Source organism: Phyllostomus discolor, chromosome 5 (assembly GCF_004126475.2).
Source record: "Phyllostomus discolor isolate MPI-MPIP mPhyDis1 chromosome 5, mPhyDis1.pri.v3, whole genome shotgun sequence".
NCBI lineage: Eukaryota > Metazoa > Chordata > Mammalia > Chiroptera > Phyllostomidae > Phyllostomus > Phyllostomus discolor.
The window spans coordinates 27,506,258-27,794,615 of NC_040907.2; the positions used below are offsets into that span (position 1 = coordinate 27,506,258).

The following is a 288,358-nucleotide window of genomic DNA, read 5'->3' on the forward strand; positions in this document are numbered from 1 at the left end:
TGGAACAGAGACTTTGGGTGGAGAGATAACTTGGGTGTTATATCAGAAGAGGTGGGGCAGTTCCTTTTTCATGGAAAAGAGATTAAAAGTGGATATGGTTTGAGAGGTAGGAGAGGGTAAAGGGCAATAGGAGACTTGATTTAGGGTGGTGAACACACAATGTACAGATGATATATTATACAAGTGAACCCCTGAAACCTATAGAATCTTATTAACCAATGTCACCCCAATAAATTCAATAAAAATGAAAAGAAAATGGAGATGGTTTTAGTGCAGAGATGAGGGTGGGGAGCTTCGGTGGGGTTTAGACCACAATGAGTTCATAGCAGTCCCTGGCTTTCGGCAGCCCTGGCAGTGGCTGAGGGCAGGATCTGGACAACAGCCACAGTGCAGACCTGCTCTGTTGTCACCGAAGAGATTCACTCACTCAGTCACTCAACAAACATTTATTTATTCATTCATCAGTGATTGGGGGTTTGGGAATATAACTGATCCAAAAATTCCTTAGGTTCTACTGGAAGAGACAGACAAGAAACCCATCAGTATATAAGTTAACATCAGCTCAACTGTTATAAAGGGGAAAAAAAGGAGAATCAGGGATTGGAGAGTGACCAGAAACCTCTACAGGTTGAGTGGTCAAGGCCTCTCTGAAGGAAAGACTCTTGGGTTTCAATAAAGCAATTGAGAAATTATAGATTTCTGAATTGGATTTATATAGGAACACCTTTATATTTTGGTCATCCTTAAACATGCATTATTAAGTAACTGACATAAATACTTAAAACTTAATAGAGTATGAAATCAGATCCATAACAATGAACAATGAAACCGATAGAAGAAAATTGTACCCCCCAAATTTTAGGTCATTCCAAAAACTGCAAATCATTGAGAGAATAGATACATTTGAAAAGCAGGTGTGAAGTTTCCTGGGGTCTTTGATAATCCAATAAATAAAAGAACTGAATCACATGGACACATTGGCAAAGATACTTAATTTTTTTGCATACTCGGCACAGGTTACTGAACTAAGAGAACATAAAACATATTATGTGCCACTACAAAGGACATCAACAACAAACTGGATAATGAGTTTCATCATTTAAGAGAGGACTTAACATTAATTTAAGTGCACAAGACAACCTAAATTGTCCTGAAAGAGACCTGACAGGGATTGTTCCCAAGTCTGGCAATCCTAAAAATTTACACACGTGACCTCTAACAAACAAGTCGTGAAACTGGAGGAAGCTTTTCTAAATCATCAATAAGTTTTTTCATGCTGAAAAATAAACCATGCCAGAGGGGAGGCTGAATCACCACTCTCTTCTCTCTGTAGAAACACAAAATTATAAAATCTGATCTAAAAATTTATGTCCACAGAAGCAAGTTCAAATCTCTAAGCCAAAATTTTGAAAAGATTTTTAGGGAGTGTTTGCAAGTTCAACATTTAGTATCTTTGCTACTTGACTTTCAAGGGGACCCCAGGTGCATGGAACCAGGTTGTCATAAACCTGGGTTTGTGACACTCTCTTAACACTGGCCCACGCATGTCATGCTTGGTTCAGTTACTTATCATACTGTACCGGTTACAAAGACAAAGCTAGTAACTTGATGACCCGCAAGTAATCATAAATTCCCTTATTGCAACTATATGTAGTCCTTAAAAGAATACTTTCTAAAAAGATTTTTAAAATTTATTTTTAGATAGAGGGGAAGAGGGGGAGAAGGAAAAGAAGAAAAACACTGATGTGAGAGAGAAACATCAGTTAGTTGCCTCTCATATGCACCCCGTCCAGGGACAGAACCCGCAACCCAGGCAGGTGCCCAGACTTGGAATTGAACCAACAACTTTTCGCTTTGCAGGACGATGGCCAACCCACCGAGCCACACTGGTCAGGGCAAGAATACTTCTTATGTTAGTCATTTTTAACTTTACCGAAGAATATCATATTGTATATAATTTCTGAGATTTATTTGTCTCCCCTAGTGTTAGATTGGCAAAATTAACTCATCCTTGAGGCGTGTCCCTGTAGCTCATTCATTGTGGCTGCTGTCTGCTGTGCACCACGTGAGAGCACGTGGGAGTGTATTCATTGTTCCCCCACTGACCGGCGGTGAGGTGGGCATTTTTCATCTAGTCCCGCAGGAACCAGCAACCCTGATACGGCCTGAGCGCCAAACGTTTATTTCTAGTTCTCATTCTGTGAGGCTGAGGGTCTGCTGGGGAAGGGTCTTTGTCAAGCAGGGAGGCCTGGCGAGGGTGAACAGGGAAAAAATAGTAATGAACAAACAATGCATCTGATCCTGGAAGGTTCCCAGGCTTTGCCACGTGAAAAGCTCGCTCTGAGTAAAGCTGCTGTGTCAGAAGCTACGTTCAGCTTCGGAGGAGAGAGCCAGCCTTTCCTTCAATAGTTGCACCAGCTTCTGCTCCTGCTGACGACGTGCAGAAGGTCCTGGGGGCCCACATCCTTCCAGCACTTGGTGTCGGACTTTTGACTGTTGTAAACTGGACGCATGTAAACAGGTGCTTCATGGAGGCTTCAGTTCACACTCCCCCATCACTAACCACTACCAGTGTTCAATGTGCCTTCACACGTAGCGGCGGTGTTCCTCCCTCTCTGCAAGAGCATGCTCATACTTTTTGTCTATTTCTTTTTTCAAAAGTTTTCTTTCTGCTGATTTGTATGTGTTCTTTTTTTTTTTTTAAAGATTTTATTTATTTTTAGAGAGGGAAGGGAGGGAGGTGGGGAGACAGAGAGAGAGAGAGAGATTCAATGTGCGGTTGCTGGGGGCCGTGGCCTGCAACCCAGGAATGTACCCTGGCTGGGAATCAAAACTGGGACACTGTATGTGTTCTTTATATACTCTTCATATTAATCCTTTGTTGCTTGTGTGTTTTGAGATTTTTTTCCCCTCCTACTTGGTTATTTGTCTTTTACTTTGAGGTGTTTCTGGTTGAACATAAGTTCTGAATTTTAATACAGTCAAGTTTATCAGTCTTTCATTTCCTAGCTAGTAGTCTTTGGGACCTTCAGAAATCTCTCTCTATTCCAACCTCCAAAAGATATTTACCCATATTTTCTAATAAATGTTTTATTTTTCAAATTTAAGTCCATAATCCATGTAGAGCTGATTGTTGTATATGTTTTAAAGTCATTTTCTCCAGTTCCATTTTTTGGACATCTTTTCTTTCTTCACCATGATGTACCACCTTTGCCATGCACGGAAGTCACGTACATGCGTGGGTCGGACCCTGGATGTCTCTGTTCCTTCCCATGGGTCAGTCTGGTTGTCCTTATGTCGATACCACATGCTGCCTTTGTAGTGACTTCACGGTAATCCTGATTTCCGGAGAGGCAAGTCCCTCCTCCTGGTTCTTCCTACAAGTACCTCGGGCACAGCCAGGCGCCAGCTCTGTTCCTTCTAAATGGGTGGCTTCAGGCACATCAATTTCCATTTTGAATCTTGGGTTTCTGAGCATAAACTGGTCATGAAGCTACCTAACGAAGGCGTTCTGAGGATGGGATAGCACTGAGGGTGAGCAAAGATCTCAGCACAGTGTCTGTGTGCAGGCCCTGAGTGTCCCTGAGGCAGAGTCCAGAGAAGTCGGCTGACATGCCTAAGGTCACACACCTGGCTTGACGCCGTACTGTCTTCTCCACCGCCGGGAATCAAAGAGCATTTCTGGATAAGTTAGTCTTATCCAGAATGGATTTCTTATTGAGAAATTATCTCAATTTCTTTTTTATATGCTGTTCTTCTATCTTTTAAAAAAATTCAATTTCCTAAAGCTCATGGCACACCATTGTTCCCAAAGACCCCATCTGCGTTGGCTCTCTCCTATCTGATGGGAACACAGAGATTTGGATAAGGGTCTCTCAACAATGTTGGAGAGGAAGCCAGGTTTATTTAAAATCCAACCTCGCTTGGCCCTGTTACCGCTGGCCTTGGCGAGCGTGGCTCAGGGGCATCTGAAAGCAGCAGGTCCCGGCATGGCTTCCGGGGGCGTCCCTGGGCGGCAGTGCAGAGCCCCTGGTACTCGGAACTGTGGAAGTGCAGTGGCCTTGAGGGTTCACCGCTAAGATCCGTCCGGGAGGCGGGGCCCACGTCTGTGCTGTGTCCGCGGTTTCCCTGGATCCCACCGCGGCCCCTGGTGTGTGGTAGGGGTGCAGCAAGCCGGTATTGAATAAGAAAGTGTACGTGGTCAGAGGGATGAAGAGTCACTTTGCAGACAGTTCGACCGCATTCTGAAGACACTTATAGCCGGAGAAAAGGTGTGTAGTTCCCCAGCAGAGTTGGTAAGGTCTTACAGAGAGAGAGGTTTGAGCAAGTTGTCAGTGTCATAAAAGTTACAGTAATTAATGTGTGTAACTTGCTCAAAAACTGATAAAGAGATAAATGGAGTGAAGTAAAATCCACAAACAGACCTAAACATATAAGGAAGTTTGGTATATAATGAGGGTAGCATTTCACATAAGTGAGGGGAAAATACATATTAGGACAATCGTTGGGCATTTGGAAAAAAACCTAGCTGTGTCCCTATCTCACTACATACTGTACACTAGAATAAATTCCAGATGGGTCAATCAAATATGTACAATTTTTTTAAACCATAATAATAGCCCTGGCTGGTGCGATTCAGTGGGTTGAGTGCTGGTCTGGGAACCAAAAGGTCACCAGTTCGAATCCCAATCAAGGCACGTACCTGGGTCGTGGGCCAGGTACCCAGCTGGGGGCGTGCGAGAGACAACAGATGGATGTACCTCTCACACATCAATGTCTCTCTCCTTCTCTCCCTCCTTTCCTTCCTTTCTCTCTAAAAATAAATAAATAAAATCTTTTAAAAAATAAAAATAATAGAAAAAAATCAGAGAATGTTTATTTCCATAGTCATGGAGTGGAGAAAAATCTTTCTAAAACATGACGCAAATCCCAGAAATCATCAAGAAAGAAATGGACAGATCTGGCTACATGAATATTTTTAAGCTTCTATACATGAAAAAAAAAATCATACACGTGAAGCAAATAACACACACTCAACTGAAGAAAGTTCCCTTTAGCCCTGGCTGGCGTAGCTCAGTGGATTGAGCTCGGGCTGGGAACCAAAATGTCCCAGGTTCGATTCCCAGCCAGGGTACATTCCTGGGTTGCAGGCCAGAACCCCCAGCAACTGCACATTGATGTCTGTCTGTCTGCCTGTCTCTCTCTCTCTCCCTGCTCCCCCTTCCTTCCCTCCCTCCGTAAAAATAAAATAAATAAAATCTTTAAAAAAAAAAAAAGGAAAGTTCCCTTTTACAGGACAGGTGAGGACTAAGAACCTAGTGTGCAAAGAACTTGTACAAATCAACTTTTTACAAAAGTACAAAAGAAGAAAAGTGAGAAAGAAAAAGATGCATAGGCAAACAGCATGGGAAAATACATTTTAGAGCAGATGACATTCAAATGGCCAATAAACACGTGAGGAGATGCTGGACTCCACAGGAAGAAGATGGTTTAAATGAAAACAACGATGCAGTAATATTCTTCATGCATCAGATTAACGAATATCAGAAGGTGTTGGGGCAGAGCATCTATAGGTTTTCTGCCGATTTATGCAAATCAGGTACACTATTTTTTGAGAGAAATTTATCAATTTCTACCAAGGCTTTATATGTGTGTGTCCTTTGATGTAATCAATTCCGCCTTGGAGAATTTAATTTATAAAACCACTGGCAGGAGTGAGCAAAGATAAATACACAGGAAATTCTTTGCAGCATTGTTTGTAGTAACAAAAGGCTGGAAATGCATGTGTATCAACAGAGGATGGAGGAATTCGTGGTATGTTTACAGCATAGAGCTGATAAAGGATGAGAGATCTTTCTGTACCTGCCAGCCTGGGACGATGCCCGCAATTTGGTGTTCTAATAGAAAAAATAAGCAAGTTGGATACCATGTATGTTATCTATACCCATAATATTATTATATAGATAACTTTATAACATATTTAAACGTTATATTTTTATTTATATTTAAAAATGATCTTTCACCCTCTCCATATATATTTGTATATAATGTACACATATGTGATCATATATATTGGAAATTTATACACCAAAGTGTTAACAATGATTTAGATTGAGGCAAAGTTTGAAATTCACATTTCATTTCTCTATCACTTAAAATGTTTGCAATGAGCCCATATTGCTTTTGTAGCAATTTTAAAAATCACTCTGCTGAGCCCTGGCTGGTGTGGCCCCGTGGGTGGGTGTCCTCCTGCAGAGCGAAAGGCCGCTGGCTGGGTTCCCAGCCCAGGCGCGGGGCCGGGTTGTGAGTTCAAGTCCCCTCCAGTTGGGGTGCGTGCACGAGGCAGCCGATCGATGTTTCTTTCTCACACTGACGTTTCTCTCCCTCTCTTTCTCCCCCCTTTCCCTGCCTAACAATAAGTACATAAAGTATTGAAAAATAAAAACCTCCTTCATTAAATACATTTTAACTGGCAGTTTGTGTCTGTGAGCTGGTTACACAAACTCTGCCCCTGAAGACAGACTCTCAGCCTGCTAACACAGGGCTGTCTGCTGGGTCACGTTCCCCTCTCCTGGCAGTTACCAACGTCCCACCGAGAATCCTGGCTTCCTTTTGGAGCTCGCGCTTGCAAGGACTGCCTTGTTTCTTGAGCGAGCCGGACAGGCCACTTGTGTTTGCTCAGTACTCGCTGAAGCGTAGTGAGTATACCCGAAGTGCAGTCCAGGCGAACCCTTAGCAGTTAAGCTACCCTGCTGGTCTCCCCTTCACAGCATGGTCATAGCAACCTTCCTTCCACAGCAGGCAGTAAGCTCCCCATGGCAGGCAGCGGGTCTAACTGTTTGTATTCCTAGGAGCCAGCAGGGAGAATGTTACTTGACCTAATTTATTAACACAAACATAGACTAGGGAAGCTCGCCCACCAGGCAGATGGTAAAGCCTGGCTGTAAAACTGGCAGTCAGGAAGTAAGAAAAGAGATTGGTAGTGAGCCATCAATGGCTGGAGGGCAGGAGGGAGGAAGGGCAGATACAGCAAGTCAGTTTACCAAACAGAGCCTTTGAGAAAGGGAAGAGGCAGCCAGCACCCCCTAAACTCCTTGCATAGGGCTAATGGCGCATGGAGCTTGTCTTTCTTAGAAACAGAGGGCAGAGAGGTGGGTAGAGGAGGAGTGGGAGGAGAGCCAGGCTGAACTATATTCTATTCTACAAAGCCAGTGGGTGAGGATATAATTGGTGTTTCTACTGATGACATCAGTCGGAGAACTACCTCTGCGGTGGAGATAGCTTAATTAAAGCATGTGGAAGCAACATGTTACAGCCCACAGGAAACTGACAGGCTGGCACAAAGTTCCTATTTGCCTTGTCTCCCCAGTGGCCAGGGCCTGGCACAGAGCAGGGGCTCGGCAGACGCTTGAGCAGGAAGGAGCAAGGGAGGGCAGCAGAGAGAGGGGGAAAGGAGGTGGGGGATAATGACCCAAGGACCAGACTCCGTTTCTAGTTTCCTAATATCAGGGGATGCTTTCGGAGGGGCCCTGCGGAAGCCTGCCTCCATTTCACTGCCCATCCGCAGGCTTCTGTGTTCTTTCCTGTACAGACAGAGAGAATGTTGGACCAGCTCAGGGACTCTGGCCTGGAGTACCAGAACCTGAGGGAACTCTCAAGATAGAAATGGGTACCGTGAGCTATTCTGGTACTTTTAAATGCATAGCAGGAATTGTGCATTTGCTCAGGACAAGTCTATGTGCTGTCAGGCCAGGTATCTTTTGGCGGGACTGCAGTCCATCACTCCCAAGAAACAGGAGAGCATTTTGGCTGAGCGTGCTGTGCAGGAGGGCCAGCCAGGGTTAGGTCACACCTAGTTGGGCCAAGTGACTAGCCTCTCCTGAGCATTAGTTCCTCTCTGTGAAATGGGCTGGTAACAGGACCCCACCAGAAGCCGACGTAGAGATGGAATGAGCTAACGCGCGTAGAATGCTTGGCGCCCAGCCTGGCCCAAAGTCAGCCCTTGGCAAATGGTAGTTACCATCATGATTAATTTAGGCTAGGAAGTCTGGACATCTCCTCCTAATCACAATCTCTGTACCTATATATATTGATTAATAAATAGTAGGAAGTGAATGAATTATTAATTATTTAGGGCAGCTTTTTGGAAGATAACATCTTTTAAAACATGAAACCCCCCCCTGGAGAGAAATCAGGAGTGTCCACAGGGGGACAAAGATTGAGTCCTTTTGTGTGAGTCCCTCCCAGCTGGAGTCTTGTAGAGACTAAGCTCTCCTCCTTAGGACCTTGGCAGAACTGTTCTCTCTGCTTGGAGTGACTTTCTCCACCCGCCCCCCCGTCCTGCCCGACTGCCTCCTTCTATGACACCTCCTCCAGGAAGCCTCCATGTGGCCCTTGCTCCTCTGAATCGGGGCCCTTCTGCAGCACACTGGACTCCCTCCTTTGAGGGCACTCACTGCGTTGTGCAGTGCTGTCTCGCCCCAGTGATTCTCAACCGTGACCACGCCGCAGAATCACTCTGAAGGCTTGTGAAAACAGAGGTTGCTGGTCCTCACCTGGATCCGGAGTGTCCGATTCAGTGGGTCTGGAGTGGATCCTGAGAATCTGCATTGCTCATGTGTTCACAGTACTTGCTGATGCTGCTGGCCCCAGGGATCACATTCTGAGAACCTGTGGTTAGACCAAGTGCTCTAAGACACCGGGGATCTGCCCTGTTTATTTTCCACTGCGCCTCCTGCGGTGCCTCGTTTTCAGTTATTATTACAAGGGAAGAGAAAGTCAGATAACAAGAGGCAATACAAAAGATATCCCAAGGCCTTGTGTGCTGACAGCCAGACAGTTGTTCCAACCTGGCTGGAAGTGTCTGCTGAAGTACCTGCGTCTTAGGAGGTCAGAGAAGGCAGGAGGCCCTTGTCCTAGGTCACAGCGCCCTCTGGTGTCAACAGCTGAGGTGTGCACCTGGAGTTGCAAGAGGATGGGTGACAGAGGGATGGGCTTTCCCCTCTGGACCTTGTCGGTGTCGCCACCAGAGGTAACTGGCTAAAACCCAGCTCTGACCATACACCCATTTGTCCATCCCCCACCCATGGCTTTCCACTGCCTTCTGGACAAAGCTAAACATTCAAGGTCCCTTTCTGTCTGCCCTCCCCACCACTGCACACGTAGGGTTGGCAAAGGTAGGTTTACAGTTGTTCATACGGAAAATAATACCATAATTAATAATAAAACAAAATAAATTCTGTGTTCCCCCACTCACAACTGCAAACCTACATTTGCCCCACCCTGCACACCTGTCCCTCAGCTGCCTGCTGCCATCCTCAGGCACCCTTTGTTTTACCCACATAGCCAGGCCGTGGACTTGATGCCTTCCCACACATTAATATTCCTAATGGGACCGCGACCACCTTCTCCCTGCAAAAAAAGAAAAATTACTCTTTCTTTAAAGTCAAACATGGCCTCTTCCACGAAGCCTTCCTGGCCTCTCCCGGGCAGAAGTGATTGTCGGTATAGCCCTACACACAGGCCACTACAGCAATTTCCCAGTGCGCATATGTACTAGTTTGTGGGGGTCTGGGTTTTTGGGACCATGAGCAATTTGGGAGCTCCTGACTCATCCTTGGTGTCTCAATAAATGCTCATGGATTTTAAAGAGCTATTTTTCTACTCTAAAAAAGTGGGCTCTGGTAGGCTGAGGACAGCCCCACCCCCCAAAAGTTACAGGGACTGGGTATTGAAACAAAAGCGTATGAAGCTGAGGACCACACACAGTGAGAAAAGAGGCATCTGGGAGGAGCAGTAACATTACCTGTTATAATCAATAAGGCTGAAGAGCAGCATCAAGGGGAAAAAAATGTGAGATGAAATACGAGTCAGCTGAGACCAGAATAAGTAAACCCATATCTGATTTTGCTCAAAGAGGCAATGTTCCAAGCTAAAAACTACATGTCCCTGCCTTCCTTACTTTTAGGGGTGGCCATTTCTAGACACTGAGATATAAGTAGAAGTGTGCTGGAGGCTTCTGAGAAAGCATTGATTTCCTGGTGGAGGTATCACCTCTTCCTCCTTGCTGTTCCCTTCTTGCCTGGAATGTGAACCCGAGGCTGGGGGTAGAGCAGCCTTCTTGTAATCATGAGGCCTGATTACAAGTGAGGTAAATGTGAGACTAAAAGCTTCATGCCAAGGATGACAGAGCAGAAAGACAAAAGGCGCCTGAGACTCTGGTGAGATTGTGGAGCAGCTGCACCAGCCTGGGATGCCTATCACCAGACTTCTTTCTGAAGGAAAATAAACCCCTATCCGATAAAGTCATTGACTTTTCGTTCCATGCAGCTGAGCATCATCCTGAATTGGTACTCCCCCCAAACCTACCTTATGTAAGAACACCTGTCTCTACTCAAGTGCGCTGCTTGTGTCTGTGCTTTGCCCACTTTTATTTCGAAGTCAAGAAGAATCCACAGTGGGCATTGGAATCTTAAAGTTTCTGAGAATTCCTGTAGTATTAAACTTGTAGTGTAACTTTAGTATAGAATCCTCCAAAATTATTTGCCACAGAACACATCTTGTCTTGGAATCACTATTTCTATTAGTTTGGACAGAGCTTTCCAACTGGCATGTCGGCAGTGGGCTGTAGGCATGCTGACTCGTCCAGCCACTTACTGCTGCTGAAAATATATTTGGACACTTGGCTGTTCCCTCTGTGAACTTCCTGAATTTGGTCACAACTGTTTATGTGGCTGAGATTTTACACAAAGCACCCACTGCCCAAAAGGCTCTGTTGTGGCCCCATCGGGCCACACTCGGCAGAGGCGCCCGTCAAACCCCCTCCGGTGGTCTGATCACGACCCTCATAGTGGTTTGTCTCACATCCGCAATGTTTTATTTTGCAAGTACATACAAAATATTGATGTTTCTTTAACTGAATTTTCTATTCTTTTCCACATTTTAAAAATAGAAATATGGACATAATTACTACTTCCTGTTGTGTTTCCACAGTGAAAAGAATTAATTTGTCCATTTTCTCATTGTCATTTTTGATTGAATGAATGGCTATTCATTTTTATTATTTATTTATTTTTTTTAGAGAGGGAAGGGAAGGAGATAGAGAGAGAGAGAAACATCAATGTGCTGTTGCTGGGGGTTATGGCCTGCAACCCAGGAATGTACCCTGGCTGGGAATTGAACCTGGGACACTTTGGTTCCCAGCCCGCGCTCAATCCACTGAGCTACGCCAGCCAGGGACTATTGATTTTTAATGGTACCGTTTAACACAGATTGATTCTTGATGGAATTTTAGAATCAATTACTGTTTGCTTTTAAAAATGAGAAGATATTTCTAAGGTTAAACATTTGCCCACTCTGACCTGGCAGTTGCAGTCCTGGGTTTGTGCTTACCCGGCAGCAGTGAGTGTCGGTGTCCCCAGAAGGACGTGCAGTGGGAGAAAAGAGAAGGAAAGAAAAGACATGCACAGGCATGTTCGCAGCAGCTTCACTCACCACGGCCCTGCGCTGGAGGCAGCCCAGGTGTTCAGCAGCAGGCGAGTGAACCCACTGTCACAAACACACGCGGCGAATGCCACCGGGCACCGAAGGGAAATGGGCTGTGGCTGCGCACAGCCACAAGGATGGTTTCTCAGACACGCTGCTGAGTGAAAAAGCCAGATAAAAGGGCGCACGCTGTGTGATGTCATCTGTGCCAAGCCCTCAGGCGGGCAGCCTCACCTCTGGTGGTAGGAGTCGGATCAGTGGTCACCTGCGCGGGGCAAGGCTGCTCTCCAGGAGGACGGGACGGTCTCGCCCTGGATCTGGCACGTGTGTGACTGCACTTCACGCTTCTCACTGTGCGTGTTTTAGACATCGACAGGAATAATTATGAATGAAAACACAAATTTTTATCTAAAACCAGAACTAATAGAAAATCAATCAATCAAATCAATTATTCAAGAGAATGTAAGACTTCACAGCTCCAGAAAATTGATTTCAAACTACTTTTATCATACGTCAATATGAGCAACGGTTATATGTTGTCAATTTTCAGAATTGTAATGACTAAGTTGAATAAAATTAATTTTTAATATTTCCTATTTTGCTTACCAAGTTCTTTTTTTGTCAAAGTTTAATGCAATGTGTATAAAATATTCCTAGTGAGGCAGAAGACCTCTAGTGATAAAGGCCTACAGTAATCTTAAGTACTTTATATTTAAACAGATAGAATTTTTATGGAAGATTATTTTCCCACCACAATAGACAACTTTTTAATTAAAATCAGGATGTCATCAGAGTCACTCCACACAGTAGTATAAAAAAAAGTTTGTCACTCAAGAGACAGTAAATATACCAAGGGTGATCTCCCATGTGCAGTCTGGGGTCCCCCAGTTCTATCCTGGGGCCCAGAAATCTTCTGTCCCACAACACTTGTCATGAAGAGCCAGGCCACCTGTGCCTGCACTTGCCTGCAAACCATGCAGACCGTTAACATTTCCTTAGGACCGACCCTGAGTCTCTGTCCTAGTGGGACATCCAGAGTGGACAGTCCCCATGAGAGCTATCCATGCCCCAGCGCCTTCCCTGGGCTCTGCCCCGAACTGCACTCCTCAGCCTGCCACCTGCTCCCACACTGCGTCCCATATGGTGGTAGGTGCCTCGCCAGGTTCCCTGAGAATGAACATGACTTCCCGCTGAACCAAGCATTCTTCATGATGTTCAATGACCTGCCGATATGCTGATCCTCCCAGAATGTATTCTTCCTCCATGGGCATGAGCCCCGGCAACCACAGCAGAATAATGACCAACTCCGGACTGGACGTGTTTTATTTTTCAAGAACTGTAAAAGATAGCGTATTATTATTCACAGGACACAGGTCGAATTCATTCTTCATTTTGTAATGCATCTTTCCTTCATCAGATTTGCCTCTTTAAATAGAATATGGACTAGTCTAAGTTGTCACTGATATGTGTGGTTGGCCGAGTTTTGTATTTTTCTTGAAGCTTAATTCGAAGATTACACAAAACCTAATTTCTAAGCCAATGCAATACTATGATCATTTCCCTTAAACAACAACAACAACAACAACTCACACTATAATCTATCTCACAGCATGTAAAAATGTAATGTATAGGAATGTTCACTTATAAAAGGATGAAGTAGAAAATAACAATACTTTTTTTTGAAGAAGAAGGCCATTTCTGCTTACATCTAACTGCAAACTGTTCAGCTGCTGCAGGAAAACATTGATCTTTGGTAAATGTCTGTGTCTGCAAAATAAGAAACATAGTTCTTTCAGGAGCTCTGTTACAATCCTCGCAGGCACAGCTCAAGAAACTGGCTGCAGGGTCCTGAACTCAATAGCCAAAGTCAAAATATCTTGCCCACTTTCACAATCTCTCATTTTCCTGGACCTCATGAAAAGCATCAATGCTAAGTTTGGGGCTAGAGAACAGAAAAGTTGGCACTTCCAAACAATTTTACAGACACAATGAAAATACCCAAGATGACATGGAAACAAAGGTAATCCTGAAGCTCGAGAAAACTTTCATTACAGACTAAGAATAACGACTCTACAGTCGCCGGAGCCTGTGGTCAGTTAGACGCACCAGCAGAATTCTCAGAACCCACGAGGAGGAATCAGTCAGAGGCCAACGAGCGCCTTCCGCTGACTAAGTCACGTGGTGACGCTGGGCGAGCTTGCGGTCTCATGGGGTGACTGCAACAATAGCAAGAGGTGCAGGCTGTTTGTTCTCGGGCTCATTCCCCAAACCCTGAGACCTGAACAGCACGGTCTTTCATCCTCAGAAACTTATCGTACGTGAAGATGTCCTCGAAGATCTGAATTCCACAGTGAACGATGTGATTGAAATGGTGACTTGAACCCCAAGCCTCTCAGCCCTATATGTCTTCAGGCTTCTGTGAACTAGGACAACAAAACTACTCTCTGCTGTCCCATATAGAAATGGGTTGACTCTCCAAAGAAGAGTTTTGTCAAGCATTTATGAACTTAGAACGTAAGAAAAATAACATTTGAAAATTGTGACTCAGTATCACTTTGCAAATTTTTTGAAGGATAGTAATGGGCTTCAAAATCTGACTTAACGGACATGTTGAGTCTTGGAATGAACTTGATGAAAAACTGTAAGACTTATCTGAAAGTATATTTGCTCAGTAATAATTTAATTCACAAGCCCTAGGTTGCCGAAACCCTGCACTTTCCAAAGGTCTTCAAGGTTAGCCCTTGACCTTTGAGCCCTTGGAATGTCCTGTCCGACGAAAGAGCTTTGGTGTCCCTGAGTCCTTGGAACACGCTGCATAGTTTGACCGCTGGGGACCTGGAGGTTTCGTGGCCAAGGTCAGCCACGCAGTGCTGCATCCCCGTGTGACCGACTCCTAACTGAAAACCCCAGACGCCGAGGCTAGGTGAGCTTCCCTGGCTGGCAGCCCTTTACCCACATTTCACGCATCACTGCTGGCAGAATTAGGTCCTCTTTGGGTGCCGCTACCGGGGGAGGATGCCTAGTTTCTGCTGGACGTCACCTGAGAGCCTTTTCCCCTCACTGATGTTCATCTGTAGGCTTCCCCTGTAACGAGCCATCACCGGCACACCAGCTTTTCTGGGTTCTGTGAATCCTTCTAGCAAATCATGGACACGAGGGTGGTCTTAGGGGCCCCTGATACAGTATTAATATGTGCTAACTGCCTTTGTGAATTCGAAGAAGAAACTTACCTTGGGGAAGGAAGTGATAAATGGCTTACTGGTGAACTAATTTGGAGTTATTGTTTGAATCCGAAGGAAAAAGTGTTCAGACTAACAGAACAAAGTTTGTGTGTGTTGGAAAGATTTCATCATAACCTTAAAGCAGGTGGCCAGAACAAAGCACTGTCCTAGTGTCAGCCCTTTAGATGATGACATGAAATTTCAACATTACATTTTGTAAAAAAAAATGGTTCAGAACTTAGAGTTAGAGGACAATGGTATCATTAGAGTTATAATTCAAAGGATCCTAATTCTATTAAGAGCAAGACACAAGTTTCCAAGAGTTGGAGGAAAAACTGACAGAGATCCCTGCTGTTTGCAGCAGATATTTGTGGGAAGCTCTCGTCGGTGGCGACCCTGAAGACGGCATACCATAATCAGAAAACATAATCAGGAATTTCGTAGTCGTTTCAGATTTAGAATCTGTTATAAAAAGCATGCCATTTCTCATCAAAAATTTGAAAAGATGTTATTTGGGAGTTTTATTCTAATTCAATAGGTACTATTTTGCTAAATACTTTGTATTTGATTTCTTTCCATAATCAGGTACTACCAAGGAAATGCAATTAGGCGTCTCACCCAGTCCCCTACTGACTCCTAAATCTCAACTTCACCCGAACGTGCCGTATCAATACCACCGTTTTCTACACGCTCCACGAGGCGAAAACGTTGGGAAGCACGGAGTTAAAAGAGTTTAATTGCTGTAAAAAAATTCAAAATAAAACCCTGGCTGGCATAGCTCAGTGGATTGAGTGCGGGCTGCGAACCAAAGCATCGCAGGTTCGATTCCCAGTCAGGGCACATGCCTGGGTTGCAGGCCACAGCCCCCAGCAACTGCACATGGATGTTTCTCTCTCTCTTTCTCTCTCCCTTCCCTCTCTAAAAATAAATAAATAAAATCTTTAAAATTTTTCAAAATAATGGTAGCTTGAAAATCGAGAATTGTGTTGCCCCCTCCGGTAACAATCCAAACGCAAGGGGCCGGTATGCCCGTTCCTTAGCTCATCCCTCGAATACATCCCCAACCAGAAGAAGGCAAAAGAAACCATCGTTCATCCTCTTTACATATTTCATTGCTGCTTTCAACGTGTATTTATTGTTAGCTATTCCCTTCCCTGCCCTCTCCGCCTACTGAAGGCTTTCGGGACAGGGAGCATTTTTTATTTGACACAAACACCGTGGAGCCAGATGACAGCAGTCGAAACCCCATCTCTGCTGATTACAAGCTGGGATTCGAGCAGGTACTTATGCTTCCAAAGCCTTAGTTCCCTTGTGTGTGCAGTGGGGAGAGGGAGAGAAGTGCCCTGCAAGGGCGGCGTGAGAATGAAATGAGGCCGCATCTAAAGCGTCCTCAGCGCTGGGCCTGGCACGTGGCGAGGGCTGCTGGAGCGCCGGCGGCTTCCATATCCGTGCGCTCCAGCGTGCAGCCTGGACCCAGGGGCCTGAATCAGCGCTGATTGAGATGAAAGGAACTGCCTTGGGCTCTGGAAAGGCCGTTCTTTCTGCGCACGGAAGGCCTGCCCTGTGCGCACAGCAGGCCTTGGCAGCCACAGAAAGCCCTAGGTGAGGATTTCCAGGAACTGACAGCTGGAAGCCAGGGCAATGTGCCCTGTGTGAGGACAGCATCTGCTGAACCAGATGACACCAGTTTTGCATTGTTAGGGAGAATTCTCTGGGTAGACCCTCCGTGTCTTCCCGGGATGGGGAAGGAATATTATCAGAAGTGGGCACTGGCAAGCAGAAGAGAGTGATTATCCTCTAGGTCTTGGATGGGAGCCAGGCAGGCTTGATTATCCTGATTATCCTGAATCTAGTCTCCATGTCTTCGGTGGTAAACAGCATTTACCCGGCAGATGGTCACCCCGTTAGAGACGACATTTCCCAGCCACGTTGTGGCCCCCCGACCCAGTTCTGACCAGTGGGATGCATCGGAAGGGGTATGTGTGATTTCCACATTATTTGCTGAAAGAGAACGTGTCTTTCCTTATTTCCTTTGTTTCCCCACATCTGCAGGGATGCAAACACAGATGTGGCAAGGGACCTGCCCCTACCTCGCAGAGGAGGACAACACCCAATGGGCAAGCAGGGTGACACAATGGGTGGTCCCTGGGTCCCTGGATGGCTGGCCTGTTGGCCTGGAACCCCTCGCCCTGGGGTTGTTACACAAGTAAAAAATAAATATTTATCTTATTTAAGCCACTGTGAGTTCGGGTCTCTGTCGTGGAAGCTTAGCTTGCTGCAGGCCCTGGGGCAGCTCGGCCTTTAGGCGAAGGCAGCGGAGCCCACCCTGGGCCCTCAGGAGCTGACCAAGTGATGAAGACCACTCACACAACTGGCTGTGCAGGAGGCTGCTAAGGAGACACAGGTGTCCCCATGGAGTAAGTGAGCTCCGCCAGAGGAAGGAAGGCTGAGGGGCCAAGGGCAGACCTAAGGTCAGTTCAGGGAGAAGGAGGCAAGAGAGGCAAGCGGGGCTCGCAATAGAAAAAGCAGGATCTTCGTGAAAGCAGAGTTTCGCTTCTGTCTGGAGAAAAGACCTAGATTCCCTGTAGCCCCGGAGGAGTGAGCTGTGAGCATGGGCAAGGCTGAGCCTGGCCGTGGTAGCCGGTGCAGGAGTTGCCAACCAGAATGGGAAGCCCAAGCCTGATGGAAAATGAAAAGCAACTAGCAGATCCCCAACTTGGAGGGATTTGAATTATAAAGTGACAAGTGCAATTGGAAAAGCAGAGGGTGTTTTAGCTGAGACAGGCATTCAGCCGAAGGAATGGAAATTCCCAACTGCAGCAGCAGGAGCAACGCCGAACTTCTTTCTCTCCCAGCCAGTTGCCCGGGCGTGAGCTGGCCTGGAATGGGGTTCCTCGGTGCTGGTGCCTGGCGTCCTTCTGACTTGTTGCTTCCCTGCATTCATTGGTCCATGTTTTATTTTCAACTTGGCTAAACTGAAATTATATTTCCTGGAACCCCTTGCCCTACAGCGTTCCTGCGTGAAAGGGCCAGAAGAGGAACCCCTTGAGGATGGGGAGGTGACAATGAAGCAGCGGCTGCTAGTCCCAGAAGGGGGTGTGGCTATAACCTGATGCAGCCCTGCTTGTTGGGTTCCAGCTCGTCCCCTGTCACATTCAGCTCCTCTTGGCAATGCTGGCCCGGCTGGCCACAGTGCCCCCAGGCAGGCCTCCAGTAGCTGCCCTGAGGCTGCGGAGTTCCCCCGCCCAGGGGCCAGCACATCTGGCTTCTCTGCCTCCCAGCAAGCCCCACGGTGCCCACCTGTAATCAGTTTTCAGGATTGTTACTGACTCCCCTGCTCCCTCATATCCCCTCCTCTGGCTCTTCACTTTCTTGGCTGCTCCTATAGTTGTGCAAAGTCTAATTCCTATGATGAGTCCCTCATGCCATCCAGGTGAGTTCTAGTTTGGGCTTGGGCTTTCTTTGTTTGCTTGGTTTTCATGCATTCATCTAATTTCTTGCTTCCAAAATGTATACTTCTGCCACCTGACCTGCTCTCCCATCTTTCTGTGTTTTTAAATGCATTTCTTTGTTTCTCTAGCAGTAGACAGCTTTCTGTTCTCTGTCCTTGTTTTCTTTTTTAAAATAAATGTATTAGGGTGACATCGGTGAATAAGATCATACAGGTTTCAAGTGCACATTTCTATGATACACGAGCTGCATATTGCATTGTGTGCCCGCCACCCAAAGTCACATCATCTTCCGTCACCGTAAATTAATGTTTGGCCCCCTTTGCCCTTTATTGTAGTTTTGGCGAGGTTTCAGTGGGGAGGGAAAGTTTGATGTACTTGTGCAATCTACCACCGTAACTCAGAAATCTTCTCACCACTGTGGGCTTCCTCCACGCGGAGTGAGCTGCAGTGGCCTCAGTGGACGGGCTCCTCCCACTCTGTAACTCAGCATGTGATCCCCCTCCCTCCAGCTCTCCCATCCCCCTGCCCCACCCCACCAGCCTGGTCTCCTTGTTTTCCTGTGTTGGCACCTGCCCACCCTTAGAGACACTGCTCTGGGGAGCTTTTCTTGGCCACCTGAATGGACTAGATGCCCTTCCTGGGGGTTCCAAGGCAACCCACTACTTTCCCCAATATTATAGTGACCTCAATATTGTAATTGCCTTTGTAACCCCGGTGCCTGGGACAGCACCTGGCACATGAGCGATGCCAGTAGATGCTTCGTGAATAAATATTTGAACTACATGCCCATTTTGCCAACTCATTTGCTTTGTTTGCATAATGAGACTCAGAGGAAAATAATTTGTTTCCCTAAAAAGGAAGTGGCTATGGCCTGGAGGAGGGAGAGAGGAGACAGGGACACTTTAAAGGAGACAAATAGGATGTGGTGAATCCTAAGATTCTTGAAAAATGAAGTGTTCTAGTAGATGACCATATTATTCCCAGTTTGGCTTTAAAAAGAACGCTGAGAAAACTGATTGGTGGTGTTAGAGGTCTGGGTGGTAGATGCGCTCTGGGAACCGGGACCTGGGAGGGGAGCGGGGGCCTGTGGGTGCCGGCAGCGTTCTGTGTTCTGGTCCGGGCATGAGCTGCCTGGGTGTGGTCAGGCAGGTAAACATGCATCAGGCTGTGCACTTATCTTTTCCACACTTTGATGTTTGTATGTCATACTTCAAAAAGTTTACAATGTATGAGTAAATAAATTTTTTAAAAAAAACCAGCCCTAAGCTTTTTCTCCAAGATAACATCATCTCTATTACATCATTCTCATCAGTCTTTCTGGTTATTTAAACCTATAAACAGATGGGTGTTTTCCTCTTGAGCTCAAATTAGTTAAATATATGTTGAATATAGGCATTTTAAATGGTCGAATCATTTTTAAAAACTCTCATCATGTACAACAGAACTTGAAGAGCCAATAATATAAACTTGGTAGTTGCTGGATATCCTCTGAGTCCTTATCCCCCAGATTTTAAAAGGGGCCTTTCAAGAAGTCGTGGCACTAATGGCAGGGGCATGAGTCCTTCTTGGAGACAGAAATAGATCTCAGAGAGATCTGAGATGCAGATGTCTGGAGCCTGGCCCCAGACTTCGAAATTATAACCATTGAGTTCTATATACATATTATGGCTCCACTGAGCGCTTCCTGAATCTCTCAGTCTCCTAACTGCCCCTCCACTCCGCATTACGCAGGTCACTCAGCTCTGTGGCAGCTGGGAGAATGCTGGATGCCCAGAGGGAGCCCAGAGAATATTGACACACTGACCCCTCAGTGACTATCAGTCCACAAATCACCCTGGAGAAACACTTCCCGGAAACATTTAAGACCCTTAGGTTATTGAGCTGATATAAGGATTCTCTCGTGGTGTCTTCCCACCAACCGAAGTACAGCAATTGACTTTCTTATAAGAACACTCATTTGACTTGGTCAGATGGGTGGAAAACAGCCAGATCACAAAGAAGTGAAGAGTCACAACGTAATTTCATAGTCTTGAATCAGTTCATCACGTATTTATTCAGGGCCTGTGCCATGCTGAGCTCTGTGCTGGTCACTGTGGACAGAATGCTCTGCCCTTGGAAGCAGGCAGGGGCCGCAGTTTCTTTGGAAGCAAGTGGTGGGAGCCTGTCTTGAAGCTCTGTTTGCACCCCGAGTGCACAGTTTTGGGGTAGTACATGTTTGAGGTGGTTCTGGAGGGCCTATGGAAGTTTGGGGGACGCTTCACCATCCCTTCTTGCCGTTACTGGAACTGAAAAGAGGCAGCTCTTTCTCTCAATCTAGAAAGAAACAAATCCAGATAATCTCAATCTGACGTGGTAAATGCTGGGACAGATGAGTAAAGAGAGGGCCCTGTGTGTCAGAGAAGTGGTACTGAACAAGCAGGTGAGGCTGGGGTGCTCTCACGGGGGGAGTACTGGAAATGAGTCCTGTGCGCCATTTCTGAGCCCAAAAGTCAAAACATGGGACCTGAAAAAGCATTCATTTTTCCCCATCTGCTCATTTATCTGCATTAAAAGTCTTATAGGAGTTTAATGGCAAAATGGCTTTAGTTCCATATGTAACACATAACTGTTATTAAAAATTATAAACTTTTAAGAAATCAGACTATGCTCTCAAATCTGGAATATGTGGTGATGAACTCAGTTCATAAGTATACCCTAGTACTAGGGTATATTTATGAACAGGGGATTTGTTATTATGTTTGCATAATAGCATGTCTTTATAAAGTGTTTTTTTTCTTTCCCTTTTACTACATTTTCCCCTGAATGCATTATTGAGGCACTAGTGTATGATTATAACACCTAGTCACATGGAATAGTAATGCATATTATTATATGACTACAAGAAACAGGTGTCTCTATCAGATTATTCTGACCTGTCATCGCATTCCCTGTGAAGGACATTAATTAATTCTGGGGTGAATATGAACTTTACTCCCAAGCTGAAATGATTGTTAAAAGTCTTTGAATTTAACTGGAAGCTCAGAATAGCCTTGGTCCACGTGTCTCTCAGAGAGTGTAATATTGAATTCGCTGTCCCGCAAAGTCTATGCAGTGCTCGGGTCAGGGGACAGCCCTCACAGAGGAACACCAGGTGGGGCCTTGTCATTTGGTCCCGAATGAGCCAGGTCCCTGCAGGCTGCATCCCACTGGTGTCCCACTGGTTCTCTGCAGGATCGCTCTGCCTGAACTGCATGCCGCGGCGCTGCCATTGGCCTTCGTTGACAGTCATGAGACACAGCCCTGTGCCCGCAGCCTCGCGTTTGCTGTGCGGGTGTTACCGAGACCGGTCATCTTTATGTTATATTCCCGGTGTCCTCTCCATGAAGACTCACAGGGGAAATCAATTTCCCATCTCAGCGGCAGGAACAATGGTCTTTTAATTCACTCAGTAAACATTTACTGAGCACCTACTACACGCAGGCCATGTGAGACGTGCTGTGGATATGCTAAAAAATGAAAGGCAGTCTGGTAGGGAACACAGATCAAATAACCAGTCACCCCATCAATTAGTATAATTTTGATTAATGCTAACAGGGAAAAACAGTCGGGGGCACTTAGGGGTACTTGTAAGGGGACTCATGGAGTCAGTGAAAGGTTATTTAAAAAGTAATATTTAAAAAAAGTAATATCTCTCCTAAACATTGTATAATTTTCTTAATCATATTGACCCTCTTCATTTTGTTTGCTGGGAAGTTAAAAGTCAAATTTGTGACTCATCTCTTGAAAGGGTATGGGATTCAGGATATAATTTAATTTCTGGATTTGCTTATTTGTGGAACAAATATTTATCAAATGCCTACCACGTGCTGGGACCAGCTAGGCACTGAGCAGGTGGCAGGAAATGAGAAAAACAGGTCCCAGACCTCACAAGAGGGAGCTTTGAACAACGAGAGGTACAGCATGCACCTGCCGCGCTTGGGGAGATCCAGCAGCGACAGGAGAATGGGGCTGGTGGTGCAGACAGCCCTGGCCTGAGGGAAGGAGGTTGTCCAGAAAGGTTACTTTGGGGACTCGCAGGCCAAGCTGAAATGTGACATTAGTAAGACAAAGGAGAGGATGTGTTCCAGCAACTGTCTAGGTGGAGATCCACATGTGGGAGAAGATCGAAGGGCAAGTGTGGGGAGCTGAGCGAGCTCAGTGTGGCTAGGGCATGGGCTGGGTCCTGTGGCTAGAGAGGTCAAGTGCGGCTTTGATGCGTATCCTCGTGAGCCAATGAGTGGCTCTCAATTTCTCCTGAAGGCAACCGAGTGTCATTGAAGAGAATGAATTCCTACCTTTATTTTTCCTTTGCTTCATTTTTCTCTCATGTTTTACACACACACACACACACACACACACACACACATGGCCTTGACATCCTTTCTTGAGCAAAGTGAGGGTATAACCAAAAAATTCACTAAATGACATTGAAGAAACCTGGCTCGATGAGGAGAACCCAACATAACACATCAGTAGTGCAATGATACATAGCCAGTGAGAAAGGGTAGAGACACGCATGGAGGGTCTCTTGAAGGATGAACAAGAAACCGGTAATAGTGTTTGCCTCTGGGAGGAAGACTGGGCGGCTGAGGAGCAGGCATGGGAGGAGGCATTTACTGTGCCTTCCTCTTTACCTTCTGAACTTTGTGCCATTTGCATAGTTATTAAAAACTAAATAAATATCATTTTAGAATACAGACTCAATCTGGGAAAACATTACAAATTTAAGTCAGTAGTTGCAGTCTCCCTTCTGCCCCACTACTCACCCAGATAATCTATTAAAATGTCAGACTGGGCTCTGGCTGGTGTGGCTCAGTTGGTTGGAACATCATCCCATAATTGAAAGGATGCAGGTTCAATTCCCAGTCAGGGCATATATCTAGGTTGCAAGTTCGATCCCTGGTCTAGGCATGTGTGAGAGGCAACCAATTGATACTTCTCTCTCACATTGATGTTTCTCTCTCTCCCTTCCTGTCTTCCTAAAAGCAATGAAAAAAATGTCCTGAGATGAGTATAAACAAAATTTAAAAATTAAAATGCCAGACCAGGATGACAGCATATTGATGTGAAAGTGGAAGAAGTAACCTGAAGGAGCCTTGGTGAGGAAACAGTGAACAAGGTTTGGTGATGAGTAGAATGAGGGGGAGGGGGAACCAAACAGAGAGAGAGTTCAAAGTGAACCCGCCCATGTGCTTTAAGAAGAGTTATGCTTCTCAGTCTTGGCTTCATTCCACATGATATAGTAATAATGATGGCATTTGCACTGTAAGGTAGTAGATCCTGGTTATTAAAAGGTGAGCACGACTGTAGCTCATAAGGGAACTGAGACTCAGAAAGGCTGAATGAGTCAAAGAGATTGCAGTCTGACATGAAGGGGACAGACAGGTAAATGGGCAGTTTTGGCACCTGTGGTAAGTGTCTTGGGTGAGCACCGAGTGAACCGCAGGCAGGACAGGTGGGAGGAATGCTGTCTTAGGTTGGGTTCCCCAGGAGCATCTGAGGTGGGGTTCTTGTGCAAGTGACAGATAAAGGAATGGTTGCAGGAGAGGGCGGGGGAGAAGCTAGACAAGAGGTGTACTTAGCTCAGGGGTGTCAATCTTTGGCCTTCAGCCCAAGTCTTCTGGAACACAGCTGCACTTATCTCGTCTATGACCTCTCTGCTCTATAAACACAGAGTTGAATAGTTATGACTGAGACTGTACGGCCCCAAATGCTCAAAGTTTTAACTATCTGGCCCTTTACAGAAGGTTTGCCAACCCCTGGTTTTGCTGAGTCTAAGCCTCATTCTGTCCCCGGGGAGCTCTAGATCCTGAATAGTGTACAGAATTGTCCCACCCGAAGACAAGGCGTGTGGCCTTGCACACCTTCTCGCAGGGTTGACTCAGGGCCCTGTGCTTAGAAGGGCCCCAAACCTCAAGTCCGGCAGAGTTCCAAGCTGGAAATATAAATTTGGGAGTTGTCTGAACAAAAATGGTATCTATTTAGCCATCTAGGTACTTATTTATGTGAATAGTTATTTGCATTATTTTATTCCTTTTTTAGAATATGTAACATGTACACATGTACAAATGATAAAAATGTTCAAAAGGGAAAAAAGACTTTCACAATATAAGGCATTTTCCACCCACTCTATTCCTCAGACACCTTTCTACTCAGAGACAACTACCACCACCAGCTTCCTGTCTCCTCCGGAGACATATTTCCTAATTGAAGTATAACTGGCATGCAACACCCAATTAGTTTCAGGTATATATCATAGTGATTCAATAATTATATATCAATACGTCATGGAATGATCACCACAATAAGTCTAGTTACTATCTGTCACCATACAAATTTATTGCAATATTATTGACTATTTCCTATGCTGTACGTTACATTCCCGTGACATTTATTTTATAACTGGAAATTTGTGCCTCTTATTCTCCATCACCAATTTTCCCTGTCCCCCATCCCTCCTGCTCTGCTAACTTCCAGATGGTTTCCTGTATCTAGATGGTATTTAAAGTCTGAATGAAAACTCAAAATGAATTAAAGATGTAAATGTGAGACCTGCAACCATAAAACTTCTAGAAGAAATCATAGGCAATGAACGCTCTGACACTACTCTCAGTAATATATTTTTTAAAGATTTTATTTATTTTTAGAGACTGGGAGGGAGAGAGAAAGAGAAGGAGAGAAACATCAATGTGTGGTTGCCTCTCCCGTGCTCCCTACTGGGGACCTGGCCCGCAACCCAGGCATGTGCCCTGACTAGGAATTGAACCGGTGGTTCTTTGATTTTCATGCTGGCACTCAACCACTGAGCCACACCAGCCAGGGCTCAGTAATATTTCTGTTGATGTATCTCCTTAGGCAAGGGAAACAAGAGAAAAAAGTAGACGAATGGGACTACATCAAACTAAAAAGTTTCTGTACTGAAAAGGAAATCATCAATAAAATGAAAAAACAATCTACCAATTGGGAGAAGATATTCACCAATGGTACATCTGACACAAGGTTAATACTCAAACTTTGTAAACTCATACAACTTAACACTAAAACCCCCCTAAATGATCTGATTAAAAAATGGGCAGAGGTCTTGAATAGACACTTCTCCAAAGAGGACATACAGATGACTAATAGGCATATAAAAATGTGCTCAATGCTGCTAATTACCAGAGAAGTTCAAATTAAAACCACAATGAGATACCACCTCACACCTGTCAGATGGCTATCATCCATAAATCAAGAAACAAGAAGTTTTGGTGAGGATGAGAAGGAAACAACACCCTCATACACTGGTGGCAGGAAGGCAGACTGGTGCAGACACTGTGGAAAACAGTATGAGGTTCCTCAAAATATTAAAAACAGAACTGCCTCATGACCCAGCGATTCTACTTCTGGGTGTTTATCTGAAGAAATCCAAAATACTAAATCAAAAAGAGTTATGCATCTCTATGTTCATTGAACCACTGTTCACAATAGTCAAGATATGACTAGTCAAGTAGCCCAAATGTGCAAATATACACAGGCACTCATGCCATGGGTATTTAGCCACATTGATGTCTTTACCTGGGACTTGTCAGTCTAGGCTGCTGTACAGAGGAGAGGTCTGGGAACATGGATGTTAATGTTTGACAAGTGCAGTTTTGGTAAACTTACATAAGCAATAGTGTGATCAGAATGAGCTCAAGAGTGAGGGAAGAAGTTGGAGACAGCAAGTACAAACAACGCTTTCTAGGAGTTGTGCCAAAAAGGAGCACAGAGAGATGGAGTAGCCAGAAAATGATGTGCTCAAGAAAGGGTTTTAAGATGGGAGAAATTAGTCTTGGCTGGTGTGGCTCAGTGAATTGAGTGCCGGCCTGTGAACCAGAGGGTCACGGGTTCAATTCTCGGTCAAGGCACATACATGCGTGGGTTGTGGGCCAGGTCCTCAGTAGAGGGTGTGTGAGAGGCCACCACACATTGATGTTTCTCTCTTTCTATTTCTCCTTCCTTTCCCCTCTCTCTAAAAATAAATAAATAAAATGGTAAAGATGGGAGAAATTTCATCATGTGAGTGGAGACAATCTAGCAGAGAGGGAAGAGTTGTCGATGCTGGCAGGGAGAACTAGAGTGACGTTCTTGAGTTGAGAGGGTATGGCACTCGAAGTGAAGAGGAGCAGTTGACCTTTAGGGGCACAGTTTGTCCACAGCACAGGAAAGCAGGCAGAGCTTGTGTGCACAGATAAAAGATGGTGGATACAGTGGTGAGAGCTGAAGGAAGTTCTCCTGGTGGCTTCTATTTTTTCAGTGACAGAGGAACTGAGGCCATCAGCTGAGAGAGTAAGGGGGTGGGGATGGCAGAGGTTTGAGGAAGAAGAGGGGAATGTAAAGTGGTCATTTGGAAGAGTGGCTGAGAGAATGGCTCATTTTTGTACAGTGTCTCCTACAGCAACTCCATTACTTCAGCAAGTATGTCCTCAAGCCTATCATGTCCCAGACACTTCGATAAACACCAAAGACTTCTTGAAAGAACGTGTGGATGTACACATCAAACACATCCCACGCCTGTTTTAGATCTGGAACTGAGTGCTGTAGCTTGGGCAGCTTGGCAGAGTAGGGGCAGTGGTGATGCAGACTTGGAAGGATTTTTTAAAAGTCCATCTTTTTAAAAAGAGTTTATTTATTTATTTTTAGAGAGGGAAGGGAGAGAGAAAGAGAGAGAGAGAAACATCAATGTGCGGTTGCTGGGGGCTGTGGCCTGCAACCCAGGCATGTGCCCTGACTGGGAATTGAACCTGTGATGCTTTGGTTTGCAGCCCGCACTCAATCCACTGAGCTACGCCAGACAGGTAAAAGTCCATTTTTTGAGTTATTCTCCTAAAATGCAAATTTGATCATATCACACATTTTTAAAAAATCTTTTAATGAGGATACAGAAGAACTTGTGACAAATTGCTCCTAGGGAAGAAACAGGAACACCGGGTACAGAGATGAGAGACTCACTTCGCAAGTCTACCCTTGTGGAGTGTTACATGAAAAAAATGTAATTAATCATGTGTGTGTATTCACTACTCAATAGAAAAACAAAAACCCTCCCCAAACATTTCTATGGTTTTCCACCGCTCTTAGAAGAAAAGAAATCCTTAGCTTGGTCTATGATGCTCTGCATAGTATAGCTCTGCCCTCCTCTCTGGCCTGACCTCATGATTCTCTCTTCCTCCAGTGCCCTCCAACGCAGTTACACTGGCCTTCCAGTTCAGCTCTGCTAGGGGCCCTTACACAGACTTTACTTCTGCCTCACTCATCCTTACTGATTTCTCCCTTCCCTTTCTTTTACCAGTAAGCTTCAGGTCTTAGCTTTAAAGATACCCTTTTCAAGGAAGACTTGCCTGCCTGCATTCCCAACCCCCATGAGGCTTGGTCAGTCCCCCCGCTGGGCCCTCACTCCCCTGCCATCAGACACTTCAGCCACAAGCACTTAGGAAGATCGTGAACTGTAATTAGCTGATTAGTTGGCCTGTGCACTGCATCGTTGAACCTAGGACAGGGCCCCTTGGAGCCCAGCACAGCACTTGGCCCAGTGAGCGCTCAGTGAACGTTAGCTGGATGACACACAGTATGTCTCCGGACTGTTGTCCAGCTAAAGCAGCCACTGTCGGGGCTGATGTAGAGGAAAGGGAGCTCGATAAGGAAGGAACCTGTGCCCAGCCACCCTCTTGGGCTTCCTTTTTAGAAGCTGGGGCCCAGTAGGCGCGGCAGGAGAGATGGGGTTGGGGTTGCAACACCAGGAGCCTTGACCGTCCTGCTCATAAGGCAGGAGTTTCAGAGGCTCGGTGGGATGGATCCAGACTTTCTTGGAAGGCTGTGGTGGCAGGGGGCTGCAGCCAGGCGAAGGATTTGCCAGATGTGAATCCAAAAACGGCCTCCTCCCCCTTAAGAAACGAAGCTTACACCACTGGCTGTGACAAAGGCTTCTTGGCAGAAATGCCACAGCCTCCCCAGTCTCGAATAGCTACTTCTCCAGTGTCAGGAGCTGAAGGACCATTCCAACCACCCGGCCAGACAGGTGGGAAACCTGGTCCGCCGGGCGCCTGCGCATTCGGGGCCCTGCGTCGCGCGCATCCAAGCTCCGCCACGGGGTGGGACCAAGCGCCCGCCCCGCCCCCTGCCTCTGCGTGCGCACCGCCTAGGGCCCGCCTCCGTGAAAGACTGCCGGGCGCATGCGGCCGGGCTGCTTCACTGGCTGCCGGGGCCACGGTGTGCGTCTCCCTCCTAGCTTCTTAGCCGACAGGAGGATTTGAAGCGGGCCTCAGGTAGGCTGACTCCAGAGATGCCGGGGGAGCCGTTCTCTGGTGCAGGAATCGGCGGCGCGGGCTGAGCCCAGCGCGGGACAGCTCTACTGCCGGGTGATAGACACCGCTCCCACCAATCGCGGGTGATGTGGAGAGCAGGCCCGCCCAATCAGTTCCGTGCCTAACGGAATGGGGCGGGCGGCCAGGCCGGCGAGGAGCCGGCTCCCGCGCGCGGGGCCGCGTGGCCGGGCGCCACTGGGGAGACGGGCCGCAGTGGGCGTGGGGTAGCAGAAAGGGCTGCAGGGCTCCGCAGTGGGAGGCCGAGGTTGGCTCGTGGGATGGAGAGGGCCTTAGAGCGCTGGACCCCGCAGCTGCTGCTCCATTTGGACTGCCCCGGGCTACGTCCCTCGGTCCTCAAGGCACCTCGCCAGGAGGGGTTTCAAGATCCGAGACTGGCTTGTCGAGGTGGGATGGGTTCCGCGGCCTGGCCTCGGCCCCCTCCAGCATGCCTTGACTCCTGTAGCGGAAGGGGCCTTGGAGCTCGCCGGGCTTGACAGCCTCCCGGTGCTGTTCCCTTCGTCCCCACAGCCGGCCACCTCCCTTCTGGGCCGCCGGTGTGAAGATGTTGCATTTTAAAGTTAAGTTCACTACGTTTGTGCATTTTCATCTGCACATTATAATTTTGAATTCTCAGCGGTTTTATGTCAAAAGTGACGTGGAGATTCTCACCCCCGTTTTACAGATGTAAGGACTCAGGCAGCTTAAGTGACTTGACAGGTCTCAGTACCCAAGGGATGGAGCTGGAACTGGATCTCACAACATTTAATGAACAAACAAAAAAGAACCTTTTTTCCATCTTTGTTGAATTCCTTTGCTGCATCTTGATTTTTGTTACTTCTGTGTTTGAAAACCTTCCAATGTCTCCATCACTTTCAGAATAAAGTTCAGATTGGACATTCAAGTTTTCACATGACTGGGCCCCTTGCCTACATTTACAACTTATTTCCCACTGTCTTCCCCCCACCACTTGTCTCGGCCCTACCTCTGGTTTCCGTAGATAGCTTTCACCTTCCTGTTCACTCTGTTCCCTTCCCCATGCTTTGTCAGGCATGTTTCAGGTCAACAAAGCAGGAGTAGCCTGGGTCCTCCACCCTTGGATTTTCCTTACCTTCTAATGGGTCCTGGGACTTGACCCTACTGTTGCCACTGAAAGCTTTCTGCTCTTCTTCCCCCTTTATACTGTTCACATACTGTCCCTCTGCTCTCACCATCACTGCATCACTCCTTTCTTTGTAAATGTGTTGTCTCAAACTGGACTGCCAGCATCTTGAGGTATGGGCCCAGATCTGATTAATTGTAGTCCCCAGAGTGTCTGGCATAGTAGCCTACACATACATATTGACAGTGATGGGCGTCCATGAATGTGAGTGGATGAGTCTTGGGGACCCCCACCTGGCCTTTGAGTACTTTGAATATTTATTGCCAGGCACTGTGGGAGACTGCAAGAATCACCCTGAAGAGTGGTGTTACCCTTTTAGAGTAAAATTGGGGCAATTCAAATGTAAATTGATGAGATGAAACTTCTCACTCTGTAAACCACTCAGAGTGGCTGAAGAATTTCTAGGAACATCCAAAATTTGGTAAGACCAGGCATAGTCTCTGGGGTCCACCTGGCCAGGGCCTCTCTAAAATATAGCCAAGTCTGATATTCATGGGCCAGTAAGGACTCGTTCAACTGTCAGGGAGCAGTCAGAGAAGTGTTTCCCCCAAATGTTAGGGACTTGGGGTCAAACAAGTTTGGGAAAACTGCATACCGAATACTCCTTTTTGGAGGTCACATTGAATGTTAACCTAGTAAAGGCTCCTAGAGGTCTTGCATTAAAGAAACCAATGGACTATTTAACTGATATCCCAGTATTTCTCTTATGTGTCCCTAAATCCTTTTGGGGAACCCCATATGCATTTTATAGAAACCAAGGAGCATGCTTTTGGAAATGCTGCAACAGAGGATAGAAAGGGCAAGGTGATGGTGTCTGCCTGTCAGGGGAAGACATTTTAAACATTTTATCTCTTTGCCAAGTGCTTTCATTCCTGCTTTGGGGAGGAGCGAGGTGAGGGCAATGCTTTAAGTGGAACTCCCGTTTCCTTCTTCCCTTTCGTAGCTTGTTTTTGGCTTCACATGAAGTGTTCCCAGAGAAGGGCCTGCCCTTGCCAAAGCAAGCATTCTCTCTTTCTCCTTGGTGATTGTGTTTTTCATTTTGATCACATTTAGGTTTGTTGACCAAACGATGTTTTGGGGGCCTCTGAAGCTGTCTGTGGGCCAGAGAGAAATTCTCCCTGGTGAGCCTGTCACTGTCTCCTCCGCTTGTCTATGCGTTTGTTTTACCCACCCCTTGCTTCAGCTGTTCTTGTGTCTATCCATCGCTTCTTATCTTGCATCGAGTCTCTTTCTTCCAGACACTGCCATAACCGTCTGGCTCTTTGGATTTAATCTAATCTGCCCACTTTTTGAGTCCTCTGCTTATTACATGCTTCATACTGGTTTATTATCTGCTGTCCCTTTCCTCCAACATATAAAACTCTTCAGGGCGTACCTGGGAGAGATTGCTGGCAACGAGTAAGTTATTATTAAACTGCAGAAGAGAGCTGCCTTTAATTAAAAGATTTTTAGGTACAACTGCAACTTCTTTTAAGTTCTTTTATTCTGTCTTCACTAACCTAGAAGGAGCTATGCTTTCTTGGTGCTACATTGTAGTTTAGCCAAAGACACTATTTTATGGGAAATCAGAGTGCTCATCCAAGAGTGAAATTGTTTTCCCCATGTAGGGACAGTAATGAGGTACCTGGCTGGTGTGCCATTGTCTGGTGGCCATGCCAGCCAACAGTTGGGGCATAGTGTTCTACTGATAGCTTAAAGCGTTTTCTGGTTTTTGTTTTTTTTTAAATTAGGTTGACTCACAGTGTTGTCAAAGCACGAAAAAAAAAAAGGTACGTTCCTTGATTAGTAGTTGTTTTTCAACTCGTATTTGACCGAAGCCACTCAGTGATCCAGGAACCCACAAAACAATTTTCCAAAGTCACGTGACAGACAGGGTACCCAAGGCTCCGAGAGGGTGATAGCCAGTAAAAATGGCAGTTAGTGTTTGAAGCTAGCTACATTTGACTTGTTGAACTATATTTCATCTATAGTTTTTCCTTCCCACAGGTCAAAAAGGAAAATGAAGTACATTCTGGTGACTGGTGGCGTTATATCAGGAATCGGAAAAGGGATCATTGCCAGCAGTGTGGGCACGATCCTGAAGTCATGTGGTTTACATGTCACCTCGATTAAAATCGACCCATACATTAACATTGACGCAGGGACGTTCTCTCCTTATGAGCACGGTAAGCAAAGTGCATTTTTAATTGTGTAGTGTGTAGAAGAACATGTGAGTCAGCCCTTGGAAATTGTGTGTATTTTGTATGACTTCCATTTCTTGCCTTCTAAAAAGGTCCTTAGAGTAGCAGGATGATGCTTTCCTCACCTGGACAGAGGAAGCAGAAATCTTTTTTTTTTTTTTTTTAAGATTTTACTTATTTATTTTTAGAGAGAAGGAAAGGGTGGACAAATGGAGGGAGAGAAACATTGATGTGTGAGAGAAACATCAATTGGTTGCCTCTCACATGCACCCCAACTGGGAACTGGGCCACAACCCAGAGTTGTGCCCTGACGGGGAATCGAACTGGTGACCCTTAACTTTGCAGGATGATGCTCAACTAACTGAGCTATGCCGGTCAGGATGAGGAAGCAGAAATCTTAATATGCAATGTAGTGATTAGAGTCTAGAGGTTTCTGTAACAGAAAGAACAGGAATTATCTTTTTGGTGGATGAGTGAAAATTTGTCACTTTGAAAAAGGGTAATCTGGTGACATAATAACTTTCCTTAAATATTTGAGAAGAGGGATTATATTTATTCCTTGTGGTCCCAAGCTTTAGAAATAGGATGCATGGAAAGAAATTATAAGAAAATAGATTTTTCTGTGACATAAGAAAGATCTTTATAATAGCAAACGCTTTCTAAGACTGAGGTAACTGACTTCCAGAAGTTGTGAGTTCCTTTGATGGAGGTGTGTTCAATCAAAAAGGCTGAAGGACCACTTTGTAGGGATTTAGACCACAGATAAATGCTGGAGTTGCGTGACATGTGAGCTGGAAATTCTGTTTTGTGGACAGAGTTTGGATAATATAAACGAGGATCTTTTGAGGTGAGTGGAAAGTTGAAATGAAACTGTTAAGGGAGGTTAGGATAGTGCCTGTCTCCTGTGGTTATGTGATTGTCGGAATTACTACCTAGGTGGTTGTTTGGTTAAAATTGGGGATGGATGTATTGTTAAAGCACACTCTTCAAGTTTTTAAATTCTGTTTTCATACTCCTGCTTTCTAATGTTGAGGTCAGAATCTGTACAGATGAGCGTCAGCAGGGCGGGCACGTTAGTGTAATAAGTAGCAGCAGGAGAAGAGGGAGACCGGAGCAGTACTTTGTGCAGAGTTCCCGAGCGGGGGACGAGTTCTTTCCTGAGGGGGAAAATGAGATGTTTTTTTCCCTTTCCTGTTTTTAAGCTTATATTTTATTGTGATGGTAGGAATGAACCATACTGGGCAAACTTTTCTAGACTGATGTTTTGAGGAGTGAATGTTAAACAAAGAAATGGGGAAAAACTTTGTAGTTTCACAGCTTTGCTTAGGACTAAAGTGTAGCCCGGGAGATGGCTTTTAGAATGATCTTAATGGTATATCTTGTTTAACTTTCGAATGAAATCATGCTTTTTGTCACACTTCAAACCTTGCTTTGCTCAAGTAGTAGACGTCGTTGAGAACAACAGATGCCACACAAACTGTAAAGTCCCGTCTGTCCCCAGCCCTTTGGGCTGTAATTTTCTTCCGTTCCATGCTGTTTCAGAACTCTTCCTGATTCAGACTGAGTTTGTTGACAGACTGGAAGTGTGAAGTTACCTTCTGGAGAATGGTCGGTGCTTTTCCTTTTGTGTCCTCTTTAGTTATCTAGAAATAAATTGCTTTTGCTTTGTGTGTGGGTAATTGAGACTTTGTTCTAGTTGAGTGTTTATGTTTTGGCACACAAGCTGTGCCACGGCGTATGTCTTTTTCTTTCGCCCTGAACATTTTCCCCGTGTGCCCCAGGTGAGGTTTTTGTGCTGGATGACGGTGGGGAAGTAGACCTCGATCTGGGTAACTATGAGCGTTTCCTGGACATCCGCCTCACCAAGGACAATAACCTGACCACCGGAAAGATATACCAGTATGTTATTAACAAGGAACGCAAAGGCGATTACTTGGGAAAAACCGTCCAAGGTAAGACTGGATTTATTTGCCTTTAAAGTTTAAAAATCTTAAACAGTTGAATTTCTTTTGTGTATTGTTACTGAAATATGCCTTCAGTTGACTCAAAAAATAAATTGGAGAAGCCATCACTGCTCGGTGGATGGCATTGAAGCTGTCAGTCCAGTGGCATGATTTGAGTCCAGAAAACTTTTTTTTTAAGATTTTATTTATTTGTAGAGAGAGGGGAAGAGAGGGAGAGAAACATCGATGTGCAAGAGAAATATTGATCAGTTGCCTCTTGCATGTCTCCAACTGAGAACCTGGCCTACAACCCAGGCATGTGCCCCGACCGGGAATTGAACTAGTGACCTTTCAGTGCAGGTGGGCGCCCAACCCACTGAGCCACACCAGTCAGGGCCAGAGAGCTATTGTCTTTATACCAGGGGTGTCAAACTCATTTTTACCAGGGGCCACGTCAGCCTCGTGGCAGCCTTCAAAGGGCTGAATGTAATTGCAACTCCTTAACAGTTAAGGAGTAGTTACATTTATACAGTCCTAAAATTACTTCAGCCCTTTGAAGGTAACCACAAGGCTGATGTGGTCCCCGGTGAAAATGAGCCTGACACCCCTGCTTTATACAGTGATGAGTGTGAAGTGATGAAGACTACTAGACTAGGCAGAGAGCCAGACTCCGTGTGTGTGTGTGTGTGTGTGTGTGTGTGTGTGTGTGATGTCTGTGCATAGGCAGTGATAGGGAAAAGAATGTCCATCGTGTACATTGGTTTTAGACTAGTAATCAGGACGGATGGGCCTTGGGGAGAGTCTGAGAAGTATGTCTCTGGGTCCTGCTGAGCTACCACTGGCCCAGCGTCACTTGTATTTGTTTGCTGTTGTGGGTTTACACAGCCTTCATTTGAGGACAGTGCTTGTTTGGAAAAGGTGGGGTTGGAAAACCACTTGTCTAGTGTAATGGCATAAGTCCAGATTTTGGGGACTGCTGAAAAGTGGCTTTTATCTGAGTTCCGAGAATAAATCTGCTTTTGGCTTTAGGCTATACTGGACTGATAGCGGAGGGTCCCGCCGACAGTGAGCAGCCCCAGACCCAGATTCTAGGTTAACTGGCTCATGTTTACATCTTAGCTGTGCTACTTACCAGCTTCATGAGCGTGGACTGGTTGCTAAACCTCTCTGAAATCTGTTTTCCTTTTCTACAAAGGAAGATAATAACAGTGTCTGCCTCTCCTGTGTGTTGGCAGGATTAAAGGCATTAAGTCAGTCAAGTGTTTCTCTTGAGTTCCTGATACACACAAAGGGATCAATTTGGAATTATAATGATCTTGATTATGGAGTTTATGGCTCTAGGCTCCAGTGTATTTAGCTGTTTATCCATTCATCCGTCAGATGTGTTGTGAGTGCTCCAGTGGTCAGGCGTCCCTGGTGCTGAGAGTACTTGAGGAACAAGATCAGCAAGGCCACTGCCCTTGTGGAGGTCACAGACGCATGGGATGGGAAGTCTGATGGGAGCTGTGGCAGGAGAGGATAGAAGAGAGACTGAGAAAGTGGTGGGGAGAGCTGTCTGGCCAGGGGCCCAGGGAAGGCCTCCAAGGAGAGGATGGGTGAGCCAGGAGGCCGGCTGTGGGAGGGCTGGAAGGAGAGCCCGCGAGGCCTGTACAGAGGGCCCAGAACCACAGAGGGCTTGGTCATGGACAGGGCAGGGAGCAGTGACACAGGACGATGGTCAGGGAGATAGGTGACAGGGGTGCAGCCAAGTCACACGGGGCCTCCCGCTGGGCCACAGCCTGGAGTTTGCATTTTAGAACGGAAACTCAGGGAGTGGTAAACTCTAATTTGCATTTTTAAAAGAGCACTTTGGCTGATCTGTGTGGAGATGATGAACATCCTTGTGCTCGAGGCACTGCTGGCTCTGTCTACACACAGCAAGTTAAACAGCACTCTCCGCCCTTGGGGATCTGCCGCCAGAGCCTGACAGCTGTGGTTTTTGAAAGCGATCAGCAGGAGCTGGCACGTATTGAGTACCGACTTGGTAGGCACTCTGCTTAGCATTTTACCAGTGCCGTCTCACTGATTTCCACAGCTTTACAAAGTTGAAGCTGTTACCGCCAGTTCGTGGATAGGGAAGTTGAGCTTGAGAATAGTTAAGTCACTTGCCCAGAGATCCGGCCCTAATGAGTGGTGGAACTGAGGTGTGAACCCAGACATTCTGAGCCCAGGCGCTGTGCTCCTAACCACTCTGCTACACTGTGCTGTCTCCTCGAAGTGGATCGTCTCCACTTCAGGAATCTGGAAACACAATGGAACAGGGTCCTGGTTTCCCTTGTTCCTGGAAAAGCACCCAGGTGTGATATGGCCACCTCTGCCTATAAGCAGTAGGGTGGCCATGTGGCTGTGCGGCCAGGGTGAGCTTGCTCAGGGGCAGGAAGAGCTCTGGTGTGGGTTAGGGCTCCACTCTTGGCCCTGCTCTCTCGTAGTGTTTCCAGCCACAACGTGGACTCCTGGAAAGGAGGCTGTGGGGAGTGCAAGCCCAGAGATTTTTCCTAAGGCCATTTAAGAGTGGTCTCAATGTGGACCCTTTGCCTCTCTGTGATGCCAGAGTGCAACCATTTGTAGTCGCCTTAAATGCATCTCTCTCATCAGTGCTGACGGAAAAGTGTGAGTCACATTCTTCTCTCTCCTTCCCAGTGGTCCCTCACATCACAGACGCAATCCAGGAGTGGGTGATGAGACAGGCATTAATACCTGTGGATGAAGATGGCCTAGAGCCTCAAGTGTGCGTTATTGAGGTGTGTACGAGTCCTTTCTAAACTGTGATTCCTGAGTAGGTGACCCAGTGGACACATTCATGCGCTTAGTCAGCCATCAGCAGCTAAGACAATTCCCAGCTAAGCCCTTGACCTTCCTACCTATGATGTATGGCAGGTGAGGGTGCAGTAACAGTCATGTGGGTGGCCATCCAAAGTGATACTTCGCCCAAGCGATTCTCCTTTTTCAGCATTTATGTGTTTATGTAGTGGAGATGGCGACACATTTTTGGTCTGAATGACTGAGGCTCCTTGAGTTTCAGTTTCTGTACCCCTGCCTGGCTGATCCTAGCCAGTGGGTCTCCGTGTCCCTGCGAAAACAGGAGGCTTGGAAGTTTCAGCAGCTTGTTTCTAGCAGGTGATTTTTTTCCCTAGCAGATGATTTTTAATACAAAAGTTATTTGTGGCTAAGTGGGTAAGATTTAGGTTTCTTTGCTTTGTAGCTCTCCTGCAAATAAAGTCCCTAGTATAGCTTTCAGTTGACCTTTTTCTTGAAATAATGTGGGAAGACCCGTGATCCATGATAAAACCTTGTGGGATGGTAAGTGCATCCAAAAAGGTAATCTTTTAGCACAAAGAAATGTCTCATTAGTGCTAACTGGCACCGTACGGGCCCGAAGAGTCCATATTACGCTGCTGCTTCTCATGGAGTTGAGATGGCAGAGCGTGTGTGTCAGACAGCCGAACCCGACCGCGGGAGGAAGGTTTGGTGTGTAAGCCCTGAAACAACTGTGTCCTTCCAGCTCGGTGGAACAGTGGGAGACATAGAAAGCATGCCCTTTATCGAGGCCTTCCGTCAGTTCCAGTTCAAGGTCAAAAGAGAGAACTTTTGTAATATTCACGTCAGTCTGGTTCCTCAGGTAAGTCCATCAAAACTTCCCTGTGGGGAGGTGGAGAGGAGGGAGAAAAGGATGATTTGCGTCCCTTTTCTGTTTTAAGTATTTGAGCTGCGGGAAGCAGAAAATTAAAAAAAAACTTCTTTACAAATTTTAAAGTATTGTAATCATACCTTTGAAAAAGATCCAGTGGGGCCCTGACCAGTACGGCTCAGTGGGCTGGGTGTCATCCCGCAAAATGAAAAGTCGCCGGTTCGATCTTCAGTCAGGGCACGTGCCTGGGCTGTGGGCCAGGTCCCCCGTAGGGAGCATGCAAGAGGCCGCCGGTCGATGTTTTTCTCGCACATGGATGTGTCTCTCTCTCCCTTCCTTTCTCCCTCCCTTCCCCTCTCCTAAAAATAAATAAAATCTTGAGAAGAAAGAAAGATCCAGTGGGGAACATTCGGAAAGTTAATCAGGGACGTTGCAGTTAAAGCTGGCGGGTTGAACATGTTCATTCGTCTTCACCCGCATGGCGAAGCCCCCTGACCGCTGCAGCCCGGGGACTTGTGTATAGCCGCAAACTCACAGGGGCAGACACCGTGAGAGGAGTCAGCAGTAGCAGCAGTCAGGAGGGCAGGAAGCAGATGGACACCTACAGACGGACTCAGACTGACCCCGTTTGCCCTGCAGAGCCCCCAGCGGCTCAGGAGCAGGCCACATCTGGTGCCTCTGGGCATGGGGGCTACGGGTCAGGCTCCTAACTGCCCTTCCAGAACCAGTCAGACCCTGATGTCCCCTTCCCTGGTGTGCACAGTGGGGCCTTAGCCACTCCCTGCCTTGGCAGAAGACTGGAGGGTTTTTTCCCCTGTAAGAGGTATTCCGGATGAGCAGACACTAGGGACAGTTGAGGGTGGTAATACTGAACTAAAAACGTGGGGTTAAGTGTAACTTTATGCTCTTGAGACATCCTACCTTTCTCTGTCACGTGATTCCCAGAATCGTCACAGCCCGGCTCGGACCTTCCACAGAGGAGGCTGGACTGACTGTAAGGTTCTTCTTGGGGCACGTGCCTAGCCCAGGGGAACGCACGCTGCTCTCATGCAGTGGGCCTGCGGGTTCCCAGAGTAAGGACCCTGGCGGACAAATCCCGCTTTTACAGAACCCCCACATAGCTTTTAAATATGAGTTGGCAGCCAGCAATCACCAGACATTTGGAGAAATTATCTAACACGCGAGAGACCAAAACAACAGGAAGAAAAGAAACTCAGAGGAAATTGCGGCTCTGCAGGGAGCAGGGAACCTAAAACAAAAGCAGCGAGCGTGTCATTAGTAGCCGTGGAATGAAGAGGAGATAAACTGCACCCATTAAGCACAGCTGAATACCCTAAGAAGGGAACAGAGAACAGAAAAGAATTCGTGGGAATTAATAATTGGATAAAAGAATTGAAAAATTTAAGAGAAAGAAAGGGGAGGAAATACCTGAGGAAGCAGAGCAGAAAGCCCAAAAGATAAAAAATAGAGAAAAAGCAAGAGAGTGTGGACTGGTCCAGGAGTTCTAACGTCCAAATAATAGGATCTCCCCCAAAGTAACGGAAATGGAGAGGAGAGAAATCTGAATGAGGGGTTCATAAATTATGCCCCACAGGCCAAAACAACCCAGCCTGTTTTGAAAAAAGTTGTGTGGAAATAACAGCCACATCCTTATGTTTACATATCGTCCATGCTGCCTTTGTGCTAAAACAGGAGAGTTGAATAGTTGTGACAGAGACTGTGTGGCCAACAAAACCTAAAATATTTATTATCTGGCCCTCTATAGAAAAAAAATTTTGACTCTATCTAAACAATTCAAAGAAATATCCAGACATGAGTTTCTAGATCGAAGGGGCCCAATGAATGCCTAGGGCATTGAACGGAAAATGAACCACACCAAGGCACATCCCTGAAATTTCAGGGTAATGGGGCCGACCCTCTAAAAGGCTCTGAAGAGAAACATCAAGAATCAATATGGCATTCGACTTCTCATTAGCGACACTGGAAGCTAAAAGGTAGTGAAGCTGTTTCCTTAAAAATGCTTGGGAAAATGATTTCCCACCTAAATTCTATACCCGGCAAGTGGATCTGTTAAGTGTGAAAGGAGAATCAAGATCATTTAGGGCATAGAAAACTCACCGACCCACAGGATGAAACAAACGTTTGGACCAGAAAGGAAAAGTGCAGCCCAGGTTTACAGTGGGCAGTGTTCAGTGCCGTCAAAGCCTTGGACACTGCAGAGGGAGCCTGGCGTGAGAGGGGGCCGTAGGCACGGGGCGGGGGGCGGGGGTCACGTCCAACAGAGGAGTCGTCAGAAGCGGCTCGAACTAAATGTCGGGAAGTACCAGTGAGGCACACCAGCAGGACCAGAGGAGTAAATGAAGGACTGTCTTTCGGGTCTGGTGCCCATGGTCTTTGGACAAACTTCGTAGAGCTCTCCGACTCTAAGACATATGCATGTGTAACTTACAAAAATGAGAAATAAATTAGGTAAATGATCTGTTTCCCCATTAAAAAGGTGTTCAGGGAAAAGTCATACTTGAAAATTCCCATAACAGAAATTAACTTTTTTTTTCCCTTTTGTAAAATAGCCAAGTTCAACAGGGGAGCAGAAGACTAAACCCACCCAGAACAGTGTTCGGGAACTCAGAGGCCTTGGGCTCTCCCCAGACCTGGTAAGGCTTCCCGACCGTCTGACCTTGGGTGTCTGATTAACATCTCTCCTCCGTGGGACACGGGCCCTTCGTTTTCTTGGCATGCTTTTAATGGGTGGTGGAGAAAGAAGTCTGGTTCTTGGAACTGGGGCTGTGGTTTACAAGATTTCCTTACCTGGCACGTGCGTGTTAGTGGCTTATATCTCCCCTCAGCGGTCATTTATTCTCTCTTCCCTCCTGACCAAGAATGGCGGTGCAGTGAACCCCAGGTGGCTCTTGTGGTTCAGTAACCTGTGTGTTTGGGCTGCCACTCTCTCGTGTTTTCCAGTTGGGGACTCAGGGGTCTCAGTTTTGCAAACAGGTCATATTGTCACAACGTACATGCATTGTCCTGGGAGTTAGCTTAACTATGTGGTATCTCTTTTAATAGCAACAGGGGAGAAGCCCAGCGTTGTAATCCCTTTTATCTAAACGCCTTGCTTTCTTTACTCCCAGGTTGTGTGCCGGTGCTCAAATCCCCTTGACACGGCAGTTAAGGAGAAAATATCCATGTTCTGCCATGTTGAACCTGAGCAAGTGAGTAGAAATTCCATCTCCATGGGAATCATTTTTGTTTTGAATTATCCTGAAGTCTCTTAGCCAGTTTCATTAGGCTTGTTGTCATTTCGGGATTTGAGACTGTAGACTGCTGGCTCTGTGACTCTGTTACCTTGTGTCTTGTGGTTCCCCAAACGAACTCACCTCCCCGGCCCCTTCGCTCTCCACTTCCTGTACTGTTTGCTGTAGCCATGCTGAATGCGTGTCCCCCCCGCGCCCCCCCCCCCCCATCTCTCCCGGCCTCAGTCTTCCTGTTCATTTTCTTCCTCTGGGGCCCAGCTAGGACACAGTATTATCTGAGCAGCTTTACCTGCCACACCTCCTCACTCTTGAGCCTCAGGCCTGGGCTCAGAGGTGCGGGTGGTGAGCCCAGCATACTTCCTTTCCTGTGTGCCTGCTGCTTCCCCTTACAGACTTCGAGCTTCTGGAGGGCAGCGATCACCTACTCAGCTTCCTGTGCCTGGTGCCTGGTGTGTAAGGCGGGGTAGGCTCTGAGTCTGCTTGCCAGTCTTTCTGTGCTAATGGAGGGTACCGGTGGTACAGGAAGTTCAAAATTTTGGAACTGTAATACATCTAAGTACGGTGCATGATATGGGAATTCTAGGGGTGGTAAGTTGAGATTGTAGCTTTGGTTGGGTTTAGTTGAAGAAGAGTTTTTATGGATTCGAAGGGTTTTATGGTTAAGTTATGGATGCTTTGTTTTGCTGCCAGGTTATTTGAGGATCAGGAGACTGAGCAGGGGAGCCCAGCTGGCTTGGAGAGGGGAGAGTGAAACAGCAGGGTTAAAGTGAGAGAAATCCATTTACAGACTACCAGAGCATGCAAGTGAATTTAGAAATACTAAAATCAGTGGCCGGGCATTGGAGTGGAGAGGGCAAGAGGAAAGCTGTTCACCACCACGGAGGCAGCTGTGCTCTCCCATCCGGGGGTTGGCTTCGGGGTGTGAGGGTAGCCTGGGGCCTGCGACCAGGGTCCTGGGTGTGACCCCTGAGCTGGGGTCAAGGGAGACATAGCAAATAGGTGGAGCAGCAGGATAATTTCATTGTTATGAATAGCCTTTTTATCACACACTTCAGTTATCATTATTATTACTGGTCTAGTTTTTTGTTATTTGGGAAGCACCGATTCAGGTAGAAACCCAAACAGTGTTCCAGTTAGAGGGTGAAAGCAGGAGGTTTCTATGAGAAAGAAAAAAAATAATAGTTACATAAATAGAAAGAAGGAATTTCTGTTGGCGTTAATGAGTTCAAGATCAAATTTCTGTAGGTGCAAATACGCTGTTATTCTTTAGCTATGCATGGTGGTGCTGATTCTAAACAGTGCCTTCTATTTTCAGTTCAAGTCAGAATTTGTGCTTTCTTGTTAGCTTTGCAAACAATTGTTTGGAATGCACTGTTGGTTTGGCCGAGTCCAAAGGTTATCTGCCCTGTTTAAACATTCTGAAGGTTTGAGAAGACATGCGAGGGGTTCCTTTGGGCTGGCAGCTGTGACTCCATTTTGAAGTGGCTGTTTCTCAACGTAAGAATGTCCAACCTGTAGAGAATTTTTATGAGTTTATTTGAGCTGAAACAGAGGACACACCTAGAAGCAAGATCTCAACAGACTGAGAAAAACACTTCCACACTTCAGTTACTTCAGATATTTCTAATCCTAGCGAATGAAGGTAGTTCAGTTTTGTTAAAGAACAGGTTGTCATTGTAATTATTCACTTTAAAAATGTGACACGTATTTCTGTATTTAAATTTGAACTTCAAATTTCATGCATTTTTTAAGTTGCTTCGCTTATCTGATTGAATTACAAGAGTTCTTTCTATATTCCAAATGTAAATCTTTCATCAGATATGATTTGCATATTTTTTTCCCCCAGTCTGTGGCTTATCTTTCCATTTCCTTAATGGTGTCCTTTGGAGCACAGAAGCTCTTACATTTGGTGAACTCCGATTCATCCGTGTGTTTTCCTTTACACAGTAGGCTTTTGGTATCATTTCTAAGCACCCTGTTTAACCAAGGTCATAAAGATTGTCTTCTGTGTTTTCTTACAAAATGTTTACACTAAACATTTTGTAAGAAAACACAGTTTTTGGTGGTACATTTAGGTCTCGGATCTTTTGTGAGTTGACTTATGTGTAGTAACCCTTCAGTAACGGCTGGAAGTCATCTTTTTGCCTGCGGACGCCTGGTTGTGCTGGTTCCATTTGTTGGCAGGACTACCCTTTAGTAACCTATAATCTTTGTAAAGGTGCTTTTTAGGTTTACTTAGCTTGGAAAAGTTTTTTTAGATTTATTTATAGGTACTTATAATTTACTATATGAATGGCATGTTTTTAAAAATTACATTTCCTGATTAGATGTGACCCACATGTAGGAAACCCTGCTGATCTCAGGCCGGGCTAATTACTAAAAGTCTGTTCTGGTTGTTTACCTGCAAATTCTGTTTTTTTTTTTTTATGGATTAAACAATAACATTGTATGCAGTTAGTGGTGATTGTTTATTTTTCAGTTCATATATATATATTTTTCTTATCTAATTGTAATGGCTAATGCCTCTAGTGCATCACTGAATAAAAGTAGTGATAGTGGCCAGTTTTGCGTTGTTCCAGACTTTCACATTAATATTAAATAGCAACTAAATGATGTTTGCTATGGGGCTTTTTAAAATATTTTCCCTAAAATTCCTAATTTACCAAGAAATTTTATTATGAATAGGTTTTGAATTTTTATTAAACCTGCATCCACTGAAGTATTTTTTTCCTCTCCTTTAATCTGTTCATGTAGTGAATTCTGCTGTTAAATTTCCTAATGTGGTGGTTCTCAAACTCGGCTTTGAAAAGTGCCCATGCCTGCTACCTACTCCCAGAACCCGTGCGGGCGCAGCCATCTCGCAGGTTTTTAGGGCTCCTCCCCCAGGCGACTCCGGTGGGTGTGGAGCCAAAGTTGAGAACCACTGCTCTGGGGACAAGCCTACGTGGACATGATTTTTTTTAAACTACATTTGTAGTTCAGTGTGTGATTTGTTTTTTTCTTTTTGGATTTTTTTTATCCATGTTTATAAGAGATTAGCAACTATTTTTACTTTATTTTACTCTATTTTTAAATTATATTTTATTGATGATGCTATTACAATTGTCCCAGTTTTTCCCCTTTGCCTCCCTCGACCCTTGCCACTATTTTTAAATTCTTCTTGAGTTAGTTGGTTTTAGTAATTTGTGTTTGTTTCTAGAAAATTGCCCTATTTTCTCTTTTCAAATTTAGAACAGTGTTTTTCCCAAGGTCATATAGCTAGTAGGAGGCTGTCAGCCCAGTGAGTTTTTACTTGTTTTTATTAAATAACGTTTTCTGCTTTTTAAACAGGTGATCTGCGTCCACGATGTCTCGTCCATCTACCGAGTCCCCTTGCTATTAGAGGAGCAGGGGGTCGTAGATTATTTTCTCAGAAGACTTGACCTTCCTGTCGAGAGGCAGTCACGAAAGATGCTGATGAAGTGGAAAGAGATGGCTGACAGGTTTGCTGGCAGCTCCAGTCTTGTTCTCTTTATTGTCAGGGGCGCGGGGAATTCAACTCTTGTGCTATCAGCTCCTGCTGGAAAAGGTTATAGATGGTGAGGGGCGGTAAGAAGGGCTCTCGGCTGTCACGTGGTTATCATGGGTGAGGAAGTCCTGGTAGAGTTGGCCCAGGCCACAAGTGAGTTCAGATTACACACCTAAACCCTTGTCTCCTGTCAGCTAGAAAATCCGTGCGAACAGGCATCCCAGTGGCAGTGGGTCAGTGCATGTGCGCAAGGCCCACACACATTGGCTGGCCGTGGCTGGAGCACTTTTGGTGCCACCCCAAATGCCTGAGCTGTGTTTGGGAACATAGCACTCACCCTGCACCAGAAAAGAACCAGCAAAAATGACAGTCTTTTCGTACTACTGCTGCCAGAACTTGTCACTTTAACTGTCCCCATTCTCCTTTCCTCCTAAAGCTGTGTGATGCTCACACGTCATGTCAGGTGCCTTCATGCAGGGCCTCAGAGCACTGGGTGTGCCTTACTGTAGCCGCAGAATTAATGTGATGATTCTAGTAAGCACTGGGGGGAGGAACCTCTCGTTTCATTGCTGTGGTGTTTTCATTTTGACATTTTCCCTTTCAGACTTTCCATTTATATGTATGTCCTCATGTAGCTACAAGAATGGCACACAATTTTAGAATCTTTCTTTATAAAATATTATAAACATTCTTGCTGTTATTCAAGTTTATAATGGAAATTTTTAATGAATATGGACTGTTGTGTGTATGTCCTATAATATATTTGACTATTCACTTCATCACATTAACTCTTGTGAATTGCTGTTAATTTGTTTGCCCTTTGGGATTTTGATCTTTTGTAAAACAATATGTGTGAGATTTTTTCTTTTTTTTAATTCATCGGGGTGACATTGGTTAACAAAGGTTTGCAGTTCTGTAATTCACCGCCTGTATACATTGTGTTGTACGTTCACCACCCCAGTATGCTTGATATTTTGACGTCAGCTCTTTATAATAGCTTCTAAAATTCTATTTTGTTAAAAAGCCTGCCACATTGAGCTGAAAACTGTTTCCTCTTTACTGTTTGGTATTCAGATAATAGATACTCCCATTAAATTCTTCCCAGACTTGTTTTTCTTCTCTTTAGGAGTTTTGACCTCGTTTGTATGTACATTCTAATAACTTACTGTTTCTTGACCTTTGGTTGATAGATATGATCGCTTGCTGGAGACCTGCACTATTGCCCTTGTGGGCAAGTACACCAAGTTCTCAGACTCGTACGCCTCTGTCATTAAAGCTCTGGAGCATTCCGCACTGGCCATCAACCACAAGCTGGAAATCAAGGTAAAGAGGGAGGGCCAGGCACAGCTGAGGCGTGGACAGGGAGGCCATCGGCCGTCCCCCAGGTACTGCATATCTGCTTTATGTTTTTGGAGCTCAGAATTTCTTTGTAGGAAGAGAAAGGATTTCTGGTGGGCTCCTGGCTTTGAGAGAACAGTAGAGCATTTTCAGGGAATAATGGAGGGGAAAGATGGTCAGAATAGAAGCTGAGGGACAGTGAATGCTTGGGTCTGAGTATCAAGTGACCAAGTAAAATTGCCCCATGGGGACGGGGAGCCCTGGCCGGCCAGTGGCACTTTGAAAATTGCTGGTTCCAGGTCCCTCGTCTGTGGAGTGGGAGGGCTGATACCCGCCCCGTAGGGCTGGGAGGTTTCTCTGAAATACGTGTCCAGTTGCCCAGTCAGTGCTGGGAACCTGGGCGGGACCCAGGAATAGCAGTTGGGAGTTCCGCTCTGTGCCACGGAGGGCAGAGCTGAGCTGGTGCAGCGTCAGCGCATGGCCCCGGCCCGTCTGCTTGCAGCAGCTGAGCGCAGAGAGTGGTCCATGGGTCCCAGAGCCACACAGCCAGGGCTCAGATTCTGGCTTTGTCACTACAAGGTAATATGACCCTGGGCAAGTTAGTTAACCCTCTTTTTGCCTCAGTTTCCTCCCCTTTAAAAAGGGGTACTGATAGCACTTTCCTCCTCGGGTCATTAGAAGAGTTAAATGAGCTCATACGTAGTGCTGAGTACCGTGCCTGGCATGGAGGAGGTGCCGTGTGTGTCTGCTCTTCTGGAGACCCTTCCGCCTGTCCCTTTCCTGCCCTTTCCCCAGCGGCGCAGCTCCCAGCTGGAGCTTCTCAGGAGGAGAGGTGCTCACCACGGACACTGGGGTTTGCCTCCTATGTCGCCAGGGGCTTCCCAGCACGATAATCTAGTTTGCTTTGTGTCGGTGGACAGATTCCTGTAGGAAGACCTGTTATGCATTTTTTAAGAAATACGGGACCTTGTTACACTGCTCTGACTTATTTTTTGCTAGTTCTTTGGGTCATTCATTGGTTTACCCACTTGGAGGTGGCCTGTGCCCACCGTGAGTTAGATGGGAGAGGGGACTAGAATGGTGGTGGGGTTTAGGTGTGACAGGGGCACATGGAAGACGGGTGATCCAGTGTTGGTGGATGTGAGGACGGTAGACTTCCCCACGGAGGGACACCTGGGTGAGCTTGGGAAGATGCACAAGGCAGAAGGGAAGGGCATTCCCGACAGAAGAAGGAGCATATCCAGGGGCCTGGAGCAGGGGCAGTGGGGAATGGGAGGCAACTGGAGGTGGGCCGGCAAAGGCCTGGTCACGAGTCTCCTCAGCTGGGCCATGCCTGGCTCTTGCCTCCATGTTTAGGGAGTCAGGGCAGAAAGCAATTGGCAGTTGAACAATCTAATGAAAAAGTGGGTAAAAGATTCGAACAGACACTTTCATAGAAGTTGCCCATGATATACGTGAAAAGATGCTCAACATCTTTCTTGTATTTGTCAGGGAAATAAATGCAGATTAAATCCCAGTGAGATACCAGCACACACTGACCAGAGTGGCTAAGAGTGTAGGTGAGGATGCAGAGCTCACGCCTTGCTGGTGGGGATGTAGAGTGGTGCGGCCACCTCAGAAAACCATCTGGCGGTTTCCTGTAAAGTTTAATGCACACTTACTGTGTGACCCAACAATTCCACTCCCAGATATTTACTCGAGAAATGAAAACATGTCTACAAAACACTTTTGTATAAATGAGCCAGTTATTATAATAGCCAAAATCTGGACACAACCCAAATGTCCAGAACGTATGGGGCCAGTTATGTGACGTTCTGGAAGGTGCAAAACCTGTGGTGAAAGAAAGCGGGCAGGAGGTGGTTTTCAGGGGGGCAAAAGGGCCTTTTGGGAGTGACGGTATCTTTTTATAACTGGATCAAGGTGGGGGGGTCACACCTCTGAGTGAGTGATTAAATTCATCCGAGTGGCCCGCCCCTTGTCTTCTTGAGGTCAGGGACAGATACCGTGCTTCAGTTTTACTGTACGTAAGTTCAGCTTCAGTGAAGTTGAAAACGATGAAGAGCAGTCCAGGTGGAAGATGGACGGGGAACTGGGAACCGAGAGGACGCGCTGGAGTCTGCTGCAGCAGCTCTGCAACAGATGGTGCCCGAGCGGACAGAGACGGGCTTGGGAGTGAAAGGATTTTGAAGGAAATGCTCATATTTTAAAATAGGAGAAAGATTTTAGTGTTTATTTTAAGTGATTACTAGGTTTAAATCTATTAAGAGTATCATTTTAAAACTTTAAAAATTGAGAAGGAAGGGACACTGATAATGTCACATGAAGTTGTGAAAGCGCGCGGCTCTGGAGTCACAGCCGCCTCTCTCACCCGCCCGCTGCTCCCCCCAGTACATCGACTCCACGGACCTGGAGCCCAGCACCTTGCAGGAGGAGCCCGTGCGCTATCACGAAGCCTGGCAGAAGCTCTGCAGTGCCCAGTGAGTAGCTCTGCCTCTGCTTTTCAGGGGCTTGGGGGTTTTGTTTGTTTGGTTTTGGATTTTATTTATTTGTTCTTAGAGAGAGGTGAAGGGAGGGAGGAAGAGGGAGAGAAACACCACGGCTCAGTTGCCTCTTGTGCGTGCTCTGGCGGGGGCTGAACCCGGAACCCAGGCACGTGCCCTGACCAGGAATTGAACTGGCGACCTTTCACTTTGTGGGATGACACCCAACCAACAGAGCCACATCGGTCGGGGCGGCTTGGGGTGGTTTTAATGCTCAAAGTGCTGTGCTTTCATGTGCTGGTGGTAAATCTGCTTGTTTAACTGTTTTTTTTACTTATTGAAAAGCCTACATACTGAATGATTTCATCTTACCAAACACAGCTTATCAGTGCAGTCGAATCCAAAGAGAACCTGTTTTCATGTCATTGATTCTGTTTGCTGTGTGCATCCATCAATGGGGCTTATTTAAAGCTTTCCACCCAGAAGATCTGACGAGTGTCTGTCAGTAGAGGATCACGAGTGGTTTCAGTAGCTGCTCTTTATACACCTAAAACATGAGCAAGAGTTTGTAGGTCACTAGAAGAACTGACTGTTACTGCAGCTGCGGCTGAGACCCCAGGTCAGCGTGGCCCCTGAGCTGATGAGGAAAGGCCCCTTCCTACCCAGGGAGCACCGTACAGCCTATCCAGGGAGCCAGGAGGTTAAAAAACTGTGTGTATATTAAAACAGGTTAAAAACTAGGAGAGAGGCCATGCCTGTGACAGAGGCCGGGTGGCGACAGTGTTTCACTGTTGTGTAGCATCTTGTTTTCAGTTGTTAGGAGCACGTTGTAGCGGCACTAAGGAGAGTCCGCGGTTCTGTGTGTGCTCGAAGTTCGTGGTGTCTCCATTCAGCTCGTTGGCAGTCCCGCGGTCACAGACGTCGCCCAGCGCGGGGTGTGCGGACTAACCTCACCATGTCCGCGACTGGGAAGTGGCTTCTGGGCGGTGATCGGGAGCCGGACTGGTGGAAAGGGGGTCCCCTTGTGCTGTGCTCTCTTGTGCAGTGGAGTGCTGGTCCCCGGGGGATTCGGCGTTCGAGGGACGGAAGGAAAAATCCAAGCTATCGCCTGGGCCCGGAAACAGAAGAAGCCTTTCTTGGGTAAGAAGGGGGAAGGAGCACAAGGAAGGTGCCAACAGGAGTCTAAGTGACATGGGATTAGCACGACCAAGTGCAGGCCTGTTTTGGTTCTGTTGGGGAGAAGTTCAAACCCTCCTTTACGCTGCGAAGTTTAAACTTTGAGTTGTGTGTAGATGTGGTGGAAGTCTCAAAGAATGAGATGTCAGGAAATCTTGTTTATTTACTGAACTTGTCTTTTGGGTGAGAGACATTGGAGACTGTTTTCCATCCTCACTTGAAGCACCCGCTTGCTGTAATTGGGCGAAGTACTTGGGATGCTTCTTCGTGGGGTAGGAAAACTTGACTTTTTGAAGTACTGAATAGAATATTGTTTATTTCTAAAATTGAACAACTTCCCAAACCTGGAGTCTTCACATACATGGAGATCCAGTTTTTGAAATCTGATACAGACAAAACATGGCCGGGGCCTGTCTGCAGCGGGAAGTTAGGAGGGCTGGCGAGGGGGGTGCTGCGGACCAGCAGCTGGCAGGGAGTGTGGGGCCGCCTTTTCAGTGGGGCCTCATTTCTTTTCCTCTCCCACCTGCAAGGCGTGTGCTTAGGAATGCAGCTGGCAGTGGTGGAATTTTCAAGAAATGTGCTGGGATGGCAAGGTAAGTGTCTATTTAAAAGCTTGTTAAACTCCTGCTTACGCGTTCCGGGAGGGTGTGAAGGCTGGTGCCTTGTGGGTCACCAGGAGCCGTGGAGAAGGACAGGCCTGGTCTCGCAGGGCCTCTTGGGGCCTGTTAATGGGACCCTCACTGAGGAAAGGCGCCTACTCCAGGCAGAACCCCAGGAAGGAGGGAGCACGGCTAAGGCTGCTCTCTCACCCCATGTTTCCTGCTCTGGAGGTCCTCACACTTTGGTCACCATGGCTACTGTCCCCGAGCTGGTGTCCAACGAGAAAACTGCGCCTATGTGAGGCTCTGCAGTTATTATGAACTTGGGCTGTGGGGCTGGTCAGACCAGGGCTCAAATTCTGATTTTATCACTTGTTATAGGTGATTCTAGGCAACTCCTTGGCCTTTCTGGGCCTCTGTACCTTCTGTAAAAGGGGGTGATGTTGGTACCCATTTCACACGGTTGCAAGTGGTGAATGGAATAGTGCCCTCGGACAGGCCCAGCGCAGGGACGGCAGGTAGGGAACAGTGCTGCTGGCTCTGTGCCTGGCTGCCCGTGTCACTGTGTCCAGTCCATCCCACAGCCCGGGGGCTTCCAGCACAGCAGTTTGGGTCTCAGTATTCTGTAGGGTGACTGGTGTTCTGCTCCGTGTGGCGTGTCTGAGATCACCCTGCTCTGCGTTCAGCCCTGCCCAGCAGGGACGTCGCAAAGGTCTCTCTCTGTGGCAGCTCATCAGCTACTAATTCAGCCTGAGCTGCCTTGCAGCGTGGAGACTGACCGGCTTCCAGATGACAAGCCCACTGAGCGAGCACGTGTGAAGCTTGCTGGTGTCCATGGCCAAGCCTGGAGGGGGCGGCGTGGGTGCGGGGGAACAACCACAGGATGTGAAGACGGAGGGCATGGTTCAGTGCGGCCACTGGAAGGGTCTGCCACAACCCCTCATTTCCTGTAGCCCCCCGACAGTCTAGCTTTTCAGAAAGACCTCCTGAGTTCTAAGAAAAAGAACCAAAGCAACCTGAAGGGGTGGACAAGTGGTCTGGCTTTATGAAGTACGTGTGATTCTTCTGGGGCCAGCCTGCTGTTGATGGCTGGGCTCATTCCTGTTTTTCCTGAGAGGTTGCCTCAAGGTAATGCCATGGGTGGCCAGCCCTTGTAGGCAGCGTGCCCGAGCTTCCGGCTGCTGAGCAGGTGCCATCTGACCCCCCCCCCCCCCCCCGCCCCCCGCCCTGTCCCGGAGCTGCTCCTCTGGGTACTGTTACCTCTTCACAGCTGTCACCTCCCGCCACCACTCACCTTCCCCAGGGATGAGGGGCTTGGCACTTTTCCTTTCAGTCTTTAGTGGTTTAGCTTATGCGCAATTCAGCAAGGCAGAAAGGTTATTCAGGTTTTTCAAATCCGCTGATTTCTGATGTAGCTGTTGAGTGAGGCAGCTGGGTAGGGCCATGTATAAAATGCTGAGGATGAAGGAAACAGGACTTGCCCGTCTCGTCTCGGAGAGGGACAGTCTGGAAGGGAAGGTGGAACCACTCGAGGTTACAGTCGGTTTCCACGTCACCATTTTGTGTGGCTTCGGCCCCTCCCAGAGAGTTACAGGTTTAATGGAAAAAATGTGCCTGTGTGTGTATTTTTAAAATATCTCCCCAATTTTTTGTTCGAATCACTGAATGACTTTAAATAGGAGGGAAATGGTGATTGAGAGTTTAGGAATGAAACTTACAAGAAATCAGATTTGTTTGTAAATATTTTCATAGCACAAATACTTTTATTTTTCAGATGCCAATTCCACAGAGTTTGACCCCAACACCAGCCACCCTGTGGTGAGTCCAGTTTGCCTCTCACCGGGGCTCAGAGGGCGGGAACGGGGCACTGATGCAAGTGGTTGTGGTTGGAGACGGGAAGTGAGGCCACGTGGGTGCGTCCCAGAGAACCCTGCAGTCCTGACTTTCAGGCCTGCTGCATGGGAGGGATTTCCTTTTTCCTTGTATAGTTTCTCACTGTTCTTCCCAGATCGCCACAGAAAGTTTTAAGGACAGGTGCCACCCCAGTCAGCTAGGGGGATCCTGATTGAAACAGTTCCCCATCCCGACTCCCCTTACCTCCCAGGAGCACTTTATAATAGCACTGATACGGAACACCTATCTGCTCTTATTATGAGCTGGCCACTGTCCACTGCTTTATACACGGGGGTGGGCAAAAGTGGGTTTACAGTTGTTCGTCTGGGAAACTATAATACAAGAATAAATAATACCACAAAAATTGTTCTGTGTACTCACAACTGTAAACCTACTCCCCCCTTCCCACCCCGCATTGATCCATCTAATCCCCAACACCGCTGGGAGATGAGCGTATCATTAAAGAATGTTGGAATGCAGCACCGAGATTTGTTTAATGGTCGCCAGAGCCTTTGGAGACCAGCATGCCTCGCGTTGTGTCTCCTCCCAGAGGAATGCGGCTCACGGGCGAGGACGGTGCCTCAATTGTCTTTGACCCCCCAGCCGGGGGGCGGCAGGCCTGTCTTGTCACTGAGGACGCTGCATTAAACAGGGTGGGCAAAGCTGTTGGTCTCAAGGCTCTTTGGCATCACCAGTATATATGTCTGTCGACCTGAAATGGAGCTTTGCTAATACCAAGACCACAGGAGGAGAAAACCAAAGGTTTTGAAATGTGGTGGGGGCGGTGGAGTCACAGGACACAGAAGGTCAGATGGTACAGGGGACGTGTGATCCCAGGTCCTGTCCGGTGAGCGTGCAGCTGGCTCGTCTTTGTGGGAACCGCTGCCGCCCGGCAGCACGAGTGAGCCCCGCGCTGGGCGCAGGGGCGGCCTGCCGCTCACGAGGACGGGCCGGGGGATCCAGCCCCTACTCAGTGATGACTTTAAAATAATGCATTGGGAGGTATTTTCCCGTGACCAACATCTCCTACAAAGGACAGGCTGGGGAATGAGGGCCTCCTCACAGGCTCATTTCATTCAGCGCCAGCGGCCCGTCTCTAACGGAAGCGGCGTGCCAGTGGTGCTTGTGTTTCGACACCTCCAGGTCATAGACATGCCAGAGCACAACCCTGGGCAGATGGGCGGGACCATGCGGCTGGGCAAGAGGAGAACCCTGTTCCAGACCAAGAACTCCGTCATGAGTAAGAGCGCCCCCCGCCCCCACAATGGCCCAACCTCGGGCTCGGCTCCTCCAGGACGCACGTCTCGGGGTGGTGCTGGGCTCTGGGGTGCTTGGTTCTGTTCTTGCTCGAGCAGGTCCATCCGCTCCCAGCCGTGCACCGTTCAGGCACCGAAACGGGCGCAGCTGCAGCGCGGGTCTCGGGGAGGCTGCAGGTCAGGGCCAGAGGGCCCGTAGGTGTGGGTGTGTCACCAGAATGACACCGTTCGGTGAAATCCATTGTAATCTGTTCCTTACCTAATTAATTTGTGAGACTAAACCATATAAAATTGTTGATATTGGCAGTTTTTGTCCCACAAAAAACAATGGCAGTTTCATAAGGTTCAGTCTAGGTAGATTTAATTCTAAAAAATACTTGAGGGTGCTAAAGATTTAGGGAAAATTTGGGGCGGAAAATATTTAAGAAAATTAAGATTTTGTTTTCTTGTCTACTGGGAAAATTCTGTCTATACAGGGTGGGGCAAAATAGGGTTACAAGTGTTCATATGGAAAACAGTACAGTAACTAAGTAATGATACAGGGTAAACAGTCTCGTGTACTCGCAGCTGTAGCCCTGCTTGCGCCCCAGCCCGCACTGGCAGAGGCGGCTGTGTGTCTGGCAGGGCCCGGGCAGCAGCATCGGTGGAGTCCGTGGTGTGATCTGCAGTCCTTCCATCTCTAACGTTCCGTGGGTGTGGGGATCTCACCCAGCCACCCCGAGAGGCTTGTGGAACAGCCCACTTGCCAGCGCAGCACTTACTGTTCACGGGCAGCCCCCGGGGACTAAGGGTCTGGACGACTGTGACTTCACTGGCCAGCACTGGCCCCGATGGTCGCCGGGGTGGCCCCTAACACATGCCTCTCGGGGCTTTAGACGTCTGCTGCGTCCTGATTGGTTCTCCAAGGCAGTTCCCAGCAGAAGCGCTTTGTGCCTCAGGGACCGTGTGCGGGCGGGGGGCGATGCGAGTCTGTTTCTGTCGTAGGTGGTTGTGCCGTGGGCGAGGGGAGTCCACGCCCGGACTCAGTCCCCTTGCACTGCGCCAAGCAGGTGGCTGGGGTGGGCGGGAGAGGCACAGCAGTGATCTTCAGAGGCCTGACTGTGTAGTTGATAAAAGTAAAGTGGAAAGCAGGATGTGGTTGTGAATAGGGTTTTTTTTTTTGTAAGTCAGAATTCTTTACATCAGCTTATTTGCCTTTTTTCCCCCACCAGGGAAACTCTATGGAGATCCAGATTACTTGGAAGAGAGGCACCGCCACAGATTTGAGGTGAGGAATTGAGCTTTGTGACTCTGGAAATTACCTTCTTTCTGTTACTTTGGGAACAATAAGCTGAGAAATTATCCTTCATTTGTCAACAGGTGAACCCAGTCTTGAAAAAGTGTTTGGAGGAGCAAGGCTTGAAGTTCGTTGGCCAAGACATCGGAGGAGAGAGGATGGAAATTGTGGAATTGGAAGGTCATTACTTGGGCTGTTGTATTTAATGGAAAACTTAGTGAGGTTTTCTTGGCGTGTGGGAAAATATGAAAACGTTAGTTATTACCCTTGCCCCCCCCCTCCCCCCCCACAGTTGGGAAGCAGCACTGCTCTCTGAGGGGGGAGGGCGTCTCGGTGCAGGAGGTGTCTGGAGCCCTGGACGGTGGGGTCCCCAGGGACGAGCTTTGTGCCCTGGCGTCTGTGGGCAGCTGCCTGACCTCTGGCCTCGGTTGACCTCTGGCCTCGGTTCCTCGTTCTCCGGGATGAGAGTGTGGACTTGGTGTGTGAGCCCGCTTTCTAATCTGATGTGAGCTGCACGATGCAGCCCCGTGGAGATCCGGGGCACCGAGGACAGGAACCTGGAGAGGAGGTCGCTTCACTGGGAGTGTGACAGTGTGCGGGGAGGGGGCTTCACGCCTCCCGTGCCTTGTGCTTACTTGTACCCAGGCTCTGATCCAGAAGCTGCTTTCAGATAATTACAGTGTTTGTGGGATTGTGAAACATTTAACCAGCCTTTTCTCCTTGTCTGCGTATGATGTGCACACACACAGCGAAGCTCTTTCTCTCGCATCTCTATTTCAGAGCACCCCTTTTTTGTCGGGGTTCAGTACCACCCCGAGTTTCTGTCCAGACCCATCAAGCCATCCCCACCATACTTTGGCCTCCTTCTAGCCTCCGTGGGGAGGCTCCAGCATTACCTCCAGAAAGGCTGCAGGCTCTCACCCAGGTGGGTGCGGCTTCTCCGGTCCTCCAGGTGGTCACGGGTTCGTGGCAGCGAGCCATCGCCCCCAAGTGCTGAGCAGAACCCCGGGAGCCAGGGGCCTGGCTGGGTGCTCCTCCTCACCCCGACACGGGCGACCTCTCCTTCCCTGGGGTTTCCTCAGGCTGCTCCTGTGCTGCCCGTGACCTGCCCCTGGTACTGTGGTCAGGCCCCCCGTCTGTAGCATCAGGGTTCCGGGGCTACATTTCTAAGTAGGACTCTACAGTCCAAGAGGAACTGTGGTTTTTCCCAGGGTGCTGGCCACGGCCCGGGCAGCTTCGTGTTGCTGAGCGCCTTAATCCGGAGCCCGTTAGTCACCCTGATCGGTGGTCAGGTGATCACGACTGAAGTGTGACTCAGACGTGTATCTTTTGTAACTGAAGTTCCACGGCCTTGGGCCGAACATGTCGTGCCAGTGGGGCGTCTCTCTGGCGCCTGCTGTGTGCGTGCAGACGAGTGTCCCTGTGGTGGCGGAGATTGCAGAGACGGGTGTCAGTGCATCTTGGGTTGGGGACGCTGAACAGGCCGTGTGGTTCCGCAGGGACACGTACAGCGACAGAAGCGGGAGCAGCTCCCCTGACTCGGAGATCACTGAACTGAAGTTCCCGTCGATAAATCATGACTGACGGTAACGTATGTATTTTTAAGCTTTAGGTTTGTTTTTTTTAATGGTGATAACCCTAGAATTGTAAGAATATCATGAGTTTAGTGTTAAAATTTTTATCTGCCAGAGACTGAACATGGCGAGGTTGGCGTGGGCATCCAGTGGGTGTGGCCCCTCCGAGTACGAGCAGGGGCCCACCCTGCCCCCGGGGCTCTGGGCCTGGGCGGTCGTCCCCTTGCCGATGACTGCGGCGTGCAGGAGCCAGTCTGAGCGAACCCCGGAACACTGGGTCCTTAGCCCCTCGATGCTCCACGTGTCCGTGAACAGGAGACGCTGAAGGGGGCGATGGGTGTGACAACGTGGTGGTCATCATTTTTGCAGACCTCAGCTCTCATCAGGAAGTGCTCTAGAAATTACACATGCAGCACTTTTATGTTAATTGCTGCTTATTCTGGAGACCCCTTAAAATCCAAACAATCTTTGAACAAGCTCGGCACGTTAGTCTTGTAGGGCAGGGCACGTAAGTCCACACAGCGCGGCAGCTGCGCGCACTGCCACAAGGGGTGTGACGTCCTGCTCGGGCAGCTGAGTGGGCTGTGGCTGCTGCCGCACAGTCTCCTGCTGAGGGTGTCAGTGGGGGCTGGGGTGTCAGTGAGGGGTCTGCGGGGTCTGAAAGGGGAGCCAGGGATGGGGCATGGTCTCATTTGGGGTGGGGTCCCCTCACAGGTAAGGGGAGCTCTTGCCCAGGCCACGGGCAGGTAGCCTCCTTGGCTCCTGCACACCTTGTCCTCACCACCCGTGGGCTCTGCGTTGCGCAGATCTGGTCGAATGGGCACACGGCTGTTCCCCTCTGCTGTGGTCGGTCGGCCACGTGACCGGCGATAACCGGAATGAAGTGGGTGGGCGAGAGAGGTAGGCTCATATGGGGAGGAGGGTGGTGGTGGTTCACCCTCTGCCGGGCGAGCAGGTAGCCCCCAGGGACTGGTCGATACTGTCCACCTGATGGTGAGAGGCCGGTCAGCAGTCTAAAAAATTGCCGCAGAGAGAAAGGAAACTTGAGCAGCAGGGCACGTATTTGGTCGTTACGCAGTCTCCGCAGCCCCGAGGAGTGGGGGATGCGCCGCCCGAGGCCCGGCGAGGAGGCGGTGCCCTGGGAAGAGCCCTTCCTGGGGCCGGCACACAGATCCACCTAAGATCTTGAAAGTGCACGATTTCATAGGGGTTACGAATTTAGCTTGTAAGTATTCATTTTAGGCTCCAACTACTGGTCTTTAAAGAAAAAGACAGTATACCCTAGCAGCCAATAAAAATTCTGACTTTTCTACTTTGACATGCATATAACAGAATTGCTAACATTTTTATTTTTTTTTAAGCAGGGATGATTCTTCAAGAGAGTCTTCAGACTTTGAGAAGAGTTTACAGCTTTGATTTTACACTCAGCTTTTGACACTTCCTTTAAATTATGTTTTTATTAAGAATATTTTATTATGGGGGAAGGTATTTGGAAGACTGTGTGACTCGCATGTCCCATCATGTGCATCGGCTCCTACACGGTGTGCGGCCTGGTGTTGGCACTCTCCATCTCGGTCCCCCAGCCTCAAACGAGAAGCAGGACATCTGGGCAGGAGTGGGTGACAGACGGGGCTGGCGGAGTGCCCGTCACTCACCTCGTTTCTCCATCTCCCGGGAGTCCGGATTCCAGAGCGCAGCCCCTCGCCTCCCCAGGGAGGCCCAGACCGTTATGAGTGCGCCGCGTGCACTTAGCTCGGAGAGGCATCGTAGCTAACACAGCACTCGGTGCTGGTGACCTGAGGGCACCACAAACAGCCTTGGCACTGCCCTGTGCTGCGGGACTCTCCGTGCCCACTGTGGCTGGCACTCGTCGTTCACAGGGATGGCCGGTTTGCTGTCACATGAAGTGGCATGAGTCTGTGTCCCCGAAGCCCGGTTTTAGAATCCCTGCCCCCTCTGGCTGCACCTCTCTCCCGGGGCTGGGAAACACTCCTTGCATCAAGGGGTCACTTAAAAAAGAACAAAGAATTTTTGGGGGAAGCTGCCTCTAAAACCCTCTCACATATAGATAGCTTTGCTTGAAGCGATTCTTCCTTCCAGGATGGTGTTACTGCAGTTGAAAGGCAATATGGAAATCTATTTTCTTCACTTGGTGTAACAATAGGCACCACTGTGTGCCCATTATGTTCTGGCTGGACTTGTATCCTCTAACTTAAGGAATAAATAATGCAGAACAAGAGCTGTGCACTTTGTTTGTAACACTGCTCGTGTCGCGGCCAGCAGCGGATGTCGAGTGCCGGGCGTGTCTGCGTGCGGTGGGTCCCCTGACCTGTCAGCCCCAGGCCCTCCTCCAGGTGGGTAGCCTCAAGTGGACGATCTGATGGTTCGTTTAAAAACTAAGAGAGGAGCACTGTCCAGGTGGTCTGTCGATTGGAGTATCACCCTGCACACCGAAAGGCTGCGGGTTCGATCCCCGGTCAGGCACATGCCTACGCTGTAGGTTTGGTCCCGGTCGGGGCAAGTATAGGAGGTGACCAACCCATATTTCTCACATCGATATTTCTCTCTAAAATCAATTTAAAAATATCCTCAGATTAAAAAACATTCAGAGAGGAGACTTTTTAAAAAAGTAGGAACCAGAATTTCCCCAAAGATACCAAATTTAGGTTCTCAGCATACAAAGATAAGAGATTCTAAGACACATGGGTGCTGTGTGCACTGATCTTGAGAAAGGGGGTGTGGACGTGTTAGGAAGGCAGCCCTCCCTCTGCTGGGCAAGCCCTGGCCGCACCCCCCCCCCCCCCGCCACACACACACACACACACACACACACACACACACGTGGCCGGGGGCTGCAGGACTGCTTTGTGCCCTGCAGGTCCCGCTCCCTAAGCCTGGAGTCCAGGTCGCGGCCCAGGTGGTTTTCCCTCCGAGGGAACTTTGTGATGCTGACGCTGTGGCTGCTGAGTGCACCTACTCATGAACAGTCCCCTCTGCAGAGGTCGCTTGTCAGTGGTCAACAACATTCACTCATTCGCCTCTGAGAAACCAGGGATGGGGGAGGAAAGATTTCCTTCTCACCATTGTGCTCCCCCATCAGAGATCCAGAGAAGAAGTGGGCCCCTTTTATCCTTCACTGACCAGTCCGGGGCCACCCTCACCGCCAATGCCCAGAAGCTGCTGTTCCTTCCTCTTGACCGAGAGCAGCCCAGCTGCCTTTGACTCTATTTCTCATGGCCAAAATAAAGTACCTTCACTTCCGGTGGCCTTCCTACTTGTCTGGCACAGTACTCTGAGTGGGGCTTACCGGGTGAACTCACCTCTCCCTACCCAGCGGTCCCACGAGACAGTCATCAGCCTTTTTGTGAAGGCTGCTCCCCGGGCTGAGGGCTCTGACGGGCTGGTGGTGACGGCAGCACTCGCTGGAAAATGCCCTGGGTGGTGTGAGGTGGTTTGCAGAAACAGTGATGGTTAGATGTTCCCCCACCCCGCCTTTAAGACTGCCTCAGCTGACCAGCTGTTAGGTGCTGGTCACTTGCACGACTTTCTAGAAAAGGGACCCCACTGCCTTTCCAGGGCTTGGGAAGCCTGACCAACCTTGCCAGCCAGCTGTGTAGAGGAGACCATACTAAGAATGTGGGCTGAAGCGGAGACTGCACCGGAGGGTGGTCTTCAGTGCCCAGTGTGCACTGACCAGCACCCAGAGGCTTTGGGGGAGGAAGCTGGGCAAAGGTTTTCTGGTGTCCTTCAACCCAGGTGCTCCGGGCCAGTTCTTAGCAGCCTGGAGCAGCTCCACAGCAACATGACCACCTGCCTTTGTAGAAACCAGCTGTGTCCCAGTAAGAGCATTTCTAAGGATTGTGATGCCTGGGCTAGCATCTGGTGTGGGAGCAGGGAGGGGGTGGGGCGTGTAATTTAAAATAGAGTGGGGCCCTTGGCTGGTGTGGCTCAGTGGATTGAGCACCAGCATGCGAACCAAAAGGTTTCTGGTTCCATTCCCAGTCAGGGCACATGCCTGCGTTGCCGGCCAGGTCCCCAATAGGGGGCATGCAAGAGAAAACCGATCAATGTTTCTCAACCTTGCCCTTTCTCCCTTCCTCTTCTCTCTAAAAATAAATAAAATCTTTTAAAATAGGGTGGGCAGAAAATGTCCTCTCTACCTTCAAGTGGGAGGAAATGAAATGGGAGGCAAGGAGCTCTCTGGGGGAAGAACATTTCAGGCAGGGGAAACAGCCAGCGCAAAGGCCCTGAGACAAGTGTACTCACAAAACAAGTTGGTTACCTGGGCTGGTGTGGCTCAGTGGATTGAGTGCTGGTCTGTGAACCAAAAGATCACCAACCAGTTCAATTCCCAGTCCTGACTGGGTTGCAGGCCAGGTCCCCAGTAGGGGGCGCACAAGGGGCAACCACACTTTCGGTGTTTTTCTCCCTCCCTTCCCCTCTCTAAAAATAAATAAAATCTTTAAACAAAAAACACAAGTTGGCCAGTGTTGCTGGAGCGCCCGAGCAGCGGCCAGAGGAGGAGTTGAGAACAGATGGGTCAGGTCAATGACAGCCGTGTAGATCATGGTGTGGGCTTTTGCTCTCAATGTAGTGGGGAGCCCAGGCCTGTCCTGATTGAGATGCTGCCTTTCTAGTGTCTCTGGCTCTGTTGGTGGAGATGGTGGCAGGGAAATGGCTGAGCGGGACTGCTCCAGTGGCCAGAGGGTACTTGGAATGGAAGTCAGGCCCTTTTTGGGCAGGAGCTGTTATGTGCTGGAGAGACACGACACAAGCCTGATGGTGACCAAGTGCACTGTAGCTGCAAAGAGGTAGCACTCTACCCCAAGGTACCCAGTCATTACGGCGGAGCTGGGCTGGAACCTGCCCATCTGGGCTCCTTCCCCCTCATCTCTGGGTGGTAAGAACCCAGGGCTCGCTTGATCTCCTGGACAGAACTGGGTACGGGACTCATAGCCCAGCTGCATCCAGCTGGCTGGCCAGGTGTCCTAGAAATAATCATTCCTGCCCCAGGTTCCTGTAGTTTATTGAAAAGCTACAAGAATCACAATTTCCAGCATGCCACGGGTGGGGGCTGCAAGGTAGCCTGTTTGCCCTGTAACTACCGTTAGCGATGTGCCTTGCTGTCTGCAGGGGGATTTCCCAAGACCACAGATTCCTTTCTGGCCTCATCTAACCAACTGGAGTCAATAGACCCTGGCCTGGCAAGATGAGCATAGTAGGGACAGGGACGGTCCCTTCTAGCTCAGCCCTAGTACAGCTCTGGCCAGGTTTTTACAGGTTCTTTCTGAAGGTAAGATTCCTTGGAGATCACGCTAGAAGCAATTTCTTAGCTACCCAGCCCGGGGTCTGCTCAGGATTGAAGCCACGTGGGGACCAGCCTGTGTGTGTGCAGTGCTCCTGAAGGAGTGAGGGTGCCTGGTGCTCTGAGCAGCCAAGTGGGCTTATTGGAGGACTTTGGCTCCAAGTGGAAATCGCAGCATCTCCCAGGGAGAGCGGCAGCTTCACCCCTGCCCTCCCTGGCCCGTGGGGCCTCAGAGGAGGCAGCAGGTGCAGGAGGAGGGGCTGCGCTGCTGCAGCTGCCGCTGGAGCTGCTCCTTCTCCACCGTCAACGCCTTCACCCTCTGCTCCAGCTTGCTCTGCTCCGCTGCCCACTTCTGAGGGGACATCAGAGAGGCAGATGTCTAAGCCAGCGATTTTCAACTGTTTTCATTTCATAGCATGCAGTTGTGTGCACTGTTGTCATTTTTTATTTGACAGTTTCAGGGGAAAGAGGTCAGTGCCCCTGACTAAATTATCAGGTGTTGCACGTTTTAAAAATTCTTGGGGCACACCAGTTAAAAATTGCTGGTCTAAGCTGACTTCCGCTCAGGTCCTCACACCCTCCTCCTGGGGTTGAACTGATGGAGGAAGGCAAGGCTCAGAGAGCCTGGGGTGCTTGCTCAAGGCCACTTGGCACCGGGTGGGCCCTGCTAGGTGGAGAAGCCAGGTCCTCTGGCCACACGGCTACCCCTAACTAAGTCAGCTCTGGGGTCTTAATGGAAGCTGAGCATCCCAGGCCCTGGGATGACCCATCCTCTGCAGCCTTCTTGAGTACCAGAGGCAGGCTCAGGTTGGCAGGCCCCCTCTGCCACCCCTACCACCGCCCATGTCCTTCTCTCTCTGTGAGCCCCTTGCCCTCTTCTGCTTTCCTGCCACCTCATGTTTCCCTCTTGAAAATGCTTTTCTTTGGCACTGTGTCTAGCACTCACTGCCCCTATCTTGAGAGCCTCCCCTAAAATGTGATATAGAGCCCTCAGGATGTCTTAAAACTTCTCAGCATTCTACTTGCTGGCTCCCCCAAGCCACGTGGCGGGGGAATACAGGAGGTAGCAGAGCTACGTTGATTCAGCCCCTCCAGCACACTCAATGGGGCAATGCAGCGCCAAGGGAAACTCGAGGGCTGGCCCAGGACTGCTCAGTGAGTGGTGAAGGGGCCCAGGGCCAGCTCGGTGTCCCCATCCCACCCGCCCAGCCTCAGCCACTTACCTGTCTGCACCACTCCTGGATGTCGTGGACGGTCAGCGGGCCCTGGACGCTGCCGTCCCGCCGCAGGAACACCTCTCCCTGGTCTGTCTCATAGAGCTGCGGCTCTGCCTGGGCCCTGGGGGCGTGCACGCTCAGGCGGATCACCTGGGTGAGGGCAGCGGCAGCTGTGGATGCGGCACCTGGCAGTGTGCCGCCCAAACACCGCCCTGCTTGCTCCTGGTTCTCGGGCCTGGGGGCGGCCTGGTGGGGCTGGGGTAGGGCTGTTTCAAGTCTCTTTTCTAGTCACCCATTTCCCCGACTCCAATTTGCTGCCACCCCACACCTGGCACTGCTCAGCAGAGTAGAGGTGGGCCATCACATGTACAGTGATGACGCAACAGGTGACAAAACAGCCCCAGAGACCTTCCTGTCCTGCAGCGCACCTTGAGGGGCGTGCTGCTGGCGTTGGCGCTGACCACGGGGATGAAGGTGAGCGTGTAGGCGTCGGGGAAGACCTGGGGCTTGAAGCCCTGCAGGATGGAGTCCACCAGCAGGCGCACGCGGTCCTCTTCGCGGTGGCTGCAGTGGACACCCTGCACCAGCCCGCTGTCATCGACGCCCACCAGCAGACTGCCGCCCTCACCGTTGAGGAAGGCACACACATAGCGCCGCAGGTGGTGCTTGAAGGTCAGGCTCAGGTACTCGCCGCCGCCCCTCTTGAACTCCACGTTGCGGGTCTCGCTGCCCAGGAAGGCGCCCTGGAAAAGCCGCTCCTGTCCCTGGATCTCCTGATGCATGATGGCACTGTCCGAGCGCGTGCCCCTGGGTCGGTACTGGGAGCTAGGCCTCCCTGGGACCTGGGCAGGCGGGGCATTGGTGCTCCCAGCCTGTGGGAGGCCGGAGCCCGGGCTCCGACTCAGGCCGGGGCTGGGGCCAGGGCTCTGGCCACTGTCTTCCTCCTGCTGGGGTGGGGCAACAGTCGGGAGCCCAGACCAGGGCACCAAGAGGGACAGGCTGCCCAGAACCCCCACCTCCACCGCGCTGCAGCTCAGCCCACTCAAGAATCCCTATGTTTCCTCCCAGGGGTCTCACTCTGCCTAAGGTCGTGCAGCCAATGAGCAAATGCCTGCTGGATCAAGGGCTCCAACCAGCCACTGTTGCTTCCCAGCTGGGCTGCCCGCTTCCCAGCTGGGCTGCCCTCTTCCCAGGTGGACTGTGAAATGTCAGGTAAGAACAGCTGTCCTTTCTGGGGCTGAAGCTGGGACACCTGTGGGGCAATCTCTTCCCACTTGCGTTGTGGATAGACCTGTGAGGCTCAGGACTGGATCACCAGGAGGTCCTTCAGTACCCTGAGGTCCCATGTGACAGCTTCAGGTCTCTGAACAGCGGGGGCTCCCAGGGCCCTTGCTCCCTTCCTGATCCTCCTGAAACTTTTCCCTTGAACCCCAGTGAGGCTATGCATACCCATACGGCTGGGTGAGGCTCTGGGGCTTGCAGGCTTGGTGGCTCCGGGAACGCCTCACTTACCTCTCTGTGGTCTGTGGGCCGGGGGCCCACTCCCAACACCAGCTCCTTCCCGCGGGCCACCAGCTCCTTGATGATCTGGTGCTCCTCCAAGGCTCTTTGAAGGCGCCAGGGGAGGGAGGCCAGGGAATCTGCGTGGGTGGCCACTCGCACCAGGGCGTGGGCCTTCCGTGGCCGCCTCACCACCTCGATGTGCTCCCGCGCCACCGGCACCCCCAGCCGCTCCAGGGTGTCTCGGAGCAGACAGGCGAGCACCGGCACTGAGAACTGGGGGTTCAGGTGGCCCACGTAAACATGCGTGCTAGGAACCTGCTCCAGGCCTGAGTGTGCAGGCTGGGGCTCCTCCACGGGGAGCTCTTGCAGGGGCTGCTGGCCTTGGGACTCCATGAGGGGGTCCTCCTGCACCTGTTTTATGCTCTCTTCCTGGAGTCTCTGGGGGTGTCTTCCACAGAAGGGCTTCCAGGGTTGCTACCGCTGGCTGCTGTCCCCAAGGCCCTGGGCTCTCAGCTTGGCCCAGGCCTCCCAGGGAACTCAAGGGGTGCCAAGCAAGGCTCCTGGGAGGTTCACAGATGGGTAGGGGCTGGGGAGGGCCAGAGAGAGAGAGGGCAGAGGACTAGCAGCAAGGGGCCTGCCACCCAGTCCAGGCCTAGGACAGGAGAGCGGAGAGTCAGGCAGGGCTGAGCCAGGGAATGGAGCACGTGAGCCTGTCCCTCCATTCCACAGAAGACCGAGGGGCATGTGTCCAGACAGGGACCGAGGGTACCAGGACTCAGGTCTCTGACGCTCCCCATATCCTTTCATTGGCCCAGGGGTCCTGACTTCCCTCCCTAGTCCACAGGCTTGGACAGTGGGGTTTCCTGCCCACCAGAGATTACTGCTGCCTTCAGGCACCAGGGAAGCCTGTTCAGGGGCCCTGGGGGAGGCTTTCTTTGCCGCGGGCTCTGAGACCTGCCTGAGGTCCCTCAGCTGCTTCCACTTGCCTGGTCTGAACCTGGTGTGAGCCAAGAGGCTCTGATGGAGTCCCAGCTGGCTCAGAGGGTTTTGGAGCAGAGATTTTTATGCTTTGGGCACACTGATGAAAGCCATGGCCTCTCCCCAGAAGAATGGGCTTTGCATATGTATGTATAATTTTTCTGGCCCTTCTTAAGAAGTAGTCTAGACCGAGCCCTCCGTTTCTGGTTCAGAGAGCCAAAGTGAGGAGGGGCAGAGGGAGGGGCAAAGCTGGGCCCCCACGTAGCCCCATCCAGTCTCCCACCAAGCCAGGGACCTCGCTCGCTTGCTCGCCCCGCACACACCAGCCCCTGTACTTACCCCCACACACCCAGCCTCTGGACTGCGTGGCAGGGCCCACTGGCCTGCATCTTTTCAGACTGTACCCTTGAGGTAGGCAGGGCCTGGGGGCCACCTTGGCCGGGGTGGGGACATTCAGGGCCAACGGAAGTAGGAGGAAAAGGGATGCCTGTGACTCTCATGTCCTGACTATTCCTGGGGGCCAGCCCTGAGCTCCCACAGCCCCTGACCCCTAGCCAGCAGCTCCCAAGGGCACTTGGGAGCGTGGTGTGGGGGCGTCAGTGAGAACCAGGGCTGTAGGAAGTGGGCGGGGCCTTGCAACTCCCTCTGTGATCTCATCTGAGTCACCAATGCCTTCTGGGCTAGCCTCAGGCACACAGGTGGCAGGGGGTGGAAAGTTGCTTAGGGGGATGCTTCCCCCCAATCCCCACCCCCACTGTGAATAGCTAGAGCTGCACACAGACACACACCAGCCTGGCCCTGGGGCTCCCGCTGGGCAGCTCCCAGAACACAGGGGCTGAAGACATAAACAACCCCAGGCTCCAGTCAGCACTGACTGGGCCCAGCTACTTTTAGGTCTCTGTGCCAGAGACAGAGGCTGCTGTCCAGAAGAGCCCTAAAAATGGGCCAAGGCCCTCTTTGGGAGTGCCCCCAAATGACCAGACCCCACTGTCCAGGAGTCTGTGGAAAACCCGGGCCTGTTCTGGTTTGGCAGCCCTGACCCTCAGCTTCACAGTTGGAATCTCACAGTGGCCAGGGGGAAAGGCCATCAGGATGTGAGAACTAGTCAACGGTGAGAGGTGGCGGGGCCCTCAGGAGTCTCCTTATCCAAACCCCTCGGAGCCAGACGGACCCAAAGGAAGGGAACGACTCACCTAAGTGCATGGCAAACAGCTGGACTGGCTGGAACCTCAGCCTTGGCCCTGAAGTCAGGCTACTTGGCTTCAAATGCTACTCTAGCACTTCCCGGCTGTGTCATCTGAGCTTACCTCTTCTCATCTATAAAACGGGTTTGTTGTGAAGATTGAATGAGATCATTCGAATTCATGTAGAACAGTTTGTGGGGTACATAGTGATAGAAAAGTGTGAGTTACTCCCAGGTTCCACCGCACTGTGCCGCCACCCCTACACCCCGTGAGAAACAGGCAGGTGTGGCCCTGGACCTGAGTGCCGGCCCCTGGCCGGGCTAGTCTGCGTTTCTCCTTGCCCCAGGCCCCTTGGGGCTGCTCCCCCTAACACTGTCCTTCCTGCTTGGGCACTCGGAGCTGCTGTGCCCACCGCTGTCTTGCTACACCCGAGTGAAACCCTTTGTCTTCCCAGGGGTGGGGGGCCCAGGGGACATCTGGAATTAGAAAAACTCTTAGGGATCATTTTGTCCAAGCTCCTCATTTTGTACGTGAGGAAACTAAGGCCAAGAGGAGGGGACTGACCTGCCCATTGGAAAACAGTGATTTGGCTGTTGACGGATTCAAAAGACACTGACATCTATGTTGTTTTTTATTTATAAACAAATTGACATAAAATAAGTCCCAATAGCAGCAGGGCAGCGCTGCTGCTGACCTGTTTATGAAGGAAGCATGTGGACCGTGGCCTGGGTGCAGCCAGGCTCCAGCCTGGAGACCCTTTCCTCCCACCCACTTCAGGGCCTTCTTGGCCTAAAATCATTAGCGCAACCTTCTGCTGCAGCGGTTCTGGCCACGGCAGGAAGCTGTGTCGGGGACGGTGCGGGGCAGGGCACTCCCACTCCCGCAGATCAGGCTGGGGCTGCAAAGGGCCCAGTGGAGGGAGACAGGGCAAGGCAACAAGGACCCTTCCTCCCCACGCTGAGTGATGTGGTCAAGGCCTTAGGGGTCTGCCTAGCCCAAAGAGAAAGTGCCCTGGGGCCACGTCCTCTGTGGAGGGGCCACGCCTCTCTGGGACCAGGGCAGGGCAGTCTCTCTCCTCCTAAAGCCCCAGGTTTGGGGTGAGAGGAGTAGGAACTGAAGGGCTTGCCCCAGTGCCAGAAGCAATAAATTAGCAATGAGGAAAGATCTTTTTTAAAAAAGGTAGAGGTCTGCACCATGAGTTTAAAGTCTGGGGAACTCATAGGAAAAGGCAGGAGCTGTGGCCAACAGCGCCACAGCAGGCCCAGCAGGTGGTAAGGGAACCGGGTGCAAGGGTCAATTCAGGGCCCCTTCTTCCGAAGCCCAGGGGTTGGCTCCTTCCGCCATCACATGGTAGCTGTTCAGTCTAAACTTCTGGTGAGAGGCCGCCATGCTCGGGAAATAAATAGAGGGCCTCAGAGCAGAGGCAGGGCTGAGGGAAGAGTAGTGCCAGCCCTGGGCCCCACACTCCCCCATCTCAGCCCTTCATGGAAGGACACGTCATGACAGGAGGGCAGCAGTGGGGTCTCGCACAGCCTCCTGCAGTCCTGAGGTGGCCCCGAACCCCAGTGAGGCACCGGGAGTGGGCCTGCTGCTTCCTGGGGGAAGGTCGCCGGCCCCATCCGCTCCCCACTCAGGTGTCTGTGCCGTGCTTCCTGTTCAGAACTTGCCCTGCTTCAGCCGGTCAATGTGGTAGCAGAGCTTGAGCGCGGGCCCCAGCTTCAGACCCATGTACTTCATCATCATGTCACTGCGCAGCAGGAGCAGCGCCTTGCCGTCAATCTCCTGCGGGGGGCGGGCAGGGGAGGAGGTGCCATCAGAGGCCTGGTTGGTCTGACCACCCCAGGGAAGTACCAGCCACATGGAGTCCAGGTTACCTGCTGTGACACTAAAGCCTACCTGGTCTCCTGCCTTCTGTCTGCAACCATCCCTCCCCGCAAAATCTACTGCTGAGCCCAACCAGCTAAGCTGTTCACACATTTGCGCCAGTTTCCTTCCTCTGCTGCACCCTCCCAAACCTCTGGGATCCAGCTCAGTTCCACCTTGTCCGGGAAGCCTCCCCCGGCAGTGTGCTGGGCACTTCTCACAGCCTGTGTTTACCCCGGTTGACCCTCAACTGTTATTCTGTGAGTCTTCCTCCTTCCTGCGCGGCTGGGACCCTCTGTGTGAGCCACACACAAGGCAGGCACTCACTGAGCAGCTCTGAGACCATCAGCTTGAGCTGAGAGCACCCTCCACACCCACCTGGCAATGAGTGATATAAATGACCAACAAAAGGTGGCAGATCTCTTCTGAGTGCCCAAGGGGCAGGACAGTACCAAGCAGCAGGGGCGATGGGGAAATGGCTTTGAGCCCCAAATCGGAAGTATGGTCAATGCGGGGGGGGGGGGGTCAGGAGCAGTCCCTGGCCATGGGGCCAAATGGTCTCTTGAAGAGATGTTTGAGGGGCTGGTAGAAGATGAGGGACTGATGAGGATGGAGAGTTGGGGGCCACTTGCCAAGGGACTCTTTAACTTGGGCTGTGGCCCCTTATTCCCAGGCCAAGGCAGGCAGATGGGAGAGCAAGGACAAGAGGAGGGCCCGTCCCTGACTCTGAGCCCAGAGGGCATGCACCCAGTGGGAATGTGGCTGCATCAGACCCTACACTAGTGGAGTATGCTGAACGCAGTGCCCAGTGAGGACTGTTTGAGACCCCAGACGCTGTCTCTAACTTTGTATAATCTCCTGTGCTTGGTTTCAAGGGACCTGAAACAAATACATAGCCCGTGTCCTTAGGAGTCTACAAGCTGCAGAAGCAATACTCCCAGTGAGTGTGAGAGATCAGTCAGGGGCACTTACGTGTTTACGAAAAAGGTCAGCGTGGGGTCCGAGCTGCGGGTCAGCTTCCCGAACAAACTGCATCACATCCTCGACTGTCCATGAGGAGGGGTCCCTGCCACTCAGTCGAGGGGCATCCCGGCTTTCTAGGTATCTGTCTGACCCTGCAGGACAGAAGAGTACCTGCCATTACGGGCCGCAGGCCGATTTGAACTCCCCGCCACTCCCCTTGGCATGTCTGGCAAGCCTCTGTGGGTGAGGCTAACAGTCTTGCCAGAGCACAGGGACCAGAGCGGGCAGAAGCAGCGGACGGCTTTCTACAAAGCGTCTGAGGGGTTGACTCTTAAGCCAAATATTTGCCCTCTAATGGTAGATCTACTTTGCAAATCATCAGAAGAAATTTAACATTGAGGCTGTAATTCATTCTGGACTTGAGTTGGGGTGACAATGAGGTAAACGTCGTTACTTGGGTTCAGTGTGGGCCTTGGCTCTGGGGACCATCAGAGAGACCTTGGGAACTGGGCAAGAGTAGATCCCAATCCCTGGGGTCTAGGGAGAAAAAAACAGTGGACACTACCCTGACTCTTCCAAAGACTGGGGATTAGTTGACCTCATATAGCCTAATGCTCAGAGGCAGAAAAACAGTTTGGCTTTGGCTACCAGAAAGCTCAACATTAATTTAGTGCCCTGCTTTTATCTCCATCAGGGCTCGGATCCAGCTCCTCCCATTTCCCCTGATGGACTTGGGAGCCCTGTATTCTGATCACCACCTGCCACAGCATGTCTCTGGCATGTCTCATCCCCACTTCCTGGAGGGGGTCTCTCCTCTCCTTTCAATTTCTCTTCAGCAAACTCCAACTTCATTAAGCGAGAGATGGCTTTAAGGACCAACTCCTTTATGCAACCTTTCCATTCTAATATTGAGATGATTGATCTCACAAAGCATTTCATGTATCTTCTGGGTACAGTCCAGCATCTACACACTTTTCCCCCATCACATCACTTTAATAATATATTCTCTTTAAAGCAAAGCACCCTTTAAAAAGTAATTAGACTGTGCCAATCCCTAAAAACTCAATGCAATGGCCTCCCACTGCACCTCATATGAAATCTCAACTCCTTGATCTTTTTTAAAAAGGGCCATTTGAGTAGCAGAGTATTTTTGGTATATTCTATATTTTGATATTTACTTGGTGTCTTAAATTTGTTTCATTGTGGCATATTACACACAAAGGGGACAATTTTTAAGGGCAGAACTTATTGGATCTTGACATTTATGTATTCCTGTTTCACCGCTATCCAGATCAAGATACAGATGCTCTGCCTCTTCCCAGTCAATGCCTCTCTCCCCAGTGGTGGCCTCTGCTCTGACTCTTCCACTGTCAGTTATGTGCTTGTTCTTGAACTTCATGGCCTTTAATTCACAGTATGCACACTTTTGTGTCTGGCTCCATTAACTCATCATTGTGTCTGGGAGATTCATCCCTGTTGGGGCATACAGAAATAGTTTTTTCCCTAAAAAAGTTTATTTAAAAAGACCATCTTTAACCAATTAAAAAGAGAAAAACATGCCTACGTTTTCTTCTATTATTTTTTATGGTTTTGGGTCTAACATTTAAGTCTTTAATTCATTTTGAATTTATTCTTGTGTGTGGTGTAAGGTAATGGAGTTTCATTTTTCTGCACGTATCTGTCCAATTTTTCCCAACACCATTTCTTGAAATAAGTATCTTTAGCCCATTGTATGTGCTTGCTTCCTCTGTCAAATATTAATTGACTATAAAGGTGTGGGTTTATTTCTGGACTCTCTATTCTATCCACTGACCTATGTCTGTTTTTATGCAGTACCAGGCTGTTTTGATTACCATGACCTTTTTAGTATAATTTGATATTAGGTAGCATGATTCCTCCAAATTTGTGCTTTTTCAGGATCACTGTTGCTTTGTGGGGACTTTTGTGGTTCCATATAAATTTTTGAAATATTTGTTCTAGTTCTGTGAAATATGTCATTGGAATCTTTATAGGAGATGTGTTGAATCTACAGATTGCTTTGGGTGGTATGGACATTTTAATGTTAATTGTTCCTATCCATGAACACGGTATGTTTCTACTTATTTGTATCTTCTTCACATTTTTTCTTCAGTATCTTATAATTTTCCAAGTACAGGTGTTTTATATCCTTGGTTAGGTTTATTCCTAGGTATTTTATTCTTTTTGAAGTATTTGTAAAAGGGATTGTTTTCTTAAATTCCCTTTCTGTTACTTCACTATTGACATATAAAAATGGAACTGATTTCTGGATATTAATTTTGTATCCTGCTACTTTGCTGAATTCATTTATAAGTTCTAGAAGTTTCTTGGTGAAATTTTTGGGATTCTCTATGCACTGTATCATATCATCTGCACATAACGACAGTTTTACTTCTTTCCAATTTGGATGCCTTTTATTTCTTCTTCTTGTCTGACTGCGGAGGCTAGGACTTCTACTACTATGTTAAATAGGAGATGAAAGTGGACATCCCTGTCTTGTCCCCAGTCTTAAGGGGAACGCTTGTAGTTTTCGTCCACTGAGTATGATGCTGGCAGTGGGTTTGTCACATATGGCCTTTATTATGCTTAGGTATGTTCTCTCTAATTCCACTTTGCTTAGAGGTTTTATCATAAACGTGTGCTGGGTTTTATCAAATGCTTTTTCTACATCTATTGATATGATCATGTGGTTTTTATCCTTCATTTTGTTTATGTGGTGAATCACATGTATTGATTTGCGAATGTTTTACCAACCTTGCATTTTCAGAATAAATCATACTTGATCATGGTGTATGATCTTTTTGATTCATTGCTGTATTGATTTGCTAGTATTTTGTTGAGGATTTTAGCATCTATGTTCAACAAGGATATTGGCCTATAATTTTCTTTCTTTGTGGTGTCTTTATCTGCTTTTGGAATTAGGACAATGCTGGCCTTGTAAAATGATTTTGGGAGCTTTCCATCCTCTTGAAATTTAGGAGGAGAGGTGTTAGTTCTTCTCATAATGTTTGGTAAAATTCACCTGTGAAGCTTTTGTCCAGGGCTTTTGCTTTTTGGGAGTTTTTTGATTACTGCTTCAGTTTCACTTGGTGTTATCTGTCTATTCAGATTCTCTTATTCTTCCTGACTTAGTCTTGGAAGATTGTATATTTCTAGGAATTTATCCATTTCATCTAGGTTGTCCAGTTTGTTAGCATATAGTTGTTCAGAATATTTTCTTACAATCCTTTGTATTTCTTTGGTGTCAGTTATGATTTCTCCTTTTTCATTTCTGATTTTATTTCTTTGGGTCCTTTCTCTTTTTTTCTTAATAAGTCTGGTTAAAGGTTTGTCAGTCTTGTTTATGTTTTCAAAGAACCAGCTCTTGGATTCATTGATCTTTTGTATCATTTTTTCAGACTCTATTTCATTTATTTCTGTTCTGATCATTATTATTTCCTTCCTTCTACTCACTTTGGTCTTTGTTGTTCCAGTTCTTTAAGTATGAAGTTAGATTGTTTATTTGAGCTTTTTATTGTTTTTTTGAGATAGGCCTATAATGCTGAGAATTTCCCTCTCAGGATTGCTTTTCCAGTGTCCCACAGATTTTGGATTGTTGTGTCCTCATTTTCATTTGTTTCAAGGTATCTTTTGATTTCTTCCTTGATCTAGTTGTTGACCCTTTCATTGTTTAATAACATGTTATTTAGCTTCCATGTATTTGCATGTTTTTCAGTGTTGTTCTTGTGACTGATTTTTAGTTTGATAGCACTGTGGTTACAGAAGATGCTTGATATAATTTCAATCTTCTTAAATTTACTGAGACTTGTTTTGTGTCCTAACATGTGGTGTATCCTAGAAAATGTTCCATGTGCACTTAAAAAGTATGTATATTCTGCTGCTTTAGGGTGAAATGCTCTGAAGATACCAATGAAATCCATTTGATATACTGTCCTTTAAGGCCACTGTCTCCTTATTGATTTTCTGTCTGGAAGATCTATGTACTGAAGTCAACAGAGTGTTAAAATCCCCAAATACAACTGTATTTCTGTCCATCTCTCCCTTTATGTTCATCCAGATTTGCTTTACATATTTAGGTGCTCCTATGTTGGGTGTGTAAATGTTTACTAGGGTTATATCCCCTTGTTGGATTGATCCCTTTATCATTACATACTGTCCTCTGTCTCCTGCTGTAGTAAAGAACACATGGGGGTGCGGGGAGAGCGGCTCACCCAGCTCAGAGAGGGCATGGAGGCCCCACGCCCCTTCCTCCTACCTTCCTTCTGCATCTCTTCTACCTGGCTGTTCTGGAGTTGGATCGTTTCACAGAAAACTAGTAATCTAGTAAGTAAACAGTTTTTCAGAGTTCTGTGAGCCACTCTAGCAAATTAAGTAAAATAAGGAGGGGCTGGTGGTAATCTCCAATTTACATAGTCAGTTAGAAGTACAGGTAACAATGGAGACTCTCAACTGGCTTCTGAAGGAGTGGGGGTGGGTTAGCAGTCTTGTGAGCCCGAGCCCTTAATCTGTAGCAGGATTGATGTTATTTCCAGGTAGTATCAGAATTGATCTAAACTGCAGGACACCCCGCTGGCTGTGTGAAGAGCCCACAGGTCAGGTTTCAGAAGTGCAGTAGTGTTGAACAGAGTACTGAAAGTAGGGGAGACACACAGGAGGAATTTTCCCGTTACAGTCCCCAGCACACAAGAGTGCCTGATCAGCCATAGATGTTCAAACGTGTTTGTTAAATGAATGAATGATCAATTACTTGTGTATTTTCCTGTCTCCCCTGCTAGACTGTGTCTGTCTTCAGACAGGGACCTTGCCTTGTTCATATCTGTATTCTCACTACCCAGGGAATGCCCAGTCATATGCTAAGTGGCAGAGCTGGAATACACCTGTGGAAATAGAAGGAACCTACTCTTTAATTACCTTTGGCAAAGGCTAAAAATATCTTCTCATTTTTCTGCATTCTGGGTCCCAGGTCTAAAAGTCAAAGCTTAGTTTGCTTGGCCTAGCCCCTGCTCCCTGTATTAGAGACTCTAGCAATTATTTATGAAGCTTGTGGCTGGGCACTGAGCAGACCAGGGAAGACGTGTGCTGGAGCAAGCAGAGGGGATTAGAACCACAGAAATTCCGATGGCTTTTTAGAGGTGGTAGCAGAGAAGAAGTTGGAGAGAGCTCTGTGGGAGCCAGCCACTTCTTCAAAGTCTGCTGTGATGCTAAGACAGAAACCAAGTGCAGAGATTATGGAGGGCAGAGAGAAGATATACAACTGAGTGTCCTTCTTGGACCATTTTAGCTAATCCCTCTACCCAGGGGAGCTAGGAGTTTCACATGCATGCATACACACAGAGTATTATATGCATGTATATAATGGTGTTATATATAAATATACACATATATACAGCCACATATATACTATTATATGTTATGTGTTGTTTGTCAGCCTATTTCCCCTTAGAATGTATATTCCACTGAGATGAAGACATTTGAGCAAAGACCCTGAGGCAGAAGAGTGATGGGCATGTTTAAGGTTTAGCAGGGAGGCCAACATGCCAGAGGAGAGTGAATGAGTAGAAGTGGCGGGAAAAAGCATCTGGGAGGTGTGCACATGTGTGATGGGGCAGGGAGAGTGATGATGCAGATAAAGCAGACCCTGTATGCCACTGAGAGACGACTGGCTTTTCTGAGTGTATAGGTTTGTTTTGAGCACAGGAGTGACAGGGACCGATTTACAATGAAAAGGACTGCTCTCACAGTCTGTGCTGATGATAGATGTTAGGGGGCAAGGACAGGAGTGAGGGAGACTGGCTGTAAATGAGCCTCCCATGACAGTCTAGACAGAGAGAGGGATGTAGCATGCACCAAGGGGCAGTGGTGAATGTGGGGAAGAGCGGTCTGATGTACGAACATTATAAAGAACCCCCATCAGCTCATCTAACCCCTAAAGAACTCTTGAAGGAATTACCATCATCTTCACTTTAGAGACGAGAGAACTGAGGCCCAGAGAAGTGAACTGACTTGCCCAAGACCACGCAGGCAGGAAGGAGAACAGTTGGTGTCCTGTCTCTGCCTTTTCCTGCTCACATTTTTTCAGACAGACTATATCAGGGTTCCTTCCCTCCACCCAGTGGGTCCAGGAGGTGGTCACTCTCCAAGGAAAGGAGCGTGTCTCAGTCTGAGAATGACTAAGGCAGGTGAGGCGCCCCCACAGAGCCCAGACTAACAAACTGATGCCCAATTGTCCTGCAGAGTGAAATAAGAGGGGACAGACTTGGCATCCATTACATTCTGTGAGAGAAACAGTTTTAGGGCCAACAGAGTGGAATCCTTTCATAGCCTTATTAGGTTCTTCATGGTCAGAAGAGATGAGCATGACCTGGCCAACAGACTCAGTGTATTCCAAAGGAAGAGTGGAGATGCCTGGGGGACAACAGTGCCCTGTGAAGCACTCCTAAGTGGCCTTGGAGAAAATCACAGTAACAGTAACACCCTCATACCTGGGGAATGAGTTAGTTTCCAAAACGATCCCATATCCCTGCTTCCATCTGATCCTTTTAACACTCCTGTGGAAAGACCAGGGGGATATCACCATCTCCATTTGCATATGAAGAACATGCAGATGTGTGAGGTGAGATGACTTACCCAAGTCTCAAGGCAGGGAACCAACTCTCAGCTCTACCTCTACTTCAGAGCCTCTCGCACTCCATGTGCTGTCTCACTGGGGTCGGGGTCGGGGCCTCCCAGACTTCTTCCCCTGTCAGCCTTGCTGAACACTCTCTCTCCTGAGGTCCTTCTTTCCACTGCAGGCCTTGCTAATAGAGCTTTCTTATTCTGTCACCTCCCACACATCTCTGGGCTGGGAGAGGCCACAGTGAGGGTGTGGGGGCGGCATTCTCCTGTCTCCCAATGGCTGCTTTTAGACTATCTTCCTATGAAAGCTCACGTTCTTCAGAGGCCAAACATGTATTTTTCCACCTGCCCTTCCTGATCATTGGTGTCTATAAGTCTCTGGGTTTCTACCCCTTGTTCAATGAAGCCTTTTTTTTTTTATTACTTAGCTCACTACCTTCTATTCCACCCCAATTCTTGCCATAATCCTCAGAGGCAATCCATTCAACTTTCTTGCCTCCACTGGTACATTTCACTTCAATACCTACTACCAAGCTTACTGCCTGGTTCTTGCTATCAACAAATTCATTTCATAATTTTAAACATCCCATTTTCTGACCCAACCTCCTGTCTTTACAACCGTCTTGTGATTTATGTCCATCATAACCATTACATCACCAGATCATGAGCACATCAATCTTACAATTTTCCCCAACCTTCGGACGTCTCTCTCTCAGCCTTGCTTCTTCCCCACCCTCCCCAGATCCAGTGTTGATCTAAACTCCTCTCCCATCCAGCTCCATCAATTCCTTCACATGCTCCCTCATTGCCTGAACCCAGGCCTCTATCACTTCTGGTCTGGCCCACGCTAGCAACCTCTAACGGGTCTCTCCAGCCTTGTTCTTCCTCACAGCCATCCTCCACATGGTAGTCAATGATCCATCGAAAGCACAAACCTTTTCAGGTCTTGCCTCTAATTAAAAGCCTTCAAAAACTTTGCATTGCCTATAAGATCAACTCTAAACTCTTTAATGTGGCACTTAAGGTCTTCTATGGCATAACCCTGACCTTTCCAGGCTTTTCTCTTTAACGCCTCAGTATTATCTTTGGTTTCAGCAACACCAAATGGCACATAGCTCCTGGTACAATCTGCTACTTCTTTCCCTTCACCCTTGTTCATGCTGTATTCTCTTTCTGGAAAGCTCTCCCTTCCCATATCCCTCCTGAGATTGCCATTCATACAGTCACTCTTTAAATCTCAGGGTGTCATTTCCTCAAGGAAGCTTCCCTTGGATGCCAAGCTTGCGTTAGGTGTTCCTTCTTGCAGTTTTTATACTAATAGAGAATATCTCTGTAATTGCACTCAAGATGTTGTTTTACAATGACCTGTTTAGGCATCTCTTCCACACTACTGTGAGCTCCTTGAGGACAAGAAGGACCAATTTTTGCATCCCCATGCCAAACACATATGGTGTTCAAATAAATAGCTAACGAAGGAATCAATGAATCTTTTCCTGTCCCTTTGGCTCTAGGCCTTAGTTTCCATTATCTCGAGCCAATCCCAGAGTTTCAGTTGCCTCCCAGGTGCCTAGCAGACTCCAGTCTAACCACCAAGCAGAAGGCAAGAGAGCAAGGTCCTTTCTGGACTCCCAGACCTTAGGAAAGAAGGGGAGAAGGAAAGAGTGAGGGAGGGAGGGAGGGAGTGCCAGAACTCCGGTGAGCTTACCCCTGGAGCACAGCCTACGCACAGCTGAGGCAGTGCTCAGCGGGAGGCCACAGGATGGAAGCAAAGGCCGGTACCCAGAGGTTCGAAGATTTTGGGAGGTGCTGACAAGGTTGGTGGGATTCAAGGTAGAGTCCATTGAGTCTGAGTGTGGCTCCAAGGACCGGGCCAGACTATTCCCCAGGACAAAGTTTTCACCTGAAAACCAGTAATACCAGAGTTAGAGAAGGGACTAACCTCAAGGGACTGCTAGGGTGCTGGCTCCCAGGTACCTGTTTGGGTGGAGCAAGAGGCAGCAAAATAGCAAGTCCCAGGCTGAGTCTTAGGAGGCCTGTGTACCACTCATGGCTCTGGCTCTCACTCGGTGGCCTTAGTCAAGCTTAGTGCCACTCTCTGGACTTGGATCTCCTTAGAGACACTATCCCTTAGACTAGATGGTCTTTGAGATTTCTTCTGTTGTAGACATCTTATGCTCTTTCTGGATAGGAGAACCTTAAAAAAATAGGAAGAGGCTGCCTTATACATGAGATGCTAGAGCAGAGAATAGGGTGCTGGAGAGGAGATGTGTGTGCTTAGACAGGGCACTTTAGAAGCTGACTCTCTCAAACAGCAGGGCATCTCAGAAATGCTTCTTGATGTGTGGTTAAGGGCCTGTCTGCAAAGGATCTGCTCTTATGTTCTTGCCTTCTTTCTTGTATGCCTTGTTCTATAGAAATGTTCCAAGGATGCCAGATTGTAAAGTGGTGAGAGTGTAGGCATGGGACCAGAATCTGGGTTAGAATTTGACTCTGCCATTCAGCAGGCAAGGAGATTCCCTCAGAACCTCAGCCTCCTTATCTGTAACAATGGAAGTCCCTTTCTTCTAGGGGGCTTGTAAATATCAAAAGGAAGTGGCTATGCAAGCCTTTGTAAAGGGAATCTCATCCTGACATTTCTACCCCCAGGCCATGACCCCTAATTATTGCACTACAGAACGTGAGCAGACTCTGTCTCATGACTGGGTTCTATACATACCAAAACATTTCCCTAGCCCTGATCACAGCATTCGCTACTTATAGGGGGCAGGGGGTTGTCTTGGGTACTGGACCTTATCAATGTCCTTTGTGGTTTTTCTTAGAGTTCAGGTGTTTAGATAATGTTTGGGGTTCATTCAGGGCCTCTGGTAAACACTAAATTCAAGCACAGTGTCTGGTATTCAGTAAGACCTCTGTGGCAAGATGGTTTAGGATTTTAGGACTGCTTTCTGCTATTTACCTAAAATTTCTTGGTAACTACAGGTTTAAAGTCAAACTTAGCATGAGACAGATTCACTGCTATCTCAAGCAATTTAACTGGTGAAACCCTCACATAGAAATTATTCCGAAGACAGAAGTCTCTGAGCCCCAGGATACCTAAACCATATCCACTCCCGTTCTCAGGGGAGGTTCCAGACTCCTGCTTTCCCAGAGAGATGACTGGACCATTGTCCTGCTTTGAGACAAGAACAGGAAACATGAGGCCAGGGTACTGTGCCTCAGCTCCTTGCCTTGCACTAGGTGTGTGACCCCAGGCAGGCTGTTCGTCTTCTCTGAGCACCAGTTTCTTCATCCATAAACTGGGAAAAATCACCCTTTATCATGCTGAGAACGTCAGATGAGGAAATGAAGTGAGATGACTTTACAAAGGTGGAGAGTTATTATTCCGTTCTTCATTCATTCATAGACTGGCAAACCTAGTTCTCTGAATGAGCTCCAGAAAAAGATGAAGTTGAGTTTCCCCATTTATCAGCAGGGGAACCTCACCTTTCTAGTCTTCATTTTACTGAGTGAAGACTGGGGATAATACCACCTGCCTCACAAGAGCTAACAGATGTGAAAAAGAATGATGATGACATGGAGCTCACCAGATGCTGATGCAAGTCAGTGCCTTTTCCTCTCAGCGATGCTAAGAATGGTAACTGACATTCATATTTTGAGTTGCTGGGCCCAAAAATCTGGACTGGTGGCACCTGGATTAAGCAAGGCCATTAAATCATCCTAATGAGATGCAGCAAAAAAATCACACCCGAGGCTCTGGAGGTCCTAGTCCACTTAGGGCTGATCCACGAGGCCCTGGCTGCCTTCACCAGGACAATGGCAGGACAGAAGACCGCAATGCGTTCCAGCTGTGCTTCACAGGGCCCTGGTGGCCTCCAGAGGGGAGCCAAGGAAATAGAGCTCTGGGTCGCATTCCAGTTTCTATCAAAACAGCTCTGGTTTTAACTTTTATACACCAGAGTTTCATATAATCTTACCTCTGCAAAAAAGGTGCTCTACTGTTAAAACAAAACAAACTTTGAAACCATTGGCCCAGGGATCAGAAATAGGGACTGGAAGACTTGAGTTCTATTTCTAGTACGAGTATGAGTCAACAATTATAGCTCCCCACCCCCCTGCCCCTGGGATTTAGTTTGCCATTCTATAAAATAGAGATGTAAACCCTAACTTCATAAGGTATATGTAAATTAAATTTGCTGTTGATGTGCTGGAGACATGAGAACAATCAATATGAGAGGGAGCTCATTCGTTCACTCAACAAAAATGTGTTGCATACTGTTTGCGAGCCACTATGCTAGGTATGGAGTATGTAGAGGTAAACAGACAGATAAGGACCTTGACCTTAAGAATTTATTTTCAGTGAGTGGCAGATCTCTTGAGTATCGCATTGCAAGGCTGACCTTAAAAACTAGAGTTCCCAGTGGAGGATAACCAGAGTGTTGGTGAGAGGCAAAGAAGAAAAACCTGGTAGTGTAGAATCTGGAGAAAGCTCAGAGGAGAAAACCCCCCTAAAGGCAGTCATGGGATGGGAAGAGGCCTGGAGGTAGAGCTGGTCTTTTGGAAGGCACAGAGTAGAACAGTGAGCAGGAGTTATAAGAAGGCGATTTCAGCTAAAAAGGGAGGCATTTTAGCATTCAGAAGTATCTAAAGTAAAATTGGTTGCCAAAGGTGATAGTAAACAACCTACTGTTAGGAGTATTTTGAGCAGAAGCCAGTTGACCACCCTTGTCTGCTGGGGTACACAGGAGGTCATCTCCACAGCACTTTCTACTTCTGAGATTCGAGGGACTGGATCGAATGAAGGATGAGGAACAGGATCAAAGGGTTGGGGCAAAGGACTGTAGAGAGAGACCATGGGCTATGGGAGTTGCCAGGGAAAGGAATTAAGAACGGATCAGAAGCAGGAATTGACAGCTAGAAGTATGAACAACTACCAGGAAAATGTAACCTTATTCTGGGATGGGGTTTATTTTATTTTATTTAGATTTGAATATCAAGAGAAAGGAAAACCCCCAAATCTAGGAGGACTCACAGAGTTCTGCATTAATCTCCAACTAGTTTTCCTGTTTATACTGTCTTGCTACATTCCAAACCACTCTCCCACACAGTATCCTGAGTGAGCTATCTAAAACACAAATTTGATTGTCACTTCCCTGGCTTAAAACATTTCCGTGGGTCCTCACTGCCCAATGATACCATTTAAAGTATGTAACATGGTCAATCAGACCTCCTTGATTGGGCCTCTGCCTGACACTCCAGCCTCGTCTGTCACAGGATGCTATTTTTTCTGGAAAGTCTTAACCTGACACACCTCATTTGAACTTTTGAACTCTGAACTTGTCCTATTCAAGTACTCATTACCATGAAATTAACGGTTTGCTTATTTGTTTGTATTTTTTACCAGGCTGGAAACTGTGGGAGTAAAGACCTTGCCCTCTGGTTTACAATGGAATCTTCCGTTTCTAAAGCAGAGGCTGGCATTGTGTAGTCAGTAGATACTGGGCTGACTGTCTGACTAAATGATGGAATCAATAGTTTAATTATGAACATTTGGGTCATCTTAAAACTCTGACAGTTCTGTGAGGAAACCTAGTGTAGGGATGAAGGGACATCCTAAGAGAACTCAGTTTTTATTTGGTTTTAACCACTGTGCATTTGGGGATTTGGAGAACCACTTCATAACTAGCTCAGAAGACCTGGATAGCAACTCGAGAGACAGGCACGAGGAACCTATTGTCACGGGTAAAGTGAACCACTTCCTCTAGAAGAGTGGAGCCTGGGCAATTCCAAAACAGCAGGCCTAGAGTTAATCCCGGGTGGATTTCAAGGGCTAGAATGCATGTTCACTGGGACCAGCTAAATTAATGCTATCTACCGTCTAATGCTGTCAGTTGTGTAGAAAGCCAGAAGGAGCTCCCTCTCAATCTCCACAGGACTCCTGCTAGATGTAGACGTGCGTAGCGCTGAAGAAGGGGCTCCGATCTGACATTGCCCACCCCCGCTCCGTCCCCACCCCAGCCTTCCCCAGGAATCCTTTCCTGACATCTTCTTTCGCCTTGCTTCTTGCTCACCACTCCTGACTGGGCCTGAGGACCTCCATGCTCTCACCATGCACATGTTCACCTTTTTCTCCCTCTCTCAGGTGGGACTCTTTCAGGGCAGGGATCGTCTCTGTCTCATCTCTGTCTCCCCAGAGTCAATATAGGATCTGGCACAGAGTAAGTATCTGATAAATGTTTGATGATCTCAACCAAAACAACGGGCTGGATTCTTCAAAATGCCAATGTCATGTCATGGAAGGCAGGAAAAAGGCTAGAAAACTGCTCTAGATAAAAGGAAACTAAAGAGACAGGACAACTAAATACAATGGATGATCCTTCACTGGATCTTGCGTTAGGTTAAAAAAAATACACAAAAAGCAAAAAACAACTATAAAGAACATTATTGGCATAGGGAACATAGCAATAATATTGTAATAAGTATTTATGGTACCAGGTGGGCACTTGAAGTATCAGGGGGATAATTTTGTAAAGTATATATGACTGTCTAACCACTATGCTGTACACTCAAAAGCAATGCAAAATAATATTGAATATATACTGTAATTGAAAAAAAACTTAAATAATTTTAAAAATTAAATGTTTTACTGTAAAAAAAGGACATCATTGGGAGAATTGGGAAAATTAAACATGAATGTTGTCAGCTACAGCTGATCTTTGAACAGTGCAGGGACTGGGGGCACCTGCTACCCCACCCGCTCCCCGTTCCCCCACCCCCGCACAGCTGAAAATCCACGTTTAACTCTTGACAAGAAGCCTTACTGACAACATAAACAGTCAATTAATACACATTTTATATGTAACACACATTATATATTTATTCTTCCAATAAAGGAAGCTAGAGAAAATAAAATGTTATTAAGAAAATCATAAGGAAGAAAAAGTGCACTTATAGTATTTATTGAAAATAATCCACCTACAAGTGGACCTGTGCAGTTCAAACCCATGTTGTTTCAAAAGGGTCAACAATACTGGATTTTATGAATTTCTTGAGTGTGATGATAGTATTATGTTCCTTATTCTTAGGAGATACAAACAAAAGTATTGAAAGATCAAGTCTCTTATCTGCAGTTAACCCTCAAAAGGTTTAGTAAATGAACAAAAAACTTGGATATATATATGTACATATACTTAGAGAAACAGATAAAGTAAATATTGCAAAAAGTTAAATGGTAAATCTAGGTGAAGAGTACGTGGTTGCTCATTGTACTACCGTACAACCTTTCTGTAGATTTGAAATTTTTCAAAATAAAATGTTGGCGACAAAACATTAAGCCTTCACTTAGGTAAGGAAGCCTAACGAGGTATGTCAGTTAGGCCAAGACTCTACAAGGTGGACAGTGTGCAAATGAACCTGTGGGGAAAAGGGCTCCAGGAAGTACCTAGATAACAGAGGCGGCACCTTTGGCTGTGAACTAGTAGAAGAATGTAACCAAGCAGGAGGGAGGGAGTGATAATCACCAGATCCAAAGGGCACCTTGGACAGTCCTTGTCCAGATCAAGTTATTTGGCAGAGGTTTGGGTAGCTAATCAGAAAAGTACAGGAAATGATAAATGACCAGAGGTGGGACAAAGGGGTAGTAAGGTGGGCAGGCAGGTAGGCAGGCAGAGAAGATGAGTGAAGGAGGAGCACAGAGGAATCAGAAATCTAGGCAATGCTCTGACTTGTCTGGGCAGAGTTAAAATGCTCATTTCAGGGAAGCAAATAAAAACTAGGGTGAGAGCAGCCAAGTTGCTGGGCACCCACTATGAGAAACAAAGGTTAGAGAGCACAAGAGGGTGCAGAGAGTTGGCTGAACCTGTCTGAAAATGAGAGAAAGGAAGGGGGAGAGCCAATGGCAGAATGTGATAGCCCTGGTATTGGTGTCTTTCTTGGTGAGGCAAGAAGGAAGAGTGGCTAAAGCTTGCTTCCTCCTATCTGAATCAGAGTTGAATCAGAGAGATGCAAACTGGCATTGAATTCCCAAGAAAGGTCATGCCCCCAACCCCAAACTACCTTTGAGACTGCCGGTCCATGGTATACACCCGACAGTGTCTGCATGTGGCCACCAGTACATTTCTCTTAGTTCTTAAGGACCATATTCCACTGAGGAATTCTGAGTTGCTATTTCTTTGAGAAATCTGTCTTTAGTTTAGCAGCTACACGCATGGGCATGCTATTCCCTCTAATGTACCCATTCTTCCAGAATCCCAGGTAGGCCTAACTTTCATTACCGAAGTGCAGCTTAGAGTTTCTGAATGTCAATAGCTGGGGGTATGTAACAGCCTGCCTTTCACCAACTCTACCATGCCCAGTAGAACATTCTAGCTGTAAGAAAGAATGCCTTTTTCAAAAAGTTCTCAAAGATTCTGATGCTGAAAGAAAGCAACCTAGAGCAGCTTAGGTGAGAGAAAGGATCAGTGAAGGGGTCACAAATATGTCTGCAGGAACCAGAGGCTCTGGTCTCTACAAGCAGTATTTGAAATTCAGGTGTGTTTTTACAAGTTCCATAAGCAATGCTCATTTGGGTGCAAAAATAGAGGGTTGGTGGTGGCTGGGGCTGGGTCAGTAGTCACTGCCCAGGGCACTTTCGTCAGAAGTGGCACTTTTTTCAGAAGTGAGTTTGTTAAGACGATGATAAAAAGACTACAGGGAAGGCAGTGTGGGAACAAGACTTGTACAGAAGGTCAGTAGGGGGCACCTTTCAATTTATATGCTCCCCCATGAACAGCCAGCACAGCCCTGAAACTGAGAGCACCACCTCTCTATTCCTCTGGCCAGGACAAAGTCCACAGGCTCCTTTAAAGGGCCTTTCCTCCCTCTCTCAACAATGACCTACCTCGCTACGTTTTGGGCCGAGCTTTCCTTCCCTTCCTGTCGGCTGTGTCCTGGGCTCCAGATTAGAGATGCCGCGTTCCATTCACTCTTTAACCTCTCTCGGAAGTGCTTAGTCACTGATCCGGCCACGTGGCATCCGCTTTCCCGCTGTGGGTCTGGTATGTTAACTAAGAAAGTTATTTTCCAGCCTAGTTAGAAACAGCAGGAACTTGAATTGACTTGCTAGACTGGCAGTGCTGGAGGAGTTAGGGCCACGTGCCAAAGGAAAGAGTGGATGGCCAATCACCAGGGAGCAAATTTCTCAATCTGTAGCTTGCGACTAAACCTTCCCGCTGGCAAGGGAGCTCTATGGTAGGCCTCTGCCGCCAGATTTACACTGGGAGATGTACTGTGACTTTGCAGTGGCTCTACATGCAGTTTGGAGCTCAGAGGGAGACTCCTGAACCACTTTTTCTAGGAATAACAATCCAGAGGAAAGAAAGTTCATCTCAGAGAGAGGGGACAAAATCCTGAAGAGAGAGTAAAGGTAAGAGGAGACCAAAAACTCCCAGATGTGACAAAGGTTGGGGACAGAAAGCCAGACCTCTGGAAAATAGGTGCCAGCATAGCAGGTCTGAGGGCTGGCCCTGGGCCCTTGCTGGTGCTGCTATTGGCTCTGCACCCTTTCTTAGCCCAGGCCCCATCCCAGCTCCTACCTGGTAGGTACCTGTCGTGGCTGTGGCCGTACTCTGTGGTGGTGAGTGACAAGTGAGTCTGTGTAAAGGGCTGGTTGCCAAACAGATTGTCACTGCGAAGGTTGTGGCAGAGTTTCTCCAGAAAGCGGAGGACGTAGGTGATGCTGTTGACGGCTGGGAGGTTGAGGGTGTGCTGTTCACGGTCAAACACGGCTGTGGAGTGAAGTAAACAGGGCTGAGCACGTCAGCCGGGCATGCAGCGCAGCGCTAGGCAGGAGGAGTTCAGCCCACAGCTTGCCTCAGGCTTACCTGCTTACACAAAGGCAATCAGTGCCCCAGTTTTCTCCCTCCCTCCCTCGAGGGTATGATTTTCGCCAACTCCAAAGGACTTGCAATAATGGGAGTGGCCAGGCCAAGTCCCTTGCACCTGGGGCTCTGGAATGATTTTATGCAACTTGTGAAAACAACTGCGAACATAATTCTATCTGCTCCATCAGTTGGCTGGGCCTTGTCCAGGAAATCTGTTCATTCTGTGTGCTATTTCCCTAAGCACTGCCTGAGAACAGGAGCTGGGCAGAAGAGAATACAGCCTTTGCAGCACTGGTTTGGTGAACAATCCCATCTATGTAAGAGCACTACAATTTCGGCAACATTGGGAACTATGCCATGCTGTGTTTAATTTCACTCTTTTTCCATTCAAAAAGTATCTGTATACCCCTTAAAAAGCTAAGATCTCTGCAGTTGTGTCTGAGAACAGCAGGAAATGGGGAGAAATGTCATTCTCAGGAAGTAGTTTTGGGGCAGAGAAAGAACCCTACAGGAGGTATAGGTGCTAGGAGCTAAGGAGAGGCAACAAAGAAGGCCGGGTTCCTGCAGACTGCTGCACAGAAGGAAAGGAAAGACCAAGGAGGAAATCAAGCCTTCCTCTGCCTCAGAAGGAAAGGAAGGCTTGATTTCCTTTGCAGTTCTCTGCCTTCTGTAACAATTCCTCCCCTGCCTGCCGCATCCTCTTCTCAGCCAATTACTCCCTCGCCTGGTCTCCCACACCAACCTGCCCGTATTTCTCTATTGTCACACCTTTCACACTTAGCTGTGAGATATTATTCCTTTTCCACCAGGGCAGCGCCTGAGACTGTCATCTTCCTTTCTCCCCGTCCCCAGCCAGTGTCCTGGCAATAACCTCTGACATATAGTAAGGGCTCAATAAATGCGTTCCAAAAGAATACAGTTGGATTATTTATGGGTTTTTCCACGTCAGCTGCTTCTTGAGGCCGAATACTGTGATGTGTTAGAAGGAAGGAGTGGGAGATTATGGAGTAGCATACAGTTAAAATTGAGAGGCTTTAGGTCAAGTCTTCATGGGTTTGGTGGGTAAAGGGTTTTGGACTTAATGAAAACTGAAACAGAACAGGGGCACAGCAGAAAAAGTAAATATTCTCAGTGAAAACAACAAAACACTGTGCAGCTGACTCAGATTCTCACAGTAGGGAAGAAAGAGGGAATGGCTCTTCCCACTCCCCTGGGGTTTAACTCCCTTGTATCAGGGCTGGCTCAGAACTGGGAAGCTAAGGAGTCAAAAGAATGAAAGAAGAGTTTGAGGTTCCCTCATGTCAGGTGGGAGGCTGTGGCAGTTTGGAGAAACTCTCCTGTGGCCACAGTACAGCCTCCTCTTGAGTCTTCTATCTCCTGGGGTGCCACACTCACATATTTTCTGTATGGAGAGGCTAAGCAGGCAGACAGTAGAGGAATCTGTTTAGAGGCTCAGGACTCTGAACAGTCTGCGTGGGTATTCTACTTGGCAGAGGTATTCATGAGACTCAGAGAGGCTCTGGGTGCAGAAAATGAGGACTCTCTGTGGAAGAGTACACCTTCACCCTTCTTTAGAGCCTTCAGGTGTGAAGTGGGAACCAGGATGGGCTGTCAGAAATCAGCCAGTTGAGAAGGCCTTGCCCTCTGGCTGGGAGGCCATACTGGCCCGAGGGAGCTTACCTGAGATAACCTCACCACCGTGGCCCTGTTTGAGGAAGCTGAAGACAGTTTTCTGGTGATAAGCACAGTCGATGCAAGCCTGGACAGCCTGCTGCAACACCACAGAGGCGCGGGCTGGCCCGAAATGGTCAGGGAGCTGCTGGATCTTCTTCTTATCTAAGTGGGGGCCAGTGCTGCCGTTCTTGTTCAAGTAAATACAAACTGCAGGAGACAAAGAACTGCATTAAAGAGCCGTACAGAGTACTCGGGATAGAGAAGTTAGATAAGAGTGCTCTCTTCTATCTTCTCTCCCCTGGACTCTGGTCCCGGGCAGGACTCCCAGCTGCTAAGCTAGTGACACACTGTGGGAGGGGGCAGAGGGTGGCTGTGCCCAGCTGCTTCCAGCCCAAACTGCATGACCAAAGGCTCTGGGAACACAGCCTGCTGGAAGAACAGCCTGACCAAAAGCCAAGGCACGGAACTTGCACTTTGTCTTCTGTGCACTAAAGAGAAAATCTAAACAATTTCATATATATACACACACATTCATTTTTGGTACTTGGTTGCCTCACATGTTCTTTATGTATCTTACCTTATATGTGTAAGGAGTTGTGCGGCCATGGCAATATTAGCAAGACTGTGGTGTTGTGTGTGTGTGTGTGTGTGGTCTTGGGCTTAGAATAGTCACACCACTGGTCACTTGCCTTGCTTTCTGTTCTGGACCTTGGAATCCCCTTTTTATCTTCTATATCAATACTCAGGCCCAAAGAAAGCAGTAAAAAGAGGAAAAAATGGGATGAAGAAAAACATGGAAAGGACTTGAGGGTCCCAATTCAGATGTTTGTTTGTTTCAGGAGTTTTTCCTGTTAAGACAGCTGGGCACTCTCCTAACTGGCAACCCTCCAACAGGCACTGTGGTGGGGTGGGGGATGGGTGGGCACCAGAGACAGAGGCAGTCCTAAACAGAGCTGCTTCCTTGGTCTCTGGAGGGGACTCACCAAAGCCTACACAGCTATGACATTCTCCCTGCTGACTTGCCTTCTAGGTTTCCACTTGAGTAGGGGTACTCTCCTTTCCCACACTGAAGGGGTTGGAGGGCAAAAAGTCTCTTTTGTTATTAGAGGCCAAAAAGATAGGAGTGATGGCTGTGTGGGCTGTGGATGAACTGTCGCCCTCTATGGGCCTCGCGTCTACCACCTGTAAAATGGGGGGCTGGGCCAGATGCTCTCTGAGGGCTCTCCCACCTTTATCATTCCGATTCTAAGGGGAAGCAAGGTAGAGAGAAGAAAATGATAAACAGAAAGGGAGAGAAAGGCTATAGAAAATGAGAGGTGAAAAAAAGGATAAATCAGATGGATTGAAATAAATATTTAACTATGTTTTCTCCTAAAACCCATTAAAATGAGCCAGATAACAAGGGAAGACAGCATAACATTTTGGAAGCAGGAAAGCAGACTGGCAAAGTAGTAACTGACTCAGCAGATCTAACAAAGCTGAATCCTTAACCAAAAATGGGCAGTGATGAGAACCAAGCTGTTTCATCTTATAATTCACAAAAGACCCAAGAATGGGCAGGTGCCTCTGGAGGTAGGTGTGGAGGGAGATCTAACAACTGAAGGATTGGTTGAAGTCTGTTAGAAATAGGACTTCCATGTCAAAGCATGACTTTTTTGCCCTGGTCATGTAGCTCAGTAGGTTAGAGCATTGTCCCGATACGCCAAGGTTGAGGGTTTGACCCCTGGTCAGGGCACATACAAGAAGCAACCAATTAATGCATAAATAAGTGAAACAACAAATTGATCTTTTTCTCTCTCTCTTTAAAATCAGTAAAAAATTTAAAACATGACCCTTTTGCTGAAAACAAAATAAAAATGCAAGAACTCAAAGAGATAAGAAGACTAATAAAAATAAATGAAAACTCTGTAAGGCTGTTCATAGCAGCTTAGTCATAACAGTTCAAAACATGAACCAATCCAAATGTCCATAAACAAAAGAACAGATATACAAATTGTGGTATAATCACTTATTAAAATATCACTTGGCAGTAAAAAAATAACAAACCATTGACAGGGTGCTTCTCACAAACATCATTTTGAGAGAAATAAACCAGAGAGAAAAAAGTATACATATAGTATGATTCCATCTATATTAAGTTCAAGAACAGAAAAATCTAGTCTACAGTGATAGAAATCAAAGGTGAAAGTGAAGACTGTTTGTAAGGAGGCATGAGGTAACTTCTGGGGAGTTTGGGGGGTGGTTAGAAATGACTTTTAACTCAATTGGAGTAGTTAGTTACAAGGGTGCTCACACTAACTAAAATTCATCAAATTATACACTTAAGATTTGCATATTTCACTGTATGGAAACTTCATCTAATTAAAACACAAGAAAAGGAAAAAATATAACCAGTCCATTAATGATTTAAAAAGGAAATTCTACATAGATTAAAGTGTGAAATATAAAAGGGAAACTATGAAACCCTTACAAGAAGATAGCAGATTTACTTATTTTTAAAGATTTTATTTTTCAGAAGGGAAGGGAGGGAGAACAATAGGGAGAGAAACATTGATCAGTTCCCTCTCACGTGTCCCCAGCGGGGGACCTGGCCTGCAACCCAGTCACGTGCCTGGACTGGGAATTGAACTGGCAACCTTTCAGTACTCAGGCCAATGCTCAACCCACTGAGCTATACCAGCCAGGGCAGAGTGTGGCAGTTTTGAAACATGGCCTCCAAATTCTTTGACATTCCTCACATAGAACTGTGTGATATCTGACCAATAGACCATGGTGGAAATGACATTGTCAAGTTTCTAAGCCTAGGGTTTAAAACACTAGCAGTTTCTACTTTCTGTTTCTTGGGACATTTACTCTTAGAACCCAACTACCATGTGCGAGGAGGCAAAGCCGCCCCGTGGTGAGGTCCATGTGGAGAGAAACGACAGCCAGCGCCACCTGGTCAGCATGTACGGGAGTGATCCTCCAGCCCTAGTTGGGCTGCCGCACTGACACTGTCTGTAACAGAGACAAACTGTTGCCACTCAGCCCTGCCCACACCGTTGTTTCCAGCCATCAAGTTTTGTGGTGGTTTGTTATGTAGCAAAAGATTATTGGAACAGATTGTAGTGCCAGAAGTAGGGTGCGGCAGTGACAAAAGCCAGATACACATGACATTGACTTTGGGATTGGGTATCAGAAAGAAGCATAATGGGCCACCAAGCAAGTGCTGAGAAGGCTGTTAGTGAGAGCTGAAAGGAAAATGAGAAAAATCTTATTGGGAGATGGAGGACAGGGGACACACGAGGTAGTGATGGGAAGTCAGGCAGCCCTGTCACCTGAAGAACAAGAAAATAAGTGTACCTGATGAATTCAATGAAATAGCTAAGGTGATGAAAGTGCCATCGGCTTCTTTTCACTAGCTGTGATAAAAATGCAAGATGAGAGGAATCAGTTTGAAATAAACAAACGTAAAACATAAAAAAACTCAGGACTTGCAGAGTTCACAAACAAAACTGCTTCTCATTTCCAATCTCTCCCTGAGGCAAAATATCCTAAGTTGAGAAAGTGTCAAATCCAGAATGGGAAAACAAAATCTCTTGCTGAGAAGTCAGAGTGATTTAAAACTATGCTCCATAGACTACTTCAGACCAAAAGGCCCTATAATCTTACAGGCAAATCTCTCAGATTCTCTTCCTTAAACAATAGAATCTGTTGGGCATTGTTTCACAGCAGCTGCACAGGAAGCCCAAACCAGAGAAGGGCTTATCTTTAAGAGATCTGTGGTTGTAGCTTTTGTCTAATGAAGTAAATCCCAAAAGGGATTCATAGACAATCTCTCAAGGTTTTAAGAGAATCATTCTGGTGGAAGCATTGCCAGTTAGGACTAAAAAGACAAAGCTGGTACAAAATGAAAAGAATCCTTTAGAGCCCCCAACCTTTTATAGGCAGGAAGAAGACAGAGAAAGCAATCTCAGTTTTCTCAGGGAAAAGGAATGATGATTCAGAGGACAAAACCAAGAGTAATGAAAAACAGCCCCCGGAAAGTAGTACTGCATCAAATTAATGAATTGGCAACATGTGCCAAACTGGATTTCAGAATCTATATAGACCAGTGACTGCTGTGTGCCTCTAGTTTTTCTCCCCTTTGAACAGGTGTATCTGTAAGTTATTCTCTGCCCGTCCAACCACTGTATGTCGGGTATATCGGGAGCAGACAACATGTTTCTTTTCCCCCCAGTATGTCTCCTTGTTATTTCACAGCATATTTTACTTATTTTTAAAAAAATTATAAAATTTACTGGGGTAACACTGGTTAGTAAGATAAAAATTTCAAGTGTAAAATTCCATAATACATCATCTGTATATTTCATTGTGTGCTCACCACCCAAAGTCAAGCCTCTTTCTATCATCAATCATATATTTAACCCTCATTACCCTCTCATACTCCCCCTGACTTCCCCTCTGGTAACCACTGCACTAGACAACACGTTTCTTTAGTTCACAGGTCTTCAGATTGGGCAACTACAGTCAAGGAGCTGTGCCTGGGAAACTGCACCTGAGAGGTCTGATTTGCACCTGGATCTGGATTTAGATGAGGAGATCCTACATCTGGAGCCTGATGTTGTAAACTGATGAGACTTTTATTTATTATTATTATTTTCTTAATCCTCACCCAAGGATATGTTTACTGATTTTAGAGGAAGAGAAAGGAAAGGAGGGAAAGAAGGAGGGAGGGGGACAGAGAGAAGGTGAGGGGCAGACAGAGAGGGAGGAACATTGATGTGAGAGAGAAACATCAGTCGGCTACCTCCTGTATGCACCTGACTGGGGATCAAACCTGCATCCCTCTGGTATGTGAGATGATGCTCCAACCAAGTGACAACTACTAACTGAACCACCTAGCCAAGTTTACAAAAGGATGTAAAGTTGATGAGACTTTTAATGGTGAATCTTGCAAGGGGAAGAATAAATTATCCAAGTGGGAAAATATGTAGAGAATGAATTAAAGTGGTTTTAGAACATGGTCCATAATTCTTTGACTCTCCTCACATTGAGATGTGGGGTCTGTTCCCCTTCTCATGAACCTTGGTTCTGACTGACTGATCAATAAAATATGGTAGAAATGACACTGTGTTAATTTTGGGGCTCAAACCTTAAAAAATGGTTGCCTCCACTTCTTGTCTCTTGGGATGCTTGCTCTTGAAACCCAGCCACCATGGTAGGAGGAAGCTCAAGCTACCCTTTGGGGTGTGTGGAGAACTAACAACTAGCATCAGTTTGGCTAGCCATGTGAACGCACTATCTTGGAAGCGTACCCTCCAGTTGAGCCACCCTGACCAATGCCAGGGGGAAGAGCAATGAGCTGTCCTGATTTAAAAATAGTTGAATATATTGATATTACTTTTTCCAGGTATATAAAAGGTCCTTATGTCTTTTCTTTTATAGTTTATGTTTATTGTCTTGTTTTTTAAAATCTTTCAAAATGTTAAGGTCATAAAGATATTTTTGTATAATGTCATGTTTTGGTTTTCTACTGCATTCATATCAGAACTGGGGTTGTAAAAAAAAATTGGGAATGAACCAGCATATAAGGAACTTGGAAGTACCCACTTCATCCTAACAATAAGTAAAAGACTGAACAACCTGAGAAATCAACAGTCCTTTGTAGATCCATCAGAGAAGTGAGGTCACAGGGAAAACTGATATCCCCCAAATTTGGAGAGATAGACCAGTGAATACAGAGAATCACAATTTACTAGAGCAGAAATCCATGAGCAGAAACCTCCATGGGAACCAGAGCCAAGGCAGGAAAATATAAACTGTGAGTTGACAAGTTGCTGGAAGCTCAGTGTGGACAAACCTGAGAGTTAAAAATTCCAGGGGGGCCCAGTCATGTTGTAGCAGGGGAGGCTCCCTACACTTTTGTGCATTTTCCCTTCAGGAGTCGACAAGGTTCTCACAGTGAACATGGGGAAAAATCCTCTCATGCTTCCAGCAGGGAGAGGGGTAAAGGAACCATTTTGGAAAAGTCAGAACATTCTGTTCTTAACAAGGTCTGCTTTCAGAAGAAACTGTTTTATGAGAGCTTAACCTGCGGGTTTGATCAGAGCCTAATCTACTTGGGAGAAGCAATACCCAACTCCAACCCCCTCCAGCCATGCGGTCCCACGTAAGGGGGTTGGAGGACTAAAAAACACTAGTGAATTTCATAGTCCAGAGGCACAGGCTCACCAAAAGATTGAGACCTACTTGTAGGACTATAGAATACTTCTCCTTTTACACTTCAATGTCACATTTACTAAAGGCCTGTTTATAAAAATTCCTTTCACTCAGTACAGCACATCTGGCTATCAAAAAAATTATGACATATACTAAAAGGCAAAAAGTGCAGTATAAAGGGACAGAGCAAGCAACAGAATCAGACTCAGCCATGGCAGGCATGTTGGAATTGAGACTGAGAATTTAAAGGTCTTATTTATTTTTTAGAGAGAGAGGAAGGGAAGGAAAAAGAGAGGGGGAGAAACATCAGTGTGTGGTTGCCTCTTGTGCGTCCTCTACTGGGGACCTGGCTCACAATGGAGGCATCCACCCAGTCTGAATCCACACAGACTGGGAATTGAACCAGCGACCCTTTGGTTTTCAGGCCTGCCCTCAATCCACTGAGCTACACCAGCCAGGGCTAGATTGGGAATTTAAACCAACTATGATTAATATGCTAAGGGGGTCAAAAGGATAAAGTAGCATATAAACAGATGGGCAGTGTATACAGAGAGATGGAAATTCTAAGAAAGAATTAAAAAAAAATTCTACAGTTCAAAAACACTGTCACAGACTGCTGGGAATATACCCTAAGAATCCCGAGTCACAATTCAAAAGAACTTAGGCACCCCTATGTTCATAGCAGCGCTATTTACAATAGCCAAGTGCTGGAAACAAACTAAGTGCCCATCAGTAAATGAGTGGATCAAAAAACCATGTTCATTTACACAGTGGAATACTGTGCAGCAGAAAGAAAGAAGGAGCTCCCACCTTTTGCAACAGTATGGATAGAACTGGAGAATACTATGCTCAGTGAAATAAGCTAGATAGTGAAAGACAAATACCATATGGTCTCACACATAAGAGGAATCTAATGAACAAAACAAACTAACAAACAAAATAGAACCACAGGCATAGAAACATGGAACAGACTGACAGTGACCAGAGGGGAGTGAGGAGGTGGTAGTGGTGGAAAGAAGGGGAAGGGACTAGCCAAAGAACATGTATGAATGACTCATTGGACATGGACAACAGTGTGGGAATTTACTGTGGGAGTAGAGGGTGGGATGGGCGGAGGAGGGTAAAGAAGGAAAAAACTGGGACAACTGTAATAGAATAATAATAAAAAAATGAAAAAAAGAAAAACAACCTAGCAACAAAGAGACCCAGTTTACTGTCCTTGGGTATTCTATGTATTTCATCTTTTATGAGCAGCTCATTAATCCACTGAACTGCTCAACTTGTTCCTTTTATTTTTTAGAAACCTTGTCACAGAAATGGAGAACACCTTTGGTGGGCTCATTAGTAGACTGGACATGGCCAAGGCAAGAATTGCTGAGCTTGAGGATATCTCAATAGAAACTCCCAAAATCAAAAAGCAAATAAAAAAAAAGACTAATTCCCCCCACCAACAACCCAGAAAAGACTATTCAAGAACTGTGGAACAACTATAAAAGATGTAACATACACACACGATGGGAATACCAGAATGAGAAGAAAGAAAAAAGAAAACATGGAAGAAATATTTGAAGGAATAACAACACAGAATTTCCCCAAATTAATGTCAGACACCAAATCATAGATCTAGGAAGGTCAGGGAACACAAAGTGAGATAAATGCCAAAAAACAACACCTGGGCATATTATATTCAAAATACAGAAAATCAAAGATAAAGAAAAAATCTTGGAAATAATCAAGGACGAATCCACCTTACTTGTAGAGGAGCAACAATAAAATTATATTCTTATAAAACATGAGAGCTAAAAGAGAAAGGAGAAATATTCAAAGTGTTAAGAAAAAACATCCACCAACCAAAAATTCTGTATCCTGCAAAATTGTCCCTCAAAAGTGAAGGAGAAATAAAGACTTTCTTAGACAAAGAAAAATGGAAGGAGTTTGTTGCTAGTAGACCTGCCTTGCAATGTTAAAGCATTTTCCTTAGAGAAAAGGAAATAATAGAGATCAGAAACTCAGATCTACATAAGGAAAAAAAGAGCAGAAGGGAAGAAATAAGTGAAGACAAAACAAAAACTTACTTTTTCTTATTCCTAATTGATATAACAGATAATAGCCTGTTCACAGTAAAAACATAATAATGTATTTGACTGTGTATGCTTATGTGTGTATATATGTGTTTACATATACTTATGTGTAGGTGAAATGAATGACATCATCATAAGGAATGGGAAGTAGAAATCAGAATTATTTTATTATTATATTTGTGAAGTGGTATAGTGTTATTTGAAAGTAGACGTGGGTTAGTTACAAATGTGTACTTCAAACTCTAGGGTGATTACTAAAAAAGTTAAAGAAATATAACTGATATGGCAAAAAAGGAGAAAAAATGGAATCATATAAAGTGCTCACTTAAAACTACAAAAGGCAGAAAAAGAATGAAACACCAAAACAGACACAAAGAATGAGGGTAACAAATAGAAAACTATAACAAATATGACAGGTATTTATCCAGCTATATCAATAATTACTTAATGTCAGTGGTCCAACTACATCATTTAAAAGACAGAGATTATCAAAATGGATAAAAAAAGGACACAACTGGCCCTGACGGGCGTAGCTCAGTGGACTGAGCGCGGGCTGTGAGCCAAAGTGTCGTAGGTTCGATTCCCAGCTAGGGTACATGCCTGGGTTGCAGGCCATAACCCCCAGCAACCGCACATGGATGTTTCTCTCTCTCTCTCTATCTCCCTCCCTTCCCTCTCTAAAAATAAAAATGAATAAAATCTTAAAAAAAAAAAAAGACTGCGTCTCCCAACCCTTGAGTTCTAAAGATGATTATTAATGGGAACTGGGTATTATTAAAAAAAAAAGACACCACTGTATACTGTCTACAAGTAACTTACTTTGTTTATTTAATTTTTTATTGTAGTTAAACCCACTTTAAAAATAAAGACATGTATAGATTAAAAGTAAAGGGACAGAGAAAAACATACCATGCTAATACTAACTAAAAGAAAGTGGGAGTAGCTATTTTAATTTCAGAAAGATTTTGGTGCAATAGGGGCATTACATAATGATATAGATGTCAATTAACCAAGAAGATATATTAATCCTTACTGTATATGCATCTAACAACAGAGCATCAAAACACAGGAGGCAAAATTGATAAAAGTGGAAGGAGAAATAGATAAATCCACTGTTATAGTTGGAGACTGCAACATCCCTCTATCAGAAACGGACAGACCCACAGGTAGAAAATCAGGAAGAACACTGTTAAACTCGACAGCATCGTCAGTCAACTGGATATGATTGATATCTATATAGACTACTTTATACAACAATAGCAAAATACACATTCTTCTTAAGTCACATGAAACATTCACCAAGACAGACCACATTCTGGGCTACAAAATACACATTAACAAATTAAAAAGAATAGAAATCATGTGATGTTTGCTCTTAGACCACAATGAAATTAAACAAGAAGTAACAGAAAATAGGTTAAAAAAAATCACCAAATAGTCCGAGATTAAACACACTTCTAAATAACACATGGGTCAAAAAAATCTCGAGAAATTTAAAAATATTTTGATATAAATGAAAATGAAAATACATTGTGGGATGCAGCAAAAGAGGTGGGCAGAGAGAAATTTATAAAACTGAATGTATATGTTAGAAAAGAAGCTCTAAAATCAATAGTCTAAGTTTCTACTTTAGGAACTAAAAAAATAAGAGCAAATTAAATCCAAAGTAAGCAGAAGAAAATAAATAATAAAAATTAGAGCAGAAATCAATGAAACTGAAAATAGCAAGTCAGAAGAGAAAAATCAATAAAACCAAAAACTCCTTTTAAAAAGATCAATAAAATCAATAAGCTTTGAGACAGGCTAAATAAAAAGGAAAGAGAGATAACACAGAATACTAATACCAGAAATAAAAGAGGGGACATCACTACAGACACATGATCATTAAAAAGATAATAAAGGAATACTATGAATAATTCTATACCCACAAATTCAAATCTAGATGAAATGGAGCAATTCTGTGAAAGACAAAATGTGCTAAAACTCACACAAAAAGAAAAAGACAACCTGGAGATAGATATATACATATGAATTTAAATCAATAATTAATAACCTTCTGCCTTGATAGGTGTGGTTCAGTGGGTTGGGTGTTGTCCCACAGACTGAAAGTTCGCTAGTCCAATTCCCAGTCAGGTCACATGCCTAGGTTGTGGGCCAGGTGCCTGGGGTGTACAAGGGGCAACTGATCAGTGTTCCCTTGCACATCAATATTTCTCTCCCTCTTTCTCCTTCTCTTCCCCTCTCTTTAAAAATAAATAAATAAAATCTTTGAAAAATAATTAATTGGGACTTCCGGCAAGATGGAGGAATAGGTGGTCGCACCGTACCTCCTCGTACAACCAAGATTAGAAAACCAATAATTTACAACAATAATTTACAGTCAGAATAACACCCAGATCCGGCAGAGGATTTATCTGAATGGAAGTTGGGCAGCCAAGAAGTTGAAGTAGACGCGTTCGTCCGGACTGGTAGGAAAAGACGAGCCGGGTGGGCGCGGGGCTGGCTCGGGTCGGCGGCGCGCGGAGGTGGGGCGGGGGGGGGGGGGGGAAGGTTTGGCATGAAATCGGCGCAAAAGCCATCCGGTGCGCAAGAAGGCAGTGGTGATCCCTGAGTACGCAAGCTGCGGCTGGCAGACCCAGAGGGGCAGCGATTGTGGACCAGGGCAGAACTCGCGGCCCGGAAGCCCAGACAAAGGTCTGAGTCCAGGGGAACGGATCTACCGCCATTGTTTTCTCCCGCCCTGCTCCCGCGCCTGCCCCGCCCCCACATATAACGTCACAATCTAGCGACTGGGGTGCCCAGCCCCGGTGAGCACCTAAGGCTCCGCCCCCCCACCGTAACAAGAGCAACCAGACCAGAAAAAAAAAAAAAAGGAGAGACAGGGGGAAAAAAAAACCCCATGTTTTCAACAGAGCAAATCAGTCCCCCAGGACTCATCCTTTTGAGCGACCAAGAATTAGCCAATCTATCAGATGCGCAGTTCAAAACACTGGTGATCAGAAAGCTCACGGAACTGGTGGATTTTGGACGAAATTTAGATGAAAGAATGCAGAGTACCATAAAACAGATGCAGGAAGACACGCGGAGAAGAGCCAATAGTGAAAGGAAGGAATATGAGTCTCAAAACAATACAGTGGATCAGAAGGAAGATAGAATCAACCAAGCAGGAAAGCATGATGAAATAAGAATTCAAAAAATTGAGGAAAAGATTAAGAGCATCCAAGACACCTTTAAACGTTCCAATATCCGAATTATAGGGGTACCAGAAGGGGAAGGGGAAAAGCAACAGATTGAGCACATATTTGAACAAATAATAAAGGAGAACTTCCCCAATCTGGCAAAGGGAACAGTCTTCCAAGAAATCCAAGAAGCTCAGAGAGCCCCAAAGAAGTTGGACCCAAGAAGAAACACACCAAGGCACATCATAATTACATTAGCCAAGGTCAAAACGAAGGAGAGAATCCTAGAAGCAGCAAGAGGTAAGGGGACAGTAACCTACAAAGGAGTTCCCATCAGACTGTCAGCTGATTTCTCCAAAGAGACCTTACAGGCAAGAAGGGGCTGGAAAGAAATATTCCAAGTCATGAAAGACAAGGACCTACATCCCAGATTGCTCTATCTGGCAAAGCTCTTGTTTAGAATGGAAGGGCAGATAAAGTGCTTCTCAGATAAGGTCAAGTTAAAGGAGTTCATCATCACCAAGCCCTTATTTTATGAAATGCTAAAGGGACTTATCTAAGAAAAGAAGATAAAGAAAAGACATGTATAGTAAAAGGACAGCAAACTCACAAATATCAACAACCACACCTAAAGCAAAACCAAAAGAAACTAAGTAAACAATTAGAACAGGAACAGAACCACAGAAATGGAGGGCACATGGAGGGTTAGCAGCAGGAGGGTGGGAGGAGGAGAGAGGGGGAAAAGGTATAGAGAATAAGTAGCATAGAATGTAGGTTGAAAATAGATAGGGGGAGGGCAAGAATAGTATGGGAAATGTAGAAACTAAAGAACTCATAAATATGACACATGGACATGAACTAAAGGGGGAAATGTGGGTGGGAGGGGGTACAGGGTGGAGGGGAGAGAAGGGGGGAAATGGGACAACTGTAATAGCATAATCAATAAAATATATTAAAAAAAAGAAAAAAAATAATTAATTGTATTTTTTAAAAACAAACAGAATATCAGTCTTAGCTCTAGAGGAATCCCGAACTTGAACATTCTAGAACTAATACTTTCATTCAATACTCTGAATCACCCTCTGGGATTCACTCTATAGAAACACTTGCATGCGTGCACAGTGTACTCAAAGAAATGACAAAGATACTCATTACTGCTTTATTTGTAATAGCCAGATTTTAGAAACATCTAACTATGTATTGACAAGAGGAATTGGTTAAGAGAATTGAAACGTAGAAATACTACAAACTGCAATGTGTCAGTTAAAAAGACTATACTAGATTTGTATGTGTTGATGTGGAAAATGCCCATGACGCATTGTTAAGGCAAAAAATAAAGTTGCAGAAAAATGCAGACAGAAAAAAAATAATAACCTTTCGAAATATAAAGCAGAAAGCTCAAATTCACTAGTGAATGCTATCAAACATTTAAGAAATATATTTACCAATTTTCTATAATCTCTTTCAGAAAACAGAATCAGAGAGAATACTTATTAACTCATTTTATGAGGCCAGCATTACCCTAAAACTAAAACCAAAGACACGTGAAAACTGATAAAGGAAACCTTGATTAAAATTGGATTTGAGAAGGCCTATAGGAGGAGGTCTGGCCATACCACTACATGGTCAATTATCCCAAATAGAAAGACATCAATTACTCCAAACAGGAAATGTCATTATAGACCCAACAGGGAGACACTTACCTCCAACTCCCAAACAGAAAATGTAGCTACTTTAGTACTCCAGTATGAGGATGTAAAATTTTTCTCTTGTCCAGCAACAAGCCCAGCCAATGGAAATGCTGTAGCTTGCTTGGTCATGAAGAAACCGTAGTCACCTGGACTCTTACTTTCCTCCAAAGAATGTTCATTTTCTCTTAGTAATTATTTCCTTGTTCCTGTCTTTTGTCTATAAAAGCCTTCCATCTTGTATTAGCCTCAGAGTATATCTCTCTTTGCTAGATGAGATGCTGCCCAATTCATGAATCATTTCCAGTTAGGTCTTCAAATTTACTAAGTTAAATTTTGTTTGTTAATAGACATTATAAGAAAAGAAAATTAGAGACCAATATCTCTCATGAACATAGATATAAAAATCTTCAACAAAATATTAGCAAATTGAATCCAACAATATATAAAAACAATTATACACGACAACCAAATGTGATCTATCCCAGGTATGGAAGCTGGTTTAATATTTAAAAATCCATTAATGTAATCTGTCACAACAGGCTAAAGAAGAAATATCATATAATCTGTCAACAGATGCAGAAAAACTATTTGACAAAAAGCCAAGTCCCATTCCTGGTAAAAACTCTCAGCAACCTACAAATAGATGGGAACTTCCTCAACTTGATAAAGAACATCTCCAAAAAACCTACAGCTAACATCATGCTTAATGGGGAGAAACTAGAAGCTTTCCCACCAAGATCAGGAACAAGGTAAGGATGTTCTCTCTCACCATAACTTTTCAAAATTGTACTGGAAGTTCTACCTAATACATTGTAATGAGACAAGAAAACAGATTGGGAAGGAAGAAATAAAATTCTCTTTGTTCACAGATGACATAATTGTCTATGTAGAGAAAGTGAAAGACAAAAAATTCCTGGGACTAATAAGCAATTATAGCCAGATACAGTGTCCAGATACTAAAGCCAGTCAGTTTCCTATATAACAGCTATAAACAACTTTTGAAATTAAAAACAGAATACCATATGAGCATCTCTAAAAACAAAACACTTAGGCATAGGTCTGACAAAATTTATATGAGGAAAACTACAAAACTGATGAATAAAATAAATGAAACTGAATAAATGGAGAGACATTTCATGTTTATGGACAGGAAGACTCATTGTCAAGATGTTGTTCTTCCCAACTTGATCTATAGATACAATGCCATCTCAATCAAAATCTTAGCAAGTTTCTTTGTGGCTATTAACAAACTTGTGGAAAGTTTATATGAAGTGGCAAGAGATTAGAATAGCTAACACAATATTGTAGAAGAACATAGTTGAAAGACTGATGCTGCTCAACTTCAAGACTTACTATAAAGCTAGGGCAATCAAGATGGTGTTTATTGGTGAAAGAACTGACAAACAGATCAGTGGAACAGAAGAGAGAGTCCCGAAACTGTTCCACATCAATGTAGTTAACTGATCTTTGACAAAACTGCAAAGGCAATACAGTGGAGCAAAGATCATCTTTTCAACAAATGATGCATATGCAGAAACATGAATCTAGATGCAGACCTTACATTCTTCACAAAAATTAACTCAAAATAGATCACATACCTAAATGTAAAAGTCAAAACTATAAACCTTCTAGAAGATAACACAGGAGAAAGCCAAAATGATATTGGGTATGGCAATGACTTTTTAGATACAACACAAAAGTCACAATCCAGGGAAGAAATACAGAGTGGGGGTTAGGAGTGCTGACCCCTGTGCACTGAAATTCCATGGAAAATATTGTTTTGCTCTGTGGTTGGTTGAATCTGTGAATGCAAAACCTAGGGCTATGAGGGGCCAACTGTATATTTATTGAAAAAATCCATATATAAGTAAGTGGGCCCTATAATGGTGAATATATGTCATTACACACTTGTTGAAACTCATAGAATATACAACCCCAAGAAAGAACCCTAATGTAAACTATGGACTTTTGGTGATGATAACATTTTGATGTAGGTTCCTCAATGGAGACAAATGTACCACTCTGTGGGGGATGAGGATAATGGAGAAGGCTATACATGTGGGGGTGCCAGGGGAATATGGGAAAAAGGTCTCTATAACCACTGCTCAATTTTGCTGTAACCTAAAAAAAAGTCTAGTAAAAATCTCAGAGAACAAGAAGGCTCTTCATAGCAGATACAAATATTTTTTTAATTAATTAATTAGTTTTAGACAGGGAAGGGAGGGAGAAAGAGAGAGAGAGAGAGAGAGAGAGAGAGAGAGAGAGAGAGAGAGAGAGAGAGAGAGAGAGAGAAACATCAATGTGTGGTTGCCGGGGGCTGTGGCCTGCAACCCAGGCATGTGCCCTGACTGGGAATCGAACCTGCGATGCTTTGGTTTGCAACCTGCGCTCAATCCACTGAGCTACACCAGCCAGGGCTAGATACAAATATTCAAGAGCAAGGCAGCAGTATATAAGCATTTTCTAATTGTATGTGACCAATTTCCTAAATGTATGTTAAATCCTTTTATGACGAGCATTCTGCAAGACTGGTTTTCCACCAAACACCCTTTGGAAAATGCCACTATGCATTTGACTTTTACATTTAGGTATGTGATTTATTTTGAGTTAATTTTTGTGAAGAATGTAAGGTCTGCATCTAGATTCATAATAAACAATGATACTTTTTTAAAAGTAAGATGTCAGAAACAATAAGCTCAATACAAAGTTGAAAGATACAGTCGAGAAAAGCTTCAAGAAAGTGGAGCAAAAGACAAAGAGAATAGGAATACAGAAAGTTAAAAATATTAGAGGAGTTCAAGAGGTTCAACATCTGAGTAACATGTATGCCAGAAAGAGTGAACAGAGAAAAAGGAGAAAATCACTGAAGAATGAATTTTTAGAAATTTCAAGAAACTAAAGAATGAAATGGGAATCCTAAGTGTCTACCATTTAGGTAAAATTACTCACATCTTAGGTGAAATTTCAGAATATTGGGTATGAAGAGAAGCTTCAAAGAGAATAAACAAAGAGAATAAACAGGTTCTATACAAAACTAAAGAAGTAAATATAAGAAATATTTACATGGGAAAACAAAGACATGGAAAGTAGCAAACTGAGGATAATACAAATAATACAGAAGACTGGTGAAGAGGATGTCAAGAAATTCCAAAGCCTCCAGGAGAGATTTCTTTTAGAGTTCACTGGACAGGATATACAATGTACTTGAACATAAAGAGAGATGTATACAGTAGTAAGATAGTTTAGGGTTGAATAAATACATAGTGAAATAAACCTATAATAAAAAACTAACAAGATTTACTCTGAAATAAAAATGTGCAGCAAAGGAAATCATAGTACATTGCATGTCTCTATTGAGAAGAGCAATTAACAAGTTACAATAACAAAATACTGAATTTCAACCTAATCAAAATATAGGGTATTGATACAGTACTAAGCTAGGGAAGTACCTGTGAGTGGATAAGGGGCTAGGATATTAAGAAGAATTAAATCTTCATCTTCTAAATTGGGTTATTAGTTGAAAAATGCCTAAAGCTAAAAAATGGCAATACTATACCCTAAGAACCCTGAAACACCAATTCAAAAGGACCTATGCATCCCAATGTTCATAGCAGAGCACTTTAAAACAGCCAAGTGCTGGAAACAGTCTTAAGTGCCCACCAGTAAATGAGTGGGTCAAAAAACTGTGGTACATTTACACAATGGAATACTATGCAGCAGACAGAAGAAACTCCTACCCTTCACGACAGCATGGATGGAACTGGAGAGTATTATGCTAAATGAAATAAGCCAGATAATGAGAGACAAATACCATATGATCTCACCTATAAGTCAAACCCAATTAACAAAACAAACAAGTGAGCAAAATAGAACCAGAGACATGGAAATAAAGAACAAACTGACAGTGGCCAGAGGGGAGGAGGAGGGGGATAACGGGGCAAAGAATGGAAAGGGTCATCATGGAACATGTATAAAGGACCCACGGACAAAGACAACTGGGGTGGGTAGGGCAGGGGGAGAGTAATTGGGGAAAAATGAGGACAACTGTAATTGCACAACAATAAAAAAAGGAAAAAAATTAAGACAGGTTAAAAAAACATTCCATTTTCTTATATGGAGGTAAATGAAAGAATCAGCTAAATTAAAAGTGATTGGGCTTCTGGCCAAGATGGAGGCATAGGTAGACACACAGTGCCTCCTTGTACAACCAAAATAAGGCAACAACAATTTAAAAAACAAAAACAACAACAACCAGAACTGACAGAAAATTGAACTGTATGGAAGTCTGACAACCAAGGAATTGAAGAAACATTCATCCAGACCAGTAGGAGGTGTGGAGTTGGGCAGTGGGCAGAGAGGACTCACAGCAAGGCAGCGGCTGGTGGACTGGTGAGGCAGCGGATTGTGGAGTGGGGCGGGCAAGGCTGCAGCTGGCTGGCAAGGTGGCAGCTAGCGGACCCAGTGTGGCGGCAGCTGGTGGAGCGGGTGGTCCCACATTTGTGTGCAGATAAACCGGAGGAACAAATGGGGAGCAAGAAAGACCACGCAACCCAGGGTACCAGCTCGTGGAAATAAAGCTTCAAACCTCTCACTGAAAACACTGGTGGGGGTTGAGGAAGCAGGAGAAACTCCCAGCCTCACAGGAGAATTCGTTGGAGAGACCCACAGGGTCCTAGAACTTACATAAACCCACCCACCCGGGGATCAGCACCAGAAGGGCCCAATTTGATTGTGGATAGCAGAAGTGACTGAAAACTGACAGAGAACGCAGCAGGCAGTATTGTTCCCTCTCAGACCCCTCCCCCACATACAGCATCACAATGGAGCAATGGGGGTTTCCCCACCCTGGCGAACACCTAAGGCTCCACTTCTTACTACTTAACAGGCATGCTGAGACAAAAAACAAATAAACAAAAAAAAATGGCCCAAATGAAAGAACAGATTAAAGCTCCAGAAAAAATACAACTAAGTGACAAAGAGATAGCTAACCTATCAGATGCACAGTTCAAAACACTGGTAATCAGGAAGCTCATGGAATTGGTTGAATTTTGTCACAAATTACATGAAAAAAATGAAGGATATGTTAAGTGAAATAAGGAAAATGTACAGGCAACCAACAGTGACAGGAAGGAAACTGGGACTCAAATCAACAGAGTGGACCACAAGGAAATGTTCAACTAGAAAAGAATGAAGAAACAAGAATTCAAAAAAATGAGGAGAGGCTTAGGAACCTGCAGAACATCTTGAAATGTTCCAACATCTGAATCATAGGGGTACCAGAAGGAGAAGAGGAAGAGCAAGAAATTGAAAACTTATTTGAACAAATAATGAAGGAGAACTTTGCCAATCTGCAAAGGCAATAGACTTCCAGGAAGTCCAGGGAGCTCAGAGAATCCCAAAGAAGTTGGACCCAAGGAAGCACACACCAAGGCACATCATAATTACATTAGCCAAGATTAAAGATAAGGAAAGAATCTTAAAAGCAACAAGAGAAAAGGAGACAGTTACCTACAAAGGAGTTCCCTTCAGACGGTCAGCTGATTTCTCAAAAGAGACCTTACAGACAAGAAGGGGCTGGAAAGAAATATTCCAAGTCATGAAAGGCAAGGACCTACATTCCAGATTGCTCTATCCAGCAAAGCTTTCATTTAGAATGGAAGGGCAGATAAAGTGCTTCTCAGATAAGATCAAGTTAAAGGAGTTCATCATCACCAAGCCCTTATTTTATGAAATGTTAAAGGGACTTATCTGAGAAAAAGAAGATAAAAAAACATGTATAGTAAAATGACAGCAAACTCACAATTATTAACAACCACACCTAAAACCAAAACAAAAAGAAACTAAGTGAACAACTAGAACAGGAACAGAACCACAGAAATGGAGATCACATGGAGGGTTAGCAACAGGGGAGTGGACAGAGGAGGGAGGGGGAAAAGGTATGGAGAATAAGTAGCATAGATGGTAGGTAGAAAATAGACACGGGGAGGGCAAGAATAGTATGGGAAATGTAGAAGCTAATGGACTTATGACACATGGACATGAACTAAAGGGGCGGAATGTGGGTGGGAGAGGGTGTGCAGGGTGGAGGGGAATAAAGGGGGGAAAATGGGGCAATTGTAATAGCATAATCAGTAAAATATATTTTTAAAAAACAATTGTTTTTGGTGAGCAGTAAATAATAGGGAATAGGGGGTCTGTTTGCTTTCATTTTTATAATAGTTCTTGTAAAGTTAATTTTCTTTTAGACTATGAGCATATAATAGTTCTTAAAAAGTGTTGTGTGGTTAAAAAAGTAAAAGGTAGATAATAAAGAATATAGTTGAGTCTTTATATCCTATAGACTCCATCAAAACACTACTTGAACTGATATTTTTAATTGAGCTATTGATATTTTGTGTTTTAGCAGCAAAATACCAAAGTTAATTGCTAAAAAAAATAATATAGTGTGGAACGTAGTTTTTAATTTATGATAGTTTTTATTGTTAACATTTGAAGGGACTCTAAGGCTCAGAAAGGGAAGTGACTTCAAATCTCATGACATGCCCCCAAGATGCCTGTATACCTGCTTGGTTTACCCCACATCATTCTGGATGCCACTTAGGTGCCTTTTCAACAATAAGTAGAAGACCCATAGCAGCAGAATCTTCATGACCATGCCTCACTATTCCACTTAAGTAAAGCCGACCATTTCTTCTGACAGTCCCATCCTTGGCCTAAATCTCATAGCCTAGGAAAAATGGGAACTAACTTTGTATCCAGTGCCTGCTCTTGGCCAGGCTATGGAAGATTTTATTGATCATGGTGTCACCATTCCCCAGTTGGACCTTGGCTCATTCTGTGTGACCTTGAGCAGTGTCAGGATTATTGTAATGCTGGAAGGGTTCTGGAAGGAATCACTAAGAATGGGGCACCCTGAACTGGAAAGGATTTGTAATATTATAAACTGGGCCATCCCACCTCCCCAACTCTGAGTTCACAGACTATCTATCCAAGACTCTTCGATTGTTTTTGACAGGATGGAGGTGTCTCTGAAGCTATTTCAAATGCCAAAGATAATTTTTTTTTTTAAAAAAAGATCCTATTTAGGTTTACAAATGGATAGGGGGCTAATTATTGGGGCAAAATGAGAAAGTGCAGACACAGGGGCCTGGGGCTGTTGCAGCTAGTACCGTGATCTGCTCTTACCTGTGGGGGCCTGCATGGCTGAGCTGGGGATGGTGGCAGCATCTTGGGGTACAGTGCTGGTGTCCGGTTCAGGGGTGCTGGTTGTTGGTGAGGTGGGTGGTGGGTTCATCAAAGTCCGAGGTTTCCTCTGTCAAAATGGATGGGGAAAAGTTTGCTACCCATGATGGTAACTTGTCTTCTCATTCCCCTATTTCTAGCCCTTAATTCACCCATGAAACAAAAATATATTTGTAGATGGGACTGTATTTTATCTTTGTTCTATACACAGCATCCTGTCCAAAGCTGTACATACAGGAGATGCTTAGTAAATATTTTCTGAATCAATGAACAATATTCTGGGCTTCTGTACAGCCAGAGATTAATTCACTGTCTTTCATATTTACTTTCTCTTTCCTGAAAAGTGGAAATGTCCCTTCCTCTAATTCTACAAACTACTTTCCTCTGCTTACCTCTTGGGTTCATTACCTGCCACTTATTATATTCAACCTTATACTCCAGTAATCTCTAACTGCATTATTTCTCTAAAAAAACCATGCCTGGTCTATACCTTTATAATAATAGACTGTTCCTTCTGTTTGAAATGACCTTTCATTTTTTTTAATCTTACAAATATTTGTTTATCCAGGAAATGTTTCTAGATTTTCTCTAGTTACTATCTCTTTTGTGCTATCTCTGTTCTTTGTATTGTTGCTATCTCTGTCACAATGTATTGTCATTATATATATTTATAAAAGCATATGCTATTAGCCTGGAGTGCCCTGAGAGCCTGATTTTGATATGATTACTAGCATGATACTTGACATATACGTGTCAATAATGTTTTTCCATGAAGCATACAGTATAGAATATCAATGATGGGGGAAGTAAAAAAATGATTTGAGAGACATCTAAAATCATTCCTATGGTGATCAGGGCAGCGTCTGGGAGAGAAGGATCTCAGAAGATTCTTGCCAAGATAAAGTTTTCTAAAAGCCTTTCTAATGCAAGTAAAACAATCATCATCAAGGTCCAGAAGTCCCTTCTTTACTGAATGCCACGTAGGGTCCACTGCTGGGAGCTGTATAGACCTGTCTGCCTCCTAGGGGTATTATTATCTAAAGAGGTAGCACCCATGACGGCAAACATATACTGTAAGACGGCCTTGTCTATGAAAGTAGTCACACAAACATCTACGAAAGCATACATGGGACATGGACAGCTCCTCATATTTTTTGACATTGCTAAAAGTAAAAATCCAAATAAACAATGAGTCAGGGTAGAAAGGAATACCAGGTTCAACTTCACTGAGTTGGTGGTAGGATTTCATGAGGTCCCTGAAGGAATAATCCTGGTAAGTTAGGTGACTAAATATTGTAGAAGAAACCAGGAAAATGGAAGACATTACATATTACTATTTGAGATAGGTGCAATTACATGTATTATTATATCTATTCATATATTACCTCATCTCTATTTTATTGATGAGAAAACTAGGCTCACAGCCTTACTTAGAATTTCCCAAAATCACACAGGTGGTAACAAATGGAGGTAGGATATAAAACAAAGTTTGTCTGGTTTCAAAGCCTCTAGTCACAAGACCACTTTGCTTCAGAAAGGAATATAAAGGTTATGGGTTAAAATGAAAGGATATACACTTATAGCAGTAGGCAAAAATAACAGGAAGGAGAATTAGGGAGTCAAATGCCAGGCTATTAAAATATAGAATAAGAGGAGAATTATTTTCTTCAAGAGGCTGGAAAGAAAGATGACTTATGTTTGGGATTGCCTGAAGAAGCAGAGGAGAGGCAATCATAGAGTCATAATTCTTAGGTTTTGAAGGATCTTAAAGGTTATTTAATCCAGTATGTCTGCTTCCTTGTCCCTGAAAACATCCCTCCCATACAGTCGTCCAACCGTCCTTGGTGAAATACCTCTAATGATGGGAGATCATTACTGCTACAGGGTCTGGCAGAAATAATGTCCCCCTTTTATTACAAAATCATCAGCATGAAATTTTGTAACATAACAATATCACATTCAAGCACACCATATGACATTTCAGGTTAAATGCTCAAATTAAAACTATAAATTATTACACTCACATTATTACCTTACCAACCACACTTGAGCAGGCCTTACATCTGCCAGACCCTGTATTTTAGACTGGATTTAACTGTTTCTTTATCCTGAGATAAAGCCTGTCTGCTTGAGTTTCTGCTTATTTGGTTCTGGTTCTGTCTTCAGAACCTCACAGACAAATTTTCTCCCTCTTTAATCTGACTATCTTCAAGATGTCTTCGCATCATCAAAAGCACAGCTTCTCTGGCCTTGCACTTCTAGGGCTTTCAGCCTCTCCTCCACAACATGAGAATTAGAAAGAGTTATGGAGACAAAAGTAAATCAGGACCTGGGCCAGGGGTTAGTGGTAGTAGGTCAGGAGCGTTATGTGTTACATACAAAGACTAAGGTGTGACATCGAGAATTCAAAGCCAATAAATGAGAGACGATCTCAGTTAGAACATCATCACTCAAACCATCCATCTACCCACCCTGCATATACTGAACATCTCTCAAGAGACTGATATATAAGGCACTGCCGGAGAAAGAGAGAAGAAAAAGATTAGGTTCCTAACTTTGAGGAGTTTATAGTCTAGGACTGAAGTCAGCTGGAGCTAATAAACAAAAGAAAACCAACCAACCAACCAACCAACCAACCAAGCAACCAACAAAACCTAGGGAAGAACTTAGGAGACTGGAATGGAGTTCCCAGGAGGACTGGGCATCATCTCCATGGTGGAAGTCAGGCAGTCTAGTTCAGGAAGGAGCTGCAGAGAAATTCAGAACAGGAAGGAAGGGAGTGCAGAAGGTGATACCAAAGGAAGCCCCAGAGAAGCCACTGAGGAACTTTCACATCAATGGTTTCCCTGGGGAATATATGCATGAAGAACTGGTCATGACTTAAAGGTGGTACTTTTAGGGACAATGCTCAGTGAAGCTCGACTCAGCAGTCTTTTCCTACACTAAAGGTAAGTGTTAGCTCCCTCAAAAAATGCGAGGGAGTGGATGTGTGGTAGGGCAGCAGTGACATTGAAACTAGACAATCTGCGGACCCAGCTCTGTAGCCTTTGCTGTTTATTAGCTATGTGGCCTTAGGGAGGTCATTTCATATCTGTAAGTCCCAATTTACTTAACTCTTAAATAACATTAACATCATCTTCTATGGTTTTGTGAAAATTATGTGATATGTAATGGGGTCTGATACAGAACCTTATGCTTAGTAGGTATTTGATAGTTGTTTTTTTTTAAAGGAGGGGCAGGAATAGAAAAAAACACATTTACGAAATCAATTTCCTCTTTTTGTTTACATGCCTAGGCATTTACTTTGGGTAGGTTAACAATCAGGAGCAGGGCCTTCCATCTATGGAGGACACTGGGTCAGAATTCCCTTGAATGAGAGTAATTTTCAAAGTCAAAATTCATTTCTTATCCACATCACACTATGTCTAATGTTACCAACTCCCAGATAAGTAGCTAAGTAGGGAGGACAACCTAGGAGATTCCTCTTAAGTGCATGCACAAGGTGGAGAATAGGGCTGGACATGCCCCATTCCAAGATGGAAGGATATGGATGAGTTACCTCTTTATAACCCTTTATTCCTTTCTGAGAAGCCCACATTTTTACCTACCTTACTGCCAGGTTTGGGACCCCTCTTCTTTGGGAATTTCAAAGGTTCAGCTGACTTAGATGGGGTGGCGATGGGATGGGGAATGAGGGGCTTGGGTGTCCGGCCCCGCTTCTTTCCTGGTTTACGCCCTCTCTGCCCTGGTTGATGCTCCAAGTCAGTTTTGGTGCTGCAGTGGATGCTGGGCTTCTCAGTGTTCACATCAGATGCAGGACAGGGACTCTTTGGAATCACAACTGCAAGAAAAAGACTTATTCTATCGCCCCCTCCTCCCACCTGTATTCCCATCCCAGCCAGAGGGAAAAAAGACTTGCTACTAGTCTTGCTACTATTTTCCTGGCATCTGACCTAAATATTGGAAAACCTCAGAGGAGAACTGAGGTTAGGTTGGCTAGAATTGGAAGTTTTAATTATTTCTGGCAGGTGCAGTAGAAAAAATATTAAAAATTTCTCCCCAAGGCATCAAGTTAAAGCACATAAACAGAACCACAGGGATACAATCCTTTCCTTCTAAGAATGAAGAATGGAATTTCAGAAGAGGAAATGATGCCTTTCCCAGATTACATTGTGAGTTGAAATGATGTCTTATGTTTTGAAACTAGGCCCTTCGACCAAGTCAGAAATTTTCTACATCAATGCACTTAAAGTTTTACTGCGAGTATTGCAGTGAGGAGTAGTGAAACACATGGAAACATATACATTTGACTGCACCTCTCCACACCTGAAAAATCTTTGCTCCATATTATTGTTAGGGTAAAGTCCAAATTCTTTATCCTGATATGCAAGGACTTCTGTGACTTTTTCCCCCCTTCCTTGCTCTCCAGTTACATATGATGTCATTTCCTGCCACCCACCCCCAAGTTCTACACCCACTGTTTTCTGAACACCAAGTCATTTGTGTACGTTGAGGTCTCTATTTTTCCTGGTCAGGCATACATCAATATTCAATTTCTAATACTCATGTCTTTATCGAGGCCTCGTCTGACTATACCCCAACTAAGTCAGTGTCTCCTTCCCCAAAACATTCTGTAGACATCTATGTTAGAGTACTTTCAATTTTCTATGTTAGAGTACAATCATTCATCTTCTTCTTAAATTGATAATTCTTCAAGATAAGGGATGTCTAATTCATTCCATGAGTATTTATTGAGCATTTACTACAGGTTATGTACTGTTCTAAGAAGGCCCAGGCATAGAACAGTGCACAAAAGAGATATAGTTTCCTTTCTTATGGAGCTTACCTTCTAGTGGGGGAGACAGAAAATAAACAAACACATATACAATGCAATATTAGGTAATTGCTATGATCAAAAGTAAAGCAAACTTAAAAGATAGAGGCAAGTCCTCTTTGAAGAGGTGACATTTGCACAGAGTTCCCAAATGAAATAAAGGCACAGCCTTGTGAAGATCTGAGAAAAGAGCTTTCAAGTAGAGGGTATATAACAATTGCAAATATTCTGAGATGGGAACACATTAGTGTGTTTGAGAAATGGAAAGAAGGTTAGTATATAGCTGGAATTGAGTGAGGAAAAGGGAGAGTGGAAAGAAAATGTTAGAAAGGGAGTAGTAATAAGATGATGTAGGACTTTGTAGATTGTAAAAATGAACTTCACCCTGGATGGTGGATTGGGCACCAGCCTGTGAACCAAAGGGTCACTGGTTCAGTTCCCAGTCAGGGCAAATGCCTGGGTTGTGGGCCAAGTCCCTGGCTGGATGTGTGTGATGTTTCTCTTACACATCACTGATGTTTCTCTCCCTTTCTTTATCCCTCCTTTTCCCACTTTCTAAAAACAAACAAACAAACAAACAAACAAAATCTTAAGGGGGAAAAAAAGACAATGAACCTGAACTTACTCTAAGTTTGAAGGGCAGCAGTGGAGGGTTTTGAGCACAGGAGTAACATGATGTACTTAAAAGGAACACTATGCTGCTGCTCTAGGAGTGGGCAGAGCAGGATCAGAACTAGAGAGACTAGTTAAAAACTCATTATAATGGAAGGGTAGAAGGTAACGTTTCTCATGCTTCCAGGCAGAATGTAACAAATGGTGACAGTGCAATGTTGCTGATGAAACAACTAGAAAAAGTCATATAAATTATCGTGAAAAACACTGCAGTGCTGCAGTAATCATGAAGACTAGAAGAACTCATTAAATGAACTTTCCAGACCTGTCTGGGAAAGGCTTCTGTGGTAGTTGACACTGTTTCCTTTCCTAAGGGCATTTGCCAATTCAAGGGCATGAACTTAGGATCAGGGTTGGCCTGTGCAGAGGAGCTCTACTGGAGGAAACAGAAATCAGAGAGACTTCTGTGACAGGCTGGAACTTGAGGAGCTCCATGTATGTGGCCAATTTTCCCCATGGAACATTTACTGAGTTCTGAGCCTGTACACTGGAGCTGTGAAGCAAGGCTGAGAGCTTCTAAAATGTAGAATAAAATCTCCCATTGTCTTGAGGTTTTAGGAGACAAGGTCTCACTAAAAGGAGGAGCTCTGTCTCAAACACATAGCTGATTTCCTCAAGACTGTGAAATTTTAAGAAGAGAGGTCAAAGAACTAAGCCCTAATTTTCTCAAGAGTAGGACAGTTTTTCAGGGCTAAGGAGATGAAGATCTATTAGGTTCTCAATCAAGAGACTAAGAAGGCCCATATCCAAGAAATATGGATATTTTTAATGCATATTGAACTCTACGTTGGCTGTTGATATATCTTAGCCCTTTAAAGATAATTATATATATATTCATTCTAGAGTTTTATACTCAGTGAAAATATCTTCCAAAAAAGAAGATTAAATAACATTTTCGGACAAATCAAAGCTCAGAGAATTTGTTACCAGTAGACCTAAACTACAAAAAATAAAAAGGAAGATCTTCAGGCTGAAGGAAAGTAATCCTAGATGGAAGGATAAAACTGCAGGAAGGAATGAAGAGCATAAGAAAGAGTAAGTATGTGTGTAGAATCAAAAAGACTATTGACTATTTAGAACAAGAGTTTTAAAAAGTAGCTTGTAGGGTTTATAATACACACATATATACTAATGTATATATGTATATATATATTAGTAAATTATATGAAAGCAATAGCCACAAAGGACAAAAATGGGGGGGTACATAAAGCAAAACTTTGTAATGACTTTTGCATTATTTGGGGTGGTTGTGTCATTTGTAAGTGGTTAGAAAGCATTTTTAAGGTAGACTTTAATAAGTCCAAGATGTATATTTGCTTAAGGCATTATATACGAATGCATCACTAAAAGCTAAGGAGAGAATTATGAAATAATAAAACATACTTGATTAATTCCAAGTAAGGCAAGAAAGAGGAAAAAATGAGGAAGAACTTAGAATAAAGAGAAAACAAAAAGCAAAATGTAAAATGATAGTAAAACTCAAATAAATAATTATATTAAAAACAAGTTAAATACTCTGGTTTCTCTTCATAACGCACAAATCTTTTGCTTTTTACTAAAAACAAGTTAAATAAAATAACAGAAAAAATAGACATAATAAGCAAAAAAACCCCTCCAGAATCCAATTATATCTGTTTTATAAAAGGACCTTGAAATATGAAATATGACAAAGGGAGAAAAAGCAAGCAGATGGCAAAATATATACCCTGTAAACATTGACCAAAAGACAGTTCTTGTGGCTATGTTATTACCAGACGAGATAGTCTTTAGGACAAGAAGTATGACAACTAAAAAGGGCATTTCATCAAGATAAAATATAGTCTCGTGCTGCTTAACAATGGGGATACATTCTGAGAAATGTGTCATAGATGATTTTATCGTTGTGCGAACATCATAGACTGTACCTACACAAATCAATATGGTGTATGTAGCCTAATACACCCCTTGGCTGTACAGTATAGCCTATTGCTCCTAGCTACAAGCCTGTAAGCAACTATAACACAATGAGATTTGTATATCTAAACCCATCTAAAAATGAGCAATACATGATTAATGCATTGTGTTACGATGTTACAAAGGCTGAGATGTCACTACGCAACAGGAATTTTTCAGCTCCATTATAATCTTGTGGGACCACCTTTGTATATGCAATCTGTTGTTGTCCAAAACATCATTATGTGGCTCACGACTGTAGTCAATTCAAAAGGAAGCTATAATAAACCTAAATTCCTATGTACCTAATAACATAAACATATGTAAAGCAAAACTTTAAAGAACTAAAATGAAAAACAGACAATTCTACAATTGTAAATTGGAGATTTTAACCTCTCAGTAACTGATAGGTCAAAAAGTGGAAGAAAAATCAATGACAGGAAAGATTTGAGTAATACAAATAACCAACTAATAACATAAATAAATAACCAATCACTCTGACACATATAGGACGCTACACCCAATAAATGTAAAATATACATTCTTTTCAAATGCTTATGGAATATGTGGGACAAAAAAGCGATCTTCAATAAAGTCCAAAGAAGTGAAAGAATACAGAATATTCCCTAACTACAGTGGCAATTAAATAAAAATTAATAACAGAAAATTAATTAGAAAACCCCCAAATACTAAGAAATTAAGAAACACATACTTGCAAGTACCTCGTATATCAAATAAATTAGACATAAAAAATGTTTGGAATTTTAAATTCATAAAAATATGATATATCCAAATGTGTGAGGTTCAGCTGAAGTAGTGTTCAGAGGGAATTTTATAGCTCTAAATGTTTATATCAGAAGAGAAGAAAGGTGAAATATCAACGATCTAATCTTCTATTTCAAAAACTAGGGAAAAATAGCAAACTAAACTCAAAGAAACTAAATGTAAGGAAATAATAGAGATGAGTGAATAAGTCAATGAAGAAAGGAAGTAGACATATAATAGAAAAAATTAACAAAGTCAAAGGTTGGTCTTTGAAATGATAACCCTTTAACAAGCCTGATTAAAAAGTATATAAAGAAAACACAACCTATGAATAAAAATATCAAGAATAAAAGAGATCCTTCGGACGTTGAGAAGATAACAGGATGTTATAGATAAATCTGAAATTTTAGATGAAATAGCCAACTTCCTTGAAAAAACAGAACTTGTTAAAATGCACATAAAAAACAGAATATGAAGAGACCTATGCATAATTTAAAACTTGAAATTGCAATTAAAAACCTTTCTGTACATAAAATTCTAGGCACAGATGCTTCACTGGTGAATTCTAGCAAACATTTAAGAAATGATAATAAATTGTACAAAATATCTTTAGATAAATAGAAAAAGTAACACTCTCCAACTCATTTTGTGTGGCCAATGTAACCCTTAAACCAAAACATGACAGAGATATTACAAAAAACAAGTTATAGAATATTAATTCTCATGATCATAAGATGCAAAATCCATAACAAAATATTAGCATATCAAATACAGCAATATATAAAAAGGATAATATATTATGAATAAGTGGGGTTTATTTCAGGAATATAAAGGTATTTAACAATAGAAAAAATCAGCTAAACTCACTACATTAACAAAATAAAGATGAAAACATTTATCATCCCAATAAATGCAGAAAATACTGCTGGCAAAATTCAACACCCATTCATGACAAAAATTATCAGCAAACTAGGAAGAGAAGGAATGTTTTTAATATAAAAAGTCATCTATAAAAAATCTGTAGTCAAGAGCATACTTAATGGTGAAATACTGAACACTTCCTTACTGAATTATGGAACAAAACAAAAATACCCACTATTATCACTTCTTTTACACATTGCGTTGGATGCCAAGATAATAAAAGAAAAAGAAATAAAATCTATGAATGTAAACTATAAAGAAGTTTTACTTGCACATGACAATATTTTTTACATAAACTGCACCCCTCCACAAAAATCAGTTAAAAAAATTGATTTTGAAAGGACACTAAATACAACTCAATATACAAAAACCTGCTGTACTTCTTTTTTTAAAAAAAATTTATTTAGTCTTTATTTTTAGACAGAGGGGAAGGGAGGGAGAAAGAGAGAGAGAGAAACATCAATGTGTGGTTGCCTCTAGTGTGCCCTGTACTGGGGACCTGGCCCACAACCCAGGCATGTGCCCTGACCAGGAAGCAAACCAGTGACCCTTCAGTTTACAGGCTGGCACTCAATCCACTGAGCCACACCAGTCAGGGCTGTTATATTTCTATATACACCACCAATTACAAGATAAATTAAAAAGCCCAAGCAAATATATAGTGAAACATATGCAAGACATCTATACTAAAAACTATAAAACATTCTGAGAGAAATTAAAGAAGTTCTAGATACCATGTGGCCATAAAGGGATATATCCCATTCATGGATTGGAAAACTCAATATTGTTAAACTCTCAATTATCATCAAGCTGATACAGAGAGTCAATGCAATTCCAATTAAAATCCCAGTTTTTAAAAAATATTTGGGTATGTACATTCAAATCGACAAATTAATTCTGAGTTCTTTTGGAAAATGCAAAGGATCTAGAATAGCCAAATCAATCTTGATGAGTAACAGCAAAGCTAGAGGGGATACTTACACCACCAGGTATCAAGACCCATTATGAAATTAGAGTAATTAAGATGTGTTTATTGGTGTAAGGATAGACAGATGGACCCATGGAGCAAAATACAGAGTCTGGAAATAGACCTACATACGCAGGCATCTAATTTATAATAAAGGTGTCCCCGCAATTCTGTGTGTGTGTGTGTGTGTGTGTGTGTGGCTGGAGTGGGTGGAGGATAAAAGATCTCATCAATAAAATTGTGGTGAGTCAAACAGATACCCACTTGCCAAAAAAAAATGTGAGTTGTAACCTACACTTCATACCAGATACAAAAATTAATGTGAAAGCTAAAGCATTAAACTTCTGGAAGAACACAGTAGAGAATATTTTCAAAATTTGGGGGTAAGCAAAGATTGATTAAACAGGACACACAATGCATTAATTATAAAAGATGAACATATATGACTCTATTAAAATAAAAAAAAATTCTGTTCATCATATGACAACATTAAGAGAGTAAAAAAAAAATCCAGAGGTGGGAAAAGATATGCAAAACACATATTCCAGAAAAAGAACATCCAGAATGTATTTTAAAAACTCCTAAAATCTGTACTAAAAATACAATCCAATTTAAAAAATAGAGATGCAAATTAAAATCACAATGAGATACTACTTCACACTGGTCAGAATGGCCATTATAAACAAAGCAACAAACAACAAGTGTTGGAGAGGTTGTGGAGAAAAGGGGACCTTAGTGCACTGTCGACGGGAGTGCAGACTGGTGCAGTCACTATGGTAAACAGTATAGAATTTCCTCAGAAAACTAAAAATGGAACTGCCTTTTGACCTGGCAAATTCCACTGCTAGGATTATATTCTAACAACCTTGAAACACCAATCCAAAAGAACCTATGTACCCCAATGTTCATAGCAGCACAATTTATAATAGCCAAGTGCTAGAAGCAACCTAAGTGCCCATCAGTAAATGAGTGAATCAAAAAACTGTGGTACATTTACGCAATGGAATACTACACAGCAGAAAGAAAGAAGGAGTTCCTACCCTTTGCAACAGCATGGATGGAACTGGACAGCATTATGCTAAGTGAAATAAGCCAGGCGATGAAAGACAAACACCATATGACCTCACCTTTAAGTGGAACCTAATCAACAAAACAAGCAAGCAAGCAAAATATAATCAGAGGCATTGAAATTAAGAACAAATGGACAGTAACTACAGGGGAGGTAAGAGGGGATAATGGGGGAGAAAAGGTGAAGAGTTTTCAAGAACAACTATAAAGGACACATGGACAAAACCAAGGAGGGGTGGAGTCAGGAGAGGGAGGTGGGGATGGCTGGGGTGAGGGGAGAGGTGGTGAGAAAAGGCAGACAACTGTACTTGAACAACAATAAAAAATAAAAAATAAATAAAAAGTAAGCCCAGCTAGTATGTGTGTGTACATGCACACACGTCTGTATGAATCTGTACATGACATAGAACATAAACCATGGAAAAGAAAAAAGAACATGAGGAAACCCATTTGGTTTATCAGTTTCCTGGACTGGGGTCTTGTTTTCTTTCACAGCAGTGTATCATTCATTGGCCTTAGCACAATAATTTAGAGGATGTGTTCTTTATTAGCTTTGCTCAGCTTGGCTGGGTTCAGCTATGTGCTGCCAGCTGGGCTGATGCCAAGGCTGAAACTCCATTCCCCTAAATTCCAGTTCATTTAATGATGCAAAGGTTTCCTCCTGGGCCTATCTAACTCAATTAACACTTTCAGTTCTCCTATCCAGCTCCTTCTTTCCCTCTTGACCCTTATTACCACAGAATGAAGAGAGGACCTCTGAAGTATAAAGACATTTCATGTTTTCCTGGGGTCTTTTTAGGCTGATCAATCTGTAGAGACTGGGGAAAACAGAAGGATAATAAAATCATCATGATGGGACCACAAGCCAACTTCAAAAGTTTCTTGTTATTGAAACTCAAAAGAGTGACTGATCCTAGCTGCCTGGGGCAATAATTAAGAGGATTCCAGAGCAATTCCAGCAGACAGAGGGCTCTGTCTTCTCAGATGACAGTCTGTGTGTGTCTGGTCAAGTCTAAGCTATGCAGAGAGGCGGCGGGAAAGCTCATTGTGAGGAAGTGCCTGGTGGTCATCCACAGCCAAATGAACACTTTCAGCTTTTCTTAGCAAAAGACAATGCATCTCAGAATCTTACCAGCTCCTGCCTTTTTACCATTTCACCTTCATAATCTTGTTTTTCTTTAAGAGTTTGCCAAGTTCCCCTCATGTTCTTAATGTACATGAATGTTTATATTTTGTTTTTCTTCTAGTCATTATTGATATTCAGAAACTCTCATAACTGTTATATTTTCTCAAAAATCGTCTAGGGAATTAAGGGGAAAAATGTAATAACACAGAGTTTATATTACTGGTTTCCAATATTACTTTCCTAAGAACCACATACATTTATTTAAAATGGAGAACTTTGCCAGTTGATGTATTGGTGCTGGCATACAGGCAGTGTTACAGTAAGAGCTGGCCAAAGAAAACTTCATGGATCTAAGTATTCCCAGGGAAACAGCAGGTATGTCAGTCAAATTTATAAACTGCCTAAGTTACTCCTTGCTATTTCCAGGAAGTTTAAGAGGGGCCAGCTGTTTCATGACACATGCTGAAAAACTGCTACCATTCTCAGGCATCTGTGGTTGGTGAGGGCAGGAGAGAGAACTGGGCAGAGCCAAGGGGCAGCTTAAGGAAGCTAGAAGGGAGACATGAGACAGAATTTTTTTTGTCTCTTTAACAGATGTAATTAGAATCAGCGAGAGAACCCAGATCCTGTTTCATAACCTAGTGCTGGTTATTTCATTTCTCATATTCCCATTTCTATTTGTGTACCACAGGCATACAACAAGAGAAAACCTGTTATGGGAGGTCTGGCTTGCCGCATAAACCTCATCTCATAAATATTTTCCTCCTGACCAAATAGAGCACTTAAAATGCCTGTGTGTGTGCAGTTCCCTTTTCCTGGGATGTCAAGGCATCTTAATTCAGATGTAACTAACAGATAGTGGACATCCATCATAGACTACATGGTGCCGTGCATTTGCACACCCATTTTTCATTTAAGTCACTCAACCTGGAAAAGAAACACTTTTCTAATACTGAGCCTAACACTGCTAATTGTTGGACAGGTGAATGAATAAAGCTCAGAGTTTCTAGATGTGATCAGAGTATAAGGCCAAAGGTGAAATAAGGACAGAGACATTTGTGTGCACATGAGCATGTGTGTATGTGTGTAGGGAGGGAGGAACTGTGTGTTAAATAAAGGCAAGGCCTGGAACTAGCATATCTGAGAGGGGAAAAGGGAAAGTCGCCAAGTAGAATTTATTTCACTATTACCCAAGGTGCCTGCACTTTTTCTCACATGGTTAGTGAAACATCATCTCAGGAGACAAGGGGGGCATATTGGTCACCAGAGCTTCTTGTAGAGAGGACATTCTCCTGATTCTTGTAGCTTAGTAAAAGAAGTTGGGTGGAAGGGAAGTGGAAGGGAGTCCAGGTATAGAGCTGTTCATATGTTTAGTGACAGACAAGTGGGTGAATAAGGGCTTGGAAACGAGCCTCTCTGGAGATGCCACTCTTATTTTTGGCTATAAGGTTTCCAAAATTTGAAAAATAAAACAACAGTTTAAATAAATTTTAACTTATTAAAATTGCAGTAGCACTCTCACTTTTATAGTTAAGTGAATAATAGCTTTAGGTGATAATAGAAATGAAGTCAGAAAATATAGCATGATGTATTTCACTCAGCAATTATTATTAAATAATTATGTGCCAAGCACTAAGCATATAAAGATGAAGTTAATATACTAGTTCCATTTAATAAGGACTGCAGGTAGAAGTAAGTCCTAACTTTCTAGACATGGCAGAAAGAAGAATTTTAGCTCCCTTATTAATACTTATACTGCAAAAACTAGCATTATTTTACATGTTACATTGGTAGCTACTTGTTAAATAGTTGTGATGGCTGTTAAAACAAACTTTAAGAACTCACATTCTGACTTCTTTATTCAAAGATTCTGCTCCCAATGTTATCTCTGTCACCACAATGTTGTTGCCTCAGTTCTCTCTCATCTGGAATATTGTAATGGCTTGTTAACTTGCATCTCTGCCTTCAGCTTCTGGAAGTCACCTATCCTTTTGCTGCTACCAGACTGGTTCTTCTAAAACACAAAAATCTGACCTGTAATTCCACTAATTAAAGCTCATTCAATGGTTCTCCTTGCTCTTGGGGTAAAGACTCAGATTCTTAAAATGACCTAAAGGGAAGCTGTGCATTTCCTGTGCCTTCTTCTTACACTTTACAAATATGTCATTTAAACATTTTTTAGTTTCTTGACTACATTTTTTAAAAATCTCAGGCCTCCACTCATTTGTTCCCTCTGCTAGCTAGAACGCTTTCTCTCTCTCCCCATTCTTGTGGTTTCAGCTTAGATGCCACTTCATTTGGAAGCCTTCCCTGACCTCCAACTTCCAATTCTCCAATGTAGGTTAGGGACCCTTTTGAACTTTACTGCTATCAAGTTGTAATTGTCCATTGGTCTATATGCCCACAAAACTGTAAACTCTAAAGGCAGAATCCCTATCAATTGACTCAATGACCAGCACTTAGCTGTGATTTGATAGTTAGAACTTGAATGAATGGCTGGTTGGTTGCATAAGATTAGACAGTCCATCAGTTGACCTACGTGCTGTGACCCACAGATTAGCGCTGGTTGTGTTATCCTTGCCTCTGCCCTAGTTTTTCATTGTATAGTTTAGGATTACACTTTAAGCAACTCTCTTTCTGACCCGAATCACAAAGTGATTAATTATAGTGTAGTTTCATATGCAGTTAAAGGAAATACTTTTTAAAATGTTTCACAGAAAAAAAAGAGAAACATTCTGATAGTTTTGTTTTTAAGCATCAAATTCTTACCTCCCCAGACCATGGTAATACTCCTGCATACCCAGCCAGCAATGAATCCAATTTTTCTCTTTGTTTTCTCTACGTACATGCCCCAGGTAGAAAAGGCAGACAGAAAGAGCCAAGGACACTTGGCTGACCATTTACTCCAGTAGGTGTGCTCAGCACTTAAGTTGGTCTTCCTACATTTCTAACAGCATATGGAGAGCAGCTAGACTCAGCTTACACTATATGAAGTCATAAAAGATTTATGTATAATCCAGAATGCAATAGATTTTTAATAAAAATATGAACATGAAGTAGCTTAGATCTCAGGTTCTCTTACTATTGTAAAACGACATAAGAAGCTAACCTAAAATATGAACTGGCTTGTCTAGCCTGAAATTGGAGCAGGGAGGAGTTAAATGGATTATTAAGATGTCTAAAGGCTCAATTAGCATTAATGACTATGCCAAGGGATTGAACTTTTTATTTGGTTCTTAAATTTAAAAAATAACACATACCTCTGTTTCACTTTAAGTCACACAGACAAAGAGTGATGAGCTAAAAGAATAAAGAAGAGAAAAGAAAAAGTGTTTGCCTTTTATAACCAAGTACCCTGGATTAGTTGCAAGGCTAGTATTTGCTCTCCATCAAAGTTGGCTTGGCCCCAGGAGCTTAGAAGCTAAAAAGGATCTGGCTTAGCAAAGGAGAAACAGCTGGCAGAGCTAAGGAGAAACAGCTTGGAACAGCAGAGCCCAGTATGGCTGGAGGGCAGAGCTAGGGTGGGAGGTGAGCTGAGGGATCTGGAATCAAGTAGGAGACCATCACAGGAGTCACCTGTTACTCATCCCCAAGATCAGGAAACTATACAGTACTACAGGGATGGAAGGGCCCTTAGGGATCATCTAGTTTAACCTCTCACATTTGTAATGACTTGTTCAAAGGCATAAAACAAATTTGTGGTCCAGTTGGGGTTAGACCCCCAGTTCAATGCTCTAATGTTACACTACACTGCTTCTTTTCCTATTTCATATCAGGATCTGAAAGCCAAGATCCAGGGTCTGAAATGAAGTTTTAAAGAGAGCCCAGAGGAGAATGGGAGAGTAGAAGGGAGAAGTGTGAGGGCAATATGACTCAAAGTGATGGCCCTGGAAGCTGGTCCTACTGAACAAAATCAAGTCACTTAATCCTTTAACTTTACTTTTCTCATAAATAAAATCTATCCCAAAAATAATTACAGTTAGTTCAGAGTTATCCAGGAAGATAAAATGAAATAACATGTGTAAAAGAACATTAAAGGAACATTGGTACTTTTCCCTACTTACTGCAAGCAAGAAACAATTCATATTACTTTAAAACTTTTTCACATTTGCATGCTAATGACCAGAAGGTAGAAATGAAGGAGATCTCCTGATTAGAAAGAGAGCAGGCTTACATATACAGAGCACATCTTGTTTGTGAAATGAAATGAGTAATCACATTTTTTCCACATGTATCACTTGTTCCTTAGCCAGGACAGTGAGATGGCTGAAGTTCTGCAGTTACTGAAGGTTACGTTACAGATCCGCCTGCGGGTGTGGGGTAGGGAAGAAGGAAGTTGTTGGAGGAAACAACCTGGCTGCTGGAGTGGTGCTGACCGAAGGACCTGGTCTGGAAATGCCAAGTAGATGGTCTCTTTCTACCTACTGAGCCTGGTCCTTCTGGTCATCTCTGTTAAAAATCTAAGATCTGCAGAGACACACAGATTGGAAGCAAAAACAGTCAGCAAATACCTCTGGAAGCATCGATCACACAGTGAATCATATTTCTTATCTGCATGGTGTGCAGTCAGAAAGGAATGCATGTCCAGCAATTCTTGGACACAGAGACTCTCAGCTCTTCTGGGTCTTGAGAACTGCCTAACTGCTGTAAGAAATTCACCTATCAAAATAAGAGTTCTCTAGTCAAGAAAGTGAGCAAATAAACCTCACTGAATATAGCCTGGATCAACAAGGCTTATTCTGTTTTAGTCTCAAGTAAACAAAAATGGCTCCGCTACCACTTCCAAGGCACTTTTCTTGCTGCTTCCACAGAGATATCTCACAAGGCCTGCAGAAGGATGGCAATGGACTTCTCACACCAACCCCAAGGCACTTGTTTCCTAAAGCATGTAGAGGGGTAGCAGCACTTTCCTGACACAAGATGTGTCTCATTTCCCCCACCCTCATCTCAAGTTCCCTCCATCTCAGTGCCACCAACCTAATTCAAGCCGCCCTTGCCTTTCCCTTCTCCATACATACCACAGTACAACCCATTCCCCACAGAGCAACCCAAGTGGTTTTTTTAAAATAACAGCTTTGTTGACGTATAATTTACATACCATAAAATGCACCCTTTTAAAAGTGTGTAATTCAGAATTGTGCAAACATCATCCCTATTTAATTTTAGAACATATCATCATCTCAAAAAGAAACCCCCTACCTATTAGTCATTCCCCTTCCCCCTGGCCCCTGACAACCACTAATTTTTCTCTAGGTTTTTGCCTATTCTAGACATTTCATATAAATGCAATTACATGATCTGTGGTCTTTTGTGACTGGCTTCTTTCACTTACCATAATGTCTTTAAGATACATGTATGTTGTAGTATACACCAGGACTTCATCCCTTTTTATTGCCAAATACTACTTCATATGGCTATGCCACATTTTACTTATCTATTCATCAGAGGTTAAATATTTGGGTTATTTCAACTTTTTGCTGTAACGAATAATGCTGCCTTGAACACACTGAACACATGACACATTTTTGTGTGGACATATATTTTCTGTTCTCTTGGTTATATATCCACAGGTGGAATTGCTGAGTCACAGGTAACTCTATGTTTAATATTTTGAGTAACTTCCAAACTGTTCCCATAGGGGCTGCAGCATTTTACAGTTTTACTAGTTATGTACAAAAGTTCTAATTTCTCCACATTTTAATTACAGCCATACTCATGGGTGTGAGGTGGTATCTCAATGTCTCATTATGGCTTTGATTTACATTTCCCTGTTGACTAATGATGTTGAATCATTTCAAGTGCTTATTGGTCATTCAAACCCTTTGCTCATTTTTTAAAAACTTGGTTTTTTTTTTTTTTGAGAGAGAGAGAGAGAGAGAGAGAGAGAGAGAGAGAGAGAGAGAGAGAGACGGAAAGGGATAGTGGAAAGGAGAGAGAGCAACAGCAGTACAAGAAGCATTGACTGGTTGTTTTCACATGCATCCAGACTGGAGGTCCACACTGGGACCAGGGGTCCCATGTGCCAGTGTCTGGACCAGGGATGAATAGCAACCTAGGTACGTGTTCTGTCTAGGGATTGAACCTGCAACCTTTTGGTTATGGGATGACACTCCAAACACTAAACAACACCAGCCAGGGCTGGGTTATCTTTTTGTTGTTGAGTTACGTGTTCCTTTTGTATTCAGGATATAAATTCAGGTGATTTTTAAAAAGTAAATCATCTTTGTCACATCCCCTATATAGTACCCTCTAATGATTCCCTACTATGTTTATAATAAAACCCGAATTCCCACTCTGGCTCACAAGGTCCTGTTTCAGACTGTGCCACTCTCCCCCTCACACGGCGCACTGCATGTAGTTGGAGCAGTCGTTCCCAGCACCAGTGGTATGTTTGCCCCAGCGCACATTTTTGTGTGGACAGATGTCTTCTATTCTCTTGGGTATATATGGTACCCACGAATGAAAATGCCTGCTTGGAATTTCTTTCCTGAATGGCTCCTTCTCACCATTCAATTCAAACATCACCTTTTCAGACAAATGTTCTTTAAAAGACATTGTATCTAAAGAAGCTGCCGGTTCACAAAGGGGAAGAAGAAAACTTTGGGGGTTGATGGATATATTCGTCATCTTGATTATAGTAACACTTTCATGGATGCATACATATGTCAAAACTTTTCAAATTGTACATTTTAAGTACTTTTCATTTATTTTACTTCTACTTTCATGAAGCTGTTAAACATTTAAAAACTCCCTGCACAATCACACCTTCACTGTCACTACCTTATCATACCTTACTTCCTTAGGAATCATGTGTCTGAAATCACCTTGTTTATTGCTTGATTTGAGTGCTTACTATCCCATCCCAGCAGAATGGAAGTGCCACATGGGCATGAATGTTGCTCATCTTTCTAACTGCTGTGCCCTCAGGCTGGTTCAAAGTTAGGTAGGTGCTCAATAAACAGTTGGCTAATTTAATGAATGAATCCAGGAAAGGTTTAGAAGAGACCCATAGATAATACAAAGGATGACTTTCTATTCTCTCAGATTCATCACTACTTTTAGACTTAAGAGGATAAGATTATTCCCTTTATTAAGAGCAGCTATCTCAAACTCTATCCTGGATAATTTCCAACATTATCATTATTAGAATAATCATTACTATTTAATTCCTCTGTAGTACTATTCTAGCAGTTTATATACTTTTTCTCTCATTAGTAGTTATTTTTATAATAATAGTATTATAAAACATAGCATATTATAATATAGTAATAATATAGCACAATTATATAAGTATAATATACAATTACTATATTAGCAGCAATAATACAATAAAAACATTTATTTAGCACTTACTTTTTGCCAGATTTTATGTAAGCACTTTACCCACATAATCTCATTAATCCCTCATAATAACTTTATGAAGCAGGTAGGTATTCTTTCACAGATAAGGAATTTGAGGTTTGGAGAAGTGAACTAACTGATCAAAGTCACACAGCTGGAACTCAAACCTGAGTCCAGCTTACTTCAAAGCCCAAGCTTTTCCCACTGTGCTGCAGTACTTCTCAAGTATTTTTATAACACATTTTATATGAGCTACTCCAGCTCATATAAAAGGCCCAAAGAAATGAGGAAGCTGTGCACCTAGAGAATGATACTACTCAAACTCTGAATAGGTTAGAAAAAAACATAAGAGAGATGAGAAGCTAGCTGCTTGAGAATAATCCAAGATATTTAGAGGAAGGAATTACTTATTTTATCACAAACTCCATGCCTACCTTCATTTGACATTTTATTCTTACTGTTTCTAATCATTGTCAGGTACACTTTGGTTTTTACCTCAGTTGCTCACCCCTGCTCCTCCTCTGTCTACCAGTGAGGTTTACTGGTGGAGATATGCTTACCATGAGAGATCTAGGTAATCTCCACCAGTCAGGTCCTGATTCAAGAACTCAGATGGATCTTTACCTTTAGTGCCAGGTGGCTGTAGGTGTCTCCAGTCAAGGAACACCACCCACAGGGAAGATGTCGCGGGAGTCGAAGCGGCACCAGTAGTCAAAGGCTCCTCGCCACCCATCAAAAGTGACAAGCACCTCTGAGCCCTCACTTCCCCAATAGTGGCTGGGCAAATGAAATGAGGGTTCTTCCTGTCCACGGCTTCTAGCTTCATTCCCATTTTGAAGAAGTTGTGGGAAGGTGATGGTGGTTCCTAGATGAGAAATGGAAATATACAGACCTAGGCACAAAGAGAGAGGCCATGTATGCCAAAAGACTGCTACGTCGCTTGGGTGACTAAAAAGGGACTGCTATCTACAATTTATAATGGAGATTTAGTCTTTTCTTCCAAATGAATGTCAAAGAATATAAAGAATCACTTTGTTAATCCTAACATTGTGACCTCTTTGCTTCAGTATTTTTTGAAGAAGTAAAAGGTAACAGATAAAGTCGAACCTCCTTCTGTGCTCTCCCCCTATCCCATTACCCTTGTATGGTTTTATATTTTACCATATAAGTACATATCCATTTGCATATTTTAAATTTTTTATAGATAACATTATACTGTACATACCATTCTATAAGTTATTTGTTCAACATCACGCTTCTGAAATTTATCCATGTTGATAAATGTAGGTCCTATTCATTTTGATTACTAACAGTATTCTATTATATGTATATATCACAATTCATTCATTCTTTTGATGGACATTTAAGGTTTTTTCTGACTGTTTACTATTTCAAAATTTTAATGGCCATTCTTATACTTGTTCCTTTTACACAAGTGGAAGGATTTCTTTAGGATATATACCTAGGAGTAAAATTATTGGGTTATAAGATATACACATTTCTGCTTTATTAAATATTGTTACATTGCCTTCCAAAGTGATTGTGACATTGTATACTCTGTCCAGCAGTGTTCTCTCTTTTTCTCCCTGTCCTCCCATACGGCAATGTAACTGCAAGAGTAAAGCTATAAAAAAGTGTTGTATACTCTGTTCTGTTACCCTGGTTTTATTGTCTAATCCTATTCAATAACATAGCCTCATTAAATGGAAGAAAGAAAAGAAAAAGAAAGAAAGAAGAAAGAAGGAAGGAAGGAAGGAAGGAAGGAAGGAAGGAAGGAAGGAAGGAAGGAAGGAAGAAAGAAGAAGAAAAGAGGAAAAAAAAAAAAAAAAAAAAAAAAAAGAAGAAAAAAAGAAGAAAGAAAGAAAGAGAAAAAGAAAGAAAAAAGAAAGAAAGAAGGAAGGAAGAAAGAATCCCCGTATCTTGTAATTCTTCAATATTGTTCTGGCTATTCTTTATCCTTGATCTTTTGTATGAATTTTAGATCAGCTTTTCAAGTTTCACAGAAAAACTCTATTTGGATTTTGACTAGAATCCTAATGAATTCATAGATTAATTTGGAAAAATAATATTTGTATGTATAAGATTGAACCTTCCCAATCCATAAACATAACAGCATTTTCTATTTGTTAAGTATTCTTTAATATACATTTTAAATTTTACTCTATAAAAAATTTATGCTTTTTACTAACATTTCCTAGGCACATTATATCTGTATGGCTATCATAAACATCTTTTAAAATTTTTATTTTCAAGCCATTTGTTAAATAAGAATGCAAGTGATTTTTACAAATTGATTAGCTAATTTAATCTTGATTAGCTTATATTGACTGATACTCCAATTTTTTTGTCTGGTTTATCAATTATTCAGAGATATGTATTAAAATATCCCCTAGTGGTTGTGGATTTTCCAATTTTTCCATGTGTAATTCTGACAAATTTTACCTAATATACTTTGAGGCTATTTTTTAGGAGCATGTATATATATATAACTTTTATTTTCTTGGTGAACTGTACTTTTTTATCATTAGATAGTGACTTCTTTAAGTGCTTTTTAGCCTCAAAGTCTCCTTTGTCTGATTTCAGTATAGTTACCAGTGGCATTATTTTGATAAAAGTTTGCCTAGTATATAGTTTATGTTCTTTTACTTTCAACATTTTTGTGGCATATTTTATCAGGGCCTTTTGTAAACAGTGTAGTTAAATTTAAAAACAATCTAATCTGTCTGACTAAATTGATGAGTTCAAGCTCAGTTCCTGTGATAAATGATATATTTATCTTTTTATTTTTTAAAGATTTTATTTACTTATTTTTAGAGAGAGGGGCAGGGAAAGAGAGAGCGAGAGAAACATCAATGCATGGTTGCCTCTTGCACACCCCCTGCTGGGGACCTGGCCCACAATCCTGGCATGTGCCCTGACTGGGAATTGAACTTGTAACCCTTTGGTTTGCAGGCCCATGCTCAATACACTGAGCTACACCAGCCAGGGCAAATTATATATTTATTATAATTATTACATTGCCTATATTTCTCTTTTACTTGATTTTTGGGGTTCTTTTTTCTCCTTTAAAATTGGCTGAATTTTCATTTCTCCACTCCTCATTGATTCAGATGTTAACCATTCTATTTATAATCTTTCAGTGGATCCTCTTAAGATTGTAAATTTGAGGCCCTGGCTGGCATAGCTCAGTGGATTGTGCTCGGGCTGCGAACCAAAGTGTTGCAGGTTTGATTCCCAGCCAGGGCACATGCCAGGGTTGCAGGCCACAGCCCCCAGCAACCGCACATTCATGTTTCTCTCTCTCTCTTTCTCTCTCCCTTCCCTCTCTCTAAAAATAAATAAATAAACCTTTAAAAAATTTTAAAAAAAGATTGTAAAGTTGACATCAGTAAGTCTAAAACTCATCTTTATCTAGTCACAAACAATACAAGGACTTCAGAATATTTTAATTACTCCTGAGTTAATAGGTATTTGATAATTTAGTTCCATACTTATACTGAGAATGAATCACTTTTGTGATTATAATTTTTTTATACAGTTTTAGGCCGTGCTTGATCAGCTTTATCCACATGTGGGTATTAAGTGAGATAGTGTATATAAGCTCTAAACTTACTGTAGGCACTCAAAAATTGTCTCTTTCTCTTTGTTTAGTATATAAATGTTACAGAATTCCAAGATCCATAACAAGAACCGCTCCTTTAGATTTATGTCATATTTTATATGTTTTACTAGTAAACACATTTAAAAAATTTATTTTTAGACAGAGGGGAAAGGAGGGAGAAAGAGAAACGTCAATGTGTGGTTGCCTCTCGCATACCCTATTGGTAGAGCTGGGACCCAAAAATCAGGATTCATAATTTAGAGTCTAATATTCCTCTGGAGACAACTGCTGCTTCATAAGGTACTAAATATTCCTTCTGCAGAACTAGTTTCTGAGAAGGCATCCTCAGGCCATAAATATCATGTAGACACCAGAGGCTCAGTAATTGAAGGGATATAAACATTTGATTTTAAGCAGTTTGGAGTTGGTGATATCTGAGGAACACCGTACCTTATGGAAAATCCTGATGGGAGCCATTTCTGCTCCATTTAGCGTCTTCAAAAGGAACATGGGCCAAGAGGAGGCATTCAGCCGAAATCCTGCAGCAAACATAATAGGCAACAGATGAAAAATATGTTTCAAAGGGAAAGACAATATCAAGTTTTCCCCTTGGAATCCAGCTACTCCTCCACAACCTATACTGTGATAAGTTACAGAATCATAGATTGTTAGGAAAGGACTTAAAGGTTAAATAGAAGAAATGCCTCATTAGACAGATGAGGAAATGAGGCACATGGAGGATGTAACTTGCCCAGTGTAATGTTGCAAAGTAAGTAGTGGAACAAAGTCCCTAGCAAGTGTCCTGACTTGAGATAGTATCACAGATTATTTATCATAGTGCCTAAAAGTTTTCCTTGAAAAATCCCAAAATAGATGTGAGAGATAACAAATACTTAGAAACTGTCTAGACAGTAGAGTATGAAAGTTTTCTTCTTAATAATCTCGTAAGAAGACGCCCATAACTGATTAACCGATAACACAAGTAAATTGTTTGGTTTATCTCAAAACATAAACCCACTATTTCTTTCTCTCTTTGCTCATTCTCACTGTAGGTGCTCTCTCTCTTGCTATGTCTCTTTCGCACTTCTCTTTCACACACGCACACCAAGTACAAACACTTTTTCATATTCATTTTATGAAAAACTAAGGATCAGGAAATGGTGAAGATCAAAGGAAACCCTATCCAAAACTATTGCTTTTACAACAAAAGTAAAAAGCTTTGGAATGTTAATTGTCCACTGTCATTCAGAAGTCAGTAAGAATATACCATTAATAAACTACAAAAATAAGATGTTATTGTAGTCAGTTCTTCCAATTAGTGGAAAGAAGCTCCCAGTACTTCTTTCATTTGGCTTCAACTCTCCTCCTGATAGCAAAATCTAGTCCTTTTTGATAGTTTCCCAATGTACCTCAGTTTTTCCCATTCCTGACAAAAGACAGATAGGCTGGACCAAAGCTTCAGTCCTGGAAAATTACAATAGAACTGATATTACTGAACTCTTATTGTGTGCCAGACACTGTGCCAATCACTTCCACTGACTACCTAATCCTCAAGACAACCCAGGAGGTAGACATTATCTTCATTTTGTAGATGAGAAAAGAGGTGTAAAGTAAACTGCTTAAGATTTCTAAGTGAGCAAATGACCAAGTATCAAAACCCAAGCTATCCTTGAGTCCATACTCTTAACCACTATGTTAAACTACCAGTATGTAGATAAAATGAAAAAGGGACAATCAGCTTTTGGGCTTAAGTATTCATTAATAACTATAATTAAATTAACAAGGAAGAGGTGAGAAGAAGAGAAGAAAATGGGAGAAGAGTTATCATACTATATGATTTAAACTTTTAGTCTCAAAGTTGGCTAGGCTAAGCCAAGCTTCCCAAAGTCTGATTTCTTGGGATAGCTCATTCACATCAACAATGGTGACAGCATTATGAATGCTCATCACTTAATCTAAAACTGCCATCACTTACTTTCTTGCTTGTCTAGCATTTTTTTCCTTTTGGAAAAGACCCTATCCTAATCTATGTGTTTTGTTGGGAATGCCTGTCACATGGCTCTACCTACCTGACCACAGAAAGGAAAATAATGCCATTTAAGAGCATTAGATTTCCACAGACCAGAAGTGGACATGTACATCCCAAGTTCTGTCAACTGTTTTCTGATGTGATATATGCATACTGGAGGACAGAGTCTCTTTATCTGAGATCACAGCAAGAAAGATGTTTGTAGATTTGGCACTGCTACATGGAGAACAAAACTGAGAATAAAGCCAAGGTGGGCATGTAATGGAGAGGTATGAAAGTGTTTACTTATTTTATATTGATTTTGAGAGAGAGAGAGAGACATTAATTTGTGGTTCTACTTATTTATGCATTCATTGGTTGTTTTTTGTATGTCCTGACCGAGGATCAAACCCGCAACCTTGGCATATTGGGATGACTCTCTAAACAACCAAGCTACCCGGCCACAGTTAAGACATGAGAATGTTTAAAACCCTGTGTCTAGACACACACTCAACACCAGGCCTTAGGCTTTTCAGTTACACGAGTCAGCAATTCCCGTCTCCTTTTTTTTCCTCTAAACTGGTCTGAGTTGGGTTTTTGCACTCATTGCTCAAAGAGTGTTGGCCACTACTCTTCCTCTGACCATGGTTAAAAGAAAACAAATAAATCTCTCCAGAAATTCAGGTACAGAGCCTGGTCTGTGTGGGGGGAAAACAACTCTCCTTAAGTCAGGGACAGGTTGAAGCAAGCCAAACTTAGAGCGCATTTGCCATGAGTGATTCAGTACATCTGTGGAAAAGGCAAAGCAAGGCACAGCTGTTCTAGAAAAGTGCTTGGTAAAAGAGAGTAGTAGGGAGAAATACTTGCACAAGTAGAAATACCATATTCAGGCCCTAGGTTCCCAATACTAGAAAGCCTCACCATGTGACAGCCAATTCCAATTTTTTTAGGATCAGGTTATTGAGGGGCTTCTTTCTCACCTGGAACTTGAAGAACTAAAAAAACCCTCTCAGCTTTGGGAACCCTTATAATAATATTATAATAGCTAATATGTATTGACTGCTTTTAATGTAGTAAATATTTTACATGCAGTTTCTTACTGGGTGTTTGAAATAGTACCATGAGGTATACTCTATTGTTATCCCTAGTTTGCAGATGATAAAACAGAAACTCAAGAGAAGTAGCTTGTCCAAGGTAATAAGTGGTAGAGGCAGATTCCAATATATGGTGGTTTTACTCCAGACCTCATGGTTCTTAACTAGCATGTTTTACTACCTCCTAGCAAGCTTCTTCAATAGTAAAAGGGCAAAGCAGAAATGTTGCCAACTGAAGGAAGTACCAAGGATCCTTATCTTCACCTCCCAAGGTAATGTGGGACTACCCACCTTGCTCCAAATTCATTTTATATTATGGATAACAAAACCGAAGTCCAAAGAGGCTAGGGAATGTGTTCATGGCCATATAAGTTGCTCTCACAGAGTTAGACTCGAGCCCTAGGCCTTTCCATCCAGCTCTCTTTTGCTACACTGTGCTGCCTTCCAAAGGGAACACTGAGTCACATACTATGTGCCAGTCTCTGTGTGTTAAACAAGCACTTCAAGTGGGTTATCTCAATTAATCATTACTACAACTCTGTGAACCAGATACAGGAAAGGGAGTACTAGCTCTGGAACTAGCTCTGACACTTAACCTGGTATGTAACTTGTAAATTACGAAACCTCTCTCTGGCTTTAGTTTCCTCAACAATAAGAGTGGTAACTACCTCAGTGGGTTGTTCTAAGGATTAATGCATGTGTAGTACTTAAAATTCTGCCTGGTATATACTAAGTATTAGATAAATGCTATCTATTATTTTTAATATTATAGATGAAAAGACTGAGTTTAGAGAAGTAAAATATCCAAGGTTACAATTTTACTTAAGTAAAATATTCACGAGGCAGGATTTAAATCCAACTCCTCTGCTTCCAGAGCCCTTATTATTAATCATCACATAAGTATCTTCAAGTATTTCTTCACTCAGTTCTTCCATACTGTCTCTTTTGGTAAAAAAGAGTTGAAGTTATAAATTTGTGAAAGCAGGAAAAGAAGAATAAAAAATAATTTGAAGGTCTCTTCAAATTAGACAATGGCCCGGGGCGTTTGCAAGGAAAAGGACAGGTGGGTAAGAGATCCTAATCTCTAAAGGTGGGAGTACCTCAGTCCCTGGCCCTTGCTTGGTCCCTACTCTCTTCCTGTCAAATAATGACTGCCAATTCACATCTCCAGCCCACATCTCTGCCCTGAGTTTCATGCTCTTATTTCCAACTGCCTTATCCTGTAACTCTACACGGATGCCAAAAATTCCTGAAATGAATAGGTCTAAACAGAATCTTGACTTTGCTTCCCCCTCCAAACTTGTTCTTTCCTCCAGTCATCTCATCTCATCCCAGTGAATGTCAGTCACCACTTATTAAACCCAGGTACTCAGACCAAAAAGCCTACACAAAGTCACTCTTGATTCCACCGTTGCTATTAATCAGTGAGTGTTGATGGCTCTTTCATCTTATACACACTAACTCAAACCATTTCTCACTATTATATTTCTCGTCCATTACTAATCACCCTAATGTAAGCCACAGTCAGACTTTGCCTAGGCTACTGCAACAGCCTTGTAATCTAGACTCTCGGCTTCTGCTTTTGCCTCCTACTGTCTGTTCTCCACATAGCAGCCAGAAAATATGTTCATGTTATTTCAAATATAAATCAGACTACGTTCTTATGGTTATATCCCATAATACAAAATAAAGCTGAACTCTTTATGCTTGCTAACAACACTTACACGGTCTGGAACTTGCTTACTTCTCATAACTCATCTCCTATCACTGCCTGGTCCCCCATGCCCTGGTCTTTCTCTTCCTCAAACACACCAACCTGCATCCCTCTGCCACAAGCACCCTCCCCTTTCCTTAAACCTTTAGTAATTAGTTCTTTGTTGAAATCTCAACTCCGCAGAGAGGCATTCTTAGACTGCCCTATCTAAAATGGCATCTTAAATCCTGCTGCCTTCTATTTATCCTCAGCTTTATCACTGCGCCTGAATTTTCTTTATTTTTTCTTTGTAATGTGTATTTCCAACTCGAATATAAGCTTCATAAGAGTTTTATTGAACAAAGAAGAAATCTCCACTTATTAAATGGGAGCCAGGAGTTGATGGATGCTTTATCATGCTATTTCATTAAATTCTCACAAAAAACATGTGTGGCAGAGTTTACTAATTAATGATCCACTCACAATGGCAGGTGACACCATTGAGATTCAAGGTTAAAAGTCAAGGTAAAGTAATTTATCATTGGCCACACAATTAAACTAATAAGTGGCTGAGTGAATATTACAAAGCCACGCCTCTTTAAACCTAGGCATGCTGCAAGTGTTCTGTGCTTACCTTAAAATATTGATATGGAACCAGTTATAAAGAGCTTCCAGGTGCTCCCCAGATGGTGGGACTACTGAATAGATTAGGGTCCAGCTGTTTAAATTTAACAGTGATCTGATGAAGCTCTGAACTCCAACGTAGAACAGGTCTAGAATCTAACCATAGTCCGTGCCCTCTGGTGGCAGCTAACAGAACAGCACTCACACCGGGAACCACAGTATGGGCCCTACTCCCCACCCTGCCATTGTCCTGTATAATTCCAAGCTTTGTGAAGTTATTAGACTCTACAGCTGTCAAGATGATCGCATGACACCCCCAACTCACTCTCCCCCCAGAGGAGCTTTATCTACACGTATACATACAGATATATGTATAGAGATATGTCACACACCGTAAAACTTCAGGTAATTCATTTCCCTTTCCTTGTTTCTGTATTTGTCAGATGAGGACAATGAATTAAAGCAGTGCTTCCAAACTGACATTTGGTGGCCCATCTAAATGTTATCCCAGACTCAGGGAAGCAAGAAGTGGAACTGGAAGGGAGATATTGAGCAGTCTTCCCTGAGGAAATGATTGTACCTGGGGAGGGCTCTTGGGATTCCTTTTAGTTCTGATAGGACTCATCTCCACTTTGCTGCTGCTACAGTCCCATGTACAGACTCAAACACAAGTTAATTCAGTTTACTTTAATTGAGGGTGGGAGTTGTGACTAATCTTGAGATAGGCATAGGTATAGATGGTTCTGGCATTGCCCGATGCCAGGGGCCTTGCTGCAGAAAAAAAAGGGAGTTCAGTAAATATTGTACAAACTAACTCTATAAAATAAGCATTTAAGTCACCATGGTTAAAGTTACTTCTCTCTAAACTTTTCTCCCCCACCCCCATTTCTATAAACAGAATTCAAATTTCTGTGACTAGAAAGTAAGATGTGGATTTTTAAATTCCTCTTTTAATCGATAGAACCTGGAGGCTACTTAGCAAGTGAGAAGGCTATCAGTGACAGGAACATACAAAGGGTTCCCTTCAAGTCAATGTTCCATAGACACACCAGAGCACGTGACCAAGTCTGCTGAGCAGGGCGTTTGTACTAGGATCTGACATAACTGGCTAGTGGCCTCACTGGAGGTCAGCTTCTACTCTATCTAGATTAGTGACTCTCACACCTGGACACTGGAATGCCCTGCAGGCATCAAAGAATACATCAGTATCACCCCAGAAATTCTAATTTAACTATCTAAGACCTAGCACTGAACATCTTAAGAATTCCCTAAGTGATTCCACTGGCAACTAAGTTTGAGGACTAGTGACCCAGACAGCCCTGCTTAGATGAAATAATCCCAGTCTTGAGAAGTAGAAGCAGTAAAATGAGGGGATGGGAGGGAAAGGTTGGCAGCATTGAGATAGCTTCACCGGTGAGTCATTCTGCCTTTTCCCCTTTTCCCCCTAGAGGATTCTGCAAGGGAGTAATGAATGTTCCTGTGTGAACAGAACACACACATGCACACACACACAAACCATACAAGATTTTAATGGAGAAAAATGCTCTTCTAGAGCAATGCTTCCCAAATATAGACCGATTGCATTAGAGTCTCGGGAGAGCTATTTACCATGCAGAATCCCAAGCCCCATTACCTAGAGATTCTGATTCAGCAACTCTGGGGAGAGGTCCAGAGGAGGCCTGGGGAACATGAACACACACACTATATGTATAATTATATACATAGCTTATTTAAAACTTTTTATTTTGAAAAATTTTAAACCTAGAGAAAAGCAGCAAAAACAGCATATGAACAACTATGTACCCTTCACCTAGATTCAATAACTAGTAACATTTCGCCATTTTGTCTCCATATACCTACACACACTTTTTCCTCTGAACTATGTGCAAGTCAGAGACATCATGATACTTCACCCTTAAATATGTCAGTACCTTTGTCCTCAGAATAAGGACATTCTCCTTTAACACTGCAATATTACCATACCCAAGAATTTTAATTAAAGATATCCTCAATTGTCCCCCAAATGTTCTTTATAACTGTTTTTAAAATACAGGATCCAATCAAGAATCACATATTGCATTTGGTTGTCATGTTCTTTAGACTCCTTTAATTTACAATAGCCCTGTTGCCTTTTGTTTTTCATAAAATTGATATTTTTGAAGAGTCTGCACTAGCTGTTTTACAGCATGTCCTACAACTTGTAACTTCTCTAATGTTTTCTTAGGATTACATTCACGCTAAACACTTTTGGCATAAATACCATACAGGTGATGTCAAGTACTTCTTACTGCCTTTCTTCAAGAGGCACATAGTGTCAATTTGTCAAATTATTGATGATACTAAATTTGATGACTTCTTAGGGGGTGACTAACAGATTCCCTCACTGCAATTTCTGTTTGTAATTAATAGGCAATTGGTGGGAAGAAACTTTGGGACAATGTGAATATTCTATTCTCCAATAAGCTTTTTTACACTCTGGTTTCATACATTGACTATCCTTCCCTGAAACAATAAAATGGTAATTTTCTACCATTCTATCTATATTTATTGGCTGGCATTTATAAAGAAGACCATTCCCTGAAACTTCCGATTTTTTCTTTGGGTATCACTAGGGACCCATGGATGCTATTACCACTGTTCTTTTATTTTTATTATTCTTTTTGATACTCATATTGTTTCAATTTTGGTTAATAAAAATTCTTTTTAGTCGGTTCCTGTGTCTTTTTAATATGTCCCCATCATTCTTTGAGACTTCTTTGCTTCCTGGCAAAAGATGTTCCAGAGTCACCTTATATTTTTCTCTTCTGCTCAGCCTTAGAATCAGCCATTTCTCCAGGGAGCTTAATTCCTCTTAGTAGAGAATGGAATTTAGAAACCAAAATCAAGGTGTGCTCTTTGCTCCTGAGGTGTCTCTGGGATGTCATTGTTTCTAGGCCTTTTCAATGGACAGGGTTGGGACAGATACTCACACAACATGGGTAGGCAAAAGTAGGCTTACAGTTGTTTGTATGAAAAAAGACATGCAGGTCATGATTATTATACACAATAGCTTTATTAACTTAAATGAATGTCACAATGGCACTGTAAATCTACTTTTGCCCACCCCTGTATATGAATGATTTGAATTGAATGTATCTTAACTTTAAAGTTAAGAGTTCATATAGATAACTCCAATTCAAATCCTGTACTGCAAGGTTCTTCATCTCCTATTCCATATTTGTATCTTATTTACTCATTTGCTCTATCTTCAATATACAAAGTAGTTTCAATTCATGGTAAAACCATTAACATTATTAAGAAAAAGTCAGAATTTCTTTGCAGTTCTGTTTTTCCTTAAAATGCCCCACTGAAAGTGTACTGTGAAGGTTCTGTGTTCAGGTTATTTGAATTCTTTTTTCAGTGTGTTTATGATGTCCATTGGATGAAAAGTTCAGTTTGTTTCTGCTTGTAATCAATTTTAGCATATGCTTTGTTCAACTGTTTTTGGTTTAATTTTATTTACTAACTAAAACATTTACATAATTCAAAAGTCAAAAGAATATAAAAGGGTATTCTCAGAGAAGCCTCCCTCTCTTCCTGTAATTTCTACCATGTTCCCAGACACTCCCAACAGGTGACCTTTTCATTATCTTCTGGTGTAACATCCCATTGTTGCTTTTTGTAAAACGAAGTATATAAAAATATAATTTCCTGTATGCTATATGTGTGTATGTGTATATACATACATAGATTTCCCGTTTCTCAAAAGTGGCATTAAGTACATTTACACTGTGCAACCATCTACCTCCATCCATCTCCAGAACTTCTTCGTCTTTTTCAACTGAAACTCTGTACCCATTAAACAGTAACTCCCCATTCCCCTCTTTCCTCCCAGCTCCTGGCAACAACCATGCTATTTTCTGTCTCTGTGAATTTCTCTACATTATGTACCTCATATAAGTGAAATATATAGTATTTGTTCTTTGCAACTGGCTTATTTCACTTAGCATAGTGTCTTCAAAGTTTATCCACACTGTAGCATGTATCAGCATTTCCTTCCTTTTAAAAGCTGAATAATATTCCATTGTGTGGATATACCACATTTTCTTTACACGTTTTTCTGCTGACAAACACTGGGGTTGCTCTGACCTTTTGGTCATTGTGAATAATACAGCTAAACATAGGTATACAAATATTTTCTTGAGTCCCTGCTTTCATTCTTTTGCCCATATACCCCAAAGTGGAATTTCTGGATCATATGGTAATTCTGTTTTTAATTTTTTGAGGAATTGCTATATTATTTTCAATAGTGGCTGCACCAGTTTACATTCTCGTTAGCAATACATAAGAGTTCCAGTTTCTTTACATCCTCATCACTTGTTTTTTCTATTTACCTGATAATGGCTATCAGTCTTAATGGGTGTGAAGTGGTTTTTCATTGTGGTTTTAATCTGCATTTCTCTAAGGATTAGTGATGTTGAACACCTTCTAAAATTATTTTTTATTTTTCATTGACTTCATTGAGGTAGCATTGGTTAATAAAATATAGGTTTTAAGTGTACAGTTCTATTAATACATCATCTGTACACTGTATTGTGTGCACCACCCAAAGTCAAGTCTCCTTCCATCACTGTTTACCGCCCCATACCCTCTTCTAACTCCCCATACTCCCTTTTTCCTCTGGTAGTCACTATACTGTTGTCTGTGTCTCTGAGGTTTTGTTTGTTTTTTTGCTTAATCCCTTCACCTTCTCTCCCTCCCTTCCCCTCTGACAGCTGTTAGTCTGTTCTCTATATCTATCAGTCTGTTTCTATTTTGTTTATTTTGTTCATTAGATTTCACATGTAAATGAAATCATATGGTATTTGTCTTTCTGTGACTGGCTTATTTCACTTAGCATAATACTCTCCAGGTCTAGATACACTGCTACAAAAGGTAGGATTTCCTTCTTTTTCACGGTAAGTAGTATTCCATTATGTAACTATACCACAGGGTTTTTTTTTTTTTAATTTTTTAATCCTTACCTGAAGACATGCTCATTGATCTCGGAGAGGGGAAGAGAGGGAGAGCAACATGGATGTGAGAGAGAAACATCAATCAGTTGCCTCTTGTACACTCCCGGCCTGGGACTGAACCTGCAACCTAGGCATATGCCCTGACCAGGAATTGAACCTGTGACCTTTTGGTTACAGGATGATGCTCCGACCAACTAAGGCACACCAGTCCACTCATCTCATCATGGGCACTTGGGCTACCTCCGAATCTTGGCTATTGCAAATAATGCTGCAATGAACATAAGGGTACATACATTCTTTCAAATTAGTGTTTCAGGTTTCTTTGACTATATTCCCAGAAGTATAATTGCTGGATCTTAAGGCAGTTCCATTTTAATTTTTTAGGGAATTCCATTCTGCTTTCCACATTTTAAATTTTTTTAGGGAACACCAATCTGCATTCCCACCAACTGTGTGCACAAGGGTTCCCTTTTCTCCCATCCTCACTAGCACTTATTGTTGATTTATTGATGATGGCCATTCTGACTGGTGTGAGGTGGTATCCCTGTGGTTTTAATTTGCATTTCTCTGATGATTAGTGACATTGAGCAAATTTTCATTTGCCAATTGTCCATCTGCATGTCCTCCTTGCAGAAGTGTCTATTCAGATCCTTTGCCCATTTTTAAATTGAATTATTTGATTTGATGTTTAGTTAAGTTCTTTATAAATTTTGGATATTAACCCCTTTTTAGGTACATAATCTCTTTAGATAAATGTTTATTCAGGTCCTTTGCCCATTTTTAAATTAGTATTCTTTAATTTTGTGTTGAAGAAATTTTTAAAATACGTGTATTCTGGATACGAACCCCTTACAGATATGTAATTTGCAAATGTTTTCTTCCATTGTGTGAGTTCCCTTTTCACTTTGTTGATAGTGTCCTTTGATGAACAAAAAGTTTTAAATTTTGATAGTCTAATTTAACTATTTTTTCTTTTGTTGCCTGTGTTTTTGCTGTCATAGCTAAGAAATCATTGCCAAACCCAGTGGCAAATCATTAAGCTTTTCACCTTTGTTCTCTTCTAAGAGTTTTCTAAGTTTTAGTTCCTACATTCTAGCCTTTGACCCATTTTGAATTAATTATTGTATATAGTGGAGAGTAAAAGTCCCACTTCATTCTTGAACATAGGATATCCAGTTTTCCCAACACTATATGATTTAAAAAACAGATTTAGTGAGATATTCACATTCCATAACACTTACACTTTTAAGTTTATGATTCAGTGATTTTTAGAGTTGTACAAAGACTATTCTAATTGTGGAATATTTTCATCACTCTTCCAAAAAGAAACCCCACATCTACTAGCAGCCACTTCCATTTCTCCTTTCCTCCCAGTGCCTAGGAACTAACTTACTTTCTGCCTTGATGCTTTTGGTGCCATATCTAAGAAACTATCAGCTAATCCAAGATTTACTCCTATGTTTTCTTCTAAGAGTTTTATAGATTTAGTTCTTAAATTTAGGTCTATTGTCTACTTGGAAGTTAATTTTTATATACAGTGTGAATGTAGGGTCCAACTTCATTCTGTGCATGTGGATATACAGTTTTCCCTCCATCAGTTGTTGAAAACCCCACTGATTCATCTTAGCATTGTGGTTGAAGATCAGTCAAGCATAAATGCATGGGTTTTTCTGGACTGTCAAATCTAATCCACGGATCTGTAAGTCTATCTTTCTGTCAGTACCACATATCTTGAGTACCATGGCTCTGTAGTAAAAGTTTTCAAATTGGGAAATGTGACTAGTAGTGTGCTAAATTTTGTCAAAGCTCATATGACTTTCTTCCTTCTCTCGATATGGTAAATTCCATTTATGATTTTTCTAAGGTTAAATCTTTTCAACCCCAGGAAAACATACTTTGCCATGATAAATTGTTTTAGTATGTTGAATTCTAATTCCTAATATTTTTTTAGGATTTTTATAACAATATTCATATATGAGTCTGTGTGTATGCATTTAAATCAAGTTTGGATATTAAAGTTTCACTTACCTCATAAAAAGTATTTGGATATTTTCCTACTTTTCCAATGATGTAGAGCTGCACTGTCTAGTATAGTAGCCACCAGCTATAGGGGCTTTTAACCTTTAAATTACAATAAAATAAAATTAAAAATTCAGTTCCTCAGTTGCAGTAGCCACATTTTAAATACTCAACAGCTATATGTGGCTGGTGACTGCCATACTGGACAGCACAGATATAAAACATGTTCATCATTACAAAAAGTTCTGTTGGTATCACTGACCTACAACAACTAAAGTAGCATTGAAATTAACTGACTGTTAATGTTTTGTAGGATTTCCTTGTAAAATAATCTGCATTTTATAGGTACAGTTCTTTGAAAAATTATGTTTTCTACATATTAATTAAAACATTGTAATGATACTGGGTCAATTTGGAATTTTCCCATTTCTTTTAGTTTTTCAAATTTACTTAGAGCTACTTCCTCTTGGTCATTTCTACTTTTGTGTATCTGTGCTTATTCCTTTCTTATTAGGCTAACTAGTGCTTTGTGTATTTTGTTAATTCCGCCCCCAATGGAATGGTGTTTTGATTTATTGCTTTTCTGTTTTCTACTTCATTATTTGTTTTTATCTTTATTTTTCTTCCTCCTTTGTCTTTTCTTTGTATTGTGACTCTTTTAGTAGATTTTTGACTTGGGAATTAAAATCTTTAAATTTTTATCCTTTCATTTTTATTGATTTCAAATATTTAAGGCTATACATTTTCTTCCAACCACTGCTTTAACTGTATCTCAAAATTTGGACATATGATTTTTATTATCATTATGTTTTAGGAATTTTACAATTTTGGTTTATATTCACCTTTTTTTGAGCAAGAGTTGTTTTTTAAATAAAGACTTCTAAATTTCAAATAGAAAGGGTATTTACCAGGGTATAAAACTTGGTATGTATACACACACACAATCTACCTTATTTATTAAAGTCTTCAAATACCTTTACTTTTTGTGCTCTTAGACTGTCTTACCTAAAGAGAGATGTGTTCAATATCCTACTAGTGTGTCTATCTCTCTTTGCGCCTACCATAATTTCTATTTTGTGAGACAGATGATTTGTAATTTGGTACTGAGGTATTTTTAACTATTATACTTGCACTGTGAATTATGAAGCCTTTAGCCATTATAAAGTTGCTTCTTTGTCTTGTTTAATGCATCTTGGTCTGAATTCTCCCTTGTCTAATACCAGAATTATAACCTCTGCTATTATATAACTTGAATTTCCTTGGTGTACCCTTGATAGAATTTTATTTTTAGCTTTTCTGATTCACTTTAGGTATGTCTCCTACTCTCAGTATAAAGTTGGGGTTGACTTTGAGCACTAATCTAAAAATTATTTTAAGAGTTGAGTTAAAAGCAATTACATTTATTCATATAAATTATGCATTTGGTCTCAATTCTGTTTTATTTCCTGTGTTTTCTATTTTTATTTCTTTCTCTATGTGGTCTTTTCTTGATCTTTTTGTTCCTTTGGTATTTAAGAAGTTCTAGGATTTTGTTTTAGTGGTTACCTTTATATTAACATATTTTATGATGTCCTTAATTCTTTTTCCTCATTTGTGCTTCTACTATTTGGTTTATCAGTTTTAAGTGATAGCCTTTGATACCATCTAAAGTTATTACAGAGGAAAAGAGGTTTGCTTTCTGGTTCCTGTGTTTTGCTTGGCAGGCTCCTGCAGCACTCCAGTCTTCTCTGTTGTCCACTTCCTGCAGTGCATGGAACAAGTAGTAACCAGTAGCCAGCAACCGCAGCATCACTCTCCCTCACCTTAAGTGGGTTTATAGCAGAGTTTCTCCAGAGAGACACCTCTCTGTAACAGTCTTCCCAAAGCCCTGAGGGCAAATTTCCACCAAGTTCTACTGCTGTGGCACCAGTGAATATGTAAACTAACATGTAATTGAAATTTTTGATATTTTTTACCCTTGGTTATGTTTAAAAATGAGTTGTGGGTGGTTTGATTTACTCTCCTTTTTGATCTGTGCATTTCTAAAGAATTTATGGTAAACTTTTCATTTAGCTGGTCACCATTATCTCTGGGACCTTATATTTTTAATAACCTCTCAAGATACTTCTAAACAGTGATTCATAAAGTAGGTTGAGAATAATTCAGTACCATGCAGCTATAAAAAGGATTGAGGAAAATCTTGATACTACTAAGAAGTCATTTTAGGACGTATAATTAATAAGAAAAGTATGTATAGTGTGCTATAGTTTCTATAAGGTAGAAGATACATGTCTATATATGTATATACTGATACACACACAGATATATTTGTTTATATTTTAAAAATGGAGTATAAACTATAAAAGTAAAAGGAAATGGTTACCTATGACAGAGGAAAGGAACGGAGGAAGGGGATTTCTCTGAAAATACTTGGTTTTATAGATTTCACTTTAAAAACAATGTACATTATTTATGTATTTATAAAGTAAAATTTTTAAAAACAATCTTTAAAAATCAAAAGTAAAATGAAACAAGTGAATCTAAGTTTATATCAACTTAGTAGCACTACCACCCAGAGAAAAACTAATCCAAATGACCTTATAACATTATTAGACACCCCCTGAGGTTAAGCAAAATATTGTAAATAATTCAAACACTGTTTAGTTCTCATAATGGTAGTTGTGTTGATAGTTATCCTGAGACTGTTGTATGTGTATTGTAGGATAAAACAAATGAATTAATTTTAGTGACATGGAAAACTAGAGTTTTGTGGTGGTACAAAGGAGTATAGATTTAAAAGACTAAAGATGAAATCAGTAAAAATACCATGTCCTGCATTTCAGTACAAAGTATCAATATAACTAATGATTTTTTTTATCTTAATAAAAAAGGATGTTTCTACCTCTCTACACCAAAAAGACCAAAAAAATGACCAATTCAACAGCACTGAGCACTCTAGTGCTCAAATTATGGTATCTAAATACCACCTCCCACTAAAAAGAGCCTAGGCAGCTAAAAGAAACAGCTGATTCCTTATTTGGGCCAAAAAATGTACAAGATGAGCAAAAACATTTTGAAATTTCAAAAATCCAAGAAAGCTATCAAATAATAAAGAGCCAGCAAACAACTTGATGAGGCTCTTGGAGGCCAAAGATGGGACAATTCAATAAACAATTAGTGCAATGAAGTGAAAAACATCAAATATGTACAAATCCTTGAGTTTATGATACTAAACAACAACAAAACCCTTCTTAAATATTTTTGGAGGTTGTTAGTAAAGCAATTCATTATTTTGAATACTGGTAGAGAAAGAAAAGAATCAAGCATTAAGCCATCTTTCTTACATGAATTGTGCCTAAGGATAACCAAATAGTTGATGAAAGTTTATTTTAATAGGCGTATTCCACTTAATTTACATGGATGAAATGATAAGATTAAAATTCCCCATTTTACAAGTGTAAAACACTGATGAACCTAAATCAGAGGTCAGTAAACTACAGCCAGCAGACTGGCCACATCACCCATTTTGTAAATAAAGTGTTACTAGAACACAGCCTTGTCTGTTTATGTATTACCTATGGCTGCTTTCACATTGCAAAGGCAGAGTTGAGTAGCTGCAATAGAGAATCTATGGCCCATAACCCTGCAATATTTACCATCTGACCTGTTAAGAAAATCTGTCAATCCCTTACTGCTACATTATAAAAAATGAGAGAAAATCAGACTATATATACCTTCCTATAGAAGTAAACACCACCATCTATGAAACATTCTTAGGAAAAATTCAACCTGAACATGATCAAGTCTCTAGATCTAGTTAATAATTTCTAGGAAAAAGGATAGAGAAACATGTTAAGTGATAGCATAGAGATACAATCAGGCCAAAATGACTTAGGTTTTCAACAATAAATTATGAGAAAAAAAATTTAAAAGAGAAAAAGAACCAAAGATTAAAAGACTCTTAAGGGACATATCAACCAACTGCAATATGTGTATTTTATCTGGATCCTGATTTCAAAGAAATTGTAATAGAGAGAGAGAGAGACAGAGAGAGAGAGAATAGGAAAAATTTAAACACTGAGTAACAATTTGTTGATATTAAAAATTATCATTAGTTTATTTTACATGTGATGTTATTACAGTTGTATTTAAAATTATTGCCTATGAGAAATACACACTATATTTAATGACAAAATGATACTATATTTGGGCAACTGGGCACAAGAAGGCAGGGAATGAGTAAAGATATATATATATAAAACAAGACTGACTCTGTGTTGATATTATCCAGGATAAAGGATACATGGACATTCACAGTGCTATTCTTTCTACCTTTGTATATATTGAAATTTTACATTACAAGTAATTTCTAATGGGGGAGAAACGCTAAATAACCAACCTGGGGAATGCTTTCAAACAATACATGTTCTCTGATGCTCAATTAATCTAGCACAGCCTCCTGGTGGGAACACAGCCCATACCACATAGCCCATCTCTTTGTCATCCATGGAGACTCACTTTGGTAATCATTTGTGATAACTGAAGAGATGGGTTATATCTCTCAGGCATACTAAGACAAAAAAACCGGTCAATCTGATCTTGATAAAAAAATCTAGTAGGGTTATTAGTTTAAGTAAAATAATGCATTTTACTGAATAATTAATTCAATGCGAGAAAATTCCTAGGACCAAGTGAGAATTTAGGGGAAAGGAGATAAGGGAACCTTGAAACACTCATCTTTTCTACTAAGAGATTTTTCCCTCACTTTTTGTTGTTATTATAGGATTTCATAAAAGCTCTATGGTTTTGGAGGCAGATTAAATGGCATGACCTCCTTCCACTCTATCAGGGTAAATGGGAATTTACAAAGAAGGAAGAAGAGTGTGGTTTTTTTTGTTAGAAAAAGGGGAGTTTGAACATGCTGGAATGTTATAAATTAATGTAGTGATGTAGATGTCCAGATTTTATAGCTTGTTTTATTTGGGTGGGCTTTTTTTGTGGGGGGAAGAATCATATGTAAAAAGAAGAGATAGGCAGAAAACTCTAGGCTTTCCTATAATGGGATGTACAATTTTGGGGAGATATTTAATTGTTAAGGAGGGCTGGACTTAGTTACTCACCAGCAGAGGAGGCTGCAGCATACCCCCATTCTTTTCACAGTTTCCCAATAGGCTGGATTTCAGCTGAGTCAACCAGCCGCCAGAAGTCATTCTTGTTGTCACTGCCATCAAGGCGAAGGCGGAGACGGGCACCCGTCAGTCCCAACTACTGTGGCGATACAGGTGGATTGTGGTGTTCCTGGGGTCCTGTGCCTCCAGTTCATGCTGATCTTGAACTCGTTGCTTGGAGGTGTGTAGGACTGAGGAGAACAAGCCGTGGGGATTAGGCAGATTAAGGTAAATGGCATTTTCAGTAAGATGTTAAGAGATGAAACCTAAGAATTTATGCTTTGGACTCAAAGTAGTTACAGCTGAGTCAGGGACAAAACACTGAATTATTCCCTAATACTTAGGAAGAGTTACATGGAAAAGAAACACTGGAAGGTAAGATGAAGGGGAAAAATTACTTTCCACTGAAGCATCAAATATTGACTCACACCAGTAAGAAAAGGACAACAGTGCCCTCAGAAGGGTCCTTACTTAATGCCTTCTCATTCTATCTTCTCCAGTTTCCTAATCCTCTAGGTATTCACAATGTTTTCTTTTTAGAAATCATCCTATATACCTATCATATCCTCAGTGTCTCTTCATGAAGCATCTTAGTATATTGCTTTGTATATCTAACATACAGACAAACTACTGAGGGTCAATTTTTTTCTTGTTTTGACATTAACTTATACATCAAATTCATATCTTTAAAAGACAGTTTTAAGTTATAATTGATATGCAATATGCACTCTGGTAAGTCTTGGCATATGTATTCGTCCATGATGCCATATCATATGTAGCTTTGAAACCATCACCACAATCAAGAAGATGAACATGTACATGTTCTCTCAGGTCTCTTTATAATCCTGTCTAGCCCTTCCGAGACCCCTGTTAGTGGGCAATCACTGATCTACTTTCTATCACTGTAGATTGGTTTGCATTTTTTAGTCTTAAATGGAATAATAGAGAATATACATGTTTGTTTTGGTCTAGCTTCTTTAACTCAGCATAACTGTGCTGCTATTTGCCCATATTGTTAAATGTATCAATAATTCATTTCTTTTATTTTTTTAAAGAATTTTTAAGAGCAGTTTTAGGTTCACAACAAAACTGAGAGGAAGATACAGAGATTTTTCAAGTATACCTTGCCCCCACATATGCATCATCTCTCCTATTACCAGTATCTCCTGCCACAGTGTTAAATTTGTTATATTGATGGACCTACATTGGTACATCATAATTCTTCAAAATCCACAGTTTACTTAGGGTTCTTTCTTGGTGTTGTACATTGTATTTGGACAAATGTGTAATAACACATACTAACCATTATAGTATCATATGAAAGTTTCACTGACCTAAAAATACTCCGCAATCTGTCTGTTCGTCCCTCCCCAAGTCAACCACTGGCCACTAATGATCATTTTACTGTCTCCATAATTTGCCTTTCCAGAATGTCATATGAAGGGGGACCCAAAAACACTCCAGAATTCTTATAAAAGTTGTGTATTCTTACATGTTTAAACTTTAGTCACCTTCAAAGTCCTCCCCACTTGATGCAATACCTACTGAGACATTTTTTCAGCTGCTCAACACAGTTTTTGAACTCATCAGTTTTGATGCTTTCAGTGCTTCTGCCATTTTTTGTCTCACCTCTTCCACATTGCAAAAATGTTTCCTTTGAGGACTTTTTTCATCCGAGGAAACAAAAGTTGCTTGGGGTGAGATTGGGTGAATAGGGAGTGAGGGGTATGGGGGTCATGCCGTTTTTGGTCAAGAAATGCTGAATACTCAGTGTAGTGTGGGCAGGTACACTCATAAATAACCCATCATGAAATGGGCAAACATGTTGAGTCTTCAAAAAAAATTACTGAAGCCAAACACAGCCTCTCACAAAACCACCAGTTGGTAAACTGATACAGATGGGTTCCTTGAACACTCGCCTAGAGGGGGAAGCCTGTACTTATCACCTGTCAGAAGATAATTATGGGTTTGTTTTCTGGGTCCCCCCTCATATAGTTGAAATCATACAGTATATAGACTTTTCAAATTGGTTTCTTTCCCTTCATAATATGCATTTAAGTTTCCTCTATGTCATTTCATAGCTTGATAGTTCATTTCTTTTTAGGGTTGAATAATAATCCTTTCTCTGGCTATACTGCAGTTTATTTATTCATTCACCTAATGAAGGGCATCTTGGTTGCTTCCAAGTTTTAGCAATTATGAATAAAGCTGCAATAAACATCTGTGTTCCGTTTTTTGTGTGGGCATAAGTTTTCAGTTCCTTTGGATAAACACTAAGGAATATGATTGCTATATCATATGGTAAGAGTATATTTAGTTTTGTAAGAAATTGCCAACTTGGCCCTGGTTTTTGTGGCTTAGTGGATTGAGTGCTGGCCTATGAACCAAAGGGTCACTGATTGGGCTCCCAGTCAGGACACATGCCTGGGTTGTGGGCCAGGTCCCCCGTAGGGGGCACACGAGAGTCAGCCACATATTGATGTTTCTCTCCCCTCTCTTTCTCCCTCCTTTGCCCTCTCTCTAAAAATAAATAAATAAATCCTTAAAAAAAAAAGGAAAGAAAATCACCAACTTGTTTTACAAAATAGCGGTACCTTTTGCATTCCCACAATGAGTAAGAACGAATTACTATTTCTCCATATCCTTGCTAGCATTTGGTGGTGTCAATGTTCTGGATTTTCACCATTCTAATAGGTGTGTGTCATATTTAACTTGTATTTGGAACATTTTTTTTTTCATATGCTTTTTTGTCATCTGCATATCTTTTTTTTTTTTTTTTTAAAGATTTTATTTATTTATTTTTACAGAGTGAAGGGAGGGAGATAGAGAGAGAGAGAAACATCAATGTGCGGTTGCTGGGGGTTATGGCCTGCAACCCAGGCATGTACCCTGGCTGGGAATCGAACCTGCGACACTTGCATATCTTTTTGTGTGTGTGTGAAGTGTCTAAGATCTTTGGCCCGTTTTTAAATTAAATTGTTGGTTTTCTTATTTTGGGACTTTTAAGTGTTCTTTGTATATTCTGTATAAAAGTCCTTCAGCAGATGTCTTTTCTACATATTTTCTCCCAGTCTGTAGCTTGTCTTCTCATTCACTTGACAGTGTCTTTTGCAGAGCAAAAGCTTTTAATTTTAATGAAGTCCAGCTTATCCATTATTTCTTTCATGGATCATGCCTTTGTGTTGTATCTAAAAAGTCACCACTTTAGCCAAGCTCATTTTGTTTTTCTCTTATGTTATCTTATAATAGTCCATTTTGAACTACTTTTTATGAAGAGAATAGGGTATATGTCTAGAATCTGTTTTTCCTGTGGCTGTTCAGTTGTTTCAGCACCATTTGTGAAAAAGACTACCTTGCTCCACTGTACTGCCTGTGCTCCTTTGTCAAAGATCAGTTGACTGTATTTAAGTGGGTGTATTTTGGGGCTCTCTATTCTGTTTCACTGGTCATTTATCTATTTTCTCACTGATGCCACACTGTCTTGTTTACTGTAGCTACACAGCAAACCTTGCATTTGGATAGTGTCAGTCTTCAAACTTTGTTTTCTTTCAATATTGTGTGGTTATTCCAGATCTTTTGCCTCCCCATAGAAATTAGAATCAGTTTGTCAATATCCACGAAATAACTTGCTGAAATTTTAATTAAGTTTGCGATAAATCTATAGACCAAGTTGAGAAGGACGACATTTTCAATAATACTGAGTCTTCCTTTTCTTGATTATGAACTATCTCTCCATTTTCAAATTCTTGGGTTTTTTTTTTTGTTCATCAGAGTTTTGTAGTTTTCCTCAGATAAATTTTATACATATTTTGTTAGATTTATATCTAAGTATTTCATTTTTGGAGGCAGTTTTTAACTTCAAATTGCACTTTTTAATTGGTAATATATATAAAAATAGACTCTGGTATATTAACCTTGTATCTGGCAACCTTGCTATAATTGCTGATTAGTTCTAGAAATTTTTTTGTTGATTCTTTTAGATTTTCTACATAGACAATCATGTCATGTGCAAATAGAAATTTATTTCTTCCTTCCTGATCTACATACCTTTTATTTCCTTTTCTCATTTTATTGCAATAGCTAGGACTTCCAATATGATGTTGAAAAGGAGTGGTGAGAGAAATATCCTTGCTTTTTTTCTGATATTAGTGGGAAAGCTAGCTTCTCACCAAAGTGTGATGTTGGCTGTAGGGTTTTTGATCGATATTAACATTTGGCATACCTATTATGACACTCATCCATATTGTTGAATGCATCAACAATCCACTTCTTTTTATTCCTGTGTAAGTATATCATGTTGATGAACATTTGGTGTATTTCCAGTTTTTCACTATTCCAAATAAATCTTTTATGAACATACATATATACATCTTTGTATGGCTTCCCAAAAAACCCCAGACCCCTTAGCCTTCTCTCTCCATTCTCCCCTCAGCCCAAACCCTAAAAGTCATTAATCTGTAGTGTATATCAGTACTTCATTCATTTTCATTGCTGAATAACATTCCATTATGTGGATATGCTAATTTTGCTTAACCATTCATCAGTTAATAGCCATTTGGGTTGTTTCTTCTTTTTGGTTATTATGTCTAATGATGGCTTGAACATTTGTGTATAAGTTTTTGTGTGCTTGTTTTCGTTTCTCTCTCTCTTGGGAGCACACCTAAATGTGAGATCGCTGGGTCATGTGGTAATTTTATTTTGAGTAAATTTCAAACTTTTCTAAAATGCCTACAGTATTTTATAATCTCAACAGCTGTATGTGAGGGTTCCAATTTCTCCACATCCTCAGCAACATTCGTTCTTGTCTGCTTTTTTGATTTCAGCTATCCTAGTAGATATGAAGTAGTATCTCATTGCAGTTTTGATTTGCATTTCCCTAAGGACTAATGATTCTAAACATCTTTTATGTGCTTGTTGGCTATGAGTATATATATAAAGAAATATCTAGTCAAATTCTTTGCCTATTTAAATCTTAGGTTATTTGTAGTAAGAGTTCTTCCTATCTTCTGGATACAAGTTTTTTATTAGATACATGATTTCTAAGTATTTTCTCCCAATGTATGGGTTGCCTTTTCACTTTCTTTTTTTTTTCATTTTTTAAAAAATTATTTTATCGTTGTTCAAGTACAGTTGTCTGCATTTACCCACTACCACTGCACCCCCAACCCCAGCCATCACTTGTTTCCACCCCTCACTTGTTTCCACCCCTCCTTGGTTTTGTTCATGTGTCCTTTACACTTGTTCTTGGAAACCCTTTACCCTTTTCCCCCATTATCCCCTCCCACCTCCCCTCTGGTTACTGTCAGATTGTTCTTAATTTCAATGTCTCTGGTTATATTTTGCTTGCTTGCTTGTTTTGTTGATTAGGTTCCAGTTAAAAGTGAGATCACATGGTATTTGTCCCTCACTGCTTGGCTTATTTCACTTAGCATAATGCTCTCCAGTTCCATCCATGCTGTTACAAAGGGTAAGAGCTCCTTCTTTCTTTCTGCATTGTAGTATTCCATTGTGTAAATATACCATTGCTTTTTGATCCATTTATTTACTGATGGGCACTTAGGTTCCTTCCAACACTTGGCTATTGTAAATTGTGCTGCTATGAACATTGGGGTGCATAGGTTCTTTTGGATTGGTATTTCAAGGGTTCTTAGGATAGAATCCCAGCAGTGGAATTGCCAGGTCAAAAGGCAGTTCCATTTTTAGTTTTCTGAGGAAATTCCATCCTGTTTTCCACCGTGGCTGCACCAGTCTGCATTCCCATTCACTTTCTTGATTCTGTCTTTGGAAACACAAAAGCTTTTAAGTTTGTCTATCTAGTTTTTCCTCTGTTTGTGGTTTTGGTGCCATATCTAAGAAACCATTGCCTGATCCAACATGTACTCTTATGTTTTCTTCTAAGAGGTTCATAGTTTTAGCTCTTACATTTAGGTCTATCATCCACTTGGAGTTAATTTTTGTATATGGTGTGGAGGTGGGGCCCAACTTCATTCTTTTGTATGTGGATATCCAGTTGTCCCCACATTAGATGTTAAAAATCTCACTGAACTACCTTGGCATCTTTGTCCAGAATCAATGAGCATAAATGTATGGATTTATTTCTGGACCCTTAAATCTAATCCATTAACCTACATCTATCTTTATGTCAGTACCACAATGTCTTGAGTACTGTAGCTTTGACCTAAGTTTTGAAATCAAGAAATGTGAATCCTCTATTTTTGTTCTCTTTTGTTTTCAAGATTGTTTAGGCTATTCTGGGTCCCTTGTATTTCCATGTGAATTTTAGAGTCAACTTGTCAATTTCTGCAAAATAGGCATCTGGGACTTTGACAGAAATTACATCAAATCAATAGATCAATTTGGAGTATTGCTGTCAGCTATGTGATTTGCCAACATTTTCTCCAAGTCTGTGGCTTACATTGTCATTCTTTTATCAATGTCTTTTGAAGAGCAGAAGTTCCTAATTTTGACAAAGTCTACTTTATGAATTTTTGATAGATCATGCTTTTGGTAAGCTGTTTTCTAAAGTTTTCTTTATATAAGTTTTGCATATTTGTTAATTCATTCATAAATATTAATTTTTGCTGCTATTGTAAATGGGAATTTCTCTTCTATTATAACTTTATTGAGTTATTTTTTACCATTGAGTAAAATACTGGCTTTAGTACTGAGGTATAAATACTTTTTTCAAGTTTAGACTGTAATTACTAGTTACTAGTTAATTTAATGATTTTTATTTTTGCCCAGTAATATGTTGAAATTTTTCTGCCAAACTATTTTTCAAAGTAATTGAACCATTTTTTATTTTCATCAATAGTTCATGAAAATCTTATGCTCCACAACCTTGCCACGATTAGATGAAGTAGGTCTTCCCATATATTTTTCTTTGGTTTCTGTTCTAGTCTTTCAGTCTGGATCCCTGTTCTTTCTCTCATTTGGCCTGGTTACATTGGTAGTACAAGGCTGAATAGCAGTGTCAAGAGCAAACATCCTTGTGTTATTCCTGACTTTAAGGAAAAAAGCATTTAATGTGATGTTTTCTGTAGATTTTTTTCATAGATGCTCTTTGGGGTTTAGGATTTAGAAAATTACCTTCCATTTCTTGTTTGATGTGAGGTTTTATTATTATTATTATTAGCAATGGACCCTGGATTTTGCCAAATGTTTTTTCTGCATCTATTTAAATTATTATATTTTTCCTTCATTAGTGTGTTCATGTGGTGAATGAATTACACTGGTTGATTTTTTAATGTTAAACCAATCTTGCTTGCAGTCTTAAAATTAAACCCTGCTTGGTCATGAATTTTTTTTATATAGTGTTAGGTTCAATTTCCTAAAATTTTGTTTAGAATTTTTAAATCTATTTTCGTGTGGGATATCATTTTGTAGTTTTCTATCAATGTGTCTGTCTGGTTTTGGTATCAGAATAATGCGTGCTTCCTAGAATGAAATGGGAGGTATTCTCTTCTCTTAAACTTTCTGGAAGAGTCTATGTAGAATTTGCATTATTTTTTCCTTAAATGTTTGGAACAATTCACTGGTGAAGTCATCTAGGCCTGGAATTTTCTAAAATTAAATTTCTGTGGCAGAAATCGTGCTATTCATATTTCCTATCTTCTTAAGTGAGCTTTGGTAAATTTTGGCATTAATCAAATTATACATTTCATCTTAGTGATCAAATTTAAAGGCATACATTTGTTCATAATATTCCTTTATTATCTCTTTAATATCTAAAGAATTAACAGTGATGTTACCTCCTTTAGTTCTGATGTTAATAATTTGTGTTTTCTCCTTATTCTTGATCATTTTAACCAGAGGTTTACCTCATTGCAAAATATCAGCTTTTGGTTTCAATGATTATCTCTATTACTTTTTTGTTTTTTATTGAATTGATTTATGCTCTATTTCCTTTTCTAAGCTTACTTTGGGGTTAACTTGTCCCTTTTTCCTAGTTTTTTAAAGTAGAAGTTGAGGTCACTAAGTGAAACTTTTCTTCTTTTCTAATGTAAGTGCTTAGAGCTATATATTTCCCTCTAAAAACTGCTTTGGAAGCATACCAAAGATTCTTATATGTTCTGCTTTCATTTTCATTTAGTTGAAGATATTTAGGAATGCAATATTAGATTCCAAATATTTGGAGATCTTCCAGATAGCTTTTTGCTATTGATTTTTAATTTATTCCAATGTATCAGAGAACATACTTTATATTATTTAAAGACTTTTAAATTTATCAAGCCTTATTTTATGGTCCATAATATGGTCTAACATGGTAAATGTTCTGTGTGCAATTGAAAAGAATGCATATTCTATTGTAATTAGAGAGTATCAATGAGGTCAAGTTGGTTGATACTATTAGTCTACTACATACTTGCTTATTTTATGTCTATTTGTTCTTTACTCATAGAGTATTACAAGTCTGGCTATAAATTTTAGATTTATTTATGTCTCATAATTTTTTGCTTCATCTAAGGCAGGGGTGTCAAACTTATTTTCACCGGGAGCCACATCAGCCTCGTGGTTGCTTTCAAAGGGCTGAATGTAATTTTAGGACTGTATAAATGTAACTACTCCTTAGCTGCCGCCGGATAGAAACAAGGTGCCGGGCCAGATAAAACAAGGTGGAGGGCTAGATTCAGCCCACGGGCCTTGTGTTTGTCACCTGAGGAATCTAACCCCTTAGCATGATAAAATACCTTTTTTATCCCTGGTAATATTCTTTGGTCTGAAATGTACTTTCATATTAATACAGCCAATGTCAGTATGGTATATCACTCTCCATTCTCTTACTTTAAACCTACTTGTGTCTCTATATTTAAAGTGTAATTTCTTGCAAACAGTATATAATTGTGTCCTGCTTTTTATTCAAAGAAATAACATCTGCCTTTTCATTGGGGGTATTGAGACCATATATAATTAATTGGATGATTGATATGGCTGGATTTAAATCTACCATATTGCTATTTGTTTTCTATTATTTTAGTGGTTGCTTTGGGGTTTATAGTAAACATATTTAACTTATCAGTCTATCTTTCAGTAATATTATACTGCTTCATGTATATAAATCTTATAATAGTATACTTAAGATTTCTTTTGGCCTTTAAGCTATTTTTATCATACATTTTACTTATATACATGTTAATTATCTTTACAATGCAATATTACTGTTATTTATATAATTATCTTTTATAGAGATTTAAATAATAATAAAAACATCTTATGTCTTTACTTTTATATTTACAATTCCCAGTGACTTTCATTCCTTTGTGAAGATCTGTGATTCCATCTGGTATCATTCTCCTTCTGCTCGATGGACTCCCTTTAACATCTCTTGTAGTGAGTTTGCTGGTGATGAATTCTTTTACTTTTTGTATGTCTCAAAGTATCTTTATTGTGCCTTTGTGTTTGGAAGAACTTTTTGCTGAATGTATAATTCTACGTTGATAGTTTTTTCTTCAGTATTTTTAAAATGTTACTCAACTTTCTTCTTGCTTACACTGTTTCTGACAAGAAAATATGATGTCATTTTTATCTTAATTCCCCTGTAGCTAAAGTACTTTTCTCTGGCTTCTTTTAAGATGTCCTCAATCACTAGTTTTAAGCACTTATGATATGCTTTAGTGTAGTTTCTTCTCCTTCTCCTCCTCCTGTTCTTTTTTATTCTTAGATCTATGAACTTATAGTTTTCATAACTTTTGGAAAGATTTTAGCCATTATATTTTCAAATATTTTTCTGTCCCTCATCTCTTCCTTCCTTTGGGCATGCCAATTACATGGTCTATGAAGTCATCACATGGAACTTGGAAGTCATCCTATGGCTCACTGATGTTCTTTTCATCTTGGATAGTTTCTATTGCTATGTCTTCAAGTTTACCAATCTTTTCTTCTGACATTGATACTATCTAGTGTATTTGTTATTTTGTACATAGTAGTTCAATATGAGTTTTTAAGTATCTTCCATGTCTCTGTTTAACTTCTGAATATAATTATTTTAATGTTTTTGTCTAGTCTAAGACCTGCATAGGTACGAGTCTGTTTCCTGATTGATTATTCTGCTCATTATTGGTTATGTTTCTAGCCTCTTTACATGCCTGGTTTGATCCAATGCCAGACATTGTGAATTATACCTGTTGGGAGCTGAATATTTTGGCACTTCCTTCTTGTGCTTTGTTCCTAGATGCAGCTAAGTTACTTGGAACTGGTTTGATCATTTTGAGTCTTGCTTTATGATTTGCGAGGCAGGCTCAGAACAGTGCTCACATTAAGGTTAATTATTTACCACTATTGAGCAAGAGTTTCTTGAGTATTCCACCCAATACCATATGAATTGAGATTTTCCAGTCTAGTTGGTGGGATCAGGCAGTATTTCCAGCCCAGTGTGAGTGCCAGACTCTATTCCATTTAAACCTTTCAGATGGTTTTTCCCTTGGCTTTGGGTAGTTTCCTCACATGCATATACTGAACAATAGTACTTTGCTGAATACTTGGAAGGGAGATCTCTGTTGTTTTCTTCCTGTGCAGCTCTCTCCTCTCTGTGGCACTGTGCCCTGCACATTCTAGCCACCTTTGTTTCCTTAGACTCTCAGATCCATCTCCTCAAATTAGGGAGTGTGATGGGCTCAACCTTGGTTCCCCTTCTCTGGGCCATGTCTCAAAACTCTCTTAAGGCACAAAGCTGGGAAGTCATAAGGGGCTCAGCTTATTTGTTATCCATCTCTCAGAGTGCACTGTACTTGGTTGCTTGATTTTCAGAAACTTAAAAACCACTGTTTAATATAGTTTGTGTCTTTTTTTTTTTACGTGGGAATATGAATTGTCCCTACTATTTAGAATGAGCATAAGTCCTGAATTTTTTCTTTTATTTAGAGCATAGACAAAATTCAAACTCAAAGTAATGTGTAGACAGTTTGAGAAAATAACCAAAGAATACTAAAGGAAGAGGAATGTATATAACTTCCTAATGTTTAGCTCTGTTTAGCAGCAGTACACATCTTTGCTTATTAGCCTCATTATGTGCTGATATAGTCAACATCATCTGTGCATTTTGTGGAGCATTTAGTCCTAAGTGGGAAGCTCTGAATGACCTCTGATGAGCTCCTAGAACACTCCCTTGCCTCCACGGGACTCAGTGCTAGTATTCTGATGGAAAGAGATGACTGTGGCAGGGGTGTTGAGTACAGAGAAACAAATACTGCTCTACTTTCAAGAACTAAGGCCTATAACAGTGTATCTTATCTGTCTAATCTAAGAGCTATAGTAGAAATTATTGTTTTCAGAAACACAGAATATCTTCAAGGAGGTAAAGAAGGAGGAGGTGTTATTTGGAATGAAGTTGAGGAGAATGTATGCTGTCAAAACTCATAGTGAGTCTTGAGTTGCATTTTTCCCTCGAAGTTTGTTTTTGGGCCTTCGAGTGAGAAACCCAACAGTTCCAACGTTATGTTTTGCTTGTCTAAGGACCAGAAAAAGCCTATTTACCTCCAACCTACTAAGGATGTTGAGAATCAATTACCTGCTTGAAGCAATGGACAGGCGCTGGGACTGAACATGTTTCTTTTAGGTATTTGTCCCAGGTAAAATGACCTGTAAAGGAAACAGAAATCTCTATCACAGTCGATTTCCTAAAAAATGCTTTCAGGATGTAAACTACACTAAACATTAGGCTATTTTCAGACTGGTTTGGAGTGTAATAAAACTTACCTTTCCCTGTTTGGGCTCAAAGGAATATTAGGGTGAGGAATCTAGGTGACCTGAGCGGATCATTTTAGATCAATGTTTTTTTTAATCATGGTCTAGGTGGTCTAAAGATGACCTGAGGTGTTGTTCATATTAGTTACTAAAGTGATCCAAATGCCAAAGGAAGATATACCACTGTCTCAGACAAGTGCCCAGGAAGCTTCTGTGGAAAACAGAACAGGCAGAAAATGGATGAGGAGATTCCTTTTGAACAATCTGACTCCTGGAGAGGTCCCTTATTGCCACAGGTGATGGCATTTAATACCCAATATGGCTGTCTCCCCTTTCAGCTCAAAAAAAAAAAAAAAAATGTATATATATATATACACACACACTTCTGGAAACATTAGGTAAGAGGATTTGAAGGCAGAAAAAACCAGAATTAGTGAAATTATACATGAATCCTCAGTCTAAAAATTGGCTTTCTCTTGTCCACCTCTACCCTACTCCCATCTCTGCCTATGCTGCATTGCTCTCATTGCTTTGTGCAAAATGACAAAGATCTGGTAACTTAGAGAAAAAAAGTAGGTCCTACGTAGCATTTCTGATGGTGGTACCTAAGAATAAATTGGGGTGGGGAATGTGTCCACAGAGTCTTTTAGCCTATTGAAGTGGTCTTAGGGCCTCTCAAAGTTTAAGGATCAGGGAAACAGTCCTTAAAGTGACACTATTCTGGGACCAGGGAAAACATTTTAAGGGATGGGCTGTTGAACACATATTTTATTGGATCACAAAGGATTACCAAGTTCTTTATTAAAGGTTAGACCAGGTGCCAATCTCCCTCTAATACCCACCTAGAGGAGCCCCCATGATGGAGCAGGGAAGATCCCAGAGATGCTCACAAGCTAAAACACTGTAGCAAACCAGCATTTCTTGAAGTTTCCTCTGCAGTGGAGCAGCACAGAGCCACTTTGGGCCATGCAAAAAGCACTAGATGCTGGGAATAAAAATGAGTTACTGAATGATGAAATCTAAATAACTTCAAAGATGATGCCAAGACTATATATTCTATTGACTTTATAACTTTTGTTTTAAAACTGGTCCCTTTCCCACCACCATTTACCAAGCCAAACAGATTTGGCCAGAAATCTGTCAGTTCTAAGCCATTTCATGAACTGGCCAATGATTAATCATCATGAAGAGACAGTTAGTCCATAGGGTAAATGAGATGGATATTTCCTGGAGTCAAGATTTAAAGAGCTTATCAGAATTTAATAAAGTTTGTTCTTAGCTGAGATGGCCCTAACATAAGGAATGAATACATTTCATCACTACGGGCTGTTAGAAAAAGGAAGTGTGCCCTGGCTGGTGTTGCTCAGTGGACTGAGTGCAGGCCTGCGAACCAAATGGTCGCTGGTTCAATTCCCAGTCAGGGCACACACCTGGGTTGTGGGCTAGGTCCCCAGCAGGGAGTGCATGAGAGACAGCCACACACTGATGTTTCTCTCCCTCACTCTCTCCCTCCCTATCCCTCTCAAAAAAATTATATAAATAAAGTCTTTAAAAAAAAGAAAAAGAATGGAAATGTTACAAATTATTCCATTCTTATAAATAAAGATTAAGTCAAATAATAAGTCTTAGAAATACGTCTCATTTACTAGTGTAAATGAGAAAATTAAATTTTAAATTTTATTTAATTTTAAGTAATTTACATTTAAATACATGCATATGACTAACAGCTACTATAGCAGGCAATGCAGGTCTAGAGGTTTGGTCAGCTCTGAGTGATTGCTTGTATTAGCTTGAGTTCTGACTTAAAGCACCCAAGAGACTTTGGTTTGAGGAACTATGGCGGCATCAGGGGTACCAAAACAATAAGGATATTAATCTCAGATCAATTATAGTAATCAATCCTTGTTATACAAGCAAGAAACCTCACATCTGCCACCATTTAGGGAACACCCTATTATCAACCGAATGAAAAGGAATCCCTTCATTAAAAGCAGTTCACCCACTGTGAGGGCTGCCTGGCTTGAACCATACATAGGTTTAGTATTTTTCTTATATCTGACTTTTAGGCTACCTACGGCTTAGTCCCATATTGTCAAGTAAATTGCAAAATAAGTTAATTTGTAAGAATATGTGGACACTTACTGTGATGTCCACAATGGAGACAAACATGTCTACCACATCTCCAAGCACTAAAATAGCCACAACAGAAATAGGACAGGCAGCAAAGTATAAATACACCAGGGGTAGCAAACTCTCTGTAAAGGACCAGACGGTAAAAATTTTATGCTTTGTGAGTCATACAGTCTCTGTCACAAACTCAACTTTGCAATGTAGCGTGAAAATAGCTATAGACAATATGTAAATTAATGAGCATGACTGTGTTCCACTAAAACTTTACAAAAACAAGCAGCAGGCTAGATATGACCAGCTTGCCAATCCCTGGCTATTATCATTGATTCCCAAATGTTGCCTATCATCAGAATCTCCTGAATAATTTTTTTCTCATTTCTTTAAGCAGATTTCTGGGTCCCATCTTAAGAAGATCTCATTTAGTAGGCTTTGAGTGTGGTCTGAGAATCTGTATTTTCAAAGGCTCGCCCTGGCTGGTGTGGCTCAGTGGACTGAGTGCCTGTCTGCAAACCGAAAGGTTGCTGGTTCAATTCCCAGTCAGGTCACATGCCTGGGTTTCGGGCCAGGCCTCCAGTTGAGGTGTGTGAGAGGCAACCAATCAATGTATCTCTCACGTATTGATGTTTCTCTCCCTCTCTGTTTCCCTCCCTTCACCTTTCTCTAAAAATAAATAAATAAATAAATAAATAAATAAAATCTTTAAAAAATGGCTTATTAGGTAATTATGGTTAACACTTGCATCTATAAATTACTACTATAGTTGAAATAATGTGATATTGAAAGTGAGAAGATGTCAGTTAAAGTCTTGTTTCTACAAATAACTATCCTGGATAAATTACTTAATCCTTCCAAGTATCAGTTTACTCATCTAAAGATGGAGATAATATGTATTGCACAGACTGTACATATACTCATTCATTCAATAAATATTGATTAAACTTCCAAGTGCAAAAGCACTGTGTTAACTGTTAAGGGAACAAGACAGACATGGTTCCTAAGTTCATGGAGCTTGTAGTCTAGACATAAGCAGAGCAATATGAATAACAACACAAATAACCTGGTATAATTACAATAAATTTATGTTAATGAGATAATACAGGTTGCCATGAAAATGCAGAAGAGAGAAAACTAATCCACACTTGGGGTCAAAAATTATTGTGAAGATTAACACTAACTAATATAAGCATAACATTTTAAAATTTACAGAGTGGTTTCAATTATTCATTCAACTTATGTTTCAGTATCCTCTATGTGCCAAATTCTAAGTGTTAGAATAAGACAGGAGGTACTTGCCCTGATGGAATTCATATTCTGGTGTATGATGAAACACAATTAACAAATAAATAAGGTAGTAAGTGAGAAGAGCTTGAAGGAAATAAAATATGAAATGTGATGCAGAGAGGCTGGGAACTATCTTAGATGGTGAAGCTATGGACAGATGTCCTACAAAGGAAATATCTGAGCTGCAAACTTACGGATGGGAAAAAGCCAGACATCTCATTTATATTACTTAATACTAATGAAATGTTTTATAAACTGCAATGCACACAACAAAATAATTACATTAATTATTAGAAAATAAAATTCCCCCAAAATGTAAAGCACAAGAAATCAACCTAGTTAAATGCATAAATTCCTTTCTCCAAGTCATTCATTCAAAAAATATTTATTGAGAGCCTACTATATGCCAAGCCTGGTTCTAGGAACTGGTGATAGATACATAGCAAAGAATAAAACAACCAAACTCTCTGCCCACATAAAGCTTACATTCTAAGGGGGAAGAGAGGCAATAAATAAACAAATACATATCATTTGGTCCAGAGGGTAAAAAAGACCAAAGATAATAATTGTACAATTTCTGGCCCCTTTCAAGTAAAGAAATAATAAAGCAAAGTAAGAGGAAAGAGAATTCCAAGACTGTATTCTAATTTAGGCAGGATGGTCTTTCAAGAAAGGAATCTTGACGAGATGATATGAAAGTTAAGACCTGAAAGGTTCCTCTGGCATCTGCTCCAATACATCCAATGATGAGAAACTCATTATTTGCTATTGTTTAGTGGTACAAATGCACAGACTTTACCTTTTATAGTCAGCCAAAGTCTGTTTTCTTTTAACCTTTACACACTGATCCTAGACATACATCTGATCTTTCTACGCATATCCTAAATCTCTCAAATGCTCCTAATTTCACATGGTTATGTCAGGTACCTCCACGCATGCTGGCTACTGTTGTGGCCACATTCCTCTACAAGAACTCTTCTTCATTCCACCTAAAGTGTGCAACCCAAATTCCTAAAAACAATAGAGACACTCATAGTCTTTAGACCATAAATTCTACTCCAAGATTACTGTCTGAAAAGTGTTACATTGTTTATATGTACCATAATTTACATAACAACAGTATTTGTTAAATAATATTGATAGCCATTTAATTGTTTTCTAATTTTTGATGAGTATCTATTGTTGGTGTACATATCTTTTACCACTTTTAAGATGAACTCCTTAGGGTTAATTCCCAACAGTGATATTAATGGACAAAATATAAAATATTTTATATTTTGATTACAATATAATTCCTGTCAATAGTACTTAAGACTATGTTCCTTGCCACAACTGTTTCAACCATTCCTATAACTCTGATAAATCTTAGTGAAAAAAACAAAACAAAATTCATTTATGTTTTTATTTGTAATTCTTTGATTACTAATACAGTTGAAGATCTTTTTAGGCTTATCGTCAATTTGTATTTTATTGTTTCCATTTTTCACTGAGTTAGTCTTGTGCTTACTCAGATTCTGAGTTCTTTGTATATTAAAAATAGTCCTTTGTCATATATGTTGAAGACATTTGTCTCAGTCTGATAGAATTTGTCCTTAAATTTCTCAGCCTTTTTTAAAAAATAGTTTCTGGTTTGTATATCATCTTTCCTTAATTCAGTATTATAAAATATTAACCCATGTTTTCTTCTAGAATTTCTCAGGTTTCATTTTTTTCACATTTAAATGTTTGATCTATTTGGAATTTATTTTGTGAGACAAATGAGGCTAACATGGAGCTTTCCTTTTCATCTTTATTCAATAAATGTGCTTCAACATCATTTATTGACTAAATCATCTTGTCCACTGACTTAAAATGCCACCTTGATCATACGTTAATTTCTTATATACATTTGGATCTATTTCCAGACTCCATATTCTGTTCTTTTCACTGGTCAGTCTATTCTAGCACCAGGAATACTTTGTTTCTTACAACTTCATAATTAATTTAAATATCTGATAGAGCAAGTCCTTCTTATAAGTCATATCTTCAACCTTATGTTTTCTTGGCACTTTCAAATGATTAATAAGTTGGGGTACATCCAGCATGAATAAAAGCCAGTTATTTTAAAACGTCCAAAGCTAAGATTTTATATACATGGTAGGTACCTCAACATTGTCTGTCCATAGGCTTTTTAGATCAGTAGCTTGGTGTTTGTTAATGGATCATCTAAAGATAAAACACCAAATTTAAAAAAAGGATTTCTGACTTTAGCTGTCTTCCCAGAACAAATCCATCCATTTCCCTGTCTCCTATAACATTATGTTAACACCTTTATTTTCATGTTCATCACATTATATCATCATAATTATTTATGTAAAGATAGGGGCTATCTTTTATTAATTTCTAAAAAATCATCACTGTTTAACACAGTATCTGAAACTTAATAGAGGCTAAATAAAAGTTTAGTGAATGAAGAGAAGCAAGCAATATTCCTACTCTTTTCTGGACTAGTAAATTCACTTCTGGAATATTAAATTTAGTTCTGGGAGCTATAGTTTGAGAGGGATAGAACAAACCAAAGTCTAAATGATGGCTTATGTGGTAAAGGGACACAAAACCATGTCACCCAAGGGCCAGCTGAAGGAACAATAAACATTTAGCATGAATAAGGAATCAAAGTTTTCATCCATCTAACAAATATTTATAGTGTGTACCAAAGCATTGTGTGGGTGCTGAAGATACAGTCATAATGAAAATACTATTTTTGCCCTCGTGGAATTTCCGTCCAGTGAGGGACAGAGCCAAAACAGTCAACTATTATAAACTGTAGTAAATGCTACACTTGGAGTCAAGTGTGCTATACGGGAGCACCTAGAGGGTTTGTGAAAGGTTTCCCAGAGGAAGTAACGTCTAAGAGTCAAAGAGAAATTTCTTTTCTTTTCTTTTCCAGAAAGAAAAGCATGTATAAAGGCCTAGAAGTGAGAAAAAGCAGTTCTGAAAACTGAATCTTTTGGTATGGCTACTGGGTGGAGTTTAAAGAAACAGTTTAGAAAAGAGGCTGTAGATAAAAGCAGTATTTGGGTATCAGACAGCCTTGTACACCACATTAAAAAGAGGAAGCATTGAAGGGTTCGGGGAGAGTTACTCTGTCTGCAGTGTGAAGATGGACTGGAGGAGGGTAAGGCTGGAGGCAGGAAGACTAGTTAGGAAGCTGTTCTAGTATCTAGGGATGAGGCTTGGAGGTCTGAACCAGGAAAGCAAGAGTGGTGGTGAGAAGGCAGTCCCTAGAGCTGCTTCCTAATAATTAGAGGCCAGTGGGTGAAAAACTAGGTAAAACTACTCAATATGGCCCTAAAAGTTATAAGTATGACTAACAGAATTTACAAAGAAACATATATTGACCCAATAATCATCTGTCTAAATATAATGTTAGTTGCCTGGGGAAGTCCCCAGTGACTTTGAGGAGTTCAACACAAGACAATTTGTAAGATGTTCAAAATACCAAGTTTTGAAATGATGGGCCAAATTAGATTATTTTAAGTCCTCTTCCAAATTCTGAGATCCTAAAAGTCTACTGAACTTTATTTCAGTTTGATATTTGGGGCTGCTCTTTATGCCTATGGGCAAAAGGGAAGATGTAGGATTAATTTGTCAGAGGATATACCTAGCCATACTACCTCTACTCCCACAAGGAGAAACATACTTTCAAAGTTTCACATCGCTTTTTATACTTTATGTTCAATTGAGAATCCACTTTTCACAATTCCCTGTCAACAAAATACATTGTTTATAATATACTTTATGTTGTCACTGAACCATAACTGATATCATCATAAGCAACCCAAACAGCAGCTATGCCTTCCATGCCTGCACCAAGCCACATTATGTTCAGTATCTCCCATGTTCATCATAACTTGAAAAGTAGGTTTTATTCCCATTTTAAAGATGAGGAATTGGGCTCAGAAAGATTAAGTAATTTTCCTAAAATAACAAAACTGGGAAGTGGGGAATAGGAATTTGAACTAAGGCCTGTCTGATACTTAGGACTGTGTTTTTCTAACACCTTAGAATGCTTGAGGAAAAGTTTTAAAGAATACTAAAAAGTGACTATCATTTATCCATTATCAAGTTCCAGGCCCTTTACCTGCATTATTTCATTTCATTCATTTCTTCAGCTCACATTCACAGAATGCTTCACTTCAAAGAATGTCACAAAATTTGACTTAAAGTCTGAGGATAGTTGCTGAATAGGATGAAAATAATAATCCTCCAAAGTTGAAAAGTATTTGAGTTTTTAAGATGTTTTCACATCCATTAGATCATGCAATCTTCTTAACAACCCTGTTAAGTAGGCAGAATGGATTATTATCCCCATTTGACAAATCTGAAAACTAAGGATCAGAACCACCAAGTTACTAAGTGGTAGACCTGGTTTTCAAAGAACCTAGAAGTTCTGGCTCCTAGTCTAGTCTAGTATTCTACGACCTTACATTATTTTCTTTGTCAATGGGCAATGAAGGCAATATGTTGCTGAAAGAAAAGGCAGAAGAACCAAATAGGCAACAATAATAACAGAGCTAAACACATGAAGTTATAGTAATAAAAGATATAAAAATACTTAAACAAAAATTTATAAATGCATCAGACCATCAGTATTCATGTACTATGTAGAAAAGTTTTAAAGAACCCTAAGAGGTTAAGCTGATTTTTATATAGGAACCCTGAAAGCTCATCGAGAAATACCAATAAGTTTTATTTCTCAAATCCCAGTCCTAAAGTATACTATGCAGGAATGAAAACCAAATGCAGTATTAATCTGACTGTTGTTATTTGATACTTTAATATTGTAGTGTTTATTTAAACAATTTAGAAAAATCTTTAGGTTTAATTTCAGTTCAATATCTCTCAAATTAAAAAAAACATTTACTTTGGGAGAATCCCACCAAATTCTGAATTATGGATGGTGGGAGTTGGTTTTAATTCTGGATTTAATACATTAAGAAGTTATTTCCAGTTTGGTTCAGTTTCCATCCTCCCTGTACTCTATGTAATTAAGTTCCACCCCCTCCCTTTTTCTTAGCCTGGTCTGTGGCCTCCTGATAAGGAGGGTTTGACATAGCAACCCAGATGAATTACAGGGGCTCATTAGGCAGATAAGAGCACAGGATTCACTATTTCATGAGACAAACACATGGAATTCTTTTCCTAGATATGATCAAATTCTTGGTTTAGTAATTCCCCTTATTTAACAGAAATACAAGAAAAATATCTTACCTAGCTCCAGGATGTCAGTAGCTTCTATTAAAGAAAAATGTCACAGCATAAGTCATTATGACAAACATACCGAAATGATAGAAAGGCGGAGATCGGGGTAAAATGAGGGCTTGAGAGCTTGTCTAGTCCAATTCTCTCATTTTAAAAGACATTAAGTTCAGTAGTAATAGTTGTGGAAGTACACCCCAATTCGGCCTAACTCCCAAGCCTAAACTCTTAAAAATGATAGAAGTCCAGAGAAGCTATGCAACTGTGCCTAAAGCTATGAAGCTAATTTGGGATTATCTATACTTAAAATCTAAATTTCTTGACTTCCAGTTCAAAAGAAAGCATATTGCTTTTTACAGATACCTCTGTAAGTGACAGTATTTGCTTTTGTTTTAACTGATGAGTCCAATGATTCCTTTGTACAAAGTTTTTGTGGTAAGAGATGTCAAATAAAGTCTTCCATGCTGAGTAGTTTTTTTCTTACCTTGATGTTGGGATACAGACTCCAATAGATGACCATATTTGTGTTTTCTAACATCATTCCAGTCTATTTCTGTGGGAAATAAGAAAACAGTCATGTGAAAAGAAAATAAAAAGATTCACTACTTCTCCAATTTAACAATATGTGTTAATAGTTTCTGATAATCTGCTTCTGAGACTCTATTCTGAGGAAATAATCCAAACTACAGGAAAAAAAGGTTTATTTTAAAAGTTTCAGTAGTGTTTATAAGTAACAGAAAGGGTGTGAGGGCCTTGGCTGCTGTGGCTCAGTGGACTGAAGGCAGGCCTGTGAACCAAAGGGTCGCTGGTTTGATTCCCAGTCAGGGCACATGCCTTGGCTTCAGGCCAGTTCCCCAGTAGGAGATGTGTGAGAGGCAGCCACACATTGATGTTTCCTTCCTTCTCTTTCTCCCTCCCTTCCCCTTTGTCTAAAAATAAATAAATAAAATCTTTAAAAAAAAAAAAAGGGCAGGGGGGAAGCACCTAAATGTTCAAAAGAGAAGACTGATTAAGTTACTTGCAAAACATTCACCTGACAGTATTTTGTAGCTGTTTTACAAAGGCTAAACAACAAAAATAGGAAAATGTTTAAGTTATAATATATCTGGTAAAATGTGGGATCAAATATTATATACATGGAGTAATAACAATTATATAAAACACAACAACAAAAAAAGAACACTCCTGTTATGTGCTAAATTGTGTCCCCACCTCAAATTCATGTTGAAATTCTGATACTAGGGATAGTATCTCAAAATGTGACTATTTGGAGAGGGGGTCTTTAAGTAGGTAATTAACTTAAAATGAGGTCAATGGGGTCGGCCATAATCCAATATGACTGGTATCCACATAAGAAGAGAAAATTTGGACACAGGTATAGAGAAGAGAAGACATGAAGACACAGGGAGAAGGCAGGCATTTGCAAGTCAAGGAGAGAGGACTCAGAAAAAAAAACAAAACAAAAAAAAACAAACCACAACCAATCCAACACCTTGATCTTGGACTTCTGGCTTCCAGAACTTTGAGAAAATAAGTCTGTGTTTAAATCACCCATTCGTAGCCTTTGTTATGGTGGCCCTGGCAAACTAATACAAGCCTAAAAAAGTATTAGAAAAAATCATTAGAAAAAAGACAGCCCTACCTGGTATGGCTCAGTGGATTGAGTGCCTGCCTGTGAATCAAAGGGTCACAGGTTCAATTCCCAGTCTAGGGCACATGCCTGGGTTGCAGGCCAGGTCCACAGTAGGGGATGTGTGAGAGGAAACCACACACTGATGTTTCTCTCCTTTTCTTTCTCCCTCCCTATCCCTTTCTAAAACAAATAAATAAAATCTTTAAAAAGATAAAAAAAAAAAAAGACAAGTAAATAGCAAATATAAACAACGGATTATCTCTGGGTGATGGTACTGTTTTTTTTTTCCTCTTTTCTATTTTCTAATCTCATGTATGTTAAAATTTTCTACAAAGAGGATATATTACTATATAATGGGAGTATATTTTCCTTGCTTGAAAATGTAGATTCATATCCTGACCTTCTGCCCCTTTCTTACCACCAATCACCCATCACGTGTTCACTTCTCTTCCTACCTAGCTCAGATCCCATGGTCTCTCATTAAAATCACTTTCTGGCAAACACTCTTGACTCCCTTCAAGTCTCAATCCTAACTCTGGTTAAAGGCACTTATCCACCTATACCATGCCTACCCCAACAGCTCACCAGTGCAGAAGAAAAACAAATGCAAGCTTACTAGTCTCACTTTAAACTCATGGCCATAATTCTCAAATGCTACTTAACATCATCTAGAAATCACCACATTTCCCTACTAAGTTCTCTACTTTCCAAAAAGAAAAACAAATTACTATTCTTTTCTCTCTCTTCATACTCCAAATACGGCACTCCTTCACCTTCACTCTTAGGGGAGTATGTAAATTCTGAGTTCATTGAGAAAACATAAATAAGGGATAGGAACCTTTTACATGCCATTCATTTCAGAAAAGTACAGATCTTGTTTAGTGGTATATCCTCAACTGCATAGTATAGTAGTAGGTTCTAAGTTAATTTGGTGAGTGAATGAAGCTACACATTCATCATTCTTTCTGACTGTTCTCCTGTTGCTGTGGATAAAGTGAACTTGTTTTTATCAAAAGCCAACCCTCCATTTTTGCTTTAGATCCCATTTCCTCTCATCCTCTTAAGGACTTTGCAAGTGTTCCCCCTCTAATAGATTGTTTGAGCCAGCATTCTTATTACTCCATCACCTATTAAACAAACAAACACAAAAAAAACAACAAACACCCCTTCCTACCCCCACATATGTCCCTCCTGCTATATCCTTCCACTTCTCTGCTCTCCTTCATAGGAAAACTTATTTCAAGAGTTGTCTATAGTCACTGCCTACACATGACCTCAAATTATCGCCTCATTCAAATAGGGTTTTTCTGTTCACCACTTAATTGACATAACTCCAAAATTCTATTTCCAGCACTGTTCTCTTTCTGGAATTCCACACTTACATACACAATTACCTATATCCCAACTCCACATGGTTATCGATCAGCTATTTCAAACTAAACAGTTTGAAATGGTCCGGCTAAGAGGAAATGCCCCCAATTGCCAACCCATTCTTATTTTTGCCTTCCCCAAACCATAAATGGCATCTCCATCACCTAGTTGCTCGAGCCAAATATCCTTGAAATTATCCTTGATGCCTCTATTTCCTTTACACTCACATCCAACCTATCAGTAAGCTCTGTTGGCCCACATCCCAAATCCATCCACTGATCTTAATCTCACCATTTGCACTGTAGGTCGAGTCACTATTACCCCTTACCTGGAACATTGCAACAGACTGCTAATGTGTTTTCCTGATTCTACTCTTGCCCTACTCCACAGTATTCTCCACATAGGGGTCAAAGTGAGCCTTTTAAAACATGAAACAGATAATGTCATTTATCTGCTTGAGGACGTCCAACAGCTTTGCACTGAGTTAAGGGTGCCTTACAAAGCTATGCAAGACCTGGCTTTTGTCACTCCTCTGATCCTACCTATTATTTATGACTTTTCCCTTTCTACTACCCTCCAGCCATACTGGTCAGTGTCCTACTTCAAGAGTGTGCCTTCTCTCCTGGGTTGATGTCCCCTATCTTTCTAGTAATCTGTCACATTTGTTCTCCTCTAAATAATTATTAAAGACTACAAAGTTGATCAGGCTTAAAAATTCCTGACAAAGATATTAGGGTATCATAACTGAATTTATGTTTAAAGTTTTTCACACTTATTTTTTATAATTAGAAGGAATGTGTTCTTTAAAATTAAATACCAATATACAGTACATTTATATATATGTTTTCAATATTATATCACTTAAGTAAAGATGAGCTACTAGCATATGCAAAACTGATTCAGGAAGCCATGATAAATAGAAACCAGGCTGCATGATCATTAATAAAACAATATTTAAAAGCAACTAATGCAATTTAGGAAAAAAATCCTAGTAAAGACAAAAAATGAAAGCCAGACTCAAAGGCTAGGCAAAATGAGCAAAAGGACTAACAAATGTAACTGGGTAGGAAGGCGTCAAATAAGGTTTAATTTAAGACAATGGAAAAGGAACTTCTGAGAAGAAATATTTGGAACTCCTGGCACAAACAAGTGGAGACTGGAAAGCAACACACAAAGAAAAGGAGACAACTACCTTACAAAATGCTTAATTAAAAGCATCATCATAAATTACTCAGTGGATTACATAATTGTCCCTGTGTCAGTTCCTAAATGAAAAGAATACAGAATCTCATAGAATTCCACACATTTAAAAAAGGAGCTAGTCACATAATTTTTCAAAGCATGATGAGAATAATAGCCATGCTTCAGAGTATATTATGATATATAGATACTATTTTTAAATAACTAGTTTTGTTTTATTCCCTCTCCCCAGGCAGTATGTTTCTTCTCTGGTAGTCATACCCAGTTAATAGTAACAATTCAGAAACCTGAAATCCTCTGTAATTGTCTGTGCTCTCAAGCCCTCCAAATAGACTAGGTTATCAAATTATATCAGTTCTACCTCTAAAATGACCATCTCTTCTCTTTCAAATCTGAGTTTAAGATTTCGAACAACAATAAAATAATTTTTTAAAAAAGATTTAATTATCTCTCACCTTGACCAATGAAAACAGTTACTTAATTCCTGTCTGATCTCACTCCTTTCCAATCCATAATTTAGTATTAATTTTCTAAAGTATGGCTAAGATAAAACTTGTCACTATCTCATTTAAAAGTCTTCAAAGATCAAGCCCTAAACTGTAACCATACATAACAAACATGTCATACTGTTTCATATCTCTAAAATTTTCTCTCTTTCTCTATTTAGGAGATTCCTATTTATTCATCACAGTCAAGGGCAACTATTACTTTGCAATAGCTTTCTGGTAACATCCCCAAGCAGAGTACAGTACTATCTTTACCTTCTATTTCTGTGCCTGTCACAGAGTATCAGAGCTAAATATTACTAAGCCAGTCAATATTGCTGGGACTTGGCACACAACAAGCACTCAAAAATAAAAATAAAAAAGTTTGCCTTTTTACCAAACTCAGAAATAGTTGTCCAATGAGAAAAAAAATTATACATATTAAAAGTTAATATTTAAATGCATGCTTTCATCAGAAAAATTTGACATAGAGATTGATACTTAGATACAGACCTATATAGCAAGGCACTCAGCCTCTGATTCATGAAAGAGATAAACACATTATGGACAGTACTGTCATGTTGGACACCTGAAGTTCAGTGTGGCTGAAGCAGGAGGGGATATCATAAGAGAAGTAAAATGCAGTTCATGTCAGTGGCTCTATTTTTCACTATAATGGAGAATGCAGATCTACAATAAGCAAGAAGTCAATGGGCAGAGAAGCAGAGGTGAGGAACAGGAGAGGACATGCTTATGGTCTGTGGGACCTTGCTTCTGGGGGTCCACTTACACCCTTGCTTTTCACATGGCTTTGACTGTTCAGCCTCCCTAGTGATAAAAAGAATCACAACTATTTCTGATGTAGAGGCAGAAGAAAGGGATTTAGAGAAAATATGATTTTAGTGTCAAGTGGAAAAGCAAACTTGACTTAATTATCAGATAAGACAAATCATCCAACCTCAGAAACTATGCTTAAACACGAAGAGATTTTAGCTTTAAATACTTCTGATAAGGTTCTTAGTTTTCACAAACCTCAAATTTTACTAGAATTTAAATTCTGAATTTTATAAGATATTTGTCTATTTAATTCAACTAATATTATAAAAATTATCATTATAACAATGGTAAGAATGTATACCTTCCAGAAATGGTTATAAGTTTTAAGGACATTTTAAATAAGATAACATAATATAGAGTGTCTAGCATGGTGCCTAAAACAGAGAACAAATTCATTAAATAGGTTTTTTCTTTCTTTCCTTTCCTAATAATAATCTCTACTATAGCTGAAACAATAGAGAAATATTTCAAAGTATTTAAGCAAGCAAAACTCCTTTCATGACCTGGAGAAATTCATGCTAATGACAAAAATGACAGCATGGCTAACAGAGGACAATGAGTGACCTAATTAGTAATGAGAAATTCCTTAAATTCAGTCCTTGCCAAAACTCTTAATCCCGCTTACCTCCAGGATGGGAGGGTAAAAAGATACTTACCACTAGGCTGCATAGTCAATGAACTAAAAACTGGTCAAGGTGTTAGGAAGTTTGGGATTTATCCCTGGATCCACCAATACCTCGCTCTGACCTCTGAGAAGACAGTTTCTCTGTATGTTAATTTCTCCATCTGTAAAATGAGGGTGGGAAGGAAAGGGGAAGTTTACCTGTAAAGTACTGAGACTTTCAGCTATTAACAAACAAGGCTACATTATAAGAAAATTAGGACGGTAAGATATAATTTTTTTGGCCTATTAGAATATCTCAGGGTGGGAATAGTACCTTATAGCAAGTACTACAGGTTTAATTTAACTAAGCCTTAATATCTAGAGATAAAGATATTTGCTACATCCAGTTCCATGCAAATGTTGAATATAAATATAGTTTCCAATTAACCAAGTTAAGCCAGAAAAACCAAAAGATACTAAACACCATTACCATGATGTTATGGATTGATCTGTGTTCCCACATGTTATGTTAAATTCATATGTTAAATTGTAATCTCCAATGTGACTGTGTTGAGAGATAGGACTTTTAAGGAAATAACTAAGATTAAATGAGGTCATAGGGGTAGGTCCTAATGTGACAGGACTGGTATCCTTATAAAAAAAAGAGAGACCAGAGATATCTCTCCTCCCCCTACTCCCCACAAACACATACAGAGAAAAAGGCCAGGTGAGGACACCTGTCTATAAGCCAAGGAGAGATGCCTCATCAGAAACCAACCCTGCTAACACCATGACCTTGGACTTCCAGCCTTAGGAACTGTGAGAAAATAAATTTGTTATTTCAGCCACCCAGCCTGTGGTATTTTGTTATGGCAGCCCTCCTGACTAATACACATGGGTCACAGGACAAATGAGACTACAGTAATTCTCCGAGAGTAAGTACTTCATAAAATAGTCATCAGTTTCCAAGTTGCTCTAAGGAAACTTCACTCCTTCTTTTATAAAATAAAAACAAAAGAAAATAAAATACTGAACTGGAAGTTCACTTTTATTCTGTTTTGAATCTTTACTCTATTTTTCCTTAAAGACTAAATTTCCTTAAATGCTTTAGGCAGGTAACTTAATTGCACTGGGCCTCAGTTTTTTTATCAGTAAAAAAAAATGGGAATGGTAATGCTTATGCTACTTGCTTCACTAGGTTGTTGTGAAGAATAAATAAAAAGATGGCTTTTAAAGTGCATAATACAGATAATAGAAATTATTAAGGAAATATTGATGTTTACTGCCTTTCTCAGAGAGAAAACTCATCCTGTGAATAACACAAGGTACTTGCCAAAAGGACATTAGAACCTCTAAGAATTCTAATTCTCACAATTTGAGTAACTAATATAGGAATATCTGCTACAATTACTTTTACTTTGCTTCTTTTCCCTTTGGCTTCCTCTTATTGTTGACTGGGACATTTAAAAATTAAGGTAATGTGATCTTGGGGGAAATGAAAGTGTCTGTATTTATTTTAAAACACAGTAATGACACTAAGGGGCTGGAGTAAGAAGAGAAACCTCAATCCTTCGATGTCCAGAGCCCTGATGTCCAGTAGTTTCTGGAATATCCTAGAAAATATACACTCTTTGATTTCTGATAAAAGAGTGCAAGAGCATAGACTAGTAACACCTAAAGCAGTGCCATTCAATAGAACTTTCAGTGATAATGGAAATGTTCTATATCTCCATTGTCTACTGGGCAGCCACTAGCCACATGTGACTTATTCAGCAGGTGAAATGCACCAAGTGTGACTGAAGAGCTGCATTTTAATTATATTTAATTTTTATTAAATTTAACTAGATGCATGTCCAGTGGCTACTCTATTGAACAGTATAGCTCTAGACAGTGTAAAGATTCTAGTATTTCTGGAAACCTTTGAAAGGTAATAAGCAACAGAAAAATCTACAAGGTTATGGAAGCATCCTTTTGAAATGTGACAAAACAATCAATCACAATAGGTCATACTTTGAAGCAAGAAAAAGTAGAAAAAATTCTTCATATACTGTGATATTAAGAAAAAATTCAGTTGTAAATTATCACTTGTATATTAAAATAGCAATAATTATTAGCATTATATAGTTTGTATTTTTAAGTGTTTATTATGTGCCAGATATTGTGCTAAGTATTTCAATAACACCGCCCTCTCCAGTTTGATACCACTTAGTACAGTATCATTACTCCTTTTTACAAATAAGGAAATGATACCAGGGAGGTGACTAACTTTCTAAAAGGTTAGGAAAAAAGCAGGACTTGAACACCAACTATGCTTTTAACATCACTGTCTCTCCCCTTAAAGCAAATAAACAAATGAAAAAGAAACCTTATAATTGCTTCTACAGAAAATAGCCTGCTTGGGAAGAACTACAACCAGGTGCGAATGTGGATGTTCTACCCATTTTACTTGATTTGGACACTGAATAAGATTAGGCACAGTCTGGGATTTAATGAGGTAAAATTCGTTTAAACAAAGGATGTCCATAGGTACCATGATTTAAATATTCACAGAGCCTGGAAAATAGAAACGTAATGCAGTTTTATATGCTGGGGAAGGAAGGGAGGAAGAGACCAGAGAATGAAGAATGCTTCCCTCAGAAATGAAAACTGGAGAAATATTAAACATATTTCTGAATGCCCATTACAAGACAGAACACTTTCAGTGTTAGATAACAATGTGGTTTTAATAAGCCATAATTCTAATGGCTTATTAAGCCACAGAAATCAAATTGAAACATTGGGAGCAGGACTAGCCCACTGTGGTCATGGAGGATGAGCTACAGGGGAGGCTGGAGACTGATCTGAGATGTGCCACTGATCAGCCACTCTTCTTAGCAAGTATTCCTAGTGCCTCTCAAATGATCCTCTGCCTCCAGCTCTCCATTTACTTTGTTCCATTCAGAGATGAGTGTGATGAGATGGTAATATTCCTCTGGGATGATCCCCCAGAAGAGGGGTGGCAGGGAGGTAAGCTAGGCAATCACTTTCTTAAAGAGACCAGTGAATTCTGCCTTGTACATGCAGCAGATGTGAACAAAGAAGATGGAGCAGATCTCTCTTAGAGATCGTCCCTCCCCCCACTCTCTCCATAGCAATTATGCATCTCTGCACATGCACAGAGAGAAGAATCCCCAGGGAATATCACTATTTCCTTTAACAAGCAAAGCAGCAAACAATAAGTGGCTAATGAAAACGCAGAAAAGCCATGACTACCTTTGTCTTTCAGGCCATCCTAGTAGGCTTCAACTATATATAATGTTTACCCTTTCCAGAGGCTTACACAGGTGTGACCCAGAGCATAGAAGAAGCTAATGCTTTCTAGAATGCATCTGTCTCATGCTCCTTGAACAGGGACAATTACTAATACCAATGGTGCCACACCATACTTCCTAGAAATACATAGTATATTTGGACAACAGCCTGTAGTCTATTATAGATTTAAAGGGGTAGGGTAAGCTACAGAGACAAAAGACAGCAACTGAATGAGATGAGAATAGGTAAGTAGGTAGGCAGCAACTTATGAAGAGACTCGTCTGCCATACTAAGATAATGGTATATTATACATTGAAGCATATGGTGTCATCCCAAAGACTATGTTAGATATTCAATATCAAGATCTCATTTCTTATTGGTATTTTATATCTAAAAGGGGTTTTAACACTTTTCAGACTTTTACATACATTATTTCCAATGTTCATACAGCTTCAACACATGTTTATTAAATTCTGATACCGATTATAAACTTAGGATGTAGTAAGGAGGACAAAATTTAGAGGCTAAAGATCTAGGAATAAATCTTGCTGTTCAGAGTAAGATTCTGAATAAGTCTTGTAACCCCATATTGTTTCCATAAAACAGGAATAGTAATAGTACCACTTCATAAGATTACTGTAGAGACTGTATGAGATAACTATGTGAAGAGTACTTTGCAGACTGTAAAGAGCTGTACAAATGATGTGCTGGCCTTGTTAAAATTGCAGGATTAAGTTGGCAAGAAAGGATGAGATTCTTTTATTCACTCTAGTCACTTTTTGTGACATATACATTCGCACACAGCCTAATAGAGGATAAGTCTATTTCTATTACGTATAAATACAGGTTCTGACCTTTTCGAGGATCTGAGTTTTGCATGGTACCATCAGCTATACCAAATAGGAAATCATTTCTCTTTAGTAAGATGGAGAAATCTAGAAGCAAAAGACAGAAAGAATTAGATATGTGAACAAACTATTGTAGATAAAAGAAGACATACAGTGAAATTAGGATTTTATCAGAGGAAACCAGCAGTCTGGACACTCAGACAGGCCTTTCCAAGGGCAGTGATTTGGTTATGTTTCCTATTTCTGGGATCCTTCCCTTAGCTTTGTAGGTTCAGAATCCTAATTATGTTAAAAATAGAACAGACTCTTGACAGATCTTTGGTCATTAAACAATGATGGGTAAACTAGAATGTTCATTTATTAACTTACTGTGAGAAATATAACAGCCTCATGAACTAAAATATTATACACTGAAAACTACAAAACACTGCTGAAAATTTTAAAGAAAACATAAATATTTCAATGTCTCTGGTTATATTTTGCTTGCTTGTTTGTTTTGTTGATTAGGTTCCACTTATAGGTGAGGTCATATGGTATTTGTCTTTCACTGCTTGGCTTAGAACAAACTGACAGTAACCAGAGGGGAGGAGAGGTGTATAATGGGGGAAAAAAGGGGAAGGATCATCAAAGAACATGTATAAAGGACACATGGACAAAGCCAAAAGGGGGTAGGATCGAGGGTGGGAGGTGGAGATGGATGGGGTGGGGGGGAGAGGAGGGGGGGAAGTGGAGATAACTGTACTTGAACAACAATAAAGAAAGAAAGGTGGATTAGGTTTAAAAATAAATAAATAAATAAACTTGAAAAGCCCCAAGACTCAGTAGATTTTGTTAAATGGTCAATGATAATATTAAAATGGAAAAAAAAACCATAAATAAATGGAAAGACATCTGTTTTCATAAACTGGAAGACTAATATTGTTAGGATGACAATAATACCCAAAGTGATCTAAAGACTCAATCCCTATAAAAATCCCAATGATTTTTTTTGCAGAAATATAAAAAGTCATCTAAAATTCACATGGAATTTCAAAGAACCCCAAATAGCTTAAACAATCTTGAAAATGAAGATCAAATTTGGGAGACTCACACCTCCTGATTTCAAAACAGATTACAAAGCAACAGTAATCAAAACAGTGTGATATGGGTATAAGGACAGATATATAGACAAACTGAATGGAAGAGAGGACCCAGAAACAATCCCTAACTTACACAGTAAAATGATTTTCAACAAAGGTGCCAAGACCATTCAAGGGAAACTTGGATACCCATGCGCAAAAAAAATACAGTAGAATCTTTACCTTACACTGTACCAAAAATTAACTCAAAATGCCTCAAAGACCTAAAAATAAGAGCTAAAGTTATAAAAACTCTTACTAGAAAACATAAGGGAAAATCTTTATGACACCAAATGTGGCAATGATTCTTGGATATAACATCTAAAGCACAGGTAACAACAACATTTAATTTCATTAAAATGAAAAGCATTGTGCATGAAAGGACACTATCATAGGAGCGAAAAGACAGCCTACAGAATGGGTGAAAATACTGGCAAACTATGTATCTGATAAAGGATTAATATCTAGAACATATATAACTTAACAACCAAAAAACCACAACCAACCCAATTCAAAAATGGGCAAGGGACTTGAATAGCCATTTATCCATTTATCTACACAGATGGTCAATAAGCACAAGAGAAGATATGCAACATAATTAATCTTTAGGGAAATGCAAATCAAAATTACAATGAAATGCCATTTCACTCATATCCATTAGAAGGGCTATTATGAAAACAATAAGTGTTGGTGAGGATGTGGAGAATTAGAACACTTGCAAATTGTTAGTGGGAATCAAAAATAGTACAGGTGCTGTGGAAAATCTCAGAAAGTTAAACACGGAATTACCATATGATTACCACATGCTCTAGCAACTCGACTCCCAGATATATACCCAAATAATAGAGAGCGAGGACTGAAACAGACACTTGTACACTAATGTTCATAGCAGCATTACTCACAATAGCCAAAGAAAAAAAAACAATCCAAGTGTCTATCAATAAATGAATGGATAAACAAATGTGGTATATATATACAATGCAATATTATTCAGCTATAAAAAGTAATGAAATTCTGATATTTGCTATAACATGATGAATCTCGAAAACATGAAAAGTAAAATAAGCCAAAACCAAAGTGACAAATATTGTGTAGTTCCACTTATATTTGGTAAGTGGAATAAGTAAATTCATAGAAACGGAAAGTAGAATAGAGATTCCAGGGGCTGGGCAGGGTGGGTAATGGAGAGTTATGATTTAACAGGTTCATGGTTTCTATTTGGGATGATGGAAAAGTTGCAAAAATGGATTAGTGAATGTTACTTAACATTGAAAAGTACTTAATGAGTTAAAAGGTAAAATTTATGTTACGTGTATTTTATCACACATAAAACCCCGAAACAGCCAACAGGCGACTCTGCTGCACAGTCTGACAGTCCTGACAGTCCAAAGAAAGAAATTACAAAATGTGTACTACTTGCTATCTATATATAGCAAGTAGTACACATGGGTTTTAGATTTGCATATTAACTGTCACTAACTATGTAAACTTGGACATGTGACTAAATGTCACTGGGCCTCAATTTATTTATTTTTAAAGTGGGGAAAAAATAATAATGTCTACCTCAAAGGGTCTGTGAGGGTTAACAGTGCTCCTAACTATTTTAATGAATGAATATAAATAAGCATCTGATAGAAAGGGGATACTTCCTCACCTCCCTAACTTTTTGTCATATTACTGATCACTCAGAAGTCAGTTCTCTGTATCTTGGCTCCATCAGCATCCATACATCACCACAGTTCTCTGTGGTTTAGAAGGCCCTGCTAGCGGGCAGGGGAGGGGAGGGTAGCAGGGGAAATGGGGACAACTGTAATTGAACAACAATAAATTTTTTTTTGAAAAGCCAATGTCAAAAAGACCAAAAGCAAATGGAGACAAATTCATTTTCTGCCTGTATTACAAACCTCTTCTTACAGGATTCCATCATCCCTAAAGGCAGAGACTGTCACAGGCTTATTTTATATCACAAACATTGCCTAGAAAAAAAAAAAACTTTCTCAATTTTTAAAACTGAATTTTCAACAATTCTAAGTTTTTTACAACAGGATCTTGCATAAATTCCCAAGTATACAAGTTCTATTTCTATATTTGTAGTACAAAAACAATGAGTATAAACAACAAGGTAAAAACAGTAAGAATGGTTCCATTTCAGGGCTACGAATCTAAGAAAAATGTATAAGATGTTAATGGGTAGGACAGTTTAGGATTTCAAAACTTACTACACTATAATTGGCTGGTATTAAAAGTGCCAGAGATAAAAGAGTAAGCCTAATATCCCACCAAGAATATTCAATATTCAATATTCAATAATGAAGTTGGTCTGATATAAGACAAAATTATATTATACAGATGAGAAAAATATCCATTTAGTCTTCATGTAAAGAGCACATCAGCCCTGACCTGTGTGGCTCAGTTGGGTTGGACAATGTCCCGCAAAGAGGAAGGTTGCCAGTTCGATTCCTGGTCCCTTGTTTAGGAGTGTGTGAGAGGTGACCAAGCGATGTTTCTCTCTTTTTTTTCACCTTTTTTTTATAGTTGTTCTAGCACAGATGTCTCTCTTCCTCTTTTTCTCCCTCCCTCTCCCTCTCTCTAAAAATAAATAAATAAATCTTTGGGGTTTTTTTAAGAAAAACATCAAATCACATAATGATCAGAGAATAGCATCAAATCAAAATTCATATTCCTGATTTACTCCTAGATCATACTGTTCAGACATTCAATTTCACTGTGTCTGACTGACCTGAACTACTGCAACTTCACCAGTTTAGGATTACCATCCATATAAACATGCCTAGGTATAAAACTGGGATTAGGAGATAAAGAGAACCATAACAGGAAAAAAGAAATTGAAAGGTTACAAAAAAATGTAGGCTAGGATCATTTTTCTAAATAAACTTCTATATTGTTAATTTAACAGAACCATCATAGAAGAAAGGGAACCAACTATGAGCTAGGTTCTATGCTAAGCACTTTAAAAATAACTTCTTTTGTTAAAGTATAATATAACTAATAAAAAGCACACAAATCATAAGTATGAAGCTCAACGAACTTTTACAATGTGTCTCCAAACCAAGAAAGAGATCATTACTAGCACCTGAAATACTCCTTTTGCATCATCTCCCAGTCATTACTCTACTCAAGACTAAATGCTGTCTTGACTTCTATCATTGTAGATTAGTTTTGTCTGCTTTGAACATTACAGAAATACTTACATCACATGTACTCTCTTTTATGTCCACTTCCTTCCACTCAACATTTTGTTTGTGAGATTCATTCACAGCGCTCCTACCAGGCATTTTTATCTTCATTACATGATTTAAGAACCCAACAATTCTGGCATTTCCCATTTAAGGTTTTAAAAAACCTGAAGTTCTGAAATTAGATTAAGGAATCCAAGGTTACATGGCTACTAAAAGGAAAGGCTAAAATTAAAGACTGTCTCATTTCAAAGTTCATGTTCTCTTAGGTTCCATTATGCTTGCTTACCACATAGTTTAAAAACAACAGGAAGTCAATACCTTCCCTAGTTTACTTATCCTAGGCCATATATGTGTATAGAGGTTTGACAAATAGTTACTATGCAACTGTACGACATTATTAGCATAAAGAAGGAGCTATCTAGGGCAGTGGTTTTCAAGCCTTTTTGATTGAGATCCACAGACTTAAATACAGGTGTTTCTACATTATGCATTTCTGAAAAACCTTACAGTCTGTAAAAAAATATGTATTAAAAATAGGCTTGTGGAAAAAGTAAAGTTAGAAACAGACTGCTAAAAGCCCATGGAACTTTGTACCCTTTACACACACACACACACCCTTAAAGGTCTAAGTCATTAAGAAAAGGTCAAACTAGGTTCAAAAAACTAAACTGAAAAGAGAAAGGGTACAATCCATTTTAGAATAATTTCCAACTAAAATGATTTTTTAAGATAGAGTTTTAATGTGCAATGACTAAAACAAACCTGTAGCTTCAGAACATTAAACTTCTAAAAGTAACTTATTTCCCCAAGGCTTCCTAGAGTGAAGATTTGAAAGTCACCATCTGCAGACTGGAGCTACTTAATAAAAGTTTTTCATGGTGACAAAATTAAAATCTGAGGTCAGATTCATATGGTTTTGGGGGCCCATAAGAAACTATTAACCCATTTACCACTCTTATCTGTTCACACTGCCCAAGCAGACCTTTGAAAGATATCTATGCTACATAGTACCAGACATCTCAAGATCAACTTTATTCTATTAGAGTCTAATAGGATAGAGTCCTGCATAGAAAACTACCTCCTCAGAGATACAGCCTTGAAACTAGATTAAATCCTCCCTGCTTAGGCCATGGGGATATTTGGGACAATTGTTTTTTATGTACTAAGAAACTGAGAGGCAACTTAGACCTAAACTTGGCCTGGTACATTCTTTGTCACTGAGTAGCCACTTCTTCAAGGCTTCAAATTCTTCACCTGAAAACCAGGATGTTAGAACTCCATAGTGCCTTCCCAGGCAGGTCCCATATTTGTTACAAACTAGCTGCATGCCTATGTTCCCTCATCATCCACCTCTCCAAGTGTCTAATTTTATAGCTTCATAGGAAATCCTGTTATTACTGAAATAAGGAAAATTTAACAAATGGTATCAGCTGTTTTCCTGTGAGCTACTCAGGCAACTACCCTGATGCCCATTTCTGGTTGGGAAACTTTGAGACTACCTCTTTCTTCATTGTAACAATAAATGTGTCTTATGTGAATCCAAAACAGTGTAGCAATCTAAGGAAAGGACTCATTTCGTTACAAAGCTAACTTTCCTGAGAGGGCATGGAATAATCATTGAGTGGTATTAAGCTAAGGCATATCATTGATTTTTAAAAAATTATTTGGGGATAATACAGAAAGAATATATAATAAGCATTCCAAACAGCTAAGGCAGACAAGTGGTACCATTTGCTAAGAGTTACTCAGTATTTAGTAGGAATCTTTTTTGTGTTAACTACTGAGAATAATGCCACTTTAAACAAGTCAGAAAACCTTTGTACATAACCATGGAACAAGTAGGGACAAAGAGGCATTAGAAGTGGAAAAAAAGTATGTCTAGTTGCCTGGATTCTTGAGGTTTTCCTTTTTAATTCCAGAAATTTAGCTTTCAGGACACAAAATGCCTTTCTCTACTTCATCAGCTTTTGACCCAGCCATTTATCCCTTAATTAAAATCTACTTTAATTCTTCCTCATTTTAAGTCTCTAGGGTTCACTGAACCAGGGTTAGTGGGAGACTTTATTTCAGAGAACAAGTTTATATAGTAGTATTAGTTCAGAGAACTCCAGACATTTATTTCATCAAAATCAATGATAGGTGAGTTCTGGCCAAGATGGAGGCATAGGCAGAAACGCTTTGCTTCCTCGCACAACCAAAAGAAGGATAACAACTGATTTAAAAATAAAGAACAACCAAAACTGCCAGAAAATCATTTGCATGGAAGTCGAACAACCAGGGAGTTAAAGAAACAATCATCCAGACTACTTTTGTCTCGGTGCACCGAGACAAAGAAATATGGCCCAAATGAAAGAACAGATTAAAACTCCAGAAAAAGAACTAAGTGACAAGGAGATAGACAACCTATCTGATGCAGAGTTCAAAACACTGGTAATCAGGATGCTCACAGAACTGACTGAGTCAGTTGCAAAATGAAGGAAGAAATGAAGGATACACAAAGTGAAATAAAGGAAAATATACCGGGAACCAACATTGAAGAGAAGGGAACTGGGACTCAAATCAATGATTTGGAACAAAAGAAAGAAATATCTAACTGGAACAGAATGAAGAAACAAGAATTCAAAAAATAAGGAGAGGCTTAGGAACCTATGGGAGAGCTTTAAGTGTTCCAATATCTGAATCATGGGGGTGCAGGAAGGAGAAGATGAAGAACAAGATACTGAAAACTTATTTGAACAAATAATGAAGGAAAATTTTCCCCAATATGGTGAAGGAAACAGACTTCCAGGAAGTCCAAGAAGCCCAGAGAATCCCAAAGAAATTGGACCCAAGAAGGAACACACCAAGACACATCATAATCAAGTTACCCAAGATTAAAGATAAGGAGGGAATCTTAAAAGCAACAAGAGGAAGGAGAGAGGTAGCTATAGAGGAGTTCCCATAAGGCTATCAGCTGATTTCTCAAAAGAAATCTTACAGGCAAGAGGGGGCTGGAGAGCAGTATTTGAAGCCATGAAAGGCAAGGACCTATATCCTAGATTACTCTACCCAGCAAAGGTATCATTTAGAATGAAAGGGCAGATGAGTGCTTCCCAGACAAGGTCAAGTTAAAGGAGTTCATCATCACCAAGGCCTTATTATACGAAATGTTAAAGGGACTTATCTAAGAAAAAGAAGAAGATCAGAAATATGAACAGTAAAATGACAACAAACTCACAATATCAACAACTGAACCTGAAAAACAAAAACTAAGCAAACAACTGAAACAGGAACAGAATCACAGAAATGGAGATCACGTGGAGGGTTATCAGTGAGGGGGGAGAATGGGGGGAAAAGGTACAGGGAATAAGAAGCATAATAGGTAGGCACAAAATAGACAGAAGGAGGTTAAGAACAGTATAGAAAATGGAGAAGCCAAAGAATTTATATGTACAACCCATGGAATGAACTAAGTGGGGGAGGAAATGCTGGAGGGTAGGGGGCAATGCAGGGAGGAGGGTGATAAAGGGTAGAAAAAAATTGGGACAACTGTAATGGCATAATCAATAAAATACACCTAAAAATCACTGATAGTTGTCTAACTGGTGCAATGCTCTTTAACACAGTGATTCATAACTTTTTTCCTACCCTGACATATCTGAAGAATACAAAACACTTTATCGGTGAGGGCAAGCTCATTGAAAGCACTGATTTTCAGCAAGAGGGTAGGAATTAGGATTAATTTGATGGGAAGGGAGGCTCCACCAGGTGAAGGTTTTTCAGAATCTCTGTGGGTATTTGTATAATTAGAAAAAGCACCTCCCCAGTCCATATGCTTCTTCCATTGCTTTTCCCCTCAGCCCCATGCTCTAGAGCAGTGTTGTCTGACAGAAATATAATTCGAGCCAAGTATGTCAGTTTAACTTTTCTATAGTAATCACAGTTTTTAAAGTCAAAAAAGATAAAAATTATTTTAATTATGCATTTTAATTAACATAATATATTGAACTATCATTTCAGCCAGTAATCATTATAAAAATCAATGAAAATACTTTACATTCTTTTTTAGATTGTCTTCAAAATCTGGTGTGTATTATAGTATATCTCAATTCATATGCTAAATTTTTATTAGAAATACTTGACCTGTATTCAAATTATATAAATTTATAGTTGAAAAAGATTCATATACTAAGTTATTCAAAACATACTTAAAATTTTTCCAATAACTATATCAAGAATCAGTTTTTACATTTAAATTTAATAAATAAGATTTAAACTTAGTACTTGAGTCACACTAAACACATGGATATTGTGTTAGACAACCCACATTTAGAGAAAATAAATAACAAAATTAAATGTTAAGCACTTACTATGTACCAAGCATGATTCTAAGTGTCTGTACTAAATTTTTCAATTCTCACAACCCAGTAAGATAGATACTATTACATTATCTCATTTTATTGATGAGGAAACCAGTGCAGAGAGGTATCTTAAAATTTGCACAAAATTACACAGTTAGTAAATTTACTAATTTAGTAAATGGTGGAGCTTGGATTCAAAGCAAGGTAACTTGGCCCACTTTTTGTTTCTGAAGCTTAAGGTTTTTCCAGGAAAACGGCTGTTTAGTATGCCCTAGGAATAAACACAGTCTTTTGCCTATGTTTGGGTAGGGGCTTCTAGCACTGGCTGATTTTCTCCATATGTCCTGTCTTGATTGCATGGACTTTTCTCAATACAGTCCTCACAGCTTGTTAAAGAAATCCACGTAACATAAAGACAAATTCTATCTGATTAAAACTCATTTAAAAGACATGTACTGTCTTTTAAAAATACGGGATTTTAAAAATACGAGTAAGTACCCAGCTACTTATCAGCCCTGGAAAATAGGGAAGAGTACCATCAAAGAATGAGAAACTTTGAAGAATTTCTGTGACATACCATCTAAATAGTGCTATATAATGGAGGATATCAATCCATTGCTGACAGCCTCTAACCAAACATAGGTAAAGGATTCTATTTACTCCCAGGGCATACTAAATAAATCAACTGTCCTGGGAAAAAACCCAAGCTAAGAAACAAGAAATGGGAGTTGATGGAAAGTAATGAGATACCTGAGATTTTAAGACCTGTGCTAGCTAGCATCTCACTCTTAATAAAAAAAAAAAAACAAACTTCTAGCTGCACTGTTTGTCATGAGGCACAAAACATTCAGTATCTTTTCAAATTAATTTTAAAAGGAGAAAAAGACAACAAAGACTACCATAAAGAACCTACTCTAAATGTGACATTGAAAAAAGCTTAACCAATGGAACCCTCAGGATGCAATGGGATGAGTTAGGGTTAGAAATGACTGGGTAGGAGCACAGACACTACAAAGAGATCCAAATAATGAATAACCTGGTAAATAAAATTTTTTATAGGAACAAAGTAATGCAAATAGAAAAGCTATAATTTAATTATAAATATTTGAAATGTATTGGCACCCCTAGCTTCCAAATTAATTTAAATCTCTTTCAGAAAAGTCCTAAATAATCACCAGGAAAATTTCAATATAGCTGGATAGGTAGGGGGACATATAAATAGATATGTAATATTTACAAGTAATGGTAAAATTCAGGAGGTGAACATAAGGTTTTTAATTGTAAAACCCTTTTAATTTTGTTGTATGTTTGAAATTTTTCACAAGTAAAAAAGAAGACTACTTTAAAATATCTCAGAGAAGCTGCTGTCTCAAACCTCAGCATTGGGAAACAGTGAGCAGTTGGGTAGGCTAGAACAAAGAGACTAAAAGGAAAAAACCAACATTGTTTTTTAGCACTTCTACATATGTGACCATTTCATCACAACAAATCTGAAAGGCAAGTCATATTATCTCCATTACACACACACACCCCCCATCCCACCCCCAAGTCTCAGAAAATACCTTAATTAGTGAACATTAGACCTGGGATCCAAATATGCATACAGGTTTAAAAATCTTCTTAAAATCTAAATCTGTCTTATCACTATTTTCCACAAGTATCTAAGAAAGTGATTCTATTCCAGCTTTACTTGGAGAAGCAATTTAAATCTGAACATGTGAAATATATTTTATAAAACATATTTTTACAATATACTATACAAAATACAAACAACTTCTAGTTTCCTTTATAATTTTCAAAGTTAACTAACATATTATCTTATTTGTATTATAGTTATTTGTATACATCTTTTACAGTTATTTTAGCACTATAATTCCCTTGAAATTAGGATCCAGACCTGATTCATTTCTATACTCTTTGTAATGGAACCATGGATAGTTTAATGAATGTTTACTTACAGAAAGGATGTGATCCTCACAATAGATATACAAGGTGGCTAGGACACCTACTCACATAATCCTTATTAAACACTTGAAGAAACAAAGGCAAAGTAAACTGATGCTATTTCTCAGCTAAAAAGCTCATTTGCTGAGCTAAGGCTCCAGTCTTTTCCTATTGTACCACCAACTCAAAGATACTAAGCCTGATTCTCCAATTCAGAGTCTGGCAGGGTGGCCAAAGGAAAAAGCTTTAATTAGCCCAGACTGGGTGTGGCTCAGATGGTTGGGACTGACCCGCAAAGAGGAAGGCCACCAGGTCTTTTCCAGCCAAGGCACATGCCTGGGTTGTGGGTTCAGTCCCCTGGGTCAGAGCATGTAGGAGAGACAACCAATCAATGTTTCTCTCTCGCATTAATGTTTCTTTCTTGCATAGATATGTCTCTCTCTCTCTTTTTCCCTCCCTTCTCCTCTCTCTAATAATAAGTAAATAAAATCTTTAAATAAAGAAAAAGCTTTAGTTATATTATTTTTTAAATGTTTGGTAAACCCTGAAATATGGATCTTAATGTGAATATAAAATGTTGGTAAATGTTCTGATTTCTCTCTGTTTTACTGGGACAGAGTGGTAGAAGGAAAACAAAAATGGTTCTTAAAAATCCTATACTTGGTTATAAGTTACCTAAAAGTCAACAAAAGCAAGTTAAAAATATAACATCTGCCCTGATTGGTGTAGCTCAGTGGATTGAGTGCAGCCCTGTAAACCAAAGAGTCACTGCTTGGGTTCCCAGTCAGGGCACATGCCTGAGTTGTAGGCCAGGTCTCCAGCAGGGGGTGCGTGAAAGGCAACCACACATTGATATTTCCCTCTCTGTCTTTCTCCTTCCCTTCCCCTCTCTCTGAAAATAAATAAATAAAATCTTTATAAAAAATATATAACATCTAAGATTTATACTCAGCTCACGGGAGCAATTCCATGTATATATGTTACTTCATATGATTTTCTATAATATCTAGTAAGAGGTTACCATTATTCCCATTTTACTGATGAGGAAACAGAGTTAGAGTTACTAGGTGGCTGAACTGGGATGTTAAACAATCTAGATCATGCTCTTTGCAGTTTACTATGCTGTTACTTTGCAGTGTACTATGCATAGTATACTTAGCAATATACTTTGTTTTGCTTCCACAAAACTAACCAATAGCCTTCTGATTGACCTCTCTCTACTACCATTCCACCATTCGTACGGCAACCAGAGTAGCCCTTGTAAAACAAAAAGTCAATCATATTGCCACTCTCTTTAAAATTCTTCAGTGGATTCAAGTAGCCTATAGAATGAAATCCACTGAAGTCCTTGGCATTGCATGTGTAGCCCTTCAAAACTTAAATCCTTTAAGATTTGGCCCCACTACTTACTTCTCCAACCTCATCTACCCATTTTCTCCTTCTTTTTACCTTCCTCCCCTAAGTTATTCTAAATTGCCTACTGTCCCTCAACTCATCTATAATGAAGTCCCTTTTCCCATTATACAATTTGTCAGCTTACAACTCATCCTTCAAAATTTAACTCGATGTATCTCCTCCTTCTCAGCCTTCTTAGCACCTTTCCTTAGATAATCATTTCTTCTTCTGTGCTATGTTGACATTGGGTTCTATTTGCAACATTAAAATACAGTATTACAATTATTTGTTTATATGCCTCTACATCCTATTTGACAGTGAAGCCGTAAGGGATGTTTTATTTATGTTTACATTCCTAAAGTCTAATACACTGCTTGACAATAGTAGGCATCAGGTATATGCTGAGTTAAATTCAAATCCACTATATTAGAAAGTGCAAAAGTGTGAAAAAAGGATTTCGATTTTGCAAAATATAATTGTTTCAGAGGGGTTGGAGGAGCCTGAAATCCTTTATCTGAACTGTCTATAACACTGGCAATTGCCCTGAAGGTCCCTGCTAGCACTCTGTGCCCCAGCTGGGCCTCCAGAAGGTTCATTACTTTCATATTACCATTGTGGCAATTTATTAATGAGCTCAGTGCAAGCAAGATAAATTGAAATGACAGCTCTGGCAACTAACATCTCTTATTTATCACTAGAGCTGGTCTCTCACTAGCGATGCCATAGATAAAACAGCATTTATAGAGTATCTTATAGGAGACCTGCAAACTCTGTGATTGGCACTAAGGGGAATCCAAAAAGGCACAGGTCCTTATTATTATAGGCAAAGAATGTGTTGTTAAAAAAAATAACTGAAAACTGAAAATCACAGATGTCCATTAGAATTAACGATAATGGACTCATTATGTAATTCATCATTTATGGGTCAACTGCTTATCCAAAAGCTAATTGAAGTGCCACTGTAGCTTTCTCGTGTCACCCAGATGAGAAGGAAACCAAGAACCAGTACTATGCTTTCTAGCAGAAGGAAGGTCTGTAAAACTAAAGCCCTAACCCTCCAAAAGTTTAAAGGCTCCTTGGTCCTAGAAGAAAACATAGGCAGTAAAATCTCACACATTGCTTATAGCAATATTTTATTTGACACATCTCCCCAGGCAAGGGAAACAAAAGAAAAAAATAAACAAATGGGACTACATCAAATTAAAAAGCTTTTGCACAGCAAAGGGGACTATCAACAAAATAAAAAGACAACCCACAGAATGGGAGAACATATTTGCCAATACATCTGATAAGGGGTTGATATCCAAAATTTATAAAGAACTTATAAAACTCAACACCAAAAAGCAAACAATCCAATTAAAAAATGTGCAAAGGATCTGAATAGATCTCCAAAGAGGACATACAGATGACCAATAAACATGTGAAAAGATGCTCAATGTCACTAATCATCAGAGAAATGCAAATTAAAACCACAATGAGATTATCACCTCACATCTGTCATCAATAAATCTATAAACAAGTGCTGGTGAGGATATGGAGAAAGGGGAATCCTTTTGCACTGTTGGTGGGGATACAGACTGGTGCAACCACTGTGGAAGGCAGTATGGAGATACCTCAAAAAATTAAAAATGGATCTACCTTTTGATCCAGTGATTCCATTTCTGGGAATATATCTGAAGAAAACTAAAACCCTAATCTGAAAGACTATAAGCAACACTATGTTCACTGCAGCATTATTTACAATTGCTAAGATATGGAAGCAGTCCAGGTGTCCATCAGTAGATGAGTGGATAAAACAACTATGGGACATTTACACAATGGATATATACTACTCAACTGTAAAAAAAAAAGAAGAAAATTCTACCCTTTGTGACAGCGTGGATGGACCTGGAAAACATTATGCTAGGTGAAATAAGCCAGTCAGAGAAAGACAAGCACCATATGATTTCACTTACATGTGGAATCTAATGAACAAACAGAACTAACAAGCAAAATAGAAACTGACTCATAGATAACAGAATGACAGTTATGGGGTGTGTGTGTGGGGGAGGGGGTGATTAAGGGGTAGAGGGACTGAGCAAAAAGGAAAAAAGACTCATGGACATGGACAACAGTGTGGTGATTACAGAGGAGGGGAGTATAAGGGGGTTAAATGGTAATGGAAAAAACACAATAAAAATTTTTAAAAAATAAGTAAAAAGAATAAAGGTTTCTTGGTATCAAAGCATCCCTACCAATGCTATAAAGGTACTCACCTGAGATAAAGCCACATGATACGCTGTTAACACAACAAAAGTACCATGTTTTGCCATGGTCTTTTTGCCCTAATTTTTGAAGGAAAAATAAGGATGCCATTATACATGGATATAATGATCACATACCATGGTTATAATACTGGGTATAATAATCCTGTGTATAATGCACACAAAAACATTGGTGCGCATTATACACCGTCAAATGCAGTAAACTACGCAGCAACATTTTTACTGATATGTCCCCTAGAGCAAGGGACATAAAGGAAAGAATAAAGAAATGGGATCTCATCAAAATAAAAAGCTTCTGCATGGCTAGAAAAATAGTATCAAAATAAAAAGAGAACTAACCATATGGGAAAACATATTTGCCAATGATACCTCAGACAAGGGTTTAATCTCCAAAATATGTAAAGAACTTACATGACTCCACTCTAAGAAGACAAGCAACCCAATTAAAAAATGGGCAAAGGACTTGAACAGACACTTCTCCAAGGAGGACATACAGAAAATCCAAAGACACATGAAACGATGCTCAATATCACTAGCCATCAGAGAGATGCAGATTAAAACCACAATGAAATACCGCTTCACACCAGTCAGAATGGCCATCATAAACAAAGCAACAAACAACAAGTGTTGGAGAGGTTGTGGAGAAAAGGGAACCCTAGTGCACTGTTGGTGGGACTGCAGACTGGTACAACCACTATGGAAAACAGTATGGAATTTTCTCAGAAAACTAAAAATGGATCTGCCTTTGGACCCAGCAATTCCACTGCTAGGATTATATCCTAAGAACCCTGAAACACCAATCCAAAAAAACCTATGCATCCCTATGTTCATAGCAGCACAATTTACAATAGCCAAGTGCTGGAAGCAACCTAGGTGCCATCAGTAAATGAATGGATCAAAAAACTATGGTACATGTACACAATGGAATTCTATACAGCAGAAAGAAAGAAGGAGCTCATACCCTTTGCAACAGCATGGATGGAGCTGGAAAGCATTATGCTAAGTGAAACAAGCCAGGCAGTGAAAGACAAATACCACATGATATCACCTTTAACAGGAATCTAAACAACAAAACAAAACAAAACAAAAAACTAGCAAAATATAACCAAAGACACTGAAATAGGGGATAGTCTGATAGTGGCCAGAGGGGAGAGAAGAGGGAATTTCAGGGGGGAATGGGTAGGGATTACAGGAACAAATTTGGAGGACACATGGACAAAAACTAAGGGTGGGGGGTAATGGGGGAAAGGGGGGAGGGTTGGGTGGAGGGGCTGGAACGGGAGTAGGGGGGAGAAAACTGTACTTGAACAATGATTGAAATTAAAAAAAACAAAAAACAAAAAAAACTATGGTACATTTACACAACGGATTCTATGCAGCAGAAAGAAAGAAGGAGCTCCTACCCTTTGTGACAGCATTGATGGAACTGGAAAGCATTATGCTAAGGGAAATAAACCAGGCAGTAAAAGACAAATACCATATGATCTCACCTTTAACAAGAACCTAAACAACAAAACAAACAAGCAAAGTATAACCAAAGACACTGAAATAGAGAACAGACTGACAGTGTCCAGAGGGGAGAGGGGAGAGAATTTCAGGGGAATTTCAGGAGAAAAGGGGAAGGGTTTACAGGAAGAAGTATAAAGGACACAAAGACAAAAACTAGGGGGGGTGGAAATGGGAGGGAAGCGGGGAGGGCTTGGTGAGTGGGCTGGGATGGGAGTAAAAGACAGAAAACTGTAGTTGAACAACAATTAAAATAAAATTAAAAAAAGAAATGCAGTAAACTTCATAATGCAGCTAGACACAAATATGGTTTAAATGAAGAAAGAGAAATGGCAGAAAATCCTGTGGATACTGAAAGATACCACATATACTGTTTTTCACTAATAACTACAGTACCTACAGGTAACTATTTTGGCTTCTTAGGGCTGCTATAACGAAGTACCATATACTGGATGTAATAAACAACAGAAATTCATCCTCGCACAGTTCTAGAGGCTAGAAATCTAAAATAAAGATGTTGCAGAGTCATATTCTCTCTGAAGTCTGCAGGAGAAGCTCCTTCTTTGCTTCTTCCAGCTTCTGGTAGCCCCAGCAAACCAATAAAGATTTGGTAATGATGAGAGTAGAGTGCTGCTCTAACAATAACTTTAAAAACTGAGAAAATAGCTTTGGAATTGGGTAAGTAGAGGATTGACAGAGAAAACCTAGACTACCTTGAAGAGATGGTGGGTGGAAATATGAACATTAAAGGTGCTTCTAGTGAGGCCTTAGAAAGAAATGATGAACATGTTGTTCGACACTGGAGGAAAAACACTTCTTGTTATATTGGCAGAAAATGTGTCTGAATTGTGTCCAGCCATTGGGTGAACTTGTAAATTATGAACTTAAGATATTTAGTTGAGGAGATTTCTAAGTAAAGTGTTGAAACCGTGGCCTACTTTTTCCTTGGTGCTTATAGTGAAATATGAGAAGAGATGAACTGAGGAATAAACTGTTAAGCAAAAAGGAACCAGCACTTGATGATTTGGAAAATTCTCTGGCTATCCAAACAGTGTGTTCTGGAAACAGGGACAAGGGTGTGGCTGGACACTCATTTGCCTGACTCATGGATACAATCAACCACTGTAGAATTAGAAATAGAGATGAGGTTATATATATACACAGTTACCAAGGAAAGATCTGTGGAGGACCCTCTTATCAGATGGTTTGGATCCCATGAATTACATGGGAGACCAAAAGGTTTTTGAGAATTTCATACCAGCAGAAATGCTTCAAGCTTTATCTGTTCATCTACTGATGGGCACTTGGGTTGCTTCCATATCCTGGATATTATTAGTAAAGCTGCAATGAACATAGGGGTGCATATATCTTTTTAAATTAGTGTTTTGGGTTTCTTTGGATATATACCCAGAAATGTAATTGCTGGATTGTATGGCAACTCTATTTTTAATTTTTGGAGGAATCTCCATACTGCTTTCCATAGTGGCTAGACTAATATACAATCCCTCCAACAGTGTAAGGGTTCCCATTTCTCCACATCCTCGCCAACACTTGCTGTTTGTTGATTTATTGATAGCCATCCTGACAGGTGTGAGGTGATATCTCATTGTGGTTTTAATTTGTATTTCCTTGATGACTAGCAATTTTGAATATCTTTTCATGTCTACTGGCCATCTGTGTGTCCTCTTTGGAGAAACTTCTATTCAGGTCCTCTGCCTATTTTTTTTTTTTGCTTTTTATTAACCTCTGTCTACTTTTTAATTGGATTCTGTTTTTGGTAAGTCATATGAGTTTCTTATATATTTTAAATATTAACCCCTTATTGGATGTATCACTTGTAAATATCTTCTCCCATTCAGTAAGTGATCTTTTCATTTTGTTGGTTTCCTTTGCTGTGCAAAACTCTAGTTTGATGTAGTCCCATTTGACTATTTTTTGATTCCTAAAGAAATAGCACATAAAATTATTTTAATTTTACCTTTAAAAGCCTGTATTTTAGAACAATTTTAGGTTACAGAAGATCTGCAAAGATAATTCCGAGTTACCATAAACTCTGCACACAGATTCCCCTATTATTAACATCTTACATTAGTATGATACATTTATTATAATTAATTGATATATTGTTAACTAAAGTCCATACTTTCACATTTTATTGAGATGTCCTTGGTTTTTACTAAAATCCTTTTTCTGCTCCAGGATCTCAATTAGGAAAACATATTATATTTAGTTGTCATGCCTCCTTAGGTTCTTCCTGGCTGACAGTTTCTTTACTTTCCTTGGTTGATGACCTTCACAGTTTTGAGGAATATTCATCAGGTATTTTGCAGAATGCCCCTCAAACTGGGATTTGTCTGGTGCTCTTCTCATGATTAGACTAGAGTTACAAGTTTCTGGGAGGAAGACCACTGAGGTAAAGTTCTAACATTCTTAATTCAACTATTTCCTGGAGGTAAGCTCACTGAGGGAAGGAATCACATCTTATTCTCACCTTTGTATACTTACTAGGTATCTAGCAAATGTTTGTTGGTTAAGAAGGAAGAAGTGGATGTACACCAAAGGTTGAGGAGGTACAGAAACTTTGCAACTTATAAAAATATAAACACTGGCTCTAACAACAAAACTGTTCATATATTTGCTCAAATTAAAAATAATCATGACTCTGATTCACTAAAGTGTTTTACGATTTTCCTAGTTTGCTTATATTTTTTGGTGAGACAGGATATATTAAAAACGTCAATTTTTTAAATATCCTTACTTGAGGATATGTTTATTGATTTTAGAGAGAGGAAGGTGGGGAGCAGTGGAGGAGAGGGAAAGAGAGTGAGAGATGGAGAGAGAGAAGTATCTATCAGTTCACTCTCCTACATGCCATGACTGGGAATCAAACTTGTAACTTTATTTTTTTTTTTTGGTGTATACAGGATGATGATCCAACCAACTGAGCCACCCTGCCAGGGCAAGAGGTCAGTTTTTACCAGTAAACCTTGCCTCCTTCACTGATAAAGTCTCAGAATTCTGTAACACTGCCTGAGGAGAGTGTATCATATTTTGCCGTGTACAATACACTCCTATGTATAATGTGTACCCATGTTTTTGTGCACTATTATACCCATGGTATGTAATCATTATACCTGTGTATAATGCCCATCCTTATTTTTTCCTTAAAAATTTAGGCAAAAATGTGTGCATTATGCATGGCAAAATACAGTACATGGTGAAATGGAAAGGGCATTAAAGTGGAAGTCAGGCTAATCTGGATTTGAAACTGAGGCCTGTCACTTATAAATGGTATGATTTTGGCAGATAGCTTTGGGTCTCAGTTTCTTTATGTATAAAATGGAGCTAATAACACCTATATGCAGGTGGGTGAGAAGACTGTATGTTTGCATGTTGCAATGTGACTGACAGATACTCAAAAAAGTTATTTCCTTTCTTAGTTATCATATGTTACACAGAGTTGGTATGCTTTAACTACATTCTGGAATAAGACAGGATATGCATAAATAAAGAAACAGATGCTGTTGTTACTTTTATAGTGGATAAATTCTAAAACAATTTCATATGCCTTTACATTTTTTCAGGTACTTAATACGTGCTTGACATATAGCAGTCACTCAAATGTTTGATGATTCTTTTATCAGATTTCTTGAACCAAGAATCAAATGAATCAAATTCCAGTTTTCATGACTCTGGAAATTTCCCTTCTTTAGGCATCAGTTTCTTCACTGAATAACTGACCTAACAGTCATAGAACCTGAGAGCTGTAAATCTTAAGTGATCACTGGTTGCAACTGCCTCTTGCCTAAACCAGAGCCACTGAGTGGCAGACAGAGACGTGAACTGGGACTCAACCACTAAGTCAAAATTCTTTCCACATATCATGCCACTTACAAGGTCTCTTTCACCTTCTTACCTATGAATATTAGAGACTGAACTACTGATCATTAGAATATCATCCAATTCTGAAAATACACTAACAACAGCCTAAGTTCTGTTTTTATTAAAACCAGAATATACAGAATAAATAAAGTTGTCAATATTAACCCTAGTTACATTTTTGAGAAATGATAATATAGACAGCAAAGGGTTAAAATTCTTTCAACTGTGTTGATACATCAAATGTTTCAAAATAGAGAGGCTCTATTTTGTAGTTTCCCTGACTCCATTTCTCCATAATTAAATGGAATTATAATTACTGGCCCACAGAACTGGTAGATTGAATTACTACTATTCTGAGATATCCACTTATCTATTATCTTGGTATCCCTTACTGTACCTCAGAGCACAATGATTTGTTGTTGTTATCCAATGGTCTCTTTGTAGTATTCTTACTTTATCTGCCTAGGAACTTTCACACTGCTGACTGTTCCTTTCTTTTTGAAACTTAACTGTTGTTCCCTTGACATTCAAAACACCACTTCTTCCCAACTTTTGCTTATAATACAGTGATTCAGAGTATAGCTTACTGGCCAAGAGCATAAACTTTGGATCTGGAATGCCAGAGTTTAAATCCTGGTTCTACCACTTGCTAACCCTGTCACCTTGGACAGATTACTTTACTCTGGGAGGATTATATGCATTTTTATGTATATAAATATGCATAGTAAATGCTTAACAGACATTTGCTGTTTTATTCTCCTTCTAAGTTTCTTCCTCAACTGTACTTCTTTGACCTCCACATATTCCACCTAGGAGATTCCATCCATTCAATATAGGTCTTTTCTTCTATCCAAAAGGTCTTCTTTCTTCTATCTGGTGAATTCCTTCTCAACCTTTAAGATCCAGTTAAATATCTGTCTGTCTGTCTGTCTGTCTCTCTCTCTCTCTCTCTGGAGTGTTTCCAAAGATCATCTTCCTCCTTCTACCCTGGCAGTCAGCTGTTCCTGCCCTTGTGTTCCCATAGTACTTTGAATATATTTCAGTGACAGCACTTGTTACATTAAATTGAATGAGGTTGAGCCACTTAAATTGCCTATATTAGACCATTTTAGACCCAGAAAAAAACAACTATTTTACATGATTCAATCTAATAATGTCTTTTCATAATTTTGCTATCCCCTCCCTTCCAGCATTATACTGTCAACAAGGACTACATGCCATTATTCTTTAAAAATGCATACATAATACAATATTTTAGATATATAAAAAGGTATAAAGAATGGACACACATTTATCCACAAACTAGCTGAAAAATATTTATCAATACAGTTTAAAACTTCCTGTGTGCTCTTCCTAGCATTATTACAAGTCTTTTCTCCCCACCCTACCCTTCAGAGATACCCACTGTCCTTAATGTATTGTGTTAGTCAAAAGGTCCATATAGTTTTTCCGTAAAATAAAAGACACATTTTTTATTTTTACCAATAACTTTACTGATTTGAATATTTTGAGTATGTTGGCCTTCTCCCACATAATTTGATTGTTCTCAATTAATGTGTTGATATGATCACTATCAACTTCAACTGGTCTACCTGACTGTGGAGCATCATGCAAGAAATCTCCAGCATGAAACTTCAAAACCACTTTTGAAACGTTCGATCAGTCACAGCACCTTCTCCATATACTGTGCAAGTCTTCTGAGTTTCAGTTGCGTTTTTGCCTTTCTTGAAATAATAAAGCATAATATGCCAAAAATGTTGCATATTTTCTTCAATCTTCAATACTAAAATGGCTACACAAAAATGCACCAATTTTGATTTTTTTTAATACACACTGATATGACAGCTGTCACAATACAATCTAACAAAATTATTTCAAATGAAGTTGAAAACAACTAAAGTACTACCAGAGCCATCTTAAGGAAAAAAACAAATGAATTTTTTGGCCAACCCAATGTCATTATCATGCATTTTTTTGAACATTTACTATGTAAGTATGTTTCCTTAAATAATAATGAATGTTAAGCTTTATATAAATGTGTTCTCCCATTTGCTTTATTCACTCAACCTTTTTTATTTGTAACAGGCTGTAAATATAGATCTAGCTCATTTACTATATAGATCTAGTTCATTTATTTTCATTATTTTATGCAATTCCACTAGGTAAATAATCCACAATATTTTCATTATTTTATTGACAGACATTTAGACTAGTTTAAATTTTATGCTATAATAATGTATGAATATTGTTGTATGCCTCTTTACACGCATATTGGAGAGTTTCTAAAGAGTATCTAGGAGTGAAATAACTGGATTGTAGGTTACATGCATTTTAGTTCTAACAAATATTGCCAAACTGTTCTTTACTATAGTTTTGCAACTTCTATCACCGTGAATAGAATCCAAGAGTTCTCTTAAGTTCACATTCCCACCAATATTTGGTATTATCAGGCTTAATTTTCTCCAACCTAACAGGTGTGAAATGGTATCTCACTAGAGCTCTAATTTGCCTACTGCTAATTACCAGAGAATAGTTAAATATTTAAGTTGTCTCTTTTATGCCTTGTCATTTTTCTATTTATTAGTCTTTTTCTAATCTATTTGTAGGAATCCTTTGTTATTACATGTAGTAATATTTGGCTGTTATATTTATCACTAAAATATTCTTTAACTCTGTGGCTTGTCCTTGAATTTAAAAATTTATGGCATTCATCTTTGCCAATATATATAGCACAGTGTCTGGCAGTTAGTAAACGTTAATAAATATGTGTTGAATGAATGAGTTTAAAACTGAAGACAAGTAAATTAGATGTTTAAGATCCTACATTCCCTTATTTTGGAATTGTGACCCTCTATACCATTACCTTTTATAAACTTTTATACTCCCAAATTCATTTATTTTTAAAGGAACAAATTTAATCTAGTTTGGAGACTTTCTAGCAGTCCCTTGGGGTAACTGGAGATAAGACAGAACACCAAGCCCTGACTGGGATGGCTCATTGCGCATCCCACTAAATGAAAGGTCACCGGTTCAATTCCTGGTCAGGACCCAGGCCTGGGTTGTGGGTTCCATCCCCAGATGAATGGGGCACATAGGAGAAGCAACTGATCAATGCTGCTCTGTCACATTGATGTTTCTGTCCCTCTTTTTTCCTCCCCTGCCCATCTCTTAAAAAAAACACACCAAAAACTCAGGGTTAGAAATCTAACGTTCTAAATCCTCTAAAACAAATAGTTGTCTGCTCTTTACTCAAATATCTCCAAGAACAAGTACGCTGGCTCTCATGTTTTCTATTATATTTTATAAGACATAATGACTAAAATGGCCTTTATTCATGTTTGAATGCCCTAGAGAAAATTTTATGTAAGTATGAAAGTAAAACAATCATAATGAATAAGAAAGCACTTAGAGATGTGCCTATAATACACCAGTGAGCAATAAACATAGTGATTAAAATGAATATACAGTATGTACATGCTTTAATTTTAAAAGCTAACATTTGTAACATTTATAAATAAATATAGAAGGGAAAAATAATGTAGCAGCCTTTATATGCTTCAAAATTTAAGGAAATACTTAAATTTCCTTAAGAATTTCCAGCAGGTGGTTCAGACAGCTCAGAGCCTTAAAAAGGTAGGTCATAGGAGGCAATGAATCATTCTGGACAAAGCACAAAATCTGTAGTAAGAAGACCTGGTTTTGAGTTTTTCTGACATTTACTAGCTGTTTGACACTGGGTGCATCATTTAATTCACATACAACTCAGTTTGTTATCAGTTAAATAGTGTTTATTTTCATCTGGCATCCTACCTAACAGGGCTATTACATGTTTCAAATTATATAGAGAATGTGTGTAACATTCTTCAATGATATGCAACTGTAACCATCTATCCTTCCTCATCTTTCTTCTTCCTCAATGCCACTTACACCATCCCTGAAACTCTTAGGCAGAACCGGATACAAACTTCTCAGGGATTGATATTGTATTTGTCTCTTCAGGCCACCATAAGAAATGCCATTGGGTGAGTGGCTTATTTAACAATAGAAATTTATTTATTTTTTCACAGTTTTAGAGGCTAGAAGTCTCAGATCAAAGTATCAGCAGGGTTGATTGCTTCTGCAGTCTCTCTCCTGGCTTATACAGATGGCTACCTTCTCCATCTTCACATGGTCTTTTCTCTGTGTCCTAACCTCTTCTTATATAGGATTCCTGTGCCGTATGAAAGAAGTGTGTTCCTATGAAACCTTTCTAAGCCCAAAAGGTGTAAAGCGAAGAAGTAATCACCTCGGGACACATCTTGCTAATAGACATACAAAACAAAACAAGATAAAGTAGAGATGCTCACAGACACAGATCAAAGCTATAGTGACTTAATGCTGAGATGCTGAGTTTAAGTAAGTTCCTGGGGAAGGAGCTGGGTTGTGCCACTCTCAATGCTCCGAGTCCAAGCTGCCTCTGTATCGGCTCACTGCAAAACAAACACTGAACACCATTTTCACTTTCAACCATTTTTTTGGTAAAAGCAAAAATCCTCTTCATATTTCTTTCAGTTAGGTATTGCTAATGTAGGTCTTCCATAAAAGTGAAGTGGCTTAAAGCAAACTTTCAAAAATCAGAGTCAGCCTGTAATACAACATCAGTCATGTTGGATTAGGCCCATCCATTCAACCTCATTTTATCTTAATTCTTTCAAGGCCTTACCTCCAAAGAGTCACATTATGAAGTACTGGGGGCTAGGATTTCAACATATGATTTTGTTCAATATACCAACAGTATAACACATAGTATACACTCAACAGAATGAGCCAAAGAACTGCTGGTAACTGCATCTATGAAACTTACTGCCAAGAAACAATTAGAGTTGATTTATCCTACGAAAACTTTTGTTTTAATGAAGTTTGTAATATTTTAAAGATTTAAGAGAAAGGACAAATTTTCACTTTTACCTTTACAAAAACAATTCTGTTCCCAAATGCTCATCCTTTCCATCTCAGCCCCTACTCCTGAATTATGTATGTTCAACTTCCCTTCAGCAAAGAACTTGGAGACTTTATATGACCACTCCAGAAGTTAGTAACTTCTACCTCTGAATTGTTGGAATATTTATATAGTTATGTAACACTTAACTGTACGTTGCTGTGTAAGTTAGTTAAGTATGCATCATAAATGATGAGTTCCCTGAGAGAAAGGAGTATGTATTACTGATCTCTGAGTGATCAAGAATATTTATTGAGCAAACATAAATTTCTCTAAACCATAAGTACTCTTCGAGAAGAGAAAATTTCTTAAACAAAGGAGGAGGGTCAGGAAAAATGGCAAGGAAGTTGGGTTTAGCTTGGGATCTACTGATTTTGAAATAATACCTTAATGTAGATAGAAATTTGACTTATGAGTACATAAATGTTACTGGAAGGCAAGTGAGTGGGTGAGATTGCTAAAGGAACATAGAGAAGATAGCCTAGGACCAAAGACAAAAGAGAAAGGGAGCTCTCATCCAAACAGCATTTGAGATGGGGTGGCCAGGGAGGAACCAATACACTGAGGTGCACCTAGGCCAAAGGAAGAAGTGTTTTGAGGAAGTGGAAATAATCATGAGTGTGAAATGCTGATGCTAAGGCCATTGCCTGGTGTTAGCAATAAGAAGATTGGTGACTCTGATCAGAGCAGTTCCAGGGACTCTGCCACTACTGTGTGATTTGGGCAAGTTTATAAAACTGTGAATCTCAGTTTCCTTTATTTGGAAAGGAATGAAGGGAGGAAGGGAGGGAGGAAGGAAGGAAAAGACTATTATTGCCTCATGAGTGTTTTACAAATTAAATACATAGCAATAATAATAAAAGGAACATATACAGTATTCCTACAATGTGCCGGACACTGAGAAGATTACATCACTTAAAAAAAATCACTAGAGCCCTGGCTGGTGTGGCTCAGTGGATTGAGTGCCAGCCTGTGAACCAAAGGGTTGCCAGTTCAATTCCCAGTCAGGGCACATGCCTGGGTTGTGGCCAGGTCATCAGTTGGGGGTGTGTGAGATGCAACCACACGTTGATGTGCATCTCCCTCTCTTTCTCCCTCCTTTTCCTTCTCTCTAAAAATAAATAAATAAAATTTTTTTAAAAGTCACTAAAATCTTAAGGTACTATAGTACCTAACAGGCACTATTACATCTGTCTTCAGATGAGGAAACTGAAGTTTATCATTTTTAAGTGATGAAGATTAAAACCAGAATGCAAGAAGTGAGGATGAAAAAGTTCATATATTAAATGTATATAACTCAAGAAGTTTAAGTAAAGTGTAGGCAAGGACTAGGTGGTACCTGGAGGGAAACATGGGCTTAAGATTTTATTTATAGGTTTTATTTCAAGATGAGATAAATTTTGAAATTCTAAGCAGATTTACATTAAAAAGAGAGAGAAAGAGAGAGCCAAAAGAGACTGAAGGAAATGAAAAGACAGGGGTCAGAGATGCCTTTGGTAAGAGGAAGAAGCCAGAAAATATAGGCATAGTTTAAGGAACAGGTCTGACATAAGACCTCACAGAGAAGATGGCAAAGAAATGATTAGGTTTTGAAGCTCTAATGTATAATTCTTTACAATTTGTACAATTTTGTGATTTTTTTTTTCTAGCAGGGCACAGTAGAGCTAACCTAGACAAGAAGAGAGAGGTTATTTGGGATTTTTCCCAGAGAGAGAAGGACAATGGAGCGAACTAATGGCAGATAATGACAAAAGAATGAATGAAATACATGCCAGACTAAGAAAATTAAGCTGGATAGGGAAGGAAGTAAAGATAGGCCTGAATGAGGTCAAAGACCAGATCTAGTAGGGAGAAAGGACAGGCAGGAGAAATTTTGGACAAAGTTGCAAGTCTTCATTTAAAATTTCAGAGGTTGGCCATTTCTGGGTGATAACAAGGCCCATGGTGTCTAATTAGCTAAAAAAAAAAAAAAAAAAAAAAGAAAGAAAGAAAAAAGAAAAAGATCAGTTGAATTGAAGAGGCCAATGTGTTGGAGAGACAACAGTCCATATGTATACTGAAGATACTTAGAATGAGGACAGAAATTGAGTTGTAAAGAAGAATGTGTGTGCTAGGTCCTAAATGAGAGAAGATCTAGATATAAGAAGATGAAGTGGTATAACTCTTGTGCCAGAGAGCACAGGGATTTTAAAAAGATGGAGAGATAATAGTCTATTAATATCAGTACATAAAAAACTACAGTCACCCTATCTCTCTCCTTTTGCATATCAGTGGTGTGGGAGAATGAGCTGCACCCAAGTGATATTGCTCTCCATCACTCAGCAGAGAACCTAGCTTCCATTTAAGGCCAGAAAACACACACACATGCAATCCAGCAAAATAGTTAATAATGTAGAAAACTGGAGTTTCCAAGAACTGGAAAGGTTTGAGAGGAAGCAAACAGCAGGGTTGGGAGAGAGGGACAGGGAGAGGAAGCCAAGTCAGCACAGGACTAATAGTATAGAAGAGAGATGACTGAGGAGAGTAGAACAAAGATAACAAGATGATAAGATTTGCTGGGTTTATTTGGCCATAAGGTTATCAAAATAATTAGTTCTAGCAATTTCCTGGTGGCCAGGGAGTTAGCATTAAGGCCTTGTCAATGGTTTGGTTAAATTTTCTCATTTACAGTTTGGGGGTTGGGGGTCAACATTTGAGAACCTAGCATGTAACTGACTTTATATAAAGTGATTTACACATACTATCTTAGCTAAACCTTATACCTATACCTTCCTTCACTTTATATATGAGGGAACTAAAGATCAGAGAGGCAAACTGACCAAACCTGGGTTCTTTAATTAATATTAGTGACATTGAGGAATCCAGGCTTCTTTTCAAATCTAAATCAGTATGAAAATATATAAAAGAATGTGAAATCAGAGTACGTTTAGTCACTTTCTACCAGTGAAATCTTGTATGTTTCTTCTTCTTTTTTTTTGAATCCTCACCAGAAGACACTTTATTGCTTTTAGAGAGAGAGGAAGGAGGGAGAGAGAGAAGAAGGGGGGAAAGAGAGAGAGAGAAACATCAATGGATGTGAAAGAGAAACATTGTTCAGTTGCCTCTCATAGGCTTCCTGATCAAGGATGGAACCTGCAGCTTAGGTATGTACCCTGACCAGTAATTGAACCTGCGACCTTTTGGTTCATGGGACAGGATGACACTCCCACTAACTGAGCCACACTGGCCAGAGCATTTTGTATGTATCTTAACTCCAGTAAGCTTATCTACCAAACAAGGTTAATAAAAAGACTAAACTACAGCTACAAAACAAATCTTAGTATTTATTTTTTTAACCTAAAATTGGCCTACATAGGAATTTATTTCTAAAAGTGAAATCTCTTACTTGGTTTGCTTCAAACACAAATCCAAAGTTTCTGAATTAATGCTTATTAATTTTACAGATAGGAAACTGAGGTTGTGAGAGAGGATATACAATCTATACCTCCCTAGTACATCTAGAATCAAGTCCAAACTCCATAGTTTCAGGTCTTTAATATGATCGCCCTAGCCACATTTCTCACTAATGACTTATACAAATACAATACTCAAACCTGTGGCAACTACCATTTTTTAACAAATGTATCTTATTCTTTCCCTACTTTGTATCTCCACCTAAATTATTTAATCTACTGAAATTGTGCTCTCCAAGGCCCAAATGAAATTCATCTTGAGTGTGAGTGATGTCTAATCTTGTTTCCAAATGTTGAGAATCACAGCTCCCTCCTCTGAATTCCTATATCACTTTGTCTTGATCTCCTATAGAGTGTTTATTGCCTTATAATTTAGATTAAGCATGAAAAAACTTCATTTCTGCCAGTAGAGGTGAAGTCCTTTAAAGGCAGTTGGGAGAGAACTAACATTTACTTTGCATCTATAAAGAACCAATTGCTTTTCATATATATATATATATGCACACACAAAGATTATTTTATATATAATCTTTGTAGTACCCTATGAAGGAGAAATTTATTTTTTATAGATAAGGATACTGAAAGTCACAGAGGTTAAATAATTTGCTTATAGCCCTAAGGCCAGTAAGTGGCACAGCCTAGATAGATCTGATTGTTTCCTATCCACCCACTAATCATCAGGAATAAAACCCCACTGCCTTTGTCATAAAGTATTAGCAGGAAAGATTTGATATAGGATATATTTTCCCTCCTACTTTCCAAGACTAAGAACAGACTCTTCAGAACAAACAGAATGATTAATATGAGTCCTGAATAAAGATGAAGAGATCAGAAGCCTGTTTCCAGGAAAGAAAAGTCAAAAACCATTACTTTTCACTATCTTGTTTAAAAACTCCTCCTCCTTTGAGGTTTATGCCATCTGGCTATATCACTCTCCACCCTTCTCCTCATCTGTTATCTACCACCCTCCCGATTAATTCACTATATTCACTGCACCTGGGTCACAACAGTCTCTCCTCCACATTCTAGCACTCTAAATCATTTCACTATCCACACAGAAGATTTATTCAATAAAACAGCCTCATAGTTCCTTGTCATACTCAGCTTCACGAACCTTCACCTCTGCTGTACTTCAGCTGCTCACACAGATAGACCTACAAAGAGCACCACATCAGACAATTTAACTTCCATATTCCACTTTCTGACCACAAGTTCCTTTTTTCTAACTTACTTCCACCACTTTTGCTCATTGACCTAACTCAAAAAATCACAAAATATTCAATTCTAAAACTGAACTCATCATCCAGTGTTTCCTGTCTCAATTACTGTCACCATTATCCCCTTAGTCACCCAAACCGAAAACCTGATCATCATGCTGGACTCGTCATTGTCTCACTGGCATATCCAATCAATCGTAAAGCCTTCATTTCTTTTTCCTCATCCCTGTGACCACAATTAAACATGTTATTCAACCATATCTGATAAAAACTTTTCAGTGATTTGAAAGAGTCTGCAAGCGGAAGCTAATTTCAGGCAGTCCCAAACTGCTTGTGATTCTCCATGCAAGCTATTCTTGTCTTCATTGATGACTTTCCTCATGCCAATTTCCATGTTTGTGTGGTTGTGTCTCCCAAGTCCCCCACTGGGAACCTGGCTCACAACCCAGGTATGTGCCCTGACTGGGAATCGAACTGGCAACCCTTTGGTTCACAGGCCGGCACCAAATCCACTGAGCCACACCAGCCAGGGCCAGTTTCTGTTTCTGAAGCACACTTTTTATTCACCTTTGTGTGACTTACTCCTACTTATCATTTAAGATTTGGGTCAGGTGTCATCTCTCCCCAAAGCTTTCCCTAAAGTCTTAGGCTAGTCTAAGCATCCTAACCTTGGGACATTGTATGGATAGCTCTTATCCCTTATTCTGAGATGTCCTATTTTAGCATTTAGTTTACATGGCTACACAAAGATTGAAACTGTCTCTTACTCATCTTAGTATACCCAGCTAAACACAGTACATGGCACAGGCATAGTGCCTGACACACAGTAGATACACAAATGTAGAATAAAGGTCAGAATGTGTTGAACTTGGAAATTTTCAGTGGGATATTCACACCAGTTCTTTCTCAGTTTTTAGGATTCCCTACTACTAACTCCAAGTCCTTCAAAGGGAAGGAACCAGAGCTTTTCCAGAATAGTGTTATATACATTTTTTTATCCAACTTACATAACAGAAATCAAAACTTGATATGTATACTACAAACTTTAAAACCACTAAACAACTTAAAAAATGAAGACATAAGAAAAGGATAAAGAACCAATTCTGACTGCTGGTATGTGCTTGTCTATGTTATAAAAATAGCTCAAAACAGGGTCCCAGATACAAGAACCTGGTATTTGGTCTACAAGACAATCACCATTCTTCTGGGCTTAAAAAATTACTAACCACCCCAGCTGGTGTAGCTCAGTGGATTGAGCTCAGGCCTGTGAACCAAGGGGTCACTGGTTCAATTCCTAGCTGGGGCACATGCCTGGGTTGCAGGGCAGGTCCCTGGTAGGGGGCACATGAGAGGCAACCACACATTGATGTTTCTCCCTCCCCCCTCTAAATATAAATAAATAAAATCTTAAAAAAAAAAACAATTACTAACCAACGGGATTGCTTAGGCAGGGATTTAGGACCTTGGTAAAAGACACTTTTTAAAAACTTAACCCCACATACCAAGGCTAAGTGGTGAAAAAGCCAGTAAAAAATAATGCTGGCGACTAACAAAAAAATATTCTTTTTCATAGTAATTTTGGGCCTTCTGCTGGCAGTTAGAAATAGAGCACAGACTTCAATATAATAAAGCATTTCCCTTTCCAGCTAAATATTAAATTGCAGTTTGGCACCAAACTGGGTCTCAATCCTTCTTCAGAGTAAAAATAATAAACACTTCTATTCGCATGGTGCATTGCAACACTTTGATATACATTAGCTCATTTGATAAAGTGTTTACAGACATTTATAAAATGAGGGAAAATCCCAAAATTTCCACAAAATAGGATCTCTTTTTATTTGTTTGAACAAACAGTATTAGACTTTTTTTTTTTTTAGATCAAAACAGCACAGAAATGAGGAAGGGACTAGAGTATTTTTAATTTAAGCAGGTCAACCCTTGGGGACAAGGAGCTTCTTGGAGAAATTTACTAGTTTCTTACATCAAGAAGCTCTCCTTTAAAGGGGATATTGACAAACTAGAGCTCATTCAGAGGAGCGATCGGAGACCACAACATACAATAATCAAGTAAAAGAACTGGAATTAGTAAAGAGAAGACAAGACTCCAAGGACATCATCGTTATTTTCAGGTCTCTTAAAAGAGAGTCTACTAGGGAGGAAAAAGAACTAAGAAAAAGAACTAGGAAGAATGGGAAGCAGCTCTTCCAACAACAACAAAAACAAAAGTATATATATTTCTAAAAACCAAAGGTGTCCAGGAACAGACTGGATTTCCTTGGGAAAAGGTTAGTTTCCCATCACTGGAGGTGTTCAAACAGGTCGGTCAAATTCTCAGGGTACAACTTGAGATTTTCAAAGCTACTTTGTAACAGGATAGGAGAAGCGGACCCTGAATGGCTTTTAAATTCCCTTCCAGTCTGGAGATGTCTGGGAGTAAGCCATCTCCTGGAAACCCTTTTTCATTCCTCTCGGGCTGGCCCAGCGCCCTGCTCACGCGTCCGGCCCTCCTGGCAGTGTGTTCACCTGGGTGCCCAGCGCCCGCGCCCCACGGTCTGAGGCCTGAAACCAGCACTCCCCGCCCGTCCCCAGCGGCACACGTGAGTGTCCCGGCGCAGCTCCGGCCGCTTGGAGCCAGTCCGGAGGACCGCTGCTGCTGACAGCTCCGGGCCCCTCGCGCCGTTTACCCTGCCGTCCGCCGACTTCGGTCCTCTGTCCCGAACCGGGACCGGGACCCACGGGCATCCCTCAGCTCTTGCGTCCGCAGGCCGACAGACCCGCGCTCGGACTGACAAGCCCTCTGGCTTTCCGCCCTCGGCTCAAAGCCAGCGTCCCCCGCCGACCCCAGCCCCGCCAGCCTGGACACAGAGGCTCCTGCACCCACCGCCCCGAGACGCCGAGCCTCCAAGGGTCCCCCCCGTCCTTGGGTTCCCCATGCCGGGGCCCTTGGGGTGCCCCGACCGCGTCGGGCCGTTGGCCGGACACTGAGCCCCGCCGGCCGGCCACCGAGGCAGAACCGGCTGCCGGGGCTCCGGGCCGAGCTGACAAGGTGGGGAAGGGCCGCGGCCGCGCCTGCACTAGACAGGCCGAGCGACCCCTTCACAGACAGCCGGGTCCCGGGGGGCGGGAGCACAGGGCTGGCGGGTCCCCCCCGCGGCCGCCGCCGCCGCCACTCCCAAAGCGCCCCTGGTCGCGCAGGCCCCTTAGGGCGCAGGCAGTCCAGACTGGTGGAGACAGCCGCTGAGGCGCTTACCTGCGGACGCGAAGCAGCGCGGGGCGGCTCACTCCCTCCCCGCCGCCATGTTTCCCCTGCGTCGGGATCAAGGGAGGACGCCTGAAGGGGGCGGGCGGGGACCGCTCGGGAGGGCGGCAGCGGGGCGAGCGGCGGGGGGCTCTTTCCAGGCGGTCGCGACTGGGGCTGAGGCGTGGGAGGGGCGAGGGGGGAGGTGCCCCCTGGGGGGGCGGGCCCGCAGCTCCCGGCCCCGCCCCTGCCCCAAACGCCGGGAGGTGGCGTGCGCCTGGGCCGTTAGGCTCGCGCGCGGGGGCGGTGGGGGACAGGGGCGGGGCGGTGTGGTGAGCGCGCCGCCAGTGTCTGAGCCCCGCCACCCCTGGCCGCCTCCCGTTTTCCGCCCGTGGGGCCCGGTTCCGCCCCCTGGCCGGCTCTCCGCGGCGCGGCGTCTGGAGGATGCGTAAACCCAGCCCTGAAGAGAGCTTCGGGTTCGAATCCCGCCGCCGCCTTGTGCCACCCGTGCCGAGGCACGCGTAGGGCCGTGAGGGAGATGGCGGACCCAAGAGCGGCCAGGTCTCCGCCTCGCAGGCCAGCTAACGTGGGGCGCCGTCTCGGGCAAAGAGCAGGCGCTCTGTCTGACCAGCTGCATGATAGATGAGCATGGGTGTGACACCGCGCATCTCTACCCCAGGGCCCTCATCTCAAGTGTGATAGCACTTACTTCAAAAGGATGGTGTGAGGAAATAAGTTAATGTTTGTAAAGCCCACAGAACAGTGCAGGGGTCTAGTAAATAAATATCCAGTAGGTATAACCTCACACAGTCCCTCACTAGTTCACCCATTCAAGCAAGTACACAGGGTCATCCTTTTGGTGCCCATTAGCATTCTTTGCTACACTCCTCTGGTTAACCGCCACTTCTACACGGGGTTAGCCCTATTTTAGCAGAAACTGAAGCTCAGAGAGGTGAAGTTACTTTTCCAAGGTCACCAAGCCAGTAAATGACTAGGTGGAGGCTCATCTCCAGTGTCACTGACTTCATGCCTGTGCCCTTCCTGCAGGGAGTGGTCACCTCTGGTAGAGTGGGTCAAAGGAGGCAGTCCACAGTCAAACACATTCAGTTTAGCTCTTGAGGGAGTCTGTAAGTGCCTACGTGTGACTGGAGACTGTACCCGCTTGTTAAACATGGCTGGAAGAGAGGCAAAAGCCAACATGGCCCATGCGTGGCCCTCATTGGTGGGAAGGCTAGATGGTCCCACTGGCTTTTGGTGCCGGTGAATTCTGGGAGAACAGTTTGAAAGAGGATTGGAAAAGCAAAAAGGCAGTTGGTTTTCCCTGCCCTCTGCCCCAGCTCTGGGGGTGGGGGTGGGTAGCCTGAGGATTGGGTGCCAACAGTGACCAGTGTGGGCCTGTGAGTGTAGGAACCTGTGAGTGAGGCCTGGGTGCACAGACTACGAAAGATGCCTGAAGCTGGACAGCAGCTGGAGGACCGCTAAGCCACCTACATTTATGATACTTTTGGGTGGGACAAGAGGTTCTTGGTGCAACCTTGCACTGAGCTGGCAGAGGGTGACAGGGTAATTTTTCTTTGGGTGTCTTAGAGGGAATGGGTTTTGAGGGAGAAACTTGCTGTTATTTCCAAAGACCTTGGTGATAATAGCACTGTGAACAGATTTCTGTTCTGGTATTATTTTCAGTTCTTGAACCTATGCAGTTGTTTTAATGAGAATATTTTTGATGTCACACTCTGACTTTGGAGGCTGCCAAATTGAGGAGACAAGGAAATATGGCCCAAATGAAAGAATGCATCAAAACTCCAGATGAAGAACTAAACAATATGGAGACAGCCAACCTATCAGATGCAGAGTTCAAAACACTGGTGATCAGGATGCTCAGAGAAATAATTGAGTATGGTCACAAAATAAAGGAAGAAATGAAGGCTATACAAAGTGAAATAAAGAAAAATGTAAATGGAACCAATAGCGAAGAGAAGGAAGCCAGGATTCAAATAAATGCTTTGGAACAGAAGGAAGAAATAAACATTCACCCAGAACAGAAAGAAGAAACAAGAATTCAAAAGAACCAAGGAGAGGCTTAAGAATCTCTGAGGCAACTTCAAACGTACCAAGATCTGAATCATAGGGGTGCCAGGAGAAAAAAAAGGAAGAGCAAGAAATTGAAAACTTATTTGAAAAAATAATGGAAGAAAACCTCCTCAACTTGGCAAAGGAAATAGACTTACAAGTCCAAGAAGCTCAGAGAGTCCCAAACAAGTTGGACCTAAGAGGGTGACACCAAGACACATCATAATTAAAATATCAAAGGTTAAAGATCAAGAGACTCTATCTTAAAAGCACCAAGAGAAAAGGAGACAGTTATCTACAAAAGAGTTTCCATAAAACTATCAGCTGATTTCTCAAAAGAAACTTTGCAGGGAAGAAGGTACTGGTAAGAAGTATTCAAAGTGATGAAAAGCAAGGACCTACATCCAAGATTACCCTATCCAGCAAAGCTATCATTTAGAATGCAAGGGCAGATAAAGTGCTTCCCAGAAAAGGTAAAGCTAGAGGAGTTCATCATCTCCAAGCCCTTATTATATGAAATGTTACAGGGACTTAGCTAAGAAAAAGAAGATCAGAACTATGAATAGTAAAATGACAAAGTCACAACTATCAACAACTGAATCTAAAAAAACAAACAAAACAAAAGGAAGCAAACAGCTAGAACAGGAACAGAATCATAGAAATGGAGATCACATAGAGGGTTATCAGTGGGGAGGGGGAGGGGGAAAATGGGGGTAAATGTACAGGGAATAAGAAGCATAATTGGTAGGTACAAAATAGAGAGGGGGATGTTAACAATAGTATAGGAAATAGAGAAGCCAAAGAATGAATGAATATATATATATATATATATCTCCCATAGACATGAACTAAGGGGGCAGATTGCTGGAGGGAATGGGGATACTGGGTGGAGGGGGACAGAATGGAAAAAAAAATGGGACAACTGTAATAGCATAATCAATAAAATAAACTTAATAAAAAAGAAACACATTGCACAAAAAAGGTAAGTAGTAGGATGTCACATACAACCTTTAAAAATAAGCAAAACAATACCAATTTTGTTTAGGGACACACACACACGTGTAGTAAAAGTATAAAGACATGCATGGAAATGTGGCTCCTTCCATTTCTTCAACAGAGAATCTTTCTCACATCAAATCCCACTCACTTTCTGAATCTCTGGAATATCCCCTTTTTCAATAAGTCAGAAAAAAAATTCTCTCAGCTTTTAAAATACTTATAAGTAGGTCAACCCAGACGAACTCCCTACTTAAGGGAAACTGTGCCATATAACATAAACTAATCCTAGGAGTAAAATTCATAACAAGTCACTGTCTCAGGGATTATACAGGACATGTGCACCGGTGGCCAGGAATCTTGGGGGCCATTTTAGAATTCTGCCTGCCATACCCAGTGAGAAATGTTCTTTGATACATTTCTCTAAGAACTCCTATGGCAGTTGGGTAACTCTCCATGGCACACTATGCCTTGTATTGCCCTTATTAGGACTGGATACATTTTAGAACTCCTTTTCTATGCTGGGAGCTTCTTGAGATCAGGAACCTTATTTACAAGTGTAGCTCCTGTGCTTCAGGCTTTGCATAGAAGAGATATTCCTCTGTGTCTGCTGAAAAAATTAAAAAGTATACACATTTTCTTTTGAAGCCCTGCTTCTTTTTTAGCTCCAGCTCAAAACTTCTCTGACACTTCTCAGGAAGAATTAATTGCTCCCTCCTCTGTGCTGTAAATGCCTCTGTATGAGATCTACCCACACTGTAGTATCTTAAGATAGAATGTAGTTTCCTTGAGGGCAGGTCTTCACTTTGATTCCACTTAGTGTCCCAGGGCATAGCACATCATAGATTTCATTAATTGCTAATATTTGAATTTTTAAAGACGAGATGAAAGAGGTTTAAAAAGCAAGAGGCAGATGGAGGGTGGATTTGGGCTATGACCAAACCCTTGGAAAGGGTCACAGATGGGGAAGCCAAGAAGTACAGAGGCAATGGAGAGGGAAGAAAATGGGCAAATCAGTCAGGATGTAATTTTTTTAAAAAGGAGGATGTAAAAAGAAGGGGTGGGGGAACCCTGGGCCTGCTGTTTTATATATTACATTAAGGAATAAAACTTGCAGAATCCTCCATAAAGGACAGTAAAGCAAGAAGGAGTTACTATCCTGGGGCCGACAATCAAGGGAACAGTATTTTACTTTCAAGTGTGCTAGTTGGTAGACAGTGACCCTGAGGGAGAGCTGGTGAAGGAAATGAAAAAGATGTCTTTTGGTGCTTAGAATGGGGGGCGGGGGGTGGGGTGCCAGCGGGGGCTGGGGCACTGGAACACATAAGAATGCCTTTAAACTCCTTCTTGATTTGGGTGCTTTCCCTTTCACACCTTTTTGTTGTTGTTGTTGTTGGCCTTTCCTTGCTTCTTTTCTGTTTCAAGGGTGCCGAAGATCACTCAATGTGCAACTTGACCAGACTTCATCTGTATTCTGTTTGGAATCAGAAGAATGGTTGGAAATTTTCTGATCTGATCAGGAAAACTTGGCCTTCTTAGAAACGATTAGGAAGGTGGAGTAACAGCTGATTTCTAGTGCTAGAGGTGGGCTCATTACCACCAAAACACACATCTGAGTTGAGCAGGATGAAGCTGGATAACCAAAAGATGACAGAATGACTCTGGTTCTCCTTAGTTGATGGTCAAAGGGCAGGTTCTTTTAGACTGCCCTCTGACCACGTGCCTCCCAGCCCGTATGTTTACTGGGGAGCTAGCTGTCTGGTCAGTTATTGAGTGCTTCCAGTGCAAGACCCTTGGGAGAGACACAAAAATGGCATAGCACTTACCCTCAAGGAACTTACAATCTCAGGAAAGGTATTCTAATACAAGGCAGAAAGTTGTGTTGCAAGGGAAATGCAATCAAAATGTTGTGGTGTTTGGAAGAGATTCAGGAAGGGCTTCATAAAGAAGATGCTGTTTTAGGTGGGCCATGGATGGTAGGAAAGTTGAAGGTGGAAGAGGAAAGGTAGGGGGCATTGGACAGAAAAGGCATGGTAAGATAGGGACAGAAAACTGAGGGGCACATTTAAGAAGTGGCAAGTTGTTTTGTGTAGCTGGAGCCAGGGTCCATATGGGAGATACATGGGTCTCATTGAAGAGAGAATGAGGCTTAGTTAACTATGGAGAGTCTCGACTGTCAGCTAAGAATCCTGAGAATGGGTAGGGTAGGGTGAGCAGAGCATTTGCAGGGGTGGAGAGGGCAGGTGGGGGGAGTAGAAGTGTAGTTTGGGGTTGTCCTTGTCAGGCTCTCGCTGTTTCCTTTGCCTGAAATGCCTCTGCTTGCCCTCTTCACCATTGTTTGCATCCTGAGTCCCATCACAAATGCTCTCTCCTCCAAGAAGCCTTGCTCCAACCCTCTAGCCAACTAGGAGCTCCCAACTCTGAGGTCCCTACAGCCCCCATCTGACCCTTTCCAGGGACTTTTAACACTCCTACCCTGCTAGGCAGCTATTTTAATCTCTATCATTTCTGTATCCTGTACACATTGGTAAATGTTAGTAAGTGTTTTTGAGTCTAATAGAATTAATTTCCTCTTGGATACTCTGCCTGTAATTTTGTGAAGCCATGATGCTCCATCAACCTGACTAGCATTTCTGTAAATGTGGTAGACAGACTGTAGATGAGAATGCCTTCCCACTCAGTTATGCCAGAGGCCAAGGTTAGACAGGACCTTGGAACTCATCTAGTCTTCATTTTACTAGTGAGGCCCAGAGAGCTGCAGTACCTTGCTCAAGGTCACACAGTGAGTTAATGATCGGAAGTAATGCATGTACAGATTTTATCACAGTGCTTAACACACAACACCCACTTAAGAATCCTGTCTACCTCCCAGCCTCTGGGACTTTAATTAAACACCAAACTGCTTATAATTCTTCCCACATTGTATAGAAACCTTATGCTTCCCACATTGTATAGAAACCTTATGTTTCTTGTATTTGAGATTCTGCTGTGAAACTTTTCCTTCTTTCTTTTGTCTCTTCTTTCTGCTTTCACCAGGTTAACTCTTACTTATTAATTAAGATTACTCTCCCCAGGAAGCTTCCTCTGGTCCCTTCTCTTCCAACCTCACCCCAGGAGGGGTTTTTTTTTTGCTCTCCAAGTAGCCTGGGCACATTCTGTCATCATTGCGCATATCATTTGCTTCTGTGCCTGTCTTCCATCTCCCTGAGGGTAAGCTCCAGAAGATGGGAAGTCCCTCTGCATTCATTAAATGCCCAGCACCTCACACTATACCTAGAACATAATGGTACTCAGTAACAGTTATGGAGCAAATGTGCACAGTGGGGCCCTCTTAGGCTCAGGTCATAGATCAAAGAGGCAGCCTCCTTATTGTCTATTTGAACTTGCAGGGCCTCACCTGGACTGGCTGCTCAAATTATGATGGTGTGAAAGTTTTGCAGAGGAGTGCTCAGCCTCAGACCTCATTGTTTATCTAAGACACTTCTACTCTTGTTCCTCTTGTAAAATACCAAATAAAAATAGTTCCAGGAAACTATGTGGCTGAGAAATTCCAGGCTCTGTCTGAGTTTTGAGATGAAGGCTGTTATTGTTAGGAAGTTGGTCATTAATCCAAACCTGCTTTTTCTCTGTGCTGTGGTTCTGCACCCTTCTAAAGGCACTGAGTCTTTTTGTCCTCAGTTGCCCTTAAGTCCATCACTAGCTCATAACTGGGAAAGAAATAACTTGACAGCAGTTGATGTAAAAATGATCTAAAATGTATTAGTTGACCACCCCCTCACTATATGCTCTAGGCTTGTGACTTTATGTTAATTTACATTCAGAGTGCCATATGGCTAGTAGTCTCACTCATAAGATGGGAGAAATAACACCTACCCTTCCCAAATTATTGTAAGAGTGAAAGCAAATAAGATAGGCAGAGGTTCCTGGCACACAGTAAAGGTTAAACAAAGGTTACCCAACTCAGAAGTTGTAATCTTTCTCTGTTCTGCTGCAGCCAGACTTCACCTGGGCCACTAAGTTTTGACTTAGGCATCGTATTTTGAAAGAGGGATGTTTACAAATTATCACTCAGAAGCAAATGACCTAGATGATAATAATGTGGAAATCAGACTTTACAATAAACAGCTGAAGGAGTTGGGGATCTTTTGCCTAGAGAAGAAATAACTAGGGTAGAATGGAACATATATTTATGCACAATAAATATGTAAAATATTTATTTATTATGTAATACATAATAAATTATATTTAATATATGTAATAGAGTGGCATAGGGCAAGGCCTTAGAAGGGTCTTCAAATAAGCGAAGGGCTAACATCTGGAAAAGGATTGAGCCTCAGTTCTATTTCATAAATATTTATGAAGCACTGGGAATGTAAAGAAAAGTAAAATGCAATCCCTGTCCTTGAGGATTTAGACTACAAAGGACCATGACAATGCAAAAGAGCTGTTGCAGAGGTGTGTACAATGTGCCAGGAGAAAGCAGAGGGATGAATTCTGCAGAGACACTGGGGAGGCTTCACCAAGGAGGTAACATCTAGGGGGACCTCAAAGGAAAGGCAGGATTTTTTTAGGCAGAGAAAGAGGAGGAGGGCACACATGCAGCAAGTCCAGCATGTGCAGAGACAGCAGGGCATCTGCACAGAAAACTTAGGATGCACTAGAGGAGGAGAGGGAAATGGGTGCACCAAGTCCAGCTGGGCAGAGATTATCGAGGACACTGGATATATAGCTAGGGAGTTCGGACTGTTTACTTGGACTAAGAACCATCAAAGCATTTAAGTAGGTGAATTTTATTTTAAAAGGAAAGCTCTAACGAACCATACTGAAAAGGTTTTACAAGAAAGACAGAAGGCAGGAGAGATAGGGCTTCTCAGCATTCCAAAGAGTTACACACGGACTTGAATCTTTCCCTTACTGTGGGTGAACTTGGGGACATTTTAAAACTCTGAGCTCTCCCCCAACCCCACTGCCTTATATTAGGATGATCACATCTATTTTAAAGAAATATTTTAAAAATCAAACAAGGCACTATATCCAAGCTCCTCACATGTAATCAATACTCAAATGAGTACCATTTTCTTTCTCCCCTTTCCTTAATGGATAGAATAGGCATAGAAACAGAATTTTGCCCACTGAACCTGGGAATCATGAACAAGCAAAGGGATTAAAGTCCCTTGGAAGAAATGAGTATTATCACTACATACGTTCAAGAAAGCTCTTTCTTTGGTGGAACCAGACAAACCCGTTGAGTCCCTTTCTACTATAAGATTTTATGACTCTGTCACCTAAATACTAAGGAGATGGTCAAGAATCTGAGGTTTGACACAACTCTTTTTTTACTTGTCACCTGAGGATATGTTTATTGATTTTAGAGACAGAAAATGGGGGAGAAAATGAGAGAGAGAAAAATCGATGCGAGAGAAAAACATTGATCAGTTGCCTCAAAAACATGCCAGGACTGAAGATCGAACCCACAACCTAGGTATGTGCCTAGACCAGGACTCAAACCCACAACATGCTGGTGCACAGGACAATGTTCCAACCAACTGAGCCACCTGGACAGGGCCTGATACAACTTTTTAGTATTGACCTTGTTGAAAGAAGTCCATCGGACCCAAAGGAAATGAATCATTTTCAAAATGAACATTTGTTACTGAAGCGTACAATTTGAAAAGACCAACTCTCAATTCATAATGGTCCCTCGGGAGTAGGTAATCCTAGTGCAGAGAAAGAGCCCTGGATTTGAAGGGTAGGGGCTTACATTCTGGAGTCAGAAAATAAGGATTTTGCTGTATGGTTTTAAACAGCTCATTTCCCATGTTTTGGCCTGAGTTTTTCTATCAGGAAAATGTGGAGGTTGAGTCTCTGAGGGGTCTTCTATTACTAACATTCTAGAATTCTGGGAGTCTAAGTAATTAAGATCATGAAATCATGTATGTGAAAGTATTAGATTCCAAAGGTTCCCCCAGCAACTGTATCGCGCACAGGTTACACATGTCTCAATTAACAGCATCAAGCTCCATAAAATATATTTTAAAGTGTGTCACATGCACTGGGAGTGAGACTCACTTAACATTCTTCTTAGAATCAGAACTTTAGAATTCGGTGCATTTCAATTCTCAGCCTTGACTCAGCTGCAAATTATATGATTTCATATTTCTGGTTGAGAGAGAAGACACTTCCTCCAGTATGGCATTGAAATAAAAACATCAGTCATCTGTCACAGGAAGAAGGGATTGTTTTATTTCTGTGTTAACTTCAGGGTCTAGTTGCTACTTCCTCTGGGGGACAAGAGGGAAGACTACATGCTAGGACAGCCTTGCTTTTTTACCTGCTGTTCCATCTGACTGATAGATCCTCCAGGCTAAGTCCTGCTCATCCTGCTTAAAACCTTCCTCTTCCTCCTTTTCCGTTCCCTCCATTCACTCTGCTCCCCCAACAGTGTGTATCTGTTACAGCATGCATCTCCGTGTATGATAAGTATTGCCTATGTGACTAGTGATCTTCTGTGAGTGGGTAAGGGGCATGGCACTAACATTAGATTGTCATTCACTCATTTATTCACTCACTCATTTGTTTCACCCATTCACTCAATAAATATTTATTCATAGATTTCCTGAGCTCAGGGGCTTTTAGATCATTAGACAAAGAAACGAAGGCTCAAGATGGGGGAATGATTTATTGCAGGTCACATAGGAATTACTGGCAAGCCTGGGACAAAGAGCCCAGGTGCCTGTATTCTTAACTACACAAACCACTGCACCTATTGAAAGCCAGGCATGTGCCTCTTTTGTTATGTGGAAGAGATTGCCATTACTGGCAGGAGTAGTCTGCCCTGCCTAAGGCCTTGATAACTCAGAGTTAGTGGGAGGTGAGCACTTTCATTATACTTGCTCTGCAGATAGGGAAATGGAGGCCAGGATGTGTTTCACCCAAGATCTCACTGCCATTGAATGGCAAAGCTGGGACTCACTCTGCAACGGCCTCAGAGCCCGGAGGCTGAGGTTCATCTAGAGCCCTCCTAACTCTGCAACTGTTAAACTTCAGTCCCAGAGGGAGACTTTGGGACCATGTAGTCCCATTCTTTTCTTTAATTATGATGATGCTGAAGACCACAAAGGGATATTGACCTGCCCAAGGTTACTCAGCAAGTTTTTTATGTCAGACCTTGAGCCTGAACGTAGGTCTCCTGACTCCTGCTCAGTGTTCTTCGCTTCACTACTTTCAAAGAGCCTATCAAATAAAGCGATGCTCCAAACATCTTCTGGTTGCCCAGCTTGTGCTGGATGCTTTTGTGGAACAAAACTTGGACTCGCAGAGTCCTGGAGTCCGCAGAGTCCAGCAGAAAACTTTCAGGGGAGAAAGGATTTGGTAATAAAGGCTCCACCTTTACAGAATTATTCCAGGATTTACGCGCCAGGGTGGTGACTTCACATGCCACACTGGCACAGGGGGCAAGTCCATTTATAGGGAGAAATTTGATGATGAGAATCTCACCTTGAACCACACGAGTTCTGGCATCTTGTCCATGGCGAATGCCCGACCCAACACAAACGGTTCCCAACTTTTCATCCGCACTGCCAAGACCGAGAGGCTGGGTGGCAAGCATGTGGTCTTCTCACCTCCGCTGCTTACCCAGTGATCTTAAGCAAGTCACTTTATATGTATGGGCTTCAATTTCTCCAGATGAACATTAAGAATGAATTGCCTTAAGGATTAAAGCAGAGTGTCCAACACAACATAATTGCTCAAGAAACAGGAGTGGATTCTGAAGATACAGGTCCTGCCCTCTACATTCTGGATGTAGGACTTGCATGGCAATACTGACATGTAAGTAGGGATTGGGGAACAACAGAGAGCAGGTTTTGTTGGCAGGTCAGACAATGAATATTAGGACAGTTAATGTGCTGTTGGCTTCACCTGGCAAAAGAGTCTTTAACCTTGAGCTGATTCACAATCAAGAAATCATCCCTGAAAGGTTGGCCTGCAAGAACCAGTCTGGACACTAGGTGGCGCTAGCGATCTACTTATGAAGCAGTAGAGACCGCAGGCAACTAGGGGAACCGGTGACCAGCAGTTTCATTCCTTTTTTTGTTTGGTTGGTTTTTATTTCATAATCATAAATTTAACTCTGCAAACCAGCCGGACTTGGAAGGGGTAAGGAGAGCATGAAACCCAATGAAGTGCGTCGAGAGCATGAAAATTATAGAACATTCCAAGCGGATGGGCATGGAGGGGTGCTCTCCTGAAAGGGTGTTCTCCTGAGTTACAGAAGGAATGGTCTGGTGGTTCAGATAAAACACAAGTCAAACGTATTAAGGTGTCCACAGCCAGTAATGGAGATCTTCTGGCTGGCCTTGCCATTCCTGGACCCGTAGTGCTCCGTGGCTGTCACAACACCCATGCTGTCTTTCACCCGGCGGAAGACCACACGCTTGCCACCCAGCCTCTCGGTCTTGGCAGTGAGGATGAAAAGCTGGGAACCGTTTGTGTTGGGTCCGGCATTCGCCGTGGACAAGATGCCAGAACTCGTGTGGTTCAAGGTGAGATTCTCATCATCAAATTTCTCCCTATAGATGGACTTGCCGCCTGTGCCAGTGTGTCGTGTGAAGTCACCACCCTGGCGCGTAAATCCTGGAATAATTCTGTAAAAGTGGAGCCTTTATTACCAAATCCTTTCTCCTCTGAAAGTTTTCTGCTGTCTTTGGAACTTTGTCTGCAAACAACTCAAAGGAGACGTGGCCCAAAGGCTCACCGGCGGCAGCGATACCAAAGAACACGGTGGGGTTGACCATGGCTGGGTGCTGGGAGGTCTGAGGTGGCGGTGGCATCTTCAAGGAGGCCAGCAGTTTCATTCTTATTCCTTCTAGGACATTGGCCTGTAGAAGGAGAGGCCCTGAGGGCCTGAGGGTCAGGGTGCTGCGACCCAGGAAAGAAAGATAAACGGAAATGGCACTCTTTACTCTTCACGGCCACCCTCTTTTAAGTATTATCTGTTTTACCCACAAGGCACTGTGACTCAGGTTAAATAATTTCCCCAAAGTGATTCTCTTAAGAAGTGGATCCAGCATCTCTCCTGGGCCCCCTGATTCCAAAGTTATCCTCTTTCTAGGAAACTGTGTTCTCCGGGCCAGTGGAATCACTATCCACAGAGGCTAAAGAGGATGTTAAGGGAGGAAGCGCCAGAGAACAGAACAAATAATTAAAGCAGCTTCCTCCCCGGTGACCTCTCCAGATCAGGTCTCCGCCCCTTTTAACCTGGTCCACTGCATTGCTTCCTGACTCACTCTCCTGCTTCCCTTCTTGCACCCCTGGGGTCTGCCCTCCACAGTGATCTTTTAAAAATGAAACCACATCAGTTATTTCCTAGTTCAAAACCCCTCTGATGGCCTCCTATTCCAATTAGAACAAATTTCTCACCACACCTACAAGCAGTGGTATGCTGGTAAATGCTTAACAACAGGCTTTCAGGGGTGGGGAGCCCTGATTTGTAGCACTTGCTAATTGTGGTGTGTATTTTCTCTCCACAGCCAGTTTCAGGCTTCCGGCATGACGTCACTGGACAATAAGCGCTCCAGAGCTAGTCCGAGTTGGCTCCGGCAGGCTGCTGCACCACGGCCCCACACGTAGGAGCTGGCCCCAGGCTTCTCCAGCGAGCTGTTTTCCCCTCTCCCTGCTCACTCTGCTGGATCCCTGGCCTCCTCTCTGTTTCTTGAACACAACAAGCACACTTTCAGCTCAGGGCCTTGGCACTTGCTCTTCTCTCTGTCTGGGGTGTTTTTCCCCCAGATCTGTGCATCACTTACTGTATCACTTCATTCAGTTCTCTATTCAAATGTTATAGAGAGGCCTTCTGTATACAACTTACCTAAGATAGTCTAACCCTCACTCTCCATCACTTTTACTCTGCTTTATTTTTCTCTAAGGGCATCAATCACTGATAATTAACAATAGACTTATTTATACTTACTATTTGTATAGGTCATCATTGTATTCCCACCTGTAGAACAGGCCCGGCCCAGAGAAGGCACTCGATAAATAGCAGTTGGATTAATAACTGAGTAATTGGCCTTCCTCTGTGTGTAATGAGCTAGAGCCACACATCACACAGGTTTAGTGACCAGACATGTGAACCCCCCACCAGCATCACAGGATGAGAGCCTGAGTCATCAGCATAAACCTAGTTCTGGATTGGCCCCTGGAGTCTGGAGAGAAAGCGTCAAACCACCAGGCAGGCTGAATACGTAGAAAAAGGTTTATCCCACTTAAGTAAAACCCATAAGCTAAAATTCTGAAATCCACAAGGAAAACTAATGCTAATGAAAGCAGTGAACAAAATCAATAATTGGAAGAATGACTCCCCTATAGAGAAAAGTCAAAGGATAGAATTATCTGGAAACAACTTCAAAATAAATGTTTAAGCCCTTCAAATAAAGTCAGGAATAACATTCATTCATAAAGAGATAATAAATTATAAATTAAAAACAACCAGAAAGGAAACAAAACCCTTTAGAAACTCTGGAAATGAGAAATACAGTTATTGAGATAAACTTAGAATAAATCCAGGTTAGATATGGTAGAAGATAAGATTAACTGTTTGGAAGAGAGAACTGGGGATTTCACCCAGGATACAACCAGAGATAATCAGATAGGGTATAGGAAAGACCAGTGTAGAAGGCAGAGCGGTTCTAAGGCGACCGATAGGTCGCACACACTCTGTGGCTGGCCCACGTTCCTTGGCTGACCCCAGCAGTCACCTAAAGACAGCTCTATGTAGGAGGACAGCTTCCTGCATCTCCACAGGAGGGCATTTTCTGGCAGCGGGAGCGTGCTCAGCTTTCACAAGGGGCAGGCAGAGTACTGGGGCAGCCAGCCCCGGGAAAGATCCTCAGCCAGTTTCCGCGCTCCTCGGTAGGGAAATTATGCAGCCTGTTTCACGTAGTTTTCTGCAGGTCCCATGGGGAGGTAGAGCCTCAGGTGCCCCCAGCAGTAACCTGCTCATGATCAAATCCTTTATTGGCTTTTCTCTGTTCCCTGTCTCATTTCCCGACTCCTTCACTGTGTGTCCTTGCATCGTCTCCCAAATAAACTACTTGCACTCAAATTCTTGTCTTGGGGTCTGCTTTTTGGAAACCCAAACTAAGACATAGGAAAATAACCATGACTTAAACAAGATACCAGTCCATTTCTCTATCATGGTAGCAGTCCAGCACAAGGAACTTCAGGATAACTTCATGAAGGCTCCTTCTATGCGGCTCCTGTCCACGGTCCAGGTTGGCTGCACCAGCTCCAGCCGTCTCAGGTATTTTCCAGCTAGCAGAAAGATAGCGTGCTCCCTTGCTTTAAAGACATTTCAAGGAAGTTTTCCAGGACTCATGCTTATTTATGCCCATTGTCCTGAACTTGGTTATATATCCGTGTGCAGCTAAAAGGAAGACTGAGATGTGTATTCTTTATTCTAAGTGGCCATGTACCTAGTTAAACGTCAGAGATTCTATTTCTAAGGAAAAGGAGGAGGATAGATTCTGGGGATAACTGGCGTACTATGCCCCAAACAATTAAGAAACAGGGAGTATAGGTTGACGGGATGCTATGCAGGAGTTCCAGGAGAACAGAGGGCATGCAGAAGAAGCAAGATTAAAGAAATAAGGGCTGAGAATTTTTTTACAGAATTAAAGACTTGAAGGCTCAGATTCAAAGTGCATACTCAATGCTGAACAGATGAAATGAAAGTAAATTCACACCTAGACATGCTGTAGTGAATGCAAAAGCTACTACAAAGGCATCCTGGACTCCTGAGACCCTGTCCAGAACCAGGTTTCATACTGATGACTCAACACTGTCATCCTGTGATAGCAATTGGGAGTTTCACATCCTGTCACTGAACCTGTGTGAGGCTTGGCCCTGGCTTCACCTGGGGCTCATTGCCCAAGGGAGTCAAATTCCTGGCTACTCCCCCTGCTTCTGCACACAGAGCCCTAGCTTCCACATCATGTCTCCCTTTGTGTGACTATTGCATTCCTGGTCCCCAAAGATGTTTACCCTGGTTTGAGCATGGCTATTCCTGTTTTGAATTTATCTTTTTCTCTGATTGCTATGAGTTTAGTGCATGAAAGTGGGATTCAAAACATGACTTCACGGTACCATCTAGACCAGAAATTTCTGGACCCTTTGAATCTCCCCAGAATGGAGATACTCTGCCTGTGATAGGACTATGTCAGCAGCGAAGTGTGCAGGTACCAGAAAGGAGGGAGTGTGCCCTTCTGGATGCATCTGTTTTCTTCCCCAAAGAGACACAGGCTCTTGAGGACCCAGAAGCACTGTGAATAAAATGTATTTGGGCCTCCGGGCCTCCCAGCTTCCTGGTTCATTGCACCCAGACTCTCCCAAGTCATTCCATCATGGGACCTCCTGCCAACACTGCACCTCAAAGGTCTCCGCTAATGCAGGGCCTTAGGTGTTGGTGGCCATACTTGAATTTCAACAAGGGACTCATAAAGATGTTTTCATCTTGAAAGTGTGCAGGAATAGAATTCAACTGGCTGAGTGACAGGCTGTGTATGGGGTCGATCAGCTGGGTCAGAGACATCTCACCGGGCTGGCAAGGAGAGCGTTCTGACGACAGGAGCTGTCCAACAAGGAGTGGGCTGCTGTCACTGGGGGAACTCAAGCGGCGAATGGTTGACCTTCCACTGGGCGCCTGGATGGAGGGGGCTCAAAGCAGGAAGGAGGGTTCTGGGAGAAGCACAGGAAATAGCTCCAATGCACGTTCTGTGCATTGCAAAGTGACACCAAAATGTTATTACTGTCCTCAGAGTCTACACCACTGCTCTGAAGGCCGGCCTCGCTCTACACACTGATACATTTCCGAAAGCACACCCTCCTGCCACGGTGGGTCCTGGGAGCCGAGGACGTTGTTCTTCTTTTGGGGTCTCACCTGTGAATCAAAGTGTTGGACTCAAACCTAGTGGTTCTCAGGGTCTCCACCAGCAGATTTCAGAATCCAGGTGATGCGGGGCTTCTCCACTGCTCCTGAGAACTCGGCCCACTCAGTCTGTCCCACGTATGTCCACCCACCTGTGTGACCTGTTCTGAACAGGTCACCACACCTGCTAGTGCTATTTATTGCACTTCAACACCTGCATTATCTTGGGTGTTTTACAGTTAATGTGGCAGTAAAATTTATCTTCATCTTTTACGATTTAAAAATACTAATGGGGTAAAAGACAGAAAACTGTACTTGAACAACAAATAAAAAATACTAATAGAATTAATGGTTTTGTCTGTGTTTTAAAGCCAAAGCATTTTTTTCCTCTCGATGCTATCAAATTTGTGATGCCCTTAAATTTGTTCTAAAATATATAATTCCAGAAGGACCTTCTCAGGGAAAAATGGATATCTTTTCCCCAAATGTAGTGGGGCTCGAGAACTTTTATAGCACGATCGGTAACAGCTTAGAGATTTTATAGCATGATTGGTGGCATATAATGGGTTTTCCTAGGAGCCTCCTCAGTGCTAATTTCTCTTCCTGGCCCCAGCAGGGGTCAGGGTCCTTGTAGGCCAGTGCACTTGTTGTGGCTGGTGGCTGCCTCAAGGAAGGAAGGGACTCATAGTCTGAGCACTATGTGCTTCGTAAGTGCCGTCCCTTTACTCTGTAAATCTATTTAACAAATAAGGAATCTGCTCAGAGAGCTGGAGTGACTTGCCGTAAGTCACACAGCCAGAAAGAGGCAGAGTGCATTGCCCTCTCAGCCACGCTCTCTCCAAATCCTCCAGTTGGTCTCTGTTCGGCTTTCTATTCTCAGAGAGAATTTCTGCCTAAGCAAGACTTTCAATTCGGGTTATAACCCTTAGGTAATGGCCTGTCGTGATGATTTTAGCTTTCAGCTGTGTGGTGCTTAAAATTTTGGGATAGCCTCTCTTATTATAAGAATAATATACAATCTTTTTTGTTGTTTAGTAACATCATTCAGGTAACTTTTATTTTTAAATACTTATAGATTCACAGAAAGCTGCAAAAACATGACCCCTCACCCAGTTTCCACCATGGTGCCATGTCAAAAACAGGACGCTGACATGGGCACAATGCGTGTGTCTAGGTCGGTGGCATGTCACCGTATGTATGGATTCATGTAAGCTGCAATTGAGATACAAAGCTATTCCATCACAACAGAGCCTCCTTTGTGCTACCTCATAACGTCCCACCCACCCACCTTCCTTCCACCAGCCCGCTCCCCTGGCGGTCACTAATCTCCCCATTTCTACAATTTTGTCATGTCTGGAATGTCATAAAAATGGAGTTATACAGGATGTAACCTTTTGAGATTGACTTTTTTTCATTCAATGTAATACCCTTGAGATTCATTCAGGTTGTTGCACGTAGCAATAGTTGGTTCCCTTTTATCGTTAAGTAGTATTTCATGAGTGGTTAGTTTTGGGGGGAAAAAAAACTGGAAATAGAGAAAATACTTTGAAAAAAATAGGAAAAAAATCCAGAGAAAATATTTTTTAAAAATAGAAAAAAAATCCCAATGTCCCAGATTGGAGGGTGGCGGTCTCCTGGTTTCCTTCCTGTCCAGGTCAGAACCGGCTCAGGCCTGGGACTTGCTGGGGTGACCCTCTGCAGACCCAGCTGCAGAGTCAGGGGAGAGGAGACGGGGAGAAGACAAAGCCATTCGCCCCAATCCCCACCGCTCCTCTCCTCTCCTTTGAGAAGCTCCATCTGGCTGCTGCTTCCTCTCTCTTTGCATCTTTGTCTCTTTTCTTTCCCCCCCTCTCTTTCTCTTTGCCCCATGTGTCTCCATCTGTCTCTCTGAGTCAGTCCCTCTCTTTTTCTCAAACCACAAACATGGCAAAATGCAATTTCCATTGAGTGCAGAATCTCGTGTCTGCGCTTCATTATTCTGTCGGATTCGTACATGTTTTCAATTGCATAATTCTCCTCCTTTCTCATTTTCTCCCCAAGACTTTCTCCCACATAATATGAACATTTGGGGGCCAGCTTTGACAGTTCTGCCTTTGAATGCTGTGAAAACTAGAGCGAGTGCCTCTTTCAGTCCCGCACCACCAGGGGAGGTTGGTTGGCAAGTTCCCTGAGGTTCCTGCAGTGCTTTGTTCCCTCGGCCAGCCCTGGGGGTGGGTGCGAGCGCCCCCTTCCCAGCTCCCGAGGAGGCCAAGGCTTTGACCTGCATCGGGAGAGTTCAAAGAACATTCTCATGGCCAGCTCGAGACCTTCCACTCCCTTGGCAACTGCAGCATCAGGTCTAAACACCCTTCTCTGGATGTTCAAAGCCTTAAACATCTGGACCGAGCTCATTCGTTCATTTATTCCTTCAGTTATCTATGTCCGGACAGTGGAGCCTCTTGCTTCACTAACCTTTGCAGTTTTGAAATTGGGTTGATAAAAAATAATGTAAATAAACATTCAATAAGAATAGTTGAAGATGTCGTGAGATGTCTTATAGGATCAAAAATTTTTCAAATCATGGTTTGAAGACTTTTTCAGAACGGGAAAGTATTCATGGTATAACTGTTAGAATCCCAATGATATAAACATATATAGGCATGGCAAAATGGCTCAGAGAAAGGGCAGCAAAGTGTTAACCATCCTTATTTCTGGATTGTGGGATCATAGATGACTTTTTACATTTTTCTTAACGTTCGCAATAAGCATGTTTTATCTGTATAATCGGAAACAAATATGCATTATTAAAACTAAATGAACTCTGCTGGATAAAAGGCCATTTCTACAGCCCTCCACTCTAGTGCCAGGGGTGTGGGGACTCAGCACCTCCCCTGCATAGAGTGGGCTGACTTCTTTCCTTGAGCTCAGGCCCCGCCTGCTGGGCCAAATGGGTAGAAAGCCACAACCCCCCTTGCAGCTGCATGGCTGTCCCGCCTTCCTTCTGTTGTCAAATAGAGTTTGTGGAGCGGGCCTGATGACGTTCCTGCACCTATGCACTGTAACTCTGAAGCCAGGTACTGCCCACTCCCCTGATGCAGTGTCCTTGGTCCTCACAGCCTCGAAATCCCCACAGCCCCTGTGGACTCAGCACACACCCCTTCACAAGGAGCAGACAACACTCGGGCCTTCTGGGAGCTGGCACAGCACTGGCCTTCCAGGTGCGCTCAGGGAGCCCAGAGCTCCCTCGTTCCAGCCCCATGTACTGGAAAGAGCACAGAGTTCTAGAAGCCCCAAGTCCACCATTAAGTCCTGCCTGAGAGGGGAGAATATGAAGAAGACAATTAATCCGTCCTGTTTGCTATATGAAAAACTTACATGTAGTGTCTGGGGTATACTCTTCTGCAAAGAGTTTTTGAGCCAGTTCCACTTGCAAGCAACAGTCTGTGGTCTGTGTGCCTCAGTAATGGCCCAGGGCCGGGCTCTGCATCCAGTCTGCCTCGGGTCTACTCTCAGCTCCACCACCTTGGACCAGTGTCTTTCCCTCTCTGTGCCTCCATTTTCCCAAAGGAAACAATAGTACCTACTCCATAGAATCGTTGTGTGGACTAACTAAGTTGATTTTTGCAAAGCCCTGAGAGCAAAGCCTGTGTTGGAGTAGCTCACAGTGGATGTTAGCTATTATTTTTATTATTCCGCCATGCGTTCATGGGAATAGGAAAGTGGGATATTTGACATTGGGCTGTCCCAGAAAAGCCCAGATGTAAGTTTCTCTGTTGAATGCCAAATGAGGATTACCAATTAAAAGTCATGCCTCAAATCCCTTTCTGAGTGGGGCAGGGTGTAAATAGATACCGGCTGAAGGAGAGGGAGGATGGTGGGGAGGATGGGAGACTGAAGAGTACAGCCTGCACTTGGTCTTGGAGGAAAGCAGGAGGAGGATAAGGGGCTTGGTCAGCAAGGACCTAGACCCCCGCTGTGAGCAGAGGTAGTACCAGACTTCTTAGAAATAGTGGATTCCAGCAAGGGCAGGGTGTTCATGGATGGGGCTGGGTTAAGGGATATGTTCAATGTGTACCCTCTGATGCAGCGTAAGGGTGCGGGGGCAAAGGTATCCGAGGGACACCTGGCAGCAGGGAGACGGAGGGGTTTCAGAAATCCAGCCCCAGGTGTGGGAGAGACCCAGAGCTGCTGGGCAGCCACGTGGGGAAGGAGCAGAAAGTAGGTCAGTCACGCAGGAGATGGAGCGTGAAATTAATGAGCACGCAGAAGCTGGAGGTCGTCACCTTCCAGGAGAGGGGGAAGGAGGAATGCGAACCCTGTGGGAGAGGCAGTGGGGCCTGAGGGGCTGGAGCCGGTGGGGAAGGAAGGCTGGGGAGCAGTGTTTCTCTCCTTGCACCTGTGTCAGGGACGCATCACGGGCAGGATGGGGAGATGATGGGAGAATATCAGGGGCAGGCCCTGGTGGGAGGAGCTGGCAGGTAGAAGCTCTCTGAGGGCAGGACCACGTTCGCTTTCTTTATCACCTGCTGCCCAGGAGAGTGTCTGGCCCATAATGGGCATATGTGACTGAAAACACGATTAGACACAGCTCTGCTGTCTACATTATTGGGTGACCTGAGGAGGTGAGGCCTTTGTCCCTTATTGGTATTAGGAGCTTCAACTGAATCGGTAATATTTGCTGCTACCTGCCATGTGCTAGCCCCAAGCTAGGTGCTGGGCTCACATAGGTGTATGAGGTATGTACCCTTTACCTTACCAAGCTCACCATCCAATGGAAAAACAGGTTAGCAATGATTATATGTCATGTGCGAGGCATAAAATGGGTAGTGGGGACACAGAGAAGAGACAGTTCTGTTGGGGGTGGGCTCAGGGCACAGTTCCTTAGAGGAAGTGCTCAAGAGCTGGTCTGAAGAGTGAGGACAGGCCCACATGACGACTTTAGTGGGTGTTACAACGCTTTACCTTCATGGTGCCTCCCTCCATACACACATGCACACACACGCACACATACATAACTAAAGTACATTTTACAACCTTATTGGTACAAACACAAATTAGTAAGATTATGTATTAAAACATTTTCTTTGACCTAAAAGCTTATTTTTTTTGTTCTGACTTTAAAGAAATGAAACAATTTTGTGGGTCCCTGAATGTGTTTCAGACCCACTGTGCCGAAGGGTGAGAAGGAGTCTGACTAGCAGACCAGACAGAAAAGGCACCCTAGGTAGAGAAGACTGCATGCACAAAGACACAGAGGTGTGAGGGTGACAGCAGATTCGAGCGAGGTCACATTGACCGAAGAGGTAGAACACGCGGTGTTTGGAGAGACCGGCGGAAGACAGGATAGGACACGTAGGGCACGGGAGGCAGCTGTGATGCCCTGCTAAGTGCGACCCAGGAGTTGAGCTAAGGGACTTGAACCATGTCAGAAGTTCTGGAATAAGGTTCAGGTGTTGATGGCAAGAACCGATTTCTGGCCCTTGATTCTGGAGGCTCTGCCAGGAATGGTGATAGGTGCACACTAAAGGCGCTCCCAGCTCCAAGGACTCCCCGACACTGGTGAGGACAAGACTGGGGGGCTGGAGGCTGGAGAAGTGAGAATCCTAGCTGGCTCCTGGCTTCTCTCCTGAGTGCAACATGGAGTTCCTTTGAGCTGAAGGGGCCTGCTCCTAGAACTATTTCACAAGAGAGCTTCTGACCCCTGGATAGAGGGGATACAGGGAGGATTATGGAAATACTGTGGGCTTTGGTCATTGATCTGAGCTCAAATCCCAGAGAGGCCACCTATGAGCTCTGTGACCCTGGGCGTGAAGCTTCACTTTGTGGGCCTCAGCTCCTTTGCAAATACAGGATGTAGCTCCTACCTATAGGGCTATTACAGGATTAAATGGATTTGTGTGCAAGGCTCGGGCAGGACACAGGCACAGTAAGGGCTCCATCAAGAGCAACATGAATATGCGTTTGTCCACCGGTGGTCTCTGAAAGTCTACCAGGTGCCAGATGTGGCGAGCCTCAGGGGCACGTGGGCAAACATCTCAGACACGGCCCTGCTTTTGAAGGGCTGCTCCTGGACTCTGCACATCTTCTTGAATCGTCCCATTGATAAGGCTGGCTTATTGCTGATTGGGCCAGACCCTGCTCCTGGGCATGCTGGTTGGCCATAGCTTGAGGGGCCATGGTCAGCAGAGATTCTCCGGAAAGCCATCCTCTGCAGCTGTGCTTTGAAACAGGATGTTCTAACTGGAACCAGCCAACTTGTCACCTTTAATAGGAAGTTTTCCTCTTGCTGGTCCAGAGCTTTACACACATTCACAAAAGTCCTGCACAGGCAGTCAGGCACGGATGAGGGAGGAGAGGTGACTCGCCGAAGTGCACAGAGAGTGTGAGTGAGTGAGTGAGTGAGTAGGAACCTAGGACTTAAACTGGTGCTGGTCTGATTCTAAAGCCCAGTGCCATCTCTGAAACTGATGTGACTTGGGGGCAGAGCTGGGGGCTGTGAACCTAAGGGACATGTGGCAACCACAGGCAAAGATAATTCGAGCCCCCTTCTCCTATGGAGGCCCTCTGACCTTCAGCCCCAGATCCATCGGCCCAGCCAGTGAGAAGGAGAGTGGGGTCAGCAGGGCACAGTCAGGGGTTTTAAATCATATACACTCAGAGTCAAGGGGCACCCAGGAGTTTCTGCAATCAGCAAACACGTGGTATGGCTTTACACGTGACCACACTGGTGCACACGGCACTGAGTGTGCAGAGAAGAATCAGGAGCTCTCTAGAGTGACACTTGACACTCTCGGGCCTGGATAATTTTGTGGGAGGCTGTGTATTACAGGATGTGTGGCAGAATTTCTGGCCTCTACCTACCAGATGCCAGTAACAGCCCCCCAATTGTGACAACCAAAAATGTCTCCCAACATTGCCAATGTCCTCTGTGGGGAGAGTGGGGGCCATTCCCCCTGGTTGAGAAACCACTGACTTAGGGGAGAAAAGGAGGCTAACATATCAAAACAACTGCTGAGTGCTCTGCCTGAGGTAGGCATGGGTGGTACAGAAGACAGGAGGGGCTCCTGGGAAACTGGACCCAATGGTGGCAAGGCCAAGGTCATGCAGCAAGTTTCCAATGGAGTTGGGATTCCATCCTAGGATCCCCGTGTCCTACTCAATTCCTGGACATCTCACTGCTTCCCTCCAAGACTATCTATGGCCCCTGGGATTGCCTGATGGGAGTGGCTTCTACTCTGGGAAGCTAGCCACGCTGCTTTGAGCAGTCTGTTGTTTCTTCTGCCTGGGGTTGGTCTCATGATCTTGCCTTAGAGTTGGTGCCCAGGAAAGCTTTCACAGATGTTAAGAAAGGCTCTTCTTGTCCCCTGGGATAGCCTTCAGAGAGCCGACTGGGTGGCCACTTAAGTACTGTGCTTATGCTAAGAACAATCCTTCAACCAAGTGCTTCTGCATAAGTACTTCCAGGTCTCCTGCTCCATGAAGCACTGAAATATGGAAAGGAGAGCGCTCTGCAGCCGCTGAGCCTAGAAACGGAGTTTTCCGAGCCTAGAGGCTGGGTTCTCCGGCTCTGCCCCTGAGCAGCTGCGTGACCCAGACCCAAGCCCTTCACTCTGCAAGTCTCCACACACACTTCCCGATCCATAAAGTGGGCACGCTGCCCCTTTCCTGGCTCCTCACAGTGCTCTGGGGATATAACATTTAATATTTTATTCAAAGAGATTTTATAGATAGCAAAGTCTTAAACATGTTAACTATTTTCTGAGTTCCCAAAAGACATTGGAAAGGTCAGCGTTCTGGTTTGGTTTTTTGTTTTCATTCTTTTAAAAAAATTATTATTTGAATAGTCATCCACATATTTAACAAATATTTATTACATGCCAAGAATTCAGCAGGGAACACAAATGGTAGATAGACAATAAACAAGAGAAGTAAGTTAGGTGTGGATGGCATCTTAGGTGGTAACAGACGTGAAAGGAGGAAAAACAAAACTGTGCAAGAAGGGGAGGGGCTGTTGAAAATGTTGGGTAGGGAAGACCCCTCTCCGAAGATGACGTTTGAGTAAGCCAGAAGGCAGGGAGGGAGCAGGCTATGCCAATGTCTTCCAGACAGAAGGAAGAGCAAACACCACACCCAGTGTGTTAGAAACAGAGAGGCTGGGTACAAGGTGGGGGTGGTGGGGGGAGGGGAGGGGAGGAGGGTGGGATGGGGTGTAACCAGGAAATGGCCTCCAGGCTGCTGTGGACACTGGGAGACGGCGGTGGGGTTTGGGTGGAGGAGCGATGGGATTGCTCCTGGAGGACGGCCTTGCTGAGACCAGCCAGGTGTCAGGTGTTTCTCATACTTTGTTGCTGATCGTCCCAAGGACCCTGTAAAAAGTGAATACAGCTTCCTAGATAGTTTCAGAGACTTCTCTCCCAGGTGGGGGTGGGGTGGGGGGAGGTGGGGATGGACCAGCTGAGTCCTTGACGGAGCAAGAACTTTATCCCCCGGTCTGTCGCAGCTCCTGGTGTTTCTCCCAGCCCACTCAGCAGCGTATGGTCAGACTCTGTCCATCCTACGTCTTTATTGAACCAACACAATAAGCTTCACAGCGATTTAAGATTATTCCTGCCCGCTTAAGAGCAGTTGTTGAAGACGGACTTACCTCTTATGTTTAAACTGTCACCCTCCCAGAGATGCCCTTGAAATTAGGGAAAGAAAAAAAGAAAAAGGAGTAAAAGCTTGCTAAAATCAGAAGGCCTGAGCTCTGATTTGGACTCTGCCACATTGCTGTCGCTTAATCTCTCAGTTTCCTTGTCTTAAAATCCTAACCTGCCCTTTTCAAGGTAGTAGAAAGGACAGAGAGGATAGGTAAGCGTCAGGAGCCCACTGTGAGAGAAAAGGGAACTCCCAGATCCAGCCTTCCGCCCTCCACCAAGCTGCAGTAGAGGCTGAGTGCCCCTAGGTGCGCAGCTTCCTAAGCTGAGCTCCCAGAAGCTGCTGCAACGGGGTGAGGAGATTCGGGGGAAACTGAGGGGCAAAGATAATACTGGAACCCCATAAAGTGGGAATTTGAGGTAGAATCTGCCGCTGCTGACACCTGCTGTTACTCCAATGGCTGCTGTGGGAATTAGTAGGGCAGGACACCGCTGCCACCCTTGCCATCAGATCAAGTTGTGGGACCCTAGGGGCTGCAGCCCTTGGAGGAGGGGTAAAGGGCCAGGACTGCGTGTTGTGGAGCACCCATTCTTTGTTCCCGATGAGGACGCTGAAGGTGGGAGAGGACGAGGACTGCCTGGTCCTGGGAGGCATGGACAGAGCTGCTGCCAGCTGGCCCCTCTGCTGGTTAGATGCTTCTTGGCAGGACCCTTGATGCAAGCCCACATTGCTACCCTCTTGGGTGGCCTCCCTGCTCCCAGGCTTCTTCCCAGCTGCCCTCCTTCCTCTGCCTCTGTGCATGTTCTCAGGAGGGGCTGGAAGAGGCTGTCATTTGCTCCTTGTGTGCAGAGCTGTATCTCTGGGCAGTAGAGGAGCACTGGTCCAGGGCCCGGAGACATGGGTATGTAGCAGCTCTGTCACTACCTTGGGAACATGTGCCTTGGTCACATGGCTTCTCTGTCCCTGCCTTCTGCATCCTTATCTATAGAGTGTATTGGGAAAGAAAGAGAAAGTTGGGCTGTGTATCTCCAAGGTCAGTTTTTAGCTCCGACATCCTGAGTTACACTTGAAGCTTCACTTCTGTCCATCAGGGAACAGGTGGGGGAGGGAAGGGCTTCAGTTCTCTCATTTAAAAACATGGGGGAGTGGACCGGATGATGTGTTATTCTGGCTCTGACATCCCGCTTGGCAAGGATGAGAGGCAGTCGCAGAGGCCAGAGCCATCCCCTCTGAACTGCCAACACAGGATGACTGCCCCTTCCTGGGAGCTGCAGACCTGCTTCCCTCGATGGCCTCCAGAAGAGGCCTCGCAAAGTAGAACCACGGGCCCCCACCCCCAGCAAGACTGGCTTCTTTCCAAGCTGGCGCTGGAGGCACCGGAGGAGAAGCTCTTCCTCCCCCTCACAGGGCTGAAACCCATCTGCACATCCAAAGGGTGTTTCTTCCTGGGCCTGATTACTAATCATCTGCCTCCCTGGCCAGATGAGCCTCTCGGTGACCTTGGGCTCTTTCCAAAATCAAATCTTCCTTCAAAGGAAGCGAGGGATTGGTCACCACTGAAGAAATTCAGAGAAGGACAGCTGGAGGAAAGAGTCTGAGGGGAAAGGGAGAAAACGCCCACTTATTGTCAGCCAGCCATGTGCTAGGCACTGGGCAGGTCCCTTCCCTTGCATTAACTCATTTAATCCTGGCAACCACAAATTAAAGATTAGAATTCCCTGTTTCCAGATAAAGGACCAATGGGGATATGAGTTATTTTGCCCAAATAACAGTGTCATGTTTGGTAATGGAGGTTGGATCCAGGTTTCCCATTCCATAGTCCACCCTCGGCTCAACCAAACATACCGAGGCCCAGAGCAACGACAGGACGTGGGTCAGGAAGCCTGTATTCTGGCTCCAGCTTTGCAGCTGAAGTGTTATGTGATGACTAAATCTTGCTAACATTTTATAGTTTCAGAGTGATAACCATGCAGTGTCTTATTGGATTTTCAGATCAGCCCGTTGTACAGATGAGGAAACTGAGGCTCACATAGGACTAGTGACTTGCCTAATTTTGGTCACACAGTGGCTGGGCTGGCTTTGATTCTTTGATTTCTTTTGATCCCAGGGTTTGTGGAACTCACGAATAAAGCCAATTCTTTGACAAGCCTCTTCTCTTGGATTCATTTTTCCTGCTGGTGAAAATGAAGGGTTGGGTTAGATTAGTAGGCAATCAGTAGTTCCCAGACCCTTTTATTAAAAAAAAAAAAGAAATTCATAGAATTTGTCATCTTCAAATTTTATCAAGTAAGGACGTTTTTTAAAAAGAACATTTTACCTTCAAAAAGCTAGGAGAATATAATAATCTCAGTGTAGCAGGGAGAAAAAAATAGTAACTGAGAACAGACTTCTCCTCAGAAATGAGCTAAGTTGTGTTTAGCATAACACCTTGATGAGCCATTGTAGTCATTTCTAATAGCTCTCTGGGCCTGGCTGGAGTGGGCCAGAAGGGGAATGGAACTAGAATAATTCACTGCAAAAGAACTAATTTGCAGTTGGGGACTCAGAAGGATGAGCAAGCCAGTGACGGAAGAGGAGAGGCTGCAAGGAGGAGTCCAAACACAGAGCAGGCGGCTCGAGTCCCGGGGACTACCTGTGGAAGTTCCCTGAGTGGGGGGCCAATGACAAGCTCCCTGAGGAGAGAGCTGTCCAGTATTCTGCTTCATCCAGCCGCTGTCTGCTTGGTTGTGCCGGTCATCCTGCTGATACCCGAGACTTCCTGTCAAAGTGCCCTTGCACAGTGCAGGAGCTCAGTGCATGGAACCTGGGCAGCTGAAGGTTCTGGGAGTCTTGGTTAGGGACCACTGAATCTGGCAAGCCTGAGTTTGAGGTCTTGCTCCATCACTTGGAAGCCACATGGATTCTTTAAGCTCCAGTTTCCTGCTCTGTGGCATGGATGTACTATTCCCTGCCTTGGAGGTTGATGTGAGGAATAAGTGGGACCATGAACTTGATACTCGAGCCCTCAATAATTAGCCACTTAACTGCCTATTATTATTAACTATAGTTATTCAGATATTCACAATATTTTTTACGGTGGTAAGCTCATATAGGATGGTTTTGTCTGTTTTGTTTTGGGGGGAGGGGAAGAGCTTTTGCAGCTCTTAAATCCAGCTGGGATGAGACAGGAGTATCATCTGGAAGGAAAGGGAGGTGGGCGGGGTATTAAACTCCACACGGCGTCCCTCCAGCCCTTCTTGCTTCTTCAAGGCTGAGTGCTGTCTGTGTCTGAGAATCTGCCCTCTCGGAAATGACAACACCCCCTTCCATGGTTGAGCCTAGAGGGCAGGACTCCCTCCAAGGACAGGCTGAGGGCGAGGAGGAGAGGAGGATAGAGACAAAGGGGAGAGGAGGTGAGCAGGAGAAGGTATGAAGAAGGCAAGGTGCTTCCAGGACTGACAATAAGTCCCAGAGGCAGAGAGAGGATTCGTGTTTGCTCGTGTGCATGAAAATGTGGCCACACTTGTGCATCAGGTAGCAGGTGCATGTGGTTTGCATGTCTGCATGTGACTGTGTATGAATGAATGTGGAAACATGTCAACATATGAGCATATCAGTGTGTGACTCTGCATGCGTGTGGTTGGCAGTGTGTGCAAGAAGTTCATGGCACATGTGCCTCGGGTCAGCATGGGGATTGCTGGGCTGGGGAGTGACTGTGAGTGAGTGTGAGTGGCGGCTGTGTCCTGTAAGAGTCCCTGGGCAAAGCTTGGGGTGTAAGAGAGCCCCTGAGACATGGGCTGTCTAAAAGGAGGTACCTTCTGCAGCTTCCTTCAGGAGCCCCTACCTCTCCACCCCACTCCACCCCACCCCCACCAACTGACTGTGTCCCTTTTTGATCTATACCAGCGCCCTCTGCACCCACACCACACCTCCTGCTGGCTGTTGGCCTTGACAGTGAATGGGGAGGAGAAGGGGGAAGGAGAGGGTGGAGTGACTGACCTCCTAGCCCCAACCCTTGGTGCTACCAGGGAAACATCCTCCTCCCACCCCCACCCCCCAATCACCATGATTCCTGCTGTGAGGGAGAGAGGAACCCTCCGTTTCCATGGCAACATAGCAGCCCTGCTTCTCAGCCTGAGCCCAGGCTCTTCTGAGCTGTGCAAAGAGTGGGAAGAAAGCCCCTCCTCAGGCTTTTGAGCCCCTACCAAGTGTCTCACCTCTCTGCCCCCCCACCTGAATGTCCTCCCTCCTCTGCTGCTCAGGACCCTGCTGGGACTCCTGAAGTGCCCATGTGCCACCCCCTCCACCACTTCCAGGATCTGGGGACCTGTCTTGTCTGTATGAGCTCAGATCTGAGCCCCAGCCTTAGAGAGTGACAGGATGGGGCTGAATTCCAGTCTTTGCCTGTGAAATGGTACTCATGTTGATACCTCTCAGAGTTCTTGTGAGGAGCAAATAAAACAGTGCTTGTGGAAGTGCTTTGTAAATCCGAGTGCAGGGTCAGCCTGCGGGCCGCTGCGGAGTGTGAAGTGGCCCAGCCTCTCTGAAGAGCGGGCTTGCCCCTGCCACTCTAGCCCTCCTTCCCACAGGCATGCACGTGTGCTCGGAGAGGGACGTGTGGGCTGACGGGGCAGCGTGTTCTCCAGCACCGAACAACTGGAAATGACCCCAACGTCCATCACCAGAGAAATGGGTTCATGAATCGTGGTGCATCCTGGGTCTTACAGCTCTTCGAAAGGGAGTCTATGCGTGCTGACAGGGCACGATCACTGAGACATATTGCTAAGTCAAAAAAGTCAAGTTGGAGAAGAGGTGCAGTATGATCCCACCAATTAAACACTGCTGTTAGCATGTGAGCACGTGTAGGTGGGTAAATGCCTGGAAGGAGTCTGTGAACCAGCCGTCAGGCCAGACTGTTGGCTGTGGTTACTCCAAGGAGGAGTAGGATTCGGGAGAGGCAGTGAAGAGGAACTTTGATTTTTTTCTCTATATCTCGGTAATCTATTTGCCTATATAGCAAATGTGATTTTAAAAGTATGGGTCACTATTGTAGTTGAAGAGAGAATATACATGGGAAACAATCAGGGAACAGGGCAAAGGAGCACAGAATGCAGTCGGTCCTAGAGAAGTTTGGAGGAGAGAGAGATAGTCAGGAGGGCTTCCAGGAGGAGGAGGAAGGTGAGCTGGATCTCAGAGCAAGAGTAGAACTGAGACTTGGAGCAGAGGGAAGGGCAGTCCAAGCACAAGAGAAAGGTGGGAAGCGGGGGTGTGAAGGGTAATCCTAAAGTAGAAGGAAGAGCACAGAGCAGGGGAGTTGGCCTCGGATGACTGGGGCGATTCCCATCTCAGCCACAACACCTGCAGCTGCCGCCCTGGCTCCACCCCTCACACTGTCGGTGGACTCTTCTATAAATGGGCATCATGGTATGGAGTGATGGATGGTTGTGAAGACTTACATCAGTGTAAGGCAACCCGTAAAAGTGTAAAGTATCGTATAGATGTGAATTTATTGCTGATTTCTTCCAGGGGACAGAGAGAAGGCAGATTGGGTTGCAGTCTGTCTGATTGCCAACTTTGGCAAACCCTGGTCAGCCCTTGACCAGCCGGGCCCAGCCTGGTCAAGGCTCATACTGAAGGTGGTAGGAAATACGGAGCCAGCATAGATTCTTAAGCAAGGGAGGGAAGGTAAGATCCAAAACGATAAAAAATATCTTTAGTTAGGATCTACATTATGCCAATCGTAAGCTATGTATTTTATCATATTTATTCAGTCTTCATAGGTACTTTATGAGGAGAATAGGCTTATTTTTACAAGTGGGGAAACAGAAATTCAGAGAAATTAATTAATTGATTCCTTCACTCACTCAGTCAGCAAATACAGATTGAGCACCTCCCGTGGCAGACATGGTTCTAGTTACTGAGTGAATGAAAAGTCCCTGTCCCCATGGAGTATACAGCTTGGTAGGAGGGACAGATAGTAAAACAAATAAAATGATGGCACAATGTTGGGGGAAATGAGTGCTTTGCATAAAACAGGGCTGAGTAAGGACCAGGAGGTGGTAGGCAGAGACTGGGATGAAGCAATTGCGTGAACATTCTGAGCAGAAGAAATGGCCTGAGCAAAGGCCCTGAGGTGGGAGCCTCCTAGCTGCAGTCAAGGTGTGGGGCAAGAAGGCAGGTGTGGTTGTGGTGCAGTGGGCAGGTAAGGTGAGACAGTGGGTGAGGGTGGGGAGAAACGAAGGATGTGGAGGTCTGATTATACAGGGCCTTGGAGGTCAGGCAATGACCGTGAGTTGAATTCTGTATGTGTTGGAAAGCCACCAGAGGGGCTGGACCAGAAAAAAGACATAATCTCCAATTTATGTTTTAAAAGGATCACTCTGGCTGCTGATTATGGACAAGATTGTAGGGGGTGCGAGTGGGAGCAGAGGGGTTAGTGAGGAAGTGACTGTGTGAGTTCAGGGGAGAAGAGAAAGACAGTCCGGAGCACAGTGACGCATGTGAAGGTGGCAAACAGCAGTCAGATTGGAAATATATTTTGTGAACAGAACCGGCAGGGTCTTCTGCTGGCTTGGATATGAGCTATGAGATAAAGAGAAAAAGACGATTCCAAGGTTTGGGGCCTGAACAACTGGGTCCGTGTCGTTGCCGTTTACTGAGAGGGGGAAGATGAGAGAGGAGCAGGGTGGGGGACAGTCATGATTCACTTTAATTTTGAGATGCCTTGCAACATCTAAAAGGAGATGTCAGGTAGGGAGCGGGATGTACGACGGTTCAGGGGACATGTCAGGGCTGAGGACATAAATTGGGAAGTTGTCAGCATATAAATGCCGTTTAAAGCCAGGGGATAGGATGAGATCACTAGGAGTGTAGCTAGGAGAGTGGCGGGCCCCTGGGTGCTTCCGTGTAGAGGGGAGCAGGAGGATTCAGGAGGATTCAGGAGGCTCGCCCCGCATCACGCTGGAGGAGCTCCTCCGCCATCGGAGGAGAAACAGGGTATAGGGCAGTGGCCCTCAGAATCATCCCAGCTGGTTAAAACACAGACGTGGGAGCCACCTCCGGTAGGTCTGGGGTGAGGCCCAGGAATTGCCTTTCTAACCAGTTGATGCTACCGCTGCTGCTGCTGGTGCACAGGCTGCCCTTTGAGGGTCCCTGGGCTAGGGGGAGGAGGAGCTGCAGCAAGAACATAGCTTTGGAGCCAGGCTCTATCACTAACTTGCTGTGGGATCTCCAGCCAGGCAGTGTCTGTCCCTGAGCCTCAGTGATCTTATCTGTAAAATGGGAATATTAACACCTATTACTCAGGGTTATCATGAGGGTTAAGCCAATCAGCGTGTGTCCAGCTTCTAGCATTGGGAACAGTTGAGGGTTGAGGACATGTTTTTTCTACAGGTGGAGAAGCATCAGGCAGACAGGAGTGAGCCTGACTCCCACACAGATGGCTCCGGGTGGTCAGCTGGAACCAGGGGAGAGGCGGCCTGGGGAGACAGACTTCTCCATTTTGGTGCTTGGCCGTCCTGAGGCCCGGGTCTCTTGGAAGAGAGGCAGTGCACAGCCGGGCCACCTCACCTTTGGACTCTATGGTCCTCCAAGAAAAGGGACTTCTGCCATCTACTTTTTTTCTGCCTTCATGAGGGGCTCTTCCTGTTTTGGTTCTCGGAGAGCTCTTCTCGTCCCTTCATGTCCTCCTGTCTCCAGTGACTAGCGACCGCTTCTCTTAACCCTCCACCTCCTTCCCCAGACCTTGTCACTCAGCTGCCCCTTAAAGGGAGTGTGACCTGACAGACAGAGCCTGGCCAGGTCGATGAAGGCACAGCACTAAGGGCCGGGCAGGCTGTCATTTCCACGGTCTGGTGAAGTGGGGACACTGAAGCGGCTGGACTAGCACGAAGGGGCGTGCAAGAAAGCACCAGAGCTGCAGAAGGTATGCGATGCATGTTCATCGCCTGTCTTCCTTCTCTCCTCTCTCTCCTCACCCCATGCCAAAGGCTCCCCTCCGCTGGCTGTAGAGCCAGCCCAAGCCTGGATGTGCTGAGAGGAGGCTGCCTCACCCTCAACCCCTCCCCCGTTGCTATTTAATGCCGTTAACAATGGATTCATTAACTGGGATTAATCTCGTATACCAGCTCTCTATCCCCTTGGCTATTAATCACTCACTTCATTAACAGGACAGCATTAGCCAACCTGGGAGTGAGACATGGTGCCCATACCAAGTACCTGTGTCTGTACCTTCTCATCTCTCCTCCTCACTGGTGCGTGTTCTTGGTGCTGTTCTGCTCTGGCCTGGTTTCTGTCTCTGTCAGACAGACTGTAGGCGTCTCTGTCCCCAGGTTTCCCACTGTGGCTTTGTCTCTGCCCCCCATGCACCCCCACCCCTGCCTCTAAGTGTCCCTTTCTCTCTTTTGCCTTCCAATCCAGGGCCTAACACGTAGTAAGTTCTCATTATAGGTTGGCTGAACAAAGTGCAGAGAGATACAAATAAGACACCAATTTCAGGAGGCTTTTTTTAAAATTGCCTCTGTTTACAAAGATAATATATGCTCACTGCACAAAATCCAAACCACATGAGAAAGAAGAAAGAAGGAAAGAAAGAAAGAAAGAAAGAAAGAAAGAAAGAAAGAAAGAAAGAAAGAAAGAAAGAAAGAAAGAAAGAAAGAAAGGAAAAATTATCTGAAATCCCCACCATTTTACGATAATAACCTTTAGCGTTTCGGTGAGCATCCTCTCAGATCCTGAGTGATATATATATAATTTTACCTAAATGGGATCATACTATGCATGCTGTTTTGCAACCTGCTTCTCCACTCAACAATATGTTGTTGCAATCTTTCCTTATCAGTGAATAGAAATATACCTCGTAGTTTTTAATGGTTGCATAGCTTTCTGTTTTATGGCAGTAACATAATTTAGTCAATGGATCTCCTACTGATGAACATTTATATTGTTCCCATTTTTTCTGATATATTTGACACAGGGAACCACATCCGTGTATACACATCTTTGTGCACTTGCCTAATTAACTCCTTAAGATGGATTCCCAGGAGTGGAATTTCTAGGACAAAAGGTTTGCACAATTAACGTTGTGGGATAGATGCCTGGGATTCGATACCAGTTTTGCCATTCCTTAGCAAAGGGACCTTGGGCAAATTACTTAACCTCTCTGGGCTACAATTTCCTCATCTTTAAAATGGGGTTAATGATGAGATTTACTTTGGGGATTACTGTTTGGATTAAATAAATTATTACATGCAAAGCACTTAGAAGGACGCCTGGGGTGCAGTAAGGGAGGTGTATGTATTAGCTACCGCTGTGGGTACCGCGGCCCGCTGGCCTCCAGAAACACTGAGCCCGTTCTCCTCTCTCCAATCAGCAGGGTGGGCGGGAGCCCCTGTCCCTACGCCGCTGCCAACCAGACACCCGTGTTGGATTTGGGGTTTCTTTTCTTTAGCTTTTTGTTTCCATTTTCTTACTGTACTAAAATACATGTAACACACATTTACCGTCTTAACCATTTTTAAGTGTATAGCTCTGTGGCTTTAAGTTCAGTCACATTGTTGTGCGGCCGTCACCATGTTGTGTGACAATCACCATCATCTGTCTGCAGAACTCTTTTCGTCTTGAAAAACTGAAACTGCCCCGTCAAACAGCAGCCACTGTTCTTTCCTGCCCCCGGACCCTGCAACTGCCTTTCCACTTTCTGTCTCTGATTTTGTGACTGCTCTAACTGCCGTCGAACAGAAGTGGAACCTCAGAGTATTTGTCTCTTTGAGACTGGCTTATTTCACTTAGCATAAGCTCCTCAAGATTCGTCTGTATTGTAGCATATGTCAGAATTTGTTTCCTTCTTAAGGGTAAATAATATCCCATGGTATGTATATACCACATTTTGCTTATTCATATATCCATTGATGGATATGTAGGTTGCTTCCACGTTTCAGCTGTTGTAAATAATGCAATGAGTGTCAGTGTACAAATATCTCTTCAAGACCCTGCTTTCAATTCTTTTGGGTTTATACCCAGGAGTGGAATTGCTGAATCATATGGTAATTCTATTTTTAGTTCTAATTCTGTTTTTCACAGTGGCTGTACCATTTTATATTCCCACCAACAATGCACAAGGGTTGCAATGTCCACATCCTCACCAACACTTGTTATTTTCTGTTTGTGTTTTTTAAAGATTTTATTTATTTATTTTTAAAGACAGGAGAAGGGAGGGAGGAAGAGAGGGAGAGAAAAATTGATGTCTGAGAGAAACACCAATTGATTGCTTCTCTCACATGCCCTGACCAGAGACCGGTCCCACAACCCAGGCATGTGCCCTGACCCGGAATCAAACTAGTGATGTTATGCTTTGCTGGACAGGCAGGGCGTTTCTGTTTGTTTTTTTTTTTTTAATAGTAGCCATCCCAAAGGGCATGAGGTAGTATTTCGTCATAGTTTCGATTTATATTTCCTTACTGATTATGATACTGGGCATCTTTTCATGTGTTTATTGGCCATCTGTGTATCTTTCTTGGAGAAATGTCTATTCAAATCCTTTGCCCATTTTTGAATTGGTTTGTTTATTTTCTTGTTGTTGAGTGTTAGTTCTTTATGTATTCTGGATACTAATTCCTTATCTGATATATCATTTGCAAATAGTATGTCCCATTCTGCAGGTTGCTTTTTCATCCTTGATGCACAAAATTTTCACATTTTCATTAAGTCCAATTCATTTCTTTCTTTGCCTGTGCCTTTATTGTTAAATCCAAGAAATCATTGCTAAATCCAATGTTATGTAGTTTTACCCTCTGTTTTCTTCTAAGAGTTTTATAGTTTTAGGTCTTACATTTAGGTATTTAATCCATTTGGAGTTAATTTTTTTATATGGTATTAGGTTAGCATGCAGCTTCATTCTTTTACACCATTTGTTGAAAAGATTATCCTTTCTCCATGAAGTGGGTCTTGGTACACTTGTCAAATATCATTTGACCATATATGCAAGGATTTATTTCTGGGCTTTCTATTCTCTTCTATTGGTTTTATGTTTGTAGATTGCTTTAGGTACTACTGATATCTTAACAATATTAAGTCTTCCAACCCATGAACACAGGGTGGGAGAGAGTCCCTTTCTTACACCATTGCCAATGACACATACCCTTGGCAGTTTTTGAAAAACCTTTTGCTCACTGATAGGTGACAATTGATTTTTCATTTGCATTTTTTTGATCAGCATACTTAGTGCTTAATGGGCATTCATATTTCATTTGTGAGGTATCTCATCATGTTGTTTGCCCACTTCTCTGTCAGAATATTTATCTTATTTGATATTCGTGGGAGCTCTTTTATATATTACAACTAATATTTCCAATCTTTTTCTACTTGATCCTGACTTTCAATCTTATTTATTTTTTTGTCCTTCATAAGTACTTGATTTTTATGTGGCTAAGCCTACCAGGCTTTTTCTTTATAACTTTTGTATTTCATGTCATGCTTAGAGAGGGCACTTTTCCTTAAGATAATACCAACATATTCACTCTGCTTTAGTACTTGTGTGGCTTCGCATTTCACCATTTGTGTTTTTATTCATTTGAATTTATTTTTGTGTAAAGAGTGAAGTATGGCCCTGGCCGGTGTGGCTCAGTTGGTTGGAGCATTGTCCCATACTCAAAGGTTGAGGGTTCGACCCCCAGACCGCGTGTGGATGCCTACAATCCCTGGTCCAGGCACATATGGGGGCATCAGATCGAGGCCTCTCTCCCTTTCTCTAAAAAAACAATGAAAAAATGTCCATTATGAGGATTAAAAAAAGAGTAAAATATGATTTCAGCTTTATTGTTTTCCAAGTTCTTGGCCAGTTATCCCAGTAACATTCGATTATTCGATCTTTTCCACAGTGAGGACCAGGGAGGAAACAAAGGTAAGTAAATAAAGTTCCAAGACAGAAAAGGTTAGAAGAGCAGTTCTGCACAAGAATCTGCTGGCAGCTAATCCCTGGGGAATCCTTCTTCATTGCGGTCCCGCTCACCCTTAATAGGAAGAAGCAGGATGTTAGAGGGACTGAGCCAGACCCTGCATTTCAATCAGAGCCCCTTCCGGAATGCTGTGCATGTGCAGGAAAGCCTTGTGCCCAGCTCTCAGTGGCAGAAAAGAAAAACTGTCCTTGTTTTGGAGTCAATAGTAAGTTGCCTTGTAACTTCGTATCTTTGTCAGATCCTCCTGTTACCTTATCTCCTTCATCCACTCCAGCCACTTGCCCACATACTCCATGTTATCACACTAGTATGTAAGTAATTCATTCTGCTTTCTTCCTCCACATTGCCACTGCCCTACCAGTGAGCTGCAGCTCAGGGGGTGGCTTAGGAACTTCTTGTCTTCAGGAAGACAGCCCCAGAGCCATGGCAGTCTGTGTGTGCTATGCGCTTGGAGGTGGAGGAAAGGGAAGGCAACACGACGGGAGCAGTGGTTTGCAGGTTGCCATTGGTGTCTGCGCCCCAGGTTCAGGCTGCTGGGATCCTCTTCGCCAATTTATTTCAGGCAGCTTGGATTTGACTGTGGTCTGGGCAGAGAGAAGAGTTTGTCCTGGAGTCCCTGGCCAACTGCTGAGCACATTGGATCCTGGAAGACACGGGGGTGATAAAAAACATCTTGTGATTCTCTTTCCTGGGAGACAGAGCCCTTATAGCACCTACATTTTCTACATCTATCCCCATCTTAGGGACACAGCTTTGCTCTGGAGCCAGGAGAATAGGCAGAGGCAAGTCTGGAGTTTAAGTTGGTTAAAATGCCAGGCTGGGCAGTCATCCGGTGGGCACCGAGGGTGAATTATGGCACCAGGGCCCGGAGAGCAGGTACAAATCACGACGCTGTCAGGCACAGGGAAAGGCACTGCCTGCCCTCCTCCGCCTGCAGGATTAATGGGTTCAGGGCCCGGGTCTGGGTTCAAGGTGATTGTACTTTATGACGTTTCATTTTCCCAGAATGCTCCTGATGAAAATCTTGTCATGCAAGACCATGCATGTGTGAGTGTGTGCACATATGTATCATACTCATGATCTGATGTGACTGGGCAGGAAGGTGAAGTTCTGCATGGGTTTGACTTTCTTTATTTTTGTGGGACTGACCATGCCTCTGAATTTGATGTGAGTTTTGTGGGAGAAAGTGTGAGTTTTTGCGCCACGTGACTGAATGGGCTGTTTACAAGGGTGAAGATTTAATGCAGCTCTGGAGTCTCTGAGTTTTGAGAGTGGCTGTACAACAGTGCGTGTGTGTCTGTTGGAGAATGAGTCAGGGGCCTTGAGTCAGTGTGCCTGGGTGGCTGGTGTGGCTACAAACCAAAAATGGGGCAACAGGAGCGGAAGCAATTTAGAAGGATGGTTTGGGGTGTGATGAGTCTGAGATCTTGGCAGAACGTCAAGGGGAGACATCTAGAGAAGCAGGACTGGGGCTCCGGGAGAGTAAAGGGCAGCAGGGCCTCGGCTCAGGTTGCCATCCAAGTGTGTTCGGATAGCAGCGTGTTGGGGGAGTGACCTTTGGCTGTAATGAGGTGAACACACACACACCTACCTACCTCTGAAGGCCAAAAGGACACATGCTGCGTTAATCCCAGCTGGACATAGTTCAATAGGAAATTTCCAAGGGTTGCTGGAATGGCATAAAATGAGCCCGATGGTGAGTGTTGGAGAACATTTCCTGACAGAGGTAAATATTCAGTGGAATCATGAGGAAAAGAGAATGCAGAGGGAAGAGGAGCATGTTCTGGGTTTAGCTGTGGGGACTAGGGACAGATTCTGCAAGACTTGGGGCTGGGACAGGACACCATCTTGATGACAATGAGCTCCCAGCAGGCAGGAGCTGTTGTTCATTCATCACAGAACTTCTAGCACTGAGCGCAGGAGTCGGTGGTCTATGTGTTGAGTCGATTGGGAGTCAAAGTCTGAACCACTTTCACTAGAGAGTTTGTAGTTCACTAAAGGGGAACGTGGACATCTACACAAGACACTGGGTGAGGACGGACAGCAGGGGAGAGGGGGTGTTAGGTATCCAAAGGGGCATCTGGTCTTGCCCAATGCCTTCAACCCAGCAGACCTGCCTCCACACCTCACACTGCTGTTTGTTTTTTGTTTTTTAAATCCACCAGGCCTCTTCATACCCAGTTCCTCCATGACTGACTTCTGAGCTCTTGGTCCTAAACCACCGTCTTGCATTTTCCTCCTTCTTTGCATCCTGATCTTCCCAAGCACTGACTTAGATTAGTTTCCTAATCACAGCCCTGCCAGGATCAACACATGAAGCAGCTTCTGTCTGATTTCTGGCTGAGTAAGCCAGGGGACCAGACAAAGGATAGCTCAGCTAGAGAACACCCAGGACTTCAGCAAAGTTTTTTATCCTCAGTTATAAGGGCACGGGTGCAGTGGAAAAGGGTACAAGGTATATTGAGGGAACCAAGGTCTAAGACATGGTGGAAGATCCAAAACTAGATTGCTGGGGGCTAAAGGGAAAGAGGGCTATGGTACCATATGCAGGACACCAACAAGGTGAGTGTCGTGGTAGGTAAGATGAGTGCTATGATAGGGAATCTCGAAGTCCAGGGTCTACACAGTCATACAAACAGGGGTCAGCCTCAGAGGCACAGGCCGTGAGCAGGGATGCCTGGACCAGAGGTATATCAGTCTCTTGGGTATTTGTAATAGAACACCTCAAACTCAGCTGTTTTAAATGTTGAGAAAACAGATGCTCTCACATAATAGGAACTCCCTCCAGAGAAGGAGGAGGAGCTCCTATATAGTCACTCAATGGTGTTATCAAAGATCCAGGTTTATTCTTTGTTTCCTCATGATCATAAAAGGGCTGTCCCAGATCCAGGCATCTCATCTAGACATAGACAACATAATGTCCCTTGAAGAAATGAAGTTCCTTTCCCAGATGTCCTCCATCAAGCTGTCCCTTATATCTTTGTGCCTAAATCCATCACAGGAAGGAAAGCAAGGTCACCAATACTGACTCATGCCAATCAAAATTCTCCCCTGGGGCTGGGGCCAGCTGCTTTGAAGCATAGGCCCCATATAGGAAGGGAAATTTCTGAGCCCAACTAGACTTCCATTAGGAACAATGGGTTGAATGTTGGATAGGCAAGAAATTATCTCTTTCCAGTCATCCTCTACCAGTGCCAGAGGGTAATGTGTGCAAGACAGAGCTGCAAACAAGCAGAAAGAAAGAAGGAGCTCCTACTCTTTGTGACAGCATGGATGGAACTGGAAAGTATTATGCTAAGCGAAATAAGCCAGGCGGTGAAAGACAAATACCATATGACCTCACCTTTAACAGGAACCTAAACAACAAAACAAACAAACAAGCAATATATAACCTAAGACATTGAAATAGAGAACAGGCTGACAGTGACTAGAGGGGAGAATGGAAGAAATTTCAGGGGAATCTCAGGAGAAAAGGGGAAGGGTTTGCAGGAACAAATATAAAGGACACATGGACAAAAATTAGGGGGGCTGGAAATGGAAGGGGGGTGGGAGGGCTGGGTGGGTGGGCTGGGATGGGAGTAAAAGACAGAAAACTGTGCTTGAACAACGATTAAAATAAAATTTTAAAAAAGACAGAGCTGCAAACAAGTTGTCAAGGCAAGAGCTCCACACTGGGAGACCGGATTTAGGAACTAGCTATTTGAAATGAGGTCTTGTGTCCAAGTGGAATCAGCAGGCAGGTCAAACTACTAATCAAAAACTCCTCATCACCATCTCTGCTCCGTGCTCACTTTAGAACCAAATACTTCATAAGAACTATAAAGCCCTACATTATCTAGTCTCTTTCCTCTCCTCTCCTCTCTTCTCCTGTCCTTACATATGCACCTTTCTGCCTCAGGACCTTTGCATATGCTTCTCTCCCTCAACTTTCCCCCTTTCATTCTGTTACTGCTGTCACTTCACTTTTAGGTTAGGTCACTCCCTCTTCAGTATATTTCCATAGTTCTCTACAAATCTCTTTGGTGTCCTAGGGAACTTGTTTATATGTACTGCTGGATTGTAGGTTCCTTGTCGTCAAAGAAGGTGTCTATCTTATTGTATACTATGCTGTCATCCCAAACACAGTGCTTGGCACACAGCAGGCATTTGAATTAGTTGTTGAATGCATGAGTTAATGAATTCATACAACTAGGAACAGGCATGGTCATAAGCTTTTGACAGGATGGATGGGTGGGAGATTGATGAAATGGCTGGTCTACCAGGAGCCCCTGATAATTTTTGAGCACAGAAATGGCATGGCTGCCTTGGGCTTAAGGGTAGTGAGGACACCAGTGTGCACAGGATGGGTTAGGAGGCCAGCTAAGACCCTCTGCTCATCATCTGGGCACAAGATTCCAGCCCCAGAACCAGTGTCTGGTGAATCAGTAGTAAATTCATGGAGATAAATGAGTTGGATGGATGAGTGTTGGGGGCAACACCTCTGAGTGGTGGTGCCAGAGACCTGGTGCAAAATGAAGACGGCAATTTCATCCACCTTACAGGATCATTAGGAGGGGCCAATGAGACAAGCAGTGTCAAGAACATAGTGTGTGTCCACGGGTGCTCAGTAAACCATTAGGCCCTGACTTTGTCTTTACCAACTTTTTATTATAAATGATTTCTTGCCCCCAGCCCCCATCCCACCCCAGTTCTGAACTGGTCCTAATTCTCTTTCTCATCCCAGCAACAACTCCAGGGCTGTGCTCTCTCCTACACTTAACCTCCCTGGGTTTTCATTTCTTCTTCCAGTTTAAATGGGTCTCATAATGCCCCCCAACACACACACCTAGCTGGCATGAGGGTCAAATAAGATAACACATTTCACTGTTCTTTAGAAACTGTAAAGGACCATAAACATGTAAGGAATTACTGTTCTTATTTGCCAGAGCTGGGCTCGTTCCTGGGCCTGGCATCTGCTCTGACTTTCTCAGTTCCTGTTTCTTGCTCGGTCTCCGTTTGCTTGTAGCCACCCACGATTCTGGCACTGGCAGTAGAAGAATATAAGACGACATCCAGGGAGTTTGAATGCAGAAAGAAAAAGGAGGAACATTATAATGCCCAAAGTCCTCTCTTATTCCTTGATTCAGGGGTGACCCCACCACCTTTTTAAGTCAGCCAGACCCCAGACCCGGTCATCATCTGTGTTCCAATTAGCTATTGCTATATAACAAATCACTCCAATACATGGTGATTTAACACAGCAATTTATTATGATCTCTCATGGTTTTCAGGGTTGTTTCAATAGGTAGTTCGAACTTATGGACTCTGGTAGGGTTGTATTCAGTGAACAGCTGGGGCTGGAGTCATTCAAAGGCTTGACTGGATGGAACATCCAACGTGGCTTCCTTTACTCCCATGTCTGGTGCCTGGGTTGGAAAGACTGGAATAGCTTGGGGCTAGCCAGGCAATTCTCTCTCTCCATACAGCCTCTCTATACAGCTACCTTGGGCTTTCTCATAGCACAGTAATCTCGACATGGGCAGACTTTTTACATGGCAGCTGGCTTCTCCCAGAGTGAGCACTCTAAAGGATCAAATGGGGAGCTTTATGGCTTCTTCTGACCTAGCTGCAGGAGTCCTGAAGCATCACTTCTGAGCATTTTATTGGTTACAGGGCTGACCCAGGTTCAGTGTGGGAGGGGAATGCACAAGGGCCTGGCCACAGGAAGGTGTGGCTTGTTGGGAAGTCATCTCTGGGGACTAGCTAGAAAGCCTAGTCTGGTCTGGAACACTGCTCTGTGGAATCCTGTTAAGGGCCAGGACTCGGGAGAGGGGGCAAGGGGAAGAGCGGTAGAAGAAACCGAGCAGTTAGGACTCCTGGCCCCAACTTTAGTATTTGTATTTATTTATTATTTAATATTTTGGACTTGCACAAAGAATTTAATGTAAATGAAAAGTTCTGAGGCTCACTTTGCCAAAGAAGAGATACAGATGGTAATTAAGCATATGGAAGTATGCTCAACAACATTAATCATTAGGGAAAGCATGATAAAACCACAATGAGATGTTACCACACAACTATTAGAATGGCTAAATTAATAAAAATAATAATTTTTAAAAACTGATAATATGAAGTCCTGGCAAGAATGAGACCAGTTGGAATTCACATGCATTACTAGTAGGGATGCAAAATGATACTGATACTTTAGAAAACAGTTTGGCAGTTTTTTATGAAGTTAAGACATTGCTATGAATCCAGCAATTCCACTCTTAGGTATTTCCCCTAGAGAAATGAAAAGATATATCCACACGAAGACCTGTGCGTGAATGCTTCCAGCAGCTTTCTTCATAATAGCCCACACCAGGAAACAAAAACGCCCAAAACCCAAATGCCCATCAACTACTGATTGAATCAATTGTGGTACATTCATACAAAGAACTACATCTCGGTAATAAGAATGAACTACAGATGTACATAATTTCATGGATGAATCTCAAAAGGATTATGCTGAGTAAAAGAAACCAACCAGAAAGGTTATATATACTGTATGATCCCATTGTGATAATGTGGAAAAGGTAAAACAATAGTGAGAGAAAGCAGATCTGTGGTTGCCAGGGGCTGGCCGTGGGGGAAAAGGGTTGAGTCTAAATGGGCACCAGGGAGCCTTGTGGGCTGAGTGAAGTATTCTATGACTTGATTGTGATAGTGGTTGCTTAATTGCACACACTTGTCAAAATTCATCACACGGTATACCTAAAAAGTGTGAATTTTCCTGAACATAAAGCAGGCAGTCCTGAGGCTAACATTTTAAAAATGCAAAGATTCCTCTTTCTCCTGCCTGTCCCCTCCTGTCTAATCAGTCGCCAAGCCCTTCCCCAGGGATGCTTCTGGTTTCCAGTTACCTGTGCACTACATTCCAGTCATATCCCCAACTTCATGCTTCACAGACACTCTCTTCCCAACTCATGGCCTGGACAACTGTTCTTTATCTTTCTGGCTCCCAGCTAAAACTCCTTCCCCAAGAGGCTATAGTTAGAAAGGCCCAGGACATTGTCAGGTGCTGACAAGGATGTGGAAAAACTGGATTGCCCTGCTGGTGGGAGTATGAATTGATACAACCACTTTGGAAAACTACTTGGCGATATCTACCAAAGCTGAACACACACTTACCCTATGATTCAGCAGTTTTACACCCATTATATATACCAAACAGAAATGCATACCCTCGTGCACCCAAAGATATGCTCAATTATATTTATAGCAAAATTAAATATAATAATACAAATAGTAAACAATCCAGTAAACAATCCATTCATCAAGGATAGAATGGACATGGAAATTGTGGAATGGCCATGCAGGGCCGACTTTATGGCAATGAAAAATGAAGGACTATTGCTACATTCAACAGCTCACAAACTATATTGAGTGGAAGCCATAGTGTATGACTCCCAAAAACAGCAGAATTAATTTCTGATTAGGATGTTGGTTACCTTGGGGAGAAAGGAGCAGGTAATGACTGGGCAGGAGGGGCCTTCTGGGTGCTGGCAACGTCCTCTTTCCTGATCTAGGTAGGAGTCATGTGGATAAATGAACTTGTGAAAATCTGCTGAGTTTTATGCTTGCGATTTCTGCATTCCTTTCTATGTATGTTTATACTTTAACAAAAAGTTATTATATATGTGTGTGTGTATGTGTGTAGATAAATATGTATAAATATATGTATTTGCATTCCTCTCTTGAACCCGCTTTCTTTTCCAGCTATTACACCATTTCTCTCCTTTGCTTCACAGCCCAATTTTTTAAAACATCATTTATGTTCATGGTCTCCAAGCTATTAACCTCAACAGTCTCCTGAAATTGCTCTTGTTAGGGTCATCAATGACATTCATATTGCAGAATGGTTTCAGACCTCATTGTACTTCACCCGTCAGCAGAACTCGACACATATGATCCTTCTCTTAGGCACACCTTCATCACCTGCCTTCCCAGGCACCACTCTTCTGGTTCTCTGACCTCTCTGGGTGCTCATCTCAGGCTCCATTGCCAGTCCCCCCTCTTCTCCCTCTAAACATTGATGTGCTCCAGGGTTTAGTTAGTGAACCTCTTCTCTCCACTATCTACACTCACTCCATTGGTGTCCACTGATGAGTTTCTCAGCTTTTTCTACTATGCATCTTGAATCTATTTCTTGAGAGGTCTCATATATATAACTGCCAATTTGGTATATTCACTCTGTTTAATTGGCATCTTGAACTTAAATTGTCCCTGTATAAACTCCTCATGTCCTCTCATCCCTTCAGTCTGCACCTCCTCAGGAAGTCATGAGCCTGTTCTTCCAGGCGCACAGGTCCAATACCTTGCAGTAATCTTCGACTCCTCTATTTCTCTTACTTCTCCCATCCCATCTATAAGCAAATCACTTATCTCTAACACTTTTTATCACCTCCAAAGCTATAACTTTGGAGCAAGCCACCTTCATTTCTCAACTGGATGATTCCATTAGTCCTCTAATAGGACTCTCCGTTTCTGTCCTTATCTCCTTCCTTCAGACAGGATCCACCCAGGACAACAGAAACCACTTCATGAAGGAAGGTAACACTGAAACTTGGTACACAGGTGACAGAGAGCTCAGAAGGCAAGTAGGGCACTGGGAGGCGGTCCCAAGATTGTCAATAGCAGGAAGCTGTGACCACCTGTAGAGAGTAGAGGTGCAGGAAATGTAGTGTTACCCACACCCAGGGGCCAGTTACTTTGAAAGAAGCTGCAACTAAGGTAGGAGCTGGAAGCACAGAGCCAAGGCTAGTGATGTCTCCAAAGGAGGAGGGAGAGCCAGCTTCTCCCTTCTTCCAGCCCTCTAATTGCCCACCATATCTCTCATTGGCCAGATCCTGCCAGAAGGCAGCTGACATAGGATCCCGGAAACAGCCTTCGGGGTTGTTACTTTTACAGAGACGAAGGGCTGGGCTGGGAGGGTGAGAAATGGATCTAAGACAAAGATGCTGTGGGCTAGCACATCTTCACCCCCATCTCTATTCACCCTCAGGACATATTCAGGTCTTGGGCTTAAACAATATGCAGTCTGGTGGGCCGTCATTAAGAAAAAAAAAAAGATGAAAAACACTAAATTAGGAATGAAAGTATTTAGATAAAAAAGGAATCACAGCAAATTACAAAATTTTAGAGGGCAGATAAATACCACAAATATCTGACATAATTCACAGAATAACAATCTTTTTCTATTAATTAATTGCCTGGCATATGTCTATATTACTTTTCCTGCAATATTTTTTGGCTTTATATTCTTTGTCAAAGCTTTTCTTATGACACATTTTTTTCATGAAAATAATACAAAAGTCTTCTACTCCAGTTGATTAAATTTAATTTTTCTATTATTAATAATTTTAAAAAGCTTCCTCCGCTTTCACAACTTGTTATTGGTGAATTTTTAGAATTGTCAAATTTGGGGAAGCAAATTTGCAGCCAGAAGTTATGAGGATCTACCAAGTATCTTTTACATCTTAACTGTAAGATTTCTGAGTCTTTCAAACGTTCTTGATCAGTGACTAATATTTTAAAATTCTGTGAGCTGATAATACTCAAAACTCTCACGTCACCATCCTGGGTAAATCAACACAGTGGGTGGTAGGCAAATTCCTAGAAGTCATTCTTGCTCCAAGACAGCTGGCAATAACTTCCAATAACATGGAATAAACTGTGAGCCACACAAATATATCCCATTATACTCAAACTAAAGGTATCTCCAACTCAGTTTTCCCTAGCTAGATCCAAAAATTCCTGTAGCCATTCCAGCACCAAAAGTTGCTATGGTAGAGAAATCAAGAAAGAGATCAAGCAGCCTTAACCAGTTGTGGTAACAATATCTTACTTTTGACAATTTTACAAGCATATGACCATGTGAATGCATTGCTGGGTTTGGGAAGGGCCCATGCAAGTGTAGAGTTCTGAAGTTTGAGCTTCATTAGCTTAATAGTAAAGCTGGGAACCCTGACCACATTTCTGGTCACCCACAGTAGACAAAGTGGTTCTTTTAAAGTGTAAGCCAAATTGTAGAACTTTCTGCTCTAGGTGCTCATAAATGGTAATTTTAGAAAAAGAAATTAAAATTTTTTTTTAAGGAAAGTAGAAGTCAAATTCCTTAAAATCATTTCCAAGGCCCCCATTACTCATTGCTGACCTGGTCTCCTCCACTGGCTCCTGCTGCTCAAAACACTCTGGCTTTTTGCTGTCCCTCTAGCCTTTGTACTCCAAGGCTTTTGCTCTTGTTCTTCTCTCTATCTGAAACTTAGTTCTCCCTGGTACATACTTGTTTTATACCTTCTCTTCCCTCAGGTCTTTATTCAAATATTATCTTCTATATTAGTTTCCTATTGTGGTTGTAACAAATGACCACAAATTTAGTGCCTTAAAACAATACAGCTCTGACTTCTGGTCAAGATGGCTGCATAGATGAACACAACTCGCTTCCTCACACAACCACATCAAAATTACAACTAAAATATAGAACAACCATCACTCAGAACCATCAGAAATGGAGTTGAAGGAAAGTCTGACAACTACAGAATTAAAGAAAACATATCCATCCAGACTGGTAGGAGGGGCAGATATGCAGAATGGGCTGGTCCCACATCCATGTGCAATGGATAAATATTCTGGAGGGATATCTCAGGAGTGAGGACCTCCCATACCAGGCCCCCTAGCCCAGGCTTCCAGTGCCAGGAAGATAAGTCCTCAAAACTTTCGACTGCAAAAACCAGTTCCAATGATTTAGAAATCAGTCCCTATTGAGTCAGTGGAAGAAACTTCTGGAATCCCAAGCAGTTCCTCTTAAAGAACTCACACACAGACTTAATCAGACTTACTCCTTTTAAGCTCCAGCACTGGGGTAGCAGCTTGAAAGGCATCAGTGGCAAATAGGGAGGAACTGAAGTGTCTGGCATCAAGGCAAGAGCTGGGAGACAACCTACTCCCAGACAGAAATGTAGGCCATTGTCCTTTTTCTGAACCCTCCTCCTAAAGAGCCATAGAGCCAGAAAGCTAGTGCCATATCTAAGACTCCATCAGTGTGACTAACACTGTTTGCCCCACCCTGAGGGTCCCCAGAGACTCTGTCCCTCCCAATTTATGGCCCACCCAAGCTTCTTTTCCATATGAATGGCTTGTCTTTGCTAATGCTTCACAACTTCCTAAATCATATCAAATAAGCAACAGCTAGCCTCAGTGAGCCCCCAGTTCCTATACCTCTTGCTAAGGGGCTCCAGACCTGGCACTAGCAGCAACCATTCTAAATTCACAGCTTGGTTTCATCTGAAAATCTCCAACCCCAGTGTAAATAATATCCATCTCAGATTGCTTTATGGCTCAGGCAGGGCAGCCCCAGGCAAAATGCAGGTGGGGTCTGACCTTGGTCTGCACCACGTGGGGAAACCCCAGAGTCTGCACATCCAGTGGACAGCTACAGACCATATTGGAGCACTACCACCCTGCCCCTGCTCAGAGAATCCTCCATGGATGGTAGGGGTTGGTGGTCAGTGGTTACAGGCACTACTTGCAGCTTACTGGCCTGGGTAAATCTCTCCCATTGACCTGCCCACAGCAACCAAGTCTCAACTACAAGAAGAGGGTGAACTCAGCTCACACAAAGGATGCACCTTGAGTACCCAGCTTGGGTGATAGGGGAGGTTGTATCATTGGATCCTACAGGATACCTATTACATTAGACACAGAGTCAAAGCAGCTCTACCTAATACATAGAAACAAACACAGGGAGGCTGCCTAACAAGGAGACAAAAACAAACAAACAAACAAACAAACATGGCCCAAATGGAAGAACAGATTAAAACTCCAGAAAAAAGAGCAAAACAAAATGGTCAGATGCAGAGCTCAAAACACTGGTTATAAGGATGCTCAAGGAACTTAGTGAGGACCTCAGCATCATAAAAAGGATCAGATCAGAAATAAAGGATACATTAATTAAAGTAAAAGACAATTTACAAGGAAACAACAGTAGAGTGGACGAAGCTGAGAGTCAAATAAATGATTTGGAACATAAGAAAGCAAAAACCAACCAATCAGAACAACAAGAAGGAAAAAGAATCCAAAACAAACAAAGATAGTGTAAACAGCCACTGGGACAACTTCAAGTGTTCCAACACTTGCATCATAGGGATGCCAGAAGTAGAAGAGGAAGAGCAAGAAATTGGAAATCTATTTGAAAAAATAGTGAAAGAAAACTTCCCTAATTTGGTGAAGGAAATAGACATGCAAGTCCAGGAAGCACAGAGAATCCCAAAGAAGATGGATGCACGAAAGCCCACTCCAAGATACATCATAATTAAAATGCCAAAAGTTAAAAATAAAGAGAGAACCTCAAAAGCAGCCAGAGAAAAGAAATTAGTTACCTACAAGGGAGTTTCCATAAGACTGTCAGCTAATTTCTCTAGAGAAACTTTTCAGGCTAGAACGGATTGGCAGGAAATATTCCAAGTCATGAAAAGCAAAGCAAAGACCTACTCCAAGATTACTCTACCCAGCAAAGCTATCATTTAGAATCGAAGGGCAGATAAAGAGCTTCCCAGACAAGAAAAAATTAAAGGAGTTCATCATCACCAACCATTATTATATGAAATGTTAAAGGGACTTATTTTTAAAAAATAATCAAAACTATGAACAATTAAATGACAACAAATATGTATCTATCAACAATTGAATCTAAAAAACGAGCTAGGCAAATAAGAACAGAAACAAAGTTGCTGCAGCTATTTGGGGCCATTTAATGGTTCCATATAAATTTCTGAAATGTTTGTTCTATATCTGTGAATTATGTGATTGGTACTTTAACAGGGATTGCATTGAATCTATAAATTGCTTTGGGTAATATGGACATTTTGATGATATTAATTCTTCCAATCCATGAGCATGGTACATGCTTCCATTTGTTTGCATCTTCCTTAATTTCTTTCTTCAGTGTTGTGTAGTTTTCTGAGTACAGGTCCTTTACATCCTTGGTTAGGTTTATTCCTAGATACTTTATTTTTCTTGTTGCTATCAAATGGGATTTTTTTCCTGATTTCTGTTTCTGATATTTCATTGTTGGTGTACAAAAATGCCTTTGATTTCTGAATATTGACTTTGTATCCTGCTGTTTTGCCAAATTCACTTGTTAGGTTGAATAGTTTTTTGATGGAGTCTATAGGATTTTCTATGTACAGTATCATGTCATCTGCAAACAATGACAGTTTTGCTTCCTCTTTTCCAATTTGGAAGCCTTTTATTTCTTTTTCTTGTATAATTCCTGTGGCTAGGACTCCCAATACTATGTTGAATAGGAGTGGTGAAAGTGGGTATCCTTGTCTCATTCCTGATCTTATTGGGAAAGCTCTAAGTTTTTCCCATTGAGTATGATGTTGAGATCATATGTTATTTGTCCCTCACTGCCTGGCTTATTTCACTTAGCATAATGCTCTCAAGTTCCATCCATGCTTTCACAAAGGGTATGAGCTCCTTCTTTCTCTTTGCTGCATAGAATTCCGTTGTGTAAATGTACTATAGTTTTTTTATCCATTCATTTACTTATGGGCACTTAGGTTGCTTATAGCACTTGGCTATTGTAAGTTGTGCTGCTATGAACATTGAGGTGCATAGGTTCTTTTGGATTGGTGTTTCAGGGTTCTTAGGATATAATCCCAGCAGTGGAATGCTGGGTCAAAAGACAGTTCAATTTTTCCCAGGAAATTCCATACTGTTTTCCACAGTGACTACACCAGTCTGCATTCCCACCAACAGTGCACTAGGGTCCCTTTTCTCTGCTTCCTCTCCAGCACTTGTTTGTTGATTTGTTTTTTTTTAAGGTTTTATTTATTTATTTTTAGAGAGGGAAGGGAGGGAGAAAGAGAGAGAGAAACATCAATGTGCGGTTGCTGGGGGCCGTGGCCTGCAACCCAGGCATGTGCCCTGACTGGGAATCGAACCTGAGACACTTTGGTTCCCAGCCCAAGCTCAATCCACTGAGCTACGCCAGCCAGGGCTTGTTGATTTGTTTATGATGGCCAGTCTCACAGGTGTGAAGTGGTATTTGTATCTATGATTTTGTCTCTGTTCTTTTTTAAAAAATTATTTTATTGTTGTTCAATTACAGTTGTCTGCATTTACCCCCCACCACTCCCCCACCCCAGCCAAACCTACTTCCCTCCCTTGCTTTTACCACCCCCTCGGTTTTGTCCATGTGTCCTTTATAGTTGTTCCTGAAAACCCTTCCCTCATTATCCCCTCGCACCTCCCCTCTGGTTACTGTCAGATTTTTCTTAATTTCAATGTCTCTGATTTTATTTTGCAAGCAAAAAAAAAGGAAGAACAGAGACAAAATCATAGGTACAAAGAGTATCTTCATGGTTGCCAGATGGGAGGGGGTTTTGGGGGAATGGGGGAGAGGTGAAAGGATTAAGAAGTACAAATAGGTCGTTACGGAATAGCCATGGGGTTTAAAATATGGTATAGGAAATGGACTAGCCAAAGAACTTATATGCATGACCCATGGACATGAATGATGGTGTGGGGATTGCCTGAGGGATGGGGGTTCCTGGGTGGAGGGGGCAAATAGAAAAATTATAACATAATCAATAAAATAAATTTAAAAAAAATAATCCTCAAGGAAAAGAAAACAACACAGTTTTATTATTTCACTCTCCTGGATGTCAAAAGTCTGGAATGGGTTGGCAGGGCTGCATTCTTTCTAGAGGCTCTGGAGGAGAATCCATTGCCCTAGTTTTCCTTTTCCTAGCTGCTTGATTTTGATTCTCTTTCCTGTTTTATAATACATGTGTTCAAGGCTACACATTTTTTTTTATAAATACTGCATGGGCCTTGCCAATCAGTTTCATTAGATGGTGCTCTCAATGTTGTTCATTTATAAATAGTCATTTCAATTTTGAGTTTCTCCTTAACATGAGACTTACATGGAAGACTGTTTTAAAATGTTCAGGTTGCTGAGTTTTTGCTATATTGTTTTTGCTGCTCTTTTTGTCTTTGAATTTTGTTTTTTTAAACATGGTCATGAGAAAATGTAGCCTATATGACTTCCACTTTAGGGAATTAAGAATTTGCTTCTAGCCAATTTTAATGGGAAGTCAATTTTTTATAAATGTAACATAGATGTCAAAAAGAATGTGCTAAATGTGTATTCTTGGTTCAGAAGATTTTTTTATAGAATTCTCAAATCACGTTTTAAAATTATGTTATTTGAATTCTATAGCTTTACTTGTTTTTATTTACTTGGTCTATCAATTTTTGAAGAGCCATGTAGAAATCAAGTAATTACAAGTTTGACCATTTATTTTTTTAGTTCTAAAACTATTTCTTTCTATATATTTTTTCTTTTCATTTATTTTCTTTCTATATTTTGATAGTTGTTTAGTACAAAATTTATTTGATTGTCATATCTTCTTGGTACACTGTAAGAGCTTCTATTATAGTGATTTTCTTTTGAATTCTATGTAATCTGATATTAATGTTTCAGTGCTTTCATTTTTGTTGTTTTGTAAGCATATGTTTATTTTCCATCTTTTTATTTTAAAACATTCTGTATTATATTGTTTTAAATGTGACTCTTTAAAATAACTGCATTATACATAGACATGTATGTGTACACATATATGCAGGCACACATACTCGTATATATTGTTGTATACATGTATATACAGCATGTATGTTCTTGAGATTTCTTTCACCCATTTTGAAAGTCTCTATCATTTAACAGAGGAATTTAACACATTCCCATTTATTGTTAATTATATATGTTTGCATTTCTCCCCTGCTTTCTGTTTAACTAGTCAAGTTTTCTTCATTTCTATTTTTTATTTTGCTATTTTTGGCAAGTTATGGTATAGGCAACACTTTTATTTTTCTAGTGCTCTACATTTTTAATAAACTCATTTAAGAACTTTTTCTTCTAATAGAATTTTTTAAAGATTTTATTTATTTATTTTTAGAGAGAGAAGGAAGGGAGAAAGAGAGAGAGAAACATCAATGTGCGGTTGCTGGGGGTCATGGCCTGCAACCCAGACATGTACCCTGACTGGGAATCGAACCTGCAACACTTTGGTTCGAAGCCTGTGCTCAATCCACTGAGCTACGTCAACCAGGGCTAGAATTTTTTTTTAGAGAGAGAGAGGAATGGAGAGAGATCAAGAGAGAGAATGCTCAAGAGAGAAACATCAGTTTGCTGTTCCGCTTACTTATGCGTTCATTGGTTGACTCTTGTATGTGCCCTGACCAGGGGTTGAATTTGCAACCTTGGTATATCGGGATGACGTTCTCACCAACCTCTTCCAATCTTTCACATTTTGTTGAAACTTTTGTTCCAAGTATTATTATTATACCTTATTTATATACTTCTTATATGAATTGTTTCTTAAAAATTACATGAATATTTATAGATTTATTTTCATTTATTATTCAGACTTTTAGACATTTTCTGGTATCTTTAAAAAGTTTTAAAATCCTATGACATTCTCTTTTGGAATTTCTTTTTTGTTTTTCTGCAGTGCATAATTATTTCTTCAGAAGGAATAATGGATAGTAAATTTCCTTTGTCCTTTATTATCAGAAACTATCTTAGCTTGACAGTTTGGCTGACATAAAACTGCAGGTTCAAAATAATCCAGAAGCACTGAGACTTTTGTTTTTATTTTGTAATTTAGAAATGTCACCAAGATGTGTGTCTTTTTTGTGTTTTCTGCTTGCTACTTGGTGGAATTTTTTATAGTTTGAGACTTGGATCTCTCTGGCTCTTGAAAAGATTTTTAAATTATGTCTTTATTTTTTCATCACCTCTAATCTCTCTTATCTCAGTCTGGGCCTCTTATAAATTTTAGATCTTGAAACTTGTCACATTTTGTATCTCTTTGTGTTTTCACTGTACCTTGTAGGGACTTTTCTCGACTATCTTCATGTTTTTAGTTTTCAAGACTGATTTCTTTTTATTTGATTGCTTCTTTTCCATAGAAATCTATTCTTAATTTATAAAAACAAATTTCTTTGGGCTTTCTCTGAGGATATGACCGGAATTCTTTTGAAGTTTCCTTCTGACTCCTGCATTATCCCCATTTCCTCTAAGATAAATTATTTTGGTTTTTCATCTTGTTTGTTTTCATACTTGTGGCTTGCCTCAAAGGTGACCCATGATGGTCATTTCAGGTTTATAAATTAAAATTGGGTTGATTAATATGTTCAGGAGACTGGTGTGAGTTTCTTTCACGACTGCGTAGTAGCTTTGCTTCCAGGATGGGCCTTTTCCTGGAAGGAAGCTGTCTGCAGCTTTGTGTAAGTGCGAAAGTGCAGGGGCTTGCTCTCTGTGAGATCCCTTTAGAGACAGTGAGTGGGCTGCACGGGAGCAGGCTGGGGACCCTCATTTATGCTGACGTAAGGAAGAATGTATTCTGTATGCGAGTACTTTAATAGATCTCATTCCTGAGCAGGACTGCCTCGTCGTCTTTCTTTTCCTCTTTCTAATCCCATCACAGAGATTTAGTTGTTTTGCTGCTCTGTCCCCAATACCTACATAGTCATCCTCCCTGTGTCAGCTGTCTAGGGCCACACAACAAAACACCCCACAACTCAGTGCCTTCAACAACGATGACATTATTTCTCACGATTCTGTGGGTTACCTGGGCTGGTTCCTCACATGGCACTGGCTGGGCTCACTCATGCTTCTGCGTTCACCTAGGTCGGAAGTCCCTAGAAGGCTTCATGGCCACGTCTGGGGCCTTGGTGCTGGCCGTGTGCCAAAGCACCTAGTTTCTCCACCAGGGGGCCTCTTTCTCCACAAGGTCTTTTATTCTTCAGAGCCTCTTCGGGAGAATTGGGTGGACTTCCTTACAGAAAGGTGGTTGGGTTCCAAAGGGAAGTATTCCCAGCAGGCAAGTCCCCCAAGCTGCATCATTCTTGCTAATGTTTCATTGGCCAAAGCAAGTTACATTGCCAGGTCCAAAGTCAATGTAAAGGGAACTCCAGAAGGATGTGAATACTGAGAGGATGGTTCATTGCCACCAATGTAACAGTTTACCACAACTTCTAAGGTTGATCTTTCATTTTGTTCAGAAAGCAGTCTACCAGGTTTCCATATTAGGAAATGGAACTAAATATGTTGGGAAAGCAAGAGGCTTACCGGCCATTTGTTGACCCCATAGTTCTTTACCTGATATCGCACCGTGGCCTGCTCCCTGCACCCTGTACTTGGAGTTTCCCTGGGGCTGTTGAAAAGGACAGTTTTATCTCTGTAGCCAGTTCCTTCTGTGCTGATTTAACCACTCCGCTTTTCTCTATAAATCTGATTCTACCTGCTTGTTATCTTGTAGAAAGTCTTCAAACTTTTCTGATCTGCTGATGTTGATTGCTTATTTTCTTGAGCTGATATGGATATATTCTTTTTATGTATCTTTCTTTAATTTCAGTGAACTTTGATGAAGGAGGTAAGGAAATTGTATGTGCTTCCGACGTCATCTTGAACTACCAGGACAAGCAAAAATGTTTCAGGTATATTCATACTGTAAAAAGGGGCAAAAGGGTAGCGAGAGTCCTCTTACGGGCGGGGGGGCGGGGTGCACTCACACGACAGGAATGCGGAAGAGAGTGGTGGTCAGAACAGAAGACAGTTTTGCTCTTTGCCAGGTCTGAGAGGCTGGAGATGCTGTCACTTCAGCTTCTTCTCCCTCAGGAATCTGGGTCGATGTGTTAATGATGATCATTTTAACCCAGCCCGAGCTGAGCCCAGGACTAGATTTTGCAGCTGGCTTTCTAGGTGATCCAGTTCAGACTCCTCATACTGCAGTTGAGGAGACCAGGCACAGGGATGGTGGCACAGGTCACTCCACAAATCTGCAGCAGAAGTGGGGTTTGAACCTGGGCCTCCTGACACCGAATTCTGCCATCTTTCAGCACACGGTTCCCTGCCTCTTGTCCCACTTGGCACCTCCAAGCACCCCTCAGAGAAGCCCAGAGTCTTACTGTCTGGCATGGGCCTAGGCAGTACCTCCACCCCAGGACACCCAGAGATGAAGGATTTGAGGCTCGAGTTGCCCCAGATGAGACAGATGTCTCTCTGGCCCCTCCTCCTGAAAGGCGATTATTTGAGCTGGGGATGACAGCTGCTTTTGGATCGCAGACTCTCCTTCTCCCTCCAGTGCCCTCTCTCCCTACTCAGTTATCTATTTACCTATCTATTTACGTGAATCTTTTCCCCCCAATGAATTACGTCTGTAAGGCAGTAAAATGTTATGTATTGCAAGGCCCATAATCTTTAAAAGCCCAGTGATGCCAGCTCCAGACAGCAGTGAGCTCCCTCCAGTATGTTAATAGATAGTATTAGGGCAATAATGAAAACACTTGAGACAAGTAAGCTCCTATCAAAAGCTGAGTAATAGGGCTCCGCCGAGTGAATCACAATGCAGAAGAGATTAAGACGTCTGCCGTTGTGCAGTGTCTATTCAGACTAACAGCTGCTCCGTTTCTGATTAAAATGGGGTTGGGGAGACCTTTCGAGCAAGTCCTCTTTTTATCCTGCACTGTCCTCACCCTGTCCACCTCCACACACAGGCACCTTCATTTGCACTTAGCCATAGCCCTATACACACACAGACTAGAGTCACACACACACCTATTGCATCACCACGCACACAGAGCCACAGTCCTGCACACCCAACAATCGGTGCCGAAACGCAGCCACACCGATGCGTCTAAGCACGTACACACAACTGCATCCTCATGCACAGGTGCACAAGCACCCATGGAACACACTGTCTCACACACTCAAGGCCTCCGCCAGTCTCTCACACACATTAAATTACAATCTGTCACAAACACAGCCTCACGGATGCATTCAGTTGCAATCTGTCACACACACGCTCTTCATGCACAGAGTCACTACCAGATACTCAGAGACAATCTAGCCAGAGCCAAAAACACACACATACCTGGCTGGTTGCATCCATATAGAGCCCTAGCAAGGTCTTCAGGTGCAGATTACCCTGTGATCACAGTTATTCAGATACACATAGCCCGTCATTGGCAGACCATCACCAAGACTCCTACACACATACAGCCAGAGTCATAAATAGTCACTCGCGTCCTGTGCTCACACACAGACACAGCCCAGGCATAGCTGGTCTGCTGACCTGCAAACCCCAACCACAAGTGTACACGTAGTACAAGTCACGGATATACTTTCAAACACACAGGCAGAGACGCTGCTCTGCACAACCCTCCAGATAGTAGTCCAAGACGCAGACTTGACTCGGGGCCAGGCATCAGGTTCCCCCCTCTCCAGTCGCTACAAGGCTATAGCACAAAGGGGGAGCTGGAACCATGGCTGTGGTGCCTGAGTATAGACTCTGACCTTGAATGGAACTGCAGATTTAGACTTAGGAAAAGTCTGAGCTGTCCAAAGATAAAATGGCCATCAGGAGGTAGTGAGTGTTCCATTAGTGGGGGTATGCATGGGGGTGCTGGACAGCCATTTGGCTAGGATGATGAGGAGGGACTCCTGCATTGCACAGGGATAAACTAGGTGCCCTGAAGGCCCATTTCAGTCCTGATTCTGTGCCCTGAGGGTCTCTGTATCCTCATCCCCAAGCCCTGCCCCATCAGTGAGTGGCTCCAGCTCTCCAGATAAGAGACAACAGGAGCCCTGGCCTTCTGCTTCTCCCCCTTTACATGACTTCTCTTCCGAGATCCTCTTTAAGCTGATGATTTCAACCTCTTTCTCTAGATTTCCGAGACCTTAAGTCCAGGGTCAGGGTGACATGAAGGTAATGACCCAATAAGCTGGGAAATGACTCAGACTCAACCTCCGCCTTATACTGAAGGAACTGGCAGGGCCTTTGGAGACTGACTAGGGTGCACCTCCTCGCAACAAGGTGCTAGGTCACCACGCCTGGAACACTAAATTTGGGAAGGTAGGAGGAGTTTTACTAGGTAGATGATCAGGCCCAGGCCAGGTTTGGGGAGGAGACTGGCGACTTCCTGCCTAAAGCTGTACCTGGCAGCCTCCAGACTATAGCTGGTGACTGTAACCCAGACACATGGGAACCCATCCCACCCTAGTGGGCATCTCAGAACCTTTCTGCCCAAGCAGACCATTCCCTCAGACCTCAGGTTTTTGCTCTTCTTCACCCCTCTGTCTGGGACACCTTCCCCTTGCCCTCACGGTGATGTTTGCTCTTGTCTCAAACCCACCCAGCCAACCTAAATGCGCCGGATTCAGGAAGCAGCCTCAGAACCCCCAGGTCAGAATCAATCCTGCCCCCGCCCCCATCTGTGTGCTACACCCTCGTTTTTTCCATGCTCTAGAGCATGTACCTTCTGTCTTCCACCTGAGGGGCAGGGGCGGGCAGGCAGAGTGGGTGTGCTGCTTCAGGGGGTGGGGTTGAGAGTGGTCCAGAGTGGAGAAGACAGGCCTAAGAGCCAGGAAGAAGAACCAGCTCCTTCTCGAGCGGAGCCAAGGCCATAGTTGGTAGAGTGACTCTCAGATTCAATTATGGTCTGATTTGGGGGCCTGGGGTTTGGGCCTGAAGGGACTGGCTGGTGTGGGGTCCATTGGCTGAAGTGGAGGAGATTGTTATGTGGCCCAGAAAGGCAGGATCTTGAGACACCGCCCACAACGGAAGCAGAACTGACAGGACTAGCGTGAGAACAAGCTCCAGGAGTCTGGGAGCTCTATGGGGGTGTGTAGCCTGCCTTTAGGGGCCTATAGGGATGGTTGTCTTTAAGGGTGAGAGCTTAAGCAGACCCCTAGGGTCATATCCAGAGGGTGATACCAAAACTAAGAGAATTAAGAAGTGTGGTCAGAAACCAGAAACTGAAAACCTGTATGGTTCCGAAGAGGCCTTTAGAGGTGACCTGGTAGAATCTGGGTTCCAGAAGCTTGTCTGGGAACTTAAAGTAGCCACAAAGGGTTGGCACTTACCACTCTCATGTACTTAAGTTATCCATCCACTGTGTCTCTCCCTTATTAGACAGAGAGTATCTCCAGGAAAGACCATGTTTCATGCCTTTGTGTTTTCCCTCTATACTTTGCACAATGCCTGGCACATACATTCTCAGCAGGCTTTGTAGTGCTTGCATTCTGCCTCTGCCTCTGAATTCTTGGTCTGGACTTGGCCTTCAGGCCCTGCCTGGCCTCTGAAGCTCACCTCCCCCCATAGCTGACCTCACCTGATTTACCGGCAAGTAGCTCTCCTCCCAGTTCCCAGGAAGATTTCTGCCTGCCCTGAAGCTGAAATTGCTCAGGACCTCCTCTAACCTGGCTTTTAGATCCTTGACCCCAAGCCTTCTTACTTCCTGCTGAACTGGCATCGCCTCATCTGCTCTCCATGAGGCCAGATCCCATTCCAGACCCCACCCAGCACCCCAGTTCCATACTTCACGTTTTCATTGGCTGGTTCTCAGTCTTCATCTTACCTGAGCTGTCATTGCCTTAATGAAAATGATCACTTGCTCCCCCTTGAGACATTGTCTTCATTTGTCTTTGAGAGCTCCACACTGGCCTGGCTCTCTCTTCCCTTATGACTCCCCCGCTCAGTCTTCATTGTTGTTTCCCACGCCCCCATCACCCCAACTTCTTAATGTTGCACTGCTCCTGTTGGTCCTTATACCTCTTCTCATTGCCTGCCCTCGCTTCCCGGGGACCACCAAACTCATGGCTTTAGATGCTGTTTTTCTGCTGATGACGCTCAAGTCTCAAGTGGATTTCTTTGGCTCAGACCTCTGCCCTGAACTCCAGACTTGTGTGCCTTCCTGCTTTGCTCAACATTTCCACCTGGATGCCTATTACGCATCTCAAGCTTTAAACAAATTCCTGATTACCACCGCCAACCTCCTCCTACCACAGTTTACTCAAATGTGATAAATGGTAATTCCATAAATGGTAACTTACAGTTGCTCAGACTGCAGTCACCCCTCAGCTCCTGCTCCAACTCAGTCCAAGCCACCCTTGTCTCTCGCCTGGATCACGTCAATGGCCTCAGACTGGTTTTTCTGCTTCTGCCTTTGCCCACACTTCCGGAGGCTCTTGCTACTTGCCCGGTCCTTACCTACCCTCTCTTCTGACATGCCAGCCTGAGACTGAGGGCTCTGATCCATCAGTGTCTCTTTCTCTCCCTGTGCCATCCCTAACCTCTTTTCCCACTATCTTGGACTTCCAGATGGTGATGTCATCTGAGAAGCAACAGAGACAACACTTCTGTCCCTGCTTTCTCTGTCTTTTCCATCTGCCCTCTGTCACTGTAGCTCCAGCATTTTTGTGCCTTCACTGAACAGTCCTGAGCTAAGAAAGACCAGGCCTAGATCCAGTCCCTTGACCTACAGCTTGGACCCAAGAGCCTGCCAGGAGTCCAAGGGCACTGGGACGTTTCTTTAGTGGTAGGCCCTTACATTCCGCGTGTCCTTCAGCCTTCACAGTAATCTTGTGAGGCATGAATAATTTTCCCTTCCTACAGGTGACGGGAAGGAAAAAAGAGAACTCAGCTGACCACAGCTACACAGCTAGTCAGGTTGTGAACCTAAGCGTCTGACTCCAGTGCTCCTGCTTCTTCTACCGTTAGGATCCTTAGCAATCCAATTACCTTCTTCCCCGCCCTTCCCACCTCCCACTTCCCATTTACAAAAAGGACACTGAAATCAGAGGTAGGGGGCGCGATTTTTTCCGGGGTCAAAGAGTGAATCAATGCCTGAGCCAGGTAGAGTCCCCAGGTTTCTAGGTTGTGCTGTTCCCCAGCCAACACAGAGGCAGGAGGGGAAACACACCCCAAGGCCAGGCCCTCCTCCCCTGTGGCTCTGCTTCTTGCTCCCTGAGGTCCAGAGCCGTAAATAGAACAAGCCATGCTGGCTCCCTTCTTGGGGAGGGTGAGGCAGCTGCGGCAGTTGTGGCGGGCGGGGAGAAATTTCCCCTTTCTGTAGATTGGATCAGTCACTCTCAGAATTGATGGCAACGGCTTCATCACGAAGATCTAATGCTTTAATTATGTTGTGACATGACCTGACACGGGGGTGGCATTTGATGGATTCTCTGGTGTCATCAGCCTGGCCCTGACATAGGAAAGTGGCAGAAGGCAGGGGGTGGGAGAAGTGGAAGGGCTCCCAGTGGGAGATGTGTCCTCTCAGGGCCCCTCCACCTTTCTCTGCTCCTTGTCCCCCAGGGCAGCTCTGTGGTAGTGGGGACTCAGGGGAGGAGGAGGAGCTGCTTCTTTGCTGGAGAGGGTTGAAGTGTCCTTCTGGGATGGACTGAATCCTGGGAGGAGGCTCAGTGTGAGTGTGTGTGTGTGTGTGTGTGTGTGTACATATGTGATCACGTGCCTGGATACACAGGGACATGTTTGAGCAGGTGAGAGCACGCAGACCCATGTTGTGGAAGCAACAGCTGGATTGTTGCCTGGCCTGCAAGGGTCTAGGAGGTGAAGGGTGGGGTGGGGTACTGGCTTGGTTTGCAGGTCCTGGAGCTGTTAAGAGGCAGAAGGAGCAGATGCATTCATGCAGGCTCTGAGGACAGAGCTCACCATGGGCTGGGCAGCCCTGGGGGGCAGAGAGCGACCTGTTGCAGGCAAAGCCTGCCAGGGCTGATTCAAAGGGGATTCCTTTTCTTGGGAGACACTTTATGACTAATGACCTCTGGGGCCAAGTTCTCCTGTGTCTGTGAGTGAGCCGGTGAGTGTGCTTATCTCCCTCTCATTTGCCCTAGCCACTGGGGCTCAGGGTTTTGCAGGACCCTGGGTATGGCAAGAGTGAGAAGCAAGCTGCTTGCATCAGCCCAAGCTGCTTGCCAGTTCACTGGCATGCACGGCCCCTCCCTAAGCTGGGCATGCTCCAGGGAGGCCCAGCCCTGAGGCAGCTGGAGTGAGAGTGGAGGCTGGAAGAGGCAGGGGATGGGGATGCCTGTTGCTGGGGCCCCATCTGGGTCAGGCACTGTGCTGGTCCCTCACAGGATCCTCATGGCCACTGTGACCAGGACTGAACTGTTATCTTCAACTTACAGTGGAGGTCAGTGAAGTGCAGACACAAAGTTCCCTGCCGAGGCTATATGACTAGGGAGGAGAGTGGACTAGATTCAATTTGTAAATGTGTGTTGAGTGACTCCTGTGTGCCAGGCCCTGCAGAAGAAGCTGCAGGTTCAAACTGCAGTCCCTGACCTCCAGAAGCACAGAGAGCATGTGCCCACAGCTCTCTCTCTCTCACTCAATGTCACTGCCTTTTCCACCGCTCCACTCTGCCCTTGCTGGCAGCCTGGGCTCCACAGCCTGGAGTGGTGTCAGGAGATGTGGTCTGGTTCTGGCTTTTTTGTCACCAGCCCTGGTTTTTGGGGAAAGCAGAGCCTAAAAAATATGAGACTGGAGGAGACTTTCAAATTGTGTTCAATGCTATCCCCCTCATTCCACCCCACCCACTCTCATGGGACAAATGGAGAAACTGAGGCCTAGAGAGAAGAAGAGACGGACCAGGGTCAGTCAGCAGCCAGCATGTTAGCACAGGAGCCAGGATTATGACCTTGGGCCCCTGACTCCAGGGTCAACTCTTGACCACGTCTGCACCCAGGGGACAGTGCTGCTGGCCATGGTCTTGAAAGGCTTCTGGAAGAGCCTTGAACTTCTTCTGGAAAGGCGAGTTTAAGAAAGGCTGACCAGAGAGGAAATTCCCAATGCCTGGGAGGATTCTCACTGCCTGAGGAAAGCTCTGCAAATCCACATCCAGCCCTCAACCTAGCTGATCCAGGCTCCATGACAAATGTAGAAGACTGGCCAGCTAGGTCTGAGGTTGCTTGCTGGGCCGTGTCTCAGACACATCAGGGTGAGGAGAAGGCAGGAGTTATGGCTTAGCTGTCCTCTAAAATCCCCTGCACAATTGCATGCTCTGAAATGATGCTGTAGGAAGATGTCAGGAGGGCCTCACAGATGCGTCGTGCATCTGGGCATGCACAGAAGCAGTTGCTCACCTATGCTACCTGGACCCTGGCTGTCCAGGGGTGGTAGTAAGACTTTTCAGTAGCCACACAAGTGAGGGTTTCTGAACAAAAGCTGGGTCAGAGAGGAGGTACGTGGTCTCCCAGAGGGCTCGGTGTCTGGATGTAACCAGGTATTTCAGTGTGACTGTGGTGCTATCATCTGCCTGTGTGTGTCCTGCTGGCTACCACCACCCAGGGCTTAGTTGTGGCTGGGTATTGTTAGGTGTCCCTGTTTGAAGGTATTGTCCAATGTGGCTGCACATGGCCAGGCTGGTGCGGGCTCCTGTTCTGCCTGAGCCTTCCGTGGGTGTAGTGTGTGCCAGCCTGAGTTTGTGTCTGGGCGCAGCTGTGGGCTTAGTGAGTAGAGCCTGGGCACAGCCATGACCCCCAACATAGCTCTGTGCCCCACTGTAGCCACATTTACTGGAATTATGTGGTCTTGTTTGAGACTGTCTCTGGGGCAGCCGCAGCCTTGTGGCCTGGGGCTCTGGGCTGCTAGGGCTCTGAAGCAGGTGGTCCCCCATCACAAGGAGCACTACACAGCTTTCTAAACCTTCGCTGCCAGCTGGTTCCCAGTGTGTGGGCGGGGTAGGCTGGGAGCTGGCACAAAGATCCCCTTGGGCAGGCCCAACTGCCTCTGCCTCGAGGTCCCTGGAAAGTCTCAGGGTTCTCTCAGAGTTTGTGCCCAGGGGGAAAGGAAAAGATGTCATTAAAATCCTCAGTACTCAGTCTCATGGGAAGAGCCCATAAAGATATCTCTTCCAATGGCCTCATCTGACAGAGAAACTGCGGTTTAGACAGGAAGTAACCTGCCCTAGATCGAATCCCAAGATTGTATCCCAACTCTCAGATAAAACTAATGATACCAACTGTGCAAATTGCAGTTCCCAGTTTGTATCTCAGGCCCCAAAGTGCCCATTTGACAGATGGGCATTGACAGTATGTATGGGAGCTGCCCTGGCATGGGATTCTGGTCCTGACTCCGTCACTTACCTACTCTGTGAACTTGGGTCATTCGCTCCTTTCTCTGGGCTTGTTTTTCTCACCCATGAACTAAGAGAATCTGTGTCAGCTTGGACCTTTCTGCTCCTACAGGTCGGAGGTCAGTGAGATCTGGAAGCTTGCGTACACCTGCTGGGTGATCCGTTACTCAGGACTTCTTTATGGCTGGGGGCTTAGTGTAGCCCAGAGGTGAGAAGGAGCCAGGCCCACTGGTCCTTCCCCAGCGCCGCCTCACTCCACCCTAGCAGCTGACCTCACCATCTCCCCGGGGCCATTAGATGTCAGTGCCTCACTGAAGCAGCACTGCGGTCCTCCCTGAATCAGACTTGCCATTTCCCGAAATCATGTGCCTCCCCTGCACATGCCAGGCAGGTACTATGGTGGAGACTGTCCTCTCCATTCCCATATTCAGTCCTGGTAGGATCCCCATTTTACAGAGGAGGAAACTGAGGCTCAGTGGAGTTAAGGAACAATAATTATGGCTACTATTTTAAGCCTTTTTGACTGACTGCAAGACCTTGTGCTGGATACTCACTGAGGTGAGTGGAGTATGACTAGTCCAGCCTCCAAAATACCCTCCGAAATAGTGCCTAGACCTGCATGGGATCTGCCAGCCTGATTTAGACAGCAATTTGCATACAATTTACCCGGAAAGCTGCACTGTGAAAAATATAATTACTTTTTTAATATTCTTGCTCTGATGCGAATTCTTACCACCCGGTAATGAATTACTTGCTTAATGAAGATAAACCTGAATTGGAGATGCATTTCAAAGAGCTGCCAGGGCAGCCGACTTGATGCCATCATTTACAGCTGTTAATCTCTGAAATTGATGCCCTTGATGGTGAATCATAAATCGAGAGGAAAACCTCTGAGCTCCAGGGCCTTCGGTAACTTACTGTGTGCCACTGGCAGAGTCTCTTAGCCTCTCTGTGTCTCAGTTTCCACCTCTGTAACGAGGGCATGGGGTAAGATAGAATCGTTGAAACGTAGGTATGGGATGGATCTTCATTCAAGAATGATTGCACATTTATAGTGTGTCACATGAGAACCAGAGGGAGGAAGTGATTTTTCAAAGACACAGACTGAGGGGCTTCTGAACTAGAACTAGCTGCCATGACTTTGCTCCTAGATGCTGCGCCTGGATTACTTCTCTTAAATGACCTCCAAGCTACCTCCAAGCCTTGGCGATGGAAGTGGAAGCCAGGCTGGATGGAGTCAGACCCCACAGAAAACAAACGAAGAAACCAGTGGGCCGGTGTGGCCACTGAAAACTGCCTGTTCTTGTACCTAACGCTGACTACTTCTGGAACCAATCAAAGTAGAGGCCAAGACTGTTCTAGGTCCCTATTCCAGCATTATCTCAGCATATATACCAGATCAGGCCTGGGGGTTCCAGGGCAACAAGTCAACGATTCAGTGAATATATATTTGCTACCTTATACGACAAGATGTTCTAGTCTCTAGGAACACAACTGTAAATAAGACCAACAAGGTCAGTGCCAGAGGGACCTGAAATTCTTGGAAGGCGTGGTCCTTTGGCGTAGCTTTAGCTCAGAGTTGGGATACAATCCTGGGATGTGGTCTGGGCAGGTTACTTTCTGTCTGAACCTCAGTTTCTCTGTCAAGTGAGACCATTGGAAGAGATATCTCTATAGGCTCCTCCCATGAGACTTAGGACAGGGATTTTAAATTCACATAAAAATAATAAGTGAGTAAACTAAAGCTAAAGCTAATGTCAGCTAGTGATAAATGCTATAACATTTTTAAATGAATAATATGATATAGACCCACTGAGAAAATTATTTTGACTTGTTGTATAAAAAAAAATACCCCTTTCTAAAGTTGGCCCCTTGGCTAAAGAGCTAAATGACTTGAAAGAATTATCTCTGTAAATATCAGGAATGTGGTTCTGGGTGAGATCTCAAAGGCAGGCAGGACCCAGATCAGAAAGGGCCTTGGGAATGGATGCTCTTCTCCTCATCAGGAGCAAGGCAAAGGTGCTTGCTCTCATCACTTCTGCTCAAGATTGCACTGGAGATCCTGGCCCATGCAAGAGGTAAGAAAAGGAATTGAAAGGTATAAGAATGGGAAAGGAAAAAGTAAAACTGCTTTTAATTGTAGACTCTAAGTGATCCTCAAAACTAGTAAGAGAACACCACAAATTTATAGGATGCAAAGTTAATATACAAAGATCAATTTTCTTTCTGTATATTAGCAGTAAGCAATTAGAAAGGGGAAATTTTTAATGTATTTACAAAAATACATAAAAAGTGTAAAATACTCAGAAATAGACTTGGAAAAAGGCATTCAAGACCCCTATACCGAACACTATTAATCAATGTTGAAATAAAGAAGGCCTAAATTAATGGATTGATAGATTATATTCATGGGTTGGAAAACTCAATATTGTTAAGATGTCTGTTATGCCTAAAGTGTTATACAGGTTTAAAGTCATCTCAACCAAAACACCAGCAAATTGGTGTGTGTGTGTGTGTGTGTGTGTGTGAGAGAGAGAGAGAGAGAGAGAGAGAGAGAGAGAGAGAGAGACAAGTTCATTCTAAACCATATGAGAACATGCAAAGGAATTAGAATAGCCAAGGCAATTTTGAAAAAGAACCAAGTTGAAGGACTCTCCTTAGCTAATCTAAAGACTACTTTAAAATTAGTCTTTGGAAGGAGTAAAAGTAGGTGCTGAGAAAGACCGGCTAGGATGGATCTGGTGTGAACCGGATGAGAGACTGTGGGGACTCAGAGTCTGGGGACGGTGATAAAGGTAAAGAGAAATGAAGGATCTGGGCTGTATTTCAGAGCTAGAAACAGTGAGATTTGCTGGTGAGAGTAGGTGAGGGCTGAGAGATAGAGACGAATCAACTGTGATTTTGGCTTGAGCAACTGGGTAACAATGGTCTGACTTACTGAAATGGGAAAATTCAGGAAGAAATGGATTGGGAGAAGAATCGAGTCTGTTTTATACGTGCCAGGTCTGAGAGGCCCATGAGGTCTCCACAGGCAGGTGCCAAGTAGGTTTGGAGTTCTGGAGAGAGAGCAGGACTGCAGACCTACGTTTTGGAGTCAGCATGCAGACGGTGTAGAAAGCCACGGGAGTGGATGAGACCATCTAGCTGGGGGGTGTAGATAAAAAAGAAAAGTGGACCGAGGATTGTTTCCCGGAGCACTCCCACCCTTAGAGGGAAGGAAAGCAGTCGGGCCTAATGCAGGAGCCTGGAAAGGATGGGAGGACAATCAAGAGGGTGGGGTGTAAAGAAGTCATGGGGGTCCGGGAGGGGAGAGCGGCTGAGGGGAGGGGAGTGACCCGCACCACCCAGGGTCTTCCACAGGCCGGGTGCTGTAGTAGGAGCTGTACACGCACCGCCCCGGGGCAACACTGTGAAGTAGGTGTTCTGTTCTATCACATGGGTGATGAAACTGAGACTCAGACGGATGAAGAGACTTGCTCCAGCTGCATCACCAGCAAGCGGAGAGCCTGGATTTGCAGCCAGACCTGTCTTTGGAGTTCCTTCCACCCCCCCCCCAACCCCCCCCACCCCATGCTGCTACCTTCTGTCAGGGCCTCCAGCAGGAGGTATAGGATAGAGGGGAAGACACTAAACGATTTCGAATCTGTAAAATGTTCACTTTTCAGGGCTATGAGGATAAAATGAGATAATCTGTGTTAAGCACCTGGTAGTGCTTAACTGAGTAGGCCCTCAGTAAACAATGCCGACCGTGACTCTGTGTGCAGAGTACAATGCAGTCTGATGGGAAGTGGGTGGGTGAGGTGTCGGGCGGGGCAGGGTTCCAGGAGGAGGTGCGGTGTGAGCTGAGGACATAGTGGTTCCGAACACTGAGCTGTGATGAAGTTTTCTGTGGCTCATGGGCAAAAGGACAAAAAGGGTGATGCAGTGGGTTTTATGTAAAGCTAAATAAATGCACTCAATGAACAGGGTTACCCTGTATCCTGAGATTCTGTTCTCCCTACCTCGTCGGTATTAAAGCATTCTCTTTACGAAATGGCGATGGATAGAGGACGCTAGTCACATGTTCAATATCCTTACTAGCAAAAGGAAAACTTGGCAACCTCTGTCATTCCCCAAACTGTCTTTAGAACTTTTTAAATGGTCCCTGAAATTCAGAAATATAAGACCCACTGACAGTAGAGTAGGGAGGGCATTCTAGGCAGAGGGACCCGCATGTACTGAAGACAAGGGTGCAGCAGGAAACACAGTTGGTTCTGGAACTGCAACTAAGCAGTGAAAGTAGCAGGAGCAGATGAGGGGTGGGGTTTCTAGTGGGTCTGAACAAGGAACCAGGAGGCCAAGTCCTGGGGTAGGGTGGTCGCCCTGCTAACATCGCTACTGTCAGGCCTCCAGAGGCTCCAAGTGACAGGGGAACTCCCTGTGACCAGAGACTGCTCTCCCAGGGCTCCCCAGGACCACCACACGATGTGTGTGTGCGTACATGAATTCTCGGTGACGAAAGGGGGCCAGAAACGGGGAAGCTGAGGACTAAAGCGTTCTGGCCTAATGCATTTTGAAGACACACAGGATGGAAATAGAGACCAGGGAAGGCAGTGGGGAGAAAAGGAAAGAGAATCTCAGAACTATCGGAGTGTAGGGGGAGCGGTGTCCTCAGGTCTGCACACATGTGTGCATGTGTGTCTCTGAGATCATGTCTGTGTGTGTGCCTATACATTGGCACCCTACAGAGCATGTGCCTATTTCCAGATCATCGCTGTAGGCTGGAGAGGGAGGAGCATCCCTGCTGGCTGCTCTGGGCTTTGGCTGGGGGCAGTTCAGTGTATTTTAGAGTGCTCTGTGTGCTGCTGGTGCAAGTGTGGTCCTGCCACGTGACAGTGTACTGTGTGCACGTGGGTACAAGAGCTGGGGGGAGAGGTGTCTGCTGCGCGGCTGAGTGTGCATCTGCATGTCCTCGGGTGGCATCCGTTGAATGTGCCTGGATAGCACTGAGCGTGCTGTTGGAGCCTGGAGCACAGCCCCTCACCTCCCTGCTCTCCTGATGCCCAGGCCACAGTTCCTGTTTCTTTTCATGTGGCCCGTCTGCCCCAGGTCAGTCTGTCTCTGACTCTGTCCAGGGATCATGGCTCTTGCACATGGCTCTGGGGTGGAGATGGGAAGAGAGCGGAGTCCTTGATCCCATGCTCCCATCATCCCAGGCCTTTGTCGGCCTCAGACTCAGGGTTCTGGTTCTGACCTGAGGTGGGAGAAACCTTGTGGGTCAGGGGTGGCCCTTCCAAACCCCTGCTCCCAGTTTGGTTCGGTCTCGTACAGGCTCGGTGTGTGTCTCTGCTCCCTCTCTGCCCCTCACCCCACTGTCTCTCTCAGAGGCTGGTCTCAGGCTCCAGACTTCTCGCCTTCCCCGTGAACAGGTCAAGTGAGCCTGGCACACCCCCCTTATGGCCATCCTCCTCTCCCATCCCTCCTGCCAGCCCCAGGTCCCCTTCTCCAGGCTTCTGCAGATTCAGGCCTCTGGGATGGGACTGGGTCATGGGAAGCAAGCCCCTCCTCACCGCCCTGCCAGGAGCCTGCCAGGGGGAGTTCAGCACAGAGAAGAATGGGGTAGGGTAGGAGGGTGTGTGTGGGTGTGATGAGGGTGGCCCTGCACATGTATGTGTACTGGAGAATGAGAGGTGCATCCGTGAGCAAATGGTGTGCTGGAGTCGGAGAGCCGCTGAAACTGCTGATGTACGAGGCGTGTGCAAGACAGACTGTGTGACCGTGTGTGGAGGAGAGGGGCATGACTACCAGCTCACATTTATCAAGTGCTCACTTGATAGCCAGGCAGGGTGGGGAGTGCTTTAGTCTGATTATCTCATTTAATAAGTGTGACAGCACGTGAGAAGGTGAGAGAGATGGGGCGGAGAAGAGGGGGTGGTTAGGAGGCTGCTGCCTGGAAGCCCCTGGCAGACCCACTGACCCCCACCCCAACAGTGCCCCCCAAGGCGGGTTTGAACCAGGCCTCAGGTTGGGGAGCGACTTCTTAGCCCCTCACCGCATAGGGACCTGCAGGAGGAGTGAGCAAGCTTTTCCTCGGGTTCCCAGGCCACCTCCCTGCCCTACAGTCAGTTCCCAAGATGACCTGTTTCCCTTCCGGAGCCAAAGGCAGTCTGATTCTTTTGGTCCGCCTGTGCTCAGTAAGGGCTCAGGACTCAGTAGGTGCCTATTCTTTAGCAGAGGGGGTGGCAGACCCTAGGAGGTGTATGCACATTTGTTCAGCCCTCTGTAAATCTCACAGGGAGGAAATGATACCTCCTCTCCCACTTCCCCATGGGTGAGAAGCCAGGCCCCAGAAATGGAGGGAGCAATGGGTCATCAGACCTGAGGGAGTGTGGCTGCTGCACCCCCTCCAAGGCCTCAGAGGCCCACCTCTGATACCCACTGCTTTACCTCACTCCAACTGCTGCTGGGTTTTAGGTAGGTGAAGGTGCTTAGAAGTGAGGACTGGGGTCTCTTGTCTCCTAGGTGATCACGTAGCAGGGGCCTGAGGGCAAGGATGCCATAGATGTCTAAAGGAAGAGGGACAAAGGGAGGGAGGGAGGGAGGGAAGGAGACGGTGGGCATGACAGGAGACCTCCCTGTCCCCCGAAGCAACTGCCCTGTGGAGGCAGAACTGTTACAGTCATCCTCCCTTATCACAGTTCTGCTTTCCCGGACTTCAGTTACGTGTGGTCAACTACTCTCCAAAAATATGAAGAGAAAAATTCCAGAACTAAACAATTCATAAGTTTTAAATTATGCTCTGTTCCGAGCAGCATGATGGAATCTCACAGCATCCCACTCTGTCCACCGTGACGTGACTCCTCCCTTCCCCCAGTGCATCCACGCTGTGTGTGCTCCCTGCTCACTAGTCACTGAGTAGCCGTCTGGGTGATCAGATCGACTGTCGCAGTATCACTGTGTCTGTGAGGACACAACCCTCACTTGATTTAGTAATTGCCCCAAAGCGCAAGAATAGTGATGCTGGCAACTCAGATATGCTGAAGAGAAGCCGGAAAGTGCTGTCTTTAAGTGAAAAGGTGAGCACAGTACAATAAGATTTTTTGAGAGAGACCATATTTACATAACATTTATTGCAGTACATTGCTATAATTATTGTTTTTATTGTAGTTGTTAATCTCTTACTGTGCCTAATATATAAATTCAACTCTCTCATAGGTATGTATGTATAGACAAAAACAGTACATAAAGCTCAGTACTCTCTGTGGTTTCAGATGCCCACTGAGGGTCTTGGAGTGTATAAGCCCATGAAAAGGGGGGACTACTATACTCAGTTACTCAAGAACCCTGGGCAACAACACTGGGGAGGGCTTCCAGGGGGAAGTGGGCCTTGGCCCTGAAGCGCAGAAGAATTGCCGCAGTGAGGGGGTTGGGGGAAGAGCTTCTGGAAGCAAAACGTTTGGAGGCCAAGTGCACATCCAGAAGAGCACATCACCTCCCACCCCCTTCTCATGGTTGTAATGACCACAGTAGCTATAATTAGTGATCCTTTCCAAAAATACTATCACTAACTACTATTTATTATTTTGAGAAAAATACAGTATTCCCACATGAGGAAATTGAGGTGCAAAAAGGCAAAGGCACTCGCCCAAGGTCACGTGTGGCATGACCTCTCCCGAGAGAGTGCTGGGATTGAAACCTAGGTGTTTGGCTTTACCTATGGCACATTGCCTCCCAAGCCTCAAGCTCACCCCAGGTCTTGGAAGCCTGTGGCACTGACATGTATGACAGCCACTTGGGCCCAAAACCTCAGTCATTGCCCATGTCCCCTCTCCCCACCACCACCATTTCCAGTCGGTCACCAGATTCTGAGTATCCTTCTACCTTAAGGCTGGAATCAGACCAATCTGGGGACCAAAGCCAGTTCCATTACTTGTCAGCTGTGTGATCTTAGGTGCATCACTTAACCTCTCTGTGCTTCAGTTTTCGCTACTATCCCCAAAGGGATTATGCTCTCACCTAGAGGATCATGGTGAGAATTGAACCAGTGAATGCATGTGAAGAACTGAGCACAATGTCTGGCAGAACAGTCAGTCACTCAGGAAACATGAGCTGTTTTTATTCTGCTTCCCAGATCAGAGCTGCACTTGTATCTGTCTTCACAAGAACCTGCCACTCCTGCCTCACACCTTGCAGACCAGCCAGAAACTCCTCACTGCATTATCCTACCCACATCGGTCAGCTGGGGCTGCCATAATGAAGACCACAGGCTGGGGGCCTTGAACAATGGAAATGTACTTTTTCACAGTTGTGGAGGCTAGAGGTCCCAGACCAACAACAGGTGTTAGCAACAGGTAGTTTCTCCTGAGGCCTCTCTCTGGCTGCAGATGACCATCTTCCTGCGGCATCCTCACAGGGTCTTCACCCCAAGGGAGCACCTGTCCCTGGTGTCTCTTCATGTGTCCAAATTTCCTCTTTTTGTAAAGACACAAGTTAGTACCCACCCTAACACTCTCATTTTGATTTCACCGCCTCTTTAAAGGACATATCACCAAGTGTGGACACATTCTGAGATATTGGGGTCTAGGGTTTCCACATACAAACTTTGGGGGGACACTATTCAGCTCATAATGTTACCTTCCTCCTCTGCATCTTGACTGATGCCACCTTTCTTTCTAACTGGAACACTGTCCACATTCTCTCTTTCTCTCCCCTGAAGGCCTCCTGCTCTTGGTCTAAACCTCAGCCAGAGCATCACTGCCTCCAAGAAGTCTTCCTGGCTAGACTGCTGCCTCCTCTGGGTTGCATAGCACACTGTGCCCCCTGTCTCATGGCATGCGCCACTCTAAGACTGTCTTGTTACATGCCTGTCTCCTCTGCTGGGGTAGACACCTGTTTCTATTTCTACAGTGTCTCTTGCCCCCTTTGATAATAGCACCTTCCCTTCCTCACTTTGAAGAAATGAGACTTCTACTGCTCCTTCATTCTCTGATTCCGATAGGGTGTCAGATTACAGTTCCTGCTTCTTGCCACAGGGATGAGCACATGACTCAAGCAGAGCAAATAAGAGTCCTCTCTTGAGATTTTTTAATCTGTAAGTGCTGGATGAGTAAATGCTTCTTTTTCCTCCAGGATCCAGAATGATAGGAGCCTGGAACTTTGCGTGGCCAAGCCCTAGTCTGCTCCTACTCCAAAGGCCGTCCATCTGCAGTGGGCAGACAAAGGCCTGTGTCCGGAGGAAACGCCTCCTAAGGGTCAGATACTTTACTGATGTTTTAAACTTTTCATATTTCAATTATTTGTGTTTTGGATAAGTAACATTTAAATGGTTCAAAAATCTAAACAATATATAAAAGTATAAATAAGAAACCTCAGTTTTATACCTGTTTCTGTCAAATGTGTTACCCACTTTTCACTATGTATGTAGCCACTTTTAAACATTTCTTGTGGCTCCTTCCATTGGTTCTTTATGGTAATATATATATATATATTACTATATATATATATATATATATATAAAAAATACATGTATATATATTCTTATGTCTCCCTTTTCCCATAAAAAAAGGAAGAATTGTATCTATATATCTTGTTTATTTTCATTTGATAATATATCTTGGGGTCTTTCCATAAGGTACTCTATGATCTTTCTTTTTCCTTTTCACAGCTGTATAATATTTCACTGTGTGAATGAACTGTACAGTTTCTAATGATAACACCAGGATTATCTGCAATCTGCTGCAACAAACAGGCTTTGTGGGCATCATTTTATATGTGTATAAGAATATCTGTAGGCCTAACAGTAAAATAATAATTCAATTTTTAGAAGTTGGCAAAGTATTTGAACAGACATTTCTCTAAAGAAGATACACAAATGGCTGATAAGCACATGGAAATATGTTCAGCCATTATTAGCCATATAAAGATGCAAATCAAAGCCACAATAAGATACCACTTCACTTCCACTGGGATGGCTATAATCAAAAAGACAAACAATAACCACTACTGGTATTGTAGTCTGTTCAGGCTACTATAACAAAATACCACAGACTGGTTGGTTTAAACAAGAGAATTTTGTTTTTCACAGTTCTAGAAGTGCAAGAGCAAGGTGTTGGCCAACTTGGCTTCTGCTGAGAACTTTCTTCCTGGCTTGTAGATGGCTGCTGTCTTGCTGTGGGCTCATATGGAGTCTGTCTTCTTCATGTGTGTGCAGAGAAAGAGGTCTGGTGTCTCTTCTTTTTCTTATAAAGGCACCAGCCTGTTCAGGTTAGGGCCCCACCCTTATGACCTCATTCAACTTTTTATCTGTTCATAGGCCCTACCTTTAGATGTGGTCACTTGGGGGTTAGGGCTTCAGCACATGAATTTTGGGAGAATGCAAACATTCAATCCATAACAGTTGGTGAGAATGTGGAGAAATTGGAACTCTCGTGCATTGCTGTAAAATGTAAAGTGGTGCGGCCACTTTGGAAAACAATTTGAAAGTTCTTCTGAATCTCAAACATGGAGTGATTATCATTTGATTAAGAAATTTCACTCCTAGGTATACTAAAAAATTTTCCACACAAAAACTTGTATGTGAATGTTCATAGCAGCATTAATTGTAATAGCCAAAAAAAACCAGAAACAATCCAAATGTCCATCAACTGAGGAGTGGATAAACATTGGTATATTTATACAATGGGATACGACTCAGCAATAAAAAGCAATGAAGTACTGACGCAAGTTATAACATGCGTAAGTGTTGAAAGCATTATGCTAAGTGAAAGAAGCCAGTCACAAAGGATCACATGTTGTGTGATTCTATTTATATGAAATATCCAAAGTAAGCAAATTTATATAGAAATAAATTAGTGTTTATCTGCAGTTTAAGGAATTGGTAGGAAATGGGAGTGACTGCTAGTAGGTACGGAATTCCCTTTTGAGGCGATCGAAATCTTTTAAAATAGATTGTGGCAAAGGTGCATAAGTCTGTGAATAAAGTAAAAGGTCATTGAATTTTACCCTTTAAATGGGCAAATTGTGGTATGTGAATTATGTCTCAAAATTCCGCTTAAAGAGCAAAACAGAGTCTCAGATCTGGGACTGTTGGACAAAAGGATGTATGCATTTGAATGTTTGACAAGTGTTGACAAACTGGGCTCCGTGGAGTTATCACATTTTTCTCTCCCACTAATAATACATGAAAATACAAGCCAGGTACTATTATCTCCATTTTATATATGAGGAAACCGAGGCACAGACAATCCAAGATCACATAGTTACCAATATTCAAATTGTAACTAAAATCAGAACTGTCGGCCTCCAAAGACTGTGCTCTGCTCCATTCCTTTCATTTGGTATTTTTCTAGAGCCATTTGATCTTAAGTACACATGCCCCCACCACCATCACCACCATTACCACCCCAACCACTTTGATTGCATTGATTTTTTCTATTATTTTCCTGTTTTCTATTTTATTGATTTATGCTCTGATCTTTGTTATTTCTTTTCTTCTGATGATTTAAGTTTAATTTACTTGTATTTTTATAGCTCTTAAAGTAGAAGCTGATGACATTGATTTGAGACCCTCTTTTCTAATGTAGGTGTTGAGCCACATAAAATTTCCCCTAAGTACTGTTTTAGTGTTATTTCACAAATGCTGACATGTTGTATTTTGATTTTCATTTAGCTCAAAATACTTTCTAGCGTCCCTTCTGGTTTCTTCTTTGACCCATGGGTTATTTAAAGGTATCTTATTTCATTTCCAAACATTTGGAGGAGATTTTCTAAATATCTTTTTGTTACTGATTTCTAATTTAATTTCACTGTGGTCAGAGAACATACTTTGATTTATCATAAATTTATTGAAACTTTTTATGGTCATATGTGGTCTATCTTGGTAAAAATTTTTAGGTGCACTTTAAGAATCTGTGCTCTAGTGTTGTTTGATGAAGTGTTTCATAAATGTTAATTAGGTCCTGTTGGGAACCGCCCTGCATGGTATCAGAAGCTGTAACCCCCGCCAAGGCTAAGGCTGAGGGAGCGACCTTGGACTGTAAGCCACCAAGGAGACAAAAGCTTATCTCCCTGGCAGGAGCTCCGCTTCTGCTCCTTTTACTTCATCCATAACTGGCCCCCAGTGCTTGGTTGGTTAGCCAATGATGGGTAAGATTCCCTAAGGGGGGAACGATCTCAGACAGGCATGATCATGTGGGAGGCCCCCAAGGAAGGACTTCGGGGGCTACAGCAAAAGGGGGTGATGGACCCTCACCCCTCGGCTTTGACGCAGCCTGAGTCCTCATTGTTTGTGAGAAAATCTCCTTATCTCTTGGTTGCCTTAGTTCCCTTGCTCCACCTAAGCCTGAAACAATGACAGAGGGTGGTGCAGCTCTGTGCTGAAAAGGGCGGGTCCCCTGGGTGATCAGGCCTAAGAAAGAATATGTAAAATCCTGTGAAACCTGCTTTGTTTAGAATGCCCTCAATTAAATGACAAGGGTCCAAGGAAGAAGTAAGTTTGTTCCTCAAAGTTTTACAGCTCTTTGACCCTGACTCAAAATAGGCCCTCAATCTTCCTTGTTATCTGTTGTTGATCCTTACTTCCCGGCTGAATTCTTATGCAAATGAGCCCAATAAAAAGCCTGCTCGAGTGGGAGAACGGCGCTCTCCCTTAGGGGTGCTCTCCCTTAGGGAGAGTGGCCATGGTGCTCCCCACTAGAGAGAGTGCCCATTCCGTTCCTACTTCCCCACAAGACCTGGTTGTCTCTGTGTATATTTTTCTCATATTTCGATGAGCCATCATCCACAGTGTTTCATGGTCACTGCCAGTTGGTGGCCATGTCAAGGTCCAGTTGGTTGATCATGTTGTTCAAGTTTACTGTATGCTTCCTGATTTTCTGCCTGCCTACTCTATCAATTATTGAGAAAGGAATATTGAACTATCTCTGACTATAATTGTGTATTTTCCTATTTATCTTGGCAATTCTGTCCATTTTTGATAGAATTTAAATTTACATTTAAGTATTTATGTTTACAGTGGATTTCTTGCAGGCAACATATAGTTGAATCTTCCTTTGGATAAATAGTCTGACAATCTTAGCCTTTTAATTATGGGTTTTAGATCACCTATATTTGATGTGAGTATTGACATGATTGGTTTTAAATTTTCTCTCTTGCTATTTGTTTTCTATTTAATTCCATGTATACATTTTCCCTTTTTCCTCTTTTTTTCCTTTTTTTTTGGATTATTTGTATGATTTCACTTTACCTCCTTTTATTGGCTTAATTAGCTATAACTTTTTTTGTGGTTACTTTGAGTTTATTATACATCTTTAACTTATCCTAATTTATTTTTAAGTAATATCATGCTTCTTCATGTATAGAGCAAGAACCTTAGAATAGTATGCTTCCATTTTCCCCCCTACCAGCCTTTATGCTATGGTTGTCACACATTTTACTTCTATATATGGTATAAACCCTGAATACTTTTCATTCTTTGCTTTAGCCAATAAATTATCCCTTAAAGATTTTTAAATTAAAAAGTATTTCAGTCCTGGCTGGTGTGGCTCAGTGAGTTGAGTCCTGGACTGCA

The 288,358-nt window shown here is 42.7% G+C and overlaps 3 protein-coding genes and 1 pseudogene across 5 annotated transcripts; 1 reads left to right on the forward strand and 3 right to left on the reverse strand.

Annotated features, from left to right (window-relative positions):
• The first annotated feature begins 28,310 nt into the window (after positions 1–28,310).
• On the forward strand, positions 28,311–58,033 carry CTPS1 (CTP synthase 1). Of its 3 annotated transcripts, XM_036025855.1 has the most exons (20): positions 28,311–28,455; positions 30,707–30,774; positions 31,640–31,818; positions 33,615–33,785; positions 36,456–36,556; positions 37,318–37,434; positions 40,014–40,097; positions 40,572–40,652; positions 44,025–44,176; positions 45,393–45,525; positions 47,929–48,017; positions 49,066–49,160; positions 49,727–49,789; positions 51,570–51,613; positions 52,832–52,928; positions 54,156–54,211; positions 54,304–54,400; positions 55,001–55,145; positions 55,720–55,806; positions 57,159–58,033. In XM_036025855.1, exons 3-19 carry the CDS (start codon positions 31,653–31,655, stop codon positions 55,802–55,804), a joined length of 1,776 nt encoding a protein of 591 aa, XP_035881748.1. In that variant the 5' UTR covers positions 28,311–28,455; positions 30,707–30,774; positions 31,640–31,652; the 3' UTR covers positions 55,805–55,806; positions 57,159–58,033. The 3 variants fall into 3 exon arrangements, with proteins under 3 accessions (XP_035881748.1, XP_028367668.1, XP_028367667.1); XM_028511867.2 differs by lacking the exon at positions 30,707–30,774 and having other exon boundaries at positions 28,331–28,455; XM_028511866.2 differs by lacking the exon at positions 30,707–30,774 and having other exon boundaries at positions 28,339–28,455; positions 57,156–58,033.
• A 2,326-nt stretch (positions 58,034–60,359) lies between these two features.
• Positions 60,360–64,289, reverse strand: SLFNL1 (schlafen like 1). The gene is made up of 4 exons (XM_036025856.1): positions 63,829–64,289; positions 62,745–63,260; positions 62,323–62,466; positions 60,360–61,451 (listed from the first exon to the last, which is right to left on the reverse strand). The coding sequence occupies exons 1-4, from the start codon at positions 64,210–64,212 to the stop codon at positions 61,329–61,331; spliced, it is 1,167 nt and encodes a 388-aa protein (XP_035881749.1). The 5' UTR covers positions 64,213–64,289; the 3' UTR covers positions 60,360–61,328.
• Positions 64,290–66,594: 2,305 nt separating this feature from the next.
• SCMH1 (Scm polycomb group protein homolog 1) lies at positions 66,595–211,493 on the reverse strand. The gene is given in 22 exon segments (XM_036025857.1): positions 66,595–67,763; positions 68,817–68,959; positions 75,308–75,373; positions 77,146–77,340; positions 85,010–85,201; positions 86,978–87,178; positions 107,309–107,435; positions 110,974–111,206; positions 127,616–127,639; positions 127,642–127,665; positions 127,668–127,751; positions 127,754–127,856; positions 131,043–131,133; positions 148,128–148,168; positions 148,170–148,265; positions 148,267–148,362; positions 159,678–159,748; positions 168,518–168,541; positions 168,990–169,058; positions 174,688–174,817; positions 178,781–178,861; positions 211,321–211,493. Coding segments are annotated over 20 exon segments (2,019 nt in total). The 5' UTR covers positions 174,701–174,817; positions 178,781–178,861; positions 211,321–211,493; the 3' UTR covers positions 66,595–67,637.
• Positions 211,494–222,664: 11,171 nt separating this feature from the next.
• On the reverse strand, positions 222,665–223,804 carry LOC114496908 (annotated as a pseudogene).
• Between the last annotated feature and the right edge of the window lie 64,554 nt (positions 223,805–288,358).

Coding starts and splice junctions, on each gene's coding strand:
- CTPS1 (XM_036025855.1), top strand. CDS start 31,653: ATGAAGTACATTCTGGTGACTGGTGGCGTTATATCAGGAATCGGAAAA. Junction 31,819..33,614: donor GTTCTCTCCTTATGAGCACG/GTAAGCAAAGTG, acceptor CGTGTGCCCCAG/GTGAGGTTTTTGTGCTGGAT. Junction 44,177..45,392: donor TGGAAAGAGATGGCTGACAG/GTTTGCTGGCAG, acceptor TTTGGTTGATAG/ATATGATCGCTTGCTGGAGA.
- SLFNL1 (XM_036025856.1), bottom strand. CDS start 64,212: ATGGAGTCCCAAGGCCAGCAGCCCCTGCAAGAGCTCCCCGTGGAGGAG. Junction 63,261..63,828: donor GGCCCACAGACCACAGAGAG/GTAAGTGAGGCG, acceptor CCACCCCAGCAG/GAGGAAGACAGTGGCCAGAG. Junction 61,452..62,322: donor TCCAGGAGTGGTGCAGACAG/GTAAGTGGCTGA, acceptor ATGTCCCCTCAG/AAGTGGGCAGCGGAGCAGAG.